We start from the raw sequence: 288,358 nt of genomic DNA on the forward strand, positions 1-288,358 counted from the left end.
CCACATGAGGCCCACTGCACCAGCGTAGGGTCTGACAATGGATCCAATGATTTCATCCCGATACCTAATCGCAGTCAGCATGCCATTGTCTAGCCTGTAGAGGTCTGTGCGTCCCTTCATGGACATGCCTCCCCAGACCATCACTGACCTACCACCAAAACGGTCATGCTGAACGATGTTACAGGCAGCATAACGTTCTCCACAGCTTCTCCAGACCCTTTCACGTGTGTCACATGTGCTCAGGGTGAATCTGCTCTTATCTGTAAAAAGCACAGGGTGCACTCAGGCCACCGTCATGAAATCTATTTCTGATTGGTCAGACATTCCCACCAGTGGCCTGCTGGAGGTCATTTTGTAGGGCTCTGGCAGTGCTCATCCTTTTCCTCTTTGCACAAAGGAGCATATACTGGTCCTGCTGATGGGTTAATGACCTTCTACTGCCCTGTCCAGCTCTCCTAGAGTAATGCAGGCCATAGACGGCTCGAAAACCCAGGCGTTTTTTTCATCCGATAAACAAAACGTTGTTCGTTAAACCGATGTAACCACCAATTATTACGAAAATCGGCCGACCAAGTCATAAAAATCTTTCCATATAACAGGAAATGATGTCATTTTTAAGGTCACGGCTCATGCGCATATTTTTTCGTAAAAATGTACAATTTGGCCATCAATGCCGTGAAAATCGCTCGTTTTCCACAAATTTTCCAACATGACCGATAATCCAAAAGTGCAAAAAACCTGAAAACCGGCCAAAGAATTAACCCACTAACAGTGCGAAAATTTCGGACGAAAAATCGTCCAATTTTCGAACCGTCTATGGCCTGCATAACTGCCTGCCTCCTGGAATCTCTTGATGCTATATTCTGATTAAAATATGTTCCTTTATTTTTTTGAGCAATATATATATATATATATATATATATATATATATATATATATATATTTGAAAAAGTTGAAAAAGTCAGAAGCCAGGTGATATTTTTGACCTGCTATACACATACAATGTCATTATTATAAGAATATGTCCCTCCATGTGCCTCTCTGAAGTCTCAAGTGCGCAGACATGTATGCCTACTGTTGCACACCATACCGGAAATACAGACTTTTTATGCTATAAGCAAGACTAGTGCTGAGTATTCATTCAGTTGTCAGTGGCTTACCTCTTCTGTTTCTTTCATTGCTACTCTTGGATTTGACCCTGCGTCTGACCATCAATTCTGCTCTAATTTGCTGACTGTGATGTTGCTGAACCATTTCTGATCCAACCTGCTGCCTCGCTTCAATAGACTTGCTACTGACATGATTAGACCTCTGACTAACCTCTCTGCCTGTTGTCAGAAAAAGAACTAGGGGTTTTCTAGGATGACACCCAACGACAAAATTTCAACACTTGACTATATAAAAAAAACAGATTAATAAATCACACATATAAACTTTGAAAATAATCACATATGATGAATAACACAATATTCTGTCTTATGATAGATTACAAAGATCACTTACAGTATATACTTGCATTCTACTAATCATTACATTTCACAAAAAACAGATTATGGTTAATGTGTTTATAGATAGCTCCACTTCAACAGGACCAGCAGGGAAAGGGTTACAAGACATCCATGCAATTCCATCAATTTCATAATGGTTACAATTAGTTTATGGCATCATAGACACTTAGAAATGTGATGACAGAAAAAAGACCAAGCAGTCCATCAAGTCTGCCATTTTTATTTTAACCACTTGCCCTCCTGAGGATTTATCCCCCTTAATGACCAGGCCTCTTTTTGCTCCTCGGTGCTGCACTAATTCAACTGATAATTGCGCGGTCATGCAATGCTGCACCCAAACTAAATTTACGTCCTTTTTTCACACAAATAGAGCTTTCTTTCGGTGGTATTTGATCACCTGTGCGCTTTTTATTCTTCACGCTATAAAAAAAAAAGACCCAAAATTTTGAAGAAAAACGATATTTTTTACTTTCAGCTATAAAAAATATATAGTAAACTCAAAGTTAGTTATAAATTTAGGCCAAAATGTATTCTGCTACATGTTTTTGGTAAAAAAAAATCCCTATAAGTGTATATTGATTGCTTTGTGTGACAGTTATAGCGTCTACAAACTATGGTATAGATACTGCAATTTATGCCATTTCTTTGCTGTACAGTGCTGCGCTACTTTAACAGACAATTGTGCGGTCATGCAATATGGTACATAAATGAAATTTATGTCCTTTTTTTCACACAAATAGAGCTTTCTTTTGGTGGTATTTGATCACCTGTGCGTTTTTTATTTTTTGTGTTATAAAAGAAAAATGCTGACAATTTTGAGAAAAAAAAACAATATTTTGGACTTTTTGCTATAAAACATGTCCAGTAAAAAAAATTTAAAAATCAAATTTCGTCATAAATTTCAGCGAAAATGCATTCTGCGACATGCAAATATAAAAGTGGTCCTTGTATTGTGTCAAAAAAGAATACTATATTGTGCATCATTTGTGATTTTTTTAAAGCTGTTCTATAGTGTGATTAATAAATCTGTATTTTTTTTTTTTATATTCATGTGTTGAATTTATATCCTTGGGTGCCATGCTGGAAAGTCCCTAGTGCTTTTTCTGGTTTGGGATGGTGGCACTCTAGAGTCTTAGTCCAGTGTCACCACTCTCTTTTTTTAAATAAAAAAAGCATAGCTTTTTATTATGAAGTAGTCATTCAAGCCAGTGAAGATTTTTACACAGTGCCACCCATCTGTCCACAACAGCAATAATCATGGGCGAGTTTGTATGGTATGAGACTGACACTCTTTTGTTGGTGTCACAACTGGCTATAGCTGCACTGTTGCTTAGCCAGCTTTTCCTGCTATACCTGTAAGCTATATGTCTGCTTTCTAACTTGGAACACACCTGGCCATTCCTGACCTTCTGCTACCCAGCCCTACCCACAACCAAGGTCTTTCACTGCCACTTTAATTTATTTTTTATTTATTTCAGGTACTTATATAGCACCGTCATTTTACACAGAACTGTACATATATATATTGTACATTCACATCAGTCCCTAACCCTCAAGGGGCATACAATCTAAGGTCCCTAACTTACATTCATACATACACATACTAGGGCCAATTTAGACAGGATCCAATTAACCTACCAGCATGTCTTTTGGAGAGTGGGAGGAAACCGGAGGAAACCCACGCAGGCACAAGGAGAACATGCAAACTCCAGGCAGGTGGTGCCGTGGTTGGGATTTGAACCAGCAACCCTAGTACTGCCAGGTGGAAGTGCTAACCATTTAGCCACTGTGCTGCCCTGCCACTATGCTGCCCTTTAATCCCACCACTGGCAATCACTAACCCACAGATGACTTGGTATGACCTCCTATCTATGTCCCTACCTGAAAACTTGGTTGCAGATTGTTGCAGGCAGTCTGTATTTCCACTGACAAAGAAGTTGGCAACAGCAGCAAGAACCACAGCATATACAGGAGTATACTTCATTGTGGATCTGTCAGCCACAGAGGTAGGTGGAAGCTTTTTGAACAGAAACTTTCAAAGCCTGACCTTTAGTGAGTTGGTAAGAATGTATAATATCCAGCGGCTTCATTTTAGTCACTACCAGAGGCGGACTGACCATTTGGAAACTCAGGCACTGCCCGAGGGCCCAGGGTCAGTAGGGGGCCCCATGGGATGCCCCTGGTACCTTTTTCATAGGCTTTTTTGAGTTTGGGACACAGGGGCCCCATGATCCCCTATTGCCCGAGAGCCCCATGATTTGTCAGTCCGCCCCTGGTCACTACCCACTGCTTAGCTTCTTTGTCAAATGAACTGTAGGTATACTTCTTGTTTGTTTGTTGAGTGTCATGCATATACTCACAATACTGTGTTTCAACATCTGAATAGTACCGACATTTAAAAACTCAAAAGCCACCATTGCGTGTCAATGAGTAAAATGTAGAGATAATTACTGACAGCTAGCAATGAGCACTGGAAACTAACAGGATACACTGTCAGTAGTTATGATGAATGATTACGGCAATGGTATTTTGCTGCTACTGTAACTGGTGATGGCATTAAGCAGTAGAAATGTCAATACAAATAGCAAATATTGAGCCTGGTGCACCTGCAGTGCTATAGAGATTATTTCTAATGATACAACACCTCCTGAGTGCCTATGGGAAAGGCATGGATAGAAGCATGTGGCCATCCACTGGTCAGTTGAAAATGGCACAACCTTTTTTCCCATAAGCCACAAACATTTGCAGATATCGTCATCTAGAGAAACAACATAATCTAAATCACATTCTGGTTCATACAAATTGAATTGATCATGTTTGGGTCTGTTATGTATAAAAATTATTTTCTATAATGTACATTAATTGATGTAGTTGATATCAATGTTATGGTTCTTAAGGTTCAGCATTAAAGATTTAGCATAAGATAAAGTGTAAATATCTTGCAAAAATAATGTACCTCATATATTACCACAAGGTCAATTTCAGCTACCATCTGTATGTGACATCTGTGCAATAATACAGCAAAACATCTGGATTTCTGTCTTGTTCCTGATAGATATATATCCTATTAAAACTGTATGAGATGAAGATGCCTAAAGTGCTAGCCTATTGTGTTGTGTTTGAAAAGAGCAAACGCTGAATAACTGTGTTTATCATCATGCAAAATGCAGTGAGCTATTCTCCCACAGGGTGAGCATCTAGAATAGTATTAGCTGCTCTTTTATACTGTAATGAATTCCCAGTCTAATTCACTATGAGGTTTCAATTTATACCACATTTAAAGTACTCCAGATCCAAGTAATCACGGCAGTAATTAGCTTATTTCCACTCCTTCAAAATGAACCCACTAATTTTTGCAATCAGCCTTCATTTGGTTAATCACCAGTTTAATTGATTTAATTAGTTTGATCTGCAAAATTAGTCAAGTGTAAATACTGTTTTGTAAACAGAGTTTAGCTTCAAGCTTTAATATGGGGAATTCTAATTTAAACCTAGAATTAAGAATAAAACCAACAAAAATATTTGATTGTGAAATCATGTTTAGAAGGACCAAATTTGTTTGTTCTAGGCCATTGTAAATAGCAATTTGGTATCAACTTTCTCTGTTGCCAAAGGTGCACTGTTTAACAATACTCGAATCTCTAACAATAATCATGTCTCAATGACGTCAATTTAATCCTTTTTACCTTTATTATACAGGTTATGTACCGTTACAAAACAAATATTTGCCTGCATTAACAAGAATGTATAAAGATATATATATATATATATATATATATTTTTATATACAGTATATATCCTGTGTGGGATGTGCATGTTTACTGATGCCACCTGACATACAGTCAGGTCCATAAATATTGGGACATCGACACAATTCTAACATTTTTGGCTCTATACACCACCACAATGGATTTGAAATTAAATGAACAAGATGTGCTTTAACTGCAGACTGTCAGCTTTAATTTGAGGGTATTTACATCCAAATCAGGTGAATGGTGTAGGAATTACAACAGTTTGCACATGTGCCTCCCACTTGTTAAGGGACCAAAAGTAATGGGACAGAATAATAATTATAAATCAAACTTTCACTTTTTAATACTTGGTTGCAAATCCTTTGCAGTCAATTACAGCCTGAAGTCTGGAATGCATAGACATCACCAGACGCTGGGTTTCATTCCTGGTGATGCTCTGCCAGGCCTCTATTGCAACTGTCTTCAGTTCCTGCTTGTTCTTGGGGCATTTTCCCTTCAGTTTTGTCTTCAGCAAGTGAAATGCATGCTCAATCGGATTCGGGTCAGGTGATTGACTTGGCCATTGCATAACATTCCACTTCTTTCCCTTAAAAAAACTCTTTGGTTGCTTTTGCAGTATGCTTTGGGTCATTGTCCATCTGCACTGTGAAGCGGCGTCCAATGAGTTGTGAAGCATTTGGCTGAATATGAGCAGATAATATTGCCCGAAACACTTCAGAATTCATCCTGCTGCTTTTGTCAGCAGTCACATCATCAATAAATACAAGAGAAGAAGTTCCATTGGCAGCCATACATGCCCACACCATGACACTACCACCACCATGCTTCACTGATGAGGAGGTATGCTTAGGATCATGAGCAGTTCCTTTCCTTCTCCATACTCTTCTCTTCCCATCACTCTGCTACAAGTTGATCTTGGTCTCATCTGTCCATAGGATGTTGTTCCAGAGCTGTGAAGGCTTTTTTAGATGTTGTTTGGCAAACTCTAATCTGGCCTTCCTGTTTTTGAGGCTCACCAATGGTTTACATCTTGTGGTGAACCCTCTGTATTCACTCTGGTAAAGTCTTCTCTTGATTGTTGACTTTGACACACATACACCTACCTCCTGGAGAGTGCTCTTGATCTGGCCAACTGTTGTGAAGGGTGTTTTCTTCACCAGGGAAAGAATTCTTCGGTCATCCACCACAGTTGTTTTCCGTGGTCTTCCGGGTCTTTTGGTGTTGCTGAGCTCACCGGTGCGTTCCTTCTTTTTAAGAATGTTCCAAACAGCTGTTTTGGCCACGCCTAATGTTTTTGCTATCTCTCTGATGGGTTTGTTTTGTTTTTTCAGCCTAATGATGGCTTGCTTCACCGACAGTGACAGCTTTTTGGATCTCATCTTGAGAGTTAACAGCAACAGATTCCAAATGCAAATAGCACACTTGAAATGAACTCTGGACCTTTTATCTGCTCATTGTAATTGGGATAATGAGGGAATAACACACACCTGGCCATGGAACAGCTGAGAAGCCAATTGTTCCATTACTTTTGGTCCCTTAACAAATGGGAGGCACATATGCAAACTGTTTTAATTCCTACACCGTTCACCTGATTTGGATGTAAATACCCTCAAATTAAAGCTGACAGTCTGCAGTTAAAGCACATCTTGTTCGTTTCATTTCAAATTCATTGTGGTGGTGTATAGAGCCAAAAATGTTAGAATTGTGTCGATGTCCCAATATTTATGGACCTGACTGTAATTAAAGTATTGCAATGTTGGGTGCTGCTATAGTCAAAGTTGAACTAAAGGCAACATTTTTTTTTTAATTTGGATAAAGTAATAGAGTTAAAACTCCTGTCAGGTTTGTATTTGCCATCTATGTCCTATAGGGGAGACTTCCCTTGACTTCCTGCCCCATAGCCAAAACAGAAAGTGAGAAGAAATCCCTTTAAAGTGGAGGGGAATCTCTAGTTGTCTCCAGGGTCACCAGAAATAGTGTCGCCATTGGAAGATTTCCCCTCTATTACTGTTCTGGGGACAGCCCAATATTTCAGTGATAATGGCAAACAGGACAAATAGAGAAAGTCACCCTAGCTTGGGCACAGATGGCAATAAAAACTTGACAGGAGTTCTCATTCCTCTCCACACTGTCCAAAACTAAAAAATGTTTTACATTTACTTATTCTTTAATACCAGAGCATTAGCTGCATGGAATGTGTATGTATCACTATGTGCAAATTTCATTCCATAATACAGAAACATGGCTGATCCAGAAAACGTAAAACAAAACCAAGCTGGCCTTACCCAAAAAAGGTTCAGAAATCAATTATGCTGGGATGGGCAAAACTTTATTGAGGTTAATAACCCCACATATTCATGCCACTACAACAGCAATGTGGAAAAACTAATTTTGTTTGGAAAAATAAATAATGTTATCATTTTGGGAAAACTGAAAATGTGTAGTCATAATATCAAGGACAGATAGGTCATTTATAATAATACAATTTTTAAAAAGAGCATTGAAAGCTTGTTTCCCAAGCTGAGCTGAAAATAACAATCTTTGCTTAGTAGTTAACAAAAATCTTCTCATAACACAGGTGTAGACAATGCTTTGCCTGTGCAGCTGCTGGAAATGAAGAAAATGACCTGGCCCTTTTGAATCACTTCTGTTCCTTACAAACATCAAGGCTGGTGGTTGTCATTAAATAGACCTTATGCGTGGAAATTGGGGAGAGTCCTCAGCCCCTCAAAGTTTTGAGTTGGAGATTACACAGCTTTAGCACTCTCTTGCTCCAAATGGTTAAACCCGGGATAGGCAACCTGCGGCTTTCTAGCTGTTGTGGAACTACATTTCCTATGAGACATTGCAAAATTGACAATTACAGCTATGACTTGCAGAGGCATGATGGAACTTGTAGTCCTGCAACAGCTGGAGAGCCGCAGGTTGCCTACCCCTGGGTTAAACAGTGTGGTGCTGGCAGCAAAGAAAAGGTAAGTAGGTGCAGGTGATGGGATCATTTTTTAAGTGAGTGTGTTGCTATGCCCTCTTTCTGCAGAGGTTAATTTTAGTAGACAATATGCTGTTGTACTAAATTCATAATTCAATAATGATTATCCATTACCATTTTTTTATTTCATAAAATGTTATCTGTGTAGCGCCCTTCTAATATAGAGTAGGCTGCTAGGAATATTTAGCTTTGTTCACCTGTAATTAGTAGTATTGGGGGATTTATTGGCCAGGGTGCTCAGTGTTTTATATGCTGCTTCTCTATTACTTCCCCATCTTCTAGAGGATTCTAGAAACATAGTGGGAAGGACAGAGTGGGCAGGCTGAATATTTATGAAACTCTAGCCAATCCCTTGGGAGGTGTGCCCAAATGGTTGGGAGATAGTCCATAAATAATCTGAGGCCTAGGCCTAGTGCAGTGTTCCTGGGTCCAGTCCTGCAGGAGAACACCCCTGAACAGGGGCTCAGAGGAAAACAACAAGGTCACATCTAGGCTTAGCTGGGGGGGCCTATTCACAGAACTATATCTGGGGATCAAGTTGGGTGAGGAGGAAGCTGATTAGAGAGAGCCAGGAGGAAGTTGGTGGTGAAGAGAGCAACTGTCCTATAGTGGTGTGAGTCTGCGTCCCCCTCACTGGAAAGAGCCTAGTGAATAACGGCAGGAGGCAGCCGGTAATCTTGTGACTAAATGAATAGATGGCTCCAGGGGCGGACTGAAAACTCATGGGGCCCCCGGGCAATAGGGGATCATGGGGCCCCTGTGTCATCGCCCACACCCAAAAAAGCCTATGAAAAAGCCAATGAAAGGTACCAGGGGCATCTCATGGGGCCCTATACTGACCCCGGGCCCTCGAGCAGTCCCCGAGTGCTTGAATGGTCACTCCGCCCCTGGATGGCTCCCAATGTTGAAAAAAGTGCCTATGTGTAGATTTTAATTCCTGAGGGAGTACACGTCACCAGCAGCATTAGGAATCCTGGGATATTTAGCTTGCAGAATTGCAGCCAACAGTTTGTAAAGTGCAGCTAGAAGTTTGTGAAGTACTGCCAGAAGTATCATGTTTCCCATGCTCCATATCCCTATCCAAGTTCATTGTTCCCAATAAAACCCTAAAAAAAATTCTTAGATTGTTTTATGAGCCAGTGGAAGAATGAAGAAAATGCTGTCTGCCTGGCTGTATGTGCTCTAACGGGGAAATAGGACCAAATTCACCAGAGGCTCTTTAGGGTGTGTGCTACATCTGCCTAAACTGTAATTTTATCTGCCTATGCTGGTGTATTCAATGGACACAAACATAGTATCTAACATGGGTTAGTCAGCTACAAAAAACTCTAAGTTTTCAGTACACACAAATAACAGGAAAGCCAGTTTTAAACTGATTATTATTCACAAAATATTATCTTTACTGTACTGTAGAATCTGTGCCCAGCCTTTATAGCTTACCCTACCTTGCATGTGGCTTTGTGTGAAGAGGAGCAGAGTATAGATTCCTCATATCAGAGCTGACCCCTGATGACTGGGGGGATAATTTTCAAGAATAATCAAAGAAGATAAATTGAGAAGGAAAGATCCACAGAATGAATTAAGCATACATAGCAAAATTCTTCCACTACAGATGCTTGAGTAGAGCTTCTTCCCCAGAAAAGATAACAGTGAAGAGTGCAGTAGCAACATCACATCACAAAATCTCTAAAAATCCTGAAACCTGCAGTCATAGGCAACAGTGTATTAGATGATCTCACACTGCATACATACAACTATTAGGCACAGTAGAGAGTATGCACAGAAAGGGCAATGCTATTTTTAAGAGAAAATTCAAGGAAAGAGGCAGATTTTTTAGGATACTGTTCAGGCACATTTAGCACTTAGAGATGTTCTGTGTAAAACAGTAAATCTTGGCTGTTGGATTTTATTTTTTGGGTTTTCCTTAAGATTGTGTTAGCACATTGCAAATTGTTGTTGAATCTAGAGTAGAAGCTAGTCACTCTCTTTAGTGAGTTAGCCACCCTCTGAGTCTTATGAGTGTCTTTGGATGGATCTGTAATTGCCTCTTTTGGTTTTGGTGCTGGCCCCTATCGCTAGAACTAGAATTTAATTTTGTGCAATTCACAACATCTATGTTTTTGCCTTTTCTAATTAGTATACAGTGTGTACATGTTAATGGATTCAGTAACAATAGTTGTGCTATGCAATGTTAGGGAGAGGCAGTTATGATATTTGTTTTGTAAAAACTGTTTGCTTGATATAAACATTTGTTATATTATTACAAAAACTATGTAGTTTTAAGGAATTGATAAACTGTAAGTATTATTCTAGTTCTGTCCTTTTAATTAAACAAGTGCCCATTTTATCATAGAGATTAGTTTCAGTCATGCTTCCTCAAGGATTAGTAATTACAAGGATTTGCAATTTCACATTATTTTACAGTTAACAAGTTGATATCCTCATTAACAACAGGCCTTTATAAATCCTGCGACAGCCTTTAGATGTACATACATTAATTAATTCTTACATGGATTTTGAGTGATACATGAAGAGATTCAGTAATTATATTAGAAGCAACAGCATCTGATTAAACAAATACATATTTAAAGGGGTACCCTGATACTAATGAGCCCCCCTGCCCACAGCAGACCCCCACAACCCTGGCCTATGCCGAGAGCACGTGGCTTGGTAAGCTGCAGGGAGGGAAGCTGTTCGATGTCCCCCCTTTCCTGGCCTGGTAGGAATTTAGTGTGGGGGCCCATGCTCCCCCCCCATTTTTGGGGGGTAAGGTTTCACTTAAAAGTCCTACCAGGCCTAAAGGGCCTGGTATGGCTTTTAGGGGGAACCCCATGCACTTTTTTTATATTTTTTACTGTTGGGTCCCTCCTAACCTTCCTACCAGACCTAAAGGGTCAGGTATGGATTTGGAGGGACCCCACGCATTTTTTTTTTTAAATGTCAGTCCTGCTGCAGCAAGTTCTATACATTGTACAGATGTGCAACTTTGCAGGTAGTGTAAGGGGGCTCCCCAGGCATGATATTTAAAGGAATTGTTCTATTTTTTTTTACTTTATTTTACTTTAAGCAATGAAAAATGACTGCCTGTTTAAAAACAGTACTTCTTGAAAAAGTTTTTTTCACTGATTCACGTCCCTCAGGGAAGTACCTGAGTCCCCAAAACCCTTTTTATGGCCAATAACATACATATAAGCCTTCAAAATGGACACTTTTGAATTTACAACTTCGAGTCCCATAGACTTGCATTGAGTTCAAAGTTCTCGGTCAAATATTCATTAGGTTAGAACGTTCGACCATGAACCAAACACGGGGGTGTTCCACTCATCACTAAATAGCAGCAGCCGCTCAACCTGAAAGTCCATGTAGGTGCAAGAATGCTGTGATTGGAAGGCTTCTCACAGCCACAAAAGCAATATGAAGTTGTAGAAATCCCAATACTCCTTTATTTAACACAGGATTAACAAAACAAGCACCCTTCCTTGCTTATCAAGGAAGGACACTTGTTTTTTTTTTAAATTGTGTTAAATAAATGAGTATTGGGATCCCATTGGCGTGTGCCAGTCTGCAACTTTATACTACATGTGAAACCCCTCCCCCAAAGGCTTTTTCCTTTCCTTTTTTTACTACCATGTTTCATCATGGGGTCATGAATTTAGATTCCATGATACCATGGGGTTGATTTACTAAAACTGGAGAGTGCCAAATCTGGTCCATCTGTGCATGGAAGCCAATCAACTTATTCAGCTTGTTCAATTAACCTCCCTAGCGGTATTCTCGAGTGTAGCTCGGGGTAGAGTTTCAGTACCAAAAGCGGTAACCCCAAGCTACACTCGGGCTTACCATGCAGCGTTGCATAGGGAGTCCCTGCAGCGCTTACCTTGTCCTTTGCTCCCGCGATGCGTCCCCTGCTGCGTCCCCGGCCATCTCCTCCGGCCGATGCCGGCATCCGGCTTCCGTGTTCCGGTCCCTGTGACGTCGGGACCTACGGTGGCAAATTTGAAATTTTTTAAAAATGTAATTTTTTTTAAAATGCTTATTACATAGTAAAACATTGCTGTTTCAAAGCATTTCACATACATTCTGTCCCGAGTGCTTTGTCCTGTGCCCTGCCTGCATTTTTACTGTTCTTTCTGCCTGGAAACTGAAAAACGTTCATGGCATCCAAAAAGCATCCCTTTAGGTCAAAAGCGGTTTTAGACCAGCTAGAGAACAGCGATAGTAAATCAGAGCCACTTGCAGAATTGAGTGATAATGATTTGTGGGGAAATTCGTCATCAGACACTGAAAACGATTCTGCGACTTTGCTCAGTGATGTGTGAATTTGGCGCTATATTTCAAATTTCAGTGTTTTCGGTTTGATTATATTATTTAATTAAATTTATATTATTATATTATAATTTTTTATGATTATTTATTAAATTATAATTTATGATTTTGTGTTTCAAGTTTTATCATATCTGGAATGTTTACTAGACTCTTGTTCGGACAGATTTCAGTGAGTTATTCCTAAATTACAGGCCTACAATAAAAACAAATACATATTTCCATGCAAAAAAATGGTACCGCTTTCAGCACCAAAAATCTGAAATAATCATACCGCCAGGGAGGTTAAGCTTTGACAAAAAACATGGATGTTGATTGATTTCAATGCAGAACTGCACCAGATTTTGCACTCACCAATTTTATTAAATCAGCCCTCAAGTGAATGAAAGCAATGGGCATTGTGGGGTTTGAAAATTTAATGAGGAGAGTGCCCACTGCATTAGAGCTAAAAGTGTAAACAGTTTTTTGTATTGTCACATATAGAGATGAGCGAATTATTCAAAAATTCGATTCGGCTGATTCGCCGAATTTGCGGGAGAAATTCGATTCGATGCGAATTTATTCGCTGCGAATTTAACTTATTAAAAGGGTTTCTAGGCTTCAGAGAGCCTTTATATTAGTGCAGAACACTGTACCTTTAATTTAAATGCCCTTGGAGTCTGCTGGGGAAGAGAAATAATACTGTCAGTCAGTATGACATGCAGATGAGTGCCGTCGATCTTAGAATCACCGCACACTTCACTCATTTGGGCAGTCACGGGGCACGACGAAGAAGAAGAAGAAGAAGAAGAAGAAGAATGAAAAGAAGAAGAAGAAGAATGAAAAGAAGAATGAGAAGAAGAATGAAAAGAAGAATGAAAAGAAGAATGAGAAGAATGAAAAGAAGAAGAAGAAGAATGAAAAGAAGAATGAGAAGAAGAATGAAAAGAATAATGAAAAGAAGAATGAGAAGAATGAAAAGAAGAATGAAAAGAAGAAGAAGAAGAATGAAAAGAAGAAGAAGAAGAAGAATGAAAAGAAGAATGAAAAGAAGAAGAAGAAGAATGAAAAGAAGAAGAAGAAGAATGAAAAGAAGAATGAAAAGAAGAAGAAGAAGAATGAAAAGAAGAAGAAGAAGAATGAAAAGAAGAATGAGAAGAAGAATGAAAAGAAGAATGAGAAGAATGAAAAGAAGAATGAAAAGAAGAAGAAGAATGAAAAGAAGAAGAAGAATGAAAAGAAGAAGAATGAAAAGAAGAAGAAGAAGAATGAAAAGAAGAAGAATGAAAAGAAGAATGAAAAGAAGAAGAAGAAGAATGAAAAGAAGAAGAAAAAGAATGAAAAGAAGAATGAGAAGAAGAATGAAAAGAAGAATGAAAAGAAGAAGAAGAAGAATGAAAAGAAGAAGAAGAAGAAGAATGAAAAGAAGAAGAAGAATGAAAAGAAGAATGAAAAGAAGAAGAAGAAGAATGAAAAGAAGCAGAATGAAAAGAAGAATGAAAAGAAGAAGAAGAAGAAGAATGAAAAGAAGAATGAAAAGAAGAAGAAGAAGAATGAAAAGAAGAAGAAGAATGAAAAGAAGAATGAAAAGAAGAAGAAGAAGAATGAAAAGAAGAATGAAAAGAAGAGAGAAGAAGAATGAAAAGAAGAAGAAGAAGAATGAAAAGAAGAATGAAAAGAAGAAGAAGAAGAATGAAAAGAAGAAGAAGAATGAAAAGAAGAATGAAAAGAAGAAGAAGAAGAATGAAAAGAAGAAGAGGAATGAAAAGAAGAATGAAAAGAAGAATGAAAAGAAGAAGAAGAAGAATGAAAAGAAGAAGAAGAAGAATGAAAAGAAGAATGAAAAGAAGAAGAAGAATGAAAAGAAGAAGAATGAAAAGAAGAAGAAGAAGAAGAATGAAAAGAAGAAGAAGAATGAAAAGAAGAATGAAAAGAAGAAGAAGAAGAATGAAAAGAAGAATGAAAAGAAGAAGAAGAAGAATGAAAAGAAGAATGAGAAGAAGAATTGAAAAGAAGAATGAAAAGAAGAATGAGAAGAATGAAAAGAAGAATGAAAAGAAGAAGAATGAAAAGAAGAAGAAGAATGAAAAGAAGAATGAAAAGAAGAAGAAGAAGAATGAAAAGAAGAAGAAGAAGAATGAAAAGAAGAATGAAAAGAAGAAGAAGAAGAAGAATGAAAAGAAGAAGAAGAAGAATGAAAAGAAGAATGAGAAGAAGAATGAAAAGAAGAAGAAGAATGAAAAGAAGAATGAAAAGAAGAATGAGAAGAATGAAAAGAAGAATGAAAAGAAGAAGAAGAAGAATGAAAAGAAGAAGAAGAAGAAGAATGAAAAGAAGAATGAAAAGAAGAAGAAGAAGAATGAAAAGAAGAAGAATAAGAATGAAAAGAAGAAGAAGAAGAAGAATGAAAAGAAGAAGAAGAATGAAAAGAAGAAGAATTCCAGTACAGCAAAAAGTGTATCTGCAGAGAGCTCCGCTATTTCTGACAGTTCTCTGACAGTTCCTTCACATTTACAGCAGTTGAAACATTGTATCTATTTATTTCCGAATAAAAACATCTGTATCCTAAATGGAAACAAATAGATACAATGTTTCAACCGCTGTAAATGTGAAGAAAAGAAGAATGAAAAGAAGAAGAAGAAGAATGAAAAGAAGAAGAAGAAGAATGAAAAGAAGAATGAGAAGAAGAATGAAAAGAAGAATGAAAAGAAGAATGAGAAGAATGAAAAGAAGAATGAAAAGAAGAAGAATGAAAAGAAGAAGAAGAATGAAAAGAAGAATGAAAAGAAGAAGAATGAAAAGAAGAAGAAGAATGAAAAGAAGAATGAAAAGAAGAAGAATGAAAAGAAGAATGAAAAGAAGAAGAATGAAAAGAAGAAGAAGAATGAAAAGAAGAATGAAAAGAAGAAGAATGAAAAGAAGAAGAAGAATGAAAAGAAGAATGAAAAGAAGAAGAATGAAAAGAAGAAGAAGAAGAATGAAAAGAAGAAGAAGAAGAACGAAAAGAAGAATGAAAAGAAGAAGAAGAAGAATGAAAAGAAGAAGAATGAAAAGAAGAATGAAAAGAAGAAGAAGAAGAATGAAAAGAAGAAGAATGAAAAGAAGAAGAAGAAGAATGAAAAGAAGAAGAAGAATGAAAAGAAGAATGAAAAGAAGAAGAAGAAGAAGAATGAAAAGAAGAAGAATGAAAAGAAGAATGAAAAGAAGAAGAAGAAGAAGAATGAAAAGAAGAAGAAGAAGAATGAAAAGAAGAATGAGAAGAAGAATGAAAAGAAGAATGAAAAGAAGAATGAGAAGAATGAAAAGAAGAATGAAAAAAAGAAGAATGAAAAGAAGAAGAATGAAAAGAAGAAGAAGAATGAAAAGAAGAAGAAGAAGAATGAAAAGAAGAAGAATGAAAAGAAGAATGAAAAGAAGAAGAATGAAAAGAAGAAGAAGAAGAATGAAAAGAAGAAGAAGAAGAATGAAAAGAAGAATGAGAAGAAGAATGAAAAGAAGAATGAAAAGAAGAAGAAGAAGAATGAAAAGAAGAAGAAGAACGAAAAGAAGAAGAAGAAGAATGAAAAGAAGAATGAAAAGAAGAAGAAGAAGAATGAAAAGAAGAATGAAAAGAAGAAGAAGAAGAATGAAAAGAAGAAGAAGAAGAAGAATGAAAAGAAGAATGAAAAGAAGAAGAAGAATGAAAAGAAGAAGAAGAAGAAAGAAAAGAAGAAGAAGAAGAAGAAGAAGAATGAAAAGAAGAAGAAGAATGAAAAGAAGAAGAATTCCAGTACAGCAAAAAGTGTATCTGCAGAGAGCTCCGCTATTTCTGACAGTTCTCTGACAGTTCCTTCACATTTACAGCGGTTGAAACATTGTATCTATTTATTTCCGAATAAAAACATCTGTATCCTAAATGGAAACAAATAGATACAATGTTTCAACCGCTGTAAATGTGAAGGAACTGTCAGAGAACTGTCAGAAATAGCGGAGCTCTCTGCAGTGACACTTTTTGCCGGCTGATCGGGGAAAATTCGATTCGTGTATCCGAAGTTTGCTAAAATTCGGATTCGGTGCGAATCAAATTTTTCCTAATATTCGAAACGAATTCCACTTCGCCAAGTTCGATTCGCTCATCTCTAGTCACATACACTGATATTTTTCTGCTCCAGAATCTACCTATAACTGTTCATTCATTGTCTGTCCTTTTCCAAAACTCCTCCCAAATCATATCCCAAATCCCACCTGACATGCCCAACCAATGCTAAAATTAATATTTCAGTATTGTGTATTTTTGAGGATTATATAATAAATTGCTTGCAAATTGTGTGAACACCGTGTCTTATGTTGACTCAAAATTACTGGATACAAAAATCAGGAAGAGTCGACAACTCCAAAATTCTCATGAAAGCTTTATTAGTGATACAGGAGTGACATAAAAGCATGCTGACACATTTTGGCAAGTAGCTTTGATCACAGCATAGTGACTCAAGATTACTACCTATCTTTTATGCTTTGATGAGTTACTTTATACAGTGGGCTTCTGCACATAAAAATAGTCTCTATTTGTGGAATCATACATTTACATCATGTATAGGCAGAAATCCGCAGTACAAAGAAGCCATGCACACCATAACATAGAGGTGGAACTATAGGTGCGGTGTGTGAGGGCAAAGAAAAGTGAACAGTGGGAAGATTTCACAAATTGTTTTATACATTATCTCCTGACTCCTAAATGTAACACTAGTCTGATAATCCCAACAGTTGATGGTTCTCTGGAAAGCCACTAGTTTGCCTAAATCTAAAAACCTCTCTGCTGAAAAGTTTTCTCCAGCCAGGCCACTGCATGTACCTCCCCAGCATTTTTTTTAATAACGCAAAATAAACTACTCACCTGCTCATAATTTTTTGCATCCCTTTTTTGAGGTTTGTTCATCACATCCTTACCTACAAAACTCCAAACTTGTTTCTGTCCTACCCTGAAACTCCTTTCCACATAATCTTAGGCACTTTCCCAACCTACACACTGTCAAATGCTCCAATAAATCTTCTAGGAGCGCTTTCAGTAGAGATCATTTAGCCTACGAGCATAGTAGGAGGCCATCCCCCAGCACTGATGTATACAAAAAGGTTTATTTAGAAAAAAAGTGGAAATTGTGTTTGAGAAATGAACAATGGTGTAATTGAGTTTAATGTTTCTTGTAATATTTATTAAAAAGGTGATGTGTGGCAACTATGCTGTCATGAAGCTCATAGAACCTACTGTGCCACAAGGAGTGACAGGTCAGATGCTTGAGTGGTGTAGGTCCCCAGACAGATGGTTTGAGCAAACACCAAACAAGGGCAGAATAACAAGGATGCTAATTGGATCAGACACAGACAAACTGACCATTAAACAGAATCTAGGTTTCTGACATTAGCAAAGATACAGGCAGATAATAAGGATAAGCACAGAAAAGGCAGTTCAAAAATTCACATGAGTAATCCAGAGCCTGAACAGTCAGACAGAAAGTAGAGTCAGATAGATCTCTGTCCACAGCATGAGCACACAGACTAATAGTTCGTCAAACACAGGATGAATGTCCAACAGTCTACTTAAACTTCCATAAGTAGGGTAGGTGTGTGTTTTCAGAGCGTCAATGCTGAGTAAAACGCATCAGATCGCAAAGGCCCAAAGCTGACCTATACAATATATGTATTCTGAATAACAAAATGTGATTTAATCAGGACAGGAGCATTAGGAAAATATATGTGCAATCATAATTGTGTAATTTACAATATTTTGGCATATTACTTCATGTGGTGCAAACCTACTTATCTTGACTACTGCATAGCTCCAGTATTCCAGATTACATAACCTATGTCTCTATTATGTTCATACTTATAGTCTACGCAACAACCTAATATTTTTTTTTTATTGTACTGTACAAAAATGTAAGAAATACTAGTAGCACAATGGTTTCCCAATTTACTGGTTTCTCTTGGGGTTTATGTGGAATCTCATTTTTGTAAGTTAATAGCATCACTTACTGTCCATTTTTTTCCTAACATATAGAAACATGAGAAATAATAGAATAACAATAATTTGTCTTTGTGTACTTTAAATGTAAAGTAGTTGTTCTTTCTTGACAGTCTAAATTGTTCTTAACAGTCACTTACACAATAAGGTAACATATGTCTAGAAATAATCAGATATTTGTCAAGGATTCCTGTTATTATATTAGAATAGCCCCTGAGAAGGAATTTATTCACCATCCATTACAGTTCAATTTCACGTTTCATGGGGTCATTGGTAATTCTAATCAAATGTAAAAAATTGTGATTTAGGTAATGACTGAATTAAATGTGGAGGATGGTATCTCTTGGAATGCAAAATATAGCTTCTCTTTGCAATATATATATATATATATATATATATATAATATATATACTGACAAAGATGGCAATTCCTATTAGAAAATCAATAGGGTTTAGCATAAAAATAAATACATAAGTAAGGACATACTGTACATGCTAAGATTAAAATTTGTAAAACAACATTCTACTTTTTATTTCTAAATAAGACATTTTAAAAACATTGTGATTGTTGAACTTTCATAATGGGAAGGACTGTTTGTGAAAAATCAGTCTACTAGAAAAGGTAAACAAACCCTGACAAAAATTACAGATAAAAGCACAAAAAAATCAGTTGTTTTAAATGCTTACTTGCAGTGTAGCAACTTGGAAGCTGAACAGTGATCTGCATCACCATCAGATCTACCCCAAACTTGGAATATGGTCCAGAGATAGATCCAGTTCAGGAACTTTGCAGCTCAGAAGCTCAAAATTTGCAGCTTAGATGGTCTAGAGATAGGTCCAGTTCAGCAACTTTGCAGCTCAACAGCTCAAAGTTTGCAGCTCAGCTTGTCTACAACAGAGTTCTCTAGTTCTGGCAGATAAGAAGCTGTGAGATCTTCCAAATGTGTTAAACCAAGGTAACCAGATCTGCCACTATCCAAGGAAGGGACATGACCAACATGCCCTCCAGATAAACAATATACCGGACAGTAGTCTTATTGTCCATTCTCAGCATGACTGAATGGACTCCCAACAATGGTATAAATACCTTCAAGGCTTTGAAAGCTGCCTGTATTTCTAGCATATTCAACTGTCTCAAGTCTGGTCCCTATCATCTACCTTGAGTATGGAACTCCTGATATTGCTGGTAATGTGGAGGCAAGGGGCCCAGTATAGCTCAGACATGGCCTGACTGGTCAAGTGGTCAAAAGAATTATCACTTTGGATCTTGTAATGATCTAGCCATAGGATATCACTCTGTAGGATTGAATTGAACTAAACATCATGCCAAGATACTCCAAGATCTAGGATGAATGGAGATGGCTCTTTTGACTGTTGATTAACTAGCTGAATCTGGAAAGGGTATCTGTGGCTATCAGACAAGCTCTGTCTCCACCAATATCAGCAAAACATTTAGATAATGATGTATCTGTATCCTCTGAAGTTTCAAGAGGGCCACCACTGATAGGAGAACCTTCTAAAAGCTGTGCTGTGAAGATACTGAATGGGAGATAGCAAAATTGATAATGAAAATGACCTATGGCAAATCAGAGATACCACTGATGATCAAAAGTTATACGAAGTCCACAGTAGCCTCTATTATGAAATCTAATGTCATCTTCTTTCAGAGAAGATATAACATTTTCTCTCGAAATTTGTTTGCCAAGACTTCCCCCATATTAGAGATCAAGGATCTGAGGTCTCTAGCTACTGCTGTTAAAGAAACTGCCAACTTACAGACCTCCCCAGCTGCCAAGTGGGTTCTTTCAAGATCCACCCAGAGGTCCATAATGTCCTTAAAGGAGACTTAGGCATTGAGTGATATGGCTGCAGGTCTCACTTACCTTTGCATGTCTTAATTTACTTTGGGTGGAGAATCCCAAAATTCTGAGACTGTAAGCTGAAAGGGCTATCACTTTTACAGACAGTTTGACACACTGGACTTTTTATCTGGCTTTGCTTATGTGTGCTTTATTATTTCTTTGTTTTAAAACATTAAGGAAAAGTGGGCAACTATTTTTTTTTTTAATCAATTATTATTTATTTTGATTTTGCACAGGTGCAACATTTTCTCCCAAGTTGGTAGCTTGTTTCACTGCTAAAATAAAATTGGGAATTGGGTAGAAATCCTGACCCACCATCTTCCCTAGGTTTTTTGGTCACTGATCCCTGTCAGGTATGTTCCCTCAGACTTTCTGCCACTGTCTGTACAATTTTACTTTATGGGAATACAAATCTTTGCTGGAGCAGATTAAGATTTGTGCATAATAACTTTGAAGGTAAGGCTTTAATTCTGGGGATGGTCATTTAGGTAAACTGTGTCTTCCAACAGGGGAGTCACTGAAAGAGCACGATATGAGCTGTTTCTAGGAGATATTGATTTAAATCTCTGGTGAGGACAAACTGGTGTCTGCTGGTACATAGAGATGGAGGTCTATGTCAATGCAATGTGGACTTAATCCTCTTCTTACTCTCTGAATTATGCTCTTCCCTTTAGAGAGGATAGGTGGGATATGACCATTAGTCATTGATCTTTTTCTAAACAAACAACAACAAAAAATGGAGTATACACAACATGATCCATATCTACCTAAAGTCTTCAGTGTCTGCTTTTCTGGGTTCACAGGGTTCATATTGGACTGCTGCAAGGAAGAGGACAACAATGTGATAGTATTGTAGGCAGAAACTATGAACAGATGACATAAACATCCATCAACCAGCCCACTCCACATACAGCTACCAAAGCACAGGAAGCCATTGGGTTGAAAATAAAGAAAAAGTAGTGACTTCAGATACGTAGATCAATTGCATCAGGTCAGTCATCATTGACTAGAGTGGACCAGATTACAAACAGGAAAGGGAGTCTTGCAAATGCTGTGTGCTACCAACATAGAAAAGAAAGGGGCCAAAAGGTCCAAAGGAGGGAAGGAGGCAGTAAACACTGAGCAAGGTAGAGACCAGGCATGATATTTCAATGTTGGTGTGCAATGTGCTACTGGATGAAGCCAGAGTTAGTGGGGAAGCATTCCAGTTCGACATACACAACGAAAACTCCCTTTCAGATAATAAGCAACTAAATTTTTCCAAGATAAAGAAATGTTTATTACCATAGAAATATCTACCAAAATGTTGAATAAATCCTTGAGCAAATGTATGTTGACTATTTCCATTTTTTGTCCATAAAAGGTAAAAAAAAATGTTTTAGTGGGTGCCATTTCAATATATTTAAGTTGAGGAGAAAATCATGGCAGGGTTCAGTGTGTCAGTGATATAGGCAAAGACAAGCAGACAGCTATGACCCCTCTCTTTTGGTTAGACGTCTGCTTGTCTATGGCCAGCCATTGCAACATAATTTTTTCTGGTAAAGTTACCAAATGTTCAGAATGGAAAAGTTCAATATATTGCTGCTAATCAGAGATACATGAGTTTTTTAAAAATCCATTCTTACCAGTTCATCTAATCTGTTCATGTACTCCTGTTCTCAGGGCCTAATAGTTTCAAGCCACAGAATTTATTATATTTTTTTAAAGCCCAACTCCAATAGAAAGAACTGAAAAAACTGCTGATCTACTGAGATTTTCACACACAACCATCTCTAGGGTTTAAAGAGAATAGTTAAAAAAATATAAAATATCCAGTGAGCAGAAGTTGTGTGAATGAGAATGCCTTGTTGATGTAACAGGTCAGAGGAGAATGAGCAGACTGGTTGCTGCAACATTCAGATGGTAGGGTCAGAATTTGGCTTAAGCAGCAAGAAAGCATAGATAAATCCTGCCTTGTATCAACGGTTCAGGCTGGTGGTGGTGGTGTAATGGTGTGGTAGATATTTTCTTGGCACTTACAAGGTGTACCTAAAGAAGTGGCCGGTGAGTATAGATGACACTTCAACAGGACAAACCTCTTAAGGGTTGCTTATTGGATTTTATTTTTAAATATATTGGATATAAAATGAGTAGTTTATTTTGAGTTTAGAATAACATACAGTATATTTAAAAAAATGTTAGGTGTATATTTATAAAGCAATTAACATGACATTCACTAAACTTTCACTGGGCATGTATCTTCTGGGAGCATGTGTATTTAAATTACAATGTTTAATTCACCAGCAGGGAATGTTTGGTGAATATCATATTCACTACTTTATAAACATGCCCCATAGTGTCTTATTTTTAACACTGTTTGCATCATAGTGAGCTTGTAAATGGCCAGGTTCCAGTATGAGATAATATCATTCATCACATCCCACTGTTATTAACACACTGACAAATGTTCAAAATACTGAATACTGATCCTAAAAGGATTAAATGTAATGTGTTATTTTTACATTTTGAATGTAGACACATTTGTCTGATGTCTGCAGCATTAATATCCAAAAGATTTACAAAGTATATTCAAAGAAACAGTGCATTCTGATTATATCTAAAAGCATTAGTGTGTGTTTCTTGCGTAAAAATGTATGTTTTACATAGCACAAAAATTGAATGTTCAAATTAAATGAAAAACATTTTTTATTTGTTAACCTTTTTTTTAATAAAAACTGTAACAAACATCCATTGCACTGAAAGGCATGATACACACCTTCTTAAAACAATCTAGTATTTTTCCCTCACTGAAATGAAAAAAAAAACACTACTTTTTACTGTCTAACTTCATTAATAATTGGATGTGAAAATTAGACTGGGATAAGAGCTACATTATATAGCTTTTCTTTTACTGCAATAATGTACAATTTTTTTTGCGCATAAATTTGATTTGATTTTTCTTTTTTTTTTGTTGTTACAATTACTTTTAAATTGACCTCTGTGTTATAATTAAAATATTATGCAGTATTCCATCCTTTATTTTCACAATGAGAGTATTTCTGCTTTTCTTTCTAAAACTGTTGATTGGATGAATACTAATGTGTTCATCTTTTCACTTGGGATACCACTTGATGTATCCCATTTTCTAGAGTCTAATTATTCCATTTGTAGACATGAATGCCATTTAGATGTAAGCTAATTCAGCATGGTAACTCAATTAGATTTGTAGTGACTAGGATTTATGAAACATCAATGGGTTCTTGGTGAGACCAATGGGACTGGTAGTTATTTAACCCTCTGTCTCACTGATATTGCATCTCAGGAGTTCAATTAAATGGGCTGCAGATGAGTCTATTTTGGAGGAGTCGTCTTTCACAATTAGACAACTGTTATAGTAAATATATTAGAAAGCCAACAAGCTTTTTCCTTGCCAACTTTTTCTCTTTTTAAAGTGTTGTAAAAAGATGGAAATGCACTTTGTATCCTAAAACTCTAGGTTAACCTCAAGCACATAATATTAGTACATATTCATTTTGTTTGTCTTACACTATATGCTGCCATTCTGCTGTACTGTACCCCCTTCTCTCCATCACCCTATAACTCCTTGGCTAGATCTGTTTGTCAGGGTCCAGATCTAAACATGTGACCTCTGCGGTGTCTGGCTATAGCTCTTCTTGCTGTGCTACCTGAGATGCAGGAAGTGCCCTGTCTGATGTCTTGGACAATCTTGCCTTGTTTCTGCTGAACCTTGGACTCTTTGCACCTCCAATGAACGTTCTGATTTAAGCCATGTCTCTGCTTCCTGTTTGCCAGATTTGTTCTCTTCTTCAGCCTATATCTTGCTCCTTTCACTGCTTCTGCCTCTTGTATCTTCACTATCACTTGTTACCAACATTTTGGCTTGTTCCGCATCTAAGCTTGCTCTTGATCCCAACTTGCAACTACTTGTTTACTGACTATGCTTCTGCTTGATCCCTACCTTCTACATCTGCTAATGGAACATGGCTTGCTCACTTCCTGGTTGGATGATCCTGAGGACCATAATCTGGCAGTAACATGCAGCAAAACTCATCTCCACCATTATACCCCATGCCTCGGATGAGCCGGCATTATTGTCAGGGCAGGAGCTGAGGAACGGACAGGCAGGCCTAACAATGTAACGCACTGGCTGACGACAACCACCACCCACAGACCAAAGTCCCTCAGGGCGCGGAGTCTAAGTCCCAGGCTGCCCTTCACCAGGGCCCCTGATGGTGGGGATGGACTTGACGCAGCCAGGAACCAGGTCGCGGCCCCCGAGACACCTCAGCTGCGGTAATGGCCGCCGCCAATGGCGTGTAGCTGGTGGAAGAGACAAAAGAGTAGTCAGACAAGCCGGGGTCAACAACAACAGGACAGAACAGTACAGGACAGCAGACGAGAATCACAGGTCACGAGCCGGGTTCAGCAACAGAGGGTCAGATCAAAGGAGAATACAAAGAATAGTCAAGACAAGCCAAATCAGATACCAGGAGAGTCACGAGAGTCAGAACAGAGTAACAGCAACACAAAGACACAAGCCACAAGTGCAAAGAGCATGTGCGGGCCACAGGCTTATATGTCATCAGCCACACCCCTCTGGAGGATGGACCACAGAAACCTGAAGGCATAAAAGGGCTCCCATCATGCACAGCAGAATCCAAGATGGACACCAGCACATGAAGTAACATAACCACAGGAAAAAGGTAGGACCTTGACAGTACCTCCCCCTCAAGGACCCCTCCCCCTCCGCGGCTCAACAAAAGGTTTCTGAGGAAAGCGGGTATGAAAAGCGCGGAGGAGGGCAGGAGCATGGACATCCGCGGAAGGAACCCAGGAACGCTCCTCGGGACCATAACCGCGCCAATGAACCAGGAACTGTAATTGACCGCACACCAATCGAGAGTCCAGGATCCGGCTCACCTCATACTCCTCATGACCGTCAACCCGGACAGGACGGGGCCGAGGAAGAGAGGTAGTGAAGCGATTGCAGATCAGAGGTTTCAACAGGGAAACATGAAAGATATTGGAGATCCGCATCCCAGACGGAAGGGCAAGTGCATAGGCCACCGGATTCACTTTGCGGAGAATGCGGAAAGGACCGACAAAACGGGGAGCCAGTTTGGGTGTGGGCACCCGAAGATTGAGGTTGCGAGTAGACAACCACACCCGATCGCCGACCTGGTATGAAGGAGCGGGCAACCGTCTGCGATCAGCCTGGAACTTCTGGCGCTGAGCTGAGTCCCTCAAGGCCCTCTGGATCTGCCCCCAAGAAGAACGCAGAACAGCAAGATGGTTCTCCACAGCCGGAATGTCCTGTGGTGAGAACCTCTCAGGTAATACCGCGGGTTGAAACCCATAGTTGGCCATGAAGGGAGACATCCCGGTGGAGGAGTTGACCGCCGAGTTCCTGGCAAACTCTGCCCACGGCAGGAGATTGGCCCAATCATCCTGATGGTCAGAAATATAACACCGAAGGAATTGTTCTAAGGCCTGATTGGAACGCTCCGCAGCCCCATTGGACTGCGGGTGGTAGGCTGATGAAAAGGAGAGACTAATACCCAACTGGGAGCAGAAGGCACGCCAGAATCTGGACACGAACTGACTCCCGCGGTCTGAGACAATCACCTTAGGTAACCCATGCAGGCGAAAAATCTCCCTGGAAAAGACCGTGGCCAGTTCCTGCGCTGTGGGTAATTTCCTGAGTGGAATGCAATGGCACATCTTGGAAAACCGATCGACGATCATGAGGATGACCGTATGACCCCGAGACACCGGGAGGTCTACAATAAAGTCCATCCCTAGATGTGACCAAGGACGCTCCCCATTGGGAATGGGTTGCAGAAGACCCAAAGGGAGATGCCGTGGAGACTTATTCTGGGCACAGATCGAACATGCCGCTACATAAGAGGCAATGTCGGCACGGAGGGTTGGCCACCAGAATAAGCGAGAGACGACCCAACACAGCTGGTTCTTCCCTGGATGCCCGGCAGTTTTGGCGTTATGGTAGGTACGCAGCAGGCGGGTGCGCAATCCCTCGGGTACGAAACATCTACCCTCCGGCCTCCCGGGAGGAGCATCAGTTTGAGCCGCCAAAATCTGCTCCCCAAGGGGAGAGGTCAGACTGGTGCGAATGGCAGCCAGGATCTGATCTGGAGGTATAAGTGAGATTGGCTCAGAGTCCTCCCTGGACAACTCAGAGTATTGCCGTGATAACTAGAGATGAGCGAAGAAATGAAAAATTCGATTCGGCTGATTCGGCGAATTCCAGTGTGAAATTCGATTCGATGCGAATTTCTCCGCTACGAAGATGACTTATTTAAAGGGTTTCTAGGCTTCAGAGAGCCTTTAAATTAGTGCAGAACACTGTACCTTTAATTTAAATGCCCTTGGAGATGAGGAAGGAGAAGGAGAAGGAGAAGGATGAGAAGAAGGAGAAGGAGAAGGATGAGAAGAAGGAGAAGGAGAAGGGTGAGAAGAAGGAGAAGGATGAGAAGAAGGAGAAGGATGAGAAGAAGGAGAAGGAGAAGGATGAGAAGAAGGAGAAGGAGAAGGATGAGAAGAAGGAGAAGGAGAAGGATGAGAAGAAGGAGAAGGATGAGAAGAAGGAGAAGGATGAGAAGGAGAAGGATGAGAAGGAGAAGGATGAGAAGAAGAAGGCTGAGAATAAGGAGAAGGATGAGAAGAAGGAGAAGGAGAAGGATGAGAAGAAGGAGAAGGATGAGAAGAAGGAGAAGGAGAAGGATGAGAAGAAAGAGAAGGATGAGAAGGAGAAGGATGAGAAGAAGAAGGATGAGAAGAAGAAGGATGAGAAGAAGGAAAAGGATGAGAAGAAGAAGGATGAGAAGAAGGAGAAGGATGAGAAGAAGGAGAATGATGAGAAGAAGGAGAAGGATGATAAGAAGGACAAGGAAGAGAAGAAGGAGAAGGAGAAGGATGAGAAGAAGGAGAAGGATGAGAAGAAGGAGAAGGATGAGAAGAAGGAGAAGGATGAGAAGAAGGAGAAGGAGAAGGATGAGAAGAAGGAGAAGGATGAGAAGAAGAAGGATGAGAAGAAGGATGAGAAGAAGGAGGAGAAGGATGAGAAGAAGAAGGATGAGAAGAAGGAGAAGGATGAGAAGAAGGAGAAGGAAGAGAAGAAGGAGAAGGAGAAGGATGAGAAGGAGAAGGATGAGAAGAAGGAGAAGGATGAGAAGAAGGAGAAGGAGAAGGATGAGAAGAAGGAGAAGGATGAGAAGAAGAAGGATGAGAAGAAGGATGAGAAGGATGAGAAGAAGGAGAAGGATGAGAAGAAGGAGAATGATGAGAAGAAGGAGAAGAAGGAGAAGGATGAGAAGAAGGAGAAGGATGAGAAGAAGGAGAAGGATGAGAAGAAGGAGAAGGATGAGAAGAAGGAGAAGGAGAAGGATGAGAAGAAAAAGGATGAGGAGAAGGAGAAGGATGAGAAGAAGGAGAAGGAGAAGGATGAGAAGAAGGAGAAGGATGAGAAGAAGGAGAAGGATGAGAAGAAGGAGAAGGAGAAGGATGAGAAGAAGGAGAAGGAGAAGGATGAGAAGAAGGAGAAGGAGAAGGATGAGAAGAAGGAGAAGGATGAGAAGAAGGAGAAGGATGAGAAGGAGAAGGATGAGAAGGAGAAGGATGAGAAGAAGGAGAATGATGAGAAGAAGGAGAAGAAGGAGAAGGATGAGAAGAAGGAGAAGGATGAGAAGAAGGAGAAGGATGAGAAGAAGGAGAAGGATGAGAAGAAGGAGAAGGAGAAGGATGAGAAGAAAAAGGATGAGGAGAAGGAGAAGGATGAGAAGAAGGAGAAGGATGAGAAGGAGAAGGAGAAGGATGAGAAGAAGGAGAAGGAGAAGGATGAGAAGAAGGAGAAGGATGAGAAGAAGGAGAAGGATGAGAAGGAGAAGGAGAAGGATGAGAAGGAGAAGGATGAGAAGAAGGAGAAGGAGAAGGATGAGAAGAAGGAGAAGGAGAAGGATGAGAAGAAGGAGAAGGATGAGAAGAAGGATGAGCAGAAGGAGAAGGATGAGAAGAAGGAGAAGGATGAGAAGAAGGAGAAGGATGAGAAGAAGGATGAGAAGAAGGATGAGAAGAAGGAGAAGGATGAGAAGAAGGACAGTTCTGTGACAGTTTCTGTCTATTTCTGACAGTTCTGGGACATTCACTCCATACAGCGGTTTCAACCGCTGTATGGAGGGAATGTCATAGAACTGTCAGAAATAGACTATTAATGACAGTTCTGGGACTGTCCTTCCATGCAGCGGTTGAAACATTGTATGTATTTGTTTCCATAAATGGATCCATTTATGGAAACAAATACATACAATGTTTCAACCGCTGCATGGAAGGACAGTCCCAGAACTGTCATTAATAGTCTATTTCTGACAGTTCCATGACATTCCCTCCATACAGCGGTTAAAACAGCTGTATGCAGTGAATGTCCCAGAACTGTCATAAATAGTCTATTTCTGATAGATCTGGGACATTCACTCCATACAGCTGTTTTAACCGCTGTATGGAGGGAATGTCATGGAACTGTCAGAAATAGACTATTAATGACAGTTCTGGGACTGTCCTTCCATGCAGCGGTTGAAACATTGTATGTATTTGTTTCCATAAATGGATCCATTTATGGAAACAAATACATACAATGTTTCAACCGCTGCATTGAAGGACAGTCCCAGAACTGTCATTAATAGTCTATTTCTGACAGTTCCATGACATTCCCTCCATACAGCGGTTAAAACAGCTGTATGCAGTGAATGTCCCAGAACTGTCATAAATAGTCTATTTCTGATAGATCTGGGACATTCACTCCATACAGCTGTTTTAACCGCTGTATGGAGGGAATGTCATGGAACTGTCAGAAATAGACTATTAATGACAGTTCTGGGACTGTCCTTCCATGCAGCGGTTGAAACATTGTATGTATTTGTTTCCATAAATGGATCCATTTATGGAAACAAATACATACAATGTTTCAACCGCTGCATTGAAGGACAGTCCCAGAACTGTCATTAATAGTCTATTTCTGACAGTTCCATGACATTCCCTCCATACAGCGGTTAAAACAGCTGTATGCAGTGAATGTCCCAGAACTGTCATAAATAGTCTATTTCTGATAGATCTGGGACATTCACTCCATACAGCTGTTTTAACCGCTGTATGGAGGGAATGTCATGGAACTGTCAGAAATAGACTATTAATGACAGTTGTGGGACTGTCCTTCCATACAGCGGTTGAAACATTGTATGTATTTGTTTCCATAAATGGATCCATTTATGGAAACAAATACATACAATGTTTCAACCGCTGCATTGAAGGACAGTCCCAGAACTGTCATTAATAGTCTATTTCTGACAGTTCCATGACATTCCCTCCATACAGCGGTTAAAACAGCTGTATGCAGTGAATGTCCCAGAACTGTCATAAATAGTCTATTTCTGATAGATCTGGGACATTCACTCCATACAGCTGTTTTAACCGCTGTATGGAGGGAATGTCATGGAACTGTCAGAAATAGACTATTAATGACAGTTCTGGGACTGTCCTTCCATGCAGCGGTTGAAACATTGTATGTATTTGTTTCCATAAATGGATCCATTTATGGAAACAAATACATACAATGTTTCAACCGCTGCATTGAAGGACAGTCCCAGAACTGTCATTAATAGTCTATTTCTGACAGTTCCATGACATTCCCTCCATACAGCGGTTAAAACAGCTGTATGCAGTGAATGTCCCAGAACTGTCATAAATAGTCTATTTCTGATAGATCTGGGACATTCACTCCATACAGCTGTTTTAACCGCTGTATGGAGGGAATGTCATGGAACTGTCAGAAATAGACTATTAATGACAGTTGTGGGACTGTCCTTCCATACAGCGGTTGAAACATTGTATGTATTTGTTTCCATAAATGGATCCATTTATGGAAACAAATACATACAATGTTTCAACCGCTGCATGGAAGGACAGTCCCAGAACTGTCATTAATAGTCTATTTCTGACAGTTCCATGACATTCCCTCCATACAGCGGTTAAAACAGCTGTATGCAGTGAATGTCCCAGAACTGTCATAAATAGTCTATTTCTGATAGATCTGGGACATTCACTCCATACAGCTGTTTTAACCGCTGTATGGAGGGAATGTCATGGAACTGTCAGAAATAGACTATTAATGACAGTTCTGGGACTGTCCTTCCATGCAGCGGTTGAAACATTGTATGTATTTGTTTCCATAAATGGATCCATTTATGGAAACAAATACATACAATGTTTCAACCGCTGCATTGAAGGACAGTCCCAGAACTGTCATTAATAGTCTATTTCTGACAGTTCCATGACATTCCCTCCATACAGCGGTTAAAACAGCTGTATGCAGTGAATGTCCCAGAACTGTCATAAATAGTCTATTTCTGATAGATCTGGGACATTCACTCCATACAGCTGTTTTAACCGCTGTATGGAGGGAATGTCATGGAACTGTCAGAAATAGACTATTAATGACAGTTGTGGGACTGTCCTTCCATACAGCGGTTGAAACATTGTATGTATTTGTTTCCATAAATGGATCCATTTATGGAAACAAATACATACAATGTTTCAACCGCTGCATTGAAGGACAGTCCCACAACTGTCATTAATAGTCTATTTCTGACAGTTCCATGACATTCCCTCCATACAGCGGTTAAAACAGCTGTATGCAGTGAATGTCCCAGAACTGTCATAAATAGTCTATTTCTGATAGATCTGGGACATTCACTCCATACAGCTGTTTTAACCGCTGTATGGAGGGAATGTCATGGAACTGTCAGAAATAGACTATTAATGACAGTTCTGGGACTGTCCTTCCATGCAGCGGTTGAAACATTGTATGTATTTGTTTCCATAAATGGATCCATTTATGGAAACAAATACATACAATGTTTCAACCGCTGCATTGAAGGACAGTCCCAGAACTGTCATTAATAGTCTATTTCTGACAGTTCCATGACATTCCCTCCATACAGCGGTTAAAACAGCTGTATGCAGTGAATGTCCCAGAACTGTCATAAATAGTCTATTTCTGATAGATCTGGGACATTCACTCCATACAGCTGTTTTAACCGCTGTATGGAGGGAATGTCATGGAACTGTCAGAAATAGACTATTAATGACAGTTCTGGGACTGTCCTTCCATGCAGCGGTTGAAACATTGTATGTATTTGTTTCCATAAATGGATCCATTTATGGAAACAAATACATACAATGTTTCAACCGCTGCATTGAAGGACAGTCCCAGAACTGTCATTAATAGTCTATTTCTGACAGTTCCATGACATTCCCTCCATACAGCGGTTAAAACAGCTGTATGCAGTGAATGTCCCAGAACTGTCATAAATAGTCTATTTCTGATAGATCTGGGACATTCACTCCATACAGCTGTTTTAACCGCTGTATGGAGGGAATGTCATGGAACTGTCAGAAATAGACTATTAATGACAGTTGTGGGACTGTCCTTCCATACAGCGGTTGAAACATTGTATGTATTTGTTTCCATAAATGGATCCATTTATGGAAACAAATACATACAATGTTTCAACCGCTGCATGGAAGGACAGTCCCAGAACTGTCATTAATAGTCTATTTCTGACAGTTCCATGACATTCCCTCCATACAGCGGTTAAAACAGCTGTATGCAGTGAATGTCCCAGAACTGTCATAAATAGTCTATTTCTGATAGATCTGGGACATTCACTCCATACAGCTGTTTTAACCGCTGTATGGAGGGAATGTCATGGAACTGTCAGAAATAGACTATTAATGACAGTTCTGGGACTGTCCTTCCATGCAGCGGTTGAAACATTGTATGTATTTGTTTCCATAAATGGATCCATTTATGGAAACAAATACATACAATGTTTCAACCGCTGCATTGAAGGACAGTCCCAGAACTGTCATTAATAGTCTATTTCTGACAGTTCCATGACATTCCCTCCATACAGCGGTTAAAACAGCTGTATGCAGTGAATGTCCCAGAACTGTCATAAATAGTCTATTTCTGATAGATCTGGGACATTCACTCCATACAGCTGTTTTAACCGCTGTATGGAGGGAATGTCATGGAACTGTCAGAAATAGACTATTAATGACAGTTGTGGGACTGTCCTTCCATACAGCGGTTGAAACATTGTATGTATTTGTTTCCATAAATGGATCCATTTATGGAAACAAATACATACAATGTTTCAACCGCTGCATTGAAGGACAGTCCCAGAACTGTCATTAATAGTCTATTTCTGACAGTTCCATGACATTCCCTCCATACAGCGGTTAAAACAGCTGTATGCAGTGAATGTCCCAGAACTGTCATAAATAGTCTATTTCTGACAGTTCTGGGACATTCACTCCATACAGCGGTTTCCGGCAAAAAGTGTATGTGCAGAGTTCCTCTATTCTGCAGATACACTTAGAGGAGCTCTGCAGATACACTTAGAGGAGCTCTGCACATACACTTTTTTCCGGTTTGGAATTATTCTTATTTTCATCCTACATCTTCTTCTTCTTCTTCATCCTCATCCTCATCCTCTTCTTCTTCTGAGGATGAGGATGAAGAAGAAGAAGAAGAAGAAGAAGAAGAAGAAGTAGGATGAAAATAAGATTAATTCCAAGCCGGCAAAAAGTGTATGTGCAGAGCTCCTCTAAGTGTATCTGCAGAGCTCCTCTAAGTGTATCTGCAGAATAGAGGAACTCTGCACATACACTTTTTGCCGGCTTGGAATTATTCTTCTTTTCATCCTACTTCTTCTTCTTCTTCTTCTTCATCCTCATCCTCAGAAGAAGAGGATGAGGATGAGGATGAGGATGAGGAAGAAGAAGAAGAATGAAAAGAAGAATAATTCCAAGCCGGCAAAAAGTGTATGTGCAGAGTTCCTCTATTTCTGACAGTTCTCTCACAGCTTCTTCACATGTACAGCGGTTGAAATATCTGTATCCTAAATGGAAACTAATAGATACAAATTGTATCTATTAGTTTCCATTTAGGATACAGATGTTTCAACCGCTGTACATGTGAAGAAGCTGTGAGAGAACTGTCAGAAATAGAGGAACTCTGCACATACACTTTTTGCCGGCTTGGAATTATTCTTCTTTTCATCCTACTTCTTCTTCTTCTTCTTCTTCTTCTTCTTCTTCTTCATCCTCATCCTCATCCTCTTCTTCTGAGGATGAAGAAGAAGAAGAAGTAGGATGAAAAGAAGAATAATTCCAAGCCGGCAAAAAGTGTATGTGCAGAGTTCCTCTATTTCTGACAGTTCTCTCACAACTTCTTCACATGTACAGTGGTTGAAACATCTGTATCCTAAATGTAAACTAATAGATACAATGTTTCAACCGCTAAACATGTGTTCCTTCTGTCAGAGAACTGTCAGAAATAGCGGAGCTCACTGCAGGGACACTTTTGCCGGCTGATCGGGAAATGTTCGATTCGCGCACCCGAAGTAGGCAAAATTTCGGTTTCGACACGAATCGAATATTTCCTGAAATTCGACTCGAATTCCGGTTCGCCTAGTTCGATTCGCTCATCTCTAGTGATAACGCATCAGCCCTGACATTCTTGGAACCAGGCAAATATGAAACCACATAGTTGAAGCGTGACAAGAACAGAGCCCATCTGGCCTGGCGGGGTGTCAATCTCTTGGCCTCCGAAAGATAAGTCAGGTTCTTGTGATCGGTAAGAATGAGGACCGGAACCGCGGAACCCTCGAGCAGGTGCCTCCATTCCTTGAGAGCCAGAATGATGACCAACAACTCCCGATCTCCAATCTGGTAGTTGCACTCAGCCGAGGAAAGCTTCCTGGAGTAGAACCCGCAGGGAAGTAGGGGTCCATCGGGCGACCGACGCTGAGACAGGAGAGCCCCTACTCCCGTCTCGGAAGCATCAACTTCGAGGACGAAGGGCAACCCAGGATTGGGATGCGAAAGAATCGGAGCCGAAGCAAAGGCAGCTTTCAGAGCCTCGAAAGCTCTGATGGCCTCGGATGGCCACTCGTGAGGGTCACTCCCCTTCTTGGTTAGGTCAGAGAGAGGCTTTGCCAATGTGGAGAAGTTCCTGATGAACTTCCGATAGTAGTTGGCAAAACCCAGAAAGCGCTGAATGGGCCGAAGACCATTGGGACGAGGCCACTGCAGAACTGCCGCAACCTTCTGAGGGTCCATGGAAAATCCCTCCGCGGAAATTATGTAGCCCAAAAAGGCAACCTGGGATCGATGGAACTCGCACTTCTCGAGTTTACAAAAGAGTCCGTTCTCACGCAATCGTTGCAGCACCTGCTTAACATCCTGGACATGGGACTCCATGGAGGTAGAGTAAACCAAGATGTCATCCAGGTAAACCACTACGCATTGCTGCAACAAATCACGAAGGACATCGTTTATGAATTCCTGAAAGACCGCGGGCGCGTTACACAATCCGAAGGGCATCACCAGGTATTCGTAGTGCCCAGTTCTAGTGTTAAACGCGGTCTTCCACTCATCCCCCTGTCTGATCCGTACGAGGTTGTACGCCGCCCTAAGGTCGAGTTTGGTAAAGACCGTTGCTCCCTTAAGGCGGTCGAATAACTCAGAAATCAAAGGAATTGGATATGCATTTTTAATGGTAATCCGATTGAGACCCCTATAATCGATGCAGGGCCTCAATTCCCCACCTTTCTTCTTTACGAAAAAAAACCCCGCTCCTGCTGGGGAAGTAGACTTACGAATGTGCCCCCGGGAAAGCGCATCCACCACGTACTCCTCCATGGCCTTATTCTCCGCAACCGAGAGAGGGTACACCCTGCCACGTGGAGGAGTGGCCCCGGGTTGCAGGGATATGGCGCAGTCGTAAGGACGATGCGGTGGTAAGGTACCAGCGCGTACCTTATCGAACACGTCCCGGTATTCCCCATAGTCGGTGGGCAACGCAGAGTCTGAGGAGGCACACAATACCTTAACCGGCCCCCGGATGCACCCGGCCCCACACTGTGGAGACCATGAGAGAATCTCGGCTGTTTGCCAATTGAAGGTTGGATTGTGCCTCTGGAGCCAGGGATACCCCAAAACCACCGAATAGTGTGGGGAAGAAATCACCTGAAAACAGGCCAACTCCCTGTGAACAGCCCCAATGGCTACCTCTATTGGCAGGGTCTCGTGGGTAACCTGCGGCGGCTGCAGGGGCCTGCCATCTATTGCTTCGAGAACCAATGGGGCAGCACGAGCCTGCAGGGGAATGGAGTGCTGCGCAGCAAACGAGCTGTCCAAGAACAACCCACCGGCCCCAGAGTCTACCAACGCCTGGGCCGTCACCGAGCCCCCTGTCCAAGAAAGGACCACGGTGATCAGTGGCTTATCCTTGCGGGACGCCGGGGACGAGGAAACTCCACCCAAGATCTGTCCCCGACATGATCTCAGGTGCGAGCGTTTCCCGGACGGACCGGACAAGACCGCCGAAAGTGCCCACCGAGGCCACAGTACAGGCAGCGACCCTCCCGACGCCGAGCGGCCCGCTCCCCCTCGGAAAGGCGAGCAAACCCCAGCTGCATGGGTTCCCCACCAGACAAGCCATCCCCAGGAGGCGTGGGAGGAGAGGGAGGAACGGGTGGGACAGAAAACGCAGGTGCCAGTCGATTGGAAGGCCTCCGCAGTCGTTCCTTGAGTGAAGGCCTCTCCCTGAGCCTGGTGTCAATCAGGATCAGGAAAGAGATGAGCTCCTCCAACACCACAGGCAGTTCCTTAGCTGCAATCTCGTCCTTCAATGAGTCAGAAAGACCATGGGAAAACGCAGCCACCAGAGCCTCATTGTTCCAACCGACCTCTGCCGCCAGGGTACGAAACTCTATAGCGTACTCGGCCACGGTCCGTGAACCCTGATGCATGGTCATGAGCAGCTTGGCCGCCGAGGCGGAACGAGCCGGTACGTCGAATACCCTACGGAAGGCATCGACAAAACCAGAAAAATCTTGAATCACCGGGTCGTTCCTCTCCCATAAGGGATTTGCCCAGGCCAAGGCCTTGTCTGAGAGTAGTGAGATGAGGAACCCCACCTTTGACCTCTCAGACGGAAAGGCGTGGGGTATTAATTCAAAATAAATACCCACCTGGTTGAGGAACCCACGACACTGACTCGGCTCACCCCCAAAGCGCTGTGGAAGAGGGGCTGAACCGGTCATACCTCTGGACACCGCGGGTGCCGCATCAGCCGCGGCGGTAGGCACAGCAAGCGGAACGGCATCGGAAGCGACCACCGGAGCGACAACCAGCCTAATAACACCAGGAGTAAGGTGCGCGGTGCGTGCAAGCAGAGTTTGCAACGCCTGAGCGAACTGATCCAACAGGTGATCCTGTTGATCGAGTCTGGCGACTAGCATTGGGAGCGAAGGCGTGCCTGCACCGTCAGGGTTCATGGCACTTGTGTAATGTCAGGGCAGGAGCTGAGGAACGGACAGGCAGGCCTAACAATGTAACGCACTGGCTGACGACAACCACCACCCACAGACCAAAGTCCCTCAGGGCGCGGAGTCTAAGTCCCAGGCTGCCCTTCACCAGGGCCCCTGATGGTGGGGATGGACTTGACGCAGCCAGGAACCAGGTCGCGGCCCCCGAGACACCTCAGCTGCGGTAATGGCCGCCGCCAATGGCGTGTAGCTGGTGGAAGAGACAAAAGAGTAGTCAGACAAGCCGGGGTCAACAACAACAGGACAGAACAGTACAGGACAGCAGACGAGAATCACAGGTCACGAGCCGGGTTCAACAACAGAGGGTCAGATCAAAGGAGAATACAAAGAATAGTCAAGACAAGCCGAATCAGATACCAGGAGAGTCACGAGAGTCAGAACAGAGTAACAGCAACACAAAGACACAAGCCACAAGTGCAAAGAGCATGTGCGGGCCACAGGCTTATATGTCATCAGCCACACCCCTCTGGAGGATGGACCACAGAAACCTGAAGGCATAAAAGGGCTCCCATCATGCACAGCAGAATCCAAGATGGACACCAGCACATGAAGTAACATAACCACAGGAAAAAGGTAGGACCTTGACAATTATCCACCAGGGCGACCTGCTTGTGTACTTCCCTGCTGGTCAGTGGGAGCGTTTCTACTGCTATGATACTGGTCTGTGAGCCTGACCCCGGAACATGACACTGTTCTTTTGATGATTCTGTTTTACACTTCTGTACATTAATTATTTTTCTGTATGGTGGGATAGGTCGGAAAACATGAACCTTGTAATGTAAGTATGGGATGGAATGAGCATAAAATTAGGTGATTACCATAGTCCCATGTTATTACTTTATGTTGCTGAATACGTAAATGTGCCATTGAATGGTAGATCTCTCATCAATAGTATAGAAAGTTGAGGGATTGAACTTTCATCTTCCCAGTAGATGGATTGCAAAGCCAGTCACAACTCATAAATTCAGGAGACATTTAACAAGTACAATTAAACAGTTGCTCCATTTTCTAACTTTCTATGAAGTTAAATAAAACATTTTTAGTCAATTTAACATTGGTGATAAGCCAAGTGTACCTGGCCTCAGTTTGCTTCCCCAGTTTGCCTCTAATTTTAAATATCAATCTGGACCCCCTGAAATAAATTGGAACCAAATATTTAAAGTAAATTCTGGTAATTTTAAAGACTAGTAGGTAAGGGATTGTTAAAGAGTGTTTGGAGCTCAGCACTGTCCTGTGGGATAAAAACCAATGCACGAAAAAATGTTTTTATTAATTCTATTCAGCAATGGGCAACTTCTTTTATAAATATAAAAAAATAAAAATGAAAAATATAAAGTTCCTTTAAATACTGTGCTAGGGGATGCCCTAAACCTGCCTTTGATGTGGCACATCTCTAGGATGTACTATAGCAAAAGTGATGTTTACAATGAGAAAACAATGTCTCGATGCTAAATGACATTTCCCTATTGGATAGCTTTTTAGTTATAAAAACAACATGGGTACTCCCCAAATTAATTGAAGGACATGGGGAGCTGGTCAATACCCTGGCAGGCATGCACCAATGCAAAAAAAAACCCCAAAACAATCATCAGGGAGCAGTTATTTTAACTCATTTTCATCCAGCCCATGTACATAAACATCTGGATGGGGCAAGATGTGGGTGGATGCACGTTCTCCCACATCAGCCAATCATGTGTGGCTTCTAGAGGATCACATACCAAATCACAGAGCAGGGTAATGTGTAATGAAATAGGCACTGTACCATGTGATTTATTTGGCCAATCACAGTGACCACACATGTAATCCCCTTGGACTCTGCACAAACAACCCAATTTATTTGAATGGGTCACAATCAGCAGATGCTTTACATTCCCACCTAAGTGATGGGGCATAATCCCTGCCACAGCTGTTAAGGAAAACATCACAGCACATGTACACCCCCGATTGTTGTCTCTGCAGCTAAAGGGGGGTAACTGTTGAGTTGTGGTTTTGCCACCCCCCAACCTGACATACGAATGAGCCCTAATAATACAGCCAGTCACATAAATGTGTAGGTAGTCAGGAAATTATATGTGTAATTTATGCCCCTAGAATGCGTGTGGAAAATTCTCACACATGTTGTTTTGCTGTATTGGAGAGACGTAGGAGAATGTGTTTTGGGGTGTAATTCTAAGTATGCCTATTCTGTACAATAGAAATATCTTAATTATTGGAAACTGTGTAAAAAATAGATTTTCATTTTCATTTTTGCATTTTCCAAAAACTTTTGGCAAAAAAATTACATTTTCAAAGAACTCATTATGCCTTTCAGAGAATACCTTACGTTGTTTGGTTTCCAAAATGTAGTCATTTTGTGGGTTTTTCTCCGGTATTCACACTTCAGGGGAAATTTGATAGGTAGTCAGAAAATTAGATGCATATTTTATGCTCCTTGAAAGCCCAAAGGTGCTCCCTGGATACCACCCATGTGGTATCCACATAAGAAGGAGGAGTAGCAGAATGTGTTTTGTTATGTAATTGTAAGTATACCTACGCTGTGTGTAAACAATAATTTGACAACTTTGAAAACAATTGTGGCAAAAAATTACAACTTCAAAAAAGTCTGCATGCCTCTTACTAAATACCTTGGACTGTCTGCTTCTAAAAAGGGGTCATTTGGGGGGTATTTGTATTGTCCTGGTATTTTTGGGCTCAAGAAATGAGAGTCAGTACATCAAGACTGATCAATTTAAAAATACATATACTATGGTTTGTAGACTATAACTTTCACACAGACTAAATGTAGCATCTTTCTAATTAGCTAGGGGGAGCTAGAGTACTAATTTCTAGTTAGGGGTAGCAGCCCATGTGCAATAGCCAGAGTGGGGTCAAATTTCAGCTCTCTGAGACTTCCCCCTGCCGTAGAACTTTGGAGAAAGTTCTAGAGATACCCCTATTTTCAAAAGAATCGCTACAGTTAATAACTTAAACAATATTAAAATGTGTAATAATCAAAAGAAAATTACCCAAGGACTAAAAATTTGCAATAAAGCAGTTTAAATCAATTGCTATGTTCAGGCCTTCTGGTCAATGTGTATAGTATCTAACATGTATATCCATTTAGCCTCATTTTGAGAGATCTTTTGTTTTTTATTTTGTCCCCTCCAGTGGCCTTCTATTTTATCAATGGCATATAAATATAACAGACTGGCATATTTTCCATTACATTCCTTAAAATGCCTAGATACACCGTGTTGTGTGTAGTCTTTTCTTATGTTATTCATGTTTTTTATGTTATTCATATGCTCCCCAATTCTCTTCTTGTTCTACCTATGTACCTACTTAAAATCCTTTTATTCTCATTGGATTGGAAATGTGCCCTTTCCCTATCTTTATACTTACTTGTTCTGCATACTATACACTTTTGGCACCAGATAAACATTTTTACATTCAAGAAATTATACGCTCTAGTGGGGTGATTTAACACATTTTTTTACTATCATATTTCTTAATGCTTTAGCTTTTCTATAAATTAATTTAGGATGATTGAGCAGTTCTTTACTCCGTGTTTTATCCTTTTTGCAAAACGGTCAAGTGCATTTTTATAATTCTCTCTATTTTTTATAATCACTATTAAATTCTGTAATTATTGCATATTCCATAGATTTACTCTTATCTTGGGTTCTATTTGTGCCTTGTGACATTCGATTTCCATCCATCCTTCTTACTTCTTCTTTAACCTTTACCAGTTTTTCTTCTTTGTAGCCTTTCTTAATAAATTTTTCTTTCAGGTTATTACTATGATCCTCAAATTCTTTCTCAAGGTCACAGTTCCTTTTCATTATCACTATTTGACCTTTAGGAATGTTTCTTACCCACTTCGGGTGGTGACAACTACTATTGGGCAGGAAACTATTCCTATCTGTTTCTTTCATGTACATTTTAGTATGGCTCTTATCCCTATTTTTAAATATAGTGAGGCTCAGAAAGTCTACATTTTCACGACTCCAAGGAGATGTTGTTGTTCATTTCTTCCAAAAAACTTTTAAAGGATTCTACATCTCCCCTCCGTATGACCAACATGTCATCTATTAAGCGCCTGTAAAAGGCTAATTCTTGTTTCTTACTTTTGATGATGTCCTCTGCCTCCCATCACTAAATTAACTATGCTGGGCACATATTTTGCCCCCATCACCATGCCTTTTGTTTGAAAATAGTACCTGATATTTTACCAAAAGAAGGTGTTATTATAAAGGAGTTCGGTATTATACTGTAGCAGTTGTTCTGTAACATATGTATGTGGGGTGGTTATGATACAATAGATAATATTGGGCTAATGATGACCACATTAAACTATCAGCCATATTGCTTTTATAAAGTTTATTTTATGTAATGTTTAATAAAAAACGTTTATGGATATTTTAATATATGTGTCAAATTAGTGCCTTAAAAACTCCAGTCTGTGCATTTTTCCCTTTAAGCTCATCAAAATTTGCTTCAATCTCATTTTTGAAATGATTGTCAACCTCCTGGGCAGTGAATGAGTTAGTGGGAAGAGGCAGTGAGGGACAAAGTAGAGTTGACAGGTATTTCATGAGAGGGTGTAATTTGGAGCTATAACATAGGTCTGTTTAGTAGTGTGGAGACAGAAAATATATTTTTGGAAGGCAGATTTATACAGAGTGAAATCTTGCTGGGGTTTAGATTAATGTCACAGTTGCTCAAGAATACAGAAATGTCTGTTGAGACTTCTGGTGTCATCTATTTTCCATAGTTGTAGGCCTGATTTTCTGTGTAGTGAGAGGAGTGAGTGTGTTCAGAGAGGGTGCCAGTGAGCTGTTGTAGACTGAAGTGGTCAGAGTTTGACCAGGGTGAGATTTTGTCATAGAGTTAGTCTGTTGCAGAATAGCGATTAGAAGGGTTAAAGCAGTGAAGGTTTCTACAGGAAACTGTTTTTGGTTGGTTGGAGGGATAGGAAATTAAGGACAGGGAAAGAATTAAGCTAAAAAGATTGTGAGCAGAGAGAGAAAGAAGAGTGCTGGGGAGGTTGCAGGGAGTGCAGAGGTGTGGAAATAGAAAGTAAAGGTTGTTGCCTGTCTGTCCATTGGGTTAGACCTAAAGAAGAGGTTAGGTAGAGTAGTAGGGATGATCAGAATGTTCATTCCAAACGTAAATTCGGACCAAACATTTGTTGTTCAGACAGTTGTCCTAAAGCCTAACATTTTGAGCATTTATCATGGACAAACCTGATAGTTTCTTTCAGTTAATGGTTACTAAGGAAACAGCTAGTGCCTGCATCTGCTGTGTCCTTAGCAACTAGTGACTTCACCCAACCCATTCACTTATATAACAGGAATTAGATGGCAACTCACTCCATTTTTTTTTTGTTTGTTTGAGTATCCCCCACTAAGATCTACACCAGATCCTCATCTAGGATAGATGAAGGTAATCCCCTGCTCCAGTTTACAAAAATTAAAAAATGGCTCTCATTTTGCTAGCAGGGTTGCTGTAGTAGGTTGCAAACATAGACAGATGCATCACTTCACATTCAGGGTCAGGGCAACCCTTATATTTATTCATTATTTAATGAAGTTTTTGTATTTCTGAATTTGTAATGTTTCACTTTAAGCATTAGGCAAATGCTGCTCCCCGCCAAACTGAACCTTTAATTTTTTTTTTGTTTTTGTTTTGGTACATTTTCCCCAGGGCAATGCTCAACTCCCTTCATGACATTTGTTTGACAATCCATTTTATATTAACTTATAAAATGTTAAATAATAATGTTTGCTGAACCTTGCTCAAACTGAACCCAAGTATGTTCAGACCATCATTACTGAGGAGTAGAGATGTAGATAAAGTGTTAGCATTAACAGGGATGCTGAAGCTACCAAAAATGATCAAGAGTATTTGTCGTCAACGTCAATGATCGTCAATGATCAAGGAAGAGAAGTCGTCAACGAAGCTTGATACCGATCCAGAAGGCAGATAGATCACAGCAATCCTCAAATAAATTGGAGAAAATAGATGAATACAGTGAGCTTCATATAGGAAAAAAATGAAGGCGGTCACAGCTTCTGGACTCTGGGCACTCACCAGCAGATGCAATGCTCTGTGGCCCTGCAGGGTCGCAGATAGGAGGTGAGAGGCCATTTCAGCCGGTTTTGGATTGCACTTCGGGGTGTGTGGGATCATACACAGCCCATTGATTTTGCATGAGCGGAAGGAATGTGATACGGATCACTGGACTTTTTTATATGTGCACTGTGTGCAGTTGTTTCACATGTGTTTAAGATCTCACATATCTAGCTCCATTAAGCACTAATTTTTCCTTTCACATGCTAAGGAGTGTGTTGTTTTGTTGTCCTGACCATGTGTTTAGTATGATGTATTAATTTTATCAGATCACTTATTTATTCCTTGTTTAGCCCTACATCATTTTTTGTTTTATTTGTACACTTTATTAGATCTATTGGTACAGGATCAGATGTTAGCAGCTACAGGTGTATATTTACTGATCATTTAGCATAAGAGCGCAAGTAGACTTTGTACATAGTTTTGACATGTGTTTGTGATTTGTGCTTGGGAATCTTTTCTTGACCTCTGAAGTGTGCTTTACTGACTTGAATCCCTGCATATTGTGTGTTATGTATTCTTGACCTCTGAACTCTGAATTACTTAATGATCACCTCTGCATCCTGTGCAATAATTACTCCTGACCTTTGCACTCTATATGCTATGCGCTTCTGCCCCCTTCACTCTGTGTGTTGCACACTCCTGACCTTTAATCTCTGTGACTTACACACGCTTGACCCCTGTACACTTGCATTATACACTCCTGCTCACTGTACTCTGTACATTGTGTTCTTCCGAGTCATACATTCAATGAGTTACACAGTCTTGGTCCAGAGCTGAGTTGGATCAGGTTTTTTTAATCATCCTTTAATCCCCTCCCACTATTAATGCAATTTAACCATTCTCACTATTGGTAGACTGCATCATAGCTCTTCTCAGGGTGCCCAATGGTTTCCTAAGCCTTTTACAGTCCTAGCAACATACCTGACTTGCATGATAACATCAACAGCACCTGAGTATCGAAATAATGCTTATTCCCTTTGTATGAGATATGGCAATTGTGAAAAAAAGTAAGAGTGGCCCAGTGCCAACTGCTAGCTTGCAATTTCCAACACTAGGACTGTAAAATGCACTCATGCCTGAAGAAAGTTCATCAGCTAGTATACCCATTCCTAGTTACTGAATTCTTCCTCAACATGTCATGCATGGACAGTATATAACTCAACTTGATGTACTGGGAATGTCTTTGCACACTTTCACACTCATACAATAAGGAACCACAAAGAGTGTTAACATCCAATAACACCCATTAACTATATTTCATATTTTACAAGATTTTGTATTGAAAGCTAAAAAGTGCATGTTGAACATTGTTATTGGCCTAAAAAAAGATTTAAATGTCTCACCTAATAATGATTTTGCCCCATACTGTATGGTAATAAAGCCTAATTTCAGCTAGGCTAAGAAAATCAAATCAAATAATAGTGTCACGCTCCACTGACAAGTGAATAAATAACTTCAAAAACAAAAAGTTTTTGTATCCAAATACAATATCACTTTTCCAAAACTAAGTGTCCATAATCAATCACACTTAGTTCTTACTTCTAGAGAGAGCAGAGAAGAGTTAAAATTACTGTCAGTTTTGGGGTTTTTTTGTGACACCCCCCTCACTCCCCCATTGGAGATATTTTTTCCCACTTTCTGTTCTTGTGATGTCAGGTAGATACAGATAGACTATAAAACAAGTGAAATCATAAAAATGCCGTTAGGTGAAACATACATAGAAGCGCGATCCCATCACTTCTGGGTCTCTTTGACTAACACCCGGCCCGCTGGTAGTGAGGCTTGGAACGCACGCCGGCCATCACCATTGAGATTCATGCTATACACAGGCTACATAGATTGGTGCCGGTATCTGGGCACCGTCACATGTGAGTGTATTGGCATTTTATTTATCTATACCATGGTCTTTAATAAACACTACACTTAAAGCATTTTAATCTATTTGGTTTATTTGAGCTACTTGGAGCATTATCTATACCTTGAGGAAAACCTGGGATCAGGAATATCATCTAATATCTGTGCACTCAGAGCTTCATTACCCCCTATCTGGGGGCTGCCATCCGTGGTCCTCTGGATCCATATTCCTTATTAGGAGATCAGGAAGCCCAGCTCATGACAGCTTGCTGTAGGCTGTCAGCATTTTGCATGACCATAAAGCACTTTTTGACCACCTTAACCAGGGTCAATGATTTCTGGTGAGTGAGGAATTCACTTATTGTCTACATTTAGTGAAAAAGAAAATCCTTTGATCTACAGGATTATATTTTCATGGGACTGTCACTCACTTTATGTTCAATTATATTTTGTTTGGGACTTATAGTCATTTTAGGCTGTTGCTAGATCATTTTGATATTATTTGTCATATGGTTTATTGATTTTAGCACTTACCTATTCACGAATATAGCAATACAAATGTGACCATTCTTCTAACTCCTTTGCAAAATTAAAAATGGTTTGACTGGATTTAGACTTTGGGTATATTGTGATTGATAGATTAAAACTAAAACTTGGAAGCTACAGCACAGATATTCTGTATATCACCAACTCAGATTTTGGAAGAAAAGAACAAATGTCACTGGAAACTTAATAGTTGTTTTGCCACTGTCCAACTTTAAGAAATTCTAAAATGTTTATCGAGCCCATTACATAAATTGTGATTTAAAAGATTTAACCACAGAATGATAATTATTTCACACAATAGTGCACAAACATGCACACTCATATCAGCCAAGTGTCTATGCATTTATATTACCCAGGCATTCCTGATGCCAGGTTTATCTAAGAGGAGAAAAGAAAATATTAGGCTGGCCATACATGACTCACAGTGGGTTGAATGACTAAAAAAAGAACCAATTCTGCAATCCACATATTTGATGTGGATGAGGGAATCCTCCTGCTGAGCTATTGCATTCAATACAATGATCAGTGTTTCAGGCTATAGCCAGTGGCATTGATCATTTGGGAAAAGCCTGGCAGACTGGTTGTACATAAGTCGATTGATAGATCGATTTGTGTACAACCTGCTAGCCCATTCATGGAGCAAAATTTGTCTGGCACCTGTGGAACTGGATGAATTTAGATCTATGTATGGTCAGCTTTATATTTGTCGTAGCCAATTGTTCCCCTGAGCCTACAGAGACTGTACAGTGCCAATATAGATACAATGGTCCCCAGAGCCGACCAAAATTATCTACATAATGCAATGACCATATTATGTGTGGCAGCACCTTTGATCTCACAAGCTGGTTAGCTAACTAATTTTATATAAGCAACATTGACAGCAGAACGGATAGCCAGACAAATTTCCATGAATTAGCAAATTATAATGGGTAAACAACAAGAAGTTGAAAGCATATTTAGTATATTGTGCAATACTTTGCCCTAGAACCAAGAACACATTCAGTCTTTACATAAGATAACATCAATATTATATGTTTTTAAAATAATCATTTAATTCAGTATTGTTTAGTAGTTGGTAAATGGAAAGAAAAATATGGAGGAACACTTTACAGAAATCTTGTGTACAGGCTCTTTATATCAAATTGTATTTGAGGACTACTACTTCAAACGTCTACATTGCAAACAAAAAGGTGATCTTTTTAATTCTGTCAAAATAAAACTGCAATACAACACATTAAATTGGTTTCTTTAGGGCAGTGTAGATCAAAAATTTTTTTACTAAGGCACTTCTGTGTGTATATCACTCTGTAATATAACTAGATGTCATAACATTTTTTAAAATATATCTATGCAAAAGTATTTTAGAGTAGAGTTCACTGGCATGAATAAGTGCACATATGGTGCACCATTTGCTAAAAACACTATGTCATTCTCTTTAACTTGGTCTAAAGTCCATAGTGGCAACTTTCATTTTGTGACTAATTTAAATACAGTGGAAGAAAAAGAGCAGCATCTTGATTCACTGCTTCGCTGCTTCCTCATGGTTATATATAACAAATGTAATAAAAATTCAATAAACAAAAGCAAAAAAGCAAAAACAAGCTCATTCCAAGCATTGAATGCTTGTTAAAATATTTCTAAAGCCAAACCATTTATTAATTTTTAAAAGAGTCGATGATAAGTCACAGACGGGGGGCACAGTCACAGATGGGGTGCAGTTTTCTGCGTGAGTGTGTTTGATGCTGGAGTATGAAGATGCAGTTGAACACAGGAGTTTAACTAAAGCAGGATAATGCAAGCAGCAGGAAGATACAAAAAATAACTCTACTGCACGCTGGATGGACTGCTAGCAAACACCCTGGGAAACATTTCCTACTAGTCTGAGTCCCACTCCATCTACCTTTTAATATGCCACCTCTACTCCTCTTTTTCATATTACTATCCTGTGTTCCCAAAATGTCATCTCTTTACCTCTCTTCTCCACCTCAAAGCTTATACATCTCACCTTCACTGCTACCATCTCCCTACTACTGCTCTCATCACCTCCTGCTGATACTTTACTCACCTGCTGACCCAAACACCAGGACTGGAAGGCATGTACACTTGTATATATCCCGCTCCCATCTTACTTTCTTCACCCTCCTTCTTCTCCTAACCTCTGGGGATATCTCCCCAAACCCTGGTCCTCCACTATTTCACCCCCACACCAGGCACCCTCTTTCCTCCAGGAATAGCCGCAATCCACTCAATTTAATATCAGTCCCCGTGCTCCCAAAAACCACCCTCCCTTTTTCATGTGCACTCTGGAATGTCCGCTCTGTCTGTAATAAGCTCACCTCTGCCCATGACCTTTTTGTCTACCGCTCCCTTAACCCACTAGCAATTACAGAAACCTGGCTTCAAGCAGCAGATTCTTCTTCTCCCGCAGCACTTTCCTATGGAGGCCTTCTCTGGACTCACTCACCCAGACCCAGTGGTCGGAAAGAAGGTGGGATTGGTTTGCTTCTATCCCCACTGAGCACCTTTCAAGTCCTCCCTAACCCTCCTTTTCTATCCTTCTCTTCTTTCGAGACTCACTGCATTCGGCTGTTTTCTCCCATTTCTCTGAGGATTGCAGTGGTCTATCAGCCTCCTGGACCTGTGTCCCACTTTCTTAATGATTTCTCCGCCTGGCTACCCTACTTTCTCTCCTCTGCACTACCCACTATCATTCTTGGAGATTTTAACATCCCCATTAATGTCAACAACCCAGCTACATCCCAACTCTTCAACCTAACCTCATCTTTTGCCTTAGCACAATGGACACAGTCCTCCACTCACTCTGATGGGAATACATTAGACCATGTTTTCTCCCATCGTTGCACTCCCTACAACCTCACAAACACCCATTTCCTCTCTCTGATCATAATTTCATTACCTTCACAGTGTCCTCATCTTCAAACTTCTATGCCTCCAAGCAGCAAACAATTACCCGCAGAAATCTTCACAACTTGAACCCTGCTCCTTTCCGCTCTGCAACTGACCGCCTCTATGACAGATCTCTCCCCTGTCCTGCCCTGACCTGGCCACTGCTGTCTACAACAGTTTACTTTCATCCACACTAGACTCACTTGCTCCTCTAACCACACGAAGTATCAGGCCCCGATCATTACAACCTTGGCAGACTGACAACACCAGAAATCTTAAATGACATAGGCGTGTGCTGGAGCGATTGTGGTGTAAAACAAAATCTCACCAAGCTTTCACCCTATATAAATCTGCTTTCTTAACATACAATTCCTCCCTCCATGCTGCCAAACAAGCCTACTTTGTCACTCTCATCAATAGCTTGTCATCTAGTCCTCATTGTCTCTTCTCCACTTTTAACTCTCTACTTTCTCCACCTCCACCCAGTACCTCACTCACTGCTTACAACATTGCAAATCATTTCAAAAACAAGATTGATGCAATTCGTAGGGGCATCTCCGCTGCACTGACATCCATCCCACTTAGCATACCTTATACTAAACCTCCCTCAACACTTTCCTCTTTTGACCTTGCTACTACCGAAGAGGTCACTAAGGTTTTCTCAGAAGCTGTCTCACTACCTGCCCACTGCATCCTGTCCCCTCACAACTACTACGGTCACCCTCTTCTTCCATCCTATGCTCCCTCACTCACATCTTCAATCTCTCCCTCTCTAATGGTGCCTTAGGGGCGGACTGACAACTCATGGGGCCCCCCGGGCAATAGGGGATCATGGGGCCCCTGTGTACTTGCCCACACTTAAAGCACACTTTAAAAAAGCCTATAAAAGGTACCAGGGCACATTTCATGGGGCCCTCTACTGAGCCTGGGTCCTCGGGCAGTGCCGGCCCTGCTGTGCCTTCCTCTCTCCTCTAAAGCATGCACACATCACTCCCATACTTAAAAAGCCCTCCCTGAACCCCACCAACCTGAACAACTTAAGACCCATCTCCCTGCTCCCTTTTACCTCTAAACTCTTAGAACGCTTAGTCTACAATCGCCTGAGCTCCTACCTCACTGACAACAACCTTCTTGACCCTTTACAGTCTGGCTTTCGCTCACTACACTCCACTGAAACTGCCCTACTAAAACTCATTAATGATATATTAACTGCTAAATCCAATGGCCACTACTCCATACTCTTACTACTTGACATCTACGTGGCTTTTGATACTGTTGACCATCTCCTCCTCTTCACAAAACTCCACTCTCTTGGCCTCCGAGACTCTGCTTTCTCCTGGTTCAACTCCTACCTATCACAGCACTCCTTCAGCATTACCTGTAACTCTGGCTCCTCCTCTCCACTCCCTCTTTCTGTAGAGGTCCCTCAAGGTTCTGTCCTTGAACCCCTACTCTTCTCCATCTACACCTCCTCCCTTGGTCACTTGATAAACTCCTATGGCTTTAAGTACCATCTCTATGCTGATGACACACAAATCTATCTTTCTACTCCTCACCTCACACCTTCAGTCTCCTCTCGCACTACTAAGTGACATATCGGCATGGATGTCACTCCCACTTTGTCAAACTCAATCTTTCCAAAACTGGGCTCTTAGTATTCCCTCCAGCCCATGCCCCCTCCCCTGACTTCTCCATCAAGATCAATAACACAACCATCAGTTCTTCCCCTCATGCCAGGGTGCTAGGTGTAATCCTAGACTCCCATCTGTCCTTTCAGACTCAAATCCAATCGCTGTCCAAATCTGGTAGACTTCACCTCTGCAACATCTCCAAGATATGCCCGTTCCTAACCTCGGAAACTGCTAAGCAACTTATTCACTCCCTTGTTATCTCTCGCCTTGACTATTGTAACTCCCTCCTCATTGGCCTACCTAATCGCAGGCTATCCCCTCTTCAGTCTATCATGAATGCTGCAGAAAAAATGAGGAAGGGTTGTAACAGCGCAAACACTGCAAAGTCCTGGGAAATGGTAGTATGGGTGATGGTGGTATTAGTGGCTACTGTATGAAGAGCGTAGGATTCCGTGTGGCACTGAGGGCAAGGCTTCCAAATAAGCTGTAGCAACTTCTGTAGATGAGAAAAAGGAGAGAAGCGCCTCTAAGTGCAATAAGTCTTTAAATTCAAGTCTAAATGTAGAAACACTCACATGTGTGAAGTAATCATAAGCTTAAAAACCGTGGTTAACAATAGTTAACGGTGGGGTGGTAACCCGGGTGAAGAGCCGTCATCTCTCTGCGATGTGGGGAGGTCAGCTCTCGGCTGGAACAGCGTGGTGGCTGGAGGGGGAACAGCGGTGAGGCCAGCCTTCATGCACGTCCTCCCTCAAAGCCGGATGGAACGCACGCTGGAACGTAGCGGCGGCGTGGCCGTGATGACGTCAGATCCCAGGGTGCACTGCGACGCGTTTTGGAGCATGCACTGGCCGTGGAAGGCGGAAGTGCACTCCTTTTTCAAGCAGCTTGAGTGTTTCTACATTTAGACTTGAATTTAAAGACTTATTGCACTTAGAGGCGCTTCTCTCCTTTTTCTCTATCATGAATGCTGCTACCAGACTCATCCACCTCACTAATCCTTCTGTATCTGCCACCCCTCTCTGCCAATCCCTCCACTGGCTTCCCATTGCCCAACGGATAAAATTCAAAACATTAACAATAACATATAAATCCATTTATAATTCTGCCCCAAGTTACATCACCAATCTTGTCTCCAAATATCATCCAAACCATACTCTCCGCTCCTCGCACGACCTCCTGCTCTCTAGCTCCCTTGTCTCCTCCTCCCATGCTCATCTCCAGGACTTCTCCAGAGCTCCCCCCATCCTCTGGAACTCTCTACCCCAACTTATCAGACTATCGCCTACTCTGCTCACTTTTAGGTGATCTCTGAAAACCTATCTCTTCAGGGAAGCCTATCCTGCCCTCAGCTAATAATGGAATCTTTTATTCTTCCTACCAGTCCATCCCCCACAGTTACTACTTTGTGTACCACTAGCCCCTCCCTTTTAGACTGTAAGCTCCAAGGAGCAGGGCTTTCCTAACCCTCTTGTATTGAACTGTATTGTTACGGTATTGTCTCCTGTTATATTGTAAAGCACTGAGCAAACTGTTGGCGCTATATAAATCCTGTATAATAATAATAATTAAGACCCAAACATTTTTTCTGTATCCTATTGCGGAAATTTCCTTTTGTTTCCTTTATTGTAGACACTAAGGGAAGTGAGAGAAATCTCCTCTTAAGTTGACTATAAATGGAGCGATTTTTTTCTTGCAACCATGGGTTGAAAAACAGTCAGTGTTGAAGGGGGAAGCCTTACCACAAAACCATTGTGCTCTCCCGGTGGGGGGGCATGGGGAGAACACAGTAATTACTGCTGCAATAGTCACTAGCAATAATCGCATGTAAAATCCAACAGGCTGGCTGTACCCGATCGATTGAACAACTTGGATGCATTCAGCCTGCCCGTACATGATTTGAATTTCGGGCGGTCTCCACTGAACCGGCCAAGATTCAAACCCTCTGTGGCCAGGTTTACACAGCTGTCATCAGCACAAGAGTCTCCACATGTTTGTATTTCTTCTTACTTTAATTTATGATGACAATGGTTGCCACGATGAATAGAGAAGGTGAATCGTCCTAAAAGGGACACAGACAGCAATTGCAACTTTACAAGGTTTCTACTGTAACTCCTCACCATTTTATCCAAAACTCAAAAAAAAAGTTTGGCTTTACATATACTATAACCATAAACTGTCTGATTATTGCAAACAATGCAACAGATTGTTGCATCACTTGTAAAAATCAGCTAATTTATAGGTACTTGGAATACCCAGATGGTTAGATATGTTATTGCTTGCAGCAAGAAAAATGAGGTATGTCTAGCCTAAACACTAAGGGGCTCTCTTTAGAAAAAAAATTGCTGTGTGAATGTCTCAAGTATTTGAACAGCCATAACAAAATCCCAAATAATCTCTGTAATTTTTCTAATATGTTTATTCCCTATGATTGTCAGCTCCATAATGTTAGGACTTTACAATTATAGAAAATAAACATATTAATCAAATTACTGAGAATATTTATGGTTGTGTGAATGCTTGCGACTAGAGATGAGCGAATCGAAGCATCCGAAGTGGAATTCGAGTCGAATATCGGAAAAATTTCGATTCGTGCCGAATCCGAAAAACAGCCTAATTCGGACGCGCGAATCGAAATTTTTCCGAAAATGGCGGCTGACATGTGCGGCGACGGAGCGGGGATGTCGGGGAAGGCGCGCAGACAAGGCGCGCTGCCCCATAATGCATTCCTCAACGACATGTGATCGCATCAGCCAATCAGCAGCCAGCCAGCCAGCACTGTGTAATGGTCGAGGTATATATAGCGGCCATTTTGGAAATCTTCATTTGCCTGCAGTCATTGAACAGAGGCAGACCGCTCTGTACTAGGGACAGGGACAGAGTTAGGGCCACAGAAACGAGAATTGGGGACAGAGAGAAGTTACTTAGGGACAGAGAACCATTACTCAGGGACACAGACTTGTTAATGAGGGCCACAGAATCGTTATTTAGGGACAAAGAAACGCTAGTTAGGGCCACAGAATTCATACTCAGGGACAGACAGAATTGTTACTCAGTGCCAGAGAATTGTTACTTAGGGCCACAGAAACGTTATTAGGGCCACAGAATTTTTACTCAGGGACAGACAGAATTGTTACTGAGTGCCAGAGAATTGTTACTCAGGGACAGACAGAATTGTTACTGAGTGCCAGAGAATTCTTAGGGCCACAGAATTCATTCTCAGGGACAGACAGAATTGTTACTCAGGGACAGACAGAATTGTTACTGAGTGCCAGAGAATTGTTACTCAGGGACAGACAGAATTGTTACTGAGTGCCAGAGAATTGTTACTCAGGGACAGACAGAATTGTTACTGAGTGCCAGAGAATTGTTACTCAGGGACAGACAGAATTGTTACTGAGTGCCAGAGAATTGTTACTCAGGGACAGACAGAATTGTTACTGAGTGCCAGAGAATTGTTACTCGCACAGACACAAAATTGTTACTTGCACAGACACAGAATTGTTACTCGCACAGACACAGAATTGTTACTCAGGGCCACAGAATTCATACTCAGGGATAGACAGAATTGTTACTGAGTGCCAGAGAATTGTTACTCAGGGACAGACAGAATTGTTACTGAGTGCCAGAGAATTGTTACTCAGGGACAGACAGAATTGTTACTGAGTGCCAGAGAATTGTTACTCGCACAGACACAAAATTGTTACTTGCACAGACACAGAATTGTTACTCGCACAGACACAGAATTGTTACTCAGGGCCACAGAATTCATACTCAGGGACAGACAGAATTGTTACTGAGTGCCAGAGAATTGTTACTCAGGGACAGACAGAATTGTTACTGAGTGCCAGAGAATTGTTACTCAGGGACAGACAGAATTGTTACTGAGTGCCAGAGAATTGTTACTCGCACAGACACAAAATTGTTACTTGCACAGACACAGAATTGTTACTCGCACAGACACAGAATTGTTACTCAGGGCCACAGAATTCATACTCAGGGATAGACAGAATTGTTACTGAGTGCCAGAGAATTGTTACTCAGGGACAGACAGAATTGTTACTGAGTGCCAGAGAATTGTTACTCAGGGACAGACAGAATTGTTACTGAGTGCCAGAGAATTGTTACTCGCACAGACACAAAATTGTTACTTGCACAGACACAGAATTGTTACTCGCACAGACACAGAATTGTTACTCAGGGCCACAGAATTCATACTCAGGGACAGACAGAATTGTTACTGAGTGCCAGAGAATTGTTACTCAGGGACAGACAGAATTGTTACTGAGTGCCAGAGAATTGTTACTCAGGGACAGACAGAATTGTTACTGAGTGCCAGAGAATTGTTACTCGCACAGACACAAAATTGTTACTTGCACAGACACAGAATTGTTACTCGCACAGACACAGAATTGTTACTCAGGGCCACAGAATTCATACTCAGGGACAGACAGAATTGTTACTGAGTGCCAGAGAATTGTTACTCAGGGACAGACAGAATTGTTACTGAGTGCCAGAGAATTGTTACTCAGGGACAGACAGAATTGTTACTGAGTGCCAGAGAATTGTTACTCAGGGACAGACAGAATTGTTAGAGTGCCAGAGAATTGTTACTCAGGGACAGACAGAATTGTTACTGAGTGCCAGAGAATTGTTACTCGCACAGACACAAAATTGTTACTTGCACAGACACAGAATTGTTACTCGCACAGACACAGAATTGTTACTCAGGGCCACAGAATTCATACTCAGGGACAGACAGAATTGTTACTGAGTGCCAGAGAATTGTTACTCAGGGACAGACAGAATTGTTACTGAGTGCCAGAGAATTGTTACTCAGGGACAGACAGAATTGTTACTGAGTGCCAGAGATTTGTTACTCGCACAGACACAAAATTGTTACTTGCACAGACACAGAATTGTTACTCGCACAGACACAGAATTGTTACTCAGGGCCACAGAATTCATACTCAGGGACAGACAGAATTGTTACTGAGTGCCAGAGAATTGTTACTCAGGGACAGACAGAATTGTTACTGAGTGCCAGAGAATTGTTACTCAGGGACAGACAGAATTGTTACTGAGTGCCAGAGAATTGTTACTCAGGGACAGACAGAATTGTTACTGAGTGCCAGAGAATTGTTACTCAGGGACAGACAGAATTGTTACTGAGTGCCAGAGAATTGTTACTCGCACAGACACAAAATTGTTACTTGCACAGACACAGAATTGTTACTCGCACAGACACAGAATTGTTACTCAGGGCCACAGAATTCATACTCAGGGACAGACAGAATTGTTACTGAGTGCCAGAGAATTGTTACTCAGGGACAGACAGAATTGTTACTGAGTGCCAGAGAATTGTTACTCAGGGACAGACAGAATTGTTACTGAGTGCCAGAGAATTGTTACTCGCACAGACACAAAATTGTTACTTGCACAGACACAGAATTGTTACTCGCACAGACACAGAATTGTTACTCAGGGCCACAGAATTCATACTCAGGGACAGACAGAATTGTTACTGAGTGCCAGAGAATTGTTACTCAGGGACAGACAGAATTGTTACTGAGTGCCAGAGAATTGTTACTCAGGGACAGACAGAATTGTTACTGAGTGCCAGAGAATTGTTACTCAGGGACAGACAGAATTGTTACTGAGTGCCAGAGAATTGTTACTCAGGGACAGACAGAATTGTTACTGAGTGCCAGAGAATTGTTACTCAGGGACAGACAGAATTGTTAGAGTGCCAGAGAATTGTTACTCAGGGACAGACAGAATTGTTACTGAGTGCCAGAGAATTGTTACTCGCACAGACACAAAATTGTTACTTGCACAGACACAGAATTGTTACTCGCACAGACACAGAATTGTTACTCAGGGCCACAGAATTCATACTCAGGGACAGACAGAATTGTTACTGAGTGCCAGAGAATTGTTACTCAGGGACAGACAGAATTGTTACTGAGTGCCAGAGAATTGTTACTCAGGGACAGACAGAATTGTTACTGAGTGCCAGAGATTTGTTACTCGCACAGACACAAAATTGTTACTTGCACAGACACAGAATTGTTACTCGCACAGACACAGAATTGTTACTCAGGGCCACAGAATTCATACTCAGGGACAGACAGAATTGTTACTGAGTGCCAGAGAATTGTTACTCAGGGACAGACAGAATTGTTACTGAGTGCCAGAGAATTGTTACTCAGGGACAGACAGAATTGTTACTGAGTGCCAGAGAATTGTTACTCAGGGACAGACAGAATTGTTACTGAGTGCCAGAGAATTGTTACTCAGGGACAGACAGAATTGTTACTGAGTGCCAGAGATTTGTTACTCGCACAGACACAAAATTGTTACTTGCACAGACACAGAATTGTTACTCGCACAGACACAGAATTGTTACTCAGGGCCACAGAATTCATACTCAGGGACAGACAGAATTGTTACTGAGTGCCAGAGAATTGTTACTCAGGGACACCTAATCGTTGAATTAAATAGTATGTCAGACAACATGCAGAGGAGTGGCAGAGGAGGCAATGTTTTAGGAGCGAGCAGACGTGGCAGCAGAGGAAGGGGTCGAGGCAGCAGTATTCGCAGCCAGAGGCCAGTGCTCCCGGTGTCATCCAGCGGTCGTGTCTCCACCGACAACCCTGCCGTCATTGATTGGTTGGCTCGGTCGTCTTCCTCTTCCCAGGTCACCTCTGACACCTACAGCCAACGGTCGGTGGGTACGTCAGACACAACCGTTAGTTGGCATGGCCCGGGACCAAGCCCACTGAAATCACGTGTCCTCTACCTGCCCCTGTCCTTTGCTGTTCCCTCACCAAGCGAAGTATCGCATGCTGTGGGCTCAGCCCCACTGTACAGTGAGGAAGAGCTAACAGAGGGCGGTCAGGAACGGGGGGAGACATCGGCCTTTTCAGCAGCCAAGCGAACAAGTACTGGCGAGGAGAGTGGCTCGGTAGCCGGTCTAGAGACAGGTCTGTCTCCTGACCCAGACGCAGCCGAGGGGGCTAGTAGTGAGGCGGAGACCCTACTTGATGATGAGGAGGTTGATCGCACTTGGCAGCCTCGTCGTCATCAGGCAATTTCTTCCGCATCATCAGGAGAAGAGGGTGGCAGCTTGGCAGCGAGCAAAACAGTCGGTGGGTTGCCCAGGAGACAGCAGCAGGGTCGCATCAGTGTCAGTGGAGCCAAACGTCCACGGAGTAGAGCACCAGCTCCACTGCAGCCTACCACCACGGCCAGTAGTGGTGCCGTTGCGCACGGAGGAAGTAGCAGTCAGCCAGTGAAGAGTAGCGGGGGCAAAGTTTCCTACTCGGTGGTGTGGCAATTTTTCCTCAAGCCGCCCGAGGAAGTAAACGTAGCCGTATGTCGACTATGTGGCCAGAAATGCAAGCGTGGCCAGGGGGCCCATGTTGGGACTACAGCGTTGCGTCAGCATATGCAGCGTCACCATTCGGTGGCCTGGGAAAACCGTGATAAACATACGGCGGTTCTGCCTGCCCCAGCCCCCGCTCCATCACCCGCTCCGTTACTTGCTCCGTCACCCGACGTCGTCAATCGCCCTCTATCAGCCAGTCAAGGCTCCAACACCTCTGCTGAGGGGAGTTGTCGCTCATTGGCATCTTCCGCTCGTTCAGATGCTCCTTCTCCTGCTACTCCTCTTCTCGGATTCCGTCAACAGTCTTTCTTGGAATCCGTATCCAAGAGACAACAGTTTGCGAGCACGCACCCGACGGTGCAAAAGCTGAACGTCCTCCTGTCCAAGTTGCTGGTGCTGCAGTCCCTCCCTTTCCAACTGGTGGACTCAGCACCTTTCCGAGAAATGATGGCTTGTGCCGCGCCGCGGTGGAGAGTGCCAAGCCGTCATTTCTTTGCCCAAAAGGCAGTGCCAGCCCTGCATTCACATGTAGAAGAGATGGTGGGCCAGTCTTTGAGCATGTCGGTCTCTGCCAAAGTGCACGGCAGCGCCGACGTGTGGAGCTGTAACTACGGTCAGGGACAGTACATGTCATTTACGGCCCACTGGGTGAACGTGGTGCCGGCACAGCCGCACCAGCAACTTGGACAGGTCACGACGCTTTTGCCTCCACGTTTGCACGTCCTTGGTCCAGCAAGCATGTCCGCCTCTACCACCTCTTTTTCCGCCGTGTCCTCAGCCGCCACCCCCGTGCCAAGTCCCATTACCCGACCGGCATATCACATGTGCAGGGCGCAACGGTGTCACGCTGTGCTGCACCTGGTATGCCTTGGCGAACGTAGTCACACAGGGGAGGAACTGCTGAGTGTAATGAACAGAGAAATCGACAGATGGCTGTCTCCGCGCAAACTAAAAATCGGAACCATGTTGACTGACAACGGAAAGAACATGGTGTCTGCTCTGCGTCAAGGAAGGTTGTGCCATGCGCCATGCATGGCTCACGTGTTCAATCTGGTTGTCAAGCGGTTCCTAAAATCCACCATCCCACTGCAAGACATCCTTAAAATGTCACGTAAACTGTGCATGCATTTCAGCCATTCCTACACCGCAAAGAACACCCTCATTGAGCTGCAGCGTCAGAACGGAATTCCACAGCATCGCCTGATCTGCGACGTTGCAACAAGGTGGAATTCAACCCTACACATGTTAGACCGCCTTTACGAGCAGCGAAAGGCCATCACCGATTTCCTGATGTTACAAGCGGATAAAGGTACTCCCCTGTGTAACTTAGATGTCAGCCATTGGCAGCTCATGCGTGACACCTGCCGCTTGCTCAGGCCCTTTGAGGAGGCCACGCTATTCGTGAGTCGGCAGGACTATGGGATGAACGACGTCATTCCTCTGTTGCACGTCCTGGAACAAATGCTGTTAACAATGGCTGGTCAGGGTGCGGTAGACGTGGCGCACAGATCTCAACGCCACATGACCCCTGTGGGGGCAGGACAGGAAGAAGAGGAGGAGGTAGAGGAGGACATTTGTGCTCAGGAATTATTGAGTGAAATGGGTGGTTTTTCCACTCAGCGGACAGGAGTGGAGGAGCAGGAGCATCTGGTAGAGGAGGAGGAGGAGGAGACAGAGGACCCAGACGCACCGTGGCAGTATGCTGTGGAGATGGAGGCAGGGAGTCCCTCGCATTCCTTGGCACAAATGGCCCATAGCATGCTCGGTTGCTTGCGTAGCGACAGCCGAATAATAACCATCAGACAGAGGGATGACTTTTGGCTGTCCACCTTGTTGGACCCTCGCTACCGGTCCAAAATGGTGGCCTTTTTCACACCTGCTGAGAGGGAGGCCAAAATTACGTACTATAAAAACCACCTATGTAGTCAGTTGGTCTCTGCCTTTGTGCGCCAACGTCCATCCTCAGACACTGTGGGCCCTGTGCGCTCGCGTTCCGCTGGCATGGCAGCAGGGGAGGGGTGGGGTGGTAGGAGCAGTGGCAGCTCCACCAGCAGCGGCTGCCTCAGTCTGCAGTCGATGATGAGTAGCTTTCTTCACCAGCGCAGTGAGGAAACTACTAACCAGCCGCAGCAGCAGCAGCAGCATCAGGTGGACCTGGAGCAGGAGCTCAAACAACAGGCTTGGGCCTACTTGGACAGCACCCTGCCAACCGAGGTAGACAATCCCCTTGACTACTGGGCAACGAAACTTGACCTTTGGCCCCAACTAGCTGAATTTGCCCTTGAAAGGCTGTCATGCCCGGCCAGTAGCGTGGCATCGGAGCGCGTGTTTAGTGCGGCAGGAGGTATTGTAACTCCGCGGAGGACACGACTGTCCACCCAAAGTGTGGAGAGACTCACGTTTGTGAAAATGAATCAGGCGTGGATTAGTCTGGATTTCAAACCACCAGTTCCTGACACAACTGACTAAATCCGCCATGAATCATGCCTCAAACATGTGCCACTTTCAGGTCTCCTCACACACTGCTGGTGTGTTACATTTTTTGACATAGGGTGCAGGCAGATTACGGGCCTCACATAGCTGCTGCCAGGCCCCTAATCTGCCATGGGCCCCTATATACCGCCTCCTCATGCTGCTGCCAAGTCCAGAGTCTCTCATGGGTCCCTGTACGGCCTCCCATTGCTGCTGTCTCCATCGCCACACTCTGCTGCCATGTGCCACTTTCAGGTCTCTTCACACTGCTGGTGTGTTAAATTTTTTGACATAGGGTGCAGGCAGATTACGGGCCTCACATAGCTGCTGCCAGGCCCCTAATCTGCCATGGGCCCCTATATACCGCCTCCTCATGCTGCTGCCAAGTCCAGAGTCTGTCATGGGTCCCTGTATGGCCTCCCATTGCTGCTGTCTCCATCGCCACACTCTGCTGCCATGTGCCACTTTCAGGTCTCTTCACACTGCTGGTGTGTTAAATTTTTTGACATAGGGTGCAGGCAGATTACGGGCCTCACATAGCTGCTGCCAGGCCCCTAATCTGCCATGGGCCCCTATATACCGCCTCCTCATGCTGCTGCCAAGTCTAGAGTCTGTCATGGGTCCCTGTACGGCCTCCCATTGCTGCTGTCTCCATCGCCACACTCTGCTGCCATGTGCCACTTTCAGGTCTCCTCACACTGCTGGTGTGTAGAATTTTTTGACATAGGGTGCTGGCAGATTATGGGCCTCCTATAGCTGCTGCCAGGCCCCTAATCTGCCATAGGCCCCTATATACCGCCTCCTCATGCTGCTGCCAGGTCCAGAGTCTCTCATGGGTCCCTGTACGGCCTCCCATTGCTGCTGTCTCCATCGCCACACTCTGCCATGTGCCACTTTCAGGTCTCCTCACACACTGCTGGTGTGTTACATTTTTTGACATAGGGTGCAGGCAGATTACGGGCCTCACATAGCTGCTGCCAGGCCCCTAATCTGCCATGGGCCCCTATATACCGCCTCCTCATGCTGCTGCCAAGTCCAGAGTCTCTCATGGGTCCCTGTACGGCCTCCCATTGCTGCTGTCTCCATCGCCACACTCTGCTGCCATGTGCCACTTTCAGGTCTCTTCACACTGCTGGTGTGTTAAATTTTTTGACATAGGGTGCAGGCAGATTACGGGCCTCACATAGCTGCTGCCAGGCCCCTAATCTGCCATGGGCCCCTATATACCGCCTCCTCATGCTGCTGCCAAGTCTAGAGTCTGTCATGGGTCCCTGTACGGCCTCCCATTGCTGCTGTCTCCATCGCCACACTCTGCTGCCATGTGCCACTTTCAGGTCTCCTCACACTGCTGGTGTGTAGAATTTTTTGACATAGGGTGCTGGCAGATTATGGGCCTCCTATAGCTGCTGCCAGGCCCCTAATCTGCCATAGGCCCCTATATACCGCCTCCTCATGCTGCTGCCAGGTCCAGAGTCTCTCATGGGTCCCTGTACGGCCTCCCATTGCTGCTGTCTCCATCGCCACACTCTGCCATGTGCCACTTTCAGGTCTCCTCACACACTGCTGGTGTGTTACATTTTTTGACATAGGGTGCAGGCAGATTACGGGCCTCACATAGCTGCTGCCAGGCCCCTAATCTGCCATGGGCCCCTATATACCGCCTCCTCATGCTGCTGCCAAGTCCAGAGTCTCTCATGGGTCCCTGTACGGCCTCCCATTGCTGCTGTCTCCATCGCCACACTCTGCTGCCATGTGCCACTTTCAGGTCTCTTCACACTGCTGGTGTGTTAAATTTTTTGACATAGGGTGCAGGCAGATTACGGGCCTCACATAGCTGCTGCCAGGCCCCTAATCTGCCATGGGCCCCTATATACCGCCTCCTCATGCTGCTGCCAAGTCTAGAGTCTGTCATGGGTCCCTGTACGGCCTCCCATTGCTGCTGTCTCCATCGCCACACTCTGCTGCCATGTGCCACTTTCAGGTCTCCTCACACTGCTGGTGTGTAGAATTTTTTGACATAGGGTGCTGGCAGATTATGGGCCTCCTATAGCTGCTGCCAGGCCCCTAATCTGCCATAGGCCCCTATATACCGCCTCCTCATGCTGCTGCCAGGTCCAGAGTCTCTCATGGGTCCCTGTACGGCCTCCCATTGCTGCTGTCTCCATCGCCACACTCTGCCATGTGCCACTTTCAGGTCTCCTCACACACTGCTGGTGTGTTACATTTTTTGACATAGGGTGCAGGCAGATTACGGGCCTCACATAGCTGCTGCCAGGCCCCTAATCTGCCATGGGCCCCTATATACCGCCTCCTCATGCTGCTGCCAAGTCCAGAGTCTCTCATGGGTCCCTGTACGGCCTCCCATTGCTGCTGTCTCCATCGCCACACTCTGCTGCCATGTGCCACTTTCAGGTCTCTTCACACTGCTGGTGTGTTAAATTTTTTGACATAGGGTGCAGGCAGATTACGGGCCTCACATAGCTGCTGCCAGGCCCCTAATCTGCCATGGGCCCCTATATACCGCCTCCTCATGCTGCTGCCAAGTCCAGAGTCTGTCATGGGTCCCTGTATGGCCTCCCATTGCTGCTGTCTCCATCGCCACACTCTGCTGCCATGTGCCACTTTCAGGTCTCTTCACACTGCTGGTGTGTTAAATTTTTTGACATAGGGTGCAGGCAGATTACGGGCCTCACATAGCTGCTGCCAGGCCCCTAATCTGCCATGGGCCCCTATATACCGCCTCCTCATGCTGCTGCCAAGTCCAGAGTCTCTCATGGGTCCCTGTACGGCCTCCCATTGCTGCTGTCTCCATCGCCACACTCTGCTGCCATGTGCCACTTTCAGGTCTCTTCACACTGCTGGTGTGTTAAATTTTTTGACATAGGGTGCAGGCAGATTACGGGCCTCACATAGCTGCTGCCAGGCCCCTAATCTGCCATGGGCCCCTATATACCGCCTCCTCATGCTGCTGCCAAGTCCAGAGTCTGTCATGGGTCCCTGTATGGCCTCCCATTGCTGCTGTCTCCATCGCCACACTCTGCTGCCATGTGCCACTTTCAGGTCTCTTCACACTGCTGGTGTGTTAAATTTTTTGACATAGGGTGCAGGCAGATTACGGGCCTCACATAGCTGCTGCCAGGCCCCTAATCTGCCATGGGCCCCTATATACCGCCTCCTCATGCTGCTGCCAAGTCTAGAGTCTGTCATGGGTCCCTGTACGGCCTCCCATTGCTGCTGTCTCCATCGCCACACTCTGCTGCCATGTGCCACTTTCAGGTCTCCTCACACTGCTGGTGTGTAGAATTTTTTGACATAGGGTGCTGGCAGATTATGGGCCTCCTATAGCTGCTGCCAGGCCCCTAATCTGCCATAGGCCCCTATATACCGCCTCCTCATGCTGCTGCCAGGTCCAGAGTCTCTCATGGGTCCCTGTACGGCCTCCCATTGCTGCTGTCTCCATCGCCACACTCTGCCATGTGCCACTTTCAGGTCTCCTCACACACTGCTGGTGTGTTACATTTTTTGACATAGGGTGCAGGCAGATTACGGGCCTCACATAGCTGCTGCCAGGCCCCTAATCTGCCATGGGCCCCTATATACCGCCTCCTCATGCTGCTGCCAAGTCCAGAGTCTCTCATGGGTCCCTGTACGGCCTCCCATTGCTGCTGTCTCCATCGCCACACTCTGCTGCCATGTGCCACTTTCAGGTCTCTTCACACTGCTGGTGTGTTAAATTTTTTGACATAGGGTGCAGGCAGATTACGGGCCTCACATAGCTGCTGCCAGGCCCCTAATCTGCCATGGGCCCCTATATACCGCCTCCTCATGCTGCTGCCAAGTCTAGAGTCTGTCATGGGTCCCTGTACGGCCTCCCATTGCTGCTGTCTCCATCGCCACACTCTGCTGCCATGTGCCACTTTCAGGTCTCCTCACACTGCTGGTGTGTAGAATTTTTTGACATAGGGTGCTGGCAGATTATGGGCCTCCTATAGCTGCTGCCAGGCCCCTAATCTGCCATAGGCCCCTATATACCGCCTCCTCATGCTGCTGCCAGGTCCAGAGTCTCTCATGGGTCCCTGTACGGCCTCCCATTGCTGCTGTCTCCATCGCCACACTCTGCCATGTGCCACTTTCAGGTCTCCTCACACACTGCTGGTGTGTTACATTTTTTGACATAGGGTGCAGGCAGATTACGGGCCTCACATAGCTGCTGCCAGGCCCCTAATCTGCCATGGGCCCCTATATACCGCCTCCTCATGCTGCTGCCAAGTCCAGAGTCTCTCATGGGTCCCTGTACGGCCTCCCATTGCTGCTGTCTCCATCGCCACACTCTGCTGCCATGTGCCACTTTCAGGTCTCTTCACACTGCTGGTGTGTTAAATTTTTTGACATAGGGTGCAGGCAGATTACGGGCCTCACATAGCTGCTGCCAGGCCCCTAATCTGCCATGGGCCCCTATATACCGCCTCCTCATGCTGCTGCCAAGTCCAGAGTCTGTCATGGGTCCCTGTATGGCCTCCCATTGCTGCTGTCTCCATCGCCACACTCTGCTGCCATGTGCCACTTTCAGGTCTCTTCACACTGCTGGTGTGTTAAATTTTTTGACATAGGGTGCAGGCAGATTACGGGCCTCACATAGCTGCTGCCAGGCCCCTAATCTGCCATGGGCCCCTATATACCGCCTCCTCATGCTGCTGCCAAGTCCAGAGTCTCTCATGGGTCCCTGTACGGCCTCCCATTGCTGCTGTCTCCATCGCCACACTCTGCTGCCATGTGCCACTTTCAGGTCTCTTCACACTGCTGGTGTGTTAAATTTTTTGACATAGGGTGCAGGCAGATTACGGGCCTCACATAGCTGCTGCCAGGCCCCTAATCTGCCATGGGCCCCTATATACCGCCTCCTCATGCTGCTGCCAAGTCCAGAGTCTGTCATGGGTCCCTGTATGGCCTCCCATTGCTGCTGTCTCCATCGCCACACTCTGCTGCCATGTGCCACTTTCAGGTCTCTTCACACTGCTGGTGTGTTAAATTTTTTGACATAGGGTGCAGGCAGATTACGGGCCTCACATAGCTCCTGCCAGGCCCCTAATCTGCCATGGGCCCCTATATACCGCCTCCTCATGCTGCTGCCAAGTCTAGAGTCTGTCATGGGTCCCTGTACGGCCTCCCATTGCTGCTGTCTCCATCGCCACACTCTGCTGCCATGTGCCACTTTCAGGTCTCCTCACACTGCTGGTGTGTAGAATTTTTTGACATAGGGTGCTGGCAGATTATGGGCCTCCTATAGCTGCTGCCAGGCCCCTAATCTGCCATAGGCCCCTATATACCGCCTCCTCATGCTGCTGCCAGGTCCAGAGTCTCTCATGGGTCCCTGTACGGCCTCCCATTGCTGCTGTCTCCATCGCCACACTCTGCCATGTGCCACTTTCAGGTCTCCTCACACACTGCTGGTGTGTTACATTTTTTGACATAGGGTGCTGGCAGATTATGGGCCTCCTATAGCTGCTGCCAGGCCCCTAATCTGCCATAGGCCCCTATATACCGCTTCCTCATGCTGCTGCCAGGTCCAGAGTCTCTCATGGGTCCCTGTACGGCCTCCCATTGCTGCTGTCTCCATCGCCACACTCTGCCATGTGCCACTTTCAGGTCTCCTCACACACTGCTGGTGTGTTACATTTTTTGACATAGGGTGCAGGCAGATTACGGGCCTCACATAGCTGCTGCCAGGCCCCTAATCTGCCATGGGCCCCTATATACCGCCTCCTCATGCTGCTGCCAAGTCCAGAGTCTGTCATGGGTCCCTGTATGGCCTCCCATTGCTGCTGTCTCCATCGCCACACTCTGCTGCCATGTGCCACTTTCAGGTCTCTTCACACTGCTGGTGTGTTAAATTTTTTGACATAGGGTGCAGGCAGATTACGGTCCTCACATAGCTGCTGCCAGGCCCCTAATCTGCCATGGGCCCCTATATACCGCCTCCTCATGCTGCTGCCAAGTCTAGAGTCTGTCATGGGTCCCTGTACGGCCTCCCATTGCTGCTGTCTCCATCGCCACACTCTGCTGCCATGTGCCACTTTCAGGTCTCCTCACACTGCTGGTGTGTAGAATTTTTTGACATAGGGTGCTGGCAGATTATGGGCCTCCTATAGCTGCTGCCAGGCCCCTAATCTGCCATAGGCCCCTATATACCGCCTCCTCATGCTGCTGCCAGGTCCAGAGTCTCTCATGGGTCCCTGTACGGCCTCCCATTGCTGCTGTCTCCATCGCCACACTCTGCCATGTGCCACTTTCAGGTCTCCTCACACACTGCTGGTGTGTTACATTTTTTGACATAGGGTGCAGGCAGATTACGGGCCTCACATAGCTGCTGCCAGGCCCCTAATCTGCCATGGGCCCCTATATACCGCCTCCTCATGCTGCTGCCAAGTCCAGAGTCTCTCATGGGTCCCTGTACGGCCTCCCATTGCTGCTGTCTCCATCGCCACACTCTGCTGCCATGTGCCACTTTCAGGTCTCTTCACACTGCTGGTGTGTTAAATTTTTTGACATAGGGTGCAGGCAGATTACGGGCCTCACATAGCTGCTGCCAGACATGTAATCTGCCATGGGCCCCCGTACCGACTCCTCATGCTGTGACGTTGCAACAAGGTGGAATTCAACCCTACATATGTTAGACCGCCTTTACGAACAGCTAAAGGCCATCACAGATTTCCTGATGTTAAAAGCGGATAAAGGTACTCCCTGTGTAACTTAGATGTCAGCCATTGGCAGCTCATGTGTGACACCTGCGCTTGCTCAGGCCCTTTGAGGAGGCCACGCTATTCGTGAGTCGGCAGGACTATGGGATGAATGAGGTCAAATCGGCCATGGGCCCCCGTACCGCCTGTTCACGCTGATGCTGGTCCCACAGTGTGACCTGGGTCCCTGTACGGCCTTCCATTGCTTCCACTCTGCCATGTGCCACTTTGAAATCTCCTCACACTCCTGCGGTTGTCCATTTTGTCATAGGTTGCTGGCAGATTACAGGCCTTCCATAGGTGCCACCAAGCCCCATATCGGCCATGGGCCCCCGTACCGCCTGGTCACGCTGCTGCTGGGCCCATAGTGTGACCTGGGTCCCTGTACCGCCTCCCATTGCTCCCACTCTGCCATGTGCCACTTTCAGGTCTCCTCACACACTGCTGGTGTGTTACATTTTTTGACATAGGGTGCAGGCAGATTACGGGCCTCACATAGCTGCTGCCAGGCCCCTAATCTGCCATGGGCCCCTATATACCGCCTCCTCATGCTGCTGCCAAGTCCAGAGTCTGTCATGGGTCCCTGTATGGCCTCCCATTGCTGCTGTCTCCATCGCCACACTCTGCTGCCATGTGCCACTTTCAGGTCTCTTCACACTGCTGGTGTGTTAAATTTTTTGACATAGGGTGCAGGCAGATTACGGGCCTCACATAGCTGCTGCCAGGCCCCTAATCTGCCATGGGCCCCTATATACCGCCTCCTCATGCTGCTGCCAAGTCCAGAGTCTCTCATGGGTCCCTGTACGGCCTCCCATTGCTGCTGTCTCCATCGCCACACTCTGCTGCCATGTGCCACTTTCAGGTCTCTTCACACTGCTGGTGTGTTAAATTTTTTGACATAGGGTGCAGGCAGATTACGGGCCTCACATAGCTGCTGCCAGACATGTAATCTGCCATGGGCCCCCGTACCGACTCCTCATGCTGTGACGTTGCAACAAGGTGGAATTCAACCCTACATATGTTAGACCGCCTTTACGAACAGCTAAAGGCCATCACAGATTTCCTGATGTTAAAAGCGGATAAAGGTACTCCCTGTGTAACTTAGATGTCAGCCATTGGCAGCTCATGTGTGACACCTGCGCTTGCTCAGGCCCTTTGAGGAGGCCACGCTATTCGTGAGTCGGCAGGACTATGGGATGAATGAGGTCAAATCGGCCATGGGCCCCCGTACCGCCTGTTCACGCTGATGCTGGTCCCACAGTGTGACCTGGGTCCCTGTACGGCCTTCCATTGCTTCCACTCTGCCATGTGCCACTTTGAAATCTCCTCACACTCCTGCGGTTGTCCATTTTGTCATAGGTTGCTGGCAGATTACAGGCCTTCCATAGGTGCCACCAAGCCCCATATCGGCCATGGGCCCCCGTACCGCCTGGTCACGCTGCTGCTGGGCCCATAGTGTGACCTGGGTCCCTGTACCGCCTCCCATTGCTCCCACTCTGCCATGTGCCACTTTCAGGTCTCCTCACGCTCCTGCTGGTTTCCATTTTGTCATAGGTTGCTGTATGGCCTCCCATTGCTGCTGCCTCCACCGCCACACTGTGGCTCCAAACACTGGTTTTGGCCCCGTGACTGGCCAAAGGAGTGAAGTGTGCAGTGATTCTAAGATCGACGGCACTCATCTGCATGTCATACTGACAGACAGTATTATTTCTCTTCCCCAGCAGACTCCAAGGGCATTTAAATTAAAGGTACAGTGTTCTGCACTAATATTAAGTCTCTCTGAAGCCTAGAAACACCCTTTTTTAAGTTAAATTCACAGCGAATTTATTCGACTCGAATCGAATATTGTCCACGAATTCGCCGAATCAGTCGAATCGAATTTTTCATTTCTTCGCTCATCTCTACTTGCGACAGTCGTACAGTGATTGTTTTTTATTAACCGTTACTGTACACTAAGCTCTCTGCAATCTTTTTTCATAAACCATCATTTTTCAATTGGTAGTTTGGTGCCATGGAATTGACATTGAAGCACTCTTTCTTATTATGTTATAAACCTCTACCCTATCTAAATGTTAGTGAGGCCTATTTTGACTGACCTCTGTTTGCTGCAGAAGTGGTTTTGCATAACTACCGTATTTTTCGCCGTATAAGACGCACCTGACCATAAGACGCACCTAGGTTTTAGAGGCAGAAAACAGGAAAAAAAAAATTCTGAACTAATGGACTGCAGACACAGTACAGGAGATGACCAGAGACTGCGGACAGCACAGGGATGACCAGAGACTGCGGACAGCACAGGGATGACCAGAGACTGCGGACAGCACAGGGATAACCAGAGACTGCGGACAGCACAGGGATGACCAGAGACTGCGGACAGCACAGGGATGACCAGAGACTGCGGACAGCACAGGGATGACCAGAGACTGCGGACAGCACAGGGATGACCAGAGATTGCGGACAGCACAGGGATGACCAGAGACTGCGGACAGCACAGGGATGACCAGAGACTGCGGACAGCACAGGGATGACCAGAGACTGCGGACAGCACAGGGATGACCAGAGACTGCACACAGTACAGATGACTGCTGACCTTTGGGGAGGTGGGGAGCGGGTATCTGAATTTGACAGGTACCCGCTCTTACTTCCGCAGAGTTTTTGTTTGATCTTACCTGTTCCTCGATCCAGCCGCGCGCTGTCTTCCCGGCTTCTGTAATGGCGCTCGGCATGACAGCCGGGTGCCCAGTGCGCATGAGCGAGAAGCACTTGCGCTTTGTGATTGGTCCGGCGGCTTCTGGGATCTGTCATGTGTCCCAGGTACCGCCTTACCATTCACAAAAAGCATCGCTTCTTGCGCATGCGCACTTGGCACCCGGCTGTCATGCCCAGTGCCCACACTACAGAAGCCGGAAGACAGCGCGCCGCTGGATAGAGGAACAGGTAAGGTCCCGCTGCAGAGCTGAGCGGCCGGCCCGGTATTCTGACATGGCCGCGGTGGAAATACCGGACCGGCCGCTCCATATTCGCCTTATAAGACGCACTGACATTTCCCCCCCAGTTTTGGGGAAGAAAAAGTGCGTCTTATACGGCGAAAAATACGGTATATGTCCAGAGCAATGCAAAACCCACTTGAAGCAAGTCAAATAATGGTCAGAAGGAGGTCAACTGAAGGTCAAGTATGAAGGTCATCAAACTGATGTCATCAACACAAGCCCATCAACCCTGGGCCAAGTGATATTTACAGTTGCAAGAAAAAGTATGTGAACCCCTTGGGATTACGTGGGGTTTTGCATGAATTGGGCATAAAATGTGCTCTGAACGTCATCTAAGTCACAATAGAAGTACACAGTCTGCTGAACATAATACTACACAAACATTAGATGTTGCCATTGTTTAATTACACGTAACATGTAAACATTCACAGTGCAGGGAGGAAAAAGTATGTGAGGCCCTAGCTTAATGACTTCTCCCACAGCTAATTGGAGCCAGGAGTGAGCCAACCTTGACTCCAATCAGTGTGATGATATTGGATGTGTTGCTGACAGCTGTCCTGCCCTTAAAAAACACACACCTGTTTTGGGTTTACTGGTTTCAAGAAGCACTGTCTGATGTGAACCATGCTTCGCAGAAAAGAGCTCTCAGAAGACCTACGATCAAGAATTGTTGACTTGCATGAAGCTGGAAAGGGTTACAAAAGTATCTCCAAAAGCCTTGATGTTCATGTGTCCACGGTAAGACAGACTGTCTACAAATGGAGAAAGTTTAGCACTGTTGCTACTCTCCCTAGGCGAGGTCGTCCTGTAAAAATGACTGCAAGAGCTCAGTGCAGAATGCTGCATGAGGTAAAGAAGAATCCCAGAGTGTCAGCTAAAGACCTACAGAAATCTCTGGCACATGCTAACATTTTTGTTGACACATCTACAATAAGGAAAACATTAAACAAGAATGGAGTACATGGGAGGACACCACGGAGGAAGCCATTGCTGTCCAAAAAGAATATTGCAGCACGTTTGAAGTTTGCAAAAGAGCACCTGGATGTTCCACAGCACTACTGGCAAAATATACTGTGGACAGATGAAACCAAGATTGAGTTGTTTGGGAAGAACACACAACACTATGTGTGGAGAAAAAAAGGCACAGCACACCAACATCAAAACCTCATCCCCACTGTAAAACATGGCGGAGGGAGCATCATGGTTTGGGGCTGCTTTGCTGCCTCAGGGCCTGGACGGATTGTTGTCATTGATGGGAAAATGAATTCCAGAGTTTATCAAGACATTTTGCAGGAAAACGTACGACCATCTGTCCGCCAACTGAAGCTCCGCAGAGGATGGGTGATGCAACAGGACAATGACTCAAAGCATACAAGTAATTCAACAAAACAATGGCCGCAACAGCACAGAATACGCCTTCTGGAATGGCCCAGTCAGAGTCCTGACCTCAACCCGATTGAAATGCTGTGGCATGACCTTAAGAGAGCGATTCACACCAGACATCCCAAGAATATTGCTACACTGAAACAGTTTTGTGAAGAGGAGTGGTCCAAAATTACTCCAGATCATTGTGGAGGTCTGATCTGCAACTACAGGAAACGTTTGGTTGAGGTTATTGCTGCCAAAGGAGGGTCAACCAGTTATTAAGTCCAAAGGTTCACATACTTTTTCCTCCCTGCACTGTGAATGTTTACATGTTATGTGCAATTAAACCATGGCAACATCTAATGTTTGTGTAGTATTATGTTCAGCAGACTGTGTTCTTCTATTGTTGTGACTTAGATGACGTTCATGCAAAACTCCACGTAATCCCAAGGGGTTCACATACTTTTTCTTGCAACTGTAGATCAGTCTCATCTCTATTACAAGTAGAAATTCTGATTTACCTGTAAATTCTTTATCTTGGCATACAGTACAGGACACATAGACCATAGGGCTGCTGTTAGAAACCTTGAAGCCCCATACAGCCACCCCCCTCCCCACAGAAACATTGTTTTCTATGCTTCAGATATGAATGGACACAGTGAGTAATTGGTACTCATCGTGTTCATTCAGGAAAAGAAGGATCTAGTAAATGTGGAATATTTAATGGACATTCCCCCCACTCTCCATCCTGAAGGATCCTATTGAGTGCTTGCAGCTGCTAGTGGGAAGGAGAGGAAGGAAGCCTGCAGCACTGTGGGGGTGGGGACACACAGGGGGCCTGGTAGGAAATATATGGTGCACAGGTAGGGTGATGGGTGCAGCGGGGGGGGGGGGGCAATTATTGTAACTGATGCCTTGTTTGGCTCTCTCTGCAGCAGATAAATGTCAGCGGGCAGGAAAGTAGAAGAAGCCAGCTTTCAGCTTCTGCAGAGAGAGCCAAACAAGGCATCAGTTCCAGTAATTTTCTCTCCATCATACTGATCACCCTCCCTGACCACATCATATTCACTCAGCTGCCTGGGCCCCCCTGCTGGCCTGGGCCCTGTACAGGAGGACTGGTGGTACCCTCTTATCCATGTCCCTGTATGTAGATTACCTCCAAAAGATTGTAAACTGACAAAAACTTACAAAGGCTTCCCCACCCACTGCATTAGTCTTCAGTATTTTAGTAAGTAAATGTATTTTATGTCAGTATTTTAGTAAGCAATAAGGAGTGGTCAAGGTGCAATGGGGAGAGACCTGTGTCCTGAATTGTACTCCAAGACATGGAATTTACAGGAATAAGTAAAAATTCCTATTCTAATAAATTTACTGTACACGACACAGGACTTGAAATCATATATGATGAACTCAAGCAATAAACTGAGAGGTGGAAAACAATATAGAAAAACAGAACTTTCAACAGGCTCACAAGAATACACTTCTGTTGGGGTCTGAACCTCCATCTGTTAGAACGTTTGTGAACAGAGTACTAGGTGATGGCAAATCTTTGAATCTGATGATGCTAGAGGTGATATAGTGTGTTATCATTACTGGGCAGGTGGGAGAGCGGCACATTTGCATTACATATGTACAGTGGTATAAGAGTTTACATTCTTATATAGTTATATTGGTGCACACTGTTGCATGTGAGTGCAATTCTCAAAAACTTGTTAGTCTTTGCAGCAATTTTATATATGTTCAAGCACCAAAAGCCATTGACATGCTGGAAAATCTATGACTGATAAAGGATTGTTCTCCTTCCCATAGTAAAAAGACCTTTTGACTAAACATAAATCATAGAAAAGTCATGGTACAATCGTGTGCACTGTTGATAAAGCCCATCTCTGGGAAAAAATAAATGCTACACCAGTCCCTTCCATCCATTCACTTTTTTAAGAAAAATCACTTAAAGCTTTTTTTGCTTACCTGATGTCACAAGTTAGCCTGCAGTTTCTTGTTTGTGTATTCTTACCTCCTTGCTGAAGTGCTGTTCCTGATCCCTTTCACATGTGTGGTTTGTCTGTGCTCACCTATGGGCATCGTCCGCTGTTCTCTGGGTTTTATTTCCTTCCCTTCCATCACTTCAAGGACCGACTCCTTGTTTGCCTGCCTATATAAGACATGCTCAGTCTAGGCCACTTTGCCTGAGCAACGACTTAGTTGTCTGAGCTCCTGTGTGTTGCTAACTCCTGTATCCTGCATTTGACTACTCGTGTACCGACCCCGGCTTCATTCTCTGACTGTGCTTGTTTTCCACCCATCCTGCCCTCAGCTAGTCTATCGGATTTCCGTTTGTCTCCTCCCATTGTACTCTGCTCCCGCAAGTGGTCTCCACATCCTCAGCTGGGTGTACCTGGGGGCCGCAACCTGGTCCCAGCTTGCTGCAAGTCCATCCCCACCATCAGGGGCTCTGGTGAAGAAGCCGGCTAGGGCTTAGACTCAGCGTCCTGGGGAACCCCAAGTTGACTATCTACAAGGGCTCACTACCACAGGTGCTTGACATCTGACTGCCAGTTGTGGTCTTCAGTGGCACATCTTCTACTAGTGAAGACTGGTAATCTAACGCTGATGTTCAGCAGTTGGTTTTTACATCACCCCTCACCATAATGCCATCATGCCATGGCTGGAATCTTCCGGACCCAAAGTTCAGGTCACATGATGTTAAATGGCCAATGTTAGCGATGGACTGTAGCGCCACAAAAACATACTAGGATGTCCCCATAGAGGTAATTTATCCACTCAGAGGGCCATTGAAGGAGACAGATGTGTCCTGTATATCACAGCTGGCATCCTCTAATGGCACGGCTACTTCCACGTGTGATGTTACATCTGCTCCGTACACAATGCCATGTACGATACATGATGATGTCACTTCCGGACATGTGCAGGAAGGAGCCGGGGTCATGCTGGAAAAAGGAATAAAAAGCCACAGCCATGATGGAAAAAGGCAAAGAGAGGAAACCAGCACCAACAAGCACAAAAGATCCAGGGGACTATCCAGTTAAGCAAAAACTTTTCACCCAGATGAAAAAAGGAAAAAAGGGAACATCAGCCGGACCATAAAGGTTGCAAAAAAACCCTTAAAGAAGACCTTAAGGGGGGGCCTATGTGTTTTGGGTGCTAGTGTACCTACCTCCTGAAAATAAAAACAAAATAATGAACCAGGGGAAAACAGAGAAAGCGACACCAAGAGACAGCCAACCTTCACATGATTATACAGTATAATATTGTATATTTTTTTTTTTCATTGGAGAGCAGTGTTCTGTTTCTGCCATCCACCAAATGTCCAAACTGGAGCAAGGCTTTAGTTTTCCTTAGTAAAGGAATAACCATGAGGTCAGACTATCTGGGATTTTTAGGTTGAAAAGAAAGGAAATAACTAAGGAGATGCTTGATGTAAGGGAATACTGTTTCTGGCATCCATCAAATTTCCATACTAGAACAAGGCCTTGGTTTTCCCTCAGTAAAGACATCTGAGAGGTCAGACTATCTGGGATTTTTGGGTTGAAAAAAAAAGACATAACTAAGGAGGTGCTCGATGTGAGGGAATACTGATGTTTTGCAGGGTGCCAAAGTGTAAAGAGAAATGCCATGGGTCTGAGTAAGGATGATGTGTACATAGGAATATCACCGTTTCACAGTAGTGAGTAGGATAAACAACAACTGCCATACACCAAGCCATATTTTTTCCACTTCAGTCCAGTGGTTGTAAGAATGTAGCATGCACCCTTGAAGCCATAGCACGTAGTTGATCCGCTAGATAAAATTTGGATACATTCAGGAAAGATAGGCCTCCTTGGCTACAGGGGGCAAAGAGAACTGATTTATAAATCTGGTGATGCTTGCAATTCCATATAAAACTGAGGAGGTCACTTTGCAATTTTTTTAAGTAAGTAGGTATAGGTACAAGTATTCTTTTGTACAGGTAAAAAGGCGTTTCAGCGTATACTAAGACAAAGGGCTTCAGTTTTAGAGTTGTTTATTTTGTAGCCTGAGGAGGCTTGACGTAGATTGGAGAGTGTGACATGCAGTTGGGGCAATGTCAACAAAATATCATCTGTGAAGAAAGAGTTTGTAAATTCCCTATTCCTGACCGGTATATCGTGAATGTACAATTCTGTCTAATATGGGCAACCAGAGGTTCTTTGCATAAAGCAAAAAGAAAGGGGAGAGGGGACAATCTTGTCATGTGCCATTAGAGATGGTGAAGTCTTGAGATGTAGCATAAAATGTTCTAATCCAGCTAGTAGGGGAATACAAGTTAGAGATGGCACATTAAAAGAATCCTTTGATACCTAAATATCTGAGCAGCAAACAGAAACGGCCAGCTAAGTCTTTTTCATGTCCAAAGTTAAAAGGGTCTCTCTCTGTTCCTTGTTGACCACGTCTATAGGATCTATAGTTTTTCTGGTGTTGTCTCTGGCTTGTCTAAAAGGAATAAAGCCAACTTGTTCTTTACGAACTAGCAATTGTAAAATATTGTTCAATTTGAATGCTAGTAACTTGGTGAAGAACCTTAAGTTGGAATTCAGCAAAGATCTATTGGTCTATAACTGGCCCAAAGGGTATGTCCAGTTTAGAGATAAGTGTGAGAAAGGATGATTGCACATCCCTTGGTATAGGAGTATATTTATGAAGTTGTTAGATTGATTAACCATGTGCAATAAAAGTATAGATAAGGAATGTTTTATAATAGGGGTATGAAAACCCATCCAGGCCTGGGGCTTTGTTTTTAGAAACTGTTTTGAGCATGGCTATTACTTCTTCATCACCAATAGAGGATCCAGGGAAGTAGAGTTATGGGGCATGTTTGGGCTGTTATAAAGAGTAGCATAGTAGTCTTGAAAAACTTGAGCAATTTGTATTTTCTGTCTAAGTGACTAGAAAATGACAAATTGAAGTCACTTCCAATGGCTAAGAATTTATGTTCAGAGCAAAGAGGTGGTTATATACAGTACCTGTTATATGAGCTGTTTGGTAAGAGTTGGAGAACACATAATGCAGATCAGTATCTTTCCAAATGTCCCTAAGAATAATATAGCAGCCCATAGGGTCAATATAGGAGTTCATTAATTGGAAAAGTGAACTTGTCTTAAAAAAAAATAGCTACACCTCCCTTCTTCTTAGTATTAGACACTAAGAATATTTTCGAGTAGTACCTAGAAGCAAATTATACTATTCCTGTCTTGTTGAGGTGGGTTTCCTGAACAAAAATTATGTCGCTGGCAGAATGTCTGAATTTGAGTGTCATTAGAAGAAAAACTGTATGCTTAGCTTTCTGTAGACTACTGAGATACTAAAGTGGGGAATGGTAATTGTCTGACAACAGTGGTAGCGAGAGGGTGAGGAATACAGACCCAGAACAGGAGGAGAGCCAGACAGGAAGACCAAAAGGAAGACATGGAAGCTAGGAGAGAAAAAAGAGTTAGAAAGACAAATATACATACGGTAATAAGCATTGAAACAATAAAAGAACAACCATAATCTCTGTAGCACTTCCCCCTTAGGAGTCACTGAGTTTTGGCTCCCCCTATAATTCTGCACAGCCAAGCAACACGTATCTTCTTCAGACTTGCACACTGGAGTCAGTAAACAGTCCCTGGGATTATTTTTTGTTTGTTTTATTAAAGGGTATTGAACTTGAATGGGGTTGAGGGGTGTATGGGATGCCCAATGAAACTGCAAACATGGGGACAACTTCTTAGCAACTATGTACAAATTCATAGAAAAAAGCCTCTTCTTGAGGTCTCCAGTCCTTCTAGTGTGCCACCTCAGACCCCATATGAATCCTCCTCTTCATCCAACTGCCTGAGGGAATCCCTGGGCAAGGGGACCTAGAAGCTGCGACTTTATCAAAGCAGTCCCAGATGAAGAGCTAGTTGGGTTGGCCACCTGACTGTCCTCTCCCCTTATCTGGGCCAGGGGGTGTAATATTACTCACTCAGTCCTCTCCTGTGAGCTTGATGGGTTGGTGGCTGCCTTCGGGCACTACGCTGGGCTGGCTCCTCCCCTGCTCCACAGGTGGTCCTGGAGATTGATCAAGATCCCCTACGTATGCAAACCAGCCCCTCCTCGACCTTCTCAACTGCTTCTTCAATCTTCTCCAAGATTCTAGAGCAGGGGGAGGTATCAAGGAACTGATCTGCAGAGCCTCTCAGCCCTGACTCAAATTTGACACTTTTGACTATCCCCAAGCTGCTGCTCAGCCTTTCTCACTAACAATTAGCAACAAACTCCCCCTGTCAATCTAGAGGGGCACTACATCTGAAAAAAAAACCTGTTTGAAAAAAAAGGGGACAGGAAATGGGTTCCCAATTGTGTGAAAGGGACAGGGAACTGCTCACTGGGGAAGCTGGTCCAGCAAAGGCAAACTTAAGGAGAATGCAATGCAGAAAAGGTATTTTAACAGTTTAATAAATTGTCACATTTTTTCATTATCTATATTGAAACTGAACAATGCAGGTTCAGTTTATTAAGCATACGATGTTTCGGTATAGTCTGTTTTGTGGCACCGCAATACAGTGTGGTGAATGTTAAAAACTTAGGCACACCAGCTCAGCATCAATGTGTACCCATACCAGCATACTACACTGCCTTCCTTTCCAGGCTATTTTTCAGCTTTCAGTTCTGTGATAGTATGATTGACATACAGTATACTAGGTCATTCAGAACTATGCCCAAATGAATATTAGATCTTTTTTGAGACAGACAGAGCTTTCTTTTGACAGTATTTAATAACCATCTGTTTTTTTAAAATATTAAATAAAACTATTTTCCTTACTTTATGTATGTTTCTGTTATATGTTTCTGTTATGAAACAAATCAAATAAAAATGCCAGGACATAACAAATACCCCAACATATCCCCTTTTTGGAAACTGGACACCCCAAGATAATTTTATTTTTGGCCAGAATTTTAGGAAACAAATAAAACATAATTACATTGAGGTTGTTGAATTGTGCTTAGCTGTGAAAAATCACCCAGTGAAGTCAAGTTTGAGTCTTCTTTTATTAGTGGAAAAAAATTCTCTAGAGGATGAAATTGTATTGTGTGCGTACACTAGAGGTCATGGACCCCCCACCCAAAAAAAAAAAAAACAATCCCACATTTATTGAATGTCAATGGCACCTTAACCCCCCCTCCAAAAAAAAAAAAAAAAACAATCCCACAGCATTGGTGGCCAGTGGCATTTCAAACTCCCTTAAAAGAACATGATAATTGGTGGTCAGTGGCATTTTAATCCCTCCCCACCTCATTCTCCATCATTGATGTTTGCTGGCACTGCACATACATAATTGCCCACAAGTATGAGTATGTACATGGACACGGACGTGCATGCATGTTCATTGTCATCAAGTGGCCTATTTCAACCAGCACTAGTTCTCTACTGTATGGTCTTCAGCCGTGTTCTTGTGATCCAGTTCCTGATACATATCCTTGATCCTGTTACTGTCCCGCTTGCTTACTGACCTTGCTCTTGGATTACCCTTGCCTGCTCATGTTCATTGAATGCTTCTGCTACCAACCACCGCCTGGTCCACTGATCACACTTCTGCCTATGCAATCTGTACCTCAATGCCCAATTTGCAGACTTCTGACTGTTTATGACACCAATTCTGCTTACGTCCTGAGTCCTTCCATCCAGCTGTCACTTGACCAGGTGTGGGACCTGACTCCACTATCATCAGGATTTGGCATCTTCTCGATGCATCTCCATTTGTACCTCTGCTCATCAGATACTCCCCATTAACTACTCACAGTGTCTACACATTTAATTCACCTTTTCGAACCCTGTCTCAACGTCCAGGGGTGCTCAGACAGGATATGTGCAAGAGACAACCCTCATTTCAGGCTCTGCATACAGCTATGTACTCCCCCCCCCAAGCAATCCTACAACATTGGTGGCCTTCACCTTGAATGAAGCCTTCCTCTACTGCAGCCTCTCTCCCCTCTTGTTAGAACACATTTTTCTTGTGATTTTAGTCCCTGTTATATAGATCTACTTCAGGGATATTTGGTGACAACGTGGGATTTTCCTTCTTTTTCAAATTTCATGTCAACTCACTGATGAGGACAGCAATAAAAATCTGACAGAGTCTCTAATCTACCCCACTCTCTCTGAAATGTACATAAAAGATTTTGACTTATTTACATTAATTACTCTTACAATTTAGGACCTGTAAGCCCAAATGACCACAAGCAGATTTTTGGGTTGATTTACTAAAACTGTAGAGTGCAAAAGCTGATGCAGCTGTGATTGGTAGCCAAGCAGTTTCTAACTTCAGCTTGTTCAGTTAAGCTTTAACAAAACAAAAAAAAAAAAACCTGGAAGCTGATTGGTTTCTGTGTAGAGCAGCACCAAATTTTGAACTCTCCAATTTTAGTAAATCAACCCCTTTACGTTCTTCATGATCAGGTATAAGGCCCCTCTGACTTTATTGAATCAAGAGAGGCATTTAAAATAATTTTCTAAACTGTTTTGGATTGATTTTACTGTACTGCCTGAACAATAATATCAACATATTTTGGGTAAATGGAAATTACTCTTTTCTTACTACTTCTTCCCTTACTTTCCTGATGTGCAGGTGTCCACTGCTTGCTCTGGTAATGCTCACTTATGTGCAGCTCTAGAAACTGATTTATTGGGGTATATAGTTGCTGTATGTAAAATTGTTGGGGTGCAAGATAACTTGCAATGCTTTTGCCATTCTAGAAATGACACAATTCACTGAGTCAATGCCACCACTATTAGTAAATGATTAAAAATATCAAAACATTGAAGCATTCTATTTCAGTACCTCTGGCTCACTATTACTGACGTAAATAATATTTTAAAAGGTGTCCACCTGTGGGGGATACGTATGAAGCATCATCAGTGGTGGATCTTTTCAAATCCTCTCCAGCATTTATTGAATACTTTATGAAGGATGTTATCAGACATAGATTACAATGAAGGTGGTTTGAATGACCCATGGCTTTCAGGGTGCCCATGCAATACTACTCATCTGTCCATTACAGCCATGGCTCGGTATAACTACTATGCAGAGATCCCTGCAGGGCCAAAGATCATGATGTACTATCCAGGAACCTCTGCACTGTAGTGACTCTGTTTGCAGAGTGGAATCACCTCAAGCATCCTCTGTAACATGTGATAATCACATGATAAGATTTATGAAAACACTGCACTCTGCAAAAGAAGCTGCACTGGTATTGAGATCTGAAAGGGATAAACAGAACTACCCAAGGCCAGAAGAACCAGTGTACCTCTTTTCTCCTCCTTTGCCTAAGGGGAGAACCACACTCATCATAAATATTAGGGGGCACTTTTTTCTCTAGCCACCAATATGATGCGCCATATCTCCAATGAGTGACCACCAATGTAAAGGACTACTTCTCTAATGACAATAAATGAAAGGGAGCACTTTCCACCAATCTGTGTTTTGAAAACACCTGCACTTAATGAACATGACAAAACAAGGCAAATTGGAGCTGTCATCAATAGGACACCTATTTGTCTGTTACTGTAAACAAGTTCCTTTAAGGCGAAGGTGGTGCTACCATCATATGTCCATATGTTATTCGTGAATTAGATGCTCATGTGCATGAATCAATAGTCCGAATAATAAAACAAGCATTGTGCCTGCTCAAAGTGTGCTGCGCCTGTTTAAAGTGTTTTTTTTCTCTGTGTCTTTAAAATAGTACACTCACACCACACTTACCAGATGTTTTTGACTTCTATGTTAAGTGTAACAACAGTCCTATTGAATTTTCAGTAAAAATACCACACTATATATGGTTTCCTCATTCTCTATTGAAGGTTGCAAAACAGGCAAGGATTAGGTACTCTTAAAGAAGCACAAAGCAAGAACTTAAAGGAGAGGGACCCAGAAGCTGATATTTAAAGGGACTGAGGACCATTATTTTCCATATGCATGACACACTGAAGGAAAAGCGCTATCTGACTTCTTTGTAGAGGTCGACAACATATGGTGAGTACAGGGTGTGTATTTATGTTTTAAAGACATGGAGGAAAGCAACACACTGGTATTGGGCCCAATGCATGTTTTCGTTTTAAATTGTAATTTTTTTACACGTGAGAACTTTTTTCAGAAATGTAAGTGCAATACTGTTGTTTTTTTGAATTTGTAACAAACTTAGTACACTGTATGCGGTTCTCTTTCCTATTACCCCTTGATGATTGTAATGTGGGGCAACAATGAGCATCCTCAAAAGGATGGTGACATTGTAAAGACCATAAAAAGGAGAGGGATCCAATGGCTGATGTTTAACCACTTGTTGACCACGCTATAACTGAATGATGGCTACAGCGCGGTCGTCCAGTTCTGATAGGGCGTCATATGATGTCCTCCCAGAAGGGCGCCCCCAATGGCGCACACCCGATGTTGTGATCACTGTGTTTATCACATGACATGGTAAAGGATCAATCACAGTGGTCTTTTACCTTGTGATAAGCTGTGTCCAATTACAGCTGATCACCATGCAAACACACTTGCCGCTTATCAACAGTAATTTCCTCACGCTGTCACAGCGTGAGGAAAGTACTGCCGATAACTGGCAAGTTTGAAAGGAGACATCTACACTGATAATCAATGCACTGATTATCAGTGCCCTGATTATTAGAACAGACCCAAAAGTGCCCAGCAGTGCTGCCAATCTGTGCCCAGCAGAGCTGCCAATCTGTGCCCAGCAGAGCTGCCAATCTGTGCTCATCAGTGCTGCCAGTCAGTGCCACCTACCAGTGCTGCCAATCAGCGCCCTTCAGTGCTGCCTATTAGTGGCCATCAGTACTGCCTATCAGTACCCATCATTGTTGCCTATCAATGCCCATTAGTGCCGCACATCAGTGCAGCCTATCAATGCCTATCAGTGCCGCCTGATTAGTGCCCATTAGTGCTGCCTATCAGTGCCCATCAGTGCTGTCTATCAGTGCCTATTAGTGCAGCCTCATCAACGCACATCAGTGAAGGGGAAAAATTACCGGTTTGCAAAATTTTATAATAGAAACTAGAAAAAAAACTTTTTTTCTTCATAGTTTGCGGCCCTTTTTTGTTTGTTTAGCAACAAAATAAGACACCCAGTGGTGATTAAATACCACCAAAAGAGAACTCTGTTTGTTTGAAAAAAAAAAAAGATAACAATGTCATATGGGTACAGTGTTGCATGACTGCGCAATTTCCATTCAAAGTGCAACAGCACTGAAAGCTGAAAATTGGCCTGGGCAGGAAGGGGATAAAATTGCCCAGTAGGTAAGTGGTTAAAGGACCGCATGAAGCACTGACAAAAAAGTGCTATTTTACTTCTCCTTAACATAGAAATCAACAACATCTGGAAAGTGTGGTGCAAGTGAACTTTTGTAAAGACAGGGTGGAAATTTGCACTTTGAAGCAGTACAACACACTTTGAGCAGGCATAATGCATGTTTTATTGTTTGGACTATTGATTCGTGCACATGACCACTTAATTTACAAATAGCATATGCAGAGGCGGGCTGACAACTCATGGGGCCCCAGGGCAATAGGGGATCATGGGGCCCCTGTGTCCTTGCCCAAACTCAAAAAAGACTATGAAAAAGGTACCAGGGGCATCTCATGGGGCCCCCTACTGACCCCGGGCCCTCTGGCAGTGCACGAGTTTCCAAATGGTCAGTCCGCCCCTGAGCATATGGACATACGATGGTAGAGCCGTCTTTGCCTTAAATGAACTTTGTTTACTTTCCACCACCCACCAATGTAACCGGGCACTTCACCGGTGATCACTAATGTAATGTGAACACTTCTCTACTCACTCTATTTCAGGAACCATGCTGGTCTTGAGATCTGAAAGGGCTGAACTCCCTGAGGCCAGCCACAGCAGATTTACGCTTCCTAATCTTTCTACACTGTTCATCAATGCAAGGAGGCACTTCTGCTCTTAATATCAATAAACTAGGGGCATTTACACTGGCTATGAAAGAGTAGAGGGTCTTCTCTTTTTCACCAGCCACAAAAAAGGACAAAAAACTTTTATTAGGGGGCTGTCCATTGATCATCAATGTAAACGGGGTGAAATTTGAGGAGGGACATAGACCATAACAGAGCATCAGTAAGTAGTGGTATAAAAAGAGCAACAATATTGGTCACTGGCCACAAGTGTTAATTGGACCTGGCACTAGTGAAACACAGCGCAAGGTGCTACAGATGTCAAATGTAAATGTGCTCCTGGTAAACTGGGAAGGGGCCCACAAATTAAAAATACCCTGGAGCCCAAAATATACTTAAGCCACCATTTGGCATGACTTATCCATGCTGGCTTCTAAAATGAAGTCATCAAAGTCTAGTGCAGGAGACACAATTAGAACAGAGACTGGAGCTTACATCGAAGTCATTATGTGTTCTCTGCACTGATGAGACATTCCTGTCAATTACCAAGCATCAACGATGCCATGTGAGAGGAATGGGAGAGAATCACATGCTCATTCTGCTCACCATGGCTCAAAAAAGCATCAGGAAAGGTGAGTATATGCTGCTGAGAAGGTGGGAAATGAAGTGAACTTGTTGCTTTGCTTTGCATTATTCACTTTAAAGCCAAACTCTGGGCACCAAAATGTTTATTTAATAATATTCCTTAGCAGCCCCAAACATAATAAATCAACTTTTTGTGCACCAGATGCTTTAACAATTTTTAAAGTAGTTCTTGTAGTTTGTTGAAAATCTTCACAAGTAACAATAAAGTCTTCAAAAATCACACCTGAAATCGTGCTGAAATTGCACACAAATCACAAGATTTTAAATTGCATCGGTGTGACCAGTGACTAAAGAGGGAAGCATTGAATTGTCTTAATACATTAATACTGTGCAGAGGCAAAGTTTCACACTGAATTACTGGTCAAATCTGGAAGCACACTAAGTTTCAGGTAAGAATACACATGCTCCTTGTATTTCTATTTTTATGTTTGTTTATCCCAAAGCTCAGTTTAAAGTGACATTAATGCTTCTGGTTTTTTTTATTAAAATAACACTTGTCATAATTACTTGCTATGTGTAAGGGTTTTGCACAAAGCAGCACAAATCCTCCTCCAGCACTCCTGTCTCCTCCCCCTGCCAAGTGCCCACCAGAGGAAGCCGCTTCCTATAATGGTCACTTGTGCGGATTCACTTGTGCTGCTTGCCCCGCCCCCCACCCACTCTCTGCTTACTGGTTTTGAATGACAGCAGCTGAAGCCAATGGCTAACGCTACTCTCAGCGACGCCTGTGAGAGCCGAAAGAGGAGCTGCTGCAGAAATGCATATAGGGCTCAGTTGAGAATTTGAGGAGTCTGTGGGAGGGAACTGCTCTTAAAAATGCAATAAAGTGATATTAAAGGCTGATTTTTTTAAAAATAACAACTGCAGAAAATGCAATAAAGTGATATTAAAGGCTGATTTTTTTAAAAAATAACAAACATGTCATACTTACCTGCTGTTTACAGTGGTTTTGCACAGAGCACCCCTTTTCCTTCTCTTCTGAGATCCCCCCGTCAGCACTCCTGGCCCCTCTCTCCTGCCGAGTGCCCTCATTGCAAGCAATTTGCTATTGGGGCACCCAAGCAAGCTCACTCCCTTGCCACTGCTCTGTGTGTTTATTCACACACTAGCACAGCTTGTCCCTGCCCCCTGCTCTCTCCTCATTTGCTCACTGGCTGCTGTCTCAGCCAATGAGGAGTAAGAGTCCCTGGAGAGCTGCTGCTCTTGTGCACATCATTAGAACGAGAGGGGGCTCAGGTAAGTATTAGGGGGGTTGGGGGGGCTGCTGCACATAGAAGGTTTTTTACCTTCATGCATAGAATGCATGAAGGTAAAAAAACGTGAGCCTTTAGAACCACTTTAATGTAAAAAACCTTAAGCAAGCTTCCCCTGTAAAGCCATCCCTGCTCCAAAAAATGGTCCATGGCTGTGCTAAGAATTTGTTCAGGAAAAATCTTGCCAATTTGTATATGTAAAGATAAAAACAGAAAGCATATACAAACTACAGATTAATGTACTCTTTATTCTGTTAATGCACCAAATAACAGAAAAGAAGAAAACTCGTATAATGACCAAGCCCCTGCCTTTTTTATTTCCTTTGGACTCCTATGTCAAGATAAACCAAGTTTCTGAATCCTTCCAATCATTATAAAGCCACAATAGGGTGTCACTTACACTCCTGTGTATTTTCAGTAATGTAAATTATTAACTGCAAAATCCAGCAACAAGAATTTGACACCTTTATAATGAGCTCAGCAGTGGGGTGGTATAAGAAAGTTTGAAAGAAAAGTATTTTAATAGAATCCATAAGAACTATAAAGCATTTGGGTTTATTTACTAATGCTGGTTCACCCAGAATCTCGTGCACCTGTGCATGGTAGCCAATCAGCGTTTTGCCTCAACTTGTTCAATTAAGCTTTAGAAATAAAACCTGTAAGCTGATTGGTTTCTATGCAGAAGTGCACATGATTCTGAGTGGACCAGCTTTAGTGAATAACCCCCACTGGCAGACTACATATCCAACTAATTTCCATCAAATTGATTGTAATATCAGTTTTGAGTTGAATAAAGATCTTAACATAAACAAATGAAGAACAGTATTTAAATTGAATTTGGCAGGCTAATGTGACAACTGTCCAGTCAAACATCATGCAATATATTCAGTCCTTAAGGGGTTAACTTTCTAGATTTTGTCATTGCTATTGTGTTTCCTTTACTCATTTTTATTTTGATGAATAGAAATTCATTAAATAACCTCTTAAGGAGTTGGTGTAATTATCTGTAAACAATAATGTTGTGAAAAAGGTCAAGTTGTCCCACTATTAGAAGTTTATGGATATTAAACTGATTTATGTTTTAATAAAACAGTTTTAGACTACCCAGATTAATTCTATGAAAACGAAACCAACTGTGGTAATATTTAGACACAATAAAACGATACCAATTAACACTTTTCTATTTTTTCCTCTGTCATATTGATTAACAATGTATTAAAATTAACAAGAGACCTTAAAATTCTGAATGGTTTCAGCAAAGTATCCACAGCAAAGCCAACAAAAGAAGCTGTTAAGTAAGACAGCTCCGCAATAGTATGAATATTTAATTAATAATTAGTCATGTAATTTCTCCTCAGGAATTATTATCCCTCAAACTGGTTTGTGAATTTAATTATTAGCAGGCTTTTTGTTTCCTTGTCCCCTCATTACTGTCAGGATTGATGTAACATAAACTTCATTAAAAATTAAAGCAAGAGTCTTAATTACAAGGCTACCCTGACTGAAGTTGGAATTAGCCAACTCAGTGATGTGCAAATGAAAGCATTATTTAAGGAACACGCTGGAAGTAGTTATGCTAATTTAGAAGGTTCACAGTTGCAGACCTTTCCACTTGCAGTTGCATATTCATTAAATGCACTATGCAAATTTAATGTAGCAGCTTTAGTAATGCGTTGTTAATTTATTCAGATTTATTGAGTAGGACTTGTAAAGGGAAAAAAAAGTACAAATTTAATTACTCCTCCTACTTTGATATTAAGGGTTAGGTAAGGCTTAAATATGCAAGTCTGGATTATTACAGTGTGATGGAGATCATTCCATCAAAAGACACAATATCTATCACTACCCTGAAAAAGTGTTTGATTTAGTTAAGGAATTATCTATGAAATTTCTAAAAATGTGCATCTACTTTCCCATCAAGAAGGCAAAAAAAAGTCTCAGCTGTATTAACTTAAGAGCTAAGGCAGTGCTGAGTCTACAGTCTAATGGATCTAATGACCCTTTGGAGACCACTAAAGGTTATGTATTGATGTCTGTAAAGAGAAAACTGTCTTTGCAGAAAGTTCATTGGCTGTTCACTTTCACATGGATGCTGTTGATGATCAAGTAGAACAACAGGGAGCCTCTCTTTATTCTTAAACTGCTACATCCCCAAGAAGCCTTATTTTGGTGTTAGCATGTATACAGTGAAAGTTCTGGATTTCCAAAAATTAGCCGCAAAGAACTGCTGCATTGCCACATTATGTAGAGATTTATATGCACACATGTTTTACTAATAACCTTTCAGTTGTATAGCCTTAAATAATGTAGATTTTATTTTTTTTTATTATTTATTTTATTTGTATTATTATTTATTTTTATTTTATTTTTCTTGATTGCTCTTATTGAGGAAAAAATATTTCTCAGGTAATCAGCAGATTGCAAGAAAATCAAATAAGTCTGTTTCTCTATATTTATTTTGTCAAAAAGTCTGTCCACTCTCAGAACTATACAATATCCTGAAGCCTTTATATTTTATTCCCTTTCCTTCTTACTACAGAACTTTTCAGTTTTAGGATTCAGATTAGATTATGTATTGAAAAATAAGACTTCCAGACTACACTTAGTGAAAATTTGTACCTTTTGGTTTTCTACCATGGCGTCAAGTCATTGCCAGAAAAATGCTAGGTAATATATTCTCATATTCTCAGAATACAGGCAGTTTAACGGTATCTTCTAACCCTCAAACATTTACTAGACAGGGGATGATTTAGTGTGTTGTCATTATGCATACAGTATTACCATTCTGTATGAAAAGAACTTACAGCTTGAGTTTAGTAATTCTTTTAGAACTATTACCTGCAGTTGAGTGCTTTTGCTCAAAATCTTCCATATATTCCCTTCACAGTCACAAGCCCTGTCTCCTGGTGCTGTGAAGATTAACCACATCTCCGCTGCCCTATAGAAGATATACTGCTATAGGGTGGCAGAGGTGCATTTCCGAGTACAGTGCACGCGCGTGCCCAACCCGTGCCACCAATCGCGGCCATGGCTGTGATTACCCGCTGGCACCCGGTGATTACTGAGAATCTCTGATGGGGAGGAGGGCTGCTTTGTTTACTAAGAGTCATCCTCCCTGTTGGCTCGGACACACTGCTCTGGATGGCCATGCACAGCACAGCCATCCAGAGCAGTGTGATTACAGTAAAGCCCACACACATCGCCCCTCAGTAAAACACTCCCAGCACACAATTAACCCTTTGATCATCCCTCATGTTAACCCCTTCCTGCCCATTGCCATTAGTACAGTGTCAGTGCTTTTTACCACTAATCACTGTATTGGTGTCACTGGGGATGTCAGTTCCCCCCAGTGTCAGAATGCCTGCCACAGTCCCTCTATAAGTCGCTAATCGCCACCATTATTAGTTTACAAAAAAAAAATTCCAGTATCTATACCGCCATTTGTAAACGCTATAACTTTCACATAAGCCACGGCATAACGGACTCTTCCCATCCTCATGTCCTGACTGAAACCTCCCTCCTCTCCGATCCAACCAGCACTCTGCTCACCCTAGCATGCCACCTGCACTCCTCCTCCTCGTTCTCCTCTCCTCCATTCCCAAACTTACCTCCCTCCAACCCCCTACTCCCCCAAATCAGATCTACATTGCACCCTCACTTCTTCCTTCCCCCCTCTACGGCTCTCACCACCTCCTCCTGATACTCCACTCCCCTGCCGACCCACACGCCACCACCAACAGACCCACACGCCCCTGCACATCCCGCTCCGATGCCACCTTCCTCACCCTCCTCCTTCTTCTAACCGCCGGAGACATCTCCCTGAACCCTGGCCCCCCATCTCCCCACTCCCCCTCTCGGCACCCCCCTACTCCCGCCAGCCACCGCAACCCCCTCAACCTCGTATCTGTCCCCCTCCTCCCCGCATCCACCCCTCCTCTCTTGGTTGCACTCCTGAACGCCCGCTCGGTTTGCAACAAGCTCACCGCCATCCACGACCTCTTTGTCTCCCACTCCCTCAACCTCCTAGCGGTCACTGAAACCTGGATCCAAGACACTGACTCCACCTCCCCTGCAGTCCTCCCCTTTGGAGGCCTTGTCTGGATCCACTCGCCCAGACCGAGCGGCCGCAGAGGCGGTGGGGTCGGTATGCTCCTGCCACCGCTGAGCACCTTCCAGGTCCTCCCTAACCCCCCCTCCCTATCCTTCTCCTCCTTTGAGGTCCACTGCATCCGGCTCTTCTCTCCCACCCCCCTGAGGATTGCGTTAATCTATCAACCTCCTGGTTCCGCATCCCCCTTCCTTGACGACTTTGCCGCCTGGCTTCCCTTCTTCCTCTCCTCCGAGCTACCGACCATCATCCTAGGTGACTTCAATATCCCCATCAACGCCAACAGCCCAGCTACTTCCCAACTCTTCCTCCTGCACTGTGTGTGCTCACACAGCACACACAGTCCTCCACCCACACCAATGGAAACACCCTGGACCTCGTTTTCTCCCACCTCTGCACCCCCCACGACTTCACTAACACCCCCTTCTCCCTCTCTGACCACCACCTCATCACATTCTCCGTCTCCCCCTCCCTTAACTCCCCCCCCAAAGCGTCTAACCATCACCCGCAACCTTCGCAATCTGAACCCGACCCATCTCCACCCGGCAGCTGACCGTCTGTATGACAGTATCCTCCCTCTGTCTTGCCCTGACCTGGCCACTACTGTGTACAATGACTCACTGTCGGCTTCCCCCGACTCCCTGGCACCCCTAACCACGCGTAACACTAGACCCCGACCGCTTCAACCCTGGCAAAATGACTGTACAAAAAGTCTCAAATGACGCAGTCGCGCGCTGGAGCGCTTATGGCGCAAAACCAGATCCCCTTGCGCATTCTCCCTCTACAAAGCCGCATTCCTCACCTACACCACCTCCCTCCACGCCGCCAAGCAAGCCTATTTCATAACCCTTATCAACACCCTCTCCACCTGTCCTCGTCGGCTCTTCTCCACTTTCAAATCCCTGCTCTCTCCCCCCCACCTCCACTCAGCACCTCACTCACCGCCCACGAGATTGCCAATCATTTCCAAAACAAGATTGACGCAATCCGTAAGGACATTGTCAACTCACAATCTACCTCTCCACCCAGCCTCCCACCCTCCTACAACCCCTCTACCCTCCCCTCCTCCAACCTCATAGCTGCACTACCCCCCGCTATGCCTAACCCCCCGCACACTATCACCTCCCCAACACTCCGCTCCTTCAGCCCAACTACCCCTGAGGAGGTCTCTAAGGTCTTCACTGAAGCCCGCCTCACCACCTGCCCTCTGGACCGTATCCCCTCACAGCTCCTCCAGTCACCCCCCCCTCCATCATTCGCTCCCTCACCCACATCTTCAATCTCTCCCTCTCCACTGGCACTTCCCCTCCCCTCTAAAGCACGCGCACATCACCCCCATACTCAAAAAACCCTCCCTTGACCCCACTGACCTTAACAACCTTAGACCCATCTCCCTGCTGCCATTCACTTCCAAGCTCCTTGAGCGGCTGGCCTACAATCGCCTAAGCGCCCATCTCACTGATAACAACCTCCTTGACCCTCTACAGTCTGGCTTCCGTCCCCTGCACTCCACTGAAACCACCCTACTTAAAATCACCAACGACCTACTAACCGCCAAAGCTAATGGCCACTATTCTATCCTCCTGCTCCTTGACCTCTCCGCGGCCTTCGACACTGTCGACCACCCTCTCCTCCTTACTAAACTGCATCAGGGATGCTGCTCTCTCCTGGTTCTCCTCCTACCTATCCCAATGCTCCTTCAGCATCACCTATAACACTGCCACCTCCCCCTCCCTCCCCCTCTCTGTCAGAGTCCCCCAAGGCTTTGTCCTCGGACCCCTCCTCTTCTCCATCTATACCTCCTCCCTTGGCAAACTAATACACTCCCACGGCTTCAATTACCACCTCTATGCCGACGACACACAAATTTACCTCTCCACCCCCCACCTCACCCCTTCACTCTCCACCCGCATCGCCCACCTCCTGAACGACATTTCAGACTGGATGTCGCTTCATTTCCTCAAACTTAACCTGTCCAAAACAGAGCTCCTGGTCTTCCCCCCATCCCGCCCCCCCACCCTCTCCATCACTACTAACAACGCCACCATCACTCCCACCCCACATGCCAAAGTCCTGGGTGTCACCCTGGACTCACACCTCTCCTTCCTACCCCATGTCCAATTGCTATCAAGATCATGCAGGCTCCACCTCCGCAACATCTCCAAGATACGTACATTCCTCACCCCAGACACTACTAAACAACTCGTACACTCCCTCATCATCTCACGCCTGGACTATTGCAACTCCCTTCTCACTGGCCTACCCAAACTAACGCTATCCCCACTCCAGTCGATCCTGAACTCAGCGGCGAGACTCACCAACCGCTCCACATCTGCCACCCTCCTCTGCCAATCCCTTCACTGGCTCCCGATTGCCCAGCGCATCAAATTCAAACAGCTAACCCTGACCTACAAAGCTATTCACAACGCCGCCCCAAACTACATAACCGACCTGAAAACCAAATACTACCCTACCCATGCCCTTCGCTCCTCACAGGACCCCCTTCTCTCTAGCTCCCTGGTCTCCTCCTCCCATGCCCGATTGCAGGATTTCTCCAGGACTTCCCCCATCCTCTGGAATTCCCTACCCCAATCCATCAGACTGTCACCTACCCTCATCACCTTCAGGCGCACCCTGAAGACCCACCTCTTCAGGGAAGCCTACCCCACCCTCACCTAACAGCTGACCTCCTCCACTCCTCCCACCACTTCATTCCCCACAGCCATTTCCTCCTGTACCACTTTCCCCTCCTCCAAGATTGTAAGCTCGAAAGAGCAGGGCCCTCAAACCCCTTGTGTATTGTATTGTTTCTGTCTTGTCTCATGTTCTGTCCCCCTTGCTATTGTACAGCGCTGAGCAAACCCTTTGGCACTATATAAATACTGTATAATAATAATAATAAGCCAAATAATTTACACGTATTGGGATTTTTTTTTAGCAAAGATGTAGCAGAATACATTTTGGCCTAGCTTTATGATGAAATTTGATTTTTTTAATTTTTTTACTCTACATGTTTTATAGCAAAAAGTCAAAAATATTGTTTTTTTCTCAAAATTGTCGGCCTTTTTTTTCACCATTTATAGAACCTGTCTTTCTACCCTTCCATGATGCGTCAAGTGCTATGAATGGGCAGAGGAGACGCTGTCATTCAACTCCTCCTCTTCTGTTCACAGAACGGTATGCATCATATGAGTACAGTAAGATGAGTTCTATGAATGGCAGAGAAGGCAGGAGGGGGAGGACAAGCAGCCTTACTTTCCAGATTAGGAGCTGCTGCTGTTACCTTTCACAATGCCAGAAGATAGCCACTCTAATTAGTATCCAATGGCCGTGAAGGGGACACAGCACAAGCAGCTGGCTGCAGGTAGTGGGATACACATTATTTACATAAACCTAATATGTATGATGCTATATCCCACAGAAAAAAATTTACTAAAAACTTAAGCTTTATAGGATAACTAAATCTAAGAACAAAAATGCAATATTATGCAGCTTACCAGTCCTTAGATGTGGTGACCGCATTTGTTTCACTTTCCAAGCTATAAACATTTCCAGCAAGTAGAAAAAATATCTGCTGATGCTGCCAGAAATGAGGTGTCTTGCCAATTCCTTCAAGCAGAGGTATTGCTAGGATTTTGCAAGACCTGGGGCATCCCTGGGTGCTGCAAACTGATGTATGATGGAGCACACGTAGTGTGGTGTGGAGAACAAATAGTTAAAAAGGAGCTGAGATTGCTCACTGTCACAGTGTTTGCACTCACAAAATATGGTTTAATAAGACCCTGCCACCAGTTCCATTTCTTTTATTTAATGTTCTTATTAAAACATAAAGCGTAAGAGATGTTTTTGAATCAGTTGTGTTTCCCTTTATTTATAAACTCTGCAAAATGAACAGGAATCTGACACTTCTGGGAATATTGGATTCAACTATCTTTTGGCTCCCCCCCACAGCTGTCATGGCTCATGCTGATAGTGCTGGAGCCAATGGCTGATAGCATGAATGAAGGACAGTGTTTTCATCCAGCTCTAGCAAGAGTCTGTCAAGCTGTCCGGAGTGCAGAATGAAAACAATATTCATTCAAAGTATCTGAATATTAGGAAGCCCATAGATGAGGCCATTTTTTATGTTCAACGAGCAGGTTGAATGAAAAAACTAAAACTTTAAATACCTGCGCTAACGTGTTAAATCATATATGCCAAAATATAATAAAATACGTTGCTGCTGCTCCTAAAGTGAAAAACACCTTAAATAATAATACTTCAATAATACTGTGCAAATAGTGCCTAAATGTGAAAGAAATTTAGATATAGTGAAGAAGTCCCAAACAAATCCTCAGTAAAGCACTGAGGATAAATCAGAGCAATAGAGTCCCCAACAAATAGTGCTTCAGTGCTTCAAAGAAATTCCTCTGTTCTATCCAAACTATAGGTGTTCTGCAAATGGTGTCACCCCACAGTGCTTCACGATCACCACCTAGTGCACTCCACACTCACTAGATTTGTTGGACTCTTAGCTCTTACGGCATAAGAGTCAAAAAAGCTTAAACTGGTGAAGTGTGTTCTAAGGCAAGAACAGGACTCAGATGGATAAGCCCCAGGTTCAACATGCTTCCTTAGTGCTTGAACATACTCAGTGCTTGAACCTCAGGGTCTTTGATAATGTCCTGGAAGAGAAGCGAAACATGTCAACGTAAATTCCGGTTCTGGTCTGACCTTGTGATGTCACATCCGGTGAGTGGAGCACAAGCTGTGTGCGACGCTCCAGTTCCAGTTCTCTGTGCCTATTATAGTGGGGATCGTGGAACATTTTTTTTTATCCAAAAGGCTTTTAATGTCTTTATCCATTTCAATACCGGGCACTTTTACCCCCTTCCTGCCCAGGCCATTTTTCAGGTTTCAGCGCTCTCACACTTTGAATGACAATTGCGCGGTCATACAACATTGTACCCAAACTAAAATTTTATCATTTTCTTCACACAACTAGAGCTTTCTTTTGGTGGTATTTAATCACCACTGGGGTTTTTATTTTTTGCTAAATTAACAAAAAAAGACCAAAAGGTTTGAAAGAAAACACGTTTTTCTTTGTTTCTGTTATTAAAGTTTGCAAATAAATAATTGTTCTTCATAAATTTAGGCCAAAATGTATTGTACTACATGTCTTTGGTGAAAATAACCCAAATTAGGATGTATTTTTTAGTTTGTAGGAAAGTTATAGAGTTCACAAACTATGGTATATATCGGAATATTGATCAATCCTGAAGCACTGACGACCAATCTAATTTCTTGAGGTCCAAGAATGTCAGAACAGTACAGATATCCCCCAAATGACCCCTTTTTGCAAAGTAGACAGTCCGACGTACTTCATAAAAGGCATGGCAAGTTTTTTGAAGTTGTATTTTTTTTGTCATAATTTTTCGGAAAATTAAAAAATTAAAAAAATTATTTTCACTATTTTTTTTTTACATACTGTCACCAGTGCAGTACAGCGTCATAATATAACTGGCATTGCGGTGATCAGGGACACTGACAAGTGACAGTATGAAACAAATATATATATAATTTTTTTTATTATTATTATTTTTAATTTTTTATTACCTTTTTTTTCTTTTTTTTAAGATTTTGTTTTCATATTTCACTATGACCAAAGTAGTACAATGTTACCATAGTAACATTGTACTACTTTGGGGAAGTAATCAGTATTTTTTTTCAACACAATTTGCTTATAGCAAAGAATTACTTTGCTATAAGCAAGCATTTACCTGAATGACATCGATTCATTCAGGGTTTTTTTTTTTTGTGCTTAGCTGTGATTTGGCCACAGCTAATCACATGACACAGCTGGGTTGTGACTGGCCCAGCTTGTGCATGTGATCGCTGTGACCATTCACAGCTAGACACCATTATACAATGGATGGCATGAATGAAGCCATCCGTTATATACAACTGTCATGTGACCTGCTGTGATTAGTCACAGCAGGTCACCTGGTACCGGCAACGGGGCCGGTACTCAGATCTGTCATCGGCCATGTCCGAGGTACATGGCCGGTGACAGATCGCGCTGCTGCGTGGCTCTGCAGGCGCGAAAACTGCGCATGTGTGGGAGGACGCCATATGGTGTCCACCCGGAACGCTGAAGGATTTTGCCGGCCTCCAAACGGCCATTGGCCGGGCGGCTAATGGTTATACATGTGAGTGATTATTGCTAAATAAAGAGTATTACAGAGTTACACTATGTGTGTTCCTCTTGCTTTTCATAACTTTCCTGCATGCATGAGGAGTACGTTCAAGCACTAAGGAAGCATATGGAACCTGGGGTTTATCCATCTGAGTCCTGTTCTTGCCTGAGAACACACTTCACCAGTTTAAGCTTTTTTGACTCTTATGCCGTACGAGCTAGGAGTCCAACTTATCTGGTGAGTGTGGAGTGCACTAGGTGGTGATCGTGAAGCACTGTGGGGTGACATAATTTGCAGAACACCTATTGTGTTTATTCAAGGTAGATGAGGGAATCCTGCCTGCTGTGACATTGTATTCTGACAACAGGGAGACTTCCCTGCTGTCAGAACACAATAATCAGATCTGCAGGCTATAGTCTGCAGTGCTGATCAAGCAGGGAAAATCCAACAATCCCAGTGCCCATACATGGATCGAGATTCAAATCCCTGCAGAACCAGCCAAATTTCAATCCATGTATGGCCGTCTTTAGTAGCAAAACAGGTTGGTTAAAAAGATAACCTGCCCTGAAAGAGCATGAAATGTGGCATTAAAACAAATAGCTCCTATTCTAAAAAAAAAACAAATACAAAACTAGTGGCTTTACTGTCATCTCCTTGCTCAAATAAATAAATACTGTATATGTATGCTTCAATTGGAGTAAGTTATGCTTAAAGTTGAAAAATACATTGCAAAAGGACTGTCCACATCAAACGGTCTCGACATGCTGGTCTAAGTACTGGCATGGTATAGTGGACTAAGTCAGTCTGGTGTTTGATTTTACAATTTCTTTAACTCTGCTCACTTGTGTTTTGGGTTGGCTGGAGCTTCTGGAGGAGAACACCCTGTTGACTGTAGCCATACATTGACTGTCATTTATAGCCAGATAATTAATAGGCATGGAGTGGTTGTAACCTTCTTCTTCTACGGTAGAATCTTGGATCAAGAAGGTTAATATCTACCTTTGCTTAGAAAAACTGACCTATCAGAAATGGGGTTACCTGTAAACATTTGATAAAATGTGAGTAGGCTGGCTGGATATCCCTATTGTAGTACCTCTGGAACTGATACGGGACAGACTCTATCTTAATGGCCCTATTTTGATGTACCATGGTAATAATTAAACCTGTGATTTCCATAGGTCTCCCTGCAATGATGATAATATTGACCTTGCTACCCTGGTGATTAAGATGTATATTTTTGTCTTATGTTTTCATATACAGCACAAGCTGATCACTATTGTGTTTCCCTTCCCCCCTTTCCACTCTTTCTCCCTTCTGGTTTTTTCCTTTCCCTTCCACCACCACCCATTGCTATGTTTCAGTTTCTCTCTTAAGATGTATTACTCATTTTGACATAGATTTGTTGCACTGAACGCTTCCTGTTCATGTAATATCAACTGAAGTTTTAATATCTTGTCTTAGGGTTAGTATATTGTAATTGTACTGTCTCTCTTATATTGTAAAGTGCTGCGCAAACTGTTGGCGCTATATAAATCCTGTATAATAATAATAACCTGTAGTTTGTTTAGCCATGGTAGTAGTGAAGAGTAAGACTGCAAAACACAACAATAAGAAACCAACAGAACTTACATATACAGTATTTAAGTAGTTCTTTATACAGCATATCTAGACCATATACAATTTAAGTTATAGCCTGTGTGGGATATCCTAATATAACAGAGTCAATACAGCTGTTTCAGACCTGTTGGCCATCCTCAGTGTAGTATATGGAAACCATGGCTTCTTTGGAGTGGGACTTGGGTACCTGAATTACATAAGAATGATTATGATTAGAGATGAGCGAATCGAAGTATCCGAAGTGGAATTCGAGTCGAATATCGGAAAAATTTTGATTCGTGCCGAATCCGAAAAATAGCCTAATTCGGACGCGCGAATCAAAATTTTTCAGAAAATGGCGGCTGACATGTGCGGCGACGGAGCGGGGATGTCTGGGAAGGCGCGCAGACAAGGCGCGCTGACCCATAATGCATTCCTCAACTACATGTGATCGCATCAGCCTATCAGCAGCCAGCCAGCCAGCACTGTGTAATGGTCGAGCTATAAATAGCGGCCATTTTGGAATTCTTCATTTGCCTGCAGTTATTGAACAGAGGCAGACCGCTCTGTACTAGGGACAGGGACAGAGTTAGGGCCACAGAAACGATAATTGGGGACAGAGAAAAGTTACTTAGGGACAGAGAACCATTACTCAGGGACACAGACTTGTTAATGAGGGCCACAGAATCGTTATTTAGGGACAAAGAAACGCTAGTTAGGGCCACAGAATTCATAATCAGGGACAGACAGAATTGTTACTGAGTGCCAGAGAATTGTTACTTAGGGCCACAGAAACGTTATTAGGGCCACAGAATTGTTACTCAGGGACAGACAGAATTGTTACTGAGTGCCAGAGAATTGTTACTCAGGGACAGACAGAATTGTTACTGAGTGCCAGAGAATTGTTACTTAGGGCCACAGAAACTTTAATTAGGGCCACAGAATTTTTACTCAGGGACAGACAGAATTGTTACTGAGTGCCAGAGAATTGTTACTCAGGGACAGACAGAATTGTTACTGAGTGCCAGAGAATTGTTACTCAGGGCCACAGAAACTTTACTTAGGGCCACAGAATTTTTACTCAGGGACAGACAGAATTGTTACTGAGTGCCAGAGAATTGTTACTCAGGGACAGACAGAATTGTTACTGAGTGCCAGAGAATTGTTACTTAGGGCCACAGAAACTTTACTTAGGGCCACAGAATTGTTACTCGCACAGACACAGAATTGTTACTCGCACAGACACAGAATTGTTACTGAAGGCCACAGAACTGTTACTTAGGGCCACAGAATTGTTACTCGCACAGACACAGAATTGTTACTCGCACAGACACAGAACTGTTACTGAGGGACACAGAACTGTTACTTAGGGCCACAGAATTGTTACTCGCACAGACACAGAATTGTTACTCAGGGCCACAGAACTGTTACTTAGGGACAAAGAAACGCTAGTTAGGGCCACAGAATTCATACTCAGGGACAGACAGAATTGTTACGGAGTGCCAGAGAATTGTTACTCTGGGCCACAGAAACTTTACTTAGGGCCACAGAATTTTTACTCAGGGACAGACAGAATTGTTACTGAGTGCCAGAGAATTGTTACTCAGGGACAGACAGAATTGTTACGGAGTGCCAGAGAATTGTTACTCAGGGCCACAGAAACTTTACTTAGGGCCACAGAATTTTTACTCAGGGACAGACAGAATTGTTACTGAGTGCCAGAGAATTGTTACTCAGGGACAGACAGAATTGTTACGGAGTGCCAGAGAATTGTTACTTAGGGCCACAGAAACTTTACTTAGGGCCACAGAATTGTTACTCGCACAGACACAGAACTGTTACTGAGGGCCACAGAAACTTTACTTAGGGACAAAGAAACGCTAGTTAGGGCCACGGAATTCATACTCAGGGACAGACAGAATTGTTACGGAGTGCCAGAGAATTGTTACTCAGGGCCACAGAAACTTTACTTAGGGCCACAGAATTTTTACTCAGGGACAGACAGAATTGTTACTGAGTGCCAGAGAATTGTTACTCAGGGACAGACAGAATTGTTACGGAGTGCCAGAGAATTGTTACTCAGGGACAGACAGAATTGTTACTGAGTGCCAGAGAATTGTTACTTAGGGCCACAGAAACTTTAATTAGGGCCACAGAATTTTTACTCAGGGACAGACAGAATTGTTACTGAGTGCCAGAGAATTGTTACTCAGGGACAGACAGAATTGTTACCGAGTGCCAGAGAATTGTTACTCAGGGACAGACAGAATTGTTACTGAGTGCCAGAGAATTGTTACTTAGGGCCACAGAAACTTTAATTAGGGCCACAGAATTTTTACTCAGGGACAGACAGAATTGTTACTGAGTGCCAGAGAATTGTTACTCAGGGACAGACAGAATTGTTACCGAGTGCCAGAGAATTGTTACTCAGGGACAGACAGAATTGTTACTGAGTGCCAGAGAATTGTTACTTAGGGCCACAGAAACTTTAATTAGGGCCACAGAATTTTTACTCAGGGACAGACAGAATTGTTACTGAGTGCCAGAGAATTGTTACTCAGGGACAGACAGAATTGTTACTGAGTGCCAGAGAATTGTTACTTAGGGCCACAGAAACTTTAATTAGGGCCACAGAATTTTTACTCAGGGACAGACAGAATTGTTACTGAGTGCCAGAGAATTGTTACTCAGGGACAGACAGAATTGTTACCGAGTGCCAGAGAATTGTTACTCAGGGACAGACAGAATTGTTACTGAGTGCCAGAGAATTGTTACTTAGGGCCACAGAAACTTTAATTAGGGCCACAGAATTTTTACTCAGGGACAGACAGAATTGTTACTGAGTGCCAGAGAATTGTTACTCAGGGACAGACAGAATTGTTACTGAGTGCCAGATAATTGTTACTCAGGGCCCCAGAAACTTTACTTAGGGCCACAGAATTTTTACTCAGGGACAGACAGAATTGTTACTGAGTGCCAGAGAATTGTTACTCAGGGACAGACAGAATTGTTACCGAGTGCCAGAGAATTGTTACTCAGGGACAGACAGAATTGTTACTGAGTGCCAGAGAATTGTTACTTAAGGCCACAGAAACTTTAATTAGGGCCACAGAATTTTTACTCAGGGACAGACAGAATTGTTACTGAGTGCCAGAGAATTGTTACTCAGGGACAGACAGAATTGTTACCGAGTGCCAGAGAATTGTTACTCAGGGACAGACAGAATTGTTACTGAGTGCCAGAGAATTGTTACTTAGGGCCACAGAAACTTTAATTAGGGCCACAGAATTTTTACTCAGGGACAGACAGAATTGTTACTGAGTGCCAGAGAATTGTTACTCAGGGACAGACAGAATTGTTACCGAGTGCCAGAGAATTGTTACTCAGGGACAGACAGAATTGTTACTGAGTGCCAGAGAATTGTTACTTAGGGCCACAGAAACTTTAATTAGGGCCACAGAATTTTTACTCAGGGACAGACAGAATTGTTACTGAGTGCCAGAGAATTGTTACTCAGGGACAGACAGAATTGTTACTGAGTGCCAGAGAATTGTTACTCAGGGACAGACAGAATTGTTACTGAGTGCCAGAGAATTGTTACTTAGGGCCACAGAAACTTTACTTAGGGCCACAGAATTGTTACTCGCACAGACACAGAATTGTTACTGAGGGCCACAGAACTGTTACTTGGGGCCACAGAAACGTTAATCAGGGACACAGAATTGTTACTGAGGGCCACAGAACTGTTACTTAGGGCCACAGAATTGTTACTCGCACAGACACAGAATTGTTACTCAGGGACACAGAATTGTTACTCAGGGACACATAATCGTTTAATTAAAGAGTATGTCAGACAACATGCAGAGGAGTGGCAGAGGAGGCAATGTTTTAGGAGCGAGCAGACGTGGCAGCAGAGGAAGGGGTCGAGGCAGCACTATTCGCAGCCAGAGGCCAGTGCTCCCGGTGTCATCCAGCGGTCGTGTCTCCACCGACAACCCTGCCGTCGTCGATTGGTTGGCTCGGTCGTCTTCCTCTTCCCAGGTCACCTCTGACACCTACAGCCAACGGTCGGTGGGTACGTCAGACACAACCGTTAGTTGGCATGGCCCGGGACCTAGCCCACTGAAATCACGTGTCCTCTACCTGCCCCTGTCCTTTGGTGTTCCCTCACCAAGCGAAGTATCGCATGCTGTGGGCTCAGACCCACTGTACAGTGAGGAAGAGCTAACAGAGGGCGGTCAGGAACGGGGGGAGACATCCGCCTTTTCAGCAGCTAGGCGAAGAAGTAGTGGCGAGGAGAGTGGCCCGGTAGCCGGTCTAGAGACAGGTCTGTCTCCTGACCCAGACGCAGCCGAGGGGGCTAGTAGTGAGGCGGAGACCCTACTTGATGATGAGGAGGTTGATCGCACTTGGCAGCCTCGTCGTCATCAGGCAATTTCTTCCGCATCATCAGGAGAAGAGGGTGGCAGCTTGGCAGTGAGCGAAACAGTCGGTGGGTTGCCCAGGAGACAGCAGGAGGGTCGCAGCAGTGTCAGTGGAAGCAGTGTCAGTGGAGCCAAACGGCCACGGAGTAGAGCACCAGCTCCACTGCAGCCTACCACCACGGCCAGTAGTGGTGCCGGTGTGCACGGAGGAAGCAGCAGTCAGCCAGTGAGGAGTATCGGGGGCAAAGTTTCCTACTCGGCGGTGTGGCAATTTTTCGTCAAGCCGCCCGAGGAAGTAAACGTAGCCGTATGTCGACTATGTGGCCAGAAAGTCAAGCGTGGCCAGGGGGCCCATGTTGGGACTATTTGGGCCATGTTGGGACAATGGGAGACCTCCCATTGCTGCTGTCTCCATCGCCACACTCTGCCATGTGCCACTTTCAGGTCTCCTCACACACTGCTGGTGTGTTCAGTTTTTTGACATAGGGTGCTGGCAGATTACGGGCCTCCCATAGCTGCTGCCAGGCCCCTAATCTGCCATAGGCCCCTATATACCGCCTCCTCATGCTGCTGCCAGGTCCAGAGTCTGTCATGGGTCCCTGTACGGCCTCCCATTGCTGCTGTCTCCATCGCCACACTCTGCCATGTGCCACTTTCAGGTCTCCTCACACACTGCTGGTGTGTAGAATTTTTTGACATAGGGTGCTGGCAGATTACGGGCCTCCCATAGCTGCTGCCAGGCCCCTAATCTGCCATAGGCCCCTATACACCGCCTCCTCATGCTGCTGCCAGGTCCAGAGTCTCTCATGGGTCCCTGTACGGCCTCCCATTGCTGCTGTCTCCATCGCCACACTCTGCCATGTGCCACTTTCAGGTCTCCTCACACACTGCTGGTGTGTAGAATTTTTTGACATAGGGTGCTGGCAGATTAAGGGCCTCCCATAGCTGCTGCCAGGCCCCTAATCTGCCATAGGCCCCTATATACCGCCTCCTCATGCTGCTGCCAGGTCCAGAGTCTCTCATGGGTCCCTGTACGGCCTCCCATTGCTGCTGTCTCCATCGCCACACTCTGCCATGTGCCACTTTCAGGTCTCCTCACACACTGCTGGTGTGTAGAATTTTTTGACATAGGGTGCTGGCAGATTACGGGCCTCCCATAGCTGCTGCCAGGCCCCTAATCTGCCATAGGCCCCTATATACCGCCTCCTCATGCTGCTGCCAGGTCCAGAGTCTCTCATGGGTCCCTGTACGGCCTCCCATTGCTGCTGTCTCCATCGCCACACTCTGCCATGTGCCACTTTCAGGTCTCCTCACACACTGCTGGTGTGTAGAATTTTTTGACATAGGGTGCTGGCAGATTAAGGGCCTCCCATAGCTGCTGCCAGGCCCCTAATCTGCCATAGGCCCCTATATACCGCCTCCTCATGCTGCTGCCAGGTCCAGAGTCTGTCATGGGTCCCTGTACGGCCTCCCATTGCTGCTGTCTCCATCACCACACTCTGCCATGTGCCACTTTCAGGTCTCCTCACACTGCTGGTGTGTAGAATTTTTTTGACATAGGGTGCTGGCAGATTACGGGCCTCCCATTGCTGCTGCCAGGCCCCTAATCTGCCATGGGCCCCTATATACCGCCTCCTCATGCTGCTGCCAGGTCCAGAGTCTGTCATGGGTCCCTGTACGGCCTCCCATTGCTGCTGTCTCCATCGCCACACTCTGCCATGTGCCACTTTCAGGTCTCCTCACACTGCTGGTGTGTAGAATTTTTTTGACATAGGGTGCTGGCAGATTACGGGCCTCCCATTGCTGCTGCCAGGCCCCTAATCTGCCATGGGCCCCTATATACCGCCTCCTCATGCTGCTGCCAGGTCCAGAGTCTGTCATGGGTCCCTGTACGGCCTCCCATTGCTGCTGTCTCCATCGCCACACTCTGCCATGTGCCACTTTCAGGTCTCCTCACACACTGCTGGTGTGTAGAATTTTTTGACATAGGGTGCTGGCAGATTACGGGCCTCCCATAGCTGCTGCCAGGCCCCTAATCTGCCATGGGCCCCTATATACCGCCTCCTCATGCTGCTGCCAGGTCCAGAGTCTGTCATGGGTCCCTGTACGGCCTCCCATTGCTGCTGTCTCCATCGCCACACTCTGCCATGTGCCACTTTCAGGTCTCCTCACACACTGCTGGTGTGTAGAATTTTTTGACATAGGGTGCTGGCAGATTATGGGCCTCCCATTGCTGCTGCCAGGCCCCTAATCTGCCATAGGCCCCTATATACCGCTTCCTCATGCTGCTGCCAGGTCCAGAGTCTCTCATGCCATGTGCCACTTTCAGGTCTCCTCACACTGCTGGTGTGTTGAATTTTTTGACATAGGGTGCTGGCAGATTATGGGCCTCCTATAGCTGCTGCCAGGCCCCTAATCTGCCATAGGCCCCTATATACCGCTTCCTCATGCTGCTGCCAGGTCCAGAGTCTCTCATGCCATGTGCCACTTTCAGGTCTCCTCACACTGCTGGTGTGTTGAATTTTTTGACATAGGGTGCTGGCAGATTATGGGCCTCCCATAGCTGCTGCCAGGCCCCTAATCTGCCATAGGCCCCTATATACCGCCTCCTCATGCTGCTGCCAGGTCCAGAGTCTGTCATGGGTCCCTGTACGGCCTCCCATTGCTGCTGTCTCCATCGCCACACTCTGCCATGTGCCACTTTCAGGTCTCCTCACACACTGCTGGTGTGTAGAATTTTTTGACATAGGGTGCTGGCAGATTAAGGGCCTCCCATAGCTGCTGCCAGGCCCCTAATCTGCCATAGGCCCCTATATATCGCCTCCTCATGCTGCTGCCAGGTCCAGAGTCTGTCATGGGTCCCTGTACGGCCTCCCATTGCTGCTGTCTCCATCGCCACACTCTGCCATGTGCCACTTTCAGGTCTCCTCACACTGCTGGTGTGTAGAATTTTTTGACATAGGGTGCTGGCAGATTACGGGCCTCCCATTGCTGCTGCCAGGCCCCTAATCTGCCATGGGCCCCTATATACCGCCTCCTCATGCTGCTGCCAGGTCCAGAGTCTCTCATGCCATGTGCCACTTTCAGGTCTCCTCACACTGCTGGTGTGTTGAATTTTTTGACATAGGGTGCTGGCAGATTATGGGCCTCCCATAGCTGCTGCCAGGCCCCTAATCTGCCATAGGCCCCTATATACCGCCTCCTCATGCTGCTGCCAGGTCCAGAGTCTGTCATGGGTCCCTGTACGGCCTCCCATTGCTGCTGTCTCCATCGCCACACTCTGCCATGTGCCACTTTCAGGTCTCCTCACACACTGCTGGTGTGTAGAATTTTTTGACATAGGGTGCTGGCAGATTAAGGGCCTCCCATAGCTGCTGCCAGGCCCCTAATCTGCCATAGGCCCCTATATACCGCCTCCTCATGCTGCTGCCAGGTCCAGAGTCTCTCATGGGTCCCTGTACGGCCTCCCATTGCTGCTGTCTCCATCGCCACACTCTGCCATGTGCCACTTTCAGGTCTCCTCACACTGCTGGTGTGTAGAATTTTTTTGACATAGGGTGCTGGCAGATTATGGGCCTCCCATAGCTGCTGCCAGGCCCCTAATCTGCCATGGGCCCCTATACCGACTCCTCATGCTGTGACGTTGCAACAAGGTGGAATTCAACCCTACATATGTTAGACCGCCTTTACGAACAGCAAAAGGCCATCACAGATTTCCTGATGTTAAAAGCGGATAAAGGTATTCCCTGTGTAACTTAGATGTCAGCCATTGGCAGCTCATGCGTGACACCTGCGCTTGCTCAGGCCCTTTGAGGAGGCCACGCTATTCGTGAGTCGGCAGGACTATGGGATGAACGACGTCATTCCTCTGTTGCACGTCCTGGAACAAATGCTGTTAACAATGGCTGGTCAGGGTGCGGTAGACGTGGCGCACAGATCTCAACGCCACATGACCCCTGTGGGGGCAGGACAGGAAGAAGAGGAGGAGGTAGAGGAGGACATTGGTGCTCAGGAATTATTGAGTGAAATGGGTGGTTTTTCCACTCAGCGGACAGGAGTGGAGGAGCAGGAGCATCTGGTAGAGGAGGAGGAGGAGGAGGAGACAGAGGACCCAGACGCACCGTGGCAGTATGCTGTGGAGATGGAGGCAGGGAGTCCCTCGCATTCCTTGGCACAAATGGCCCATAGCATGCTCGCTTGCTTGCGTAGCGACAGCCGAATAATAACCATCAGACAGAGGGATGACTTTTGGCTGTCCACCTTGTTGGACCCTCGCTACCGTTCAAAAATGGTGGCCTTTTTCACACCTGCTGAGAGGGAGGCCAAAATAACGTACTATAAAAACCACCTATGTAGTCAGCTGGTCTCTGCCTGTCTGCGCCAACGTCCATCCTCAGACACTGTGGGCCCTGTGCGCTCGCGTTCCGCTGCCATGGCAGCAGGGGAGGGGTGGGGTGGTAGGAGCAGTGGCAGCTCCACCAGCAGCGGCTGCCTCAGTCTGCAGTCGATGATGAGTAGCTTTCTTCACCAGCGCAGTGAGGAAACTACTAACCAGCCGCAGCAGCAGCAGCAGCAGCAGCAGCATCAGGTGGACCTGGAGCAGGACCTCAAACAACAGGCTTAGGCCTACTTGGACAGCACCCTGCCAACCGAGGTAGACAATCCCCTTGACTACTGGGCAACGAAACTTGACCTTTGGCCCCAACTAGCTGAATTTGCCCTTGAAAGGCTGTCATGCCCGGCCAGTAGAGTGGCATCGGAGCGCGTGTTTAGTGCGGCAGGAGGTATTGCAACTCCGCGGAGGACACGACTGTCCACCCAAAGTGTGGAGAGACTGACGTTTGTGAAAATGAATCAGGCGTGGATTAGTCTGGATTTCAAACCACCAGTTCCTGACACAACTGACTAAATCCGCCATGAATCATGCCCCAAACATGTGCCACTTTCAGGTCTCCTCACACTGCTGGTGTGTTCCATTTTTTGTCATAGGGTGCTGGCAGATTACGGGCCTCCCATAGCTGCTGCCAGGCCCCTAATCTGCCATGGGCCCCTATACCGCCTCCTCATGCTGCTGCCAAGTCCAGAGTCTCTCATGGGTCCCTGTACGGCCTCCCATTGCTGCTGTCTCCATCGCCACACTCTGCCATGTGCCACTTTCAGGTCTCACACACTGCTGGTGTGTAGAATTTTTTGACATAGGGTGCTGGCAGATTACGGGCCTCCCATAGCTGATGCCAGGCCCCTAATCTGCCATAGGCCCCTATATACCGCCTCCTCATGCTGCTGCCAGGTCCAGAGTGTGTCATGGGTCCCTGTACGGCCTCCCATTGCTGCTGTCTCCATCGCCACACTCTGCCATGTGCCACTTTCAGGTCTCCTCACACTGCTGGTGGGTTCCATTTTTTGTCATAGGGTGCTGGCAGATTACGGGCCTCCCATAGCTGCTGCCAGGCCCCTAATCTGCCATGGGCCCCTGTTGTCGCTTGTTGGCATATTCCGCTCGTTCAGATGCTCCTTCTCCTGCTACTCCTCTTCACGGATTCCGTCAGCAGTCTTTCTTGGAATCCGTTTCCAAGAGACAACAGTTTGCGAGCACGCACCAGACGGTGCAGAAACTGAACGTCCTCCTGTCCAAGTTGCTGCTGCCAGGCTCGTAATCTGTCATGCGCCCCTGTACCGCCTCCTCATGCTGCTGCCAGGTCCAGAGTGTGTCATGGGCCCCCGTACCGACTCCAAATGCTGCTGCCAGGCCCGTAATCTGTCATGGGCCCCTGTACCGCCTCCCCATGCTGCTGCCACGTCCAGATTGTGTCATGGGTCCCTGTACGGCCTCCCATTGCTGCTGCCAGGCCTGTAATCTGCCATGGGCCCCCGTACCGACTCCTCATGCTGCTGCCAGGCCCGTAATCTGCCATGGGCCCCTGTACCGCCTCCTCATGCTGCTGCCAGGTCCAGAGTGTGTCATGGGTCCCTGTACGGCCTCCCATTGCTGCTGTCTCTATCGCCACACTCTGCCATGTGCCACTTTCAGGTCTCCTCACACTGCTGGTGGTTTCCATTTTTGTCATAGGGTGCTGTATGGCCTCCCATTGCTGCTGCCTCCACCGCCACACTGTGGCTCCACACTCTGGTTTTGGCCCCGTGACTGCCCAAATGAGTGAAGTGTGCGGTGATTCTAAGATCGACGGCACTCATCTGCATGTCATACTGCCTGACAGTATTATTTCTCTTCCCCAGCAGACTCCAAGGGCATTTAAATTAAAGGTACAGTGTTCAGCACTAATATTAAGTCTCTCTGAAGCCTAGAAACACCCTTTTTTAAGTTAAATTCACAGCGAATATATTCGACTTGAATCGAAATTTTTCTACGAATTCGCCGAATCAGTCGAATCGAATTTTTGAATACTTCGCTCATCTCTAATTATGATGATGATATGGTGAAAGAGGAAGAGAGTGCACTGACTGTAATGGTATTGGTGGCCAGAGTGTATACTACAAACTGACTGAAAAGCGTAATGGGGACAAAATTTGTACCTGCAAAAACTTAAAGTGATATTGAATCCAAAAGCAAACATTTATTATAGTGAAGCTTACCAATTATTAGATGATAGCTGCATTTGTTTTCTATTTTAGGTTTTATTTCCTTTATATTCACCTGGTGATCTGGCCAGTAAGTTTGTTGTTTTTCCACAGAACAAGCTCTCCTGCAAATGTAGCAGTTAGAATATTGAGACAATCCCTTTACCACTGGCAGGGGTGCTTACAATGATCAGCTTTTATTTATTCATGTGTGCAATCCCATAAGAGATGCAAAGAAGAAATGTAGGACAGAAAAGGAACACAAGTCTGAGCACTTTGGAGACACAAAAGAAAGCAGGTACAGGGTCAGAACAGGCTAATGAGAATATAATGTGTTGGCAGCTCATGGTGAATGGCTGCTAACAGTATTCAAGGACCTGGGTCTTCTGATCTTTACAAGCACTGTTGAAGGTTCTGATAGACTTGTGCAGTAGAAGATTTCCTAGTATGTGGCCCAGTATGGGAGAGCCTAGCTGGGCAGCAGAAAACAGAAAGGAACAGACAGCCTGTTCACAGGACAGAAAAACACAGGGTGATATAACCAGGAACAGTAGGGTACGTGTACTAACATACACTAACAGAAGACAAAGCCAATACAGATATACAAACAGCATCAGAAGCCAAAAATAAAGAATACAAGAGAAAATGGTATAACTTAAACACAAGAACAGGGAAAGGCTGTAATGTAAGATTCAGTACAAGCCAAGTCAGAGTCACCAGGCCTGGTTGATGAGGCTGGAGCCATTGACAAATGACAAATGCAAATTAGATTATCAGAGGCAAAGATAGACTGACAAAAAACAGACCTGACAGGAAAAACACACAATATTTAAAGTCCAGTTCTGGGCCCAGTTCTCCCTACCATCCCTTCCTCCCCCCCACCCCCTCTAGCCGATCCTACCAGGGATTAAGATTTTTATACCTAATGAAGGAAAATATACTCACCTGAGCGCCCCCTCTTTCAGGTCCCTCACTAATGCCATTGTCTGCGAGGAGCACTAATACAGTGCCATAGGTTAACCCTCACCATCCAGTGCCCTTCAATCTCCTCAGTTTGATGTCAATATTTTTCTAGATCCTGAGAGGACTCTACAGAGGAAAGCTGCCAATCAGTGGGGGACAATCAGTGGGCAACATTCATCATTATTGATATTGGATTTACAGGTTTGGATTTTTTAGGTGAGTTAATTGTTTTTTTTTTTTATAAAGGACTTATGTGCTTGTTTATTTACAACTGAATTGTCTTGTGAATGAGCAGGGGTACAATGTACACCTTATTTAATAATATAGGGGGGACTGGATATCTGGTGGCTGCCTCATATTCCAGATTCTGATAAATGCCCCTGCCTACCCCCTAACTACCAGATTTGGGTTGTTCAAAAGAGGGCCCTGGGGAAGAATCCCATTTTTTCTCATGGTTACCCCCTTAAAATCTGCACCAGCTCCAAGGGCCTGGTATGGATTTGGGAGGGTGTTGCTCTATGGCATTTTTTTTGCGCTGGGATTACCCCTTAAAATCCGTACCAGATCATAAAGGCATGTAATTGATCTTGGTGTTTGGAGGGGGAGCTCAGTGCAATTGCTATGGGGGTATGCAAAGTCAGGTGTAGACAGAGTACCTTAAATTACTGTTTTAATGGAAAGTAGAACTACGCCATGATAAAAAAAAAACCATACATTTTATGATTACACTTAATATAAGTGTACTGTTAGTATTGGAAGGTGGCTGTTTTTATTTTTTAAATGTGTAAATAAGATAACATATTTGACCTTTTAAATCCCTGCACCATGCAGATCTCTTTGCTTTTCTCCTTCTTCCAGGTCCATGCACTGAAGGTTCTCACATGCAAGCACAGAAGTAGCCAAAGAGAGGCTTTTGGATGGGCAGAACCATGATAACGCAGAGCCCGAAATGTTCAGGCTCTCCTTGCATCAAAACACCAGCTTGCAGTCTAGATCAGAAGCATGCAGTTTAAGTAGACAGTGCTGCTACTACACAGGGACATACTGAGTGAGCACGGTGGATGATTGAAGATTGTGAGCTAACGGTCAAGCACTGTCAATGGTAGAGGTCACGCTCTTCCATACCCAAAGGTCCCACTGTGCTAGAGTAATAGAGCAAGGGCTATGCAGCGGTGGAGGAGGTTGTGAAGGAGCATAGTTGGGTAAGTACATTGCACGTGGGGGTTGGGTGATCAGGAATGGCAAAGTGACAGCATTTCTATAAAGAAGAGCAGGATGTTTCCTTGCTCAATCCCATTTGTCAGTAAATACGACAATCTCTTTGTCCATGACACGGGTTTATTTACTAAAACTGGAGAGAGCAAAATCTGGTGCAGCTGTGCATAGTAGCCAATCAGCTACTAACTTCAACTTTATCAATTATGCTTTGATTAAAAAAAAAGTGGAAGTTGATTAGTTTCTATGCAGAGCTGCACCAAATTTTGCACTCTTCAGTTTTAGGAAATCAACCCCACAGTCTTTCCAAGGCAGTCCTTTAGAGTAGTGTATGGTTTCCTCTCACTCTCTTTCTCTCATTTTCTCTAAGGCAATCTCTTTCTCTGTCAGGCTGTCTAGGCCAGTATTTCTATGTGACTTTACACCATAATGTACTTTTCAAACTGATAGACCCGATCAACTTTTGGGGTCCTGTTTTTTTATAGTTTCACCCTTGTGGAGGCATCTAAGGAATTGAACAGGAACTTATCAATATATATCTGCAATATATAATTAATAGACTTGACAAAATGCTAATGTCTGGAGTAGTTAACAGTCCTGTTTACATGCAAGCCTTGTCACAAGGCTTTTCTTCAAAAACAACAGGGTGCTGAATGGTTAATACAGAAAAGAAATACCATCACTTTCAACATAAATCTTGTTGTCTTTCTGACTAAGATCATTCTGAATGTGACAAAAATTGAATAGGAGTTTTAACTAGTAAACTACAACTAATTCTTTTATCTATGCTGTTAATATTAAAATCAATCTATTTAATGAATTGTATGTGATCTGTGCCAGGGATACATCCTCAGCAATCCAGCAGAACCTCTCCATAGGTAATGAGACTTTCACTCTCGGGCTGTTATATGTAATTATAAAGTCTGCGCTTGATTAGTTTAATCAAGTTCATCAGAATGGACAGTCTGTTTCATCTCATTGTCTCCCAAAGCTCTCTCGGCACCGCACTACCTTGCCCATTAAAATGAAGAAGAATTTATGGCCTCGTTAGACTGGTGGCGGGTTCACTTAGGACAAATTGGTGCTTAGCAATATAATTCACTGAAAGAATTCTTAAAAAAGATTTAATCATCTTAGAACTTAAAAAGAAAATATTTAACATGTGAATGTACTGTGCATGTTTCAAGTAGGAATGAAAACAGTCACCTAATGAAATCAGTATACAGCTATACATAAATGTAATATTTATATTATAATGATAATAGATATTCATTCTTTTTTAAACTAGAAATTCTCTTAGGAGCAATTTACTTGCTTGGTTTGATTTATGTCAGTTCTCATTTCAGCTTTCTTCCAAAATCTACGTGAGTGAGGAACACGTTAACCATGTTTTGACACAATCACTGTGTTTTGCACAGATGATTATTAGCCTACACAATGTTGCATTTTATAATATTCTATAAAAAATATTTTTTTTATGGTTGCACATGTGTAGCTAGTATCCAAAGTGATCCAAAGTTCATGCAGAGTTAAACTTCAAGGACTTTATCACTATTTATGAACTAGAGCTATAGCTAGATTTTTATCTACAATGGCCAGTCACAGCACCTGACAGATGGACTGAGATGGAGAGAGTAATGCTTTTATGCCAATATTATACTTATTATACTTTATATATAGCATAAGTTACATATACTATATTAAATGAGACTTTAGTTGCATTTTTACATCCTTTCACATCCATGCACATGCAGTAATTAGCACTTATGATGAACATTACTGCAGGTATTTCCTTTCAGGTTTCTGCTTTTCTATGAATTTTTTATGTTTTTTTTTATTCAAAGTTACATTGTCAGTTTTTTTTGTAATAAATGCAGTGATCCATCAATTATTTTAGTTTTACTTCTGCATTACAAATAACAACAAACCAGTTCACTTCCAAGCGATAGGAGTGGCATTGAAAATACGCTTGGTATAGTCATAGTAGTTAAAGTAATTGCCATCCAATTCTGGTCACCAGTCCTCAGGAAGGAAGTGCTGCAACTGGAGAGAGTCCAGAGAAGGCAACAAAGCTAATAAGGGGACTGGATGACCTCAGTTATGATGAACAACTACAAACATTAAAATTATTAATAAAGATGCTTAAAAGGAGATATAATCACAATATACAAATATCTAAATGGTGATTCTTGCATTAGGGAAAACTATTTAGTTTCAGGTCACTTAAGAAGACACATGGCCACTCAATGAAGTTGGGAGAGAAGCATTTTAAGCTTAAACTACATAAGGGTAGAGCACTAAGAATGTGGAATTCCCTTCCATAATTGGTGGTGTCAGCAGGATTGGCGATAACTTCAAAAAAACCTTTTAGATGGACATCTCAGTGAACACAATGTACAAGGACTTGGGAAATGATAATGACATAAATACATACACTCTCACACTGGTTGAACTGGATGGACTAGTGTCTTTATTCAACCTTACCAACTATGTAACTATATAATTATGTAAAGGTAAACCATGCTTAGTTTTGGGGTACCAGATTAAAGGAATGGGAACATCCTCACTGAACGTTGACTCACCGGGCTGAGCTTGCACACTGCTAAAAGGCTTTCAACTTTTAATTAGCCACTCTTGATGACCAGTGAAGTTGTTCCTTGATACCTTTAGATAGCTTGGTTTATCGAAGGACTTTGCATTGCCACAAGACAATTGCCCCAGTTGGACAGCTTTAAATCCTTGGCCTCATTTTTTTTTACACTAGCAATTCCCCAGCTTTGTCCTCATTTACCTGGGATATGTTGTGTGGTTTTGTGTGGTACCCCAGCAAGCCGTATTTCTGCTCTCATCGCTTACATAACTTAGGACATCCTAGCAGCACAAGGATCTGTAACTCTCAGTCTCACACAATGGGATTCTTTTACTGCTTTCTGTTTAGCTAGTAATGTTGCTGTCAGGAGACTATTGTGATTACTTTTCTATTGTAACAAGTTTAGTATCCCAACTGGGCGAGAGTTTTATGCACTTTCTATGTCTTAATATCCCCTTACACAATGAATATTGTTTTTGCTTTTATCCTGCAAGGATACACTAAAATACCTCTGTGCTCTAAGTTTTTGTGCAATAAATCATACTATCATGTTAGTTCAAGGGCTTAAATGTTACTGCTATTTTAAAAGCCTTATAAAATTAATTCTGCCTTAACAGGTTTCCCTACCTATGATGAATAAAAGGAGTGCAAAAACAATTATATATATAAAAACATGAGCAGAGTGAAAATATGACACAAAATATAACACTGAAAATATACACAAATCCATCAACTGAAAAATGAAAATTGTGATGAAGTGCAAAGTCCTTATTGATCCACCGAAATCACCACGTGAACAACATGACGATAATTGATTGAGTAAAGTGCACTCAGACATCACCACGTGCTCCAGAGGAAAACCTCCCCCAATTCTGTAGCACTCACCAGATATCGTGGCCCATCCAAACCTGATAGGCAATAGCATTTATGGTGAATGTCAGCGTAGCACAGATCATCAATCAACAAGCCCTTCATCAATAAGAGACTGATAAGATGGCGGGACATCCTCCAAACTATTACATTCCATAATCAAGGAAAGATGTAAAAGGAAACTCATAGCACGAATCCATTAAAAACCACATGAAATAAATGAAATCCTTTGATAAAGTCAGGTAACAAAACACGTGTCAGGGTCGGGCTGCTTGACGAATTCTGTAATTAGGCATCCACCTTGCATCCCCCACCAGAAGTGACATATCACTCACGTACAGCGAGGAGGATCAGGTGAGACTCTCGCTTCATGTGATATGCAGATACCCTTAACAGTTATTGTGGATATTTTGGCATGTTTTCATTTATTTCATGTGAGTGCAATACTTTCTACCAAATAAATGTTTTTTAATGGATTCACGCTATGAGTTTCCTTTTCCATCTTTCCCTGATTATGGAATGTAATAGTTTAGAGGATGTCCCACCATCTTATCAGTCTCTAATTGATGAAGGGCTTGTTGATTGATAATCTATACTATGCTGACACTCACCATACAGTTGCAAGAAAAAGTATGTGAACCCCTTGGGATTACGTTGAGTTTTGCATGAATTGGGCATAAAATGTGCTCTGAATGTCATCTAAGTCACAACAATAGAAGAACACAGTCTGCTGAACATAATACTACACAAACATTAGATGTTGCCATGGTTTAATTGCACATAACATGTAAACATTCACAGTGCAGGGAGGAAAAAGTATGTGAACCTTTGGACTTAATAACTGGTTGACCCTCCTTTAGCAGCAATAACCTCAACCAAACGTTTCCTGTAGTTGCAGATCAGACCTGCACAACGATCTGGAGTAATTTTGGACCACTCCTCTTCACAAAACTGTTTCAGCGTAGCAATATTCTTGGGATGTCTGGTGTAAATCGCTCTCTTAAGGTCATGCCACAGCATTTCAATCGGGTTGAGGTCAGGACTCTGACTGGGCCACTCCAGAAGGAGTATTCTGTGCTGTTGCAGCCATTGTTTTGTTGAATTACTTGTATGCTTTGGGTCATTGTCCTGTTGCATCACCCATCCTGCAAAATGTCTTGATAAACTCTGGAATTCATTTTCCCATCAATGACAACAATCCGTCCAGGCCCTGAGGCAGTAAAGCAGCCCCAAACCATGATGCTCCCTCCGCCATGTTTTACAGTGGGGATGAGGTTTTGATGTTGGTGTGCTGTGCCTTTTTTCCTCCACACATAGTGTTGTGTGTTCTTCTCAAACAACTCAATCTTGGTTTCATCTGTCCACAGTATATTTTGCCAGTAGCGCTGTGGAACATCCAGGTGCTCTTTTGCAAACTTCAAACGTGCTGCAATATTCTTTTTGGACAGCAATGGCTTCCTCCGTGGTGTCCTCCCATGTACTCCATTCTTGTTTAATGTCTTCCTTATTGTAGATGTGTCAACAAAAATGTTAGCATGTGCCAGAGATTTCTGTAGGTCTTTAGCTGACACTCTGGGATTCTTCTTTACCTCATGCAGCATTCTGCGCTGTGCTCTTGCAGTCATTTTTACAGGACGACCTCGCCTAGGGAGAGTAGCAACAGTGCTAAACTTTCTCCATTTGTAGACAGTCTGTATTACCGTGGACACATGAACATCAAGGCTTTTGGAGATACTTTTGTAACCCTTTCCAGCTTCATGCAAGTCAACAATTCAGGATCGTAGGTCTTCTGAGAGCTCTTTTCTGCGAGGCATGGTTCACATCAGACATTGCTTCTTGAAACCAGTAAACCCAAAACAGGTGTGTGTTTTTTAAGGGCAGGACAGCTGTCAGCAACACATCCAATATCATCACACTGATTGGAGTCAAGGTTGTCTCACTCCTGGCTCCAATTAGCTGTGGGAGAAGTCATTAAGCTAGGGCCTCACATACTTTTTCCTCCCTGCACTGTGAATGTTTACATGTTATGTGCAATTAAACCGTGGCAACATCTAATGTTTGTGTAGTATTATGTTCAGCAGACTGTGTTCTTCTATTGTTGTGACTTAGATGACGTTCAGAGCACATTTTATGCCCAATTCATGCAAAACTCCACGTAATCCCAAGGGGTTCACATACGTTTTCTTGCAACTGTAAGCACTATTGCCTATCAGGTTTGGATGGGCCACGATATCTGGTGAGTGCTACTGAATTGGGGGAGGTTTTCCTCTGGAGCAGATGGTGATATCGGAGTGCACTTCATTCAATCGATTATCGTTATGTTGTTCAAGTGGTGATTTTGGTGGATCAATAAGGACTTTGCACTTTTTTATATATATAATTGTTTTTGCACTGCTTTTATTCATCATTGGTTCATGAGGTGATTATTGCATTATTCACTATTAGGGCAGCTGCATGCTTACACATTCTATGCACTAATTTATTGATTTAGGTTTATTATGCATTTTTTCAGGTGTTAGATGCTTTTTTATTTTTTAATATATATTTTTACATCTCATTTTCTCAGTGAATATGCAGTTTATAAATTGATTTTGAAGGTCTCCCTACCTGATTTTCAAAGTAAGATTTGTTTAGACTGTTTCTTTACCTTGCCTTAGCTGTATCCATCTACCTACAGGCGTATGTACATGCATTGGGGAAAATAATAATTTGATCCCCTGCAGATTTTATAAGTTTGCTCACTTACAAAGAAATGAAATGTCTATAATTTGTATCACATGTGTATTTTAAATGATAGAGACAGAATATCAACCCAAAATCCAGAAAAAACACATGATATAAATATAAATTGAGTTGCAGTTCAATGAGAAAAATAAGTATTTGATCCCCTACCAACCAACAATAATTCTGGCTCCAACAGGTTGGCTATGTGCTAATGTGGTACACAGATACGTCCTGTCAATTTAAGAAGGTGCTCCTAATGACAACTCGTTAGGTGTATAAAAGACAACTGTCCACAGAATATTTTTCTTCCTTTCAAGTCTCATCACCATGGGCAAGACCAAAGAACTGTCAAAGGACATCAGGAACAAGATTGTAGACCTGCAAGAGGCTGGAATGGGCTACAAGACAATTAGCATAGAAGCTTGGTGAGAAGGAGACAACTGTTGGAGCAATTATTCGCAAATAAAAGAAATACAAAAAAAGCATCAATAGCCCTCGGTCTGGGGCTCCATGCAAGATTTTGCCTCATGGGGTAAGGATGGTCATGAGAAAAGTGAGGGATCACCCCAGAACTACATGGGAGGAGCTTGTGAATGATCTTAAGGCAGTTGGGACCACAGTCACCAAACAAACCTTTGGTAACACAATACGCCACCATTGATTGAAATCCTGCAGTGCCTGCAAGGTCTCCTCAAGAAGGCACATGTACGAGCCCATCTGAGGTTTGCTATTGAACATCTAAATGATTCAGAGAATGATTGGGAGAAAGTGATGTGGTAGATGAGACTATAATTGAGCTCTTTGGCATTATCTCGACTCGCCGTGTTTGGAGGAAGGAAAATGCTGACTATGACCCTAAGAACAACTTCCCTACAGTCAAGCACAGAAGTGGAAACATTATGCTTTGGGGCTGTTTCTCTGCTAAAGGTACAGGCCAACTTTCTGCATTGAGGGGCCAATGGATGGGGCCATGTATTGTAAAATCTTGCTTGAGAGTCTTCTTACCTCGGCCAGAACAATGAACATGGGTCAAGCATGGGTCTTCCATTATGACAATGACCCAAAACATACCGCCAAGGCAACAAAGGAGTGGCACATTAAGGTCATGGAGTGGCCTAGCCAGTCTCAGACCTTAATCCTATAGAAAATTTATGGAGGGAGTTGAAACTTTGAGTTGCCAAGCGACAGCTAAGAAACCTTAAGGATTTAGAGAAGATCTGTAAAGAAGAGTGCACCAAAATCCCTCCTGAGATGTATGCAAACCTGGTAACCACCTAAAAGAAACATCTTACTTCTGTGCTTGCCTACAAGGGTTTCTCCACCAAGTACTAAGTTATGTTTTGCTTGAGGATCAAATACTTATTTTACTCATTGAACTGCAACTCCATTTAAAGATTTGTATCGTGTGTGTTTTTCTGAGTTTTTGGTTAATATTCTGTCTCTATAATTTAAAATACACCTATGATAACAATTATAGACCCTTAATTTCTTTGTAAGTGGGAAAACTTACAATATCTGCAGGGGATCAAATAATTATTTTCCCCACTGTTTGAGAATTATTTTTTATACCTTTGCATAGTTTTCACTGAAAATAAGAAAAATTAATAATAGCGCCTATGGTCAAAATTATATAACTTACTAATAGTGTACCAGCTGCAAAAAATCACCATATATAAAGTGTACCAATAAATAAATAATTTGCGCTAGTAAATGTGTATAAATATATAAATATATATAAAGAAATCATCAAATCATAAATCCAGAAAAAAATATATATATGCCAATACCACAAAAAAATAAAAAAACTTTTAAGTGCAAAAAACTTTTGTGCAAAAAAAGTGTCTAAATATGAAAAATTTCACCAAAAAACCTTGATAATATAATGGCAGATCATCCATAAATATATCTTCAGAAACGGAAACTCTGCAACACACCGATCCTCATCGATCGAAATAACAGGATGAAAAACTTTGTAGTTAATCGAAAATCCACTTCTCCAATAGATAAAGGACCACCTTCAAACGTATCCATGGGGGGAAATGCCAAGCACTCGAGAGAAACAGAAAGACTTCATGGTGCAATATTATAAAAACCAATTCCTTTATTAGGTACTCATTGCACTTACTCAAGAGGTGTCCCAGCCGACACCAGCATCAACAGCATAACAGCAATCACATAAACGAGCCTGGCTACTCAGCACATGCGCAGTAGCTGGCAGCCAAAAACGTAATGACGTCACATCAATCAAGCTCCGCCCTACGCGTTTCGTCATCGACGTCCTCACGGAGCCCTCAGTGGGGAAAGTGATACCTTATTGTGTGCCCACCTATTTGCTATACGTGTTCTAACTTTTTATTTAGCAAGTCTGACGACAGCCATGCTCGGGGGGGGAATCACTGCAATCCCTCCTCAGAACGACTAGATCATGTCCCCCGTCTCAACCTGATTGTCTTCAGCAGCAAAAATCTACTTATTCCAATGTTTTTGTTACTGTCATTCTTTAGGTTATCCTTTTCTGTTTTGCTTTCTTTCTTTCTTTTTTTCTTTCTTTCCCTACTTATCATTTTATGCTCTCTAAAAATTCTCACACCCCACTTCCCTTTTCTCCTACCCCTGCTCAAGAATACTTATATTACCCAGTCAGCTTTGCATCCTTCACAGGCCCATAGCTCCCTTGTCTCCTCCTCCCATGCTCATCTCCAGGACTTCTCCAGAGCTTCCCCCATCCTCTGGAGCTCTCTACCCCAATGTATCAGACTATCGCCTACTCTGCTCACTTTTAGGCGATCTCTGAAAACCTATCTCTTCAGGGAAGCCTATCCTGCCCTCAGCTAATAATGGAATCTTCTACTCTTCCAACCAGTCCATCCCCCACAGTTACTACCTTTTGTACCACTAGCCCCTCCCTCCTAGATTGTAAGCTCCAAGGAGCAGGGCCCTCCTTTCCCTCTTGTATTGAACTGTATTGTTGCTGTATTGTCTCCCATTATATTGTAAAGAGCTGAGAAAACTGTTGGAGCTATATAAATCCTGTATTATAATAATAATAATAATATCTTAAATTTAACTGCTTATATTAACCATTTTTCACAAGCTTCCTTTACTCAATACTTAGATGCTCAGTATCCACACATGAGCATGGCAAATTATGTAAAGAAGCAAGGGGGCATCTTCATTGGGTTTCATAAGCCAACAAATTTTGTATGTCATGCAGGAATATGGAACCTGCTAGATCGGTATCTATTAGTTAGATACACAAGTCACTGTGGTACCTTATTATGTGCCCATTACTAGATAAATATGATTCCTTTCCCATCTACCTTGAATAATTACTCAAAAACAGAAAGGCACCCTGTTCCTTTCCTGTGATCCTAATTTGACTCTATATCCACAACTCAGTAGATCTAAGGACACCTGCATATATTTCAGCTCTCTTTAGGGATTCTTTAGGCAGACATTCTTTAGTTGAATGCTAACATGAACTCAATCCCTACACCTACTATTCCTACCCACATGATATTTTTACTAGAATTGATCATATCTTTGTTCAGGTACCCACATTGATGGTTTTCATCCACTCACAAATGAATGACCCTAGTCCCCTGGTCAGATCTTGACTTCATATCTTTATCGTCTATACTCCCTATCTGCACTTCTGCAGATTGTGCCTTGAGTGGCTTGATGCTGTCAGACTTTGCCACTTGCTTAAACGTGGATTTGTCTATCAAGAAATATTTAGTAAACTCCCAGATATATCCACTTCTCTCCTATGACAAACTCTCAAACCAATAATTACCGGTAAACTAACTCAAGTGGCTGACCGTCTTCAAAAAAGAGTGATAAACTTGCCTCCAATAGCTTGAAAAAGAATATTGAACAAGCACCGATTGTTTCAAGGCACATCCTTCACCCTTTAATACACCAAAACGTCTAACAGAAAAACATAACCTCACACAGCAGGTGGAAAAACAAATCTGGAATCCATTTAATACATATTACTTTAAGATCAATAAATGGGACTCTATGTTAACCGATAGGTTTTGGAATGTTGATCCCTCTCACAAACCCTATAGTTTACTTGAAGGTACAAATGTGTATACTAGCAACCCAAACAAAATAGGTAATATTTTCTATTTTTACCTTTCCACATTTTATCAGAGTTGCGAATTGTTTCCTGTAGCTTTGGTCAGCCATCTTTTTGCAGAGATTAACCATCCTGTCCATGGCCAGCATTAAAGCTTTTGATCAGTTTATCAATAAACTGGAATTTGGCATGACCTCTAAAGCCCTAAAGCTGAACTCCAGGAAACAGCATGGAGACCAGGAACAGGAACAGGACCAGGAACAGTAAATAAATAAAGACAGGGTGTTGCACTTTCCCCTATAAGAGCAAAGTAATATTGCGCAAACTAAATAACAGGTGACACAAAAAGAACACTATTCATAGAAATTGTAAAATAAGTGCTCAAAAAAGTAAAATAAAGTATACTCCACAGGTTCAGGAAGGGATCTTCATAATCAAATGTGATTCCTTCTTCCATCACACAAATGCTACAGAGCAGCTTACCAAAAGTTCAGACCCCAATGACAAGGCAGTCCAAATGCACTCAGTGAAGACAATGAAGGATCTCTGTCCACTCATGCAATATTGCATCTCCAACGGAAAATTACACAAAGTCCACTACTCCAAAAACTAAATTACATTTTCTCATCAGTTTCAATTATTGGTATTCATATTTACAGCCACTAAACAATCTATTGCTTAGGCATATAGATCTCTGTTCCTGAATTTTCAGGAAGTGAAGAACAGGATTAGGTAGACCATGACTTATGGAAAACTGACAATGCTTAGACATACTACAATAAGTCAAGGTTAGCTATATGATGCATTAGCTCTCCATTTCAATCTTCTTATAGTTTGCTTGCTTGTTGCCGAGGATACAGTGCATGCTTACTCATTTATGTGTGTTATACATGTACAGATGGAAATTGTCTTTTTATTGTGTCTAACCTTGTACCATGTTTTTTATGTCTTGGGAGAACCCAATTAAAATCTATTGGAAAAAAATCAACAAAACCGGACTAAGCTGCAAATCCCAGGGATGTTTTAGGAAGAACTCTCCCTTTCCCAACCATTAAGAGTTTCCTGTTTCTACACCTTCATTTGAATTTTACTTTCTTTTTTGGTTTGTATAACATTTTGGCTTTTTTGTTAGAATATGTCATATTCAGTAGATTTTCTCTATATAAATATACACATATTTCAAAAAAATATTTCAGTGCAGGTCACTGGTCTATGTTTCCAGCTGGTCCACAGATTGATTGATGCTGGTCCATGAACATCCAATGAGATACAAGGCAAACTCTGATTTACAGTTTGCTCTTGATCGGCATCCACCCTTCAAAATACTTTTTACAACCTTTTCACAGTTCTTTTTTTATAGGAGCTCTCTTTACTCTGTATTTGATCCTAAGGATATCAAGTAATTTCTGGTGTCCTAATTAAAGATTTAAAAAGGGTTGAGAAAAGCACATATGTATTACAACCAGTTTTTTTAAATGGATATAATCAGGGAATCTGAAATATTTAAAGCAACTTTTATCTAATGGACTAAGAAAATAACATACAACTTCAGGGCCTGTTTACACTTGAGGTTGGGGGGTAAAAACATGCTGTTGACCTGCATTTGTACCCCCACCCTTTGCAAAGGCAGCAATCAGGGATATACACATACCATATCTGCAATGTTTTGTAAACATTATCCCCCCTGTCATGTTAGGTTAAAGAAAAGGTGATTCCTTTTAAAAGATTAAAAAATGTGTGGATTGTTTTAGATATTAGGTTAAATGTTGTGTTCAGGAAAAGAGATGTTTAATTATTAAGAGATTTTAAGTGTTTAGGATATTTTTATATAACTAAGGGAACTTTGTGATTTTACACTGCTTCCAGAGCCAAATGTCCTGTCTCTCCTGATAGGCTATCCTTGAAAGTCAAATCACTTAACATATTAAAGCGTAACTAAACCCTAACTAAAAAATGTAATATATTGTAGCCTGCCAAAAATTTGATGTAGTGGCTGCTTTTATATTACTTTTATTTTTTTTCAAGCTTTTTTTCATGTGGAGTTTGGCCAATAACACACCTCATGTCTTAGGGTGGTTACATTTGCTCCTCTTCCGTATATGTAGAAGCAACGTAGCCACTCTCAGATGGCAGCACTGTCAATCAGTATAGAGTGTGGTGTTGGATGGACTATTAAAATTAAGATCAACTTGATATACAGTTGTGTCCAAAATTATTCAACCCCCAATGCTGTAAAGGGGTTTAGGGACTATAGTGTACATTTGGAATTGTATTCAGAATCAAATCCTACAAGGACGTTGTAACTACCCAAATGCAACTAAAATGACATCAATTGTTTATGTAATACAGTAGTAAATGGTTCTTATGTGGTTTCTTCATTGCCACAATTATTCAACCCCTTAAAGACTACCACTCTGAAGAACAGAGGTTCATACAGGTGCTTTCCATCAGGTATTGAAAACACCTGTGGATGTCACCGAGCAGCAATCAAGCATAATAAGCACCAATTAGGCAGCTTTAAAATGACTGTGATACTCAGCTCCTTCTAGACATTTACTGGTGTGGTTACAAACATGGTGAAGGCAAGAGAATGGTCCAGGAAGACAAGAGAAGAGGTGATTTCTCTTCACAGGAAGGGCAATGGCTATAAGAAGATTGCAAAGATGTTAAACATACCAAGAGACACCTTAGGAAGCATCATTCGCAAATTCAAGGCAAAGGGCACTGTTGAAACGCTACCTGGTCGTGGCAGAAAGAAGATGCTGACTTCGACTGCTGTGCGCTACCTGAAGCGTAGAGTGGAGAGAAGTCCCCGTGTGACTGCTGAGGAACTGAGAAAAGATTTGTCAGATGTGGGTACAGAAGTTTCAGCCCAGACAATAAGACGCACACTGCGTAATGAAGGCCTCCGTGCCAGAACTCCCAGGCGTACCCCCTTGCTGTCTCCAAAGAATAAGAAGAGTCGACTGCAGTATGCCAAAAGCCATGTGGACAAACCACAAAAGTTGTGGGATAGTGTTCTGTGGACTGATGAAACAAAATTAGAACTGTTTGGGCCCATGGATCAACGCTATGTTTGGAGGAGGAAGAACAAGGCCTATGATGAAAAGAACACCTTGCCTACTGTGAAGCATGGTGGAGGGTCAATCATGCTTTGGGGCTGTTTTGCTTCTGCAGGTACAGGGAAGCTTCAGCGTGTGCAAGGTACCATGAATTCTCTTCAGTACCAGGAGATATTGGATGGAAACGTGATGCAGTCCGTCACACACCTGAGGCTTGGGAGACGTTGGACCTTTCAACAGGACAATGATCCCAAGCATACCTCCAAGTCCACTAGAGCATGGTTGCAGAGGAAAGGCTGGAACATTTTGGAGTGGCCATCGCAGTCACCAGACTTAAATCCGATTGAGAACCTCTGGTGGGACTTAAAGAAAGCAGTTGCAGTGCGCAAGCCTAAGAATGTGACTGAACTGGAGGCCTTTGCCCATGAAGAATGGGCGAAGATACCCGTAGATCGCTGCAAGACACTTGTGTCAAGCTATGCTTCACGTTTAAAAGCTGTTATAACTGTAAAAGGATGCTGTACTAAGTACTAAGATTGAATGTCACTTGGGGGTTGAATAAAACTGATAATGCTGTGAGCACAGAAAAGACATTTGTGGTTATTTCATTATAACTGTTATGTTATATTTGTCTGACCTACAAGTGCCTCTTTAATGTAAATGTAAGCAAGATGACTGAATGATCAAAAGCAATGTCAAACTGGCCAAAACACTCAATTTCAGTGGGGGTTGAATAATTTTGGACACAACTGTAAGTGATGAACAATTTTAAGCCCAAATCCAGATAACACTCCGCATTTCCTTTTAGGATAAAGACTTTATATAAATGAATATAAGCTGACTTTTGTGTGCACCCCTGCCTGTGTTAAATGGTCTGCCTCAATGCTCTAACTGGCACTTTTGCTGGACAGCTTGCTTTGTAAAAGGAAGCTGAAAAACAACAGACTTACTTACTAACTGGTCTAATCAACAGGTAGTAAACTATGTTATGAGAAGGACAAACAAAGGTGTGTTAAAGCTATTGGCAGACTGTATTATACAGTACTGTATATGTCATTGTTTATTTTTTCCATAGCTCCGCTTTAACCACTTGCCTTCCTGGGGATTTACCACCCTTCCTAACCAGGCCTTTTTTTGCTATTCGGCGCTGCACTATTTCAACTGGTTTCATACAGGAGCCTGACCACTTTGAAAGCCTGAAGGTGAGTAACTTCCTCATTTCACTTCCTCACTATATGTCACAGTTTTGGAGGCCCTGAAATGCCAGGATAGCACCATCCCCCCCCCCCTCCCAAATAACCCCTTTTTGGAAAGTAGACACCCAAAGGAATTTAAAGGGAGGCATGGTGAGTATTTTGCAGATCTCATTTTTCCTCACAAGTTTTTGAAATATAAAAAAAGAAAAGAAAAAATATGTTTTCGTTTTCTTTCTTCATTTTCCATTTTTTTTGTCATTTTCCAAAAACTTGTGGTAAAAAATCTAATTATTCTAGTGACTCAACATGCCTCTCAGCAAATAGTTTGGGGTGTCTACTTTTCAAAAAGAGGTCATTTTAGGGGGTGGGGGAATTTTATGCCTAGCATTAGAAGTTTATGCCACAAATCACTCACTCTTCTAACCACCTGAAGACCAAGCCTTTTCTGACAATTTTTGTTCACATGAAATGTATTTTTTGCTAGGAAATTACTTTGAACCCCCAAACATTATATATTTTTTAAAACAGACACCCTAGTGAATAAAATGGTGGGTGCTGCAATTTTTTATGTCACATAGTACTTGCGCAGCATTTTTTCAAACAAATATTTTTTGAAAAAAATACACTTTTTTTACTTTTATTGAACAAAAACACAATATATTGGCCAATTATTTGGTAAAATGTAAAAGATGATGGTATGCTGAGTAAATAGATACCAAACATGACATGCTTTAAAACTGCACATGCCCCGTGCAATGGCAACAAACTGCATACATTTTTAATATCCATAGGCAACACTTTAAAGACCTTTACAAGATAACATTTTAGAGTTACAGTGGAGTTCTAGTGCTAGAATTACTGCCCTTGATCTGACGTTCGCGGCGATACCTCACATGTATGGTGTAATCACTGTTTACATATTAGCACAGGGCCAACACTCGCACGCGGGAGGGGCAAGGGTACTTTTTTTTTAAGTTATTTTGATTTTTTTAAATTATTTTTACAATGTCCCTTTCATTTTTTTTTATCACTTTTAATGCTATCACAAGGAATGCAAAAATCCCCTATAACTTCAATGGGCATTGTCATATATTGATTTCTGAGAAATCTGGGGTCTGTCTGACTCTAGATATCTCTTCTGCCCTTACATTATCTAATCTCACCAAGATCGGTGTGATCAGATGCTTTCCCAATTTACAAATGGCGCTGCAAAACTGCGAAACTGAAGGGATGAAATGCTCATAGCTTCTGATTTCTTAGACTATAGAGATCATTGGCAACATTCCGCTCTCCAAGCAGCTCTATGGTCAACTGGCAAAAACACTAGCTGCATTCTCAGGTTCCCCCGGTGGCACGGGACTGCCCGAGAAGGCCATGGAAGGCAGCAGGGGAAGGGGGAACCTTCTCCCGCTGCTTGCAAAAGCAATCCTGCAGATAATTAGCCACTAGGATTGCTTTTACATGAAAGCCAATCTCCGGCTGAAGAAAAATGATACCAGGATGAGGCCTGCAGCTCTTCATTTCTCAAGCAGGCTTTTTCCCCCTTTCTAAGATGGGTATTTACAAGCTGTTGGGGGAAGCCCTGGCGATTAGGTTGCATGGTGCCACATGCACCAATTCCAAGATTGTACAAATATCTAAATAGTGTTACGCTTGAATAAAAATTGTCCACGTATAAGTGGTACCCCATATGGAAAAAGGATAACACCAATTCCCAAACTATCCTACCACTGCTCCCCATGTAGTCTGGGAATCCGGGGGGCTCCACGTGACTATCTTTTCCCTCATAAATCCAAAACTTATATGTATAGCCTGTTGCCCTCTCCCAGGTCTTATACATCTTGACCCCATCTGGCAGACTTGCTGAGGAGAAATTGTTTGAATGCAAGACGGCCGGAAAAATGAATGAGGGACTCATCAGCACAGATGATCTGCTGGGAAGTATAGACATCTGCAAATTTTTGGTTAAGGTGATTTACGAGGGGCCGAATTTTGTGGAGCCAGTCAAATTCAGGGTCACCCTGAGGATGACCGAGTGTATTGTCATTGAAATGCATAAAACACATTATACTCTCATATCTATGCCTGGCCTTGGCAGGAGAGAACACGGACATATGATGCTGTCAGGGCTCCCGGGTGTGACCAGAGGTGTGTGACTGACGCAGGGAAACGCAGACTTCAGATATGTTATAAACAATATAATTTATTAACACTAACAATACAAACATAAACGCAGTGCAATACTAAAACATAACACAGTGCAAACAAACCAAACCAACCACCCACAGATAACAGTACATACAATGCAAGCGTCGTCAGGCAGGCCGGGTCAATATCAATCGGGCAGGTAGGTACAGGGGGAGCAAGCGGAGAATGGTCGGGGTCACAGGCCAGGTTCAGCAGGTAGCGGGCAGCGTGGTACAGAGGGTCAGGCAGAGGGATGGTCAGGGTCACAAGCCAGGGATCAGAACAGGAGAAGTAAGCAGAGGTCAGAATCAAGCAGGGTCAGCAACAAGACAGGAACAGGAACAGGAACGCAGGTTTACAAGATACAGGGCCGAGGAAAAACACACACCAAGGCAGGTCTGGCCTTCCCTTAAATACACCAGTATAATTAGTTCCAGGTGTTTGATTGGCTGCAAAGTTGAGTCTCTGATTGCTGGGAGCACCCGCTGGCCAGCCCTGGTACTGCAGTTCATAAGGCAGGTGAGTCCCACTATTGCTGGCCAGTCCATTCCTGACAGTACCCCCCCCTCAAGGAGCGGCCTCAGGACGCTCCAAACAGTCCTAGCTGGGCAAAATGTTCCACCGCCCGGGTCTGGTAACTGGCGGGATATCAAAGACTGGCACACCGGGCAGGACTCCGGGCAGCGGCACACCGGGCAGGACTCCGGGCAGCGGCACACCGGGCAGGGGCACACCGGGCAGAGGCACACCGGGCAGAGGCACACCGGGCAGAGGCACATAGGGCAGAGGCACATCGGGCTGGACTCCGGGCAGAGGCACATCGGGCTGGACTCCGTGCAGAGGCACATCGGGCTGGACTCCATGCAGAGGCACATCGAGCTGGACTCCGGGCAGAGGCACATCGGGCTGGACTCCGGGCAAAGGCACATCGGGCTGGACTCCGGGCAGAGGCACATCGGGCTGGACTCCGGGCAGAGGCACATCGGGCTGGACTCCGGGCAGAGGCACTCCGGGCAGCGGCACACTGGGCAGAGGCACTCCGGGCAGAGGCACATCGGGCTGGACTCCGGGCAGAGGCACATCGGGCTGGACTCCGGGCAGAGGCACATCGGGCTGGACTCCGGGCAGAGGCACATCGGGCTGGACTCCGGGCAGAGGCACATCGGATTACCAGGCGAAGCAGCAGGCAGCGGGCCACCAGGCGGAGCAGCAGGCACCGGGCCACCAGGCGGAGCAGCAGGCACTGGGCCACCAGGCGGAGCAGCAGGCAGCGGGCCACCAGGCGGGGCGACAGGCACCGGGCCCCCCGGCGGGGCGACAGGCATCGGGCCCCCAAGTGGAGCGGCGGGCGCCGGGCCCCCAGGAGGGGCGACAGGCATCGGGCCCCCAGGCGGGGCAACAGGCATCGGGCCCCCAGGAGGGGCGACAGGCATCGGGCCCCCAGGCGGGGCGACAGGCATCGGGCCCCCAGGCAGGGCGACAGGCATCGGGCCCCCAGGCGGAGCGACAGGTCTCGGGCCCCCAGGCGGAGCGGCGGGCGCCGGACCCCCAGGCGGAGCAACAGGTCTCGGGCCCCCAGGCGGAGCGGCGGGCGCCGGATCCCAGGCGGAGCGACAGGTCTCGGGCCCCCAGGCGGAGCTGCGGGCGCCGGACCCCCAGGCAGAGCGACAGGTCTCGGGCCCCCAGGCGGAGCGGCGGGCGCCAGACCCCCAGGCGGAGCGACAGGTCTCAGGCCCCCAGGCGGAGCGACAGGTCTCAGGCCCCCAGGCGGAGCGACAGGTCTCAGGCCCCCAGGCGGAGCAACAGGTCTCAGGCCCCCAGGCGGAGCGACAGGTCTCAGGCCCCCAGGCGGAGCGGCGGGCACCGGACCCCCAGGCGGAGCGGCGGGCGCCGGACTCCCAGGCGGAGCGACAGGTCTCGGGCCCCCAGGCGGAGCGGCGGGCACCGAGTCACCAGGCACGACAGTGGGCTCCGAGTCAACTGGCAAGACTGCGGGCACCGAGTCGCCTGGCAAGACTGCGGGCACCGAGTCAACTGGTGGAACAGCGGGCATCGAGTCAACTGGCGGAACAGCGGGCTTCGAGTCGTCTGGCAAGACTGCGGGCACCGAGTCGTCTGGCAAGACTGCGGGCACCGAGTCGCCTGGCAAGACTGCGGGCACCGAGTCGTCTGGCAAGACTGCGGACACCGAGTCAACTGGCGGAACAGCGGGCACCGAGTCGTCTGGCAAGACTGCGGGCACCGAGTCGTCTGGCAAGACTGCGGGCACCGAGTCGTCTGGCAAGACTACGGGCACCGAGTCAACTGGCGGAACAGCGGGCATCGAGTCAACTGGCGGAACAGCGGGCTTCGAGTCGTCTGGCAAGACTGCGGGCACCGAGTCGTCTGGCGGAACAGCGGGCACCGAGTCGTCTGGCAGAACAGCGGGCACCGAGTCAACTGGCGGAACAGCGGGCACCGAGTCGTCTGGCAAGGCAGTGGGCACCGAGTCACCAGGTACGACAGCGGGCTCTGAGTCAATTGGCACGACAGCGGGCACCGGATCAGGTACTGGATCATCTGGATCAACAGCGGGCATCGAGTCAACTGGCCTAATAGGATCATCAGGCTGGATCAGTTCATTATGCTGGGTAGAGGCATCCGGCTGAGTAGAGGCTTCAGGCTGAGTAGAGGCTTCAGGCTGAGTAGAGGCTTCAGGCTGAGTAGAGGCTTCAGGCTGAGTAGAGGCATCAGGCTGAAGAGAGGCATCAGGCTGAACCACGGAAGGCAGGTTCTCAGACGGCAGGCTCACCGGTTTGGATACTGGCAGGATGGTACTGGTTGGAAAGAATTTTCGCTTTTTTCTGGTTTTAACTACTGGAGCACTGCAAGTAAACGCAGGTCTGCAAACGAATGGAGCAGCTGGAGACAGAGAAGAGCTGGAGGATGGAACAGAGGAGGGAGCAGTTGCTACAGAGGGCTTTTTTACAGGGTTAAAGGCAGGATAGGTGCAGTGAGTGGGAACAGGGTACTGACATGTGGTAGATAGCAGGGCAGGAGGAGCTGTTGGGAATGCAGGAATAGAGTTTTGAGGAAATAGATTAGAAGCAGGACTGGGTTTTTGTAAGCTGACTGAGGCTGGGTGCAACAAATCTGTCCATGTCTGCAGTATGGGTTGAACAAAGCTGAGCTTACACAAAGCCTGTCTGACCAAAGACTGCACTGCGTTTATACAATCTCTTAGTGTCTGTGGTGAACATGCAGCATAATGCTCCAAGAAGCAATCTACATCATCCTCTAATAACCATACCAGGGACTCTACCTGGTCACTAAATGGCGGCAAAAATTCATCCCTGCATTCGGGGGTACCAGATGAAACCAACTCCGCACAAACCTGAATCAATGGCTGCACCTCAGAGAATTCTGTGCCCTGATCTACTAGAACATGAGTGAGCCGTATACATTCTAGCAGTTCATCCCGGGGATACTCCTTCAGAGTTTGATAAGCATATTCTCTGTCATCAAACACTAGCAGATATAAATACACAACCTCATCCAGATCCATCTTTCCCATCAACAAGCCAAGATGGCTTCCCTGTGCAGCCACTTCTGGTCAGGATTGGCCTTGGTGTAATGTCAGGGCTCCCGGGTGTGACCAGAGGTATGTGACTGACGCAGGGAAACGCAGACTTCAGATATGTTATAAACAATATAATTTATTAACACTAACAATACAAACATAAACGCAGTGCAATACTAAAACATAACACAGTGCAAACAAACCAAACCAACCACCCACAGATAACAGTACATACAATGCAAGCGTCGTCAGGCAGGCCGGGTCAATATCAATCGGGCAGGTAGGTACAGGGGGAGCAAGCGGAGAATGGTCGGGGTCACAGGCCAGGTTCAGCAGGTAGCGGGCAGCGTGGTACAGAGGGTCAGGCAGAGGGATGGTCAGGGTCACAAGCCAGGGATCAGAACAGGAGAAGTAAGCAGAGGTCAGAATCAAGCAGGGTCAGCAACAAGACAGGAACAGGAACAGGAACAGGAACAGGAACGCAGGTTTACAAGATACAGGGCCCAGGAAAAACACACACCAAGGCAGAGTCTGCAGGTCTGGCCATCCCTTGAATACACCAGTATAATTAGTTCCAGGTGTTTGATTGGCTGCAAAGTTGAATCTCTGATTGCTGGGAGCACCCGCTGGCCAGCCCTGGTACTGCAGCTCATAAGGCAGGTGAGTCCCACTATTGCTGGCTAGTCCATTCCTGACAGATGCATTGGTCTGTGGACCAATATAACTGCAATTTATTTTTTTTAGTAATGCCCATGTTAAGGGCAAGGTTGTAAATTCAAAAACTGTAATGGGTTTCCATGAAAATGGTCTGGTAAGGTTTGAATTTGGGTTGGCTGCGATAAACTGTTGTGCATATAAATTGCTTTGATACACAATCAATGCATACAGATCTGTGAAAAACAGCTCCAAAAAATCAAGGTGAGTATTTAAATTTGCTATTTCCACCTGAATTCTAGGTTGGGCAGTGAGTGGGAGAAGTACGGGTGCTGCAGAATCTGTAGACTACCAATCGGGATTTACAAGCACATCTGGAAAGATACTAGGTGATCTACGGGCCTATGTGTGAATTCTTGGTGGCTGCGGGACACTACTTGTGATCGCCACCTCTCCAACTTGTACTGCACTTATGGAACACGCCACGTCACCAAATGATACTGCAGTGCTGGTATGTGAAAGACCAGGATGTACTAGGCCGCTGGTGCTCGCCAGTTCACCAAAAGGTAGAGTGGCACTAGTACTGGCACTCTGCTGTATAACAGAGTCATCATGCAATTGTAACATCACAGCAACCTGGGAATGGGGTCAGGTATGCCTGATCTTAGCAGGGACCTCTTCTCCATCATCTGAGCTATCTGTCAGGGTGCCACTGCTGTCTACAGGTTCGTATTCTGAGGCTGATTGTGTCAGGGAAACTTTCCCTTCACTCTCATCTGACATGCTCAGAATCCTGTAGGCCTCTTCACTAGAGTTCCTTTCCATTGACATTTTGGCCACTAAATTTATATGTACCTAGTGCGACTCACGGGAAAAAGAGCACCTGGCTGTCAGGGACTGCTTGAACCGCTAAAAAAGAATTTACCAGCAACTGCTAACAGAGATCATCCCTGATTCTGCGAACACTGCGGTTTTGTGTGAAATGTATCAAGTGACAGTGACCTACTGGCACTGCACTTGCTGGGGGAGAAGGGGGGGAGTGTAGGGGCTAAACACACGTGCTGGCAGGTTCCCGGGGCTAATCCCGCTAATGCTGCATTTTTGGGCACACTATACTAATGTGAACGCTGGTATAGTGCTGATCTGATCAAAGATATTGATCCGTTCAGACACTATACTAGCAATGGAGGTTTATTGTGAATGTGAGCGTGTTCCTGGCAATCAAGGGGTATAATGTGATTAGTGGTGTAGTGACAGGCAATCTGATGCTATCTGAAAGGGGAGCAAAAACCTCAGGAGTGCGAATCACGTATATATACGTGATTTTGCGCACCCGTGCCGCCCTGTAGCAGTATTTCTACTATAGAGCAGCGCGAAAGCGGTTAAACATGTCCAGTTAAAAAAATTTTAAAAATCAAATTTCGTCAGAAATTTTGACCAAAATGTATTCTGCTACATATCTTTGCAAAAAAAAAATCCCAATTCATGTAAATTAATTGGTTTCCATGAAAGTTATAGCATTTACAAATGTCGGTATAGATACTGGAATTTTTTTTTAACTTATAATGGTGGTGATCAGCATAGCGGGACTGTGGGACTGCTGCAGGTATTTTGACACTGGGGGGAACTGACTTGGTGTCACTGACATCACCAGTGACACCAATACAGTGATCAGTGCTAAAAATAAGCACTGACACTGTACTAATGGCACCGGGCAGGAAGGGGTTAACATGAGGGGCGATCAAAGGGTTAACTGTGTGCTGGGAGTGTTTTATTAGGGGGCGGGGGGGGGTACTTCACTGTAAACACTCTGCTGTGGATGTCTCTGCACAGCCACCCAGAGCAGTGTGCCCAAGCCAACAGGGAGGAGGACTGTTAGTAAACAAAGCATCCCTCCTCCCCGTCGGTGATCGTCAGTAATCACCGGGTGCTGCCGGGTAATCACAGCGGCCAGCAGCAGCGACCACGGCCTACCAAGAAATTCAAAATCACACATATATATATATATATAGTATATATATATATATATATATATATATATGGTTTTGCGCACCTGTGCCACCCTGTACCAGTATTTCTGCTATAGGGCGGTCGGGAAGTGGTTAAATAAATAAAACATACAGTATGCAATATATAGTACATAACAAATAAAATACAATTTACAAAAGAGGGCAGCATGATGTAAACAGTATTTACAGATATATATATATATATATATATATATATATATATATATATTCGGATGCCTGCCTTTACACGCACAGGAACTTTAATGGCATCCCAGTCTTAGTCCATAAGGTTCAATATTGAGTTGGCCCAACCTTTGCAGTTATAACAGCTTCAACTCTTCTGGGAAGGCTGTCCACAAGGTTTAGGAGTGTGTCTATGGGAATGTTTGACCATTCTTCCAGAAGCACATTTGTGAGGTCAGGCACTGATGTCAGATGAGAATGCATGGCTCTCAGTCTCTGCTCTAATTCATCCCAAAGGTGTTCTATCGGGTTGAGATCAGAACTCTGTGCAGGCCAGTCAAGTTCCTCCACCCCAAACTCACTAATCCATGTCTTTATGGACCTTGCTGGACTGGCACGCAGTCATGTTGGAACAGGAAGGGGCCATCCTCAAACTGTTCCCACAAAGTTGGGAGCGTGGAATTGTCCAAAATGTCTTGGTATGCTGACACCTTAAGAGTTCCCTTCACTGGAACTAAGGGGCCAAGCCCAACCCCTAAAAAAACAACCCTACAACATAATTCCCCTCCACCAAACTTTACACTTGGCACAATGCAGCCAGGCAAGTACCATTCTCTTGGCAACTGCCAAACCCAGACAGGTCCATTTGGTTCTGGATTCTGGATTGCCAGACAGAGAACTGTAATTGGACACTCCAGAGAACACGTCTCCACTGCTCTAGAGTCCAGTGGCAGCATGCTTTGCCCCACTGCATTCAACATTTTGCATTGCACATGGTGATGTAAGGCTTGGATGCAGCTGCTCAGCCATGGAAACCTATTCCATGAAGCTCTCTACACAATGCTGTTGTGCTAATCTGAAGGCCACATGAAGTTTGAAGGTCTTTTGCTATTGACTCTGCAGACAGTTAGTGACTCCTGCACACTGTGCGCTTCAGCATGCGCTGACCCCACTCTGTCATTTTATGTGGCCTACCACTTCGTGGCTGAGTTGCTGTTGTTCCCAGTTGCTTCCACTTTGTTATAATACCACTAACAGTTGACCGTGGAATATTTAGTAGCAAGGACATTTCACAGATGGACTCATTGCACAGGTGGCAACCTATCACGGTAACACGCTTGAATTCACTTAGCTCCTGAGAGCGACCCATTCTTTCACAAATGTTTGTAGAAGCAGTCTGCATGCCTAGGTATATTATTTTATACACCTGTGCCATGGAGGTGATTGGATAACTTGAATACAATGATTTGGATGGGTATCTCAATACTTTGGGCAATATTTGCCTATTTAAACTTAGTATTGTAGTCAGCCTGTGCTGGACTGATAGTTCAGCTTTCTTGGGTCTCTCTCGAACTCTGGTTATCGTTAACTTCTTTCTTCTTCTGAAGAGTGTCCCTGACAACAGTGTGGGAAGCTGCACTAATGTGTATCTCCCAGGCCAATCTATAGGAGGTTTATTGTTAGTGGTGCAGGCTGGGAGATATTCCAGAGTGACCTTGAGAAATCAGTCTTCCCCAGCCTCCTGCCTGGGGGAAGGATGTAGATGACTGTCAGATCCTCTTAGGCTTACAACCTAAGAATGGTGAAAATGTACCTGGACAGAGATCTGAATTTGAGGACTAGTATTCTAAACAAAGAGATTGAATTACCATGGAAGAACTACAACCTTGCTGGGGCACCTGAGAAGCTGGGTGAAGCTTGGTCCTCAACCGAGGTATGTTGGCCTCTCCCCAAGGAGTCAGCAACTGAACCAACTATTGTCTTGCAGTCAGGAGTATATTTCACAGAATGGTAAGTAGTCTTGAAGGTCTTCTATCTGTGAAGACTCTAAGTACTTTTTGTCCTTCATCTGGAGGCTGTCAAGTCTATGTGTATCCTATATGTAATGCTCTCAGCCAGGAGTGTTGAGCGAGAGTCAATAAACTCTGTTTCCTGCATCTAAAAATTACTGGCACTCATCTGTTCACATTGCTCCACTATTGCTATAGACTAAAGGCTGATGTGAAATGTGAACCCACCCTGCTTCTGAGTTGTCTCCGTATCCCACATGCTTTGGAAGTCAGGAGGGATGTTACATATATACATCCATACAATATTTCTGCAGCACCTTGCAAATTTATTAGCAATCTTGAAGATCCTTCCTCAGGTAAGACAAATATACATACAGTATGTTTGAGATGTAAGTATATACTGTATGTAAGCATTCTTAGATATTAGGGTTTATAAAGACAAATTACAGATTATTATTGTACTGTAGTTGTCATTGTTTGCTGGTGTTTAAATTGATATTATAGAACCAAATGACATGGCTGGGAAATATATAAGTGACAAACATACTGGAAATAAAAGACTGTCAGAAACACAGGATGAGTTAAATATAAGGGGTTATTTGTTCATTAAAATGGAATGTGAAATATGGAGGATCATCGTATTAAAAAACACCAATATGAGGAACCTTGTTTCTAGATACAAAAACAGAATTTCTTTTTTACCCAAATTTCACTTAACTACTGAATACATTTTTGACATAAGAAAGAATTATCCCAATATTGACGAATTTCAACAATTACCTTTGCAATCATTTATGAGAGGCAAATCCATTAGAGATTTTGTTGCTAGAACAGTTTTTCTGGGCATAAAGACTCTAGATTTCTGGGTTCCAAGAAACAGAGATAGGGAATTGTTAATTAAAAAGAGGATAGGAGATTTGAACACCATAGCACCTATGGGTTCAACTGAGAATTAACAGTGAGTACTGTATGTATGCTGGCTGCTGATGTCCTACTGCTCTATTAAACTTCACTGTGGTGCTGGGGTACACTGAAGTGATAGTGCACTATATTATTTTATTGATTTTAACTGGAATGAGATTTTTAATTACATTTTTTAAACCGGTAAAGCACTATGCAGAGTTTTTGTTTTTGCAACAGTGTTATGAAGATCACAGGAGAAGAGAGGCACTTGCTGGAGTGAATATCTGGGGACCCTAAAGAATGGTCTCTCTGTCTGGTTCAGTAGGAATCACAATCATGGGAAAGACTGCTGACCTGACAGTTGTGCAAAAAACCATCAATGACACCCTCCTTAAGGAGGGAACACCTCAAAAGGTAAATGAAAAAGGAGTTGGATGTTCCCAAAGTGCTGTATCAAAGCACATTAATAGAAAGTTATGTGGAAGGAAAAAGTGTGGAAAAAAATGTGCAAAAGCAGCAGGGATGACCGCAGCCTGGAGAGGATTGTCAGGAAAAGGCCGATCAAAAGTGTTGGGGACTTTCACAAGGAGTGGACTGAGGCTGGAGTCAGTGCATCAAGAGCCACCACACACAGATGGATCCTAGACATGGGTATTCCTCTTGTCAAGCCGCTCCTGAACAACAAACAAGAAGCGTCTTACCTGGGCTAAAGAAAAACAGACCTGGTCTGTTGCTCAGTGGTCCAAAGTCCTCTTTTCTGATGAGAGCCACTTTTGCATCTCATTTGGAAACCAAGGACCCAGAGTATGGAGGAAGAATGGAGAGGCACACACTGCAAGATGCTTGAAGTCCAGTGTGAAGTTTCCACAGTCTGTGTTGATATGGGGAGCCATATCATCTGCTGGTGTTGGTCCACTGTGCTTCATTAAGTCTAGGGTCAATGCAGCCATCTACCAGGAGATTTTGGAGCACTTCATGCTTCCTTCCGCAGACGAGCTTTATGGGGATGCTGACTTCATTTTCCAGCAGGACTTGGCACCTGCCCACACTGCCAAAAGCACCAAAATCTGGTTCAATTTCAATGTTATTACTGTGCTTGATTGGCCAGCAAACAAATAGAGAATCTATGGGGCATTGCCAAGAGAAAGATAAGAAACATGAGACCGAACAATGCAGAAGAGCTGAAGACTGCTATTGAAGCATTCTGGTCTTCCATAACACCTCAGCAGTGCCACAGGCTGAGAGCTTCCATGCCACGCCGCATTGAAGCAGTAATTGCTGCAAAAGGAGCCCAAACCAAGTACTGAGTACATATGCATGCTTATACTTTTCAGAGGTCCGATATTGTTCTATGTACAATCCTTGTTTTATTGATTGCATATAATATTCTAATTTTCTGAGATTGTGGATTTGGGGTTTTCATGAGCTGTAAGCCATAATCATCACAATTATGACAAATCACGGCTTGAACTATCTTGCTTTGCATGTAATGAGTCTATCTCATATATTAGTTTCACCTTTTAAGTTGCATTACTGAAATAAATGCACGATATTCAAATTTTTTGAGTTTCACCTGTATATTCATATAGTGCAGTATTTATTAAATAAAGTGCACACACAATACTTGAAAAAGTTATACACTCACATTGTATGGTGCCCAGCATGAAAACACACAACCCGAGAGCACTCAACTGCCTCCCTTTCCCTCCTTGGAGCCGATGTGCATTCCAAAGCCTCATAAAGTGGAAGTGAGATCACCACTTCACTGGAAAGGACAGACGTAGTCCCACCTCAACATGCTTCGCCATCATGGAATCCTCAGGAAGCTCTTGGTTTATAAAAGAAAAGGGAAGAAAACTAAAGAGAGCATTAATTTATATAGCACAATGTGGGACTTTTTCACATTTAATAGCCTTGCTTTAATATATTGTGTAATATTTAATGGACATAAGAACGAGCATGTGATAAAGTGTAAAGCACCGTACTTTTTATATTACCTTTTTGTGCACAGTAGTAACACACCTACAGGGGCAGATACACATTTTTAAAACCATAGGTTATTTGCATTTGATTTCTATTTAAAAGAGCAGGCGCCCACTATAATTATTTTTTTATAACTTATTTGTTATTTTTACTATTCATTTGTAAACTTTTTTTTAATTTTGCTCATTTAGTACACTATTTGTAGCATCACTTTAAAAATGTTTGAAAAAACCTTTTTAAACTTCCACATAATTTTTGAAAGATTATTTTAGTGTCATTATAAACAGACCAAATTATAAAAAAAAGTTTGCATTTTTATGTACAGTAACACTGGCTATTTTAGCACTATCACTGGTCAAACTTGTGTATTTTTATTTAAATTGTTTTGTTACGTCTTCTTGCACGTAGATATATAAAAAGAAATTCAATTATAAATGCATTACTTCTGCATTATAAATATTGACAAAGCTATTGCCAAATCAATAGCTGAAATGTCCATAACTGAAATGCTGGCATTGCTTTGGTCCATAAGAGTAAAAAAGGTGCACCAATGGTTTAACAACAGACCATTCTGATAATTCAGCAGGCATCATTGTTTAGCTTCACAGTCCTTAAATGCAGATTTACCCAAACAACGTGAGGAATAAATCAAGAAGGTCATCAATAGCAATCCCCCTAATTTTTCTCGAGAAAAGTTATCTTTAAAGATGTTAAATTAAGAGCTCATTTCATCTCCAAGTTTGGATGTGCTAAAAGGAAAGGAGAAAATTGTGGACTAGTATCATAAAAAAGTTATAAAAAGGAAAAAAGACATAACAAAAGATACGTGTTCAACATCTAATGGCATTTAAAATTAATATGTGCTTAAAATGTGCTACAAACTGCTGCAAGTAATTAATATATTCAATTATCTGATTTGACCTACGCCTACTAACCAAGGTGCCATATCACAAAAATTTTACCTTTGTTTTGTACACGTTTCTGTACCTAAGATGAATACATCTTATTCTGGGGAAAAAAATGTATCCTGTTAATGCATTATGTTAATTAAAAAGGTAATGTGCTGGAAAATGCAGATTTTAGATAGATATTTTGACTATTGTAATGGATTGCTCTTCTGTTAATACAGTTTGATCTATGTATCCCTGCTCTTTAACTAAGTATATTAAAAGTGCTTGCCAAATAATACTGAACAGCTGTAAAACATATAACTTTTTAAATGATTAATACAGATAATAAAATATGTATTTCATTGTCCAAAACTCATAGACATAGTTTTGTCTTAATATTGTTAAAAAAGTATTAGTGAAACAAAAACACATTAAAAAAAATCATTATAAGGGGCCTATTGCAAAAGATGTTGCAAATTCATTCAGCTTTGCACCTTCTTACTTTAATAATTTCCAGAGGGGCTTTGGTAGCCATCATCATTAGTATTTATAAAGCTGTGAAGTAGAAGGTTTGAGAAGTAGAAAGATAAAGTGTTTTTTGAAAGTGGCTAACAGAATAAGCGTAATGCTGAAAAACCCTGTAACAAAATGCAAAAAAAAGTCAATTTATTAAAAAAAAAATAATTGAACTGGTTAAGTGTAAAAATAATTATCAATATCTTACGGAGACATAAGAAGAGGCCAATAAAAGATGTGTACTAAATTGTGATCTCACTGGGCACAAATATAGGGCTATAGAGATGTATGGCAAACCTGTCTGCCTATAGCCATCAACCAATATGGATTTTTCATTTACTATGGCACTAGCCTAGGGCACTAAATTTCTTCAGAAAGCATTTAAACACTGACTTTCGATGAGGGGGTGGGGTAGTAGGGATAGGGCTGGTGTTATATCTCAGGTCTGTTTGATGTAATTACTAGATAGGAGGTGGGTGGTAGGGGAGAGTCATTCAAAACTTTTTGGACAAAATTACTGCTGTATTTTAATCACTTAGCAGACTTCTGTTTACAGTGAAATATTTCTATTAAAGTATTACTAAACCCAGGACCCTGCGTTCACTATATCTGGTCTCCTACAGTACATAGAACATGGAAATGCAGACTAATTTTACTGATGTGGGTTTAGTAACACTTTAAGTATAAGGTACCAAAAAAAATTCCATTTGTAAGTATAAGAAAGTATCAAAAATGCTTAACCACTGCAAGTTCATACACTTTCATCCCCTTTCAGTCCAGTCCAATGTTCAGCTTTCAGCGCTATCACACTTTGAATAACTATTGCATAGTCATGCAACACTGTACCTAAATTACATTTTTAGCATTTGTTTGAGACAGATAAAGCCTTCTTATGGTGGTATTTATTCACCACTGGGATTTTTATTTTTTTAGCTATATAAATGAAAAAGACCAAACATTTTGAAAAAAATAAGTGTTTTTCTTAGTCCAATTTTGGTCACCAATCCTGAGGAAGGATGTCCTTGAGCTGGAGAGATTTCAGAGAAGGATAACAAAGGTAGTAAGTGGGCTGAAGGACTTCAGTTATGAGGAATGACTACGAACATTAAACCTGTTCTACCTGGAGAAGAGACACTTAAGTGGGAATATGATCACAATATACAAATCTGTAAATCGGAACTGTATCATTGGGAGAAAACTATTTCATCTTAGGCCTTAAAAGAAGACATGGGGCCACACAATGAAGTTGGACAAGAAGCGATTTGATTCTAAACTGCATCAGGGATTCTTTACTGTTAGAATGGTAAGAATGTGGAACTCCCTTCCACAGTTGACGATGTCAGTAAAGTGTGTAGATAAATTAACCACTTCCCACCAGCCCACAATGCACTGCAGACAGGTGGCAGCTGCAGGCAAAGCGACATACACGTATGTCGCTTTGCTCTTCTGGGTTTGCTCTTCTGGGTTTAGAGCATGAAAGCAGCAGGTTTTCACTGGCTGAAATATGAATCTGGTTACACTCCAGAGTACAGTAACTTAAATCTTCCTTAGTTCATCCAGAAAAACAGAGTCCTGATAGTACATACATTTCAGGAGTTTAACACTTAAAAGTACGGACCTTGTAATATCCCTATACTGTAACACAAATTACTACTTAACAGTTTCTTAACATACAGCAAATAAGCACTTATACTTCTAAAATGGCAATAATAAATGAGGACTCCTGTGAATTCCCAATTATACCTGCCTAGGCAATTTTTCCCCAGAGGTTCCCAAAACCTCTGAATTCCCTTTGAGGTCCAACCTCCCCCCCACTGACCCCCGCTGTCATTCATTGTAGAAGGTGTATGTCAGCAGCTCTCCGCCAGTGATTTTGGCCGGGACCCTGCTGATCTCCTACAGCAAATGGAGATGCAGAGCTATGCCTGTATTTGTAAATACAGGCACAGGATCTAGCTGGTTATTCTCTCCCTGGAACCATTTTGTTCCAGAGAGAGAAGAAAGACATCACACATGAGTAAAATCAGCACACTGCACCCACACACGTTAGATAGAGACATTTTAACCCCTTGATTGTCACATTTAACCCTTTGATTTTCCCCTGCCACCCTGCCAGTGCCATTGCTAGTGTCAGTGTACAGTATTTTTCACTGATCACTGTATTAGTGCCACTAGCGACATTAGATAGCGTCAGATAGCATCAGGGTCAGTTATCGTCCCTCCCAGCTAGGGTCAGCTAGTGTTAGATTGCCCGCATACTATCGCACTCATGTTATAGGTCGCTGATCACCGTCATTACTAGTATAGTGTTTGTATGTATCAATATATTGATCATGAACAAAACTATACCAGTGCCCCCTTAGTATTAGTGTCCCCAAAAATGCAGTGTTAGCAGGATCATCCCCGTTCGCTGCCTGCACTAGCGTTTAGCCCCAACACTCCCACCCCCACCCCTAACAAGAAGTGCAGTGTCAGTATAATTTCTGATCATTGTCACCTGTAATACATTGCACACAAAACCGCAGTGTTCACAGAATCAAGCCTGATCTCTGTTAGCACTTGCGGGTAAATTTTTCTGTAGCTATTCAAGCAGTCCCTGACAGCCAGGTGCTCTTTTTCCCATGAGTAGCGCTAGGCACCTGTAAAATTAGAGTCCAAAATGTCCAACGAAAGGTACACTAGTTAAGAGGACTACAGGATTCTGAACATGTCAGATGAGAGTGAAGGGGAAGACTCCCTGACACAAACAGCCTCAGAATATGAACCTGCAGACAGCAGCAGCACAGCACCCTGAGAGGTAGCTTAGACGATGGAGAAGAGGTCCCTGTTAAGATCAGGAATACCTGACCCCATGAAGCTGAAGTGCTAGGATCGCATGACTTGTCTCATATGCAGCAGAGTGCCAGTACTAGCGCTGCTCTACCTTTTGGTGAACGGGTGAGCACCAGCGGCCTAGTATATCCTGGTCTATTTTATAATAGCACTGCAGTATAAGTTGGTGATAGTACAAGCTGGAGCGGTGGCGAGCACAAGTAGTGTCCCGCAACCACCAAGAATTAACACACAGGCCTGTAGAGGTCTAGTGTCCTTCCAGACGTGCTTGCAAATCCTGATTGGCAACCCACAGATTCTGCAGCACTCGTACTTCTTCCATTTACTGCCCAACAGAGAATTCAGGTGGAAATAGCAAATTTAACTCCCCTTGATTTTATGGAGCTGTTTTCACAGATTTGTACAATTTGATTGCGGGCCAAAGCAATTTATATGCTCAACAATATATTGCCGCAAACCCAAATTCAAACCTTGTCAGACCATTCGCATGGAAACCCATCACGGTTTCTGAATGTAAAACTTTTTTGGGCCTAACACTCAACATGGGCATTACAAAAAAGAATGAGTAGCATTCTATGTCATATTGGTCCACAGACCCGATTCACTATATGCCCTTGTTCTCTGCTGCAATGACCAGGCATAGATATGAGATGATAATGCGCTTCATGCATTTCAGTAATAACAACACTCTGTCATCCTCGGGGTGACCCCGAACATGGCAGGCTCTACAAAATTCATAAACCAATTCACTGAGAAATTTGCAGATGTGTATATGCCCCAGCAAAGCATCTGCGTGGATGAGTCCCTCATTCACTTTACTGGCCACCTTGCATTCAAACGGTACATCCCCAGCAAGCGTGCCAGATATGGGGTCAAATTGTATAAGCTCTGTGAGAGGGCCACAGACTATACGTACAAATTTAGGGTTTATGAGGGAAGAGGCAGCAAAGTAGAACCCCCCGACTGCCCAGACTACATGGGGAGCAGTAGCAAGATAGTTTGGGACTTGGTGTCATCTTTGTTCCGTACGGGGTACCACGTATACCCGGACAATCTCTATAAAAATGTGCCACTACTTAGACATTTGTACAATCTTGGAATTGGCTCATGTGGTGCCGTGTGACCTAATAGCCGGGGCTTCCCCCAACGGCTTGTAAGCAACCCAACTTAGAAAGGGGGAGAAAGCCTGCTGAAGGAATTATGAATTGCTCGCAGTGAAGTGTAAGGACAAATGGGATGTTTTCATCCTGTCTTCAATTCACACAGACGCAAAAGTCCAAATTAACACGGTATCTGGTGTTGTTGAGAAACCTCTCTTTGTCCATGACTATAACTCTAACATGGGAGGGGTGGACTTCACCGACCAAATGATGAATCTGTGTCTAGTTTCCCGGAAAGCTTGACACTGGTACAAAAAGATGTCTATTTAATTATTTCAATTGGCTATAAATAATGCTTTTGTAATTTACAAAACAACTGGATGAAGTGGATCCTTTCTAAAATTCCTTTGAGTGATTATACCAGGATGATGCCTATAGCTGCAGGCATCATCCTGGTATCGTTTTTTTCAGCCGGCTTTCATGTAGAAGCAATCCTAGTGGCTAATTAACTGCAGGATTGCTTTTAGAAACAGTGGGAGAAGATGCCCCCCTTCCCCTGCCTCCTTCCACGGCCTTCTCGGAAAGTCTGGTGCCATTGAGGGAACCTGAGCCGGTGTTTCTGCCAGCTGACCATAGAGATGTTTGGAGAGCGGAATGGTGCCAATCATCTCTATAGTCTAAGAAATCGGAAGCTATGAGCATTTCATCCCTTTAGTTTCACAGGATATAAACAGCGCCATTTGTAAATTGGGAAAGCATCTGATCACACCGATCTTGGTGATATTAGATAATGTAAGGGCAGAGGAGATATCTAGAGTCTGACAGACCCCAGATTTCTCAAAAAAGAATATATGACAATGCCCATTGAAGTTATAGGGGACACTTGCATTCCCTGTGATAGCATTAAAAGTGATAAAAAAACAAAGGAACAGTGTAAAAATAATTTAAAAAATCAAATTAACTAAAAAAAAGCACCCTCACCAACCCCCTCCGGTGCACACCTGTGTGCGCAAGCGTTGACCCTAAGCCAGTATATAAACAGCTGTTGCACCATGCATGTGAGGTATCGCCACAAACGTCAGATCAAGGGCAGAAATTCTAGCACTAGAACTCCTCTGTGAATCTAAAATGGTAGCTTGTAAAGGCTTTAAAAGTGTTGCCTATGGATATTAAAAATGTATGCAGTTTGTCATCATTGCAAAAGGCATGCACAGTTTTAAAGGATGTCATGTTTGGTATCTATTTACTCAGCATGCCATCATCTTTTATAATTTATCAAATAATTGGTCAATATATTGTGTTTTTGTGCATTAAAAGTAAAAAAAAATTTTTTTTTAAATTTGCGTTTGAAAAACCGCTAGGGTGTCTGCTTTAAAAAAATATATACTGTTTGGGGGTTCAAAGTAATTTTCTAGCAAACAATACAGATAAACTTCTAATACTGGGCATAAAATGCACCCTCCCCTCAAAATGACCCCTTCTTGGAAAGTAGACACCCCAAACTAATTGCTGAGAGGCATGTTGAGTCAATAGAAGAATTTATTTTTTTACCACAAGTTTTTTGGAAAATGAAAAAAAAAATGTTTATTTTTTACACAAAATTGTCAATTAAATGATTCATTGCTCACACATGCCATGGGTATATGTAGAATTACTCCCCAAAATGCATTCTGCTATTTCTCCCGAGTATGGGGATACCACACGTGAGTGACTTTCTGGCAGTCTAGCCAAATACAGGACCTCAAAATCCAATAAGCACCTTCAGGCTTTTAAAGGGCTTTATTTCCTCATTACACTTCCAGACTACCTATCACAGTTTCGGAAAGCCCTGAAATGCCAGGATAGCACGAAACCCCCCAAATGACCACTTATTGGATTTTAAAATATAAAAAAGAAAAGAAAAAATATGTTTTTGTTTTCTTTCTTCATTTTTCAAAAACCTGTGGCAACAAACAAGATCTGAAAATTACTCACCATGCTTCTTATCACATTCCTTGGGATGTCTGCTTTCCAATAAGGGGTCATGGTGAGTATTTTGCAGATCTTGTTTGCTGCCACAAGGTTTTAGAAAATGAAGAAAGAAAACAAAAACATATTTTTTCTTTTCCTTTTTATATTTCAAAACCTTGTTAGAAAAAATTAGATCTGCAAAATACTCATCATGCCTCTTTTTAAATTCCTTGGGGTGTCTACTTTCCAAAAAGGGGTCATTGGGGGGGGGGTTATCCTGGCATTCCAGGGCATCTGAAACTGAAATAGGTAGTGAGAAAGTGAAATGAGGAAGTTACATGCATTCAGGCTTTCAAAGTAGTCATTGGATTTCAGGTTCCTGTATGTGGCTAGGCTCCCAAAAAGTCTCACAAATGTTGTCAGCCACCGCCTGGCGGTATCTCTAGCTGCCCACAGCGTGGGGTTCCTCAGGGCACGGAGTCTAAGTCCCAATCTGCTTGTTCACCAGGGCCCCTGATGGTGGGGATGGACTTGGAGCAGACTGAGACCAGGTTGCGAACCCTGAGTACGTCCAGCTATGGTAGAGGGTACCGTCAGAGGTATGCAAGGAATAGAGCCTGCTGTGAAGAGGCTGGCAGGCCTGGCAGCAGGGACTGGATCCGTGCGGGATGGATGGATGGGAGACTGTGTGGTATAGCGTAGTCAGGCGGGCCAGGTCGGTAATGTGCGGACAGCAAGGTACCAGAGGAGCAGACAGAGAATAGTCAGGTAAAGCCAAAGTTCAGCAACGGGAGATCAAATCATAAGAGCAGGCAGGAGGGTAGTCAGGACAAGGCAGGGATCGAGCAGGAGACAGTCAGCAGGGTCAATATCAGCAGAGGTCGGCAACGGGAATACTTCACAGACAGAATGCAGGAACAGGTAATAAAGACCAAACAGCAATGTTACATACCCCCAGCTCGTTTAAATAGCACGCCTGCGCTGCCATTGGTGCCAGGTGCGCGTCCGCGATTGCGAGTGTGTCCCAGGGTCCCTGACACATGTGGTATCCCCATACTCGGTAGTAGTAGCAGAATGTATTTTGGGGTGTAATTCCACATATACCCATGGCTTATGTGAGCAATATATCATTTAAGTGACAACTTTGTGTAAAAAAAATGTTTTTGTCATTTTCCAAAGACTAAATAAATCTTCCATGGACTCAATATGCCTCTCAGCATATAGCTTAGGGTGTCTACTTTCTGAAAAGGGGTCATTTGATGGTGTTTGTACTATCCTGGTATTTTAGAACCTAAAGAAATGTGATATGCAGTCAGTAAGTAAAAGCTGTGTAAATTCCATTATCTATACCATAGTTTGTAGACGCTATAACTTTCACACAATGCAATCCATATATGCTTATTTGGATTTTTCTTTACCAAAAACATGTAGCAGAATACATTTTGGTCTAAATTTGTGATGAAATTTGAGTTTTTTGGATATTTTGTATGACAGAAATGAGAAAATATTGTTTTTTTTTCAAAATTTGTGGTCTTTTTTTTGTTTATAGCGCAAAAAAGAAAAAGTGCACAGGTGATCAAATACCACAAAAAGAAAGCTCTATTTGTGTGAAAAAGGACATAAATTTTGTTTGGGTACAGCATTGCATGGCTGCGCAATTACAAGTTGAAATAGTGCAGCGCTGTATAGCAAAAAGAGGCCTGGTCAGGAAGGTGGGTAAATCCTCAGAAGGGCAAGTGGTTAAGGAAAACATTTAGATTTGTTTATATGTAAACAAAATGATGTAAAGGGATATTGAAAATGGTAGTGACATAAACACACACATACACATGTTGAACTGTATTTTATTCAACATTGCCAACTATTTAACTATGTAGTACTGAATGTGTCTGCACATAGATAGTATATCTTGGGGGCAAGCATGAAAAGGTGGCTATGTTCACATACCTGGGGTGGGGGGGACATGGAGAATGACCTAAGCCACCCTAGAACAGGAACATTGAGAGCAGCAGAAAAAGCTTGCAATTGAAGATTGAAATAATGGAAGAAAGAGATAGAAATTGCATTGTACTTATATTTAAAGTGCAACTCCACTTTCATTGGAAAAAATATCAAATAGAAAAATAATAATATAGCATAGACAATTGCTACACAAGTCATGTTGAAATTGGATGTTATTTCCTTTTCATTATGCAGTGCTGTAATTTTCTGTAAAATTCAAAACAATTTGGCAAACCGGAGGTGTTCTGTACACAGATGGTATAGCGCCCCCCCCTCCCCCACCACCACCACAACCACCAGCACCAGAAATGTAATTTCCTGCTTGTGCGATTGGTTCACTGATTTTCACAGAAGTCTGCACTAAGATACAAGTCAGAATTTGGGCATCTCTGCAACAAAAATGACATTTTTCGTGAAATGCTCCAAAAGGGAAATCACATTTAAAAGGATGCGGACCCTGCCACTTTCCTTATTAGAGCCCTGCAAGTGCAGCAGCTAATTGATAAATTATAAACTCACTCCTATACCAATTCATTCTGGAAATGGACACAGACAAACCGCTATTTCTTCAGAATAACAAAAGGTAGCAATGTACATTGATCGCCCAGAGGGGAATTTTTTTTTTTTTTTCAGAAAAATTGAAGCTACTCTTTGAACATATTGCATTTATTTTATTTTATTTTAAATGTGAGTTTAGTGTCACTTTAACTGTGAAAGATAATACAGTCAAGTACTGATAAAACATTTGATTTTGAATATATTTTTGTCTATTTGTAAGGATTCACAGATGCTCAAAAATTTTGATGAGGCAATCAAACCGGTATTCAAACCAGAATGGTTGCATTTGTTGCAGGCACAACTCCATGGAATTTTCACACTAAAGCCAAAACAATTCTTAACATTTTCCTTCAATTGTGCATGTTTAGAGAAGTTGGGCAGCATCTCCGAAATGCTTTTAATGCATTCCAAGCCTCTGTTAGATCCTTTATCTCTTTTCATCAGCCAAACCCAAGGGTGAAAAGTTTTAGCACAAGACCAAGGGCTGAAAAATAATTTCCTGCCAGCAACAGAATTGCTCAGAAGTGAGTACTAATGATGTGATTAGTACAACCAGATCACCAGATTATAGTACAGTAGTAAAGAGTTTTAAAGCATGCACACATGGTCTGCAAGACTAGGCAGGCTAGTCAGGGAGACAAGGAAGAAACACAATGTAGCTGTGTACAAAATGAAAGAGCAATGACACAATAGCAGTTTTCAGGGAGGATTCTTTAGCTGGCCATACATGGATTGAAATTCAGCTGCTTCTGCAGGGAACAGCCAACCAAGATTCAATTCATGTTTGGGCAGGCTGATTGTACCCAAGTCGATCCATCAAATAACTTGGGTACAAGAAGCATGTTGGATTCCCCCCCATGCCCCCTTTCCTGCCATGTCTGTGTTGATGGGGGAATCAAACAACTTTCTTTCCTTCCAACCAAAAGGAAAGAAAATCAAGTTTGCATTAGCCTCTATACATTGCATCACATTTCAGAGCTGCTACCTTCAGAAAGGCTTGCCAGACTAAAAAAAAGATGAAAGATATCAAGTTAACTTTATTGCTCGTAAGATAGTTCATATTAAAAAAAGTCAATGCATTTCGGGGGCAAAACCGACCCCTTTATAAAACATAATCATAATGATGGAAACTTGTACCGAATTTTGCAAGCACTTGATACACAAGTTTTATAACAAAAAACATAACTTTTTGATGTGCTATCAGCGGATGCAGATCTGTCTGGTTAATGCAAGTTTTTTCCTGTGTTGAGATATGTTCCTATCTTTATCACTTTCCACATGTTGGTATGTGTTTCATGCTAGATATAACTACAACTTCTTCTGAAACAATGATAAAAATATAACCACTGTAACGTTAAAAGTAGAGCTAAAGGCAGAGCTTTTTTAAAATTTGTGGATAGATTAAGGAAAGGTTGTAACCCCTGTCAGTTTTTTTTGCCATATGTGTCTCATTGGGGAGATTTCCCTTCACTTCCTGTCCCATCAACAAAACAGGAACTGAGAGGAAATCTCACTTACTGTTTAGCTGTGGGAAGGAACCCCACTGACAGTAATGGGGGGCTGACAGATAACCATGGCTGCTCATATGTAATCCCTCAAGAAGTGGTTACCAGCGAATGATCAGCCCTGTAGTCAGACTGTCTGGGTCCAGGGCCGATCATTCACAATCATTCACAATTACATGCAAGCAGCCATGATTAGCTATCAGCCTCCCATTGCTTTCAATTACTTTCAGTGGTCTTCCTCCCTCAGCTCCCCAAATACACTCACAATGTAGATGCACCTACCATAGTCTACATGTGAGATTCGCTTTTTTTTACAATAGATACTAGTTTGGTATGTGAATGAATAAGGGTACCCTCTATGCATTCACAAAAAAAGTGTTGTATTTTCTGCTATTGAACAGTACATTGGGTTGCCACTTAAAATTATTGGCGCCGTATGCACTTACCAATACTGTGATGCGACAGTGTGAAGAGGGCTTAAGGTAGAACTACAGCACTCTCAAGATTGGGGCTAGTTTCAGATGTCTTTCAAATTAGCAGCAAAGCCATAAATTCAAACCAAGCAGAGCATTCTGTCCACTGGCTAGCTTTATTATCTTCCCAATAGTTGTAGAGAGATTAAGGTGATGAACAACAGGAAGTGGTGAGTTTCAAGGATAGTGAGGGATTTTGTGGACAAGTCCCAGTATTAACTGATGACCGATAAATTACTTGGTATGCAGGTTAGATCAGTGGCCTAAACTGGCCCAAGTCACAGTGCAGGTGTTCTTAGTTCCCATTATGCAAAAGCGTGATTTGGCTAAACTGATTTAATTGCAAAATCTCAAATTTTGCCAAAATTTTCCTCTAATATCACTGTGCAGCACTGATTAGACAACATTTGCTTGAACAAAAGGATCTACCATTTTATACAGTATTCCCATGTTGCATTTCAAGTTCTGTACCCTAAGCTACTGCTAGCAGCTACAGGGAAATCTGGGGTAGCATACTTAGCCATAACCTAAGATTAAACAACCGGAAGAGAAAACAATAGCCTAAAAACATTTGACCATAGGCTAAGGATGTTCAACCAGAATCATGACCTGAGAGCATTCAACTAAAAGAGAAAATACCCAAAGAACATTTGATTTTTTCCCCATTAGCACAAAAGCCAGAACTTTATATATTGTGCCAAACAATTCCTAAAACTAATGAGCAAATTCAAATTCAACATTAAGACAGCAAAAAACTACAGTACTCCAAATTGTCAATTGGCTATGCTTTAAAAGAGAAGTATGGCTAAAGCTTTATTTGGCTATATTTCTATGGATCACAGAAGGCCAAAGCCTGCTGTTGGCTGATGTCACTCACCTGGTTCAGGCAGGGGAAAAATCCCAAATTTATAGCTGTGATCCACCCAGATGTCTGGACCGGCAGCTGGCTGAGCCTCTCAGCTGCACTGCTGGGTAACTGAGCCAGCAGCTCCCACCCCCTTCCCCTCCCCCTCCCAAGCTCGGCACTCCAGTGAGCATTGCAGGATCAGAGAAGAGAGCCAGTGACTGACAGTGGAGGGTTGAACTGAGCAATCAGCGGTCTTTGATAGCTGAGTTCGGCGGGGGACAGATGAAGCAACAGATCGATTCTTCATCCACTTAGGTGAGTGTAATTATTTTTTTGTAAACCCTATAAATCTTTACAGGCCATTGATTTAGAGTTATCCATGAATGTAGGCCCCAGAACTATTTCTCTGACTGTGCATGGTAATACCAGATATACGTGACACAACTGTCATTTTCATATGCATGCTCCCTGGACATGTACCGAACTTTCAGTCCCAGTAAAAACTGTTTTTACTACAAATATAGGGGGTAAATCTCTCTAGATTCCAAGACTCCAGACTCCACTCTATCCACAACTGTAAAAAAAACATACACTTTAGTATTTGACAAATATTTTCTAATTGTAGGCATTAGTACATTACATATTGATATTGATTTTGATTGTAGGCAGTAGGCAGCATCCAATGTGCCCTGTGAACTTCTGATGCTGCATCACTTTACTGTACCCATTTTAAAGCCTATAGAGAGTGTAAAAAGGTAGGACCCCTGGTTCACATATATGCAGACTACCATGCTCGTGACACACAGCGAAGAAATCTCTGCACTTCTTTGGAGAACGAAGCCCTCACGGGAACCTCAGTTCCAGTGTGGGCGGTGTGCCATCAGAACTAATGGCACCCACCCGCGGGTCAGCATTTCTCTGCACGGATTTTCCTGCGGATCATCAGCGGCACCACCCGCACAGATGTGAACCTAGGGTGAGTGGTGCAGAGGGACAGCACCATCCCTGCTCACTTGTGCAGGACCTACCCAACTTTGTACATGAACCTGCTCATTGCAGTTCCTCAACACTGTAGAATTAGGTTAGTAGATCTGCCACTATAGAATAATTGAATTTTATTTTGTAATTAAACCTATAAACATATTTCTTGGAAAGTTTCATCAAACATTATTATTACAGGTACTTATATAGTGCCATCAATTTACGCAGAACTTTACATATATATATATATATATATATATATATTTTGTACATTCACATCAGTCCCTAACCCTCAAGGGGCATACAATCTAAAGTCCCTAACGTATATTCATACACATACTAGGGCCAATTTAGACAGGAGCCAATTGACCTACCAGCATATTTTTGGAGTGTGGGAGGAAACTGGAGTACCCGGAGGAAACCCACACAGGCACAATATGCAAACTCCAGGCAGGTGGTGCCATGGTTGGGATTTGAACCAACAACGCTAGGACTGCCAGGCGGAAATGCTAACCATTTAGCCACTGTGCTGCTACATGAGAAACCACAGGCAACAAAATCCTCATTTAAACATACAGTACCTATTACATTCAGTTATAAATAAAGAAGATATTTTACTTTTTTATCTCTTGTCAAAAAATCTTTAAACAGTTATACATCAACCATATTTTATTATAAACTGTAATAATACAATGACACTATGTACCCATATATTTCCTTTGCTACTATTTCCTTATCATAGTTAGATTATGATTTAATGAGTTCGTTAGACAGATGTACCTTGTTCCAAGTTTGAATGGGTCAAAGCTTTGATGAATGGTTTAGCTTGAAAGTTGCTTTAGGGAAGGATTGTGTAGCTGAGGTGGCACCACCTTAATTAAGGAGACCAAGACAAAAAGGACACACTAAACACAAGAGGATTCATTTCCAAAGTCTCATGTCTTACAAAATATTACATATATAATGTAGTCTTATTCTCCAATCAACTATAATCCTTAAATTTCCCTCTTTGGGTTTGAGGCTATAATAGACCGGGGGTTTTGGATCAGTTTCTCTGTGAATCTGTCAGTGCTCAAGAGAGGCTCTTGACACCATTCTGACTTAATACGAGATGCATCTGCAGCTACTTTGACAAAATTGACATAGTCTAGAGAGCAAAGCAATCACCCTGTGTAGCATTACAGAGCATTTACACTTGAGCCATGCAGCCAGAGAGCAAATCTTGACCTTTAGAAGTTCTGAGATTATATTTCTTTGCCTAAAGCCGGCAACTTATTGTAAGGAATTTGTTGCTATTCAAAGCAGATTTCATGGGGTTACTTGCGGTTTAGCTCAATACATCAATCATTTTTGGGCAGGCTTTTTTAAAGCCTGTGGCGATTGTAAAGAAATGAGAATTACTTCAACATTTTCAGTTTTCCGACCATGTTATGTGTGGGCAAAATCTATATTTAAAAACGACTATCATTTATGTTTTTTCCTGTTTATCTTCTGAATGTTTTACTTTATTGAAAGAAAATAACATGTTGTTAAGAATTGACCATAGACTCAAAATACATCATTCAGTATCTTTACAAGGCATTTTATTTTATATATATATATATATATATATATATATATATATAAAGCTTTGCCTTTAGGTACATTGGATTAGAAAGACTGAAAACCTTCATTTTCAGAAGAAGAGCCTCTGTATTCTCTCTGTATAGGTTTAATTTAACTGACAAATCATCTACACTTATATAGTAACCCCTCCCTGTCCATGACAACTCTCAGCATTTTTGTGCTCCTTCAAACACTATGAGGAGTATTTGTAAAAAAAAGTCTTATAGCAATTTACCTACTTAAAGTGCATGGTTATTCATTTTGTACAAATGAGTAAAAAAAGGAGTGTGATTTTATCAATTTTCTATGCTCAAATGTTTTTCATACATTTAAAATGGAAAATACCACATTTAGCCACTAGATGGCAATAATTATCATAGGAAATTCCCATGATGCATATCACCATCTAGTGGACAAATCTGGTATTTTCTGTTTAAAGCAATGAAAAATATTGAACTAGTACAGGAAATTGCCTAAAAATAGCCTAAAAATGTTTAGGCTGATTCACAAAGGACATATGTAAGTCCATTTTCACTTGGTCGATTGCTCTGCATTTTTTATTATAAATACACCCCTGGTTTAGCATTTCAGCTTTCCTTTCTCTAATCCACTTTAAAGAATTATTCCACTTAGGGCCCAATAATTTTGGTTGGGGACAGTAGATTATGAGTTGAGTTCCAAGCAGATATAAAAACATCAATTACTGCAGTTATGTGTTCATTAGAAAAAAATTACACATGGGGCAGCCCAGTGGCTAAATGGTTAGCACTTCCACCTGGCAGTACTAGGGTTGTTGGTTTGAATCCCAGCCACAGCACCACCTGCCTGGAGTTTGCATGTTCTCCCTGTACCTGCGTGGGTTTCCTCCAGGTACTCTGGTTTCCTCCCCACTCTAAAGACATGCTGGTAGGTTTATTGGATCCTTTCTAAATTGGCCCTAGTATGTGTATGTATGAATGTAAGTTAGGGACCTTAGATTGTACACCCCTTGAGGGTTAGGGACTGATGTGAACATACAATTCATATGTAAAGTGCTGCGTAAATTGATTGTGCTATATAAGTACCTGTAATAAAAAAAAAATTAAAACATAGAAATTGTACATATCTAAATTTTATTTTGTTTCAGCCTCCTGTAATACCATGCACAGCAGCACTCAAACTGAGAGAGGGAGGGACAGCACTAGCAGCCAATAACTCTGTGCTGCATTCATATGTGCTAGCAGCAAACAGGTGAAAGTGGTTTGAGCAAAAGAGTAAGCAGATCATCAACTGTCTAATCATAGGCTGGGGTAAGGGAGTTTTATTACTTTACTACAAAGAAGTAAAGTCCCCAGTGTTGCTATGCAGTCTGACAGGACTATTAACTCTAATATTAGCTCTGGACAGAAATACACAAGCAAAGCAACGCCCACATATATACTGTATATTTAAACTGTAAAGCACCTGTTTTGTTATGATTGCCATACGATTTTATTTCAAATATCGAATCTGCAACAAATGAAGTAGCCATAAGTTCCCTATTGATCAATTTAGGCTCAATTTAGATTGGATTTGGATCAAAACTGGGTCAATCGGCCAGAGTGGAAAATCATCAGTCGTTTTGCGTCAATCAGCAATACTGGGATACTTTGCTTGTGTATATGATTGAATTTTTATAGATCAGATTATGAGATTACATAGTGGTAACAGAGATGCCATTCAAGCAGCCAGAGAGAAGGATACCAGAAGGAAGATCGGGTGAAGATGGAAACACTGGAGGGCTCTGTTTGACAGGTAAGTCTGCCATAATATGCTAGTATGTGTTGCATACTTGCACATTATGACGTAAAGTGTTATTAAACACACATCATATAAAACTATCAATAATTGCTGTATTGCATGCTGTTCATACTCACTCAGCCACTATAGGATTCGTTTCTGCAAAAAACCTGGTTGATCCTGCTGTTCTTTATCTCCTCCTTCTGTCCATGTCCCCACTGCAGTTGGGGATTTTGCAGAGAAGTGTTGGCACCTAGTGCACATGCTCAGTTTTCAGTGCATTTCTACCCTGAGCATTTCTTCCCTACTGAGCAGCCAATGTGACCATAGAGTCACACATGTGGGCATATACACAGTGGTAAATGACAGCCCACTCCCTCCCTCCTCTTCCTTGCCCACTAACCAGCTAAAAAAAATGGGGGTGGGATATTGCATCTTGATTGACGGTGGCTTCACCTCCTTGCTATTCTAAGGCACAGGCTGGAAGGGTGTTACACACACCATGTTGTTACCAAAAAATAATAAAGATCTCATTTTATATATATTTTTGTATGACAAGTTATAACAGTTTATTGATATTATTTATTTATTTTTACTCTGTATCCCAAAGGCTATTTTTTTAAGTTTGAACATATGACCAGTAGCAGAGGACTAGAAGCTCCTCCTGCTTATGTTTCCCTGCAGACAGGCTGGGAAAGAGCTGGGTCATGTAACAGCTGTATATCAATGAGGAATGTTTTTTATTAAAATAATTACAGTGCCATTATCTACATATAGGAAGAGAAGTGCTAATGTAAATTAAACAGTGTGTGTTTTGTATCATTTTAAAGCTGCAGGGGGGCAATTTTTTATTTTTTTTATACTGAGCTTACTACAGCTTTAAGGCTATGTTTACGCATGTGGATATCACAGTTTCAGACTGCTTTGCAGAGGCAATTCACAGGCAGTGAGGAGGCCATATGTCACCTCCTCACACTCAACTTTTTTAACCCTATAAGTGTGCACCAACATCAGTTTTGGAGCAGCACCACTTGCTTGAATGATTTGTGTTTGACACCGGTAATGCCTCCCAAATGTGTCGGGGGGATAACTTTTTGCCAAGTCATTTGTACAACCCTATCCAATCCTTTTGAAGCTTCAAGGGGAACAGTTGGGAGGTGGTAAAAAGCACACGTTTTTACTGCCCTCCCCCCCAATCATAAGTGTAGACAACTTTTAAGTGAGGCCAATGAAGCAAATGTTGCCTTAGAAATAACTAATTTACTATTTTGTTTAATCTGTTGCTTCACCTTTATTGTTGGATATAATTGACCGGTCATGTCTTTTATAACCTGCTATACTGTATGCATCCAATCTTTCTGTATAATGAGAGAAGGAATGCAGGTAGATAAGAATATTATTTACAGGTCCAGCACAGTGTGTGATACAAGCAGTTGAATTGAAAGACTGTTCTATTAATCTTTTTGTTTAGAGCTAGTGAGCTAAATACTCCACTAAAGACTACCACAGAGGTTTGTCATACTTGTTATGCATTATCACCTGCTGTGCTAATATGGTTATTTTTGTCTGTAAATTATTCCAGATTTCCATTTGTATTTGCATTTGACTTGTGAAAGTCTCAGCTGTATTGAGCAAAGAAAAATAATCTTACTGACTCAAAAAGCATGTGTTATCTACTTGATGTGATACTTTGCATGTTTACAGCAGAGAGGCTTAGTAAATAAGTTATATACCCTGTAGATGGGATCCAATGTGCATTATGTACAATTCACCTACTGTAGATACAGACTAGACCCACTGCAATAAATAATATGAACTTTTTTTTATAATAAATCACATTTTTGTATGAATCAAACAAATTTAACTTGTTACAACCAATCTTTTGTTTTACAGCATAGTCCTTAAATAATTCTGTAACATTTAAATATCAAATATACTATTCTATGCTGCATTGCTATCTGAAGAGTATTGTTTTGTAGCTATGTTAATAATACATCTTCCTTAATCTCACTTTCCATTTTCTGCGTTAGCTCTTTATATCTAGGTGGAAATGACTTTTAAGAATTCCTCATTTGCAGTATATTCAGGCTCAAATTGTTGTGCACAGTAGTGCCATTGTGACATTATACCAAGCAAAATGCTTTATCATGTGTTGTAGGACAAGATGAAATGTTCCGAGAGGAGCCAGGGGATTCCATTGGAGGAAAGCATTCATATTCATAAACTAAGTTATTATACTTGAAAAAGAATGGAGGGGAAACTGGTGTTTTTTCCTGGTATTAGATATTTTGAAAAAGATCTTGGATGGCTGTCATACATTTGTTTTCATTTTTTTTTCTTTCAATGCAGATAAAATTCTTAACTATTTAAGACCTGATATCCAACCCTCCTTGGTAACTATGGGGATTTTCAGTGACAATTCATCTGTAGTTGATAAAGATTAGCTAAAATAGCCCTCTAATCGCCATGTTAGAAACCAATTGATAAATGAGAAAGAAATAGCATGACAAAGAGTTATCGCTATCTAACTTTACTATGTAACACCATCTTCTGGTTAGTTTGCTAGGTAAATTTAGTCTTGGTTTGATTGTAGTGAGTGTAGCCGTGATTGATTGTGTATGTCTGCTCAGGATTTCCTGGCCTGGGAGTTTCATTACTTGCACCTGTCTCTGAAAGAGGTTTCCAGAGCATAGGGCTGGGAAATTCAAATGATTAGTTGAATATTTATCAAGCACCAACCAGTACCTGGAAGGAGGTATCGAGAAGGCAGCTGGAGGTGATAAATGTGCAGGGAGTGTTCCATTCTCTTAGGGCTGCTGCCCCTGGAGACAGCTTTACTGAGGCAAGAAATTGCAGTGTAGACCTCAGCAGCTGTTGGGTTGAGGGCCTGGAGAAGATTGCCAAAGGATGTTTGCTGGAGGGCACTGCACTAAAGTCCTGGTCTAAAGAAGGATCTTGTTCTCTTCCTCACTGAGGGTCTACCTGTGGATGCTGTGTGGCAGACAGCTCCTGGGACACTGTGAGTAAAGATTTTCCTGGGGACTATTATTTGCACAAGTGCCAAAAAGAAACTAAGTGCCAGATGTTGCTATATGGAGTGCTGCTGTAGGGTCCTAGATGTACTGGCCAGTCCTTGCCACCCTCAGAGAAGTTTCTATTTCAGATTAGAGAGTTTGCAATCTTATTGTTGCTACTGAAATCGTGGAGTATCCTGTGACAATAAACCCCTCTCCTGTTAAAGTTCTTCACCAATAAATACAAAAAAGTAATTCCTTAGACTGAGCCGTATTGTCGATGTGCATGGGACTGTACAGCCTCTGTACTATTTGTGAGGGTCTGAGCTTAATTTTTCCTTAGGGGGTAAACACTATAAGGAGATAACAAACTCTGACACATACACCATTCTTAAATTGACTATGTTGTTTGAAACCAATGTACCCCAAAATTAGGAGGTGTTAGCACAAGTTGATACTGAAGAATTACTTTATTTTGTAAAAATTGAATGATCACAAAAATAAGGTAATTTACAGAAATGAAATCACATATACTGCAGGTTACACATTTTTTCAAACAGAAAGGTAATGTACAAAGGCACTTTTTCAATACAGACATAACATGAGCACAGACCACAGGATGCCTGAGGAGCACTTCCCTTAGAGGAAGTATACAGATTACTGATGGTGGGAGACAGTTCCAAGAAACTGTAATGGAAAACATACTCTTTTCTTCATTGTCAGGTACCTCTCCCTAACACTACTCCTACTCTTTCCCTAACAAGTAATGGCTTTCCCACACTTATTTGTCCCCAATGATTTTCTGCTAGCCTGAAGAAGCAGCACAGTGCCACCTTTAAGTTGGTGAACAAACTGCAGTCCAACACTTGCCTACACTTCCCCACTCGTAGGGGGAACAAACAAGAAACAACCATACAGAGTATCATACAGTAATAAAAACAGCATAGATAACAACAACATATTACAAAACATAGTAAATGTATTTGGAAGGTAAAGTCCTCTGGTAGATCTTGCAGGAAAACAGGCCCCGCTATCAACCTTACCATTTGACAAAGGTGAAGCATTCTCAACAGGAGTTTCTAAGGCTTCTGAAGTGGGGGAATACAGCACATCCTAAACAGCTTAATCAGAAAATTGAGTCTTGATTGATGGCAATTACCACTCTGGTGGAGCCTCCAGAATTTGGGTCAACATAAGGTAGCATTACTTGTGAAGTCCTGCCTGATCTTCTGCAACAACATCACTCACAGAACGATCTGGAAAGGCTTGCTTTTCAAAGCAGTATGAGTTCCCCGGATCAATAGGGGTAATATACCAACCACAGGTTTGTCTGCTAAGTTTTGATTTTGTTGTTGTTCCACCTGCTTAGCTTTCATTAAGTGGTGAAAATACTCCTGCACCCACTCATGAGGAGATCTTTAAGATACAGTTTCTGGTGTGCCCAAGAGCAGATCCACAGGTAACTGACTACTTCATCCGAACAATAAAAAGAAGGGTGTATACCCTGTGGCATTGTGAACTGTTTAGTTGTAGGCCTGAACAATATCAACTACATGCTGCTGCCATCAATCACATCACTGTTGCTTTAGCATGTGAATCAGAGTCCAATTAAAGTGCTCACATGCTCAATTTTCTTGCAAGCTGTATGGAGTGGTTTACAACTCAAACAGCACAACTCAGAAAAACTTGTGTTTTAAAAATTGGTCCATTAATTGAACAGAATTCACATGGCTGTACTACATTAGTTCAAAATTGCTTGGCAGTGGTGAAATCTGTTAGGTCTCATGTGGGCACCACAATGGCAAACTTTGAAAGTATGTCTACAAACACAAAAGCTTAACAACATCCAGAGGATGTCTCTACCACAGTCAGAAAGTCCATTATAAACAGCTCTAATGATTCAGTTGTTGTAATCATGAGAGGAGTGGTTTGCAAAACCTGTGCTACAAGAGCACAATCTCAGCACTCCTGACAGTAAAAGTACCTAGGGGCTTATGCCTTAGTACAGCCAGCACCAAGATGTCCTCTGGTGTGATGGAGTATCTCCCAGGCTCCTAAAGCAGTCGACTGCAGAATCACTAACTGATAAATATCCTGCTGTTCAGTGTGAATATGGCTAGTCAATATAACAGTACATTTTGCTTCTCTAGCCTGTCCCACAGATGGAGCAAATACCACAACGATGAAGTAAGCTGGATTAATTCTTGTTACTGTAAGTGTGCTTTCAGTTCCTAGACACGAATCTCCAAACCTGAGAGATGTCACTTTACTGAGAGGTATACTTTATTGTTGCTGTCCATTCTGAATAGCCAAAGTAGCAGACCTTTCCAGATTTCCTGTTTGAGAGGGGACAACCTCACATTCCTCCAGGTGTTGATCCATGTCCCCTTGTGGTCCTTCCTGTAGAGATCGTTACATTGCATTGGCATTATTCTGTAAGTGTCTTGGCTTGTAGTGAATGGCATAACTGAATCGAGCCAGACAAGCAACCCAAATTGTTCTAAAGGCACCAGGTTTGGCAGTCTCCAAGTATACTAGGGGAATGCTGTCAGTGTAAATGTTCACCTGTCCTACCAACAGATATTTTCTGAACTTTAATTCTGGCTAGAAGGACCTAAAGTTATGCAGATTGCTGTAAGCTTAGACTAGCATATGGAAAGACGCAGAACACCATTAAGTTCCTGAGCAAGTACAGCCCAAAGTTCATGAAAGCTGCTATTGGTGTATACTCAGAGGTGTTGCTTGAACGTCTGAAGAGCTTCTGCTTGGGCTGGATGCCAGCTGGAGTATATGGAAGGGTAAGTTTTGTCTTTCAAGTGGGTTAGATGTCCACATAATTATTGTGTAAGCAAAGCAGCAGTCAGTAATGAAGCACCAATAGTATTCTAGCAAATCCAGAAAGGAACAAAGTTTGGTTACTGTTTTTAGATCCAGTCAATTCCATACCTCCTGGGTCTTGATGGGATACTCTGTCAACTTTCATGATATGTTCTAGATACTGTGTCTGGTTTTGCATGACATAATGTCACTATCCCCATTGCACACTTTACCTGCATAAGGCTTGGGAATAATGGGTTGTAATAAACAACTAGCTGGAACTGGAGACATCACAGATCAAATGCACATATTCCCCAGCACACCACAGATCATCTTTATTGAAGAACAATTACATCTCAGAGGACATAGTGCAACATTTCAGAGCCACACAAGGCCCATTCATCAGGTGTGTGATTTTGCATGAGCTGACATGTGTTGGGCTTTAGCTTAAGTCTATATTGTCAACTATGTGAATACCTGATCAAGATGTTTAAGAAGGCCTTTGAAAGTCTTAGATATGATGATGATATTGTCCAGATAAATAAGACAGTATTTAAGCTTAGGACCCCAACCACCAATCCATATGCCTCATAAAAGTGCCTGGCATTGGTTAGCCCAAAAGGTATGTGGTAAAATTCGTACACCCCTAAAGAGGTGATAAATACTGTTTCACAACCTCCTTCCTTAATGGGCACTTGCCAGTTTATGTTAGCTAGATACAACTTAGAAAAGTAACAAACTTGTCCCAGGAACTTTAAAAGTCATGGCTACCAGCCATTTTCATCTTACCTCCAGATTATACAAGGGCTCTACAATGACAGTAGAGCCTTGTATTTTTTTTCTAGCCTCCACAGGAAGTGGAAAAACTATCTCCTGTCATGGTAGTCTGGCAACCACGCCATCCCCTCCATCTCTGTCTGAAGAAGAGGAGGAAAAGAAGGCATTTCTGAGTGCAATATTTTGAGTATTTTATTCAGAAGAATGGGTAAAAATACTTACAGGATGGTAAACAAGTAGGGCTTCCTGTGCAGTGCTCATTTTACTGTGCTCCCTTCTCACTGTGCTGACCAGCACCTGCAGGAGGAGCTGAGAGTACAGTGCCAAGATGGCTGCCACTCATCCGGAACCAATGTGGAACGCATACCATCCGCGTGGGACGCACAGACCAGCAGTGATGTCAGGAAGTGGCGGTATGCATTCCATGTTGGTTCTGGATAAGTGGCTGCTATCTTGGCACTGTGCACTCAGATCCCCCTGCAGCTGCTGGTCAGCACAGTGAGAAGGGAATACAGTGACAGGAGCACTGCACAGGAATAATTATGATTAGCCTTTCTTGTTCAACATCCTGTAAGTGTTTTAACTGTCCTGAATAAAATACTGGAAATATTGTACTTAGAAGCACCTTCACACAGAGTCTTGCTTCTACTCTCTGAAATACTGGTTCCAATCTGTGATTTACAGTGCCACTTATCCCCAGCTTACAGATGGTGTCTGTTTGCAGATGCACCCTATTTACACCTTTTCATGTGTTCTCCATCTCTGTCTGCCTGGTGTTCTGCTTGTGTTTGGCCTGATAAGTGTTGACCAGATTGTGGAGCTGGGTCTGTTCTCTCTAATCTTTTGGATATACTGTAGCTTCCAGCAGAAGTTGTCCATAATCTGATTCCTGCAGGGCATGCATGAGACTTCAGCTGAAACCAGCTAAAATTCAGAGAGCAGGGCCAGACCAAAACTGGATGAAAGAGTTCAATATAATTTTTTGTTGGTAAAAAAGTCATATAAACCTTTTTTTTATAATTTTAATTGTTGGTGAACCTGTTAACCAACAATTAAAATTATCTTGGCCTTTTTCATCTAGTTTTGGTCTGGTTCCCCTTTCTATATTTCTATGGTTTGAGTTATTGTTGGATGGCCATTGATGGAATCTATGCTGTGCTGGATCCACCTCACTATTGAGCTATTGAACTTGTTTGAAGTGTTCCTTCATCTGATTACAGGTGCAAGTCTAAAAGTTCCAGTGCCTCTTTGTGTATGTTTTTTGGGACTTCACTTGAGGCAGAGCTATGGGTCACCACAACCCCAATTTGGTCAATTGTGTAATCAAAACACCTGGATGGACATCCGGGTGACCCCTTCCACTCTAATGGGAAGATTGTTAGCTGCCTTCAAGGTGAGCCAAGGCAGGTCTAACTTGAGCTTGTTCAAACTGTTTCTGGTAGAAAGTATAGTTCATGGTGGTTACCTCAGACCTAGTGTCAACTAAACGGTTTGCCTGATGGCCATTCAAAACCACAGATAACGTCTGGCAGGAAAATATTATCATTATAATCCTGGGATAAGATTAAATGGCTCCCACCTGTTGACCAACCACTCACCCGAGAATTTCTAGTCTAATGACAAGTGCAGATGAGGCCTATTTTCTCCTTGTCCACAATTCCTTGCAATATGTTCCCATCATCCACACTGCCAACACTTCTGATCTGTGTTAGGGTCCTTGCAGAGAGGAATATTGACTGGCTGCCACTTGACTTAGTAAAATCTTTCAGCCTCCTGTAAAGCAGATACAGGAGAGGGAGCAGCCGCTTCCTCCCTAAAAAAAAGCTTCATATTTTTCTTAGAGACCACCACTCTTGCTTCCAGCTCTTCTTGCTTTGGTTTTACTGATTCTTGAAGGATAGCATTAAGCTTTACCATTGCACCAGCTCTCACACATTCTTTCAGAACCCTTTTCAGATGATCAAGTCTGATCCCATATGAACTAATCCCATATTGCTTGATCTGGAGTGCCAATACTTACAAAGCCTTGTTGGTCTTTTTCTTGCAGCTGTCTTCTTAATTCCTGAAGGTCCTCTGTAAGGGGGAGTATGGGCTCACCCTCTTGTTGATTTTCTAAAAAATTATTTTTTGCTTAGTTCAGCTATGGGGGTTACACCACCACACAGCTCTCTAAATGGGCCACAGTTTGTGCCATAGGGGTTTGCCCAGTATCTGGCAATATGAGTGCAGCTCTCCTACCATCATCTTCCAAGGGTTAATCACCAGATCAGGAATATGTGCTATCAGCACCTAAAACAGGTGTTCCATACTCTCCAATCTCTCTGCCCAATTTGCCACGGTGATATTCATACCATTATACTATGGTACCAGTGCCAGTACTGCTCTCAAAGCTACCATGGTAATAACTCTGGCCACACCCACCACTGAGAATGTATTTTCTATACTCTGCCAACTATGCCAAAATGTAGATGCAGCTTAACCAGCATATCCAAAAAGTGTGAGGATTCAACACAAATTAGTACTTAAATGTTTCTTTATTTTGTAGAACTTAGACAGAAATAAGGTAGTTTACAAAACTGGTATCACAAATGTTGCAGGTTACCCACTTATTCAAGCAGAAAGGTAATGGCTGTCAACAAGGCACATTTTGAATAATGATATAATATGGGCCTACAGATCACAGAATGCACTTCCCTTGGAGGAGGAATCCAAATAACTGTGACTTCCTAAGATTCCAAAAGTCCTTGTAGTTTATCTGCCTGATAATGGGAGACAGTTATAAGATGCCGCCTGGAACCCATAGTAGTAGACAAATTATTCCCCAATGGTTTCCTGCCAGCCCGTAGAAATGGCCTAGTGCCACCTTAAGGTAAGCAGACAAACTGCAGCCCAACACCTTTCTACACACTCTTAATTCTTTCCTCTCTAGCAGGTGGTGAATCATCATTTTGCTCTCTACAAGAACTACAGCCCCTGTAGCATATCCAACACACTTATTGGTTTGTTGAATGCCTGGTTACCTACTGTGTGCTGCAGCTAAGCTCGATAGCCCCTATGTCAATACTGTAGACCTGTAGTGACATGACAGCTGGCAGGTGATTGTAGCAGCGGTCCATGGAAGCAATTGGGTGGCTGTACAGTCACCTGGTTACTTCCACCTGAAAGCCAGCAATTGACTTGTAGCAGTCAGGAATGTGTTTAAAACTCCCTTCTGCCACTGACTACAGTAAAAGGGTTAAAACATTAACTATAGTGAGGAAGGGTTAAAACTGCTGTTAACCGGCTGTCTGATTCTCCATTCGGAAGTTTTCTCCTCACTTCCCATCTAACTGAGGGAGGAGACAATCTTCCCATTCCTGTCTATTTGATAGGTATCAATAAGAAAATGAACAGTTAACAATAAATATATATTTTCTAATAGAAATAAGAATATTTTCGAGCGTCTTTTAGGATTTTATTGCTGCATGTGGTCTTATTAGGAGAATTCACCTGAACTGAATCTTTGCTCCAATTTAAGTAAGCACTTTCCCATCAATATGGGGACAAGGGAAATTGAGCTGCAGTGAGCATGAATCCCCCCTTACACCATAGATGGCCACATGCCTTAATGTTGGAAGAATATTTTGCCAGCTTCCCTTACCTACTTGGGAAGACGCTATGTTGATGGGGACTAGAGCTTCACCCTTACATACCTGGCTTGGTGATTTTGGGGTCTGCAGGGTGGACTTATCGAAAACTGCAAGCCCTCTTTAACATAAAAGGAACCCAGATTTATGCCCTTTTACGTGAACAAGTAAGGGATACATAATACCCCTTCATTAACAAAAAATGAACAAAGCAAATAAATACACACACCACAGAGAAAGTATTTTATATGAATAAATACAAAAAAAAAAGAAAAAAATCTAGACTATGTTGTACATCCAATGTCAATTTCATTCAGAGAGTTAGGTCCACTGTCAATCGCAATGAGCAACAGATCGCCAGAACTAACACCACGACCCACACTGACAAACCTTCCCCTCCAGACTCTCTCCATGAATGACAGCTCCCTAGCTGGCAGATGAATGTCAACAAACTGGTTAGGGAAGTGATGTCATTGACTACATATGGTCAAGACCATATTTGCTCATGGCTTTCAGCTTGTTTACACTTTGAAACAAGCTGGTGGGCAGGTGGCCAGAAGTTTAATTTTGTGATGGTAGTAATACCAAATCTGGTCATTCATCCGAACTGTGAACAGTTCAGGTTCAGGTCAAAATCATAGTTGACCAAACCCAAAGCTCATTGCTGATAATTATTTGCCTTGGGTAAAATTAACAACCCAATCTAAGCTCATATTTAATATTCTCCTCATTACCTGCTTCAGCACAGAGACAAGGTCTATTCTGTGCAAACAAAAATATTCAACATTTTAAACAAATGACAATAGAAATCTACTACTGTCACTTTATTTAAGTAGTTGTGTGTTTAAATTTGGATCTACATGAGTCTCTACACTTCTCTTTTAAGATCTTTTTCTTGTAATGATTTATGTATTTCAAGATTCAAATCTTCTTCCCAATTATTTAACATCCTCCAGCAGTCTTTGAATGGTGATGAAATATTTAAACAATGCACTGTACTTTAAAGTAATTGTCCCTCATATTTAATATGTGTTCATACAAACTGTGTGCACAGTTCTCAGACATTAAATTTGCACACACACATACTCATCATACATGTTTATAATGATTTCTTAAACATTTGCCTTAGAGAGGCTTGTTAAAGAAGCGTGGAAATAGAATTGGTATCTGGTCACTACTAGCTTTTCCAAAAAACGATAACAAGTTTTATACAATACTTGTGAATATCATAAGCAACATTTTATCAGCAGAAGTTTGTAGTTCTACCATACAGAAATGAACAGGCATGTTTTCCTGCTGTCTGTCACAAGACCATAGTGCTTGGCATTTAAATCAATATCATAGTATTTCTCACAACCAAGAGAGTACTGTGCTCAGTTTCGAGATATGTAGAAGCGATCTACCAGTTTTCATTCTAACAAATGTAAAAAGAAACATCTCATCCAACACAGTGTTCTAATTTAGCAACTTAGCTCAGCTAGTGCACACTTAACTTAAATCTTCAAATTTCAAAATGTAAGTGCAATACGATGTGCACAAGAGACAATCACATTACAGCTGAAGTTCAGGTATGGCAATTTTTTCAAAGTTTCATTGGTCCAGTTTGGACCGATGTATGTTTGGGCCATACCTGTAGGATCCTTGCCGAAGCTGGAAATCACTGTAGTAGGCACCACTACTATAGTGATCTCCACTTGCTTCCAGGTCCCGATTGGCTTACTGCTGCATTGTGAACATAGGAAGTTGCTCCTTCGGTACAGGCGCCACTCGAGGAACAATTTGCACTTTCTCAATGAATGAAGAGTGTTCTCTGATTGCACAAGGTAAAGAGGCAGGGCAGTTACAGTACAATATCCACCTTGTTCAATCAGAGCATACTTTGCAGGAACAAGGAAATAACAGAACACTGCTCAGATTAGAAGGTCCCCCCAAGGTTTTATACACAGAGACTATTATAGGGATATTCTATGCATAGCATATACAGTATCTCCCACTGCTTTCCAGCACCAGTGGAGCGGCATGTGTCATATACAAATGAATGTGCTCCTGTAAATGCTGATGCTACTTTTCATCAGTGATGATTTGTAGGTGAACACGTGATGTATTTTCTGAACGGGAAACTTCTGCACTTGGGCAATCATTGGATGCATACGTATGTGCAAGTAAACACAGATGCAAAGAAGTATAGGCGTTTACAGAAGAACTGCATGTACAGCTCACAGGGTGCAGAAACATGCAGGGGGATTTACTCTAGGAATAAAAAATGAATAGAATAGTCTGTGTGCATGAACCCTAAAGAGAGGCTTATCAAGCCAATTGAGCCAGTTTGGAAAAGCCACATCCAGTATAAATATATTTTAGAAATGCACTTTATTTTACTTAAATACTTACATTTAAGAATTGTCATAGATTTTTTTTCTTGACCAAAAATGCAAGTTTAAAGCTGAAGTTTAGGTATGTCAATATTTAGAGTTACAATGGTCCAGCTTGGACTGATGTAAGTATGTATGGGCTATACCTGTAGGGGATCCCTGTGGAAGCTGGAAATCACTATAGTAAGCACCACTAGTAAAGTGATTGCAGCTAGATTCAGGTCTCATGCTATGCAGCTGCCCTACTGCTTACTGAACACAGGAGATTGCATGGTCAGCATGGGCACCATTGAGGGATCATTTTGCATTCTTTCAATGAAGGCAAAGTGCTCCCTGGTGGCTGTGCCAGGAGAGTGACTCCTATGTTCACAATACAGCAAGGCAGCCGCTTAGCACAGGGCCTGGAAGATAGTGGAGATCATTGTAGTAGCAGTGCCTTTCTGCTTTCATGGGGATCCTACAGGTATGACGCATATATATCTTTATTAAATATTGCCATATCTAAACTTTACACCTTTAACTTTAAACTTACATTTGATCCAAACCAAAATAAAGAAAATATTAAAAAATAGAAGAAACATGTAGAAAACCATAACAGGACAAATTGTTCCATTTTTTACACTCTTTACAATTAGTATGTTTTGCTTTTTTTACTATAACCCCCCCCCCCCCCAAAAAAAAGAGAACTATATATAAGTTCTGAAAGCAGAAATCCTTGAGAAGAAAATGGTTATTGTTTTTTTTTGCACAATATTTGCACAGTTATTTAACCGCTAGCCTACTGGGCACTTATACCCCCTTCCTGCCCAGGCCAATTTCTAGCTTTCAGCGCTATCGCACTTTGAATGAAAATTGCACGGTCATGCAACACTGCACCCATATGGAATGTTTATCATTTTTTTGTGACAGAAAGAGCTTTATTTTGGTGGTATTTAATCACCTCTGGGTTTTTTATTTTTCTTAAACAAACCAAAAACCACTGAACATATTGAAAAAAAACGTTTTTTCTTAGTTTTTGTTATAACATTTTGTAAATAAGTGATTTTTCTCCTTCACTGATATGCGCTAATGAGGCTGCAGTGATGGGCACTGATAGGCTGCACTGATGGGCACTGATGAGGAGGCACTGGTAGGTGGCACTGATGGGCATTGACAGGCATCACTGATGGGCACTGAAAGGCAGCACTGATACATGGCACTGATAGGCGGCACTGATAGGCGGCACTGACTGGCACTGTTAGGAGGCACTGACTGGCACTGATAGGCGGTACTGACTGACACTGTTAGGTGGCACTGACTGGCACTGATAGGTGGCACTGACAGGCACTGATAGGCAGCACTGATGTGCACTGATAGGTGGCACTGACTGGCACTGATAGGCGGCACTGACTGGCAGCACTGATAGGTGGCACTGACTGACATTGATAGGTGGCACTGACTGGCATTGATGGGTGACACTGAAAGGCAGCTCAGATGGGCACTGATATGTGGCGTTGATGTGCACTGGTAGGCACTGATATGTGGCATTGATGTGGTACTGATGGGCACTGACACGAGGCACTGATGGACACTGACAGGTGGCACTGCTGGGGCTACACTGATCATCAGGGCACACTGATCATCAGTGCTCTGATGATCAGTGTACATTTCCCCTCAGCGTGACAGCTCGAGAGGAGAGAAATGCCGATAATCTGCATTTCCCTGTTTACATGTGATCAGCTGTGATTGGACACAGCTGATCACATGACCGAGCCGACATCTTCGGCTCTTCCGTGATCGGTGATCCGCTGTGTCCGAGGGGCACAGCGCACTGCCGATCGCCATGCTGCGCGCTCCCTGAGTGCTCCATGCGGGGTGAGAATGGGAGGACGTAATATGACGTCCTCCCAGAACGAGAGAACCACCTTGCCTCCGTCATATTACTATATGGCGGGCAGGAGGTGGTTAATAATAGCATATTTTCAGGAAAAAATACTCCCAAATTAATTTTTAGGCAAACACAATATTATACCCAATTATGTGCAAAATGTAAAAGATGGAGTTGCCCTGAATAAATAGATACCAGCATATCAAGTCTTAAAATTCCCACCTATGGAATCACAAACAACTACCTAAAATTCTCCATAGGTGATGCTTTAAAAGTCTTTACAGATCATCTGTTTAGAGTTAACCCTGAACTATGGCCCTAGAATTATTGCTCTCACTTCGATGTTTGTGATAATACCCCACATGTGTGGTGCAACTGATGTTGCATACATGTGCTTGCCCTACACTGTGCATGATCTATAGGTGGTTAAAAATGTAAATAAAGTTATGTAATTACCAATGTATTACAAGTATAATACTGTAACTGTTATTAATAGAAATTCTATTCAACTGCATACTTACCTGTATTCATCTGCCTAGATCTTTGTCATTTCTTTTCAATACCATGCACCGTAAACTAGAACAAGTGATATCTAATGCAATAGCTTTGTACAAAGCTCTTCCTTACACAGATTCATTTTAATGAGTTTTTCTTGACCTGCAGCTTGTTTGTAAAATGCTCCTCACAAATGATTTATTTGAAATTGGTTTTGTTTATTTGTATGTTTTAATCCTTTGCATTTAGCTGGAAATACTGCCTAAATTCAACAAGCTTGTTATAATGATTACAGTAGGCATCTTCAGTTCCTGATATTTGTATTTAAACAATCCCTGCGCAGATTAATTGTGTAATCCTATCTCTTATAGTAACTGTGATAGTGCTGGGGACTAGGAGCAGTTAAAAGCACAGCAGAAATATTTTTTTTTTTACAGAAGACACGGGAATGTTTGTAAAGAATTTGCCATGCAATTTGCATGGTCAATTTTTGCTGGACATTCGTCCATCTGGATTGTACTGAATTTGGCTATCATTTTCTTTCACCCTATAATGCAGTGGTCAATAGGCAAATCTTTTTTGTAATGGTAATCTGGTCATTATTTTCTGTGCTGATTAGTGAAGCTTCTTTAATTTGATAGGCAAATAGGGTGAATCATTTTTAAAAGTGATAGGTGAATGCTATAAAATACAGGTGGACGGATGTCCAGCAAACACCTGCTGAGTGAATCGTACAGTGAATCCTTAATCACTTGAGTACTAACCTTCATTACCAGGCCATTTTTCTGTTTTCAGTGATGTGATAGTTTGACTGCCAAAACGAATTTTATATAATATTTTGAGACAGATAGACCTTTCTTTTGGTGGTATTTAATAACCACTGTTTTTTTTTTACTTTAACTATATAAAGAAAAAAACAACCAAAAATATGAGTTTATTTACATTTATCTGAAATTTCTTTAAAAAAACAATCCCACAATCATGAGTGGTCAGTTGCACGTTCAATCCTCCATAAAAACAACTTTACAATCATTGGTGGTCAGTAGCACATTAAGCCCAGCAAAAATCAACCCCAGAATTATTGAGTGGCACTTTTACCCTCCCATCTTTAAAAAATCCCACAATCATTGGTGGTGAATGGTTCTTTAACAACCCCCCCAAAAAAAAAAATAAACCCACAACCCTTGGTAGAAAGTAGCACTTTAAGTCCCTTTGACCGTTGAAAAAAAAAAACAAAACGGCCCCGTTATCTTTGGTGGTCGGTGACACTTGAGGACTCCCTGCCTTCACCTTCAGTCTTCTGATCCTTTCTTTCTTTCTTTCTTTCTTTCTTTCTTTCTTTCTTTCTTTCTTTCTTTCTTGTAAATACTATTAATGTTTACACTTCTAATGGCTGTAATTGGTTTATAGCAATCAACAGGTACAGACCCATCCATTAACCACTTGATTACCTGCCTGTATATACCCCATTTTTCAGTTTTCAGTGCTGGATAGCTTGACTGATAATAACGCAGTTATGCAACAATGCACCCAAATGTATTTTATATGGGTTTTTTTTTTAAACAGAGCTTTCGTTTGGCACTGTTTAATGAATACTGAGGTTTTTTTTTACTTTTAATTATATCAAGGACCAAAAAAAAGAACATTTAGCTTTCCTCCCCTTGCCTTTAAAAATAAGATCCCACATTCGATGGTGGTAGTCACTGGTACTTTAATTCCCCCCCATCCCTTTAACCCCCCACCCAGCCACCTGCCCCTGGCCAAAAAAAAAAAGATATACATATCTACCTTCCGATTATTACTTTACAACATGTAGGTGCAGGGGTAGTTAAATAAACCCTCAGGGGATGATTCTAGAATACCTTCTTCCCAGGCAGCAAATAAAGTTAATTATTCAACTGCTTCTGCCAAATTCATCAGACTTTTCACAGGTTGTCTAAGGCCCCATACACACAATGAAAATATTGGACGAATGATTGGTTTTTTTTTTGCATGCTAGTCTCATATCGAAAGTGAAGAGGTCACTAAAGTTACGAAAATTTTTGTATGGCAATAAAAATTAGAAAGTGATATAACGTATCTTATTGTATTTTTATTGTATTTTCGGGTGAAAACTGTATGGATTAAATGAAAATTATACATTCTGGCATCGTACGAGAAAACTATTTGTGCTTGTCCCTTTGAATAATTTTGGACAAAAGCTGTGTACCAATGATCAGATTATCGTACAATCACTTAGAAAGCGATATTTTTCATACAATTTTCTGATCGTGTGTACTAGGCTTCCTCATTTACTTTGAGAAATAAAGAGCACAATTAATGCACCTTGGGAACTCTTGACATTACTCCAGAACTCAACCAACAAACATTTGCGGAATGTTTTCAACAGTCAAATCATCAAGCTAAATGTCTATTAATCTATTGGGAAAACTATTCCAACACCTTTGTTTTATATTTATTTACGTTGGTCATCCAAATTCACAACAGAAGGTTAGAAAATAAGCATTCATCTCTTGTCCTCCAGGAACACTAAAATAAAAAATATATAAAGTTAAGTTAAAAGCTAAAAGTTTTACCATTAGCAGGTAAGTATGCAGCTGCAATAATCAGTAGAATCTGTTGCACTGTCCCACAGTTGCAGTGCATTACAGCAAGCATATTAATGTTCATTATAATTTGAGTTAACATACTGTACATTGTGGTAGGGCAGCACATTCATTTTGAATGGGTTGTCAATGCTTGGTAATGCAGATTTTAATGGAGCCTCACCTTTTTTTCCCTAGGGCTATATGGAGCAAAACATAAAACATCAAAACAGCGCAAATATGTAAAAATATATAAATACACACTGCAATAAAAAAATGTAAAAAAAATATTAATAATAAGTCCCACTCCAAATCAATAGTGAAAAACAAAAAAATTAAGAAATGCATAAAAAATAAAAATAAAATAAATTGTATTCCTGAAAGTCCTTTTTTTCAAAACACTTTTTGACCCGTGTTTCCACCATGATAGTGCTCAAATACTACACCGCACTCACGGTTCCTGGTAAGATATTCACTCTGAACATGGACATGGACAAACAGTGATTTCTTCAGAATAACAAAAGAGTGGTGTCTGATGATCCTGGAGATTGGAGGCTGGCTATATTCCTGTCTGGAGTGGGGGAAAATCCAGGATTATCTGGTGATTGGAGGCATACTGACTGGGTCTAGGATCCCAAAAAAACCCTAAAAGGTGTTTTTTCACCATTATCTGGTGAGTGCGGTGTAGTATTTGAGCACTATCATGGTGGAAACACGGGTCAAAAAGTTTTTTTGGGAAAAAGACTTTCAGGAATACAATTTATTTTATTTTTATTTTTTATGCATTTCTTAATTTTTTTATTTTTTATTTTTCACTATTGATTTGGAGTGGGACTTATTATGAATATTTTTTTAATTTTTTTATTGCAGTGTGTATTTATATATTTTTACATATTTGCACTGTTTTGATGTTTTATGTATTTTTTGGTGTTTTCACTAATGAGCAGCAGCATTTGTTTATTTGGCATATAATTTCACATTTTTTTTGGGCACTGGTGATTTGTGTTTTAAAACTATACGGAGCAAAGTGTTGTTGTTTAGCCTTGCTACTAAAATCTCTTGCAAACGATAATTTTTTAAACTCATATTCATTTTGTGTGAGCTGCTTCAAAAAAGATTAGCAGTCTTTGTCTGATAAATCACCCATGATTGCATGATAGCGCAAATTAATTGCATAGTAGAATTTATAAAACTTTAGTCTCTAATTTTCCTGAATCTGTGTAGGGGGTTAATCGCTACAGAACCATACAGCAACCAGTAGCATTTATGATACTTTTGGGCATTCATGCCCACTAATTTATATACCCCTATAAAATTATTCTCAAAAGACTCAGATATCTTAATTTTAATTACCCAAATATCTACTGCAATATATCCTGATATATTACCTGATTTCTTTCAATATCTGCGTTAGAAAATGCATTTGTAGCCCTAGTCCTAGAGTAGAGTTGCATACCACTGGGTTAGAATAAAATTCTAAATGAACCTTTTCCCTATGGAACCAATATATCTTCCAATGCTGACCAAAGAACGTAATATTAATTTAGCCCAATCTTCTCATATAAAGTAGTATTGCCACTCCTGCATTAGGGCTACTTATGTAGTGCTACCCCCTTGAGAGCCCCTGACTTTGGGTTCCCCTTATTTCCTGCACAGCCAGGCAACACACATTTTCCAACTTGCATTCAGATACAAATAAACAGTCCATGAGCTTGATTTTGTGGATGTATTAGGGATATCAACTTGGATAGGGAAAAGGGCTTATGGGATACCCAACTTAGAAAAACAAGAAGAGATAGAATAACAAGAATGAGGACAGTTTCCGTCTCTAGCATATTGAACAAATGACAGATATTTGGCAGTTTTCTAGCTGGTACCACAACAGTCTTTAAAAAAGTAATCCCATGTGTGGTGTCCCCTGAGTGGATTTTCAGCAAAATGCCAACTTGTAGGACCTCTGGGTCCTCATGGTGAACAAAATACCAGCCCACCTGGCTACGGTTCCTGGTCCCAGGAAAAGGGATTGGGTAAACTGTCCCCTAAAGACTTTCCAAAAACTTGCATCCAGCAGACTTCTCCTTTATAGGCCCTGGGGGTGTAGAGGTACTCATACTGTCCTTGTCCTGCAGCTATGGATAGAACTGCTTTCAGGCCTTTTGCTAGGCTGGTTCTTTTCCAGATTTTTCAGGTTTTCCTTACCTGGTGGACTGCAGGGCAGTGGAACTCCTTCCTTCAGCTTTCCTCCTTCCTCCAACCTCCAGCCTGGAGGCAGAACTCCCTTTCCCTGGAGGGTCCCTCCCAGGCCATACAGCAGCACTTCACTCCTCCATCTTCCACCCAAATGCACTTATTGGCCAGGCTCTGTCATTTTTATGGAGCAGTCTGCCACACTGCCAGACATTTGCCTGGGATTGTTCAGACTCCCATAAATATTTGGATCAGCCCCTCCTCGCCTCCATCTACGGACTTCTAGAAGATTTTCCGAGCTTCTAGAGCAGGGGGAAGTACCAGAAGACTGACCTGTAGAACCCTCCAGCTTAACCTGAAGTAACCCTTTCACTCACACCGGGGATTTTAGCAAGCCTTTAACTACACTCAATAATCTATGTACACAAGGGGGCACTACACTTATATAACTAATCTGTTGATAATAATTGATTGCCATGAGAAACAGAAAAACTTTGTTTTATGCTTAGTAAATTCCATTATGTCTTAAGGTGTTATCTTTTAGTTAGTGTACATTTTTTAGTCTTTTATTATATATATGCTATTTTTCTAAAATATAGCAGGGCTGCAAATATATTCTTAGGAAGTTGTTACCTACATGAAATAAAGCAGTCTCTGCAAATATAAATATGTAATTAGGTAGCATGTCAAATGATCTTGCTGAGTGTTTTGTACATTACAGACAGCAGGTGGGAAATGTGCCTGGAAGGGACACAGATTAAAGAACATTTCATAATTGCATATCCCGGAAGCAGGGAAACAGAGATTTACTCTGTCATACATAGAAGGGACAATTTTCTTGATGCCTGGTAGTTTATGCATTGAGACCAACTGACGAAGTGTGAATATTGTTTAATCTGGGAGAATATCCTGTCCTTGAAAACTCAGTAAACTCTTGCTTTAGCCCAGTAACCCCCATTTCTAAAGCCCTTGAGTGAGACGTCTTACAATTCCTCAAGAGACTCTAGTGTAAGACACAGCAATGGCTTTTGTCACTTTGAAGGCATAGATTAATTAGGTGGAGATATATGCCAGTCTCTGTGAGGGATAGCATCAGTTATTGGAGTAGTTCAACATTTTTATTTATGTCCTGGATTCATTCCTACCAATCTGTTTCCCTCCATGAGATTTTATTGGCCAGGCCTATCATAACAGTTTAATTGAGTATGGATGGCAGTTCATCTTGCTCAGGCTTCTCATGAATACAATGGTTGAGCAGTGAGTCATTCTGTCTTGTTTTATGTTTTCCTGTTATGAAAATGATGGTTTTATCAAGAAGTGACAGGACATATTGAACCCATAGGAGAAACATTTTTAAATGTATTTTAATAATGACATTTTATTTCCTAAACCAATTTTATTGAATTTTGTAAGCAACACATAGTACTTGTTACTAGAATTGGTAAATGTAATATTACTTGCACTTCAATTTATTAAGTGGTTAAACTTGATTAAGACATGTGCCAGTAGGGCTTTAAAGGGATCTTCTGGGCTAAGAGGAAACTGGACCTCATCTCACATTGTCTTTATAAGTAGCAAAGGAATCCTTGTCCATCTTATGTTTACAGCACTTTGTCTAGCATGAGTTCTTATTAGACCATTGCTAAACTGAAGAGATATTTCTACATATTTACTGCTTGGGCACATCACCTTGTGGACAATTATCATCTACTGTAATAGGTGTAGCATTACCCCCAGAGGAGCAGCTGAATTGTTTTGTGATTTCTCTGCACACCTGAAGACGACATACCTCAGTCACCCAGCATTTACTGACACACCCTGAGGTATTTGAAAGACTTTTTTAGGCTAAACACAGTTAGACCCAGGATGCCCTCTTCTGGGTCTCCGGACACATTATCTGATTCAGTAAAATTAAAATTAAAATCAGATAGGGATATAAGTTGCTGTGGTGCATCTCTTTCAATCCTGTCCCTCTTTTCTCTTCCTTACAAGCAGTGAGAGTGCTCTCTAGTACAGTCTGATCTCTCCAGGTATCCAAATCACACCCTCCCAGGGAGAAGACTCTCTCTTTGCTCTTTCTAAATTATCACCCAATTGTGGTTGGCTATGGCAGGGATGTGTTTATCCAGCAGCAGCAGCTCAGTCTCTTTCCCACACACCTGCTTGTTTCCAGGACCATACATCAGCCAAATCTCTCGAGAATCAACTCAGACCCAGCCAGGATGGCTACCTCTGCACTGTAGACATCCTATAGATGAGCATTGTAAAATGTTCTCTTTACAGATGGCTGCTGCACTTCTGCATCAATGCATGTTCAGTTTAACCCTGTCTACACTGTCTATCGGAACCAAATACAGGCTCGGCACATATTTCAGATATTCAGTAGTGGGAAGTATACAGCAGGAAATGGAAAAGTAATTTACACACTCCTATTTCTGCCAAATGCTGCTCTTTGTGGCTTGCAACCATTATATTTGACTGGAAAGTTTTAGGAGGCCTGAGATCAATGCCTATGGGTGCCTAGTTCTACTGCTCCTGATCTAATTTCTCTGTTTCTTTCACAAAATTGTTATTGAGTTTTTAACACAGAAAATGACAACCAATATCATGTAAGTCTCTAACATACAATAGACACAGAACCAGTAGAGACATGGTAGCAGGTAAAAAAGCATTGTTTTCCCTGCTATAGCATTAACAATCAAGATGTCAGTTAGGAGGGACCATTTGGGAACCTAACCATGAAGTATGTATTCAACAAAGCATAAAGAAAATGAGTGTAATGAAACATATACACAGCCTAGGTCCTAAGAAATGGCTTCTGTGAAATCCAGTAAGTTGGGGTGCAGCCCAAAGGGATATGGGTACCTAACATATCCCCCTAGCCTGCTGATATGTTTGTATATATGTAACCAGATTGAACAACCTGAATACCAAATCCATAAAAGGAAAAATAGAGGGAAAAATAAGAAGGAAGGAAGACAGCAGGAAGGAATGTTGTGAAATATGATCTATAGCCCTAGCTAAAAGGGACCCTTAAGTGATGAGGAAGATATCAACTTCTTGTGCCCAGGGCTCCCAAATACTCTCAAACAGTTTAATCTTATCAGCCAGAACACTAACAGTCTTTTCTTGAAGCATAATCCAAGTGGTTTTCCACTTTGCGGTTGTGAGAGAAACAAAAGGTTGTTTCCACGCACGAGCAATAGTCAGTTGCGCTCATAAGAGGATAAAGAATCATCTCAGTTTGTTTTTGGGGATGTGGACCATCGACATGTTGAGTAGACCAAACTGAGGGTTCTGTGGTGCAGCACAGCCTGTAACTTTGCAGATCAGGTAAAAAAACCTTATTCAAGAAAATTCTAATCCTCGGGCAGGGCCACCAGGTGTAAAGCACATAACCCAGAAGCTCACAAGGAAAAGCCTTTTGAGAGACATGCAGGATCTAAATACCATTTAGTTATAAGCTTCAAATTTGCTTCTATCAAAGAAACATTTAGAATACCTCTGAAAGAGCGAGAGAAACATGTATGCCAATCGGCCAAGTCCCATTCTTCCGACAACTCTCCCTCCCATTGTAGCATATAAGGAAGCTTGTGTGGGTTCTTGGCAAGTGACTTATAAATTATAGAAATCCCACCTCTCTGTTCTGAGATCTGGGAGCACCACTTTTCATAGGTCAAGAGATTCGTGGGGGAATTTGTTTGTCCCTCCAGATCAAGTGTAAGAAGTGAGAAATCTGGAGGAATCTGAACTTTTCCTGAGGAGGCATTTTGAGGGAGCTTGAGCAAAACCCAAGGAAAGAGGGCCAGAGGAATTAAAGAAATTACTAATTCTATACAATTCTTTGTCCAACCACCATCGGAAAGCTTAAATATTCAGACCAGGAGGAAAGTGGCGATTATGGAATAAGTGATCCAAAGGGCAGAGGGAAGAGACTAGAGAGGAGTGCCTTCATAGGGAGTCCCATAGGGATATGGAATGAGATAAAATGGGGGCTAGGATTGAAGGCCTATTCTTAGTTGGACACCATAGCAAGGAGTCTATGGTGTAGTGAGGGACAGCTAATCTTTCCATGTGGACCCAGTCAGGTTTCGGGCGAGGGAGTATACTATGGAAAGTTGGGAGAGTTGTGCAGAGTAATAGTATCAAAAGAGATTTGGGAGGCAAAGGCCTCCTTGGAACCAAGGCTGAAAAAGGACTTTTTGGAAAGGTGGTGTCTAGAGATGAGCGAATCGAACCAGGCGAAGTGGAATTCGATTCGAATTTCAGGAAAAATTCGATTCGCGTAGAATCCGAATATTAGCCTACTTCGGGTGCGCGAATCGGATTTTTCCCGATCAGCCGGCAAAAGTGTCCCTGCAGAGAGCTCCGCTATTTCTGACAGTTCTCTGACAGTTCCTTCACATGTACAGCGGTTGAAACATTGTATCTATTTGTTTCCATTTAGGATACAGATGTTTTTATTCGGAAACAGATACAATGTTTCAACCGCTGTAAATGTGAAAGTCAGAGAACTGTCAGAAATAGAGGAACTCTGCAGATACACTTTTTGCCGGTTTGGAATTATTCTTATTTTCATCCTACTTCTTCTTCTTCTTCATCCTCATCCTCAGAAGAAGAAGAAGAGGATGAGGATGAGGATGAAGAAGAAGAAGAAGAAGAAGAAGTAGGATGAAAATAAGAAGAATTCCAAGCCGGCAAAAAGTGTATCTGCAGAGCTCCTCTAAGTGTATCTGCAGAATAGAGGAGCTCTGCAGATACACTTTTTGCCGGCTTGGAATTCTTCTTATTTTCATCCTACTTCTTCTTCTTCCTCTTCATCCTCATCCTCTTCTTCTTCTGAGGATGAGGATGAAGAAGAAGAAGAAGAAGAAGTAGGATGGAAATAAGAAGAATTCCAAGCCGACAAAAAGTGTATCTGCAGAGCTCCTCTAAGTGTATCTGCAGAATAGAGGAGCTCTGCAGATACACTTTTTGCCGGCTTGGAATTCTTCTTATTTTCATCCTACTTCTTCTTCTTCTTCCTCTTCATCCTCATCCTCTTCTTCTGAGGATGAGGATGAAGAAGAAGAAGAAGAAGAAGAAGTAGGATGAAAATAAGAAGAATTCCAAGCCGGCAAAAAGTGTATCTGCAGAGCTCCTCTAAGTGTATCTGCAGAATAGAGGAGCTCTGCAGATACACTTTTTGCCGGCTTGGAATTCTTCTTATTTTCATCCTACTTCTTCTTCTTCTTCCTCTTCATCCTCATCCTCATCCTCTTCTTCTTCTGAGGATGAGGATGAAGAAGAAGAAGAAGTAGGATGAAAATAAGAAGAATTCCAAGCCGGCAAAAAGTGTATCTGCAGAGCTCCTCTATTCTGCAGATACACTTAGAGGAGCTCTGCAGATACACTTTTTGCCGGCTTGGAATTCTTCTTATTTTCATCCTACTTCTTCTTCTTCTTCTTCTTCATCCTCATCCTCATCCTCAGAAGAAGAAGAAGAGGATGAGGATGAGGATGAAAATAAGAAGAATTCCAAGCCGGCAAAAAGTGTATCTGCAGAGCTCCGCTAAGTGTATCTGCAGAGCTCCGCTATTTCTGAAAGTTCTGTGACATTCCCTCCATACAGCGGTTGAAACATTGTATCTATTTGTTTCCATTTATGGAAACAAATAGATACAATGTTTCAACCGCTGTATGGAGGGAATGTCACAGAACTGTCAGAAATAGGCTATTTCTGACAGTTCTGTGACATTCCCTCCATACAGCGGTTACAATGTTTCAACCGCTGTATGGAGGGAATGTCACAGAACTGTCAGAAATAGGCTATTTCTGACAGTTCTGTGACATTCCCTCCATACAGCGGTTGAAACATTGTATCTATTTGTTTCCATTTATGGAAACAAATAGATACAATGTTTCAACCGCTGTATGGAGGGAATGTCACAGAACTGTCAGAAATAGCCTATTTCTGACAGTTCTGTGACATTCACTCCATACAGCGGTTTCAACCGCTGTATGGAGGGAATGTCACAGAACTGTCAGAAATAGGCTATTTCTGACAGTTCTGTGACATTCCCTCCATACAGCGGTTGAAACATTGTATCTATTTGTTTCCTTCTCCTTCTTCTCATCCTTCTCCTTCTCCTTCTTCTCATCCTTCTCCTTCTCCTTCTTCTCATCCTTCTCCTTCTTCTCATCCTTCTCCTTCTTCTCATCCTTCTCCTTCTTCTCATCCTTCTCCTTCTCCTTCTTCTCATCCTTCTCCTTCTCCTTCTTCTCATCCTTCTCCTTCTTCTCATCCTTCTCCTTCTCCTTCTTCTCCTTCTTCTCATCCTTCTCCTTCTCCTTCTTCTCATCCTTCTCCTTCTCCTTCTTCTCATCCTTCTCCATCTTCTCATCCTTCTCCTTCTCCTTCTTCTCATCCTTCTCCTTCTTCTCATCCTTCTCCTTCTTCTCATCCTTTTTCTCATCCTTCTCCTTCTTCTCATCCTTCTTCTCATCCTTCTCCTTCTTCTCATCCTTCTCCTTCTTCTCATCCTTCTTCTTCTTCTCATCCTTCTTCTTCTCATCCTTATCCTTCTTCTCATCCTTCTTCTCATCCTTCTCCTTCTTCTCATCCTTCTTCTCATCCTTCTCCTTCTTCTCATCCTTCTCCTTCTTCTCATCCTTCTCCTTCTCCTTCTTCTCATCCTTCTCCTTCTTCTCATCCTTCTCCTTCTTCTCATCCTTCTCCTTCTTCTCATCCTTCTCCTTCTCCTTCTTCTCATCCTTCTCCTTCTCCTTCTTCTCATCCTTCTCCTTCTTCTCATCCTTCTCCTTCTCCATCTTCTCATCCTTCTCCTTCTTCTCATCCTTCTCCTTCTCCTTCTTCTCATCCTTCTCCTTCTTCTCATCCTTCTCCTTCTCCTTCTTCTCATCCTTCTCCTTCTCCTTCTTCTCATCCTTCTCCTTCTTCTCATCCTTCTCCTTCTCCTTCTTCTCATCCTTCTCCTTCTCCTTCCTCATCTCCAAGGGCATTTAAATTAAAGGTACAGTGTTCTGCACTAATTTAAAGGCTCTCTGAAGCCTAGAAACCCTTTTAATAAGTTAAATTCGTAGCGAATTAATTCGCATCGAATCGAATTTCTTCCTCAAATTCGGCGAATCAGCCGAATCGAATTTTTGAATAATTCGCTCATCTCTAGTGGTGTCCTTTGGCGCCCCAAATATAATGGATAATCTTGGCTTGGAATTTCAGTAAGTGGGATCTAATAACTGGAATGGGAAGGGAATGAAAGAGATAAAGTAAGCGAGGCAAAAGAGTACTTTTTATCGTATTAATCCTGCCAAGCCACAAGAGTTCATAGTTTGACCAAAGTTGGAGATCATCCTCAAGTTTTTTGAACATAGGAGGGAAATTTATTCTGTATAGTTAATCGATGCTAGGGGCGAGATGCACACCCAAATATGGAATGGTTGAGTTACTCCAGATAAATGGGAAACCAGTTTTCAGGTATTCTACCTGCTCTCTGGGTGTGGTGATAGTCAGAGCTGAGGACTTGGACATGTTTACTAGGAGACCAGACACCTTGCAAATTCCTGTAGGAGTATAGCAACAGCTGGAGTCGAGGTCAGAGGTTATGTTAAAAAGAGGAGGAGATCATCAGTGAACAGTGCGCATTTGTGAACTTGAGGCCTGCACTTGACCTAATTTATATCTGGGTGATGTCTGATTGCAATTGAGAGGGTGTCTATCACAGTCGCAGCATCTTCGCCTAGTGCTCCTCACAATGGATATGGGTTTAGAATAAAAGCCATGAAGGCGTACCTGGGCAGTGGGGTGGGAGTAGAGGGCTCTCAGGGTGCTTGTGCAATGGAGGCCAAACCCCCAGAATTTTAGGAGAGAAAACAAATAAGGCCAGGAAACTGAATCAAAGGCTAGATAAAGAGATAAGTGTAAACCCTTCTGTTGTAAGCCACCATCCCAGCCTGACCTAAGTAAAGAGATGATATCTATTGCTCTCTGTATTTGGTCAGGGCCTTGGCAATCAGGAATAAATCCCACCAGATCCTTGTTGATATAAGTGCTAATAAATGAGGCCAAATGATTAACTATGATTTTAGTCATGATTTTGAGATCGTTATTTATTAAAGAGATGGGTCTAAAGTTGCTAACATCACCCAGGTCCTTTCCTAGTTTAGGGATGACTGTAATGAATGCTGAATTCAGGGCAGCCTCCAGCTGGCTTCCTTCTGAAGGGCATTAAAGAAGCCAGCTAAATATGGGTCCAAGGTGTGGGCCAAAGGATTTATAGTAAGCTACCAAAAGTCCACCAGGGCCTGGGACCGACCCCTTTTTCAGCTGTTTGGTAACCTCTAGGATCTCCTCCTCTGTAAAAGGGTGTTCAAATCTATTACAATGGTTAATGGTCAATTTGGGGATGGGGATCCCATCCAAGAATGAGTCAATTGAGGACTGATCTTCAGAAATTGGGGCCTTATTGAGATTATAGTAAAAATCATTTAAAGATTCCACGTATGCCAATCGGCCAAGTCCCATTCTTCTGACAACTCTCCATCCCATTGTAGCATATAAGGAAGCTTGTGTGGGTTCTTGGCAAGTGACTTACAAATGATAGAAATCCCCCCTCTCTGTTCCGAGATCTGGGAGCACCACTTTTCATAGAGCGAGAGATTCGTGGGGGAATTGGTTTGTCACTCCAGATCAAGTGTAAGAAGTGAGCAATCTGGTAAAGAGATGATATCTATTGCCCTCTGTATTTGGTCAGGGCTTTGGCAACCAGGAATAAATCCCACCAGATCCTTGTTGATCTAAGTGCTAATAAATGAGGCCAAATGATTAACTATGATTTTAGTCATGATTTTGAGATGGTTATTTATTAAAGAGATGGGTCTAAAGTTGATAACATCACCCAGGTCCTTTCCTAGTTTAGGGATGACTCCTCCTCTGTAAACGGGCGTTCAAATATATTACAATGGTTAATGGTCAATTTGGTAATGGGGATCCCATCCAAGAATGAGTCAATTGAGGATTGATCTTCAGAAATTGGGGCCTTATAGAGATTATAGTAAAAATCATGGAAAGATTCCATATCGTGGTATGGGTTCTGGGTGTGCATCTTAGGTAAGAGAATGAGCGGGTTTTGGGTGTCAATTTCGCCACCAGCAGTGACCCTATTTTGTCACTTTGATAATAAAAATGCACCCCTGACCACTGAATCGCTTTTTCCACGTCTGTTGTCAGAACTAGGTTCAGAGCTAATCTTGCCGAGTCAAGTTCGGTTAGAGAGCCCTGAGTAAGGTTACGTTTATGTTGTAGACTAATATGTTTAAATTCCCTCAATGTATAGTCACTCCCTGAGCAGACCCCAAAGCAATAATCATGAGATTTCTTATTCCTGGGACCTGGGCCAGGGCACCAACAGATAGCGATGGAGGATGTCCAACCTAATATAAAAAAAGAATAGTTAAAAAAAAGCATAAAAGAGGTAGAAGAAAGGGAAAGAACAAAGAGAAGATAAACATCCCCAAACCCCTAAAGAATGCAAATCGGTTTCCTCTAGAACACAGAGAGGACCAAGGAGAATGTCCCTGTCAGAGCCTGGGATCGAACCTGGGCCTTCTGTGATGAGAGGCAATGTTTCTTCTCACTGAGCTACCTGTGATGCTGGACAACACTCTGCCTGATCTATTGGACAATCCTGCCTTGTGCCTTGTTTTCTGTTGAACCTTGAACTCCTTGCTCCTCCCAGGAACTTCCTGATAAAAGCCATGTCCATGCACTTCCTCCTTGCCAGATTATTGTGCCTTCCCGGCCAATATCCTGCTTATCATTCCTGCTGCCATCTACATCTTCGCTACCGACCTTTGGCTTGCCACTGACTATGATTCCGCCTCATCCTCATTTGCTACCATTTGTGATCGACCCTTGGCTTGTGACTGACTCTGGTTCTGTTTGATCCCTAACCTGTTTGATCCGCTATTGGTTTCCAGCTTGCTCATTCCCTGGTGGGGTGATCCTGAGATCTGCAACCTGGTATTAACACATGGCCAAATCCATCTCCACCACTAGGAGCTCTGGTGAAAACCGGTTAATACTTAGACCCCGCACCTCAGGTGAGACTGCGCTATTTCCCAGGGTGATCCGCTGGTGTACCGATCCTGCTGGTTTCAGATAAGCATTTACTGCTATAGCAACTGGTCTCTGAACCTGACCCAGACCGTGACAGTCCCAATAAGGGAGCTAAGTGATATCAGAGTTGTTTCTGAAGGCAGAAACCAAAGTAGTGTTCCAGCAGGTGGGATGCCAAATGGGACTTTCTTCAATCAAGTTGGGTGAAAGTCCCTGGATTTCTTGGTATGTGACTTTTGCCAAATGGGAGTTAACAGGCTGGATGGTGTGATCCTCTTGGAGGCTCCGGCATTCTTGCGAGATGGAGAGCTCAATGGTGTTTGCAAGATGATGCCTAGCTGGAGAAGCACAGATGCACCTTCCAGGAATGAGGAGAAGGGGTATTGTTTGTTCTGGTGCAGAAAATGTAAGTGGAATGGAAAGGCCCACCAGTATTTAATAGCTTTTTGTGACATTGCAAACAGGAGAGGTTTAAGTGATCTCATTTTTGAATGGTGGTAGGAGATATATCAGCAAAGAGCTGGATAGGATGTCCCTGGAATAAGGATCCAGCAGAACGAGAAATCTTCATAATTTCTTCCTGCACTGAATAAAAATTTGGTTTGACAACGATATCCCTAGGGAGGCCATCCGTCCTGGGAGGCTGCAAGGCCCTGTGGGCCCTATCCAATTCCAGTCGGTGCTCAGGTGTATTAGGTAATAAGTCCTTAAGAAAGGTTGTATTGGCGAGACCTATTCTCAAGGTCATCAATTTTGGCAAGAGATCCTTTCAGTTGATCTTACAACTCCTGTATGCGGGCATTATTTTGATTAGCCCAGAAAATTGTTAGGTCCAGTTTCTGTTCAACTACTTCAATACGGCAGCCCAGATTTTGTAGGTCTGCCTTTATTTCTTTGGTAATCTACGCCGTCGTATGAGATAAGCTGCTGTCTGAAAACTTGTTAAACATGAGAGTGGTGTCCACATAATGTCCTGCTGTCCATAGTGTCCTCTTGTCCATCCAATGGGGTAGTAGGGTTGGAGGGAGGATCTGGTAATAATGGTGGGTAGCGAGTGCTCAAAGTGCATTCCAGGAGGGATTCAGTGGAGGCTGGGGATGGTGTAGAGAATGAAGTACTCCCATGCGGACCTCCACCAATGTGTGGGGATTGCGGAAGGGAGTCCTCATCCACAATGAAGACCTCACTAGTATGGTCTTCCATAGCTTGTGGTGCGGCCACCATCTTGGAAGAAGCAGTCTCCAGGCCGCAAGCTCCCAGCTGATGGGAAATGGTTTCTCCTGGCTTTAGGGAGTGTCCCTGGGCTTACGCTAGCCCTGGTGTGCTCTCTGGAAGGGGATGCACTGTGTATAGCAGCCTCAGCTAGAAAGAACTGGCCAGAGCAAGACAGACTAAGCAGTTATCTTGGGAGCCTCCGTGCATACACCTGTCTCATTTTACTGTTATTGACTAACCATATACATGAAAAGCTAATCTTTAAAAAAAGACTGTCCCTAACCACTTTCATCATTACATTGTAAGAAAGAACTACATATCTCAAAATACTTGAAACATTTCTTAGTACTGCAGCTCACCCAGGATCAGGCAGCACTTGCATGGTGTGTCACCCTGTGAAAAGTTTTGCATGTACCAGAGTCGGCAAAAAAATAAAAAATTATGTAAGCGTATCCTTTATCCGTATCCTAGTTTTTAAGTTTCGACTATTGTACTGAATAGTCAAAACTTTATATAGTTACAGAGAAATCAGTAGCTGAAGTTATATGCCAGTGCAATGAACTGATTCTTGCACTTCTTGTAATTGCACAAGCTCTTTGATTGATTCCAATAGTTTTTGTTGGAATTATTTTGTCATAGTCTCAGATGAGTCTATATTTTGTTTTCGAAACTATCATTTAATTGTACAGAAAAGCCAATATAAAGTTCCTGGTAGGCCTGTTATTTTTAATATATATGCCTCTAGAGAAAATATTTCATCTTTCAAGTAGTTAACAAAACACCATGAGGTATACAGTATTACAAAGGACTTAGCCTCAGGTAGAGGGAATATAGATCGCTGCACGTTCTGAAAGAGGAGATCAAGAGGTCAAGACCAGGCTCATGCTTCAGAGAAATAGAGTGAAGGAAAAGCACATTCAGGGCAAATGCAGGAAATAATCCTAAGGATCATGACAATTCTTCACAGTGCCCTCAAATAGCCATCACAACTGTATGGAAGATTACTAAGGCTAATGTAATGTGGAGACCTGTCTTAAAATAAATTACATATATAAAACTCAATCAATATATTTTTACGAATACCAGCAGATTTTACTAAATAAAACACAATTCAGAGCTCTCAAATACTGAGCTTATTTAAATCTAGTTCACTCTATTTTTCTTAGATAAGTGATACTGTGCTTTACTGTCTGGTATGTCTAGCATATTGAGACTGCTACTGTGTAATAGATGTGCAGCTGAATCCAGCCTAGCTGTCATGTTGCAGTTAGCAAGGTAAGCCAGCTGGTTTATTTAATGCTACAAATATGGATACCATATTTCACCTGACAGAAAAAAACAAACAATTTATTTTGCTTGAAATTTCAAGCTGTGTTTCCCAAAAATCACCGTAATTAAAATAATTTTGTTGTTAAAGTAGTTTGTAATGTATACCAGAATGCAAGAAAATGTAACTTTAAAGGCCAACTTTACAAATATTCATGTCTTGCATGGTTGTTGAAAGATTCTGGCAGTGGTATCACCCACCAACTGAAATGGTGTTCACCAAGCTGAGTCACAGTGTCAAGTTTCTTTGCTGGATTCTCTATAATGTACACAGAGGAGCACTAAGGAGTAATACCTACATTTAAGCCTTACAGAAGTAGCAGAGACTAACTTTTGTTTTAAAATGTTTTAACTGATATCTCCCAGAGGTATTTGTAGCTATCAAGTAATGTTATCCACCATGAGGGTGGGGAAGTTGGCTTCAACATTATAAGTATTTTATGGATATGTCAGAATTGACTGCCAGGTTCCTGGATTTCTTACTCTTGGTTCTATTTCATCTTTCATTCTCTGTGGTAGAAGACTTTGCAAAGAAACCCTGACAAACAATTGTCATTACTTAGGCCTTTCCACACAAGCAGACTGTTTGTCCGTGTTGCACCCATACATGGACGGATGACAAATGGACATCAATGCATCTCTATGCAGAAGTAAATGGAGGATCATTCGTTTACAACCATTTACATCTGCATCCATCAACATTCTTTTTTTTTTAAATAGATCAAAGCCTTATTGCATGTGTGCTAAAATGAACAAGTGCATCTGTTTAAAAAAAAACGGGTTTCTGTGCAAGTCAGGAACGTGTGCAATAATGGACATGTTCCTGACCTGCATATATGTTAACCAAGGCTAAAGGAGAAAAGAAATAATTTCAACCTCCTAAAAAGTACAATAATAATAATAATGACTGAGGTTAAATTGGATATGCAAAAATCTGCTATCATGGTAAATAGCATGGGAGCAAAATGTGGCTACAATATTCAGTTACTGCAAAAGCAACCTGTGTCTGTGCAATGGTTTTGGAAAAGTCCAAGGAAACATAGTATTATATTATTATCAATTCATTTAACTAAATTAGGTTATCTTTGTCAAAAACAGAAGATCTGGGTTGTGTATAGTTTTGGTAAATGGCCTCGTATTACCATTAGGGATGAGCTTCAGGTTCAAGACAAGCATAGGTTTGAGGTGAACAAAACCTGTTAACAATTGGGGAATATGGATGAAGGCCGTTTGCTGCCATAGCAACCAAATATCAATAATTGTACTTCCTACCATTTGAACTTAAGTCTTTAAAGTACTTAAAGTAGAATAAAGGGGACTTTTTTATGTGCCACCCCCTCACTATAGGCACCGAAAGCAATGTTGGCATTGTGCTTCAAAAGAAAGCATAGCGAGTGCTGACATTAAAGTGCACAGGGACAGCTTATTGTAGGGCTTGTGGGTATTAGTCCTCTAAAGTAGATGTAAACCCAACCGCAATATCCTTTAGATAGCAAAATAATGTGTATATTGAGGAATGTGGGGATTGGGACATCTTAATGCTGCTGAAATGTGTCCTGCATCTTCTCCACATGCATTGTCTATGGTCTTATCAGGCAGAGTGTAAAACAGAATAAACAAGAATAAACCTTGGAGACAGAAGGTTAAAGGGAGGACAGGGTAAGAATACACAAGGATATTCTGGGACAATAGGGTACCAGTGTGAAGAGGTGGACTTTATACTAAAGTATTAAACTGTTCAGATGGATGCAATAGCGTTTGTGGAGAGAAGGACTGAAGATACATGGCAGGTATTTGTCTAACCAGAGCTGTCATACTTTGTTATACTTGGAGATCTCATCCAGCAGTGTAGCCTTGGTTTTTTTTCAGGTGTCCTTGCTTGGGGTAATTTTGTTTTTCGGTCTCAATATGAGTCCGGGGCATTCCTAGGCCTTGGTTATTGATTTCTCTGTTGATATAAAAAAATTTTCATACCCTGTTCCTGCCCACATGCACTGCAATCATAGCAGATTGCATGTTTTTTGTTTTGATGGGACATATTTTCTAATTGTTTCTGGCAGCTATTAATTTATTTCACAGCATGTTCATGTCCCTGTGTACTTTTCTGATACCCAGCTGCATGTGGTTTTTCACTGAATATATTATTCAGTATATAATTAAGTCTATAGGACATTTTAATGCTTGGGTTTACATTTACTTTTACATATGAGTCCTTGGAATTGCAGTGCTGGAGGCCATTTTTTTGTGCCCTGCCTGTGTGCATAGACCTGTACACCCAAAAAACCTTTCAGCTATCAATATCAACAGTATCAGCAACAGCTGATTAATAGCTAGCTCTTCAATTGTCAATGCCTTAAAGGAGAAGTACATCCAAAGCTTATTTGGCTGTACTTCTGTGCATCACAGGAGTGCAGTTCGTTCTGCACTCCTGTGACCCATTTTCAGCCAACAGCAGGCTAGAGCCCGCTGTTGGCAGACATCGCTCAGCCAGTCTAGGCTGGGGAAAGATCCCGACTTTAAAATCAGGATCCACCCAGAGTCTGGAGCAGTACCTGGCTCAGCCTCTCAGTAAGCCTAAGCCAGCTGCTCCTTCCCCCTCCACAGCCCAGCGCTCCAGAGAGCGAAGGGGGGGGGCAAAACAAACACCACTCACAGCTGCAGTGAGAACTCAGCTATCAATGATCATGTTCTCACAGTTTGAGCTTGCGGGGGACAGATGCATCTTCAGAGTGATGCTGCATCCACCTAGGTAAGTATAATTGGGGGAAAAAAAAACAAACCCCTACTTCTCTTGTAGCTATTTAATATCTTGGATCTACTCCATCCACAGGGACACAAATATCTCCCAAAATCAACCTTCTAAAAACACAGGTGGAAAATCGAGTTACACAATATATTTATTTAAGAACAATAGCAAGATATTGCATAAAAATGCTCTTATAGGTCAACCCACAAATGCCCTCAGTTTGTTGTAGATACAAAAGTGGTATATGGTCTCTGACTCATATATTCTGGGCTTGCCCTGAAATGCAAAATTATTGGAAAATAAATACTCTCTCTATGAACAAAAATCATTGGATATTCAATATTCTACATGTCCAACATGTATCTTTTACATATGGGGATGGACCAGTACAACACTCCACAAAGATACTCCAATACTCCAGCAGCACCTTACTAATGCAGCTTGCACAGTAATCCCTAGACATTGGAGGTCAGCAACAGCCCCGACTTCCCAAAGTAGCATCAATCCTCCATTCCAAACAGGATAGGCTTACATATTTTAAGTATACTTGACTTTACCAAAGTTCTAACAACCAGAATAATATAAAAAAAAGTTCAGATACAGGGATAGAGAGTGGAGTATATTACTGACTCAATAATCTTGCAGGACTCTCCTTATTCACTGGTCTACCTACCCATGACATACAGCTATCTTTCCATTTTCTGCTGTTCCTGGCCCCCTTTTTCCCTTTCCCTTTATTGTCTTCCTCCTGACTCCTCCTCCTGTTTCTATGTTAAGGGATTCCTCAGATACACACCCTGCTATTGCACCACCTGCAAAACACTAGACTCATATATAATAAAAATAATAACACGTGCTTTATATATTAACTTTACTTCTTTTGTTATTTACTTGTACATTAATGGAGACATTTGTATTTATGCTTCATTAAACTGTTAGTAATGCCACGTATTCCATTGCATGATGTAAAATACTGTAATACAACTGTAATGACTATGGTAAAATTGGAGTACCCACATGTCTCCACTTTCAGTTGAGAATTTTGTATACCATCTGTTGTATTATTGTAAAACTTTGACAATAAAGAATGTTAAAAAAATATGGGGTGAATAGAGTGGTCAGGCAGTTGTTGTTGGCAGTCCATTTAACAGCATTTTTGCATTGCTTAAAAGAAAATAAATTAAGTTCAAGAGCAGTGTGCACCTAAACTACCTTACTATATTTCACTCGTGTTCACCGCACCCCCCTATCTCCTTAGGTAAAAGAAAAATGAGGCAAACACTGGTTGGGCCTATTATCCCTGATTAAAACTGTTCTGCTCCTGGTAAATTTTACACTGGTGTATCCTCTGTGGTATCTTAACAATAAATTATTTAGTAACTGCCTAAACACAATTTGATCTTACACAATAAGTTGCATAAACAGAATAAAATAGTATTTCTTTCCTTTTCCACCAAAATCAGTCATTCTGCCACAAGCATTGGTCAGTTTACCCAGAGTTGCCTAGTGCATTTTCATCAAACTGCTCAGAACTCTTGTCTGCTATGGAAGTCAGAAAATATCCATGAGCTTCTATCTGCTTGACATTGATGTGACCACTGCAACAAAGTAATCTGAATAGACCCTTTTGCAAAGACCCTTTGCTCTGGCATGCACATCATCATTTTTAGATTAGGAGTTCCAATTGATTTGAGTGGAATATCAATGTTTTCAATGCCGTAGCAATACAAGATCATTCCATAGGTATAAATGTCTTTGGCAGCAGAAGCAGGCTGTCCCTTTAACCCATGGATACGTCTACTCACACTTTATTCACAGTCTTGTTTCCTTGACGAAGACAGGGATAGCCTTGGAAGGTAAAAAAAAAAGAATAAATAAATAAAAATTAGTGGTAAAGGATGGCTCCCAGCACTGTCAAAAGCAGGTCTATTCCCTGTCTGTCTTGGTTAAAAGACCCTTGACCTCTCACTCCATGATTAATATTAAAAAAAGGTGGAAAAATGCTCACGGTACTTAGCATTCCATGTCTTTGGGAGGCAATTAATAGGTCAACAAACTGCACTGATAATGATCAGGATAGTAGGCAAATTCACAGGTATGTAATTGTACTTGATCTGGCTGCTGTAGTTCAATGGAGGGTATCCATGTACTAAAAAAATAGAACAAAAACAGATAAAAGCACACAAATCTTGTGCAATAAGAAAAGGTAGCATTTATTATATGATTCAAAAGTGGCAAATCACATATGCTTAGCTTGCGCTAGTGCACGTCATGTCGGGAGGGTACAGTTTCATGTAAACCTGAACGCCAAAGCCAGTGATGAGGCTGGAGAAGAATGTAGCAGCTGTCACTAATGCAAGTGAGATCTGCTCCCAGATGCAGCGCCTATCTAAATCTCCTGGCTGCACTGAGATGGAAAAGGGGGTGCAAGGCTATGTACAAGTGTGGGTCCTGGTGGTGAGCCAATGCGTTTCAAGGATGTCAAACCTCTTGGAGGCTTGAGAAAGAGGGACATGTTTACAGATGTGTATTTAAGGAATGTGGGGCAACTATATTTCTCATAACATATGATGATTTTGATTCCTTCTTAGAAGTACTGCATAATAATTTTGCCTTGCTCATTCTCATTTGACTGATTCCTGTCAAATTGGCTGAAATTTAAGCCATAGCCACCTGGCTAGACAAAATTATTTTTGGGCAGAAAATTTTACTCAGAATAATAATTTGAATTAGTAATACTGACAAAGTGTGAACTGCTCTGGGTGTATTTTAACCGACACACACATATAAAAACATTTGTTTTCTAAAAACACCAATGTAATTTTTTTTCAGAAAAAGCATGACATATCATTGTAGCAAGCAACAGTTACTATCTCCCACGATTAACTATGGCAGATTAATGTGCAGTTTTACAGTTCCTGGTGTTATTATTCATTCCATGTTGACAAATCTATCAGATACAAAGTCGTTTCCTGTTGTTTACGGCCCTATTTGAATGGTAATAAGTTTAGTTACTGTCACTTATCCTTTATTATATTAATAGCATTTTCCACAACATATATTTTTTCAACATTAGCTACCTGAAATTGTATTTATTTAGCATGTTTAAAACATTTAAATATTAAATTAAACTACGCAGCATGAATGGATTACCAGATTCACAGATGAAGACATACTGTAAGTTTAGATTTCTATCAAAGAGTAATATAAAATCTATATAAGGTACAAAAAAAATATCTTGAGACATGAACTCCACTCATGATAATTTAGGTTTAGGAAGCAGGTAGTTTTACAAACCTGACTGAAAAGTTACTATATTTACTGCTGCAGTCCCTGTCTAAAGAGTATAGCCTAGCTCAGCAATGGGCAAACTACGGCCCGCGGGCCGTATACGGCCCGGCGGACCTTTTAATCCGGCCCGCGGAGCTAGGCTCCCGCAAGGCCAGTGGTCGGCAAGCCGCGGCTCTTTACAATAGATGCGGCTCTCCTGTGTGCCGGGCGCCCGCTCCCCTCCCTCCTCTCGGGCGGGCGGGCGACCTCCTCTCCTCCTCTCCCCTCCCCTCCTCTCGGATGGCCGCCCCCCCTCTAGGATGGCCGCCCCCTCCCTCCTCTCGGGCGTCAGGACTCTGCAGCTGTCAGGATGTAGGCGGGGCAGCCAGGATGTAGGCGGGGCAGCGTGACGAACTCTTCTCTCACAGTCCTCCCTGAAGACCAGAACGGCGCGGGAATACGAGAGGAACGCGCGGAGGAGCAAAGGTAAGTGAATTGACACAGGGGGGGCTTACTATATGGGGAATGAATTACTATATGGAGGACTTACTATATGGGGGATGAATTACTATATGGGGGACTTACTATATGGGGAATGAATTACTATATGGGGGACTTACTATATGGGGGATGAATTACTATATGGGGGACTTACTATATGGGGAATGAATTACTATATGGGGGACTTACTATATGGGGAATGAATTACTATATGGGGGACTTACTATATGGGGGATGAATTACTATATGGGGGACTTACTATATGGGGAATGAATTACTATATGGGGGACTTACTATATGGGGAATGAATTACTATATGGGGGATGAATTACTATATGGGGGACTTACTATATGGGGAATGAATTACTATATGGGGGACTTACTATATGGGGAATGAATTACTATATGGGGGACTTACTATATGGGGAATGAATTACTATATGGGGGACTTACTATATGGGGAATGAATTACTATATGGGGGACTTACTATATGGGGGACTTACTATATGGGGGATGAATTACTATATGGGGGATGAATTAATATGGGGGATGAATTAATATGGGGGATGAATTAATATGGGGGATGAATTACTATGTGGGGGATGAATTACTATGTGGGGGATGAATTACTATGGGGGATGAATTACTATATGGGGGATGAATTACTATGTGGGGGATGAATTACTATGGGGGATGAATTACTATGGGGGATGAATTACTATATGGGGGATGAATTGCTATAAGGGGGATGAATTGCTATATGGGGGACGAATTACTATATGGGGGACGAATTACTATATGGGGGATGAATTACTATATGGGGGATGAATTACTATGGGAGATGAATTACTATATGGGGGATTAATTACTATGCTTACTATGGGGGAATATTACTATACTTACTATGGATGACACATACACATCATTCATCTACTCTTGGTCCGGCCCCCGGGTCCAATATATGAACCCATTGCTGCCCTCAAGTCAAAAAGTTTGCCCACCCCTGGCCTAGCTGTTGGTTAGTTGCATCCCCTTTACTGTTGGCTTGTAAATGGGAAGGTGATGTCCTCATTACTTAGTGGTTTTATAGCGGCAACACTATTCTGCACTTCTATACCTATTCTGTACTCTTATTATGCTTTGATATTACTAGTCCTTAGTCAATAGACAGCTCATAAATTCAAACATTCAGTGTCTGCCTTTCGATATTTTATTGGGCTGCGGCTGTAGAGATGCCCTTACATATTTCCCCACTTTATAGTAAAGAAAACAAAACATGACTTTTCAGGTGCATCTGTACTACACATACGGATATACAGATGATATCATGTTAAAAATATTTCATTTGATCGAGATAATCATACGTATTAAAAATCTTGTGTAAAACAAAAAATCCATGTGCTTTTCCTAGAGAGCCTATTAAGCCTATTAAGGCCTTAGTTCACCAACAGGAAGGTAATGAGTTCAGATCAGTATGATCAAAACACCAATGGAGAGAAACAGTTTGACATAATTAACTTATCATCTCATGCTCTGTCCCCTGCTGCTGTAGAAATATTACAATTGGTTATTCATTTGTGCCCATATGAGGACATGGATAAGTTTGTGGTCCTTAAAAATCTGTACCTATTTGCACATAAGCTTTTGCTGAGGTATTCTCATGATAAGGATTCTAATACTGAAGTAATGCAACAATTGGATGAGCAATAGAAAAAAATTAATATGGACAATTTTCAGACTTTTAAAACATTTTTCCAGAAGTGACACTGGATAATGGAGGAGAATATAGGATATGGATAGGAGGATATAGGAGAGATAGTAATCTTACACATCAAAAAGTGTATCAAGAACAGGTAGCATACAAAGGCAAATCAAAAACATTTCTTCCCCTTCAAGGTCATCTGGGAACATTTCTTAAACAAGTTATGAATACGATTGACCAATTGTTCTTACCAAAAAAAAGGGGAGCATAATTTAACACAAGCTCAGCACTCTTAGGACTACAGGAAAACTGTAATACCACCATCAAACCCTCTGATGAGGATGTTAATATTGTCCTTATGGACAAGAGACAATATAGATCTATGTGCTATACCAGTGGTGTCCCTAGGGGGGTGCGGGCCGCACCGAGTGACACCATCACAGGGGGTGCAGGAGCAGGATGTCAGGAGAGCTTATGGGCTCTGTGAAGGTCCTGGGCAGTTATTGGGGTGATCCCAGATTCCCGGCACAGTGAAAGCTGCTCCCATTGTAGCGGTAAAATGAGAAACCTAGACCCCTGAAGATATGTATCCCCTGAAGCAACTGCGCATGTGCTGGTTTCAGGCCAAAGAAGCCGATCGCCGATCTCCGACTTTAGCACAGAGCTGCCACAGTTAACCCCTTACAGGCTGCAAACCGCTGAAGCTGATCCCGCGGATCACTATGGGTTACAAGATCAGTTAACCCCATATTGGTTCAACCTATACGGCACATGCACAGTTGCTTCAGGGGATACATATCTTCATGGGTCGGGATACTAATTTTACCACTACACCAGCACCGCTCCTTCCTTTCTGGAGGGGTGACACCACGTGTTACTGCACCAGGTGACACCAACCCTAGGAAAGCCTCTTTGCTATACGATATTACTTAATTAGTGGTACAGAAATATATCAGCAGATAGGTTATGTCAAGTCAGTAAGGAGTATGTAGAAATTGTACAGCAGGTCTATGAGAAAGCACTTATCAACAATGACACCATGAAATAGTTATTGGTAAAAAATGGAGAACAACTACATTTTATGAATTACTAAATCTGGGGTTATAACCAGATGAAACAGGAAATTAGGCTTGTATATGATTACTTGAGATTCCATGTCACAGGTCTCCCCTCATACACCAAAGACACTATAGGGATTTAAAAGACTCAGGGAGCTGTCACCATTTTAAAATCAATCAATGCAGAGGTTACTGTATTGCAGTATCCCTCATGCCAAGGGACAGCAAATAGTTGAAATTTAACTTAAAAGAGAGAGGAAATTTCAGCTGGACCTATAACAGATTTCTACTAGATCCTCTCGCATATATTTTGACACAAAATACTGTATCTTCAGGTTTCAGGACACCTACTACCTCCAGGTACATGGAGTTGGGATGGGGTGCAGTTGTTTTGTTTTGGTTATATTAAATAGTAATATGTACAATTTGAAATGTACTATGCAATCATATAGCTATGAGACTCCTTTTTTAGATATTATAATTAGAGTCACCATGATGGATCCAATTGCTACAAGTTTGTATTAAAAGCCAATGGCACGCAAAACTATAAGCCTTGCTTCCAGTGCCTATCCCCTCTCATTGACATAAAAAACAATCATATGACCAATAACTTCAGGTACACAGAATTTGTTCAGATGAACAAGATTTTGGGATGAAAACTACATTTATAAGTTAAACCCTCAAATTGTCTAACAGAGATCTACATCTATTAGAGACAGATTGCACAAAATTAACTATTAGGGAAAGGAAACACAGGACTCATATACAAACTATGGGACTTTCAAATGTTAGAGATGTAATCAATGTCTATGGATACTAGAAAAATTAATAGGACATTACCAAATAGCCAGAAGTTCTACTCTAGGTATTTGGTATGGTGTGACACCAAAGGAGCAATATATCTAATTATCTGTAGGTGTGGGGCATTTACATGGGACAGAGGATGGGGGGGGGGGGCACTGGGATGGGAGTAGATGGATTTACAGAATAAAATCCACATGCCCACTCAATCTTAGTGAAAATCCTTTACATAGATAAATAAGATACCTATCTACAAAACTAGCATAGACGTATCTGACTTGATACGCATGCTGACTTGAATACATCATTTTTGTTTAAAAATCATATTTTTTTACTGTTGACAGATGTTGGCATTAAAACAACTCATGTAAAACTACTGGATGATATATCTTTCTGTCATGTCATTATATTTAAGTATTATTATTATTCTTCAGGATTTATATAGCGCCAACAGTTTGCACAGCACTTGACAACATGAGGGCAAAAAGTACAGTTACAATACAACTGAATTGGGGGAATCAGAGGGCTCGTTAGAGCTTACAATGTAAAAGGGAAGGGTCAAGAGATAGAAAAGGTAACAACTGTGGGGGATGAGCTGATGGAGAAACTACATGTACAGTTTATAGGTGAAATCAGAAAAGGCTTCTCTGAAGAGAAACATTTTCAGAGATCACCTAAAAGTGGACATAGTAGGAGATAGTTGGACAGATTGGGGTAGGGAATTCCATAGGATGGGAGAGGCTTGGGAGAAGTCCTGCAGGTGAGCATGGGAGGAGGCGACAAGGGAACTAGAGAGCAGGAGGTCTTGGGAGGAACAAAGGGAGCGATTTGGTTGGTATTTTGAGACTAGGTTAGTGATGTAGCTGGAGGACAAGTTGTGGATGGTTTTGTAAGTTGTTGTTAGTATTTTGAATTTAGTTCATTGGGTGAGTGGCAGCCAGTGTAGGGATTGGCAGAGAGGGGTGGCAGACACTGAACTGTTGGTAAGGTGGATGAGCCTGGCTGTAGCATTCATGATGAACTGGAGGGGGGATAGTCTATGTAAATGTAAGCCAATGATGAGGGAGTTGCAGTAGTTGAGGTGAGAGATAACCTGGGAGTGAATTAGGAGCTTTGTGGAGTCATTGGTTAGGAAGGGGCATATTTTAGAGATGTTGCGTAGCTTGAGACGGCAAGCTTTGGAAAGTGATTAGATGTGGGGCAGGAAGGAGAGTTTAGCATCCAGGATTACACTTAGCACCTCGGCATGCGGGGACGGGTTGATGGTTGTGCCATTGATCTTGACAGAGAAGTCAGGGTAAGGAAAACATGGGGGAGGAAATATTAGGAGCTCTGTTTTGGATAGATTGAGTTTGAGGAAGGGGTGTGACAAACTGATATGTCTCGGTCAGTATGTTAGTCATGTGTGAGGAGACTGTTATGAGCTGAGGGGTAGAGAGATAGATTTGGGTGTCATCAGCATAGAAATGACATTGAAAGACATGGGAGACTGCTGACCCAAGGAGGAGGTGTAGATCGAGAATAGGAGAGGTCCAAGAACAGAACCTTGGGGAACCCCAATGGAGAAAGGAAGAGGAGGAAGTAAAATTGTAAGTGACACTGAAGGTGCAGTGGGATAGGTAGGATGAGAACCAACAAAGAGCACAGCCATGGATACCAAGGGAGCAAAATTTTTTTTTGAGGAGGGGGTGGTCAACTGTATCAAAGGCAGCCAAAAGGTCCAGAATTAGGAGTTCAGAATAGTGTTCATTGGTTTTTTTCTGTTAGCAAATCATTTTTGAGTTTTAGGAGAGCAGTTTCTGTGGAGTGTTGAGGGTAAATCCAGACTGAAGGGGATCAAGAAGGTTATTCTTAATGAGGTGGTCACTCAGTTGGTTGTAGACCAGGCGTTCAAGGGGTTTGGAGGAAAAGGGGAGCAAGAAGATGGGGCATAGGTTGTTAATAATGATGGGGTCCAAGGAAGGCTTTTTTTAAGTATGAGGATGACTATTGTGTTTTAGAGTATAGGGGAAGGTACCAGAAGAGAGGGAGAGATTGAAGATGTCAGTTAGAGAGTGTAGGATAGAGCCAGAGGGTGACCACAGTATTTGAGAGGGAATAGGGTCCAGGGGACAGACGGTTAGGTGGGCTTTAGAAAAAAAGCTTAACAACCTTGTCTGTAGTAGCAGAGTTGAATAACGGTAGTGTTGAATGTACCTGTGGACATGGGGTGTTAAGTGGGGGAGTTATCTGTAGAGTGGAACTGTCATCACAAATTGTATCAATTTTATTTTTGAAGTGATTGGCGATCTCCTGAGCAGAGAGCGAGTTAGCGGGTGGAGGCAGTGGTGGACAAAGTAGAGAGTTAAAGATAGAGAAGAGTTGACGGGGACTGGATGAGAGCATGTTAATGAGAGTGGTAAAATAGGTCTGCTTGGCAGTGTGGAGGCAAGAACTGTATTTTTGGAGAGCAGTTTTATATTGGTTGAAGTCTTTGTGAGACTTAGCTTACGCCACAGACACTCAAGAGCACAGTTGCGTTTTTTTAGACTTCTGGTATTGGCTGTTTACCAGGGTTGTGGGGGTTGGGCCTGATTCTGTGTGTAGTGCGAGGGGTGAGCTCATCCAGGGTGGAGGACATTATTATTGTAGACACAAGTGGCAAGATTGAGGCAGGACAGAGATGAGATTTTGTCATAGTGGTGGTCATTAGCAGAGTGGAGAAGGGTTAAATTAGAGAAGGTCTCTAGGGGTAATTGTTAGGCGGTTGGAGGGAGAGGTGGTGGAAGACAGGGAGAGAGCGAAACTAATAAGGTGGTGATCAGAGAGAGGAAAAGAATTGTTGGAGAGGTTGGACAGAGTGTATAGATAGGAGAATACAAGGTCAAGCCTTCAGAGTGAGTAGAAGCATGTACCTATTACTTCAAGTCAAATGAGGAGGTTAGACTAAGAAGTTTAAAAGTAGCCAGAGTGTAAGAATTAAAAGGGATATTGAAGACACAGATAATGAATGTGGGAATTTCAGAAGAGAGAAAAGTAGGGTAGCCAGGCAGAGAAATCATCAAGGAAAGTTGATACCGGTCCAGGCTGCCGCTACATGACAACAATTCTTAAAGAATTTGGAGAAAATAGATGTACACAGTGAGCTTCAAACAATGAGAGGGACAGAGAGGGAGCAGAGTGAGAAACCTGAAAGGTGCTCTGTGGGGATAGCAGGATTCCCACTTCACCTCCTTTCTGTCCACTGGGTCTAGGGGAGTCTAAAGAAGACCACCATGGGAGAGGGAAGCAGGAGAAGCAGTGTCGGATTCATGAAGCCAGGTTTGGGTGACAGCAAGAAGATGAAAGGAGTTAGTGACAAAGAGGTCATGAACAGAGGTGAGTTTGTTGCAGACAGAGTGAACATTCCAGAGGGCACAGGAGAAGGGTAGACTGGTTTTGGGAAGAAGAGGAATGAAAACTAAATTGTGTAGATTGCAGCTGCTGCCAAAGGGTGCAGGGTGATGCGTGCATTGTTACAGTTAAATAAAGAGGCCCAGAGTTTGGGGGTATGATGTCTCCAGGAGTTAGGAGAAGCAGAAGACTGAGAGAGGTAATATGAGAGTGTGATTTATATGAGGGGACATGCCTCAGCATGTGGGATTAGAGTTAGAAGGAGATGATGAGTTCAGTTATAAAAATAGCATTTCAAAATCTTTACTTCATCAGGGGCTGGATGTGGGTTAGGGTCAGGGGTGGACTGACAACTCATGGGGCCCCCGGGCAATAGGGGATCATGGGGCCCCTGTGTCTTTGCCCAAACTCAAAAAAGCCTATGAAAAAGGTACCAGGGGCATCTCATGGGGCCCCCTAGTGACCCCGGGCCTTCGGGCAGTGCCCGAGTTTCCAAATGGTCAGTCCGCCCTTGGTTAGGGTAAGTGACATAAAATATTTATCAGACAAAGAAGTACTTTAAAATACCTTTCTTAGTGGCATGGACATCACATCCACCACAATGACTGGACGGGAATCAGAAATCCCACAGGGACCACAGGAATGCACAAAATTAGATGGGTCACTTTGTCTGTGGTGATAAGGTGTCTCATCACATAAAACAAGAAACCTTATTACCACAAAGTGACTGATTAGTGACAGCACTGACTGAGCAGACATTTTCCAACAGGGCAATTGAACAGAAGTCGATTGGCTTTGAACTTTGGGAAGCAGGTTTAGAAGTTCCAACAAGGGGGCTAACCCCCTCACTTTTAAAGGGAAGGAGCATGTCAGCCACAGTGTCAGTGAATTTAAAGCTGTTGTAGGGAAAGCTGACTAACTGCAAAGAAAAGAGATTGGGGTCAGTTAGAGAACAACTTTAATTCTGATTGCTTGCTCTTCGGACAAGCAGTCCCTCTGCTGCCTTTTTATTTTGTTCAGATTATTGGGGACTTTTTTTTGTCAACTTCTTTTTGCTGCAACACTTATCTTTTTTAAAAAAAAAAAGTGGGCTTTTGTTTCAGGGGTAGCATTTTGTGATTTTATTTTATGTTGTTTTTTTATTTTTACTTTATGTGGGGTTTTTTTTTCATTATTTTGGGTTGTTCAAAACTGAGCATTCACTTGTTATTGACCCCCTATCCTTGGAGCTGCCTTTTGTGTGCAGCGTGCTGCTGCTTTGCTTGAAAATAAAAAGAACTAGGTGCAGAACAGGGTGTACCTAAACCAACTTAGAATATACAGAAAATAAAATCAGTCCCATAGCCAATGTTGCCAATGCACTGTACACTGTCACATAAACTCCCTTTGAAAATCATACTGTTCCATTATGCCACATACAGCTTTGGGGCATACTTCAAGCATGTGTTTCAAAGGATCTGCGTATTTTTAATGTTGCACTTGAAGCCACATGAAAAGACCCTCCATGCTGTATAGTATTTAAAAAAAGAATGTATTGGTGCATGTCCTCCGTGGCAGTGCCCAGCATTGATATGACAGTTGTTTGCCTGTTATCCCTAATAGACTTTAATAGGACTTTCCTCTATGTTCAGATTCTCCTAATTTTTAAACAAGATTATTCTCTGACCTCTTGGTGAATCAAACACAGACAGATTTGCCCATCACCACCAGCTGGCTCCAAAACATCAGCATGATCCTCTTGCACTGCAATACATCTTGTTATTCATGATAATCTGGTTATTCATGATAATCATGAAATTTGACAAACAAAGGTGTTCAGCCTAAGTGAAAAGCAGTCTTATTAGAGCCATATACATGAGGATAGTGCCTTTAACTGGCTATACTGTATCTGTCATCATGCTTTTCATCAAGTGTTTTTCTGCTAGCCCATACACATGGTGGTTATTGATTTTATTAATTTAACACACGAAAATTGTGGCATAGCTGGCAATAGAAGAAGGGCAGCATTCTTCTCATTATAATCATGGTTGTTAATCATTTTAATATTGGGGCTGGTTCATTTAAGGAGTTATGGATATTAACTACTTGCTGTCAGGGGCAATTTTGACATTTTTCACATACATGATATATTCAGAATTGTTTGCTAGAAAATCCCCAAATATTATGTTTCCTGAAGGCAGGTGCCCTGGAGAAAAAAATGGTGGCTGTTGCAATGTATTATGTCACACAATATTTGTGCAACTGATTATCAAACACAAATTTTCAAGAAATATATACTTACATTAATTATAGAGTACACATCACAATATTAAGCTCAATTTTTGGTAAACTATAACAAATGATGTTGCGTCAAGTAAATAGATACCAAATTTGTCAGCATGTAAAATTTCCCACGCCTGTGAAATGGTGACCATAGGTAAGGCTTTTAAAGCCTCTACAGATTATTGGTTTAGAGTTAAAGTGGTAGTAAACAGCAAAAAGTAAAACAAAATAATCTTCTTCTTCCTGTAAGTTAAAGTGTTACTAAACCCAGGACCCTGAATGCACTATATTTGGTCTACCACAGTACACACAACATGGAAATAGTAAATATAAACTGCTAAATACCTTTTCTCATCAGCAGTTAGAGCAGTCTTGTAATTTTTATCAGTGTCAAGCTGAGCACTGGTTAAAGCTTGTAGGAGGAGTTTTCTTACTGCTCTAGGAGGATGTGAAACCCTTGACCCTCTGTCTGTTCCTGTGCTGATCACATGCACTCTCCGGAAAAAAAAAAAACCTCTCTAGCAATACACACCAAACTGAGCATGTGCATGTGACTACGGATTCAGTCTGTATCAGGTGGTCATTTCAACAAGAGGAGGGGCAGAGAAGAAAGGATCAAACAGCCTTTTTACACAATGCACAAAGAGAATTAACCCCTTAGGTTCCACAGTGAGTATAACAAGCATGCTTTACTACATATACAGACTGATTTTACTGTTGTGGGTTTAGTAACACTTTAAGAGCATAATGTGCTAGTATGTATTGCAAACTAGCACATTATGAAAGACTTACCTGAAAATGAAGCCCTCTAGCAGAGCACTGTCATGGCTCCCCAGGGCTTCCATCTTCACCTGGTCTTCCTTCTACGTTCACTGGCCGCGACCGATTGACTGGCCGAGCCACGATAGCATCACTCCTGCACATGCACGGGGGAGTCTCAGCCGCAACATGGCTCTCTCAATGGACAGCACACTGTCCTTTGAGAGTGCAGTGCGCATGCGCTGGTGTAAGGGAATTCCCGTGAGACGGCTTGCGAATAGACGTGCGCATGCGCACAGAAATGCGCCATCACGCACGTGCACGTGCATGCGCACGTGCACATGCACGGCGAGTATTGGCGCTAGACAGACTATTTAAAAGGTGCCTCTGCCTGTGCTGAGTGCTGACTGGTCTTCAGCTGTCCCCCGTTTCCAGCTTGTTTCCTGTGTGATTTCCTTGTTGCTGCCCCGGGTTGTTCCTGACCTGACTCTGATTACTCTCCTGCTTGATACTGGTTCCTGACTTCGGCTCTGCTCCTGACTTTGGCTTGCTTCTGATTTGGTACCTCGCTGTCCACCCGTTGATGACCCTGGCTGTTCCTTTGACACTGCTCCTGTCTCCTATCCCTGCTTCCTGCCTTGCTCTGGTGCACACCTGGTGATCTACCATACCAGCTCTGCATATTACTACTGTGCCTGAATCGGAGGTTCATCAGTCTTCCAAGGTCACCAACCGCAAGAGCTGCAAACAACATCTACTGGCGCTCTTGTCCCCCTGGTCCCTAGACACCTTCTGTTCCACCTCCAGTGGGGTCAGGGCTAGTGACACAAGTGAGGCCAACCTCGTCATTTTAGTCTCCTATAAAGTACGTGACAGCTGGTGACGTCACAGGTGCTGCTAAAGTAAATATCTCCTAAACTGTTTACTGTACCTACAGGTAAGCCTTATTATAGGTTTACCTGTAGGGATAAATAAACAAAAAAGATTTTACTATCACTTTAATCCTGAATTAGGGCCCTAGAAATATTCCACTAACTCGGATATTTGTGGTGATACTTCATATGTGTGGTGCAATCACAGTTTACATATGTATGCCAGATCTATGCTGTGTTTGCATTTGCGTGTATGTGTGGGGGGACAAGAGTGCTTTTAATTTTTTTTAAATTATTATTATTATTTATTTAGTTTAAAAAAAGTTAATTTTTTTTATTTTTTTTATTTAACTTTATTGCTATCACATGATAGAGAATAAGCACATATATTGCTTTGGATATATGACAGGTACTCTTTATGAAGAAATCAAGAGTCTTTTAGACCCCTGATGTCTCCCCTTTCCTTCAAAGGCTCTAACCTAGATCAAACATGGTTACCTACTTACCTGGCTATAACAACCAGGGAATGACAGCTCTGAAACCAGAAGTAGCGAAAGCTTTGTTGCTTCCAGGTTTATTATTCAAAGAGGAGATGAAGGAATGCAGCCATCCTGAAAATTTACCATGACTCCAGGCTCCGCAGAGGAATTGAGAGAGTCAAGAAACCAACAGGCAAAAGACAGAGGGAGAGGACTTTGCAGAGCTGTAAAAATGACTGGCTGTAAAGCCATTTGGATTACTTTTCCAAGACGGCTTATCGCCTGCTGAACAAAATGGTAATTGGATAATTGAAACCAATAAAATTAATACAAAAATGTAGCCGCACAACAACAATGCACAAATGTGACAAAATAGCAAGCCAGCACACTCTGTGTATCTCCCACAAAAACTGGCCCATACAGCATATGAGATAAAATTGTGTGGAGCTGATTAACAAAAAATTCCATATAAACCAAATGACATGAGTTAAGCCTGTGAAATAAATCAAGCAGTAGTAAACTCAAAAGTAAATATTTATTATATTGCAGCTTATCAATTGTTAGATTTGATGGCTGCATTCATTTTCTTTTTTAGGCATTCTTTCTTCTGTTTTCATCTGGTGATCCAGCCAGCAAGTGTTTTTTTTTTTTTTTTCAAAAGCTCAACAGAATGTATCAGTTTACATTGATGAAACATACCATTTAACATTGGCAGGTGTGATTAAAATCACACCTACAAGGCCATCCGTGAAAACAATAAGTGAAGAAATATGTAAAAAACTTTTTAAAAAACATATAAAATGTTTTTGATTTAAAAGTTCGTATAGCTTATGTTTTTGCAGCTGTTTACATATACACTCACCAGCTACTTTATTAGGAGCGCCTTGCTAGCACCTTTTCCCTTAATTCTTCATGGCATAGGCTCGACAAGGTGTTGAAAACATTCCTCAGAGATTCTAATCCATATTGACATGATAGTATCACGCAGTTTCTGCCGATTTGTCGGCTGCACATCCATGATGCGAATCCCCCATTTCCACCACATCCCAAAGGTGCTCTACTGGATTGAGATCTGGTGACTGTGGAGGCCTTTGGAGTAGAGCGAACTCATTGTCAAGTTTAAGAAACCAGTTTGGGATGATCTGAGCTTTGTGACATGGTGCATTATCCTGCTGGAAGTAACCATCAGAAGATGGGTACACTGTAGTCATAAAGGGATGGACATGGTCAGAAACAATGCTCAGGTAGGCTGTGGTGTTTAAACGATACTCAATAGGTAGTAAGGGGCCCAAAGTGTGCCAAGAAAATATCATTCACACCATTACACCACCACCACTAGCTTGAACTGTTGATACAAGGCAGGATGGATCCATGCTTTCATCTTGTTTACTCCAAATTATGACCATATCATCCGAAAGTCGCTGCTGAATTTGAGACTCATCAGACCATGCAATGTTTTTCCAATCTTCTATTGTTCAATTTTGGTGAGCCTGTATGAATTGTACCCTCTGTATCCTGTTCTTAGCTGACAGGAGTGGCAACTGGTGTGGTCTTCTGCTGCTGTAGCCCATATGCTCCAAGGTTCAATGTGTTGTACAATCAGAAATGGTATTCTGTATACCTTGGTTGTAACGAGTGGTTATTTGTGTTACTATTGCTTTTCTATCATCTTTCTATCATCTCGAACCAGTCTGCCCATTCTCCTCTGACCACTGACATCAGCAAGGTGTTTTTGTCCACACAACTGCCGCTCACTGGATATTATCTCTTTTTCGGACCATGCACTGTAGACACTAGAGATGGTTGTGCCAGTAGAGAAGACCGTTTGGCACCAACAACAATGCCATGTTCAAAGTCACTTAAATCACCTTTCTTCTCCATTCTGATGCTCGGCTTGAACTTCAGCAAGTCGTCTTCACCATGTCTAGATGCCTAAATGCATTGAGTTGCTGCAATATGATTATCTGATTAGCAATTTGTGTTACCAAGCAACTGAGCAGGTGTACCTAATAATGAGGCCAATGAGTGTACATTGTACATTCACATCAGTCCCTGCATTTAAAGAGCTTACAATCTAAGGTCCAATCTAAGTGTGGAAGGAAATCAGAGTACCCGGATGAAACACACACAAGCACAGGGAGAACATGCAAACTCCAGGCAGGCAGTGCTGTGGTTTGGATTTGAACCAAAGATCTTTATATTAGATTTCTAGGGACACTCCCAAAAAAAAAAAATATACACACATGCACAAATAGAGAAAACCTCCATAGACACAATCCTAACCCAGAGTTGATCCAGAGGAAGAAAAAACAAACATATTGTGATACAATTTTCTCCAATGCGGTAAAAATTCCTTTCTGAATCCCCCTAGAGGCAATTGGATATTCCATGGATCAACCTTACTTATAAATATTAGTATCCAGTTATAATTTGTGAATTTAGGAAAAATTCAAAGCCTTTTCTAAAACAATTTAAGTTTACAGAAAGGTATCACTTGGCAGGTACATGGAAATATCATGCGGTTCTAGCTTGTATGTAAATGCTTGCATTTATTCAAATCTAACAATTTCTCAAAAACATAATGATGTTTAAAATCCAGGATTAAACATTAATGTCATAATGCAACATATTACATCACCAAAATATGACTTGTTTATTGTGCCAGTAGTTGACAGTCTGTGACAGTGTTACAGTGCCAACAATGCGTTTATTATTAAAATTAAATTAATCTAAATCTTTGAATTGTTGCAATTTTTAAATATTCCAGCAAGTTAACTATAGTAACAGTTGAGAATAATTTGGTTGGGTGGTTTTTACTAATCCCTGGAGGCAGAATCCATATGGAAAACTACAAAGCAATGCTTTGCTTTTGTCAGATATTGATGGTTCACTTATGAAAACAAACAAAAAATCATTAACATAATAACCATCAAAACTAGGAAAGCATACAAGCAAAACATTACTTGTTTATCCTTTCTTTAATTACGTTTATTGAAATTCTTATATTCCTCTGGTGAATATTGAAATATGTATTGTTGCAAATTTATTAACAATTATTGCAATCTCCACATTGGATAAAGGCAAGGTGTTTTGGGATCCTGGTACAGGGTAGAAGTTGGAAACCCTTAAGCAGATCTGTTTTCATGTGCTAACATACAAGGCCAAAAGAGAAATGAGTAAACCTAAATGCCAATTTCTAGGTCTGACCTGGCTCAGGCTTATTCAGGCTTATTCACGGGTATCTGCAAGAATCTTAAACAGCTCAACACTTGTATGGAATAACGTAACTGAATTTAGGGCATTTTATTAGAGAAATAATCTAAAACAATATTAAAAAGAATATGGCACCTGCAAGTCATCTTCCATCAAATTAATGATCAATAACACATTGCATGATTGTGCAGATTTATTAAAGTGCATGTGTAGTTAAAACTTTTTTCAATTTTAGATTAGGTAGGGAAAGGGTAATACCCATGCTATTTATTTTTTTTTTTTTTGCTGTCTGTAAAATGTTTGGGAGATTTTCCTAAAGACACGATAACAGTGAGAGGTGATTTTCCTTCACCTCTGGTTGTTGTTCTCATTACTTTCTGTGTTGATGGCGATAGTCACCAAGACATATAGAAAGGGCAAACTTACCTAGCAGGGACACAGACAACAATAAAATGGGTTCTAATCAGACAACCATAAAGGAGAATTCTATTCATTCCCTACTCTATGGAAAACAAAATAAATTGCTGCTTTACACTTTAAATTAAATTGTATATATATATAAAATGCAGACACAGTGCTGGCTAGCAGTAGGAGAAAGATCAGATCTTAGTATCATAAGGCAATGTTCTGGGACGACAACTCCTGGCATGCAATCTGGTATCACAGATTTTAATAATTTTTCTGGGAAGTGCTATGGACAATCTGCATTAAGCCTACGGCAGTGCTCATTTAGTGTCTAAGACTGCTTTTGGTTCTTCTCTCTGCCAGGACATAATATGCGATAGCGCTGTGCCCTGTAGTTCAGAAGGGGTGAGGTGTTCATTACATTCTGACTGTTAAGGATGGTAAGAAATGCTTAGTTCCAGTGGGACAATAAGAGGAGAGGCACCCATTAATCTTTACAGAGTAGCTTAAGGTGTATTATTGTGATGGCAGGGGGTGCTAGGTTTACATCTTTCCAGTGATGCAAGGTGGCACTTCGTTGTGAGACTGCCAGTCAGCTTTAAAGTAGAAGAGATAACTTATGAAGAGTTGACTATCGTAACTCCCTCCTCATAGGCCTACCTTTTCAGTCTATCATGAATGCTGCTGTCAGACTCATCCACCTTACCAACCACTCAGTGGCCAGTCCCTCCACTGGCTTTCAATTGCCCAATGAATAAAATTCAAAATATTAACAACATACAATTACAACTCTGCCCATGCTACATCACCAATCTTGTCTCAATATATCTCCCAAATCATCCTCTCTGCTCCTCCCAAGACCTCTCTAGCTCCCTTGTCTCGTCCTCCCATGCTCATATCCAGGACTTCTCTTGTATACTTTTGGATACCCATGAGAAATTCCTTAAAATATAGACTCCAGGAATCCAACATGCCCACCCTTCTATATCAACAGCCAGTTTTACATCGCTATAAATACTCAGACCGCACGGCTCAAGCTCGGGTGTGCCTGATGTCCTCCACTTGCTCCTATCTCTTGCTCCTTCAATTGTCTTTCCCCCTCTCTTTCCATTTATTTTTCTTTTACTTGGCTCTCCCGCAGGGACGATATATCGTTTGTTCTTATATGCTCCATTGTTTGCTCCTTAGCTCATTTTATAAACAGATATCTCCCTCACCAACACCTGATCTCCTGGAATACAATAGGCATATGGTTATCCTTCTGTTATCCATATCTCTTTGTTAAGACATGCTTACTGTATCTTTTGCAATGTCAATTATCTTGACATTTGTTACGACTTTACAGTTTTATACACAGCCGCGTTCGATTTGTTAATCACTGATTTCATACTTCTACCTGTATACATGACAGTGGTTGGCACTGTATCTTCTAAAAACCAACATTTTTCAATAAAAAAATCTATTGAAAGTAAAAGTAAATGGAATCAAGGAGATATGTCTTAAGTTGTTCAGACTGGTAGGTTCCAGTGAGAACTTTTTAAGTATAGGGGTGCGAGTGCATGTTTTAGGCTACATGTTTACTGGAATGTTTATTCTACTAGCAGCAGAAAAATGCTAAATGTGGCAAAAACGTGTGTAAATGTGGTACTGCATTTAGCCGCGTTTACCATGTTTAGCTCTTGGACATTTGTTCATTTCATTGGCTAGGGTTCAGATGGTTGTAGTCAAGATGTTCCATACATTTAAAGGTAAATGGGAGCAAGGAGATGGGTCTTAAGTTGTTCAGACTAGTAGGGTCCAGTGAGTGCTTTTTAAGTATGGGGGTGACCAGTGCATGTTTTAGGCTACATGTATACTGGAACATTATTCTGCTGCCAACAGAAAAATGCTACATGCGGCAAAAACGCATGTAAACACGGTACTGTGTTTAGCCACGTTTACCCATGTTTAGCTCTTGGACGTTTATTCATTTCATTGGCTAAAATACTTGCCATTAAAAATGACTAAGCACTAAATGTTGAGTTGCATTCAGGGGATTTGGCAAAAAAATGCCAAAAGCTCCTAAATTCATTTACATTTAGGAGTACCGGTGTGCATGAGGTCTTATAAAGGAGGGGAAGATTGTAATCTGCATATAAAATTTGTTGCTTAAATTTCTACTGATTATGACATGCAGTTTCCACTGAAGATGCCTGCTGTTTATGCATCATTTTTTATATTCAGTTTGAATTGCCCTGATATGAAACAGGTTTTACTTCAACTGCTTGAGTGTGTGTCATATGTAGTTGCTAATATATACAGTATGTTCAGTAAATATATATGTAGCACAGTGCTTCATATAACTTAATCTTTGCATACCCACTTTAGTAAGCTATTTTAAATGTCATGAGTCAATTTATTAAGACTGTACTCCCAGAGGTATAACTTTTATTAGAGTTTTATTACAGTCAGAAATTATATCCTACACAAATACAATAGATATTTAAATGTTCTTTACAATAAACTGACTGCTTCAGAGTTTATAGCTACAGAATATTAATGAAGCTTGAACTGCCACAGGTAAGTATAAAATATAACTGCTTGCTGCTAATTTTGTTCCAGTTTAATGACTGATAATCCATGTCAATTTAGTATGAGTCACGTTGGGTACTATGGTATGGGAGCTAGGCAATAAAGGTTATTGTAACTTGAACTATTAATGTGTGAGCATCATAAAATCAGGCAGAGAAGCTTTGTGCTGTGTTCTCACATCCTGTTTTACATTCCTAATTTGCTGGGCTCAAATTATAGAATATCCATGTTTAATAAGCCATAAGAAGAGAAATCTAGTTGACAGACTTATAATAAACTATACATTATGTATTATAAAAAGTTATATATATGCAGAAATGCTGAATTGCCAGTATTTTTCAGGGTTTTTTCTCCAGACAAAACACAGGTAAGCGAATGTCATGAAATATTTATCTATATAAGTCTTTCATTTATACTGGAGTAACTTAAAGACCAATTTGATTGGTTGCTATTAACAATACAGACAATTTTTTTTCAGGGACTTATTTAATAGAGACTGCATTTATCAATGTCTCATTCACATATTCTGTAAGGACACATAGTATCTTTGCATTGCTGACTTAAAGCCACCATGTCACCAGACTATTTAAACTGAAATAGTTCAAAAAGTTTACTGTATATGCGCATTTTAATGTATTTTATGTACATTATTTAGTTGTAAAAGCCCCCTTATATATCAATTAAAAATCCCTGAGACTGCTGCTGAGCACTGCCATCTTGGATGATATCTTAGCAGCCCCAGTAGACTCAAAGCTGTCATTAAAGTGGTTGTAACCCTCAGACATGAAATGTGAACAAAGTATATCCCTCTATAATGTGTTCTTGTCTCAATCCAGAGTACTAAGTGCCATTTCTGTCTGCTGGCTCATTTCTCTCTCTTATCAGCATGAATCATTTCTGGCAAGTATTACTGACGCCAAGAGAAAAATGGTGACAGGGGAGGGACCTCCAGCAGATTGACGGCCTCAGCTCTGTTCCTGTCAGCTGTGTGGAGGGGGGTGTTTCTCTTCCCTCCAATTAGCACTCAGAGCTTTCTTCACTGAGCTCTGCAGTGTAAATCAGCTCTCCATCCCATTGTATGAACTCTCACAGAAGCTTTAAATATTCAGCACTTTGAATGGATGTAGAGAAGCGACAACTAAAGACAGACAGGTACAACTTATATAGGATGATTTGTTTTATTTCATTTGATGTTTATTACTTGAGGCCATTTACTTCACTGGGTATATTCAAGGGTTTACAACCACTTTAAATGACACTCTTTAGTATTCCCCTTTCCTTTTTCTCCAGAAGCTACATAAAAGGTTATGTAGGGTGGAGGTGCAGGAACTGGACAACACAGATGTTGTTTAGACACTGCAAATATGCATTTAAAATGTTTTGAAAGCTCATTTACATGGGGGCAGTAAAATGTGACCAGTGTTTAAAGAAAATATTGCATTATGGCCAATAGATGAGCTGACGATCATAGACAAATTATGGCGATAGATAGATAGATAGATAGATAGATAGACACCAACAGAAAAGTCATATGCAAATGAAAAGTTGTATACCAGTGTTAAAGTCTTGTTTTTGGGCATCCCACCTGAAAAATTAAATAATTTCTTGCCTCTCCAGATTCTGGAAAACCAAAAAGCCATTATACACAATACACGTCATATTAAGTAAAACCTTTCTACATAACATATGAGATCCTCACGGGAGGCTGATCTGAAAATTTTAATTGTAAAGTCAGTCTATGAATATATATAATTTTTATTGTTAATTGCATGCATGCTACGTAATGTATAACTCTTCATGGTATTTTTTTATCACTCAAAGATCACAGTACTTCCCCAGCAATACCTCCAACCAGAAGGTTGGTGCCATCATTCTTCAGGCATTATCCAGTGTTAACATCTATTCCCTAGACTGATGTGCTGTGACTGTGAGAAAGGTGACTGAAGGAATGTTTTTTCTTCTTGCCTGCAACAAACTTTATGAAATGTCATCATTTGTTTAGGCAAATTTGTACTGTTGCTCTTGTATACAATTGCTGTATACTGCTGCAGTTCAGGGTCAAAGGGAAGACCTCCTGCTCTCCCTTTGTCCTCCTCTCAATTGCTCACCTCCAGGACTTCTCCTGAGCCTCTCCCTTCTCTGTCCACTGATCCCTGAAAACTCTTCTCTGCAGAGAAGCCTATCCTGCCCCCACCTAACAACTGTAGTTTTATTTTCTCCAGCAGCTCATCCCCCACAGTTATTACTTTTTGTATGATCTGATCCTCACTTTTAGATAGTAAGCTCTAACGAGAAGGGTCTGATTCCTCCTGTTTTGAGTTGTACTGTAACCATATCATCTGCCATCATGTTGTAAAGTGCTGTGAAAACTGTTGGATCTACATAAATCCTAAATAATAATAATTATGTGTAATAATATATGAGTTTTTTTTCTAATTATTAGTTTATCTCTATTAAAAACATATACAATGAAAGATGACATGTTCTAGAAATGTGACCAGCTACACATTTTATTCATAATTATTAAGCACAGTCAAACCATATTTTATTAAAAAAAAAAAAGGGAATAAATCGTGAACAGCATTCATGTTAAAAGCAATTGGATTTAGCCGTGTCTTTCTCACAATATTATTTTTATATATTTGTAAGTTACAGTCTAGGTACTGATACTCAGTGTACCTTTATATACTCGCCGGGAACTTTTCAGCTGCCTCACTTACTTCTCTTATGCAGTGACAGCTATGTGGCAATCAAAGACCTACAGAATTGAAGGATCTTCAAAAGCAGTTCTTATGTGTCAAGCAACATTTGCGAGGGATCCTTGCCGATGTACAAAGTTACAGATCAGAAGGGACATAAAACGGTTAAACTAGCTCAAAGGCAATGTCACAGTCTAACAATTACATGCATTCTACGCCTGACAGAAGAAATAGCACATTCTCAGCTACGTGCTCCTGGCTGTAGGCATGCCAGGAAGATTATAAAAATGCCATGCTGTGATATGCTGCCCTCCTGCCTGAGAGGCTACTATTAAGAGACTTATTTACTGCATCTGTGCAGTCTGCAGTGCAGTTCAGAGTGCTACCTGTCTTGTTGTTTTATAAATTAGTTGTGGCTGTCACAGGATTATTACTGTCTAAGTATTCTGTCTGCTGAAGGTGCAGACAGATGAAAGGAGATGATCTGACCTTGTTATGCTTTTTATGAAACGTAAGGGGCTTCTAGCAGATAACAATACCAACCGGGCTAAGAAAAATCATAATGTTTTAACTGAGAGTAACAGATAATGCAATGTGTAAATAGAACCCACAAACACCATGTAAAAGTAATCTTTTACAGATTATATTTTACATAAACCATATGAGTAGGGATGAGATTTAGGTTCTTACTGAACATAAATTCAATCCAAACCCAATTTGTCTGATTTTTGGAAAAAAAACTGTCCATATTTGTCCAATTCATTTAGTGGCCATGGCATCACATGCGCTAAATGACATGACAGACTCTGGGGCAGCCGAAATGTAAACAACAGCGCAATGGATTTAAATGTTATCTGGTGATCTCACTCAGGATCTCCGGCACTGTTGTTTACAATCCAAAAACACCAGGGATCTGGCAACTGTGATGGCAGTAGCAGCAAAGCAGCATCATTGTGGCAGAGATCGTTGTGGCTAGAACCAGATTTAGACTTTGGGAGGCCCGGGGCACTTCAAGTTTGGGGGGATCCTTATACACCGGGTTGGGTTAGTTTCTCACAGACAGTAACCATTTTTAAAATACATGACACAACATCATTCTGAAGTCATGCATGCAGTCATAGCGCTCTATGTGTGGTTTGCTAGAGCTGCCAAAATTTGAAAATGATACCAGTCCAGAGTACAAAACCTTAACAGATGATGGCTGGCAAAATATTACTTCCTGAGATACATTTAATAAAAAAAATTTATTTGTAAAATATATTTAATTGTATTAAATATATCTAATTTTAAAAATGTTATTATTTTATAATTATTTATTTATATAATTTTTGTATAGAAGGAGAACCGTTCTGTTAGCAGGGTCCAGGGCAGTTGTCCCTTTTGCCCCTTGTAAATCCAGCACTGTTTGTGGCCGTGGTCAACATACATTGTGATTGATGTGGTTCCACATCACTGAATGACTTGATTGGCATGGATCAGGGGACATTGTAATTTCTATTTTTTAAGTAGGATTTTCTCAACAATGTGGTGTTTTTATTAACTATCTTCTTATTTTAAGGGGGCTCCCACTATCCAATAAGTCCCTCCAAAGACCCCCGCATTACTTTTAGGGGAAAGGATGTGGGGATGAGGTCCATTTACCCATCAACTTAATGACAAAGTGCCTTGCAAGAGGGGGAGGCCATGCAAGGGAAGGGTTCTTCACCCCATTCTTATTATTTGAAGGTTCCATTCTTGGACTAGATCTAAAATATCAAAGATAAAGTGTGATCATTTATACTTTGGTAGCTGATTATGCTCTATAGCTGGTGAGGTTTTCCATAACAGTCTAGAATTATGACCTATGGCAATGGTCTGACTAGAAGATCCTCAACTTAATTTATGCTAGCAATGACTGGTCAAAATTGAGATGACTATTATCAGCAGTGTTAAGTAGTGCAGAGAACTCACCCTTATAATGTAGTAATGGGTTAAGCTGTGCATGCTTTTAAATCCATATTGTTTGTTTGTTCTTTGGGTTATTTCTTTATTCTACCCCCTTCATTTAATATGTAATCTGCAGCTATTCTGCTCTAACAAGTCAATAACAATTCTGTGAATTATAAATAAGCAGCTGACATTAAAACTATTCTGAAATAAACTTTTATAGATAAATAGCTTGTCTACTTCGCAGTGTAATTGAGGACGCTGTTTACTGATTTTTTTTTTCTTTTGAATATAAACATGATAACTTTTAATTAATTCTAAGGCTTATTTTCACTTTCAAACACCACGCAGTCTACAAAACTACCAAAAAAAACCCTCCAACTTGTATTAATATCATGAGAAATACACAATAAAGAGATATTCTTACAACCCTGCAGGCTTAATTACAGAGTAAGGACAGAAATGCGGAGAAAATCTAATTTCAAAACTCTTTGCCATACAATATAAATAAATGATTATCTATGGTACCATTTGACCTAGATCAAAGGAAAATATACCAAAATGTGGTCTAAATATGTAATTATTTATTTGTCCTGCTACATTTTATATGCTGAATTAGTCATATGTTTGTGTTTTTATGTGTACATAAAAAAAGAACTTTGTCATTAAATAAACTTAGTATGCATTATAGAACAACACTGACATTTTAATAGTCATTACAAATTTTAGCTGTTTTTAAATGATTTAGGAGAAGAAAACTTCAAATGTGCTTTAATTTTAATTTGCAAATTTGTGTCATACATTTCTTTTTCTATAAACAGCATTTATTATTATATTTTATTTAGTAAGTACCACTATATACTGCAATACTGTAGGAATAAACGGAAACAGAATGTAGCTTACTGTTGTACAATACTGGGTATAACAAGAATTCCTTTTATCAAACAGAGCTTGAATTCTAAACGCGGGATCACATTCATTTACATTTATCTCACTGTTACTATAATGTTACAGAAGTTAAATTGAATAAAGTTAAATAAAATATTGCATACCAATTGATAATTTTAAAATAATTTAACTGTGAACAGATTTATAGATTATTTTTAGGGGGAAACAGTTAACAAGATAAAGGGCAAGTTAGTGGGATCTGAAGGATTGAATCAGTACATGGCTATTTATACTGTATATCTTGTAAACTCCAACAATGAGATCCCCTCCCATCTTTATTTCAGTCTACTGTTCCTTTCACAATCTTCATACAACTATTCAAAGAGAATGGGGCCTCTTCATAGGTGTGCAGATCTAGAAATCCTACCTATGGAGACGTCAGAGTTTACAGAAATGGTTTAAATTTCCAACATCTACCAAAGAAAATCTATATTAGTTTTGGGTTGACTGTTACATAATTCTCCACTTATTTTAGTTGGTTTGGTAAGTAAAGTCTATTCACTTACCTTCGAAGACTTTGTTTTGGACAGAACGGGTAAGAGTAAGGGTTGGTAAACACTAGCCTGCATGATAAAACCCAACAATTTGCCATGCATGAAGCTGTCAATGTGAGATCCAGGAGAGAGTAATGCAGTGTGTGTGTCTTGCCTCATAACACTGTTTATTTAAGCAGGGACCAATCAAATTCAGATCCATGTATGGGCAAGGTGGTTGTACAGAAGTCGATCTACTAATCAGGCTTTGTACAACCTCTGTGTCAGATTTTTAACACTTGATCAGAGCTGCCAGCTGTTGCCGGCAGCGCTGATCAGTGTATTCTGATGGTGGGAAAGTCTTCCAGCTGTCAGAATACAAAGATTCAGCAGGGAGGATTCCCCCATCCACATACTTGTTATGGATGGGGGAATCTTCCCTGCTAAATCTTTGCATAAAATCAGGTTTTTCTTGTTCAACCTGCTGATTGAACAAAAAAGACTGAGCCATCTATAGGCTGCTTAAGAGATTTTGTTAGGTGTGTATTGCTGATTTTTATGCCACTGAAGAGTTTTATACACATATCCTGTCCCAGTGACACCAGTACAAGTAATCAAGGGAACAGGTGTTAATGGAACATAAAGGCAGAAATAAAACCTGACAAATGTTCTAACCAGTCCCTACCCACACTGTCATTTTTGTTTTTTGCTTTTTTTGTTTTTGCTGTCTATAGCTATAGCAGGGGGTGGGGGTCTCATTTCTAATCAATTTCACACCCTGTGATGTGAAAACTCCTATGGCAAATGTGAGCCTTCTGTACTCAAGCACTTAAAAATGTGTTTATTGTAGAAGTGTAACATATCTTTGTGTTACTGTTCAGTAAAAGGCAAGGTGCATTATCTTAAGTAGAAACATGATAAACATGTTATAACATGGAGTTTGCAATTTCCTTTCTCATTTGTTTATCACTGGTGCTACATTGCAACTCTCAGGTACACAATTGGCTTACATTTGGAGAGAGGTGTAAGGTAAGAAAGTGAATCATTATTCGGAAATTTTTAGAAAGATGCATACTATAATAAGCCAAGCATAAATTCCACCAATATACTTTTTTCCCATTATCATTAATTTACTTGATTTTTTTTACTAGGTTATATTTTACGGTATAGGTTTATTAGGTATTTTTCATTTATGTTTTAATTAATTGTGAATTATGGACATTTTTTAAGTCTTTGAGTGATATAATTAAAATATATAAGTATTACATTGTTAATACAGTTGACAGTCAAGTTAACCCCAGGGTTATAACAGTAGTTAATTATCGACTCCAATAGTAGTTATGCACTTGGTACAAATTTGCTGTGGTAAAGGTCTAATGTCATTTTATATTCTCTCAGACAGTTGCATTTCACATATATGTGCATATTTACATACATATATTAATCAAAGAAACCCATCTGAAATAAAGTACAAAATAAAAAAAAAGAAAGTAGATAACCAAATGTATCAAAGCGAGTGCCTCTGGCTCATATTAATAAGCATGTGGGGATTTGGTCTTGTGGATATGTACTTGAAGATTAGGTTCTTGAGAAGGTTTGATGGCATCGAGGGCAGGATGCAAGAAGAAGTGACTGGAGCCTTCCTGTTACGGGTCACAAGTATCGTGTTGAGTCAGCAAGATACCTGGGAGTGTTGCTATTTTCTTGTGATCATTAATCAAAGCATTCTGACTATATTAATGGTACAATAGAGTTGAAAAAAATGAAAGTCTTGACCAAAAAAGATGTATTTTTTGTGTATGGCAATTACAAACGACTGAGAAAAATCAGTTTAGTACAACCAACAAAGGATGTTTTCAGAATTTGTAAATTACACATGCTAGGATATTACATTACTTAAATTACAGTTGTCCAGTATTGGATATTACATTATTCACATCCAATATATGCTATATCAGAATATCTAGATAGTGATCAGACTTTTAGTAACATAACTTTGACTTAATCAGAAGTCTTTAACCGTTTCAATACCGGGCAATTTTACACCTTCCTGCCCAGGCCATTTTTCAGGTTTCAGCGCTCTCACACTTTGAATGACAATTGCGCAGTCATACAACACTGTACCCAAACTAAAATTTTATCATTTTCTTCACACAACTAGAACTTTATTTTGGTGGTATTTAATCACCACTGGGGTTTTTATTTTTTGCTAAATTAACAAAAAAAGACCAAAAATTTTGAAAAAAAAACACATTTTTCTTTGTTTCTGTTATAAAAGTTTACAAATAAATAATTGTTCTTCATAAATTTAGGCCGATATGTATTCTGCTACATGTCTTTGGTGACAATAACCCAAATTAGGATGTATTTTTTAGTTTGTAGGAAAGTTCACAAACTATGGTATAGATCTGAAAATTGATCAGTCCTGAAGTACTGACGGCCAATCTAATTTCTTGAGGTCCAAGAATGTCAGAATAGTACAGATATCCCCAAATGACCCCTTTTTGCAGAGTAGACAGCCCGACATACTTCATAAGAGGCATGGCGAGTTTTTTGAAGTTGTATTTTTTTGTCATAATTTTTCGGAAAATGAAAAAATGAAAAAAATTATTTTCACTATTTTTTTTTTTACATACTGTCACCAGTGCAGTACAGCGTCATCATATAACTGGCATGGCGGTGAACAGGGACACTGACTGGTGACAGTACAACAAAAAAAAAATATATATATTTTTTTTTTTAATTTTGTTTAATTTTTTTATTATATTTAATTTTTTATTACATTTTTTAATATTTTTTTAAAGATTTTTTTTCATATTTTACTATGACCAAAGTAGTACAATGTTACCATAGTAACATTGTACTACTTTGGGGAAGTGATCAGTATTTTTTTTTTTTTTACACAATTTGCTTATAGCAAAGAATTACTTTGCTATAGGCAAGCATTTACCTGAATGAAATCAATTCATTCAGCTTTTTTTTTTTTTTTTTTTTTTTTGTGCTTAGCTGTGATTTGGTCACAGCTAATCACATGACATGTGCATGTGATTAGCTGTGACCATTCACAGCTAGGCACTAGTATACAATGGATGGCAACATGAATGAAGCCATCCATGTATACAACTGTCATGTGACCTGCTGTGATTGGTCACAGCAGGTCACATGGTACCAGCAACGGGAGCCGGTACTCGGATCTTTCATCGGCTGTGTCCGAGGTGCACGGCCGGTGACAGATCGCACTGCTGCGCTGCTCTGCATTCGCGCAAACGGCGCATGTGCGGGAGCACGCCAAATGGCATGCACCCGGAATGGAGAGACACATCTGAAGCCGCCAAACGGCCATTGGCCGGGCGGCTAATGGTTAAAGCAGCGGTTCTCAACCTGGGGGTCGCGACCCCTTTGGGGGTCGAACAACCATTTCCCAGGGGTCACCTAAGACCATCGGAAAACACATATTTCCGATGGTCTTAGGAACCGAGACACCGCTCCTCTGACTCAGTCGATCTGTGGGCGGGATGACACGCTGCCCTGTCACCTGGCCACACCTCCGGGATCCCTCAACAACTCCGCCTCCTCGCCGCTGATTGGCCACCGGAACTGTAGCTCAGGAGAGGCACACAGACAGCCAATCACCGGCGAGGAGGTGGAGCTTGGAGAGGAGGAGCCGAGCGGCAGCGCGCGTAGATCTAAGAAGATCGAGGGAACTGCCGGAGTAAGTGAAGAGGAGAGCGGCCAGAGAAGGAAGACAGCTGACAGGTAAGTGAGAGAGCGAGCCCAGGCTGGAGCAGGGGTCAGCAAGGTAAGTATCATTGGTGTCAGTGGGAGGAATAGTGCCCCATCATTTGTGTGACTAATACCAACAATGGGGCACCATTTCTCCCACTGACACCAATGATGGGGCACTATTTCCTCCCCCCCCGCACTGACACCAATGATGGGGCACTATTCCTCCCTCCCACTGACACCAACGATGGGGCACTATTCCTCCCCCCCACTGACACCAACGATGGGGCACTATTCCTCCCCCCCACAGACACCAACGATGGGGCACTATTCCTCCCCCCCACAGACACCAACGATGGGGCACTATTCCTCCCCCCACTGACACCAAGAATGGGGCACTATTCCTCCCCCCCACCGACACCAACGATGGGGCACTATTCCCCCCCCTGACCCCAAAGATGGGGCACTATTTCCCCCTCCACCACACTGACATCAATGATGGGGCACTATTCCTCCCACTGACACCAATGATGGGGCACTATTCCTCCCACTGACACCAATGATGGGGCACTATTCCTCCCACTGACACCAATGATGGGGCACTATTCCCCCCACTGACACCAATGATGGGGCACTATTCCCCCCACTGACATCAATGATGGGGCACTATTCCCCCCACTGACACCAATGATGGGGCACTATTCCCCCCACTGACACCAATGATGGGGCACTATTCCTCCCACTGACACCAATGATGGGGCACTATTCCCCCCACTGACACCAATGATGGGGCACTATTCCCCCCACTGACACCAATGATGGGGCACTATTCCCCCCACTGACACCAATGATGGGGCACTATTCCTCCCACTGACACCAATGATGGGGCACTATTCCTCCCACTGACACCAATGATGGGGCACTATTCCTCCCACTGACACCAATGATGGGGCACTATTCCTCCCACTGACACCAATGATGGGGCACTATTCCTCCCACTGACACCAATGATGGGGCACTATTCCTCCCACTGACACCAATGATGGGGCACTATTCCTCCCACTGACACCAATGATGGGACACTATTCCTCCCACTGACACCAATGATGGGGCACTATTCCTCCCACTGACACCAATGATGGGGCACTAGTCCTCCCACTGACACCAATGATGGGGCACTATTCCCCCCACTGACACCAATGATGGGGCACTATTCCCCCACTGACACCAATGATGGGGCACTATTCCCCCACTGACACCAATGATGGGGCACTATTCCCCCCACTGACACCAATGTTGGGGCACTATTCCCCCCACTGACACCAATGTTGGGGCTCTATTCCTCCCACTGACACCAACGATGGGGCACTATTCCCCCCACTGACACCAACGATGGGGCACTATTCCCCCCAATGACACCAACGATGGGGCACTATTCCCCCCACTGACACCAACGATGGGGCACTATTCCCCCCACTGACATCAACGATGGGGCACTATTCCCCCCACTGACACCAACGATGGGGCACTATTCCCCCCACTGACACCAACGATGGGGCACTATTCCCCCCACTGACACCAACGATGGGGCACTATTCCCCCCACTGACACCAACGATGGGGCACTATTCCCCCCACTGACACCAACGATGGGGAACTATTCCCCCCACTGACACCAACGATGGGGCACTATTCCCCCCACTGACACCAACGATGGGGCACTATTCCCCCCACTGACACCAACGATGGGGCACTATTCCCCCCACTGACACCAACGATGGGGCACTATTCCCCCCCACTGACACCAACGATGGGGCACTATTCCCCCCACTGACACCAACGATGGGGCACTATTCCCCCCACTGACACCAACGATGGGGCACTATTCCCCCCACTGACACCAACGATGGGGCACTATTCATCCCACTGACATCAGTGATGGGGCACTACTCCTTCCACTGACACCAATGATGTGGCACTAGTCCTCCCACTGCAAAATTACAGTTATGAAGTAGCAACGAAAATAATTTTATGGTTGGGGGTCACCACAACATGAGGAACTGTATTAAGGGGTCGCGGCATTAGAAAGGTTGAGAACCACTGGGTTAAAGGATGTGGGTAATTGGCAAAGACATTAATTAGTGTGGTAATTTTGGTTGATTGCTTATTTTTTCCCATTAGATATGTGCAGTGCTGGGTGCCACTGTTCTAAACAGTTCACATATTCATGAACACTATTAGGATATCACAGGTTGGGTCAAGCACAAATCAATATGACCTAAATTTTTAAAGATGATTTTATGAAATTTTACATAGAGTACAATGAACAGTTGTTATAAAACAATAAAGCTGTCTCTATATTTTTAATATTACCTTCTTACTAAACGATTTCCATAAAAAAATAAATCTTAGCAGGTTATTCTGGAGATAACTCGGACAAGTGTAAAATTTTGCATGAAAAAGATAAAGCCACAAATTGAGACATTTTTTATAATTTACTTATTAATATTATTATAATATAGGATTTATATAGCGCCAACAGTTTGCTCAGCGCTTTGCAATATAACAGAAGACAATACAGCAACAGTACAATTTAATACAAGAGGGATAGGAGGGCCCTGCTCCTTGGAGCTTACAATCTAGGAGGAAGGGGCTAGTGGTACAAAAGGTAGTAACTGTGGGGGATGGACTGGTTGGAAGAGTAGAAGATTCCATTATTAGCTGAGGGCAGGATAGGCTTCCCTGAAGAGACAGGTTTTCGGAGATCGGAGATCTGATAAATTGGGGTAGAGAGTTCCAGAGGATGGGGGAAGCTCTGGAGAAGTCCTGGAGACGAGCATGGGAGGAGGAGACAAGGGAGCTAGAGAGCAGGAGGTCTTGCGAGGAGTGGAGAGTACGGTTTGGGTGATATTTAGAGACAAGATCGGTGATGTATTTGCGGCAGAGTTATAAATGGCTTTATACGTTATTGTTAATGTTTTGAATTTTATTTGTTGGGCAATGGGAAGCCAGTGGAGGGATTGGCAGAGAGGGGTGGCAGATACAGAAGGATTAGTAAGGTGGATGAGTCTGGCAGCAGCATTCATGATAGACTGAAGAGAGGATAGCCTGCGATTAGGTAGGCCAATGAGGAGGGAGTTACAATAGTCAAGGTGAGATATAACAAGGGAGTGAATAAGTTGCTTAGTGGTTTCCGAGGTTAGGAATGGGCATATCTTGGAGATGTTGCGGAGGTGAAGTCTACAAGATTTGGACAGCGATTGGATTTGGGACTGAAAGGACAGATGGGAGTCTAGGATTACACCTAGTACCCTGGCATGAGGGGAAGGACTGATGATTGTGTTATTGATCTTAATGGAGAAGTCAGGGGAGGGGGCACGGGCTGGGGGGGGGAATACTAAGAGCACAGTTTTGAAAAGATTGAGTTTGTGGAAGTGGAGTGACATCCATGCCGATATGTCACTTAGTAGGTTAGTAATGCAAGAGGAGACTGAAGGGGTGAGGTGAGGGGTAGAAAGATAGATTTGTGTGTCATCAGCATAGAGATGGTACTTAAAGCCATGGGAGTTTATCAAGTGACCAAGGGAGGAGGTGTAGATGGAGAAGAGAAGGGGTCCAAGGACAGAACCTTGTGGGACCCCTACAGAAAGAGGGAGTGAAGAGGAGGAGGCAGAATTATAGGTAATGCTGAAGGGGCACTGCGATAGGTAGAAGGAGAACCAGGAGAGAGCAGAGTCTCGGAGGCCAAGAGAGTGGAGTTTTTTTTGAGGAGGGGATGGTCAACTGTATCAAAAGCTGCAGAGAGGTCAAGCAATAAGAGTATGGAGTAGTGGCCATTGGTTTTAGCCGTTAGTAGATCATTAGTGAGTTTTAGTAGGGCAGTTTCAGTGGAGTGTAGTGAGCGAACGTCAGACTGTAAAGGGTCAAGAAGGTTGTTGTCAGTGAGGTAGGAGCTCAGGAGATTGTAGACTAAGCATTCTAGGAGTTTAGAGGTAAATGGCAGCAGGGAGATGGGTCTTAAGTTGTTTAGGTTGGTGGGGTCCAGGGAGGGCTTTTTAAGTATGGGAGTGATGTGTGCATGCTTTAGAGGGGAGGGAAAGGCATCCTTAGAGATGGAGAGATTGAAGATGTGAGTGAGGGAGCATAGGATGGAAGAAGAGGGTGACCGTAGTAGTTGTGAGGGGACAGGATCCAGGGGGCAGGTAGTGAGACGGGCTTCTGAGAAAACCTTAGTGACCTCTTCGGTGGTAGCAAGGTCAAAAGAGGAAAGTGTTGAGGGAGGTTTAGTATAAGGTATGCTAAGTGGAATGGATGTCTGTGCAGTGGCAATGCCCCTACGAATTGTGTCAATCTTGTTTTTGAAATGATTTTCAATCTCGTGAGCAGTGAGTGAGGTACTGGGTGGAGGTGGAAAAAGTAGAGAGTTAAAAGTAGAGAAGAGACGATGAGCACTGGATGACAAGGTATTAATAAGATTGACAAATTAAGCTTGTTTGGCAGCATGAAGGGAGGAATTGTATGTTAAGAAAGCAGATTTATATAGGGTGAATGCTTGTTAAGATTTGGTTTTACGCCACAATCACTCCAGCACACGGCTGTCGTTTAAGATTTCTGGTGTCGTCAGTTTGCTAAGGTTGTAACGGTCGGGGCCTGATGCTTCGTGTTGTTAGAGGAGCAAGTGAGTCTAATGTGGATGAAAGCGAACTCTTGTAGACAGTAGTAGCCAGGTCAGGGCAGGACAGGGGAGAGATTTTGTCATGGAGTTGGTAAGTTGCAGAGTGGAAAGGAGCAGTTTTCAAGTTGTTAAGGTTTCTGCGAGTAATTGTTTGCTGCCTGGAGGGATAGGTGTTTGAAGATAGGTGTTTGTGAGGTTGTAGGGAGTGCAAAGATGGGAGAAAACAAGGTCTAATGTATTCCCATCAGAGTGAGTGGAAGACTGTATACATTGTGCTAATGCAAAAGATGAGGTTAAGTTGAAGAGTTGGGATGTAGCCGGGTTGTTGACATTAATAGGGATGTTAAAATCTCCGAGAATGATAGTGGGTAGTTCAGAGTAGAGAAAGTAGGGTAGCCAGGCGGAGAAATCATCAAGACACCAGTCCAGGAAGACGATAGATCACTGCAATCCTCAGAGAAATGGTAGAAAACAGCCAGATGCAGTGAAAGAAGAGAAGGATAGAGAGGGAGGGTTAGGGAGGACTTGAAAGGTGCTCAGTGGGGATAGAAGCAAACCAACCCCACCACCTTTCCGACCACTGGGTCTGCGTGAGTGGGTCCAGAGAAGGCCTCCATAGGAAAGTGCTGCTGGAGAAGCAGAATCTGCTGCTTGAAACCAGGTTTCTGTAATTGCTAGTAGGTTAAGGGAATGGGAGACAAAAACGTCATGAACAGAGGTGAGCTTATTAATTTTCAATATGTTTACAACAAACAGAGTTGAATAAATCGTGAAATAAACAATAAAGTACAAAAAAAGAAAGATGCTCACTGATGAGAGGTATATAGGTACAGTACATACAATGTCAATACATAATAGTAAATTAGTTATAATTTGCAGACAATTGAGTAGGTAAACCAGAAATGAATAAATCCCATGGTTCCCAAACTGCCTCAAAGGTGGGGATAGCGTCAGCCTGTAAAGCAGTGAGATGTTCCATTCTTCTAATCTCTGCTATAACCTTCACTAATGCTGCTCGTGTAGGGGGCGTAGTAGAAAGCCAATGCATGGGAATGGTTCTAAGGGTTGCTATTAAAACATGGGAGGATAGTTTCCTGGTAAATTTGGAGAGGCCTGAAAAAGATAGGCCCAATATAAAGTGGATGGGCTCAAACACGACAGGAGCCTTTATGAGGAGTTGCAAAAGGTCAAAGACCACTCTCCAGAAAAGTGTAATGTGTTGGCAAGTTCAAAAAATGTGGTAGAGAGTGCCAGTTTCCTCTCCACATTGCCAGCAGGCAGGGGAAGCATTCGGATTGCAAACATGGAGAACCTCAGGAGTCCTATACCAAAACATCAGTATTTTAAAAGTGTTTTCTTTATATACTACACATATAGAAGACCTGGAGGCAGCCTCCCAAATCTTACTCCACTGATCCAAGGCAATATCCAATTGAATGATGGGGGGCCATTTGCAGATATAGAGGTGCATGTCAATAGTAAGGGGGCAGGTGTCTTGAAGCAGTTTATAGCTAGAGGAAATAATAGAGAGTAGGCTTCTCAAGGATTAAAGAGGAGGCTATTGAAGAAAAAAAGTGTTCTGTAGATAAACATAATACTGATGAGGTGACATATGGGTAGCTTTTTGGATCTCAGAAAAATATTTAAGTTTGCGGGTCACTGGGTGGACCAAGTGTCGCAACTGAAACAGATTGGTCTCAGCCCAGGGACGTATGTGAGCCAATGCCAAGCTATCTGGAAGATTGGGATTAAGTATAACATTGGCCAGGGGGGAAAGAGAGAAGCCAGTGCATATCTGACCCTATATCACCTCCATATAGATAACGTAAAATGCATAGACCTGAGTAGGAGATTTTTGTAAGAGGAAATTACAGTGTTGGTCGAGGACCAGAGTAGAGAACAGGGGTGTGTTGAACTTATCTGTAGCCCCTCAATCTTGGCCCATTTATTAGGGGGGTGTAGGGAAGACCACGAGACCAGGGCACGAAGGTGAGCAGCCAAATAATATGACACAATGTCTGGAGCTCCCAGACCCCCCCCCCCCCACAATTGAGGGGCGAGGTCAGTACAGGCAATGCGATGCAATTTATTATGCCAAGTGAAATGAAGGAAGAATTTCTGAAGGGAGCGCAGCTTGGTCATGAGAATAGGAACAGGAAGCGTCCCAGACAGGTACAGGAGTTTAGGCAATATGATCATTTTTAATCCGGCCAAGAAAGGAGATGGCAAGATTATCCCAAGATTTTAAAGATTGAGTGATCACATGAAACAGAAGGGAGAAATTAGCTTTATAAAGGGAGTGGTACGAGGAAGTAAGATTGATACCTAAATATTTCAAAGCGTCGGGGCACCACCAATAGGGATAAAACTGTAGATGGGATATGTAGCGGTAACACTACAGTTTTAGACATATTGACCGTATAACCCGCCAGTGCACCAAAAATCTGTAGAGTACGGTGTAATACTGGCAGAGTAATGTGGGGTTCCTTCAGCGTCAGTAGGATATCGTCAATGAACAAAGACAGTTTAAAGTCCCTATCATGGGTGCGAATCCCATGGATATCTGGATTGGCCCAAATAGCTATAGCCAGGGGCTCCAAACAGAGGATAAATAATAAGGGGGAAAGTGGGCATCCCTGGCTAGTGCCATTGAACATCTGAAAGGAAGGGGAGAGAAATTACTTTGACCTGGGAAGAAGGAGTGGAATAAAGAGCTTTTAAGGCAGCTACAAATGGACCACTAAACCCAGATCTCTCCAGGGCTAGCAACATGTATGGCCAACTGAGTCTATCAAATGATTTTTGGGCATCCAAGCTCAACAGGAGAGTAGGGGTCAGAGATTTATTGACTAGATCAATCAGGTCAATGGTCCTTCTGGTATTATCTGCGGCATATCTAGCCGGACAAATCCCATCTTTTCTCTGTGTATAAGCTTGAAGATACATTTGGCCAATCAGTTAGCTAGTATTTTCATAAAAATCTTGTAATCCGAGTTTAGTAAAGCTATAGGGCGATAGTTATCTGAATTGAGACCTCTTTAATCCCTTATATTTAACCAAACTTTGATTTTGTCCTAGCTGCAATCTATCTTTATTTTTTATAATTTTTTTAATATTGATTTGGCAAAACACGTGTGGACATTAATTAGTAAATTTCTCAGGCAGACATGATTGGTAACCATGCAACTTTGAAACTGTAAAATATGCAATAGTGATAGAGGCAAAATGTTCACTTAATTTACCTAATCAAAACTTTTCAAATACTCTTGCAGGCATATATACCAACCTGTTCACATGATTTCTGAATATGGCTGCACCTTATGATCATATTATTTTCCTTTGTATACATTCTACGGCCTGGTCTACTACCAGAAACATTTGACATGCATAATCAAAAGGTTCAGTCAATGTATTCCTCAGAACTAGATGTTTGCAACAATAAGGGATTATCAGCAATGGCTTGGCTTGATGCTTATGGCAAAGTCACACAAGGAAACACTACTGAAGAACTTAAAATGATTGTAAAACTTGCCACTTTTTTAAACAAAATAACAAACATGTCATAATTACTTGCAAAGCCATTGCACAGAGCAGTCCCAATCCTCTTCCTCTGGGGTCCCCTACCGGTGCTCCACTCCCCCCACTGAGTGACCCTATAACAAGCCATTTACCTTTGGGGCACTCGTGCGTGCTCACTCCTGAGCACTGCTCTGTGTGTGGATCAGCCCTGCCTCCAGCTCCTTGTCACTGGCTCTGATTGACTGCAACAGGAGTCAATGGCTCTGCTGCTGTATCTGAGTCAACATGGAGTGAATACTGAGAGAACCCTGGCTCTCATGCACATTGCTGGATGGAGATGGGCCTCAGGTATGTGTTTAGGGGGATTGCAGGGGAAGCTGCATGCAGAAGGTTTTTTACCTTACTGCATAGAATGTGCAAAAACCTTCTGCCTTTACAACCATTAATATTGTCCCTTGCTGAATGACTTAACAAGGAACTGATCACTAATAAACTAATGATACTTGTATATGTTAGTAAGCAAAAAGGTAAAAAAAAAATATTTTTTGACTGCTTTTAAACTTGTCCTCATCAATAAAAAATGAACCAATCAGAGGGACTTTTTAGGTGCATAAATAATGACAGCTATTTGAAATATTAAATTCAAGATTTTTATTCAGTACAAGGACATTTTTTTAAATTAAAAAAAAGAAAATAGTGCACTATACCTAAGATATATAATTGTATAACAAGAAATATAAGGATACCTCCTTTAAAATAGGCCTAGCCACACCTATACTGTAAAGATAAAATATTTTCTGTTGAGATTATATATAGGATATGTGGTATTTTTCATTGGAGTATTTATGGGGATGTCATTTAGAGACCAGGAACTTCCAGGACATCTTTCTAGTTCATTTCAAATAGTCCTCATCTCATGTTTGTGGGTTAAGCTGACAGAAGCTGCCTGTGACAATGGACTACAGAATAGTGTTAGTCATTAAAAATGTAACTAAAACACTTTTAACCACTTCCCTTCCGGCCCATGAACATAAATGGCCGGATGGGAGCAGTGCAGGGGCTGGTGGCCTTTTATAAACATCCTCCCCTCCTCCCTGCTTGTGCGCGCTCCCTAGGTGCTCCCTCTGTGTGAGGTCCCTATCATGTGATCACTGATTGGCCAATCAGTGATCACATGAATAGTAGTAAGCAAGATGTCACTTCTGACATCATTGCTTACTACTAGTGAAATCTGTGAATGAACACAGAGGTCACATGGTACAAGGCTATTCACAACAGCCTTGTACCATGTGACAAGCTGTGACCAATCACAGCTCACAAAGTATATCTCAATGGCTGCAAGAATGCAGCCAGAGAGAAGGAGAAATGATTGCTTTTACAGCCTTTATGGGTGTAAAAGCAATCGATGTAAAAAAAAAAAAAAAAGAATTCTTCATCACCCCCCACAAGTAGTACAGTGTCACTATGGTGACATTGTACTGCTAGGGTGACAGTATTAAAAAAAAAACACACAAATAATAATATAAAAAATAAAATAAAAATGTAAAAATAAATATTGAAAAATTATAATTTTTGGTTATAATTTGTTTTATTTGCAAAATGATATTTATAAAGATATTTATTTGCAAAATGCTATAAGAAAAACACTTTTTTCAAAATTTTTGGAATTTTTCATTTATATATAAAAAAAAAATTAAAATCCCAGTGGTGAATAAATACCACCAAAATAAAGTTTTATCTGTCTCAAAAAAATGCTAAAAACTTCATATGGGTACAGTGTTGCATGACCGCACAATTCTCATTCAAAGTGTGATAGCACTGAAAGCTGAACATTGGCCTGAGCAGTAAGGGGGTAAAAGTGTCTGGACTTGAAGTGGTTAAGTAAATCTGTTATTGTTTTAATACGTTATAAAAAATGTCACTTTGTCAGTTCATGGAAAAGTGACAGGTTCTCTTGAAAGTTTACCCCCTGCCCCACCCCCACTGCATTTTGACTGTGTTCTGCTGCCACTCTGTTCATTTGCTGGAACCATAAGCCTAAATGTTGTAAGTCAGGGATGGAAATAATACAAGGTTAAAGTAGAAAAAAAGTCAAAAATAGTTTAAAACATTTTGGAGCTTCCTTTTTCAATTTGTTTTCTGGCTGCAACACTATATTAAAATTCCCTGTGTGCACCCTGTGCCACTGGGACCTATGGAGCTCTGCGTGAGTATCCAAAACATGCACACTATATCCCTGTGTACTACAACTATGTGCAGCTGTTCAGAGAACCACACAAGGGAGATAGAGGAGCACCAGGGGCGGACTGACAACTCATGGGGCCCCCGGGCAATAGGGGATCATGGGGCCCCTGTGTCCTTGTCCAAACTCAAAAAAGCCTATGAAAAAGGTACCAGGGGCATCTCATGGGGCCCCCTACTGACCCCAGGCCCTCGGGCAGTGCTCAAGTTTCCAAATGGTCAGTCTGCCTCTGAGGAGCACATAGCTGCTGTCAATCCCTGCTGCGGATGAGGATGAGACATTGCTTTTGCTCTGTGTCCCTCTTATCCTGGCCATGTGTGTAGCGCTCTGAATGGCTGAACTTGGAGTTTTAGTGCAAAGCAGGATCATGCATGTTGCAGAGACTAACACAGGACTCCATACATCCTGGTGGCACAGAGACAACAGGAATATAGCAGTGCGGTCAGAGGACAATTGAAAAGGGAAGCTCCGAGGAGGAATTAAAAAGAAAAAAAGTCGAATGCATGCGTGTTTTGTTATCTTTATCTGATTTAAGGGGAAAAAACATTGACTTGTAAGGGAAAAAAACATTGACATACTACTTTAATGACTTGTTTTCCTTGTCCATGACAGTGTTTGGGCCTCACAAGTAACCACTTATTCACCATGCACATCAGCCTGAGTAGAAAGAGAAAAGGTTACATTCTCCCACATACTCAGAAGCTCAAGGTATTTCCAAGGGGTTTGACTAGCACATGGAGTGGCTGGGAAGCATGTGAAAATATTGGTTGTGAGAAACTGATTTTTTTAAAGCCAGTAATGCCAAAACAGTAAGCTTTTATTACATGCATCCATACAATATGTTTCTATAATATATAGATTTGTCTAGGCTGCCTTACTTCACTTTAAAAATGCAGTCGATCTACTGTTTAGGCTGTCTAGTGTTGGTTTTCCTTTAGAGTGAGACTGATGAGGGCCAGGGTTGAGTAATCCTTTTGTCCATGTGGCATTTTGTCAATATAGTATTGGCAGTTCAATTAGGAACAAGCTAAGGGCAATTATTCTACTGTTGGAGGTCAGTGAATTATCTTGTCCGACATCAATCAGTACGTACGCCTAGTAACCAATGGCCACACCGAACTGTTCCCCAAAAGACTGACTTTATGGAAACAATTTATTTGTTACATTAAGTTACATAAAAGACAAAAAAGCCAGTAACAAACTGCAGGTTAAAGACTTTTGTTGAAAGCATTTACATACTTGACGTAAAAAAAAAAAATGTGATGACATAATGCAACCCTACAATTACAAGTATATGATAGTTAAATAAGGTTGAGTTTCAATGCTGTAACACTGCTCAAGAAGATGCAGTGATGCTGAAATTCCTTCGTGACTTATACATTTGCAAAAAGATTCAAATGGCATGCTAGTTAGATATATTCATTTACTTTTAAAAATGTAAAAAAAAATTGTCATTGAATTGCTCCTTACGATTGCTGTCCAAAACCATTGTAGCCTCCCTAGCGGTCTGATTATGTCCATATTTCTGTGCTCAAAGCGGTACATTTTTTTTGAATGGAAACATGTAGTTTTTTTATTGTAGGCCTGTAATTTTTAGGAATAACTCACTGAAATCTGCCCTAACAAGAGTCTAGTAAACATTCCGGGAATGTTAAAATTTGAAACACAAAATCATAAATTGAAATTTAATAATCATAAAAAATAATAATAATAAATTTAATTCAATAATGTAATCAAACCAAAAACACTGAAATTTGAAATATAGCACCAAGTTCGCACATCACTGAGCAAAGTTGCAAAATCGTTTTCAGTGTCTGATGATGAATTTCCCCACAAATCATTATCACTCAATTCTGCAAGTGGTTCTGATTTACTATCGCTGTTCTCTAGCTGGTCTAAAACCGCTTTTGACCTAAAGGGACACTTTTTGGACGCCATGAACTTTTCTCAGTTTTAAGGCAGAAAGAACAGTAAAAATGCAGGCAGGGCACAGGACAAAGCACTAGGGACAAAATGTATGTGAAATGGTTTGATACAGTAATGTTTTACTATGTGATTTTAGTGAATTTAGTGAATGTCGCTTTTAAAATTGTCAACTTTCCCGCCAGTTCTGTCCCCGTACATCCCGACGTCGCAGGGAACGGAACCCGGAAGACAGATGCAGGCATCAGCCAGAGGACATTGCCAGGGACACCTCAGGGAGGACATTGCGGGAGCACAGGACAAGGTAAGTGCAGAAGAGATCCCGGAGCCATGCTGCAGGGTATTCCTGAGTGTAGCTCGGGGTTACCACTTGTGGTTCTGAAACTTTACCCCGAGCTACACTCGGGAATACCTCCAGGGAGGTTAAACACACGAAAGCAACCCATGTAACAACAGTTTGTTTTTTTTTGGCAAAACAAAAAGAAACTACACTATAAAATGTATTTCAGTCATTTATGATCACAGTTAATTTTTTTTGCTGTTTTGAAATGTTTTGGAGTTGCGCAGTGGCAATCATGCCTTTATCCTATGATGTGCATCTACCACGTGGCTCTTGCACACCATACTGAACATATGAGTGTTCATACCTTTAAAACAGATTTCCACTGAGTTCCCATTCACACAGCATGCCTATTTTTTTATATTTCTTTCCTTTTTAGATGTTTTTCAGGAGAGGTTTTAACCGACTACATGGTTTTTTGAACAACGTGGTATGTATATCTAAATCCTGCCAGTTCAGCAGGAACCAGACAAATTTTGTTCTGTGTGTACCCTTCTGTTGAACTGTCCTGCTAGAAAACCAGCATTCAATCAGCAACTGCAGCCAATGGCTGCAGCACTGATCAGTGTATTTTACAGGAAGGGGGGTCCTCGCTGTCAGAATACAATAGTACAGTGGGTGAGATTCTTGTGCCCACATCTCTTGTGTGGATGCAGGTATCTGTGAGGTGTTTTTTGTTGTTGTTTAACCCACTGGTTGAATGAAAAAATCTTACAGTGTATACCCTGCTTTAGATTGAGCCTGTGCCAAGTCTTTCCTAATTAACAATCAATGCTTCTGCACTTTTAACTTTTTGTTAGGGCAGACAGTGTTTAAATCTGGTTACAACGAATAATGAAGAGATACCTGTACAGTACAGACAGGGTTAATTATGGTAAACAATGGAGAAAAAAAATGAAAAAGTGAAGTGAAAAATGGAAAGAAATGGAAAAAACAAAGGCACAGAATCCCATATCCAACTTAATTTCATTTTTTGATTTTTTTTTTTTTATAATACCTCGAGTATCCTCAGGTGGTGGACATTCGACTGCAACTTAATATTATTGTGGGATTAAAGTGCCAGGAATTTTTTTTCATTTTTTGCTGATTGTGACAAACACAGCTCCCCAACCCCCTCATAAGCAAAGAAATGTAACAAATATAATGTAGGTGGTATCTCAATTTGGCTTCAAAGTATGAATACACTTTAAAGCTAAACTCCAGGTATGAAAAAGCCTGTAGCCTATGCAGTGCTCCCCAGAGTGTCAAGAAATAGTTAAACGTTCAAAATTGTGTCCCCCACCATCTGCATAAAGAAGCTCACTGCTGATCCCATGAACTAACTGTTCATTTCTCCAGATCCTTTGACTTGGCACAATGCATTGCAGTATTTGTATTGACCCTTTTTCCTCCCTTATGCTGCAAATAAGAACATTAACCCTTCCATCTGCATCCTCCCATTGTATGTGACCTGTACATTAACCCCTTTACCTCCTACCTCTGTGTATGACCTGTACATATATCTAGTGCACCATGATCAGTTTTCATGTTTTAACCCCCTCAATACCAACATTTTTCTACTTTTCTAAAAAAAATTGTGGCAAAAGACTATACCACCCTGGGGTGTCTACTATCCAAAAATGGGTAATTTGGGGGATGCCTGTACTGTCATGGTATTTTTATTTGATATGTTTTATAACACAAATTAAGGGATTTTATTTTTTATTTACTTCCTGACGCTCCCTTTGTTGCTGACCCGTCTTGTTCCTGACCCGACTCCAATTGCTCTTCTGCTCCTGGTTTCTGACTTCGGCTCTGCTCCTGACCTTGGCTTTCTCTTCTGATTTGGTACTGCGCAGCCCAACTGTTTATGACCCTGGCTTGTCTGACCCTGCTCCAGTCCTGTTCCTGGCTACCTACCTTGCTCTACTGCGCATCCGGCAATCCACAGAACCTGCCTGCTCTATTGCTACTGTGCCCTAAATCAGTGGATACTCAGTCTACCAAGGCCATCATCTGCAAGAGCCACAAGCAACAACTCCTGGCGCTCTTGTCCCCCTGGTCCCTAGACTCCCCCTGTTCCAACCTCAGTGGGGTCAGGGCTAGGGACACAAGTGAGGCCGACCTCGTTAACTTAGTCTCCCATCACGTACGTGACATCACCTCTGGTTTCCCTTACTGAAGACGCACCCGAAGCCACTTGAGTCAACTCGGGTGAGGACATCGCTGGATCCCTGGACAGGTGAGTGTCATTATAATAAAAGTCAGCAGCTACAGTATTTGTAGCTTCTGACTTTTGAATCTTCTAGGCAGGCATCCAAATACTCTTGGCAATATAGTGTAGATGAAATCTTGACTAAGGTGAGAAAAGCGTTATAAAGTAGTGACTGAGCAGCGCAACACTTTTTATTCTTTTATTTCAAATAATAAAAATGACTTCCAAATACCTGATTTCCCCCGCTACTGGGATGCCTGCCTTTACACGCAGATGAACTTTAATGGCATCCCAGGCTTAGTCCATAGGGTTCAATATTGAGTTGGCCCACCTTTTGCAGCTATAACAGCTTCAACTCTTCTGGGAAGGCTGTCCGCAGGTTTAGGAGTGTGTCTATGACAATGTTTGAGCATTCTTCCAGAAGCGCATTTGTGAGGTCAAGCACTGATGTCAGACAAGAAGGCCTGGTTTGCAGTCTCTGCTCTAATTCATCCCAAAGATGTTCTATCAGGCTGAGTCTATCATGATGTTCTATCATGACTCTGTGCAAGCCAGTCAAGTTCCTCCACCCCAAACTCACTCATCCATGTCTTTATGGACCTTGCTTTGTGCACTGGTCCGCAGTCATGTTGGAACAGGAAGAGGCCATCCCCAAACTGTTTCCACAAAGTTGGGAGCATGAAATTGTCCAAAATGTTTTGGTATGCTGACACCTTAAGAGTTCCCTTCACTGGAACTAAGGGGCTAAACCTCAGAAAAACAACCCCACACCATAATCACCTTCCACCAAACTTCACACTTGGCACAATACAGTCAGGCAAGTACCATTCTCCTGGCAACTGCCAAACCCAGACACATCTATCAGATTGCTACACAGAAGCTTGATTGGTCACTCCAGAGAACACGTCTCCACTGCTCTAGAGTCCAGTGGTAGTTTGCTTTACACCACTGCATCCAACGCTTTGCATTGCACATGGTGAAGTAAGGCTTGGATGCAGCTGCTCGACCATGTGTACTAAAACCATGATACAAAAGGTAATAACTGTGGAGGATGGGCTGATGGAGAAAATACATGTATAGTTGCTAGGTGGGGGCAGGATAGGCCTCTTTGAAGAGATCAGTTTTAGGAATTGTCTAAATTGGACAGAGTAGGAGATAGTCAGACACATTGGGTAAGGGACTTCCAGAGGATGGGAGTGAGCTGAGGGGTAGAAAGATAGATTTGGGTGTCATCAGCATAGAAATGGTATTGAAAGTCATGGGAGGCAATTAACTGACCAAAGGGGAGGTGTAGAATGAGAATAAGAGGGGTCCAAGAACAGAACTTTTGGGAACAGAAAAAAGGAAGAGAAGAGGAAGTAGAATTGTGTATACAACCAACTATAGGTCATAGATTGCTACGCAGTGTCACTTGAATAGATAGTATCCCACTTTAACACTTTAACATTTTAAATATTAAGCACATAAAACAGAAAAAACACATGTATCATTAGGTCAGTAAAGAGTGCAAATGTCCTCTATGTACTGAATATATATCAATGGAATAAATAAAACCAACATGCTAGTGTTAAAAAAGTACAAGTAAATAATTGTGAATAAATATTAGTGTATCAAGTAAATAATCATCTGTGAATACAGTTCAAAACTGATCCAGTGCTTGTGTTGTGCCTCCAAAAAATACTCCAAATCGTGCATGGTGAATCACATGTAGTGCCTTGTCCGTGATCCTTAACACTTTAATCAGATAGTGCTCCACCATCATACAGATTGCATGCTCATCTTCAGGTATGACCCACGATGTATATAGGTCTTGTGGTAGTAAATTGCAAAAAAAATAATCGGCCCATGAAGTGTAATTTAATGATATGCTTGAATCACATACTAGCACATTATGACAGACTTATCCTAAAACAAAGCCTTTCTGTGGCACGGGAGTCACAGCCGTGGCACAGCTCTATCAATGAACAGCGTGCCATCCATTGAGAGTGCTGTGAACTGTGCGGTGCACATTTAAGAGATATTTACTGAACCTACAAGTAAGCTTTAATATAGGCTTACCTGTAGGTAAAAATAAAAAGGCTGACTCTACTACTGTTCTAAAGGTTGAACTGTATAAAAATAGCAAAGAATACAGTTATTAATACAGTTATATACTTTTAAACCGTTTTAGTGTGGGTACCTGATTTTGTCTTGGTATCAGTTACCTGTTATCATCTGGACAGCAACAATAGAGTGGAAAAGGGAAAGCAAGCATATTGAGCCAGATTTTTTTTGCTTTGCACATGGTTATCTAAGCTATGTCAGCGAAAGGAAAAGCATAGGGTGCAGCTGCTCCTTCATTGACCAGTCTGTGGGCTGGGGAAGTTTACTAGACCCAGCTTGGCTGCTGCAACTGCTGTCCAAAAGCTAGGGAGCCTTCTGCTTGGAATACAATATTGACTGCATAGCATTATAAAAAATCAAACTTTTATCGACTAGCCTGCAGTTCAGCTTTAGTGCACACAAGATACAGCACGTTGCTTTGTTTTTTGGGTCGTACGATTGGCTAAAATGTTCAATCCCATACTTAATGTATATTTAACACCATAAAGCAAAGGTAGACATATCATCACACTTCTTAATAACCTTGATAAAAAAAATCTTCAACAATTCAAGAGGAAAGACTTGTAATGCTATCATTATTCAATTTTTACAACACAGTATGTCTTTCATTAAAAATATCATTTAAAGAACTGGGTAATTGACCTGCATTTGATTAAAGCTGGCTCTATTGGCTTAACTTGATGAATAGATAATATTACGAGGAAGCCTGTCATTGTTGGGCAGCCATGGAACATAACATTGTTAAAACCGAATTATTAAATCAGATGTTGGATTTATATGTAGTTCACTGCTTGACATCTGATATCACCTATCCTAGCTTGAAGCTAACCACTAGAAAGCTGATTTCTTATTTCTGTATAATCCTTTCATTACCAGAAAAGCAAATGTCTGATTATATTTATTTAAGCTTTTAGGGGTTCTAGTATTACAGTTTGATCATCAGGCATAAGTGGGGAACTGAGCCGATATACAGGCATAATCAAAATAAGTGCAATCATTGTATCTATTAAAAAGTTCAGATCCAATCTGAAATGAAGAATATGGAGTTATGCTGTATAAGGTGAAAGAATAGCTTTAGTTTGTAAGGGTTACAGTGTAAGTACGTGGGTTAATATACTTCTAGTGATGTTGGATGACCCATAAGTGAGTGCTATCCTTTCTTATGAACTCTTCTTTGCTGGGGTTAATAGGAATAGAAAATACTGTGCTGGCATTTTTAGCAGCACCATTTTTATAGGAAACATGTCACACAGACAGAAATACAGGGCCTTCCGTTCCTGAGCTTTGCTCAAAATGCCAGTTGCCTGACTGCCGTAGAGATCCAGTGGTTTCAATACTCACTGAGTAATTGATCTAGAAAAAGAATGCAGCAGTATTGACCTCACATGGACTTCACTTGCTAAATGCTTGATGTGGGTAAGTGAATCAGAAATGACTGACGCTACAGAAAGGCAGACAACTAACATTTTGGAATAACAATGGCTACATATGTATTTATTTTTACCACTGACATCTAGAAGTTTTCCTATACATGCATATTTGGGGGTCACACACCATAATTATTAGGTGAATAGATTTTGCACCAAGACCATAATTATAGCCTTAGCAGACCATGCAAACTGAAGACTTGTTCTGACTATTAGAGATGAGCGAATCGAACTTGGCGAAGTGGAATTCGTTTCGAATATTAGGAAAAATTCGATTCGCACCGAATCCGAAAATTAGCAAACTTCGGATGCACGAATCAAATTTTTCCCGATCGGCCGATTTTCATCCCTTCTACAGCCGGCAAAAAGTGTCCCTGCAGAGAGCTCCGCTATTTCTGACAGTTCTCTGACAGTTCCTTCACATTTACAGCGGTTGAAACATTGTATCTATTTGTTTCCATTTAGGATACAGATGTTTTTATTCGGAAACAAATAGATACAATGTTTCAACCGCTGTAAATGTGAAGGAACTGTCAGAGAACTGTCAGAAATAGCGGAGCTCTCTGCAGATACACTTTTTGCTGTACTGGAATTCTTCTTATTTTCATCCTACTTCTTCTTCTTCTTCTTCTTCTTCTTCATCCTCATCCTCATCCTCATCCTCTTCTTCTTCTTCTTCTTCTTCATCCTCATCCTCTTCTTCTTCTTCTTCTTCATCCTCATCCTCTTCCTCTTCTTCTTCTTCTTCTTCTTCATCCTCATCCTCTTCCTCTTCTTCTTCTTCTTCTTCTTCATCCTCATCCTCTTCTTCATCCTCATTCTCTTCTTCTTCTTCTTCTTCTTCATCCTCATCTTCTTCTTCTTCTTCTTCATCCTCATCTTCTTCTTCTTCTTCATCCTCATCTTCTTCCTCTTCTTCTTCTTCATCCTCATCTTCTTCTTCTTCTTCTTCCTCATCTTCTTCTTCTTCTTCTTCCTCATCTTCTTCTTCTTCTTCTTCTTCTTCTTCATCTTCATCTTCTTCATCTTCTTCTTCTTCTACTTCATCTTCTTCTTCTTCATCTTCTTCTTCATCATCTTCTTCTTCATCATCTTCTTCTTCATCATCTTCTTCATCATCTTCTTCTTCATCTTCTTCTTCTTCTTCATCCTCATCTTCTTCTTCTTCTTCATCTTCTTCTTCTTCATCCTCTTCTTCTTCTTCTTCATCTTCTTCTTCATCATCTTCTTCTTCATCATCTTCTTCATCATCTTCTTCTTCATCTTCTTCTTCATCCTCATCTTCTTCTTCTTCTTCATCCTCATCCTCTTCTTCTTCTTCCTCATCTTCTTCTTCTTCTTCTTCTTCTTCATCTTCTTCTTCTTCATCTTCTTCTTCTTCATCTTCTTCTTCTTCTTCTTCATCTTCTTCTTCTTCTTCATCTTCTTCTTCATCTTCTTCGTCGTGCCCCGTGACTGCCCAAATGAGTGAAGTGTGCGGTGATTCTAAGATCGACGGCACTCATCTGCATGTCATACTGACTGACAGTATTATTTCTCTTCCCCAGCAGACTCCAAGGGCATTTAAATTAAAGGTACAGTGTTCTGCACTAATATAAAGGCTCTCTGAAGCCTAGAAACCCTTTTAATAAGTTAAATTCGCAGCGAATAAATTCGCATCGAATCGAATTTATTCCGCAAATTCGGCGAATCAGCCGAATCGAATTTTTGAATAATTCGCTCATCTCTACTGACTATATAAATGTTTAGAGATTCAGTTAGCTTAAAAGTGAACTCTGGTCAGCCACTAAGCATTTTGATTTTCCCTCACTAGAAAAAGGGGTTAAATGCACATTTACTCTAGGAAGTAAGGAATAGGAAAAGAGACCTTATTAACGACTACTGCAGGTTTCCTCCCCATTACACGACCAGTCCAAGAAGCTGCTACTCTTTGCTGGTCGTGCAGCAACCCCCTTGCTGACATTATTATGTACAATGCAGGACTGATGGTCCTCCATTGCATGCGAGGGTGTCTATGGCTCACCCACATTCTGGAAGTGCAGAAAAGTGTCAACTGTTTGGGAAGCGCAAAATAAGATAAGTATTCCTCTTAGTTTCACCCTCCCATAGACTAAACCCATCTATACATGGATGGAAAGATGGCCATTTCAGTAGGGACAAGCCAAATTTCAACATTCTGTATATATGCAGGGGGCAGGGGCGGACTGACCATTTGGAAACTCGGGCGCTGCCCGAGGGCCCGGGGTCAGTAAGGGGCCCCATGAGATGCCCCTGGTACCTTTTTCATAGGCTTTTTTGAGTTTGGGCCAGGACACAGGGGCCCCATGATACCCTATTGCCCGGGGCCCCTTGAGTTGTCAGTCCGCCCCTGGCAGGGGGGATGTACAGCAGTCAATATACCCACGATGTTGAAAAAATTCCCACTCGAACAGTGCCGTTGGCTGAAGCTGGCAGCACTGCTCAGTGTATTCTGATGGTGGGAAAGCTCTCAGAGCACAAAGGCTCAGTGGGGAGCATTCCCCCATCTGGTTTGAATGTGCAGATGTGGGAATTAATTTTTTTTTTTTTGTTCAACCCACTGGTTGAACAAAAAGAAAAAAATAATTCTCTATGGGCTTCCTAAATGAGCATAAGTGAGGAGCCACACTATATATATATATATATATATATATATATATATATATATATATATATACAGGTGAAACTCAAAAAATTAGAATATCATGCAAAAGTTAATTTATTTCAGTAATGCAACTTAAAAGGTGAAACTAATATATGAGATAGACTCATTACATGCAAAGCAAGATTGTTCAAGCCATGATTTGCCATAATTGTGATGATTATGGCTTACAGCTCATGAAAACTCCAAATCCACAATCTCAGAAAATTTGAATATTACATGCAATCAATAAAACAAGGATTGTATATAGAATAATATCAGACCTCTGAAAAGTATAAGCATGCATATGTACTCAGTACTTGGTTTGGGCCCCTTTTGCAGCAATTACTGCCTCAATGCGGTGTGGCATTGAAGCTATCAGCCTGTGGCACTGCTGAGGTGTTATGGAAGACCAGGATGCTTCAATAGTGACCTTCAGCTATTCTGCATTGTTCGGTCTCATGTCTCTCATCTTTCTTTTAGCAATGCCCCATAGATTCTCTATGGGGTTCAGATCAGGCGAGTTTGCTGGCCAATCAAGCACAGTAATCCCACGGTCAATGAACCAGGTTTTGGTGCTTTTGGCAGTGTGGGCAGGTGCCAAGTCCTGCTGGAAAATGAAGTCAGCATCCCCATAAAGCTCATCTGCGGAAGGAAGCATGAAGTGCTCCAAAATCTCCTGGTAGACAGCTGCGTTGACCCTGGACTTAATGAAGCACAGTGGACCAACACCAGCAGATGATATTGGCTCCCCAAATCAACACAGACTGTGGAAACTTCACACTGGACTCCAAGTATGTTGCAGTGTGTGACTTTCCATTCTCCCTCCATACTCTGGGTCCTTGGTTTCCAAATGAGATGCAAAAGTTGCTCTCATCAGAAAAGAGGACTTTGGACCACTGAGCAACAGACCAGGTCTGTTTTTCTTTAGCCCAGGTAAGACGCTTCTGACGTTGTTTGTTGTTCAGGAGCGGCTTGTTTGTTGTCCAGGATCCGTCTGTGTGTGGTGGCTCTTGATGCACTGCTTCCAGCCTAAGTCCACTCCTTGTAAAAGTCTCCAACACTTTTGAATGGCCTTTTCCTGACAATCCTCTCCAGGCTGCGGTCATCCCTGCTGCTTGTGCACCTTTTTTTCCCACACTTTTCCCTTCCACATAACTTTCTATTAATGTGCTTTGACACAGCACTTTGGGAACATCCAACTTCTTTTGCAATTACCTTTTGAGGCTTTTCCTCCTTATGGAGGGTGTCAATGATGGTTTTCTGCACGACTGTCAGGTCAGCAGTCTTTCCCATGATTGTGTTTCCTACTGAACCAGACTGAGAGACCATTTAAAGGCTCAGGAACCCTATGCAGGTGTTATGGCCTAATTAGCTGATTAGAGTGGGACACTTTGAGCCAAGAATATTGCACCTTTGCACAATATTCTAATTTTCTGAGATTGTAGATTTGGGGTTTTCATGAGCTGTAAGCCATAATCATAATTATGACAAATCACAGCTTGAACTATCTTGCTTTGCATGTAATGAGTCTATCTCATATATTAGTTTCACCTTTTAAGTTGCATTACTGAAATAAATGAACTTTTGCACGATATTCTAATTTTTCGAGTCTCACCTGTGTATATATATATATATATATATATATATATATATTTAATGGCCAAGGAGAGCTCAGGTTTAAAGGTACTTCATCCATTTCTTTGTTTTTCTACATGAATCTAATACATTGTAACAGAAAGGTACAGATAGAAATAAAAGATTGTCAAAAGTTTAAACCTTTCTTTACTTCTTTGTTCCTATTGGATAGATTTGTCATTACTTCCTGTCATCACAAACCAATAGCTGCCAGTATCTTTTTCCATTCACACTACTGCACGTGCATGATCATGTGTAAAATGTGCTTGCTCTGTTGAGCATTGTTACCACACAATTGAGTGCTTTATTTGCATTTTTCCCCTAAACATTAATGGTATTGTTATTTTTGCACATCACTGAACTGAAGCCATAGGACATAATTCAAATTGCCATTTTCTTGTACTGGGACTGACTTGGGAAATCTCATAAAAAGTCAGAATGGAAACAGACACATAATCATATCTCTAATATACTGTATTTTCCATCTTTAGGCAGTACATGACAATAGCACCCAACTTCTCTTCTGAATAAAGAAACAAAGACATTGGTTAGTTAGGATGTTTTTACTTTGACCATAGATCACGTAATGAAAAGCTGACCTTCTGCCAAGCCAGTATAATAATCATTTAATTAGGGTTCTCAAAAGGGCAGCAGTGGCTGTTTTCTTGCCAAGGGCTCCAGACTTTGTTGTGCTTGTCAGTGTTACTTGACATTTGATGATTGTTACTGTACTCCTGTTTAAAGATTTTATTTGGTCTTTTGATGAAAGAAGGTCACAAGGAGAGTTTGTTGATTTTCTGCTTACCCACAATCCACAATGTGCAGTTGGTTGTCTGTACACACAGGCTATGCCAAGTAATTGACATGCTTGCCTAAAGCATTTAGACAAAATTGGAGTATTCAGCTTCTTGGGTTCACAAACACTTCCAGGGGAAAACCATCATGTGCCAAGCCACAGCTTTGAAAGAAGAAAAAAACGGTAATGCCAAGCTGCATCCTGTCAAACAATCCAGCCAAGAAAATAGGGCCAGCTTCTTTCTCACTGTTTTCCCAAGGACTTTACATGCATTTTACCTTTACGTATAACTAAACGTCTTCACGTTATTCACAACGGAAAATAAACTTTGAGATTCATACAAGCAACACAGCTTATCTGCTCAGTACTTCAGTTTTTATCATCCAGGAGTTGCAGCAGTGCCCCTCTCTAACCCATTCAGTAATTTGATTATCTGAGATCACCACAGAGGATACAGGGAAGGGAATCCCAAACACACGCAGTGCAGGCTCCTTGTTGTCTGTACATAGCTGTAGTGTTTGGATTAGAAAGTCACTGACAGGGGCGGACTGACCATTGGGAAACTCGGGCACTGCCCGAGGGCCCTGGGTCAGTAGAGGGCCCCATGAGATGCCCCTGGTACCTTTTTCATAGGCTTTTTTGAGTTTGGGCAAGGACGCAGGGGCCCCATGATCCCCTATTGCCCGGGGGCCCCATGAGTTGTCAGTCCGCCCCTGGTCACTGAATTCTTTTACTTGTTGCTTGGAATAGCTTTTTAAAGTAGATATGTGCAAAATCAAAACATTTTGTTTTGTTTAATTTCAATTCAAATCTAACAAGTTTTGTGTAGTTGGGTTCAGTAAATTCGTTCTATGTATTTTCAGAATTTGTTTCGGAAATTCGTATTCAAATTCAGTTAGAAAACATTTCAACCAAATTGGAAAAGTCATTCACATTCTAAATTGGTTCAACCGAATTTGAAACTGATTCAACAAAATTAAAAAAGTTGTTCAAAATCAAAAAGATTTCAATTCAAAAAAATTCAACCGAATTTGAAAAGTTAAGCTGGCCATACACTACTTAATATACAATATACATTTAATTTTCTAACCATTAGTGGGGTCAAATTGATGTTTGTTTTCGACAGCAGTGACAGAAAAATTTGAAGTGGTAGGAAGGAAAACTTCTCTCCATCAAAAGAATTTTCGGTTAGTGTGTGTGGTTCTCATTCAGAAATTAAATTCATTTTAAAATCGAATGTTCAAAGCAAAGGACAATTTTTGAACGACATTCGCCCATTTATTGAACGTGCAAACAATTTTCGTATGACTTTTCTTATGAATATTCTTGATCGAAAATCAACACGTATTTGGCCAGCTTGAGTCAAGAGGAAAAAATTTGAATTTCGATTGAAATCTTTTCTAAATCGGTCAAAATTGTTTCGAATTTAAATAAGGTTAGCCATACAAATGTAGATTTTCAGCAGAGAATGTTCGTTTCAAGAATATTTGTTTGATTTTCTAATCAGTAGTGGGGTCAAATCAAAGTTCATTTTCGACAGCAGTGACGGAAAATCTTGAAGGGGCAGGAAGAAAGACTGTAGCTGCTGACTTTTAAAAAATGATCACTTACCTGTTGTTCGATCCCACGGTGTCCTCTCCACAGCTTGTTTCACCGACCGCCCTGGTGTCGGCATCTTCAATGTAGGCACCCGGCTGTGACAGCTTGTGGCTTCAGAGCCGGGTGCCCACTGCACATGTGCAAAAAGCGCTGTGCTTTGTGAATGGTCCCGTAGTCTTCTGGGACCTGTCATGTGTCCCAGAAGACTACGGGGAGGGAGGGGGGAGGACAGCTTCCACTTCCAATTGCCTTAGGCGATTGCAGCGGAACTGGGAGTGGGAACCCAAAGGTGCCAATCCTTAACAGGGAGCGGGGGACCAGTCCTTGAAGCGGAACTTCCCTTTTGGGTGGAGCTCTGCTTTAAATTTGTTTTCGAATGTTTGTTCGATTTTGTATTCAAATTTTTTTTCAAATTCAAAAATGTTTTCAAATTTGTTTTTGACTCGAATTTTGTCTGAATTTCATTTTGTTATTTCGGATTCGTTTAAATTCGTTAAAATTTGGATTTGTTTAAATTCATTATTTTTGTATTTCAGCATTCTGATACAATCGAATCTCCAAATAACGAAAACATTTGTGTGAAGTTCGATTTGAAACTAAACGAACCGCACATGTCTATTTGAAAGTGGAACTGACGTTCCACAGTAAGAAACAGCGAGCAGGCAGGCTTTTATTGCAGAAGAGAAGAGACATGAACTGCGTCTTCAGCAATAAAATGCCCCTACCTGCCTGCTCGCTGTCTTTTTTGGCACTGTAAATTGAGCTACGATTGAGAGCCGGGAAGAACAGCTCTTGCATATGCGTGACTTCATCCCCCACCAGCCAATGAGCAGGCCTGAAAACTGGCACTCAGAAGAAGATGTCAGCACCAACGAGGGACCATTGCACAGGTAAAAATTCACCCTTAGTTCTGCTTTAGGGTGACTTTTATATTGTATTGATTAAATCATAGTTTTATGTACATTTTTGCATATACAGTATACATATTTTTTATTGCTCTTTTAAGTTTTGAAATTTGATCCCCAGTGGTGAAATAAGCATTGTGTATGCCCGGAGTATAGATCCATGCATAATGTACATGGTACATCGTAATATGTGTTGCTGATCTATGCTACCAATGGCTAAACTCCAGCCGTACTTTCAGTTTTGCACAGATATACAGGTTCCTCTCCTATACCAAAAATCCTTTGTGCGCTGTGAGCTTCTCACAGTGTGCATTAGATGCTGCAGCAAGTCAGATAGAGCTGCCATATTTTCTTGCTGTAGGATGTCCAGTGTCATGTAGGACTTTCCTCTCCATTCTTGCTTATCCCTGGCCTGCCCTTTTCATCCATTGGGTTTTAGTTTTATTAATCATGAAGGCTCAGCATCACATGTGGGCATTACTCAGGGCAGTCTACGTACAAATAAAGTTTTCCTATGAAACCTTATTCATTCAAATTGACATCCAATTATCAAGTAATTTTAATATTTGCATAACTCCTCCAAATGGTCAGCCCACTACAAGCATGAGGAGAAGAGAGGAGAGGAAAGGAGAGAGAGGATCTAGTGATGTTTTTAGGAAACTATGCAGCACCCTGCTGGCCCCTGCCACCAGCCATGATGAGAGAGAAATTATGGACTAGGGAATGCAAAATTTCTTTAGTTACCATACACATTGCCTGAAACATTTACTTTGTCTGCTGGGTTACTTTCAATACTTTCCTGTAAGACAATGGAAGCTCAAAATATCTAAACAGACCTGTGCTTTGAACAAAAGAAAATTAATCCATTCCCCCATCCACACATTTGAGGTGTATGGGGGATTACTTTCCGTGCAGCTTTTCTTATTCTTACAGCTCGGAGGCTTCCCTGCCATCAGAATACACTCATCAGCACCACTGACTATAGCCGGCAGCACTGATCGAGTGAAAGTTTTCCAACAGCCTGGTTGTACAGAAGTCAATCGAGAGATCAACTTCTGTACCACCAGCCTGCCCATAGATGGATTAAAATTCAGCTGGCTGAATTTCATCCTTTTATGGCAGGCTTTTGTAGAAGTTGCCTAAAGATAAGAAGCTTAAAAAAGGGGCCTACAACAAATAGGCCACTCAGGAACCAAAACACAGGTGGATGACATCCAATGGCACATGTATGGTATTGCAGGCAGGAAGAGCAGGAGTAGTGGTGAATGATGGGACACAGCAGCTTTGGTAGGGCAAGCATCAATCGCATGAATGGAGATAACAATTTGTGATCAGCTTATTAGAAATACACTAGTAGAATTTAATTTCGTTTCAAGAAAATTCATTTGGTTTTCTAATCCTTAGTGAGGACAATTATTTTCAAACGCAGTGACAAGAACATTTCAAAGAACAGGATGCAAAATTTTCTCATACAATCAAATTTCTATGATCAAATTTCTACAATCAAATGTATTTTTTGTTTGATATAGTCCATTCGTTCCAAAATTGAATGTAAAAAAATTTTTTAAGTACCTTTGAATAACATTTGTCAAACATACTGAGAATTTTCACACAAATGTTCGTAGGAATGTTTATTCAAAACTTTTCTAGTATTTCAGCAGCTTTAGGCTACAGACTATGTGGGATAAATCCAAAACAGGTTTAGAGGCATTCACAGGTTTTGCAGAGAAGGAAGATCAAAAACAGAAGTGTTTTTATTGTGCAAAGTTTCTATGAAGCACAGTCCATCTTTCTCAAGACCTTGAAGGTCTTGAAAAAGATGGACTGAGCTTCACTGAAACTTTGACAATAAAAGCACTGCTGTTTTTTGATCTTCCCCCTCTGCAAGACCCGTGAGTGCCTCTAAACCAATTTTGGATTTATAAGGCTCTCTTTGTGGGTGAGAACCTGGGCATTTATCTCAAACATAGAGTGCGGTGGCTACCTTTGGAACTGACTATGTGGGATAGGTGGGACACACACAAATTTGACCTTATTGACTTGTGTAATTAAAACGTTAGGTGTATTATGGTAGATTAGTTTATGTTGTAGGCTATTATCTGTTCACATATATATTCTGTGTTTTATGTGTAGGCAACAGTCATTTTTAATTAGCAACATAAAGGGTACATTTATATATATATCAGCAGCATATTTGTAGAACCATATTTTGTTATGGCAAAAAAAATAACAATAAGTCATTACAAAGACAATATCTGCAGGACATGATGAAAAAATTAGATGATAAAGAAAACAGATGTAAAATGCAAGGCGTCGCTGATAAAACAGAACCAAGCTATGTTAGAAGCTAAATAAAAATGTAAAACCCGTCTTATACATCTTATTCTCTGTAGCCCCCCAATTGTTTCTCTGATGTAATTTTAAGACCTTTAAAGAATAAAATACCTTTTAATATTACCTCTGCTTTCCCAATTAGCTAATAAAAACCATCATGTTTCTCTCCAATTACTTGTTTTTTACATCTCTAAATGTTACTGAGCTAAAAAAGATTTCATCAAAGGCTGTTGCAATACTAACCCCTCCAGCTAGCATTAAATTGGTCCACTCTATGTCCTTTGCTTACAAATCATTATACTCTAGAGCCCCACCAACCATGGAAGTGTCTCAATTAAGGAAAAAGATAAAGATGCATAAGTATTATAAAGCTATACCACTCTCTGTTATTCAAAACACCTTCAATAAGAAAGAGAAACCTCACATCTGCCTGAATATTACCTCGGATTCTCAAGCCTTTTTTTTTCATTTTTGCAACATAAACCACTGTAACTAGACTATACTTCTTAAGAATTATGAACATCACAATATATCATATAAGGTTTTGGCAGCTTTTCATTGAATCACATGATATTATGTTGTTATATAGAGGAACCCAAACCAGAAGACTTCAAAACATTTTTTAAATCTTTTATTTGGTTTTGCTTTGATCACCAAACATCATCATACAGTGGTCTACACATTGTGATGAGACTGTGCTTTCTGAATATGGTGACGGAAGAGCTCTTCTCTCCTCAGATCACATAACAAAAGTGGCAATTTTTTAATTTCTCACATCCCTTTAGTGTTACAGTCTTCTGGTTTAAGCACCCCTACACCTTCAATGCAGCCCAGATATAAATGAATGACTGAGGACCACTACTCAGGAAACCTATGTGCAGATAGCCAGATAATAACCTGCACAAGTGCCCAGAGTTGCTCATCACTGGAAATCAAAGAATGTGAGTATGTGCCTATTTATTACCTTTTGCCTTGAGTGCCTTAGTCTCAACACTATGGGGCCCACTAAAAGGAACACCACTCCAGGTTTGTGTAAACAGGATCCACACAATATGCCCACTGAAAAGGTGCTCCAGAAACAGCAACAATTAGATAGGATGGCAGCACGCGCCGCTGGGGCGTGATAGTTTATTAAATCTTTCTCACAAACAAGTATAAAAGTACATAGCACACAAAGTAAAGATACAAAGAGGAGAGATGTTAACACATTTCACGCTCCATAGTGCTTATTCATAACATGTTATGGAGCATATGGAGCATGAAACACGCTAACATCTCTCCTATTTGTATCTTTACTATCTTTATCACTCCCCAGTGGAGTGTGCAACCATCCTATCTAATTGTTACAATGGGGCCCCCTTCTTCTTTGTACCATCAGATAACACTAAAGAGTACTATCTCACAAAATCCACTGATTCATATGAAGACGTTTCCCGTTTTATTGGTAAGACATCCCCACATTCATGTCTGCTACCCCTCACACATGGCTATAATAATTACCATTTCTTAAGTGGATTTTATGTATATTTTGTATCATAAAATGTGAAGATATTTTGCTACCCTTTTCAGAGAGAGTATAACCATTCACACCAATTTATGCCCCTAATGCCTCCTACAAGCTAGTTTCCCATCCTCTTTAAAACATACCCTAGGACCAATTTGGGTAAAAACCAAGTAACATGTCAATATTTTTTTAAACCAGAAGAAATTTTTAAAAATGTGGAAAAATATACAAACCTCATAGAGGTCTTCATGGTGGAAACTTATCCCAATGCCCTAGTGCTGCAAAGAGAAATGTTTATTCCACATTATGAAGAATTCACCAGCAGACTACAGACTGTACTTGTATAGCAGTAGAAAAAAAAGTGTTATATCATATCCCCCTCAAGATAACTGTGTATGAAATGCCCACTGGTGATCCTGTTCCAAACCCAAGCTGATGAATAACAGAAGCAGTTATATGTGAGCTTTTCACCCCGCACATGTATCTATCAGAGACAGTCCTTTCTTTTTGTTTTGGGGGGATGTGGTGGATTACCAATGGCTTTATTGTTGAAACCTCCAGAGAAACAAGTGAAAACAAAACCTTGAACTATTTGTTGATGAACAGTAGCTGTAGCTAAACAGAGAAAAAAGTGCCATGGCAGGAACCAATAATCTTTAATGACATCATGAAGCTGCCACCTTACCTGGTGATGGGGTGCTACTAAGGAACAGCTGCATATTTGCAACCAGCAGCTACATTTTACATAATCACAAAGCCCACAGGCACAAATGGGAGTGGTTCACTGATCTCAACACTTTTATTTTCAAATGGCAACTCATACAGACCTTTCACCAACTAGAATAGATTATGACTGTTAATATACCTTGTGAGAAGTTGCAAAATATTCTTAGTCTGCATTATCTGACGTCTGCAGCAGAAATTGATTATTATAGAAGTAGTAGATATTTTCAAATTTCCCATTATTGTGATGGAAGATTTTGTTTTTCTCATACTGCATAAATTCGAATTTTTCCAATTGTTTCTGCTGTCAAACTCATGTTCTAAATTATAATAACAGCTCCGCTTTTTCTTGATTATTCATCTTTCAAGTTACATTCACATAGGGTCACATGTAATTGTGTATTTTGCTGCTGAAGTTTTTTCTTCCCCTTTAATAGCTGTTGCAATAAATCTTTCACAACTGTGGTTTGCCTCCTACCTATCTACTGTAAGTGCTCCTTCAGTTTCACCTACGACCCCATGTTCATCTCTTTCTCTTTCTGTAGGGTCTCCCAAGGACCCCATGAAGTTCCGCTTTAACAACTGAAATTTTACCTTCCCCATCAAGTCATCATGAAATGGTTATTAAATGTTTGTATAACTTGCCTCTCCCTTTTAGATTTTAAGCTCTCACAAGCAGGTGCTCTATAATAGCTGTGTCACAATGTCACATGGCTGTTGAGTGCTGACCAGAGGCGGACTGACAACTCATGGGGCCCCCGGGCAATAGGGGATCATGGGGCCCCTGTGTCCTTGCCCAAACTCAAAAAAAGCCTATGAAAAAGGTACCAGGGGCATCTCATGGGGCCTTCAAAAAAGAGGGGTTTGTGAAAAGAGATTCACAGAAAAGCGGCTACATAATGAATAGAACGTGACACACAGAAAATTTCCAAAAATTATGCTTTATTACACATATATAGATATGACATATGGGCATATGCCCTGGTTTACCATCACCTCAGTATGAGACAATAACACACAGACCTAAAACCATATAAAATGACATCAAGACCGGTCTAAATGCATGTGCAACAGAAAAAATGACTTCAAGAGTCTAATACCTCTGCAGCGCAAGCACATAGGTGAACACTTCCATGAGGAGGTGTATCCAAAAATTGTACCATAAGTATACCATAATATTGAATATGTAATAAATGACAATATCATACTGGTGAATCCCAATAAGGGAATCCAAAAATTATACTATGGATATATATATATATCACATGTATGCAGGGCAGCAGCACAAAAAGCGTGAAGAGGAGAGCAATAGGCCTAGGGCCTGTATGGAAAAAGACATAAATGTCCAATATATGATACAATGCATTCCTGTGCCAGCACACGTGGTTGGGGCCCATTCATCTGTAATATGAACAGCTGTATCTCAGAGCTTTTAAATGAAAATAAGCCCCAATTATTCCCAGGATGGGAGAAAAGATGCAAAATAGCAACACTCTGCTTGAAATGGTGTCTTCACCACTGTTTGTGGACTACACACCACCTTTTGTAGAGAAAACACAACAAGACATATCCCAAGGTATCTTCTGCTTGTAGAAATATATATGGTGGTATATCTTGTGTCCTACATAGAGCACCATGATGTCCCCATCCACCTGTGCTGTGGAAAATAAAAATGAAAGAGATGTCCTTCATAGGTACTGCCATACACGGCCACAGAGACCAGGGAGCCACCGCTGACATCCACCGATATACCGCGGGCTCCAGCCCCCTCTTGGCGCTTGTGCTGCTCACGCTTGCCTCATGGCATGTGAAGATGGCTTCCTCCTCATGGACCAGCGTGCGTTCCACCTAGTGCGCATGACCGGAAGTGACGTAACTGACGTATGACGTCAACGCGTTTCGCCGATGGGCGTATCTCACTCAGCTTCGTCAGGACCAATGAGATAACTGCATTTCAATATCCTATTTATAGTGGGTAAGAACCCACCCATTTATGTAAAGGAGGATGACCTGCAATTATTCTAATGGGAGAGAACAGGGGGGGAAGGCTAAATACTTAGCACAGCTGCTGGTCTTAATATAATTAAAAGGAACAGACGGCTGGAGTCAACAATGAGGGGAGAGGCTGAATACTATTTACCGATATACATATTGATCACATGGATCATGAATTATATATATCTCAATCTATTAAAACCTTTCATACATTCCCGCCAGTAGATAGTGATATAAATCAGAGAATCAACAATTCCATTCACCAAATCTGGTTACTTGGAAATCAATGTCTATTATCAAAAGGTATCCTATAATACCTAAAACTACCACAAGATGGCAATATAATCTGAGAATTCACATAAGGGTCATTACAACAAAAATACCCCAATTTTTTTAAAACAGCCATCTCATAGTGTGATTATTGTACAGAGAAAGGAAGTACTAAAGGTCATTTGATCAGGCCGTAAATCCTTTTACATTATACAAGCTACATAAAAGTTCAAATCATCAGGTCATCCCTACTTGTATAAATATTCCCATTGTATATAGTGTGGTTAATGAGATTAGTTGATCACAATTCCAGCCACTAAAGGATATGGGGAAATGCCATCAACTGACCGTCACATGGTAGTGAACCAGTACATAGTCCCATAGATCTATTTTTCCAAAAACACTTGGAGATCACATTCCACATTTAACCCTTTAGGGTACAGTGTATCAAGTTTATATATCCAATATTTCTCCTTTTTAAGCAGTTCTCTATCAAAATCACCCCTCCTTTGTGGGAAGTGCAATGCATAGAAACCTTTTACTTTGGTACCATCCAATTTACCTCCATGGTATTTGGCATAATGCTGAGCAAGATTACTATCAGGGTCATTAGATCTGATATCTCTAAAATGTTCACCTAATCGTACTTTAAGTTGTCTTTTAGTTTTACCTACATACATCTTTTTACAGGGACAGGTTAGGATATATAGTACTCTTACTGTAGAGCAGTTTATAAGGCTCTGAATTTTATAATGAGTATTGTTTCCTGAATCATAAAAAGAGTCTGTGCGATCCACATACTTGCAGATTTGACATTTCCCACATTTAAACATTCCCTTAGTACGTGATTTTAACCATGTTGTTTGTTTTAATGGTTGATAATCTGAGTGAATAAGGAGGTCACCAAGATTTGGTGCTCTTCTTGCTACCATTTGGGGACGTTCACCTACAATCTTACTCAACCTGGGACATTGAGTGAGGATCTTCCAGTGTTTTTCCAATATCAATTTAACATCTTGCCACTGGGCTCCAAATTGGGTTATCATTCTCACAGGCTGATCACTCAATTTGGCCTTTTCTTCCTTTTTGGTGGATAATAAATCCTCGCGGTCAGTTTGATATGCCCGCCTCCGAGCATTTCTAATTTGGGAGTGGGAATATCCCCTTTCTCTAAATCTTTTATAGAGGTCCTGAGCTTCTATTTTAAAATCATTGATGTTTGAACAATTTCTTCGACATCTTAAAAACTGTCCCACAGGAATCCCTGAGATCAGTGAACGTGGATGGTAGCTTCTTGCCTCCAATAAGGTATTGGCGGCAGTGGGTTTTCTATATGTCTTAGTGAGAAGTCTTCCATTTTCAAGTCTAATCTCCAGATCCAGAAAAGAAATACATCTTTCATCAAATATGTATGTAAGTCCAATATTGCAAGAGTTCTGATTCAGCTCTTCCAGGAATAATTTTAATTCCTCAGATGTTCCTTGCCACACAAGGAACACATCATCTATATATCTTAACCAGATCTGGACATTAGCTAGGAATCTTGATGATCTAAATACTACTTGTTCCTCCCAAAACCCCAAGTGGAGACATGCGTAGGCCGGAGCCCACGGTGCTCCCATACTAGTACCTCTAGTTTGTTGATAAAAGGTATTATTAAATTGAAAGAAGTTATGTTTCAGTGCAAACTCCAGTAGCTCACTAATGAATTCGTTCTGTCCACCTAAAGTGGGATATGTTTTGTCAAGGAAATAGGAAACTGATCTCACACCACATTCATGTGGGATAGAGGTGTAAAGTGACTCCACATCTATTCCCACTAGAATGGAGTTGTCCTGAATAGTCATATTTTTGATTTTAGCCAACACATCTTTAGTGTCCCTAACATATGAGGCGAGATTCGGAACCATATCCTTAAGAAACAAATCGATATATTTCCCTGTTTTGTCTAGGGGACCATTGATGGCTGAAACAATAGGTCTGCCTGGAGGATTTTCTTGGTTTTTATGTATTTTAGGGATAATGTAAAAAGTAGGGTGATTGAATTCTTCAGTTCTCAGATAGTCATATTCTTTTTTTGTTAATAAACCCACTTCTTTTCCTAATGTTAAAATGGAATTCAGTTTCTTAACCACCATATGGAAAGGATTCGCAGTCACTTTCCTATATGTGGATGAATCACTCAATAAACGTTTCACCTCCCTAACATAGTTTAGTTCTTTCATAATCACCACATTACCCCCTTTATCACTTCTCTTGATGACAATATCTTTAGTCTCTTTTAATTCTTTTAGAGCTTTTCTTTCTCTTTTAGTGAGATTATCACCAATTGGCATTTTCCACTCAAGATTTTTAAGGTCATCAGCAACAAAGTCTAGAAATGTCGAGATCCTCATATTAGAACGAATTTTCGGCATTTTTGTCGATCTGATATTTAGATCGACCTTTCTAATAATGTTGTTATAATTATCCAGATCTATTACATTTTCATCATCATCCTCATTTTCTTCTATGAGAGATATCAACATATCCAGCATCTTACGATCCTCAATGGACGAGTCAGAGGCCAAATCCTCCAAAATGGTGGGATTACTGTGTATCATTCTCAAGAAAACTTTTCTTAGAAATAAGTTTACATCTTTAAATACCTCGAACTCGTCCATGGGAGTCACTGGTGAAAAGGACATTCCTTTATTTAATAAAGAAATATGTTCCCTTTTAAGTGGAAAATTAGCCAAATTGATCACCTTTTTGTCATTAATATTCTCTTCTACTACCTCCTCTGACTTCTTGTTCTGCCCTTGTCCTCCTGGTGTTTGTTTTTTAAGGATTCCTCTACTTTCTTTTTTGCTCCTCTTCCCATCTGTAATTGATGGATGCGAGGAGGTTCTCCATTCTGTTGGTCTAAAAAAGAGACCGATTTCCCAAGATTTTCTGACTCACTTTCACTGGACATAGTTTCTCCCATTGATCTAGAATGTGAACGAAAGACTCTTCGTTTAGATCGACTCCTACTTCTTTTTGTGGTGAGATCAAATATCTCACCTGTTTCCCAGTCTTTTAAGTCACGTCTAAATTTAGTTTGTTTAGTAGTTCTAAGATTTTTCTGTACTTTTTCAACTTCCTTTTTCAGTTGTTCATTATATTTTGCAAAGTTCTCCTGATTTTTAAAGGGATCTAGATCCAATGCGCTTTTATTGATAGCCTGATCCAGTTCTTCAAGTTGTAATTTTTCTTCCTCTACAATAAGTTTCATACCATTAATCCCATGTTCTATACACAGCACTTTCCACTTCTCCAAAAACCTTTCATTATGTAAATGTTCAGCTGGAACAACCTTACTTCTCAGACCACGTGGGATAATACTCTGTCTGATATAAGCTTCCAAAAAGCAAACATCCCACTTACGATTGAGACGTTTGATAACAAGCTTTTTATGTTCCCGGAATTTAATCTTAATGTCCTCATCTTCAGTAGATAGATTTGGGTCTTCTGCTACAAAGGCTTGATGCATTTCCAACTCTACCTCATCTCCCGGTATGAATGCCATGAATACCAGCCCCTCACTCAAGGTGCTCCAGCCGTCTATAAAAATAAAATACTCACAATCTGAGGTGATGGCAAACCAAATTATCAACGTCAATTAACCTCTAAAGGAACAGGTCCATAAGAACCCAAAAAGATACATATACTAAAGGTAATTGTTAAGAGGTTATCAGTTAAGTTATCATGTCACCCAATATTTGGTTTCTATTCAGTAGCCAAAAAAGGCATTCAAAAAAGAGGGGTTTGTGAAAAGAGATTCACAGAAAAGCGGCTACATAATGAATAGAACGTGACACACAGAAAATTTCCAAAAATTATGCTTTATTACACATATATAGATATGACATATGGGCATATGCCCTGGTTTACCATCACCTCAGTATGAGACAATAACACACAGACCTAAAACCATATAAAATGACATCAAGACCGGTCTAAATGCATGTGCAACAGAAAAAATGACTTCAAGAGTCTAATACCTCTGCAGCGCAAGCACATAGGTGAACACTTCCATGAGGAGGTGTATCCAAAAATTGTACCATAAGTATACCATAATATTGAATATGTAATAAATGACAATATCATACTGGTGAATCCCAATAAGGGAATCCAAAAATTATACTATGGATATATATATATATCACATGTATGCAGGGCAGTAAGATTGTAGGTGAACGTCCCCAAATGGTAGCAAGAAGAGCACCAAATCTTGGTGACCTCCTTATTCACTCAGATTATCAACCATTAAAACAAACAACATGGTTAAAATCACGTACTAAGGGAATGTTTAAATGTGGGAAATGTCAAATCTGCAAGTATGTGGATCGCACAGACTCTTTTTATGATTCAGGAAACAATACTCATTATAAAATTCAGAGCCTTATAAACTGCTCTACAGTAAGAGTACTATATATCCTAACCTGTCCCTGTAAAAAGATGTATGTAGGTAAAACTAAAAGACAACTTAAAGTACGATTAGGTGAACATTTTAGAGATATCAGATCTAATGACCCTGATAGTAATCTTGCTCAGCATTATGCCAAATACCATGGAGGTAAATTGGATGGTACCAAAGTAAAAGGTTTCTATGCATTGCACTTCCCACAAAGGAGGGGTGATTTTGATAGAGAACTGCTTAAAAAGGAGAAATATTGGATATATAAACTTGATACACTGTACCCTAAAGGGTTAAATGTGGAATGTGATCTCCAAGTGTTTTTGGAAAAATAGATCTATGGGACTATGTACTGGTTCACTACCATGTGACGGTCAGTTGATGGCATTTCCCCATATCCTTTAGTGGCTGGAATTGTGATCAACTAATCTCATTAACCACACTATATACAATGGGAATATTTATACAAGTAGGGATGACCTGATGATTTGAACTTTTATGTAGCTTGTATAATGTAAAAGGATTTACGGCCTGATCAAATGACCTTTAGTACTTCCTTTCTCTGTACAATAATCACACTATGAGATGGCTGTTTTAAAAAAATTGGGGTATTTTTGTTGTAATGACCCTTATGTGAATTCTCAGATTATATTGCCATCTTGTGGTAGTTTTAGGTATTATAGGATACCTTTTGATAATAGACATTGATTTCCAAGTAACCAGATTTGGTGAATGGAATTGTTGATTCTCTGATTTATATCACTATCTACTGGCGGGAATGTATGAAAGGTTTTAATAGATTGAGATATATATAATTCATGATCCATGTGATCAATATGTATATCGGTAAATAGTATTCAGCCTCTCCCCTCATTGTTGACTCCAGCCGTCTGTTCCTTTTATATATATTAAGACCAGCAGCTGTGCTAAGTATTTAGCCTTCCCCCCCTGTTCTCTCCCATTAGAATAATTGCAGGTCATCCTCCTTTACATAAATGGGTGGGTTCTTACCCACTATAAATAGGATATTGAAATGCAGTTATCTCATTGGTCCTGACGAAGCTGAGTGAGATACGCCCATCGGCGAAACGCGTTGACGTCATACGTCAGTTACGTCACTTCCGGTCATGCGCACTAGGTGGAACGCACGCTGGTCCATGAGGAGGAAGCCATCTTCACATGCCATGAGGCAAGCGTGAGCAGCACAAGCGCCAAGAGGGGGCTGGAGCCCGCGGTATATCGGTGGATGTCAGCGGTGGCTCCCTGGTCTCTGTGGCCGTGTATGGCAGTACCTATGAAGGACATCTCTTTCATTTTTATTTTCCACAGCACAGGTGGATGGGGACATCATGGTGCTCTATGTAGGACACAAGATATACCACCATATATATTTCTACAAGCAGAAGATACCTTGGGATATGTCTTGTTGTGTTTTCTCTACAAAAGGTGGTGTGTAGTCCACAAACAGTGGTGAAGACACCATTTCAAGCAGAGTGTTGCTATTTTGCATCTTTTCTCCCATCCTGGGAATAATTGGGGCTTATTTTCATTTAAAAGCTCTGAGATACAGCTGTTCATATTACAGATGAATGGGCCCCAACCACGTGTGCTGGCACAGGAATGCATTGTATCATATATTGGACATTTATGTCTTTTTCCATACAGGCCCTAGGCCTATTGCTCTCCTCTTCACGCTTTTTGTGCTGCTGCCCTGCATACATGTGATATATATATATATCCATAGTATAATTTTTGGATTCCCTTATTGGGATTCACCAGTATGATATTGTCATTTATTACATATTCAATATTATGGTATACTTATGGTACAATTTTTGGATACACCTCCTCATGGAAGTGTTCACCTATGTGCTTGCGCTGCAGAGGTATTAGACTCTTGAAGTCATTTTTTCTGTTGCACATGCATTTAGACCGGTCTTGATGTCATTTTATATGGTTTTAGGTCTGTGTGTTATTGTCTCATACTGAGGTGATGGTAAACCAGGGCATATGCCCATATGTCATATCTATATATGTGTAATAAAGCATAATTTTTGGAAATTTTCTGTGTGTCACGTTCTATTCATTATGTAGCCGCTTTTCTGTGAATCTCTTTTCACAAACCCCTCTTTTTTGAATGCCTTTTTTGGCTACTGAATAGAAACCAAATATTGGGTGACATGATAACTTAACTGATAACCTCTTAACAATTACCTTTAGTATATGCATCTCATGGGGCCCCCTACTGAACCCAAGCCCTCGGGCAGTGCCCGAGTTTCCAAATGGTCAGTCCGCCCCTGGTGCTGACTTTATGGCTGTGTGCAGACAGAACTGTGTGTGTGTTACAGTGGAGAGTCTGGGGACTCTACTTTTTAGAGTAGCAAGTCAGTATGCAAGTCAGTGTGCTATCAGCCTGTCACTGTGTGACGCTTGCCTGTGTATCGCCACCAGCCACCAGGATCTCAGAGCTGCATCTTTCACTGTGCCTTGCAGCCACTAGTCTATCCCTCAGTCCACAGCACAGCATTTGCTGAGGGAGGGGTGGATGTGTAAAGAATAACTCATCCAGGAAAAGGCAAAGGCCTGCAGGAACTTTATTTTGTGCTGTGGTATATGAGGCGCCAGCTTTATCCACCTGCACCCCAATCATGAAAAAGGTTTGTCCTCTGCTCTAACCTCCTGGGCCCCTCTGATGGCCTGATGGGCACAAGACAATATAATTTAAGCCCTGGCAAGCATGTAGGAGTGGAGTTAGTCTAAAATACAATTATTAATTTATCCAGAAATGAATAAAGCTGCCTGGGCCCCCTGTTGAGCTGATGGGGCCTGGGCCCAGTACATGTGGACTGGTTGTATTGCATTATCATCAGCCCTGTCCATTAGTAGTACTTTGTGTACAGCAGACAGCCTACCCTGGTAGCCCACCTAACTTGAAATCTGTACAGACCTTTGATTCCCTACCATGGCACATACATGCACACATACATCAGAACTATTCGGTGGGAATTGATTTCCCACACATACAAAGCTGTTGCATGAAAAATGTATGCAAACTTGAATGTTCTATTGAATATAGAAAATACATCTATTATGAGGCTCTTTTGAGTTTATGACAAAATTAAAATGTTTACAGTGGATTAAATCATTTCAATAATGTGTCCGGATTTTTGTGTGACTTTTTAAGTTATCCAATTTAAGCTGAGTTATTTATTTCTGCTGTTTCTTAGGAGAGAGATTGATGTAGCCTAAAGCCTGGAATGCAACTTGGCTTTTAAATGCAAATATCATAACAATTATAACACACAAGGCATGACCTATATCAATTACTCCTAGTAGGCATATGTAAAATACTTTGTTTGTCTTTCACTATTTTAATTTAGCTACAAATCCAAGATACCTTTACACAAATAAGATATTATAAACATCCAAAAAGCATCGGAATGCCACACCTTTCTCATATATGTATATTGGGATATTTTGCTCCAAATGGAGATCTTTCAGACCCGTGTTGTATGTAAGCCCACACTGAAATCCTTCCTCGGGCATCCACCTGTTAGAGCACCATCTATCTCCATGCAAGACAGTAACCCACTCATATTCCATCAGACATTAGTCTAGTCAGCGTGCCTGTCTCTAAGGCTAGATAGGTCAGTGAGAGGAACAGAGAAGAGAGTAGGTAGAAGGAGGGAAAAGAGGAGGAGGAAGGAGAAAGTGTACATTTCTCTAAATTTTACTGTTACCACTAGGTATGAGCTCAAGGTTTAGCAGGAGCTGAATCTCATGCTTAATAACAGAATTATTTCTTCTTTTTACATAGGACAGCTTTCTGCTGTCAATGGTTGCTAAAGATGCCAGTGGGTGCATTCCCCACTGACCCTCTTTATGTACATGGCCGGAAATACAGTAACTGTCCATGTAAGTAAAGGAGATGGGATAGTTTAATTAAAGAAAATAAATGGTGTGGGTTGCCCTCCCATTTTCATTACAGACCCTTTGGGGTTTATTTACTAAAGCTGGAGAGTCCAAATGATAAGTCTGCTGGATGACAGCTGTTATATACAAAAGGGCAAATTATGTTACTACCCCAGTTAACCCAGTGACCTCCTGGGTTAACTAAGCACCAGGGCAGCCACTCAGCATGGGATCAGCAAAGCCAGCAACAATCGCTATAGTAGTGATGTCTATTACAGTGATTTCCAGCTTCCATGGGGATCTTCCAAGTATGGCACATGCATAGTTACGTTGGGCCAAACTGGACCAACTTAACTATGGAAAATAGCCATATCTGGAATTCAGCTCTAAATGAGTTGCATATTCAGTCACTTTGCCAAAGCAGGCATGGGCTGTTCTAATTCGGAATCCAATTTCTTTTTATCATTTGCCACTAGCAACAGGGGAAGATGCTCAGCACTTTCTGATATTTTATTAAGCCTCTGCCGGCTCTAAGGCTGAGAACTGAGCAATCAGACACCACAGATCGCTCAGTTCTCCCCGCCACTCTGAACAGAGACTGTCATAAACTGCTGTCTGCTTCCCCCCCACAATGCTCACTGGAGCACTGGGCTGTGGAGGGGGCAGAAGCTGCTGGCTCAGGCTCTCAGTGGCTCACTGAGAAGCTGAGCCAGGTGCCGGTCCAGTCTCCTGGGTGAATCCCAACCATATGGTCATGATCCTTCCCTAGCCTGAACTGGCTCTGTGACTCTAAAGCATAGGTGTCAAACTGGTGGCCCTCCAGCTGTTGCCAAACTTCAAGTCCCATGAGGCATTGCAAGATTAACAGTTACAAGCATGACTCCCAAAGGTATAGACATGATGGGACTTGTAGTTTCACAACAGCTGGAGGGCTGCCAGTTTGACACCCCTGCTCTAAAGCATGCTGTTGGCTGAAAATGGGTCACAGGAGTGCAGAACACTGCAAAATAAATTCCCATGGGCAATAGGTTTAAAAGACTAAAAATAAAACATATGTGGCTCACTGCCAAAGTTAAAAAAAGCTTCAAATAATAAGAAAAGAGCTTTTAAAAAATATAAAAATAAAGGAACACAATCATCATTTAATAATTAAAAACATTTCTTCAAATATACAGTATCATTATTAAAAATGTCAGGTAGGCCCTTTACAAAATAATCTAGAGTGGGTGACTGGGGACAAAGAGACGGCAAATGTATTAAAATACCTTCTTTAGCTCTGTGTATGGATGATATTGACACAGCTCCAAATGATCCACAATGGCTCAAAATTGATATGATACATAATATTTAGACAGAATAAAGGTGAATAAAGCCCCTGGACTGGATGGCATACACCTACGGATCCTAAAAGAATTGAACTCATTTCAAAGCCATTTTTTCTAATTTTTAGGACTCTTTAATGACATGGCAAAGTACCACTGGATTTGCAGAAGGCCAATGTGGTGCCTATATTCAAAAAGGGATCAAAGTCTTTACCAAGTAACGATAGACATGTTAGTTTAACTTCTGTAGTTGGGAAGATACTGGACAGTTTAATTAAAGACTACATAGATGAGTTCTTGCTGGACAAAAATACTGTATTTTAAGCAACAGACAGCATGGATTCATGAATGACAGAAGTTGTCAAACAAATCTGATTTCTTTTTACAAGGAAGCAAGCAAACCTTAGACAAAGGAGTGGCTGTGGATATAATATACTTGGATTTTGCAAAAGTGTTTGACACAGTTCCCCACACAAGACTAATGTGCAAGGTAACGTCTACTGACGTGGAAAAAACAATTTATAAATTGATAGAAAACTGGCTAAAAGACCGTATTCAGAGAGTAGCAGCTAATGATGCTATCACGTACTTGGTGATGGAGGCCAATGGAGAGAGGCCTTCCATTGCAGCTAAGTTCCAGGCTCCCCTGAGAGTGGGACAGTGGGAGTCAGGCCCAAAGTGGCACAGGTCGCCTGTAGGAGTGCTGGTTGGTGGTTCACCCAGAAGCACAGCTGATGTACGGAGATAGGTCTGCAGACAGGTGGCGCCTGTGTGAGGTGTGCAAGCCCTGCCGGGATTTAGAGATTTACTGGATAGCCGGTTCAAGCCAAGGTCAGGTACCAGGTGAGCATCAGAGCAGACATAGTCAGATGGGATAGCCGAGGTCATACACAGAGGAGCGAGAGAGAGTATCCTTTAGCCAAGCCGAGGTCATACACAGAGAAGCAAGAGAGAGTATTCTTTAGCCAAGCCGAGGTCAGATCAGGGGTTAAGTAGAGTAGACAGGTCCAAGAGCAAGCCGAGTCGTTATCAGGAAGTCACAGGTCACAGGAAACAGGAACAAGGCACGGGGAGCTAGAGATCATCCAGCAACTTGAGGAAGTGATGAGCCTCCTTATAAAGGCCGCCTGGCACCAAACTGAGGCTGATGTGTGCTTCTGCGGCCATGCAGGGTACTGGCAGAAATGCCAGATCTTCCAGAACTTCTGCTATGGACAGGACTCTGACAGATTCATACTCTGAATGGTCTAGAGTTGTTAGTAGTGTACCCCAATGTTTAGTGTATGTATTACTTTTGAATATATTTATAAATGATATAAGATATGGGATTAAAAGTAACATTTCTTTGCAGATGACACCAAGCTATGCAGTGGAATAACATCCTTACAGGATATCCCCTTACAAGCCAACCTCAAAGCGCTGTTTAATTAGACAACTATGTGGCAAATGAGGTTTAATGTTGATAAATGGAAAGTTATGCACTTGGGGGCTAAAAATATGCATGCATCATACATACTAGGGGGGTATAACTGGGGGAATCAATGGTGGAGAAGGATCTGGGAGTTCTGGTAGATCATAAGCTTAATAATAGCATGCAAAGCCAAGCTGCAGTTTTCAAAGTGAGCAAAATCCTTTCTTGTATTAAGAGAGGTATAGACTCCAGAGAGAGACATAATTTTGACCCTGTGCAAATCATTAGTAATACCTCACCTGGGATATGCAGTTCAGTTTTGGGCACCATTTCACAAAAAGGATATTGGGAAACTGGAGAAAGTGCTGAGAAGGGCAACCAAATTGATAAGAGGCATGGAGGAGCTCAGCTATAGGAAAAGATTAGAGGAACTGAATTTATTCTTTCTTGAGAAGAGGAGATTAACGGGGGATATGATCAACATGTATAAGTACATAGGTGGTCCATATACTGAACTCGGTGTAGAGTTTCATTATAGGGTCACCACAGAGGACAATGGGGCTCTCTTTATGTCTGGAGGAAAATAGATTTATTCTCCAAATACAGAAAGGTTTCTTCACGGTAAGAGCTGTGAAAATGTGGAATAGACTCCCTCAAGGGCTGGTTCTGACCAGCTCACTAGACTGCTTTAAAAAAGGACTGGATTATTTCCTAAATATGCATAATATACTGTAACTGGATACTAGCATTTATAGGTAAAGTTGATCCAGGGAATATCCGATTGCCTCTTGGGGGATCAGGAAGGAATTTTTTCCTCTGCTAGAGCAAATTGGATCATGCTTTGCTGGGTTTTTTTGCCTTCTTCTGAATCAACTGTGGGTATTGTATTTGCTTTTTTTTCCTTTTTTATTGATTGAACTAAATGGACTTTTGTTCTTTTTCAGCAAGACTAACAATGTAACTATGTAACTTTATATGTAAGAAGGAACTTCACTGCTGTGATCTACAGGAGAAGTACAGTAAAATGATATTTCTAAAACTGTTGGACATCTTTCCCCAAACTAACATCCTGGATCTACCCTCACTACCATGGTACTAAACTGGTACTGGAGTTTCCATCTCCAACTTTGCTGAAGATTAACTACCTACCTCGCTCCACCTTTATTTTCTCCCACGGAAACCAAACTATCTAAGACCAGAAATATCCTTTTACTTTCACAATTAACAGTAAAAATTTCGGAGTCTCAAAGGACCCCTTCATCAGGCATGTGACGTGCCAGTGTTATCATGGCACAGCTGACCCTATCCCTGCCCGCAATTCAGCCTTGATCCGCTGCTCCATCCTCTGCCAGTACCTGCTCACAGTTCCACTCTGCCCTCCAGTGCAGTCTCCTACCACCAGCCTAGCAGGATGGCACTGAAGCAGAAAGACATCTGAATCTCAAACAATGCACTTCCTTACATATTTTGTCATGATTTTCCTTACAGCACCTTCCTGCATGCTGAGACATCTCTACATGGGAGCATACAGCATTATGGGCGCATTGAGCCAATCCTTTGCTGGAGCTTTTGCTTTCCATACTCTTAGCTGTTGCCAGGAGCAATGACTTTTCCTCCTCTGATGTTTGCTGGCTTTTCCAGTCACAGTGGATCTTATCCATTATCAGAACTTTACTTTTAAACTTGGAATTCTTGGACTTTATTGAGTTTTTGGAGATTTATTTTTAGCTTTAAAAGGTCAGCTCTTGGACTGAATATACTGGACTTCCAGTAATGCATAGACTAGCAGTTGTTTGTAATCTATGTCAATTGTAGACTATTTTCATTTCAGTGGGATGATTAATTTCAAATTTTTTGATGATCTCTTTAAATTCCTTGCCTGGTTCAAAGGCATCCACAATCTTTCTCAGGACCTTTGCAAGCTCTTTTGATCTTGGCGTGATGACACCGCAATAGCAAATAGACCACCAGACCCTAGATAGCTAATGTTAAAACTGTAAGTTTATCTTTAGCAACATTTTACATAAAGCCCCCATGCAAGTGCAGATCCCCTTCATTTTCAAATTCTGTACCTGATTTCTATTACATATGCAGATCTAGGAGGCCTCGCCACAGAAACTGCTTGCCCCTTGATCCCTCTCTATCCTGCCATTTGCAGACAATAAGTAGATCAGTAGATCACTGGTGCAATGTCAGGCTTCTGCACATTGTCCTTCCAGCTTTCTGCCCATACCTTTGTACAGGTTTGCAAGTAGAATACTGGAGGAAGAGTGAATGGACTAGGAGCACACAGATCAGTGCACTCGTAGTTCATTGAGTACTACAAGCTGGTTGCTGCAATGGCAGATGGGACTCGTTTATTCATTCACAGATCTCTGTGAATGAATGACATGGCTGTGAGGGTGGAGCCAATATTAAATGTGACAGTGGCTGCGAGAGAGAAGAACTCCCGCCAGCTGTCACTGGGAACGTGGTTCTCAGTGGCGTGCTGAAACATGTTAAACCCTAAATACAGGTTAAATATATAATGAATATATTTTAAAGGTGAAAGGCTGTTAAAACCAAAATAAAACATAATATAACACTGGTTGACTACACTGGTTTTAAAACTGTTGACTAGTCATTTTCCTCTGCCTGCTGTTTGAGTACAGCTTTCACAGTTTAATTCCTGCCTAACCTTAATTCTTAATCCAGCCTAACACTTATTAACCCTTTTAACCTCATCCTGCATCAAGAACTTATGTGCCAATATCACAGCTGACAATGGAACTATACAGCGCTAATCTCCTAGTGTTCAAAGAAACTGTTTAAAGACTTCTGCAACAAGTAGACCTAATCTCCAGTCCAGAGGTGTCCAACCTTTTGACTTTTGTGGGCCACATTAGAAGAAGAGGAATTGTCTTGGTCCAGACATAAAATACACTAACAAAAAGGATAGCTGATGATCAGAAAAGGTCAGGCAGATTGCACGTTAACAATCACTGTTATAGATAATGTAATTATCTGAGTAATAAAACTCAATTTTTTTGTAATATTTTTTATTACAAAAGTAAAAGAGGGCAACATAAAACTAGTGTGATATTTTCTTTTCAATAAACTAACACATCAATATCTGGTTGGGATGTATCAGCAATTCTCAATGAATACTCAAGGTGCTCATCACATATTTTAGTTCTAATTTTGCCCTTCGTGCGCTTCATCCTTGAAAATAGTTGTTCGCAAATATAAGCACTGCCGAAAACTAATGACATGAATAAGGCATGATTATGAAGAGTAGTATATTTTCTTTGGGAAGATAAAACATATAAAAGTCCAGTAAAGAAACACTGTCAAAATTTTCTTTGGCCACTTGTGTTTGCTAAGTTTAAATTTATTTTTTCCAAAAAATAAAATAAAAAAATCAATGTTTTCAATAAGTTTATGATTTTGTGTTGGGCCTTGTTCACAGCTATCTTGGGCCACATGCAGCCTGTGCCCGTGGGTTGGACAAGCCTGCTCTAGTCCATCCTTCTCAAACAGGGCAATGTAGTCTACTAGGGTTCCTCTAGTTCAATGGTCTCCAAAGTGGCCTGCAGGCTGGTCGTAGCCCATTTCTTGTTTTTATCCAGCCCTTGGAACACTAATATGGGGAACTATGGTCACAATTCAACCCCTAAAGTCTGAAGGACAGTAAAATGGCCCTTCATTTGGAAAGATTGGAGAACCCTGCACTAGATAGCATTTGTGCAATTTCTGCTTCTCATATATGTAACCAATGACATCCATAAATGTTTTAGCTATTTTAAAAAAGGGGGGAGGGTTATTTGCAATGACCACATGTGTATGGACCATTCTTTCCTAGTGACCACCACACTTATTCATCATGAACTATAGATATAGAAATTATTAGCAGGGGTTCCCTGAGAAGGTAAAGCTATTTCAAAGGTTCCTCCATGTTTAAAAGGTTGAGAAAGGCTGCTCCAATCTGTGCAAAAGTATTCTGCTCTGACACATATTTTTGATGGAAAATATTAGTTTATATAATCTTCTTACTTTTGTTTCCTTTGCTTACATAAATTAATTGAAATAAAATGTATAGAAAGTTGTGATTAAATTATGCAGTTTGCTGACCTATTTTACAGACTAGCATTAGAGCTGCTGCTCTTATCTTATATTTTTCTCTTGAGATTCGTGATAGTTGCAGTGATAAATAACCTATGCCTTCAGAACACAGTAAAAACATAATTTTTTTGACTCTGTAACCGATAGCAGATATTGGAAATTAAAACAAATATTATTGTTAAGTAGGTGCAATGAACATAGACCTAACACCTCATGCAGGCTCCCCGATCCTGACCTTGACTGCACTCGTATGCTTTGGTGCTCCTTTGGACAGCTTTTACTTGCATCTGAATAGATTAAACCTTGATCTCATTTATTATCTCAAGAAATGGTCTCAAGGTCACAGGGCTGGAAATTTAATTATGGTGGCAGTATATTAAGTGGCAAATTTAAAGATGCTGAATTGCAGTAATTAATTTTTTGGACGGTGGTCTCTAGGGAGCAGGTCTCTTTTCCCACTGGCTGTTTAGGCATTTATCACGACCACTGAGCTTGACAGCTGTCTTTTAGCTTTTAACCTGCTTCATTATTCTTCTTTTATGGCAGCCTTTAAAAACACTAGACAACTATATCTTCTTTTATTGTAATATATGTTATCTGCTTGTATTAAGCTATGCTTCACCTTCGCTATAAAACATGATTCCTGTATGGCCATGAGCTATTGTACCAGAGCCAAATCTAAGCTATAACAACAATTACCTTTGACTGACACCTAGTGTCAAGGGATGAGATACAGCAGCCAAGCAAACTACAATTTTCCTAATGATTTACCAATAAAAAAAATACTGAATACAGCAGCTTGTGGAAGATAATGAATCGAAGGACATTTTTTGTCATTTTAAAGTATTTGTAGAAACAAATACATTTGATATGCTTAATAACATTATCTTATCAATCTAATGCCTTCATAACCTGTTTTGTGCATACAGTTTGTAAGTATTTATGTCCATGGGGGCAACCATATGTGGTCATTACACACACACAGGCTCTGTGTCCTGCTTAGTAGTGCTGCACAATGACTGAAACAACCATTGTACTGTACTTAATGTAACGTACCAAATAGATTATATCCAAAATAATAAACCAAACAATGTGGTCAAGTGGGAGGAAGAACTAGGGGCACACCTAGAGAAGGAAGAGTGAGTACAAATTTGGGAAACCACAGCACATACTTACTTCCTAGGGGAGGACTGACCATTTGGAAACTCGGGCACTGCCCGAGGGCCCGGGGTCAGTAGGGGGCCCCATGAGATGCCCCTGATACCTTTTTTATAGGCTTTTTTGAGTTTGGGCAAGGACACAGGGGCCCCATGATCCCCTATTGCCCGGGGGGCCCCATGAGTTGTCAGTCTGCCCCTGCTTACTACTAAACATAAATTCACTAGAAACCAGTTATAAGCTCCTCATCAGTTAGTATTTAACCACTAACAAAATATCACATGCTGTAGCGGCATACCATCCACGTTGCTTTTGAGGATGCTACACAAATTTAAATATATTTTCATGCACTGCAACAAAATTCAACATAAACCTTCTTAAAGCTTTTTCTGATAAAAGATGAGTGGTTCTTTAGAAAAAGAGCTGTACCACCAATGAGGCAAACTAAGGTGGCTGCTGCAGACGGTACATAATGGGGGGTAACACTAGGGATGGAGTGTCCATATTGGATAATCCATCCTCATTGTATGTTCAGCTAAATGTATCTTCATCCTTTGGCTGCAAAGCATCATTGGTTGTCATAGTACCGGTTAAAGTATAAGCAGAGAAAATTGTACCAGCATTTAAGATTTAATTAAAAAGTATAAATTGGCAGCGCTTGCATATACCCAAAATATCCCACACAAATAGTTTTAAAACATTGTTGCAAGCAAATTATATACACCAAGAATATTTCATAGTAGCACAATTGAAAATCACAGATCACAGAAGTTCATTAAATAATGTGTCCATAAAGAAGTGCAAATAGATGAACAAATAGTCCACTTTCTTCTCATAGAAGAGATATTGCACCACCAAGTGCTGGTGCTATCCTTCTCCTTTGAGGACATCACTCACCAAACTAAAATGCCACCCATTCTCATGACTGGCATTGTGCGCTTCTGATGGAATCCCACTCCACCTTGCACACTCAAAAAACTCTTAGCTCCACTCCCCGGCTCATCAATGACCAAAAACATGTGGAAGAAAGAAAAACACCTCCAATGTTATATTACATCAACCTACATCCTTTTATTCATAAAAAGCCACTCACATATTAAAAACATAAAACATGGTCATCAGTATCAATGGAGTCAGGTACAACCTATGTAGTGAACCCTCCAGAATGATCGGAATGAACCACAGTGCCACTTCCGGTTTCAACGTCACTTCTGGTTGCCACGTAACCATGCTACAACGCCATTCATCATTTTTGACTTCATGTGACAACGTTGGAAATTACGAAACGCAGACCAGAAGTGGCACGGTGGTTTATTTATCTGATCATTCTGGAGGTCATGAGGATTCCTGTTTCATATTTTTAATATGTGAGGGGCTTTTTATAGGCTTTTTTAATATGTGAGTGGCTTTAAGGATGTGTGATGTATTATACCACTGGAGGTGTTTCTCTTTCTTCCACATGTTTATGTTGGAATATCTCTTCTATGAGAAGGAAGTGAACTATTTTTCCACTATTTGCACTTCTTTATGGACAACTAACTGATTTTCATTTGCGCTTCTGTGAAATATTTTTGGTGTATATCATTTCCTTTCACTAATTTTTTTTTCACTATTTGTATGGTACTTTTTGTGTTGGAAAGTAGCAGCTGTTACTTTATATATTTTGCTGATAATTTTTCCAAATTGTGGTGTTTTCTAGTTAATTAATACCCAAAATATCATATATCATAGGGAAACAATAAATGACAGTGTAACATAAATCAAAATCAAATCTCTGTATCAATCAATGTGCTAAAAGGAACTGTACATATTAATTCCAACCAAGTCTCTACAGCAATCAAATGCACTTGGAAATTTGATCTTGGGGTCAAATAGGGGTACACCGTTTTTGGTAGGTGCTGGGAGGTTTTTTGAGATATACTTACCAGTTTAATTAGGCACAGGTGTTTTCAATTGTATAGTTAAGATTTAATGCTATCACAATCTGTAACACATGAAGCAACATCACTGCATTGGAGAGAATAGGGCAGACATCATAGTTGCCTTTAACATAGGGCTTTAAAGAGAAAGTTCACTCAAAAGCAATAATTTAGTAAAAAGAGAATTATGTTTTTATTCTCCAGATTATACTGACCTAGGTGGATGCAGCATTGGTCCGATGCTGCATCTGTCCCCTGCTGGCTCTCAAGGTGAGAACTTAGCAATCACATGACCACTGATCACTGAGTTCTCAAAGCCACTTTGAGCAGAGAGCGGTGACTGTTAATCGCCACTGGATTCAAGTATTCCAATCATCTCTATGACCACAGGTGTATAAAATCAAGCACCTAGGCATGCAGACTGCTTCATTTGTGAAAGAATGAGTCGCTATCGGGAGCTCAGTGAATTCAAGCGTGGTACCATAATAGGTTGCCACTTGTGCAATAAGGCCATCCATGAAATTTCCTTGTTACTAAATATTCCACGCTCAACTGCTAGTGGTGTTATAACAAAGTGGTAGCAACTGGGAACAACAGCAACTCAGCCACAAAGTGGTAGGCCACGTAAAATGACAGAGTGGGGTTAGCGCATGCTGTAGTGCACAGTGCACAGAAGTCGCCAACAGTCTGCAGAGTCAATAGCTAAAGACCTCCAAACTTCATGTGGCCTTCAGATTAGCACAACAACAGAGCGTAGAGAGCTTCATGGAATGGATTTCCATGGCCAAGCAGCTGCATCCAAGCCTTACAGCACCAAGTGCAATGCAAAGCATCGGATGCAGTGGTGTAATGCATGCCACCAGTGGACTCTAGAGCAGTGGAGACGTGTTCTCTGGAGTGACAAATCACACTTCTCTGTCTGGAAATCCGATGGACGTAATTGGGTTTGGCAGTTGCCAGGAGAACAGTACTTGCCTGACTGTATTGTGCCAAGTGTAAAGTTTGGCGGAGGGGGGATTATGGTGTGGGGTTGTTTTTCAGGGGTTGGGCTTGGCCCCTTAGTTCCAGTGAAGGGAACTCTTAAGGCATCAGTATACCAAGACATTTTGGACAATTTCATGCTCCCAAATTTGTGGGAACAGTTTGGGGATGACCCCTTCCTTTACCAACATGACTACACACTAGTGCACAAAGCAAGGTCCATAAAGACATGGATGAGCAAGTTTGGTTGGAGGAACTTGACTTGTCTGCACAGAGTCCTGATCTCAAACCATTAGAACAACTTTGGGATGAATTAGAGAGGAGACTGTGAGCCAGACCTTCTCGTCCGACATCAGTGCCTGCCCTCACAAATGCCCTTCTGGAAGAATGATCAAACATTCCCATAGACACACTCCTAAATCTTGTGGACAGCCTTCCCAGAAGAGTTGAAGCTGTTATAGCTGCAAAGGGTGGGCCAACTCAATATTGAACCCTATGGACTAAGCCTGGGGTGCCATTAAAGTTCATGTGCTTGTAAAGGCAGGCGTCCCAATACTTTTGGCCATATAGTGTGCATCCACATCAGTCCCTGCCCTCAAGGAGCTTAAAATCTAACTCATTGTCATACATACACATAAAAGGGCAAATTTAGAAGGGGGGGGGGAAATGGGGTGCAAGGGACATCTAGTCTTACAGATACAACCAGCCCTCTGAGGGTCACCATAACGCTGTTTTGGCCCACAATGCAATTGCGTTTGACACCCCTGCTATAGAATGATATACTTTGTTAATTTTTCCTGTCAGAGGTTTATAACCCCATTAAAGAATAACTCCAGTTTCAGCAAATAAAAGAAAGACCATTTCCCTATCAGGTATTAAGAGTATGAAAATATACCTTTTGATGCAATACCTCCCTTCTACTTCATGCTGTCTACCAAGGAGTAGCACTGCTCTCTTTTGGATTGAATAAGGTTCAATGTCATGAAACTCACTTCTTGTGCACCCACATTGTCATACTGCCTGGGATTGATAAATTACACAGTCTGGACTCACAGATCCAAAACTATAACATGGAGAAAAGAGTAACTTACATGCTCCCCATTTCTGGAGGTATTGCCTATTTCTCTTGACTTCCCTAGACAAACAGAGGTGTGTATAAGCAAAGGGAACGATCAGCAGTTGTTGGTGCTAGCATTATAGTGAACCTAAGAAATTAGCAGCATTTATTGCTTATTAGCGATAAGCTTGTGTTTTGTCCAAACCCAGACGTTAGTGATCATGGGGGAGATTCCCCATCCTGCACACATATACAGGGGACGGCAGGGAAGTTCATGACATCATTTATCTAATATGACCACATGGCCTAATATCTTCCCCCTGCCCCACTGCAGCTCATTGGTTCAGCAATTTCTGCTAGCTTCAGGCTTCAAATTAATTTGAGTTTGCACTAAACCAAGCCCAAACCCATGCTCATCCCCAGTGCTCATTAACCCCTAGACCTGGGAACTGATTCTGAATTGCACTACTACCCATAAGGGGTGCATTTATTTTAAATAAATGCATAGCAATTTGCCCAGTGAAAGGGTAAGTACTATATGAAGTCTGTGTGAATGGGGCAAAAAATGAATGTTACCAGATTTGGCCACTAGATGGCACTAAGTATCATTAAAAAATCCTATGATCATTAGTGCCATTAGTGCCATCTATCAGTCAAATATGGTACTTTTTAAAAGTGTTACTAAACCCCGGACCCTGCATTCACTATATACGTCTCCCACAATACACAGAGCATGGAAGTGCAATTATTTTAGTAAATATAAACTACTAAATAACTTTTCTCATCAGCAGTTAGAGCAGTCTTGTGACTTCTATCAGTGTCCAAGCACATGTTAAAGCTTGTAGGAGGAGTTTTCATTTTGCTCTAGGAGGATGCAGGACCCCTGATCTCTGTCTGGACAGTGCTGATTGGCCCTGTGCTGATCAGATGCACTCTCCCAAGAAAAAAAACAACCTCTCTAGCAATACACACCAAACTGAGCATGTGCAGAGTGACTCCACACAATCTGTCTTATCAGGAGATAAGAGGGGGACACTGGAAGGAGGGGAGGATCAGAGAAGTCAGGATCAAACATCCTTTTTACACAATGTAGAGGATCAACTCCTTAGATTCTGCAATGAGTATAACAAGCATGCTTTACTGCATATACAGACTGGTTTTACTGTTGTGGGGTTAGTATCACTTTAAATTAATGTGTCAGGAACATGGTACCAACCGTCAGACCAAGACGTGTTGTTTGGCTAATACAATACACGTGTGCATAGGCATAAGCATAGTACACAGATTGGTCATTTGCCCACGCGTATGAGCACTTGCGCTTGCACACTGCTGACAAAGGGCCTGATTAAACTTCAACCCTACACTGGTCCTGTGCTGTATGGTCTACAGCATTATACTTGTGATCCAGTCTTTATGTGAGTCCATGATCTTGTTACTGATCTGGCTTCTGAGCAGGGGTGGACTGACCATTCAAGCACTAGGGCACTGCCCGTGGGCCCGGGGTCAGTAGGGGGCCCCATAAAATGCCCCTGGTACCTTTTATAGGCTTTTTTAGGTGTGTTTTGAGTATGGCAAGGACACAGGGGCCCCATGATCCCCAATTGCCCGGGGGCCCCATGAGTTGTCAGTCCGCCCCTGCTTCTGACCTTGCTCTTGGATTATCCCTACCTGCTCATGTTTGCTGTCTGTCTCCGGCCCAGCCCGGACTACTGGCCACGCTTTTGCCTGATGATTCTGTACCTCCTTGCCTGATTGTTGCCGACCTCTGCCTGTTTCTGATTCTGTGTACATACTGGTGTACGCCATCCGCTGAACTTGGTACTAGCACAGTGCATCACCAGCTGTATCTCTGCTCTTCGGAGACAAGCACGCTCAAGTTCCTGTTTACAGCAGCTACACCTCGGCACTTGTGCCTTTCTTTTGCCCCTGCAATCTCTGTCTCACTATCCAAGGTTGCTTGGATGAGAACTCTGCAAGAGGCCACCCTCGTCTTCTCAGGCTCCGCATACAGGCACTTGACACATTAAAAAACGTTCAATTAGCACAGGAAAAGCCTAATAACATTCATTTTTGCTCCATTTGCACAGAACGAATGTACATGCACTTTCACTGGGCAAATTGCTAAGTGAATGTTTTTATAAATATACTCCTATGTGCTAGAGGTAATTAAAGTGTTACTAAACCCAGGACCCTGCATTCACTATATCTGGTCTCCTACAGTACACACAACATGGAAATGCAATTATTTTAGTAAATATAAACTGCTAAATACCTTTTCTCATCAGCAGTATATAGCAGTCTTGTGACTTCAGCAGAGCACTGTTTAAAGTTTGTAGGATGAGTTTTCTTTTTGCTCTAGGAGGATACAAAACCCCTGACCTTTGTCTAGACAGTGCTGATCGGCCCTGTGTTGATCACATACACTCTCCCAAGAAAAAAAACATCTCTAGCAATACACACTAACCTGAGCATGTGCAGAAGGGCTACGGGTTCAGTCTGTCTTATCAGCGTGGACATTTGAACAAGAGGAGGGGCAGAGAAATCAGGATCAAACAGCCTTTTTACACAATGCTGAGGATTAACCCCTTAGGTTCCACACTGAGTATAAGAAGCATGCTTTACTGCATATACAGACTGATTTTACTGTTGTGGGTTTAGTAACACTTTAAGCATGGCCTTATAATGCACACCAAAATAAAATACATCAGTTTTATCCCAAAGTTGTAGCTAGCCTGCAGCGATTAGTGAAAAACACCAAAACAAATAAATATTCAATATTGAGTGCGCTATAATATATACCAAAATAAAATACATCAATCAGTTACAGTGTATATAGATATAAATGTCCGGAGACAGCGTTCAATGTAAATAAGGTTATTCTCTGCCATACAGTCTTTACACCTTCAATCTTTTGGTCAATTCCACTACAAACTGAAACACTGGTGATTTTTGGGAGTGGAGTCAAATCACAGTGGAGCACATATGTGAATTTTCAGTTTGTGGTGGAGTTGCAAAGTATTCAACCACAGTTGAATATACCGAAATATTGGATTTATATGGATTTTGGGTGTGGGTAAAATTATTGGCCATTTGTACCTATAAACACTGTAACTTATTGATGTATTTTATTTTGGTATATATTATAGTGCACTTAATATTTATTATTTATTGGTTTTGATGTTTTTCACTAATCAGTGCAGCTACAATTTCGGGATAGAATTGATCACAGTACAGGAGAATAAAAAAATATATTAAACGAACAGAGTCCTGTGTTTCCTGCTGTATTCAATTTTATTGTAATTGTACTGTTTGCCCTCACGTTGTAAAGTGCTGTGCAAACTGTTGGTGCTATATAAATCCTGTATAATAATATGAACACATGATTTGGTAAAACAAGAAATAACACATGCGGTATACTATATGTATAACTAATGTGTTGTAAACTCTTTTGTGATATTTCTATATTTAATAAAGAACATAATATATGTGCTTCAACTTTTGTGAATTAACCTTCTACTTCCACAAATGAAAAGAAGCCCCAGGACGTGTTTTGTGATAATTCCCTTTGGAACCATGGGCTCAGTAAATACGCTCTGGTGATCACACTATGCACCCGGAAGACATAGAAATATACTCCATGTATATCTTTTTTACATTAGTGTGCATTTCCTTTGCATTTTTTTGTTCCATCTAGGTGTGCGGTTGAATTTTTGCTTTGGATTAAATGACTTGTGCCCTTTCCGTTCTCCAAGGTGAATTAACACTGCTTATGGCACAAAGTCATTTTTCTCCAAGCTTAAATTCATAACGCAGTGGGAGAACGAGCTTGGCAAGGAAGAATATTACATCAGTCTTTCTGTAAAACAGAACATTATACCATGTGACATGATCCTGAGTAATAAGTAAAATAAAGGCCATTTATCCAGGAGCTACGTGAAATTGTATCGTCATTTTCCCTTATAAATAGATAGTGATCACTGCCTAGAAGTTCTTCTAACCATCCACCCTGAACCTCATTCAACTTTCCTAAATGAGATTTTATTGGAGCTGATTATGATTAGACAAATGGGCGACTTCGCTAATGTATAATAAAATTTCCAATTACAGCATATGTGGTGTCATTTACATTTGGTGTTTGATGGTGTAATATTTATGTGACGTGTTGTAGAGTACATCTGCAATTGTTTACACAACACTTTTATATCAGTTCCCCAACAAAGATTGTTTGTTCATTTTAATATGCTGTAATTATAGAATATACAAACACACAGCATGTTGTGTGTGGGTGGGAAGTTTAACATTAAAAAAAAAACAAGATATGATCAAGCTTATCTTTATCATACCCATTACATGCCCCATAAAATTCTCCAGTTTTCAGTTACAAATTAAGATACTTTAAAATAATCAACGTGCAGCCAAGGCCAAACAGTATAGTGACAAGACAGCACAAAAAGAAAAGACATTGCAGCAAAATTATTATATGATGCCATAGATCGAAAATAATTCCAATTCCGGAAGGTGTTTATTAAACAAATCCCTGATGGGTGTATTTATAAAAAATGTGAATAGCTGCTCATCCATCGAAACTGCATGTAGATTGGCTGTGTACAAATGGGGCAAAACTCAATGTTCTCAGACTATATTCTCTGCAAAAAAGAAAAACAGTGTGAATGGAGAAAATACTGTATTATAGCCACTAGATGGCACCAAGTATTGATTGAAATAAATATGCTTCTCAGCTCCATCTAGTGTCCATAGAGCAGTATTTTCCCCATTCACTCTTTTTTCAGATAATATCCACTTCAGCTCCAGCGACATACTCGTACATCGCTGGACTTTCATTGGTTGTACCATGTTGATGCCTGCAGCTGCAGGCATCACCCCAGTACCGTTTTTTAAAACCAGTGGTCAGCTCTCTTGTAACCAGAGCAACTAACTAGCCTTCCGTAGCTTTCTTGGGATCTCCCGTCCCACCGGGAGACCCGAGCCACCAGCCGCCATGTCCACCAGCTGGTTGGAGAGTCGAACAGAACAGGAATCCTGAAACCCTGACATCAATTCCGGTTTGCCCAGATGTCAACTGCGCCATTTTTAAAAGCTCATGAGCATTCAAAAACACAGATCTTAGTGTTTTGAAATCTTTTAAGTGCAGAGGAGGGATTTGAGGTCTTATAGACCCCAGATCCCTCCATAAAGAGTACCTGTCACATGCCTGTTGCTGCCACAAGGATGTTTACATTGCTTGTGACAACAATAAAAGTGATAAAAAAAAGTAAAGCAATAGTGTAAAAATAAAAAAATAAATAAACTGAATTCATTATTTTCAAAAAATTAAAGTGCCCTCGCCCCCCCCCCCCCCCCCCGGCGTGCTCATGTGCAAAGGCAAACACATGTGTCGGTCCTGCACACGTGCAAACAGCGATCGTCCCACACATGTGAGGTATCACCACAAATGTCAGATTATTCTAATGCTAGGCCTTCTATGTAAATGTACAGTGGTAACACATAAAGGCTTTTAAAGCGTCACCTGTGGATAGTAAAATTTCCGTTGTTTGTCACCATTGCACAAGCTTGTGCAATTTTAAAGCGTGACATGTTTGGTATCTATTTTCTCAGTGCTGCATCATCTTTTACATTTTACAAAAAATTAGGCTATGTATTGGGTTCTTTTGCATTAAAATTTAAAATGTTGCCCCATTCAGACTTAAAAAATTTATGTGCAGTGTTATTGGACAAACAACTACACAATTTTTATATAAATACACCCATTCATGAGTTATTTAATAAACACCTGCATGAATTTGTGCTTTTATCTGCTGGGAGATCAGCTTTAACAGTAAAGTAAATCTCAGATTGGGAGAGGGAGGAGCAGAACAAAGAACTGATAGGATGTGCTGCAGTGCAGAGCAGAGTGACAAGGAGATGAGCTCATCAGTCTGCCACTTCTCCTGCACTGTCCAATCGCAAGCTGGGGGAAAATACTTAGTCATATTATATTATACAGTATAACTGCAGTAGAGGAGATCTCCAGAGTGGATATAGTCTGTGGATGGGCTGTTTAAATCTCAAGCATGAACCTGCATATATACAAATAATCTATCAGGTAATATGACCCAAATATGTGTATTTCTTCTTTGTATTTAGTTGTATGCCTGGAGCATAGCATCATAATTATTGCTGCTGTCGCCATATGTAATATAGTATTGGGATGTAAACAAAAGTAGCAGCCACAAGTTTTATGACTTTATGGTCAGCAGACTTCAGGCTGTCATATAGAAGTGATTTGGGTGGCTTAACTCACCCAATCACTTTTATATGTTAAAAATTATGCCTATCCCTGAATTACACTCCCCCCTCCCCCATACACACACACACTTTCATGCATGCACTGGTCTCGCCTGTACTCTCAGGGAGCACAGAGCAACAATTGGCACTGTCAGGAGAGCGAGCAAAGAGGAGAAGAGAAACATCCATTTCTTGACCTCACCCAGAAGCAATTAACCAGGATATGCTCAGATCCAGGGGCGGATTGACCATTTGGAAACTCGGGCACTGCCCGAGGGCCCGGGTTCAGTAGGGGGCCCCATGAGATGCCCTTGGTACCTTTTTCATAGGCTTTTTTGAGTTTGGGTGAGGACACAGGGGCCCCATGATCCCCTATTGCCCGGGGGCCCCATGAGTTGTCAGTCTACCCCTGCTCAGATCTGAGCATTTACAGGTTCAGAGCTGTCAGATCCTGTCCTATGTGGCCAGGAAAACAACTTGAGTACAACCTGTACTTGATCTAGCTGGGGGGAATGCAGAGGAAACATAAGGAGCACAAGATGCCTCTGATACCTCTGTAAACCCCTTATGGGTTATTATGTCCTTTATTATATGTTTTATTACATACTTATGTCCTCATGTGTTATCACATAGGGGCATGTCCACCCCTTTGTTATACCCTGGACAGGGATGATGTTGCATGCACAGGTGGTGTTAATGATTTTAATACAACTGGATTGATATAATGCTTTACGTGCAAGCAGAAGTCAAATGTGTATTTAGGATTTATATCATTTACATGCAGATGTATACCCCATTAGTGTGAACCCTATCATCTCTCATACAGAGATGGACTGAAGCATGCATGTTTGAAGTCCATCCTGGTTGGCAGCCATGGCTTCTTCCATAGATACATTGAGGGAGTAAGAGTGGCCATACATTATACAATTGTCTTTAGAAAATTGCTTTAGATTTACCAAAAACCATATAATATGAGGTCAAACCTAAACAACATTTTCAATTGTATCCAATTAGGCAGGCCCTTGCACTACATAGTTGAAGGTAAATCTAAAGGAAATTGGGCAGAAATTGGACAGAAAATTGTATACTGTATGGCCAGCCTAAGTGTAGCCACCAGAGAAAAGAAATGTATTATTTGCAGGAATACCAGGTGAAAATAAAGTTAAGGAAGGCTTAAAAGAAATAATACTACTGCAGCTACCTCATTTAAAAGCTAGGAAGGTGGAATATAGTCTATGTTTTTTGGAGGGTTTAAATATGTTTTAAAGTCAAAATTCATTACAATTTTTTTGCCATCTGAGGAGATTTCTCTTTACTTCCCAACTCAGGAATGCTACAGAAAGTGAAAGGAAATCTCTCCAAATAGACAGCTGTCACTGCAGCATATGACGCCATTGTGAGATTTCCCCTCTGCTCCTGTTCCAGGGACAACTGAAAATTTTACTGTCTGAAATAGCAGCCTCTTCAGATGTGCCAAATAGACATTCTTTAAAAGTGCATATTCACCCCTCTGTATTTCTGGCCAGGTACAATTTTGCTAAAGAGTGCTGCTAACAGTTCCAATATTTTTAAGATCTGAAAAATCACAAAGCTATATTTTGTAGAGATCCACACTTAATGCATTTTCTATATGATTACATAAAAATATGAATATTGGTGATTAACTGGTGAATTTTGCCATTTTACAGTGAATACAGTTTATGTGTTATAATCGTTCTGTCATAATTTACATTCATTTGATTCTACTGAAGATTTGCATTTCTGATTCATAGGCTATCTCTACTCTGTGCCAAGTTGCCACTGGTAATTAATGGCTAGCAAAGCCCTGGTTTTTATTAGGGTAATACCTCTACAGTCTATATTTATAGATCTATTAATGAATCTGGCTCATGTGGGAATGGTAGCTTTTACACTACTGAACTGTTTCCTTACTGGAATTAGACTTCTGCTTCTAAGCCCATCAACTTTGGTAAAAGTCACTGGAATAACAATGTCACCTTTGACTATACAGTCTCTGTTTTTAGACATTGAATACATTTACTGTAGACCAATTCCTGAATTACATATATACCCTAATTGAATGACTTGAATGAAGATTGCTAAAGGAAGGTGTATCATAAACAATTGCTATATTTTAATAACAATACATGTTATACCTTATCCTAATCATTTATTGCACCACAGCTCTGCAGATCACTTGCAGCCTCTTCTTGTGTAGACATATTTAGTCCAGCAATGGCTACAATGCATTTCTCAGGATCGGTTTCCTGAGGGTGACAACAGTGGGTAATGCCCACATAATATCTCTTGAAACAGGCACTTGTAGTCTCCATCTGAAGCCCATATTACACGATGGTAATGCAGAAGTACAATAGGGAGACCCTAGAACAGGAAGCATCTCCTACAGATAAATACAAGAGAGACAGCCTGACATACAAAGATGGGTAGATAGAAATGTAGAAAGATGTTTTAAGCTTCATTCACATGGGCACAGGGGCGGACTAACCATTTGGAAACTCGGGCACTGCCCTTCTCTGCACTTTTTCCAGTTCCCCAGTGTTCTTTTTGTGAATTGGTGCCCAAAACTGAACTGCATATTCCAGATGAGGTATTACTAATGATTTGTACCGGGGCAGGGGAGGACTGACCATTTGGAAACTGCCCAAGGGCCTGGGGTCAGTAGGGGGCCCCATGAGATGCCCCTGGTACCTTTTTCATAGGCTTTTTTTAGTTTGAGCAAGGACACAGGGGCCCCATGATCCCCTATTGCCTGGGGGCCCCATGTGTTGTCAGTCCACCCCTGCATGGGCATATGCATATTTTCTGCATGGGATGCAGGTTTTTGCTGTCAGGGCTAGCAGATGATCCTATGCAAAATACGCATTTAAACTTCTCATGTTTAGATGCATACCATGTTTAGCCTTCCAGTTGGCTACTCCAAGTTGTTACTAGTGTGTCAGGATCCAGATCTCAACCTGCAACCTCTGCTGTGTCTGGCAATATCTCTTCTTGCTGAGACCCCTAAAATGCTGGACAGCTTCCTGCCTACTTTCTTAGACAACCTTGCCTTATAACTTGTTTCTCCTGAACCTTGAACTCATTGTTCCTCCCATGAACTTTCTATTTAAGCCATGTCTTTGCATCTGCTGTTTGACAGATTATTTTGCTCTCCTGAGCCAACATCTTGCTTTTGCTACTCCTGCTGCTTTCCATATCTTTGCTAATGTTCATTTCTGATCTTTGGCTTGTTCCTTGACTATGCTTCCACTTGATTCCAGCCTGCAAGCACTGGTTACTGACCATTGGCTTGTTTACTGACTAAACTTCTGCTTGATATTAACAGGCAACAAAACCCATCTTCGCCATCAGGAGCTCTGGTGAATGAATAGTGCTTAGACCCTGCACCCTGGGTGAGCCTGCGTCATCTATCAGGGTGACCTGCTGGTCGGTGGGAAACTCTCTAATGCTATAGCTAGTGGTCTCCAAGCCTGACCACTGACTATGAGAGTAGCGGTAGCAGTCATTGGCATTCCTTTTACTCTGTGGCTTGACACAGTCCATACCTAAGTTTGAGACACAAAGGGTCCACACAAATCTCAGTAAGTCCATTGGAATTGTATTACTTTATATACCTCATTTTGCAGAGGTCTCATTGAATACTTGTGTTGTGATATTCTATCTTCACCCTTTTGTGCAGTCTTTGCAATATACAGCAAAGTGCAGGGGTAAAGTTCAGGGCTTCCTGAAGATGTCCAGTGACAGACAAAACTAGTTGAAGTGGTGTTCCCCAGCCGATACGTCACATCCCATCCCTGAAGCCAACTTCTAGGCGGCTGTGGCAATCTTAACCATTAGGCTACATTCACACTAGCTTTTTCAGCAGGCATCAGACAGGAGCTTGGGAAGAATTTTTAACGTTTCTCAAACGCCTATGAAAATTCTGCATATGGCAGGACACAGTGCTGTTCACACTGAAGCGTTAGCGTCACCTCGTGTTGCGTCATTGCAAAACTGACGCCTCATGTTGAGTCAGGAGGAGTTGAAGCCTCCCATTCAAATCTATGGTGTCGCTCCTAAAATGCCTGGCAGGTGTTTACGGGGCGGTTGCGAGATGTTTGCGGAGCGTTAATACCATTTAACTTCATTATAGGTGTTTGTGGTGAAGTTTTAATGCTTGGCAAACACCTATCAAATGATTCAAAACCACGCATAGGGTGTTTGGGGAGCGCTTGAGGAGCATTAAAAACGCTTCCCAAACGCCTGTCTAACGCTATAGGGGCATTTGGCAAGAGTTAGAAATAAAGTCAAGTGTGAACGAGCCCTTAGTGCTGTATGTACCCGGTGCAGGTCCTTAGGCACACACATGTGAGTATGATGCAATTGTAAGATTTAAATGGTTTAATAAAGTCAGCTGCTTTGCGCAATTAAACTTTTCCCTGATATTGTTTTTTGAGTGAAGGTGTATTGTATTGGAAGGAATCACATCCTGGTACATGTGAATAGTCAAGTTGTGGACAAGTGGGTCCAATCAAAAAAGTGCAGTGAGACCTACGTATCTAGTACCGTAATAGAAGGTGTAAATCCATGTGAGATCACCTGGAGCACCTGGAAGTGGTCATGTGTTTGTTACTAATGGCACCAGCACCTATTCACTTATCTGTTGTTTTTCAAGCAACTATTATTTGAATGGGACATATTGATACATTGGACACTAGTTGTTTTTTTTTCTTTTGTATTGTTTGTTTATTTATTTATTTATATTTTGCCATTTTACATGTGACAAACTTTATAGTAATTTTGATTCACATTTTTGGCAGCACGGTCTATATACACATTTATAGGGTACACATCAATAAATAGATTGTATATGTTCTTCAGCAAGTAATGTGAGGTTTTATCATGTTCCTCCTTGTACTAAAAGAGTTGTATAAGATGCCACCCTCTATTTTTATAAATTTATTTGAGTTGAAAAAAGTTACTTAATCACCCACTTCCTTTAAGAAGGATACTGCACTTACTTCGGTATGTTTTAACTATTTTGCCTTTAATACAGTTCAGAGAATTATAGTTCAGAGATAAGATAGCAGTTCTCCCTATAACTGATAACATGCAAGAACTGACTAAATATCTAAGGAAAAGCGTACATTTTATAATGTTGTTAAGAATCACGGGTGTGCATGAACCCTTAAAGTCCCAAAGGATTCTCAATGAACTTCTTCTCCATTTCTCCATTGACAGTGAAGGGATTGGCAGAGGGGGGTGGCGGATGTGGAGCGGTTGGTGAGGTGGATGAGTCTTGCCGCTGAGTTCAGGATCGACTGGAGTGGGGATAGCGTTTGTTTGGGTAGGCCAGTAAGAAGGGAGTTACAGTAGTCCAAGCGTGAGATGATGAGGGAGTGTACGAGTTGTTTAGTAGTGTCTGGGGTGAGGAATGTACGTATCTTGGAGATGTTGCGGAGGTGGAGCCTGCATGACCTGGATAGTAATTGGACGTGAGGTCGGAAGGAAAGGTTTGAGTCCAGGGTGACACCCAGGACTTTGGCATGTGGGGTGGGAGTGATGGTGGCGTTGTTAGTAGTGATGGAGAGGATGGGGGGGGGGCGCAGGCTGGGGGGAAGACCAGGAGCTCGGTTTTGGACAGGTTTAATTTGAGGAAATGGAGCGACATCCAGTCTGATATGTCGTTCAGGAGGTGGGCGATGAGGGCGGAGAGTGAGGGGGTGAGGTGAGGGGTGGAGAGATAAATTTGTGTGTCATCGGCATAGAGGTGGTAATTAGCCGTGGGAGTGTATTAGTTTGCCAAGGGAGGAGGTGTAGATGGAGAAGAGGAGGGGTCCGAAGACAGAGCCTTGGGGGACTCCGACAGAGAGGGGGAGGTGGCAGTGTTATAGGTGATGCTGAAGGAGCGTTGGGATAGGTAGGAGGAGAACCAGGAGAGAGCAGCGTCCCTGATGCCAAGGGAGTGCAGTTTAGTAAGGAGGAGAGGGTGGTCGACTGTGTCGAAGGCCGCGGAGAGGTCAAGGAGCAGGAGGACAGAGTTACGGCCATTAGCTTTGGTGGTTAGCAGGTCGTTGGTGATTTTAAGTAGGGCGGTTTCGGTGGAGTGTAGGGGACGGAAGCCAGACTGTAGTGGATCAAGGAGGTTGTTATCAGTGAGGTGGGCACTTAGGCGATTGTAGGCCAGGCGCTCAAGGAGCTTGGAAGTGAATGGTAGCAGGGAGATGGGTCTAAGGTTGTTTAGGTCAGTGGGGTCAAGGGAGGGTTTTTTGAGTATGGGGGGGGTGATGTGCGCGTGCTTTAGAGGGGAAGGGAACGTGCCAGTGGAGACGGAGAGATTGAAGATGTGGGTGAAGGAGCGAACGATGGAGGGGGGGGGGTGACTGGAGGAGCTGTAAGAGGATAGGGTCCAGGGGGCAGGTGGTGAGGCGGGCTTCAGTGAAGACCTTAGAGACCTCCTCAGTGGTAGCTGGGCTGAAGGAGTGGAGCGTTGGGGAGGTGATAGTGTGAGGGGCGTTAGGTATAGTGGGGGGTACTGCAGCTATGAGGTCGGAGGAGGAGAGGGTTGAGGGGTTGATGGAGAGAGGGGGGCTAGGTGGAGAGGTAGATTGTGAGTTGACAATGTCCTTACGGATTGCGTCAATCTTGTTTTGGAAATGATTGGCAATCTCGTGGGTGGTAAGTGAGGTGCTGAGTGGAGGTGGGGGGGAGAGAGCAGGGATTTGAAAATGGAGAAGAGCCGGTGAGGACAGGTGGAGAGGGTGTTGATAAGGATTACAAAATAGGCTTGCTTGGCGGCGTGGAGGGAGGTGGTGTAGGTGAGGAAGGCGGCTTTGTAGAGGGAGAACGCACGAGGGGATCTGGGGTTCTAGAGGGTTTAACATCAGGGGATGTTTCAATTGCTGTAGAGGACTGGTGACAGTATGTACAAAAAAAATATTTTTATTACATTTTTTTAAAAATTTTTTACTATATTTTGTTTACATACATTTATCAGAGTAGTTCAGTGTCACCGTAGTAATACTGTACTAGTCTGGGGGGGTGATCAGGGATTTTTTTTTACATTTTGATTGCTGTTGCGATGAATCACTGTAACAGCAATGTTTTGAACTGTCATGAATGGGTTACATTCATGACAGCTGTAATTACTAGTGATCTGTGATTGGCTACAGCTAATCACATGATACAGGGTGCTGTGACTGATCCAGGTATTATGTGATAGCTGTGAGACAATAACAACTCACTGGTATAGGAAGCAAAGAATGTCATTCATAACAGCTTTGCTGACATTGTGATCATTAGATTGCACAGCTCAAAGCAGCCCGGTATCAAGAGACACAATCCATCGGTCCAGGGAAAGGACGCACGCTGTGATGACTGGATGACATACATGTACATAATCCAGGCTAAACGTGACTCCCACTCACAGTTAATATACTGTGGGCAGTCGGCAAGTGATTAAAATGCATTTTTGGTTTTCTTTTTAAAGATTTATTTGTTGAGTTTTTTTTGGAAGCCATGAGCTATCCTTAAATCAGTATTGCCAGGATCCCGTTTTTTTTATTTGAGACTGTCCAAAGAATGTTGAATTTTCTGTCAAACCATTTATTAGATTGTGTGGCAGCGCGGTACCCTGCCTCGGTCAAAATCAAGCCTTTAACCCTGGATTCTCAACCAGGTAGGTTGAGGGGCTCCAGAGGGTTTATGTAATGCAGAGGAAACTGGCTTTTCAGTTTCCTCATTTATTCATAAAGTCCATTTTGGGATCTGGAACCTGGAGATTTCGAAGTGATCTGGGAGGGATGAAATCTCCGTGTTTTCAGAGCCCCAGCACACTGATTGCACAGGTGTGTGCAGGCCTTTTCATAGATGCCTAACCATGATTCTGGGCTCCACCCTGGCAGACAGGAGTCAGGAGGGCTCCATCCTGGCAGACAGGAGGTCTCTGCCTTGGAGTCAGGAGGGCTTCACCAAGGAGATGTGGAAGCCAGAGTAGCTGTGTGCTAGTGGCCAGCTGTGTGCGGAAAAGCCATTTAGAAAGAGTCTGCAGGAGACAGAAGTAAGCCTGAAGTGGAAGGCCAGAGGAAAATTGTGTGTACAAGCCAGGAGGCTGACTATTCTTTGCATGTGTTTGATGGTGGATACCCCTGCATGGAAAGCTTTATGGAACTTTTT

The sequence above is a fragment of the Staurois parvus genome, unplaced genomic scaffold (genome assembly GCF_062004578.1).
Source record: "Staurois parvus isolate SC_StPar_1 unplaced genomic scaffold, SC_StPar_1.0 ptg000682l, whole genome shotgun sequence".
Taxonomy (NCBI): Eukaryota; Metazoa; Chordata; class Amphibia; order Anura; family Ranidae; genus Staurois; species Staurois parvus.